Source organism: Cyclopterus lumpus, chromosome 18, assembly GCF_009769545.1.
Source record: "Cyclopterus lumpus isolate fCycLum1 chromosome 18, fCycLum1.pri, whole genome shotgun sequence".
NCBI lineage: Eukaryota > Metazoa > Chordata > Actinopteri > Perciformes > Cyclopteridae > Cyclopterus > Cyclopterus lumpus.
The window spans coordinates 7,650,986-7,892,736 of record NC_046983.1 but is presented as its reverse complement, the minus strand read 5'-3'; the positions used below and the strand labels follow the sequence as shown (position 1 = coordinate 7,892,736).

The 241,751-nt window shown below is 45.3% G+C and overlaps 10 protein-coding genes across 11 annotated transcripts; 5 read left to right on the top strand and 5 right to left on the bottom strand.

Annotated features, from left to right (window-relative positions):
- The first annotated feature begins 59,001 nt into the window (after positions 1 to 59,001).
- Positions 59,002 to 159,442, top strand: nlgn2a (neuroligin 2a). The gene is given in 9 exon segments (XM_034557135.1): positions 59,002 to 59,533; positions 82,089 to 82,142; positions 102,344 to 102,493; positions 151,653 to 151,838; positions 155,660 to 155,872; positions 155,875 to 155,924; positions 156,952 to 157,105; positions 157,960 to 158,326; positions 158,623 to 159,442. Coding segments are annotated over 9 exon segments (2,502 nt in total). The 5' UTR covers positions 59,002 to 59,025.
- Positions 159,443 to 163,679: 4,237 nt separating this feature from the next.
- LOC117747988 (interferon-induced very large GTPase 1-like) lies at positions 163,680 to 167,663 on the bottom strand. Its single transcript, XM_034557548.1, has one exon. The coding sequence runs from the start codon at positions 165,926 to 165,928 to the stop codon at positions 164,996 to 164,998; it is 933 nt and encodes a 310-aa protein (XP_034413439.1). The 5' UTR covers positions 165,929 to 167,663; the 3' UTR covers positions 163,680 to 164,995.
- LOC117747987 (up-regulator of cell proliferation-like) lies at positions 167,082 to 172,701 on the bottom strand. Its single transcript, XM_034557546.1, is given in 12 exon segments — positions 167,082 to 167,149; positions 167,152 to 167,331; positions 167,334 to 167,408; positions 167,411 to 167,587; positions 167,590 to 167,625; positions 167,628 to 167,681; positions 167,684 to 169,660; positions 171,369 to 171,626; positions 171,892 to 171,957; positions 172,049 to 172,130; positions 172,262 to 172,339; positions 172,570 to 172,701. Coding segments are annotated over 11 exon segments (3,015 nt in total). The 5' UTR covers positions 172,304 to 172,339; positions 172,570 to 172,701.
- A 2,574-nt stretch (positions 172,702 to 175,275) lies between these two features.
- On the top strand, positions 175,276 to 177,626 carry pop7 (POP7 homolog, ribonuclease P/MRP subunit). Of its 2 annotated transcripts, none has more exons than XM_034557817.1 (2): positions 175,276 to 175,430; positions 176,445 to 177,626. In XM_034557817.1, the coding sequence occupies exon 2, from the start codon at positions 176,480 to 176,482 to the stop codon at positions 176,951 to 176,953; it is 474 nt and encodes a 157-aa protein (XP_034413708.1). In that variant the 5' UTR covers positions 175,276 to 175,430; positions 176,445 to 176,479; the 3' UTR covers positions 176,954 to 177,626. The 2 variants fall into 2 exon arrangements, with proteins under 2 accessions (XP_034413708.1, XP_034413709.1); XM_034557818.1 differs by lacking the exon at positions 175,276 to 175,430 and adding an exon at positions 175,440 to 175,679.
- A 636-nt stretch (positions 177,627 to 178,262) lies between these two features.
- Positions 178,263 to 184,144, bottom strand: epoa (erythropoietin a). Its single transcript, XM_034557816.1, has 5 exons — positions 184,123 to 184,144; positions 180,977 to 181,107; positions 180,745 to 180,831; positions 180,445 to 180,609; positions 178,263 to 179,169 (listed from the first exon to the last, which is right to left on the bottom strand). Exons 1-5 carry the CDS (start codon positions 184,142 to 184,144, stop codon positions 179,017 to 179,019), a joined length of 558 nt encoding a protein of 185 aa, XP_034413707.1. The 3' UTR covers positions 178,263 to 179,016.
- A 6,999-nt stretch (positions 184,145 to 191,143) lies between these two features.
- LOC117748158 (zona pellucida sperm-binding protein 3-like) lies at positions 191,144 to 193,891 on the bottom strand. The gene is made up of 8 exons (XM_034557792.1): positions 193,555 to 193,891; positions 193,313 to 193,443; positions 193,126 to 193,229; positions 192,829 to 193,006; positions 192,528 to 192,645; positions 192,210 to 192,301; positions 191,924 to 192,042; positions 191,144 to 191,833 (listed from the first exon to the last, which is right to left on the bottom strand). Exons 1-8 carry the CDS (start codon positions 193,876 to 193,878, stop codon positions 191,718 to 191,720), a joined length of 1,182 nt encoding a protein of 393 aa, XP_034413683.1. The 5' UTR covers positions 193,879 to 193,891; the 3' UTR covers positions 191,144 to 191,717.
- Positions 193,892 to 194,380: 489 nt separating this feature from the next.
- On the top strand, positions 194,381 to 195,816 carry ufsp1 (UFM1-specific peptidase 1 (non-functional)). Its single transcript, XM_034557793.1, has one exon. It carries the CDS (start codon positions 194,461 to 194,463, stop codon positions 195,241 to 195,243), a length of 783 nt encoding a protein of 260 aa, XP_034413684.1. The 5' UTR covers positions 194,381 to 194,460; the 3' UTR covers positions 195,244 to 195,816.
- A 195-nt stretch (positions 195,817 to 196,011) lies between these two features.
- Positions 196,012 to 196,524, bottom strand: si:dkey-85k7.10. Its single transcript, XM_034557772.1, has one exon. It carries the CDS (start codon positions 196,522 to 196,524, stop codon positions 196,012 to 196,014), a length of 513 nt encoding a protein of 170 aa, XP_034413663.1.
- A 3,206-nt stretch (positions 196,525 to 199,730) lies between these two features.
- On the top strand, positions 199,731 to 221,808 carry gigyf1a (GRB10 interacting GYF protein 1a). Its single transcript, XM_034556607.1, is given in 28 exon segments — positions 199,731 to 200,017; positions 203,128 to 203,764; positions 203,859 to 203,922; positions 205,615 to 205,744; positions 205,990 to 206,085; positions 206,296 to 206,413; positions 207,156 to 207,264; positions 207,875 to 208,028; positions 208,031 to 208,082; positions 209,089 to 209,324; positions 209,512 to 209,647; positions 209,914 to 210,105; positions 210,699 to 210,853; positions 211,051 to 211,216; positions 211,387 to 211,688; positions 212,004 to 212,104; positions 212,253 to 212,353; positions 212,438 to 212,511; positions 212,620 to 212,757; positions 213,001 to 213,213; positions 213,305 to 213,525; positions 213,691 to 213,848; positions 214,011 to 214,174; positions 214,518 to 214,562; positions 215,058 to 215,141; positions 215,144 to 215,201; positions 215,998 to 219,337; positions 219,446 to 221,808. Coding segments are annotated over 25 exon segments (3,306 nt in total). The 5' UTR covers positions 199,731 to 200,017; positions 203,128 to 203,764; positions 203,859 to 203,887; the 3' UTR covers positions 216,066 to 219,337; positions 219,446 to 221,808.
- Positions 221,809 to 221,926: 118 nt separating this feature from the next.
- On the top strand, positions 221,927 to 232,119 carry wrap53 (WD repeat containing, antisense to TP53). The gene is given in 13 exon segments (XM_034557450.1): positions 221,927 to 222,139; positions 222,591 to 223,045; positions 223,190 to 223,337; positions 223,761 to 223,780; positions 223,783 to 223,855; positions 224,562 to 224,670; positions 225,552 to 225,640; positions 227,359 to 227,582; positions 228,640 to 228,851; positions 229,131 to 229,234; positions 229,433 to 229,576; positions 230,552 to 230,621; positions 230,624 to 232,119. Coding segments are annotated over 12 exon segments (1,644 nt in total). The 5' UTR covers positions 221,927 to 222,139; positions 222,591 to 222,762; the 3' UTR covers positions 230,792 to 232,119.
- Positions 232,120 to 241,751: the final 9,632 nt, after the last annotated feature.

Below are 241,751 nucleotides of genomic sequence, written 5' to 3'. Positions count from 1 at the left end.
ACCTAATACTTAATGCTTGTGTGAGAGTCAGAGAGTAAGACACATGGAGTCAGCGGATTAGCCCGCAAGCATCTTAATCAAAGCTGTCACACAACATGTTTTCCAGTCACATCGGGGCTTCATCCGATGAGGCTGCAGCAGCTCAGGTCATCCATCTCATTCACCTTACCTTGCTTATTCCTCCCGTCTTCCAGCTCCAGTCTGTTTTAACACCTCTAATGAGTCCCCATCTGAATGCTTGCTTTTCGACAACAAAAACTGAATTTCGCACTGATGGACATGTAGGCGCCTGGAGCTAAATTCAAGGCTGGGAGGAGGCGGGGGAGGGATGGATGAGTGTGCATGTATGTTTAACATTATAAGGCTTCAACAGCGGAGTCACCAGGAAGACATGTTGGCACTGCATGTTTAATGCAAACCCCGGATATATAGTTTGAATGTCAAAGTTGTTGCTTTCAGCCAGACCAAGTGACGTGGTACACGAGTGACGTGGTACACCGAGTGACGTGGTACACAAGTGACGTGGTACACGAGTGACGTGGTACACCATGTGACGTGGTACACCGAGTGACGTGGTACACCAAGTGACGTGGTACACCATGTGACGTGGTACACCATGTGACGTGGTACACCGAGTGACGTGGTACACCGAGTGACGTGGTACACCATGTGACGTGGTACACCGAGTGACGTGGTACACCATGTGACGTGGTACACCGAGTGACGTGGTACACCGTGTGACGTGGTACACTGAGTGACGTGGTACACCATGTGACGTAGTACACCGAGTGACGTAGTACACCGAGTGACGTGGTACACCGAGTGACATGGTACACCGAGTGACGTGGTACACCGAGTGACAAGGCACACCGAGTGACGTGGTACACCATGTGACGTGGTACACCGAGTGACGTGGTATTTAAGTTATTATTTCCACATAAACTATGATCTTTTTTTCTAATGTGAAGAGATTGGAAGCAGGAAGTTGAACCAAAAATGATCTGTTTTTGTATCGATACTATCTCACAGGTAAGTATCGGGTGAACATTTTCACAATATCCACTGTGGCTCATTTAAACACGTGTTTCGTTCTTCACTTTCTAAATATTTTCCTTTTTTAAATGGAAGCATCCACTATCTGCCTTAACTATACAGTTAATCTGTATGCAGCGTTCACAGTTAGGGTATTTTTTATTATTGCTGTTATCTATAATTGCAAAGAAGACAAAATTACCTTTTGCCAAGTTTGGCAGGAGAGACAGACAAACACTTTGAAAGAGCAGCACTTATTATTGAGAACATAAAAGTGTTAGTCTGAAGAATATCTCATTAAAAGAGAACATTTTATTCTGTGTACCTGCGGAGGCAGGTTTCGACAATTTCAAGATACCATTGTTAAGCAATTAAACTAATTGTCAGATTTGTATCTATTAAAGAATGTTGCTATACATCTTATAAACATATGTTGTGTGTTTGTTTTTTTCTCCCAGTACATTTTTATTTCTCTGTGATTTATTTTTTTGTTGATATTTTGTATGCTTCCAGCTAATGGAAAAGCAAAAGTACATTTCATGGCTCCCCTTTTGCTCTTGTAAATCAATTAAAACAGACTTGTATTATTTTGATTATTAGCTGCAGTGGTATCTCTCCATGCAGATAGGTTTGGTTTAATTTGCCTCCACCTCAATGCAATGGAGGTGAATGGAATTCGTGATGCTCTCAGAATTGAAATATGGCATATGACCAAATGAGTTTCTCCCGCCGCATCTTGTTACTCTAGATAAAATCACGGCATATCAGATGCAAGGTTTGTGCTTGTTACTGTTCTGTATTACAAAAGTACTCTTACTAATAAGTAACGCTACCATGAAAACAAGTTTAAGTGTAGTCTTCCGTCACTACATTACTCTGATGCACATCCCCGTGAGGTGATAGGCGTTCATTTTCTTTCACATATTCATTTGAGCAAATTGCTATATAACAATATATTGATTTGAGCAGCTTTGAACAGTTGCCCGATACATGTTTCACTCCGGTCATGTGTGTGCCTCTCCTGCTATGCCTCTACTCTACCTTTTCCTTACATCTGCATCCTTTAAATAGCGACTGCTCCATCCCTCTACATCCGTTATGCTCTGTTGTACAAACTGCACGCGGTATTATCCGCAGTACTTTGCATTTGTTTGATTCTTATGTAGATCCTCGTCTCCTCTCCGCCGCTGCAACAAGCCAAGTTCCCCCACGAGGACTATTGAGGTTCCATCTAATCACCGAATCTAATAATGCTGAAAAGTTCGCTCACCGCGAGCAAATTGTGGCTTTAAGCCGAGCGCCATCCATCTGGAACAACGGCGTGGCTCGTGATGGAGTCGTTGAGATGTCTGTTATCTGGATACACTTCTCAGGGGAGCCACTTTCCTGCTTTCATTATGTTGATTTACCTCCGCGCCGCATTCCGATTCTCTCTCTCCGTTCTCCGAACGCTTTGCTCGCGAAGGCGGCGAGCTTCGACGGAAACAAAAGGAATTGTGAGCAGCGGGTGAATCAAATGTATCAAAAACAATTACAGTCAGCAAAAAGTGAGGCAGGGATTAGTCTGCCCAATGACCTGGAAAATGATGTCTCGTCCTGCGTATTATTCCTAGTGTGCACGTGCACAGAAACACACGTAGACTCTCAAGTGTGCCGGACAAATGAGCCGGCACACACTCGTGCTTGTACTGGTGCTCGTGAGCGCGTTACACAGTGACAGAGCGACGCCAAAGGGACAGCTTTTACGGACGATATGGCTTTATTGCAAGATAGGTTTTATTTATTGTTTTGGTTATCCTTCTTATTTTACGTCCTGGTTTAAATTTGATCGACTGTAAATGTAGTTTTTCTGTAGAGGATTACAACAAAAATCATACATCAAATGAAGTGGAAAAGATAAAGATTGAATGTGTTGTATCATATTCAGATCTCAAAATATTACTTTGGTGAGTACAATAGCATCATAACCAATACAAATTATAACAAAACAACTAAGACACAATAAGCAGAAATAAAGATGGCTTGGTGTCATCAAATATTTTTGCAATGCTCAAATGTCCTCATAAGGATAGAGGGAAATCGCTTAGTTAAAAGGCCTAAAGTGAGAACAATGTCAGATTACACCTATGGTCGGTGTGATGAGTCCAACTTTATCAAGAGCAAACGGAAAGAAAGACTTGAGAATGTGTGAGCGGGACATTTGCTGTTGGCCGTCACAAGGAGAGCAGGCCTCCTCCATCCTCCTTTCAAATAAGCACATTTTCCCTCCATGTGGGTTTCCTTTCTCCAGAACATGAATAACAGATCAGTCCTGAGCTCCTTCCTGCCCCGATTGTACACACACACACACACACACACACACACACACACACGCACACACGCACACACAGACACACACAGACACAGGCCCAAGTACAGACTGGGTTTATGAACCTACTACTGTTGATAATGACTACGTGTGCATATACGATCACAAGGCCATGAACCAAGACGTTTCTGGGGCAGAGGAAGTAATGAAAGATGCAAAGTCACACAGTGCTGGCGTCTTCCTTCTGTAGCTCACCGTAGCAGCCAGCATTAATGGGACATGTGGCTCGGCAGTCAGCACTGGGACCTCCGCTACATAAGCGCTCAGATGGGTGCAATTAAAAGCAGATGCCACTCCAGATAATGGGGCGCGAGTGTTTGTATGTGGTAGGGGGATGCTGAGTTATATAGACTGTAAGAGATGGGGGAGGTATTGTCTTACGGTGGGAACCAATGCAAGTTTAGCATTAATCTGACAGGCTCCCCGCTTGCTACAGATCAGAGGAGAAGGATACGATCCCCGACCCCAAGGGGGCCCGAGGCTTGCCGAGGAGCGGAGATATGAGAAAGCCGGGAGAATGGTAGCCGTGCAAGGTATGGAGGAGTTCCCGAGTGAGCATGGGAAATGGGAAGAGAGGATCGAGAGCATGGCAAGGAAAACTGGTTCACATGCAGGCTGGAGGTGGACGAACAGGATTAGCGTGAAATGGCATGTGGATGTGAAAATGGAGAAAGGCGAGAAGGTGGAGGAAAGGGGGGTGGAGTCCATCGGGATTACGCTGTGCGATACTGCTGAGAGAGGAGCTGGAGCCAGCCGGAGGCGGACGAGGAGAATGGTGTATTGTTTTTTTTACTGATGTTGTCCATCATTATAACAATTATGCTGAATTTTTGGCATCGCAATGTGATACATCTGCTTGATCCCCGGCGTTCCTGGCCAACATCACTGCTCTTAAGAGGCCGGAGCATGCAGCCCGGTTTTAAAGCCAGACTAGACAACCTCATATGTCTGTTTGTGCCAACCAACTCATGCTAGCACGCTAGCTTGCTAAATGACACTCCAAAGTTAGGCACAATTCTGGCCATGGATATAATATTAGTCCCATAACCTTTTACCTCAAGCTCTATGGGTATCTCCTTTGCTGACATTCCCACCACATGTGCTGATGATGTCTTTTTTTAATGCATTTTGTATGCATTAAAGTATACAAATTATACAAATTCAGCACCAAATGCTTTCACAAAATTGTATCAACCCAAGATTTGCTGCAAAGAATTTATGAGCCTACGTGAGCACGGGAATGGCCATCATGTCGGCTACTTCCATCATAACGTTCTGAGCCCAAAAAATTAACGGGGCGTCCAAACAAAGCACTATGTTTGTGACAGATTTATGATTAGAAAAACACAATATTTAGACAATGTATATATGTCGTATACTGTTGACCTGCCCCCCCTCCCCCCACACACACACACTAAAAAGACAAAAAAAGGTCGTCCAGTATGTTTTCCGGTAGAATGTATTGATGTTTTAGCAGCTGGGTTCATCGGAGCCCTGTCTCTCTCCACTTGATGGATGTCCAAATCACTTTCCTGCCCCGTTTTGGTTCATGCATTGCATGTCCCGCAGCGAGTATTAATAATGGCATTGATGAACCCTCGATGAAATCAGTCAATGTGCCGAATGTGCATCCGGGGACATCAGCAGCACTGTCAGACGGGGGAGGCCAAAGGCTTTCCCGCGCTGGGACCACGCCAGGTATGTGATCATCTGGAGAGCACTAATGTGTTATTCTGGTGTTTGGTAACACACCAGGATTTCATTATCTTATTACGGCAAGTGCCACACCTCAGACTGATAGCTGTGTTTACTGCTGAGGGCCCTTAACGCTCCATTGGATGACATAATGCTCCAGCTATCACGCGACCTCCGGCCAGACTCGTGCGCCGCGCCACGCTCTCAGCGGCTGCTTCTTCCCGCCGTGCGCAAAACAAAGTTCCAATACATCATTGACGTTGAAGAAACGCGAGGCTCACAGCGGCTGAGTGAGCGCGCGAGAAAAAGGACAGGATGCCGGGAGGTGGGGGGAGGGGAGCGACGTCGGAAGAGCCCCGGATACAGACCCCCGGTGGCAGGTGGCCTCGTGGTGGGCAGGAAGGTAGACGAGAGGGGAGCGGAGAATAAATGTGAAGCTACAGGGAAGTCAAGGGGGGGGGGGCAAGGGGGGACGAGACACGCAACAACGTGAGTGAAGTGCACATGGGAGTGTTGACGAAAAACCGCTTTAAATTTGTCACACGTGATCAATAAAGTGGTTTCTCTTCTCAATATTTCCGTTTTGATCTCGGCTCTGGTGGCCTGCGAGCTGCAGGGATTGGCTCAATAGGTCAGGTTGCATGGGAAAGTACATTAGGCGGAGAGGAAAATGGGCTTCCTGCACACTCCGGGTGCTTCGGACAGAAAGGTTAATGACTTTATAAGATTTCGATGACAAACACACCCGGAGCAAACAAATTATTTGATTGTATAGTATCGCGGGGATGCAGTGCTTGTGGGCGCCTCTTGTTAAATGGAATATTAAAGCCCACGTGGATGTGTGTGATAATGGCCTGCAGCTGCATGGACATGCGTATGTACGTATGCTGGTATATTGTTTGCAATAATGTGTTTGAAAAGCTTCGAGATAAGGAAACAAGAGGCTGAGCCTGCAGGGGCCCGGGGCCCTGAGGGGCCACATCAAAGGGCCTTTTGACTGGTCATTTATGTGTAGAGCTGCACCCAATCGAGATCCACTATAATGGGGTTCTAGAGGCGTACTGAACATACACACACTGCAGGGGAATTCTCCACAGCCCCCCCCCCATGGAGCTCTGCAGTGGCAAACTGACCTCTAACATAACACATACTGGGAGTGTGTGTGTTTCTTCTGTGTTGGGACTGCGTGCGTCATCCTACATGTGTTTCCTGCCGCGTATCATCATGGTCCAGCGGTGACAACTCACAAGGAGTTTTGTGTAACAGGCACTGAGGTGTGTGTGTGTATGTGTGTGTGTGTGTGTGTGCGTGTGTGTTCAGCTGTCAAGTCTCCCTGGTGGGCCATTACCTCTGATGCTTGGCAAGGGTCTATCAAGTGTAGGACATCAACATCACCCTCTTGAACATGCACATACACACACGCACACACACACACACGCGCCTCGCTCACCTTGGTCCTGATGATATCACAGGGGGAATGAACATCCGCCATACCGAAGACAATTTGTCTCGATAGCCGAGAAAGCAGCCCCAAAGCGATCTCCCCCCCCCCCAACCCCCCGACACCACACCCCCACCCCTTCTCCTTCTCCTTCTCCTCCTCCTTCTCCTCCCCCTCCTCCTCCTCGTCCATGTCCCCCCAGGTAGCTGGATGTGTCCGGAGGTAAAAAGGCACGACGGGCTGACATGATGTTTAGGCTGATTGACGACAGGCTGCCCCCCCACCACCACCTCCCCCTCCACCCCCATATGAGTGGAGTAGCAGCCTGTCTTCCCCCCCTGCCTGGGGTTACGAGGGAGCGAATGAACACTGGCACATGGATGTTGAGCAGTAAATCTTCTCTACAACGAGATCTGGATGCACGCCTGAGAAAACATGGGCACAGTTTTGATATGACTGTGGGGGGAGAGGAGAGGGGGCGTGGGGAGGGGGGGGGGGAGGGCGGGTGCACTCATTATACTTCTGCTTAAGTGACTGCAGATAGCAGGATGAAAACAGGCCAGGATGGAGCATGATTCAAATGTTCTTTTGGGGTGGAAGATGCTTTTATCCTTGTGAGCTTGGAGTGGCAGGCGGCATCCCACCAGCTATGGATACATGACTGTGCAGTGGGAGAGTGGCTGAGGCAGATGTTTGGCTGCGACCCTGGTAATAAGACAGCCATGTGGCTGTGCTGCCTCCAGAGGAGCAGGTGCTGCCACCACACAGCCGTTACCATCTGTATTCATGAGATCTGGGACGCAGCTATGCTGGATATTAGACGGTTATTATTCCAGAAAGTAAAACATAAAATAAATACATCTACAAGGCAGTGAAGTCAGCAACTCATCCCTCTCCAACAAATAAGTCAGTAATGATAGTAGTAGTCGTCGTATTCCAAAGGGGACCATGCAGTGCTGATTAGCGAGTGCATATAATGTTATTGTATCTTATATCAGTTTTTTAAAATCTCCGGTGGTATCACTATAAAGCTAATTTAATACCCCTTTTGGCCCTCTGAATATATACTGTGATATTTATCCGACATGTTTGGCCTCCTAGGGATTAGCCAGGCAGGAACAGAGAACCGCATGTTCTCCGTGTTGAAAGGGGTAAAACTGTGTCGGATGAGGAGACGGAGGTGTGGAGGTAAACGTGGGACGGAGGGATGCTTAAGGTGGTTGGGGTGAACGATGAAGGGATAGCGGTGAAGGAGGGATGCGGGATGGAGAGGCTGGATGAAAAAAAAAAGAAGAAAAAAGGGGGCCAGTATCCCTTTAACGTCTTCTGACGTCACACTGATGCAGATCTGCCCCGGCGAGCAGAGGAGAGAGGGAGGCCGAGATGAAACTCCTCCTCAGCACTAATTTTTCACATCTCTCTGCAGGAGAAGATGGAGAGCTGAGCTGCGACACCCCGAGGACCCGTCTCCACCGCCTCCGGGAACCTGAGCGCGCGCTGTCGTCGCGACAAAAGCGCAGGCAAACGCGGCACATGCCTATTTTAGCAGAAAAGCGACCATATTGAGGTCACGGGAAAGCGTTGCCAGGGCGACCAGCTTGCTAGGGAGGACACTGCGGCGCGCGTCACCCGCCGGGGACGAGCGCGCGAGTGCGCGCTACAGCTAACCGAGGCGGTCACGGGCATCCACACAGCAGCAGCAGCAGCAGCAGCGGCAGCGGCAGCGGCGGCGGCATCTTTTCACACGAGACTACCGGAAGACCGCGCGGGTCTATAAGTCCGCCGTGACAGAGACAAGTTGGAGCGAGCCTCGGCTTGCACCGCGACTTGAGCCGGTTGTCGGAGGTCTCGTTGAACGGGGATTTATTGAGGATTTATCGACGACGTCCCAGAAAAAAAAAGGTGACGCGTCCCGGCTGTCAAATCTGCCGAGACCCCGCGGACACAAGTTATCTGGGGCTTTTTTTAATAATTATTTTTCTTTGTCGTAAGGCCTCGACTAAAACAGACATTCTCCCTGAGGTGCAACATTATTATATTCCGTGCTGGAGAAGACGGGGACCGAGCCGAGCCTGCCCGCTCGGATGGGGGACCGTACCACACCGTTATCCGGCTGTGCGTGGCGTGTCACACGGGAGAAGCGCGTTGTTTTTGACATTCAGTCTCCGGTCATGAAGTCCCACCTGCTGGCCCGGTTGGATTGAACGAGATGGTGCTGTCGGGTGGGGGATTTTTAAAGGTGGTGTTTTATTTTAATTTTTTATTTTTGTAAAAAAAAAAGAAGAAATTGTTGTTGTTTTTACTGTTTTTCAAGGAACAAGTATTTTTTTTTCTTCTTCTTCTGCTCGCTCGACGTTCGCCGCCGCTGGAGGAAGGTTTAGCGAGGAGGACTCGTCAGTGGGAGTCTGGCAACCCACCAGGATCCCAAATTAACAGGTAGGCTGAGGTGCTGCTGGAAAAATCAGAGTTACACACTCAAAACACGCTGTTTGCGTTTCTCCTCGTGTGCATTATGTGAGTGTGTGTGTGTGTCTGTGTGTGTGTATGTGTGTGCACAGATGTTTCAGATTTTTCACATAATTCTTGAAATGGGAAAAAAATAAATGAGCAATTAGAAGAAGAAAAATTGGGCAAAAAGGAGTCTTTTTCTCAACACACATTTGTTTCCTTTATCTGTTGCATAGGCCTAGATAGAATAAAAACCAACAACAACATATTTTTGGGAAATGAATAGAGATGCATGTTGTCAACAGGCCACTGAAAAAGAAAAAGACGTTTTATATATGCATTTGGAATTGTCCAAAACATGTCAGAAGTGAATGACTCGATCTTGCAGCATTGGTTTGCGTGCTGTTGTGGTTGTGTGTCTGTTTGCTCGCCTGGTCGATGTCGAGAACCTGTTGTGGCGGAGAGTCGTGCTCCATGCAGACGAGCTGCTCCTTCATCACATCCCCCCCACTCTCTCTCTCTCTCTCTCCACCGTTACTGGGGGACCTGGACTCGGTGCTCCTCTGGTGGAATGGGGGGGGGCAGAGGCTGCCTTTCAGTCCGGCCTGAGCTCGTTTCTCGTGTCCTCGGAACACGCAGGATGTGGAAAGTGTAGGAACCCCAGCACTCGGCTGAGATTGCAACAATGCCGGATTCAGTCCAAGCACATGTGGTGGTCGCTGTGCACTTCTGTGCATTGTCTGGAATGGTTGGCAAGCCTGCGTTGCTGACCGATGATTGACATGATGCACACACGCTCACACAAAGGCCCCTCTTCAAAAGTGAAATCATCCCTCAACTTAATATGAGCATATATCTTCATGGGGTCTTTATACTCAGAAGAGCCAGGAAACTCCATGGCCATGAGAACATACTCCCCTAAATGCTCCCCTCCACACACACACACACACACACACACACACACACACACACACACACACACACACACACACACACACACACAACACACACACACACACACACACACAGAGCACGAAGAATGGGGCGCATTTATATGCTGTGGCGGGTGTTGTGGGGCATTGGGCCTGCGAGATGAGAGAATTCATCAGGGACAAGAAGACCTCTGTTCTTATCTGCGGCGGTGAGAAGGCTCAGCATGGCTCCCCTCCTTGGTTCTAGGCAGCCAGCCTGCCCTATATAGCAGATACGGACATCTCCTCTGCGGGGAGAAGGCATTTGAATGGAGGTGGAGGCATGGGGGGGGGGGGGGGGGGGGGGGGGGGGGGGGGGGGGGGGGGGGGGGGGGGGGGGGGGGCACTGTCCTTGTGCTAAATAGATGTTGTCACAGAGGAGTTGTTATTCATCTGGATGGCGGCTGGCTGGAAACTTTGAAGACCTGTGGTAGATATTTAAGGGGGATAAAGGTGACACGCTAATGTATTGTGGAGAGTGATTGCAGGCATTTGTGTGTGAGAGAGAAATATGAGCACACAAACTGGATGAAAGGGTGTGAGGGGCATCATCATAGGCCACTATGTGCAGCAGTGCAATATGGTGTGTTCTAATTCATCCTGGGTCCGTGGCTGATTTACAAATACGCTTACAGAAAGACGAGGTGGCCTTGTGCAGGAGGGCCTGCACACACTACTCAACGCGTGTGAGCTTCCTGCACTTGTGTCCCCCTCCCCCCCCCCCCCCCTTCCAGGAAAAACACTGCTCAATGCCGTCCATCGCAAGGTGGAGCAAAGCTGGAGGCAGATGGGGGCTGAAGCATTTAAGAGCGTGTTGTCGGGTAGATTGATGGCTCCGATGGTCGCGAAGCAGCCAACAGATGCAGGCCGGTGTGGAGGCCGGGTGGGTTGAAATAGCCGTCACAAACTCACTTTAAAAGCCCCTGTCTGTTTACTGCTAATTTCATCCCCCTTTTTATTATTATTATTATTATTATTATTATTATTATTTTAATTGTTTTTACTGCAGATAAATCAGTGAGGACAGCTTCCTCAGTGCGTGAGGATGTTTTCTGACTGTGGAGATGACAGTGGCTGCTAATGCTAGACGAGAGAAGTCATCTGCGTGAACATTTTTTTATAAAAAATAATAAAAAACTTCAGCCTTATATGGCAGCCGACATGTCGACTGGAGAGCCGGAGATTCATCGAATGAACGCCGGCGAAATGCAATGTTTGTTCAGCAAACGCGATAATGAATTAGTACGAAATCCCCCCCACCCCCAGTTCATATCTCGCTTCTGTTATGGGAAGAGGGATACTGTGTGTGTGTGTGTGTGTGTGTGTGTGCGTGTGTGTGTGCGTGTGTGTGTGTGTGTGTCCAGAGGGATGTGCTTTCAGGGATGCTTGATTTCCTCAACAGTCCGAATGTGTCTCATGGAATTTATGGAATACTTCATTATTGTGGGAACCTCGGCCCGTGAGTTCAAGATTATGGCAGATTCTGTGACATGCACTTGTTGCCGTGTCCACGTCTGTGTGACTAAATAAACTCCTCAGACGCGTAAACAATGCAGCTGATTAAATGAAATAGCTCTACAATGGATGCTCTTTTTCTTTTCTTTCTCTTTTTTTTCCTTCATAATAATTGACAACAAGCTGTTCACAATAGGAATCTGCCTCTCGTTCTCCCCTGAGCACCCGTCTCCCCATGTAATCACCCATGTGTTTGTTATCACGTGTAGGCTGCCGCTCTCTCCCCCCACCGAGTGAGTTCGACTTTCGGCCCACCTCCCTCCTCGGCCATGTATATATAATATATGTATATAATATGCATATATATACAGCATTCGCTCTACATGACTCCTCTATTGCCTTCGTTCCTCCTTCGTGTATTAATTTGTTTCTCTTCTCCATTTGTGGCTGACATATTCATTTGGTTCAAAGGAAGCCTGGCTGTTTTTATTTTTTCCTTTGTGTGTGTGTGTGTCGTTGCTATGGCAGCCTCTTTTTTGGAAGGATAAACCCTGCAAAGATTTTAAACCTGGCGCTTTTGTTTCACTCCCACTCGCTCGCGTGTGTGCGTTCCTGCGATTGTCAGTGTGTATTAAAAAGCTTTGTGTATTAAAAAGCTACAAAATTCATAAAAAAAAAAAAAAAAAAAAACCGGTGCCAACACATTGACTGCTGCAATGTCCAAATGGCTGAACGCTGCATTTCTCGCCAACCTATATGATAAAGCCCATGTGATCCTGACATGAAATCGTTACGACCAAAACATATTTGATTCCATTGAGAAATAAGCAAACCGAAGCAGACAGACAGGGATACCTTATCTTCTCTAATTTGTTTGCCGCTAGGGGAAAAAAAATAAATAAATAAAAGAATCAAAAGCTAACATTACGCCGTCCTTACATATATGTGGTATAGTGAATGCTGGCAATTAGTTATTGAAAGAGTAAAAGATGATATGATATTGTTGAAGGTGGCTCTCTGTGGAAAGGACCTCCATCTCTCCCCCCCCGCCTCAGCGGCCCATCTCTCGCCTTTGTCTGAGCCTGTTGAATGAGATCCTTGCTCTCTGGGGTGCAAGATGGAGACGAGGGCTTGAAGCCATTACTTGTCTCAGCACCAATCCTCCCTCGCTCCTTCTCCCTTATCTTCTTTCTTTTTTTTCTTCCACTTCGTCTTGCAGCATTGTTCTGCTATTTTCTCCATGCCCCCCCCCCCCCCCCACACCTTCTTATTATTTCCGGCTCTCAGGTCTTTCCCCTTCACACACTCTCTCCAAACACTCCTCCCTTCCGTCTCCTCCGTTTCTCCTCAAACCCACTTGTCGTCCGTCAACCCAAGGCGAACGGGCCTCCATTGTCCCCGGTGGGCTCATTAAGGTGAGATCAAGGTCGAACTCCTTCCTGATACATTTCTTATGAAAGAGAAAAATAATAAACCCTCTGGATGTTCTCTCCTCGAGTCTCCGGCCAACGGCAGCGGTAACCTTGAAATCGCCACTCCTCCCACGTCCCGCTGACCACCGGCCAAGATCAATGAACATTTACTCCTCTTTTCTTCAAAGAGATAAAAGCCGAAGGAAGGCAGTGAGAGAAAACAGCCAGCGGCCAGCTCCCCATTGCAGCCGCACAGCGCAGGGTGGTGGGATCCTGCTCCACATTCACTCACAATAGAAGGCAAATGCACACATTAAAAGCCACCGTTGGGTGATTCCTTGAACAAGTAATTCCCCTGCAATGGGATTTCATGCCCGCGCGTCGCAGGGTCGGGTCCTGAATAGAAAGTATGAGACAGATTTGATGGAATCACCGGCGCTGGATTAAATACATCGTGCAATCAGATCGACTGATGTCCAGAATCCGTGTTGCTCTGAGCAGTGCAGCTGACTATGGGAATTGCACCCGTGCGCTTTGTTTTTATCCTTAATACCCCTTTGCAATCCTTTTTATAGTCCGGGGATTTAATACACAAATCTTACTGAAAAATTTGGCGATTAGAGTTTATGAAATATCCCTTTTTTTGTCCCCCCCCTCCCTTGTGTTATTCAATACAGTCTTGTGCTGTCTCTCTCTCACACACACACACACACACACACACACCCACACCACCATCGGCGTCCATGGGGATGCGGGGACATTGAGCGAGTCGCGGTATTGACAGCATCTCAAGGTTGGGAGTAGCCACGTCCTCACGAGTGCTCCACAGCAGACCCCTCAGCATCGCGAAAACAAGCTGCATGGCTCAAGGGGTCTGAGAGACTGGAAGCCAGGCCGGCCGCTATATATGCCCGCCCTCTCAACCAGAGACACACACACATACAGAGGGAGGAAGGAGGAGAGAATGTGCCCTGGAAGTCAAGTGAGCGCGGCTGTCGCAAGCGGAGGTAGCAAGTGGAGGTAGCAACACCCCCCTAACCCACACACACACACACACACACACACACTGTAGTACATTTGTATGGGCTGACACTCCACCACACATATTAGTATGAGCTGTCAGCCGAAGAGCCCTAACAACTAGCTAGAGAAAGACCAGTTGAATGGTAATGCTGGAAAAAGCAAGCAAGCAGCGGCGTCAGTTGCGGCGGCCGTGTTGGCCAACATGCTGAAGTGTTATCGCCGCGGCTGTCCCGTATAATGATGAGGGTTGTTATATAAAACACACATGTTCCCCTCCAGTGTGTGTGTGTGTGTGTGTGTGTTGGCGCTCCAGTCAAACATAATGAACCTCCAGAGGAGGCGTAGTCGACGGCTGTCCCGGACTTCATCCGCTTGATGCCTGCCCGCCCACACTAGCGACGGTGGGTTTTGCGGTCGGCCGAGGGTCTGAGGCGCGAACGGAGCTGCCGGCTAATGGCGGACACTTGAGTACGTAGAGATATATATATATCGGTCGCCGCTGTTGTTCTGAGCGCCGGCACTGAGCCGTTTTTCCGGCAACACAGTCGCTTCTATGACATTCGTCGTGTTGGGGTGCAGCCGTACGCCTGCCTCTCTGACCTCACTAGCGAGAGCTGAGCCCCCGACCCCTTCACCTCCAAACAAGTGGAGCGTTTCAAGTACTTCTGTATGCCGTCGAGCTCCGGTTGATGCATTGTTAGGCTGCCGGGGCTAAGCTGTGGTGATGGCGGGCGCTAATGAAAGAAATAGGCCTATACGTAGTGAATTAGGATGTCTCTTCCCTGACAGCCTCTTCCTAGTTCCTGGTTGCGGTTGTGTGTGTGTGTGTAGGCACGCGCGTGTGTGTGTGTGTGTGTGTGTGTGTGTGTGTGTGTGTGTGTGTGTGTGTGTGTGTGTGTGTGTGTGTGTGTGTGTGTGTGTGTGTGTGTGTGTGTGTGTGTGTGTGTGTGTGTGTGTGTGTGTGTGCGCGCGCGTGTGGCGGTTCGGTACAAAAGCAGAGGCGCGACAGTGATGAATGAGCACCGGAATGGAAGCGTTACAATCGCGCGCTCGTTGATGCCAGGGAGGCAATGATCGTCGCTGTTATTGTCACGATCAGCAAAGAGAACACGAACCCTCGGGATGATCAGGGACTCGCACGCACGAACACGCGGCAGCGAGAGGTCGTGCCTTTGCACACACACACACACACACACACACACACACACACACACACACACACACACACACCGGAGAGCAAAACGTCTGAAAAACCCGTGGCGCACCTTTTTTCTCCTTTTGATTTCTTTTAACTAAAGGCCCTTTTCTTTTTTCTTTTTTTTCTCTCAATATTTAAGGATGCGGCATGTGTATCCTCCATCCTACATGAAAAAAACAAAGCGCGTCGGTGGAATCATTCATCTGTGGCTCTTCACACTGTCTCTCAAGGCTGAGGCAATTCTTCTGCTGACAAATGGGAGCAGGAAAGTGGGACTAAATTCCAATCTGTGTGGATCACTCCTGGGACAAACACCCTGTCTGAGCAGCTTTTTGTGGACTATACTTGCACAGGTAGCAGCTCACAGCACCGGGGACATAAATGTCAGTGGTCTGACTCGTACCAGGCTTTATTGAGTGCACTTATCTGCAACCCTCAGGCTACAGTATCTCGGTGAAAATGACTCATCTTCCCTGTGCAGTGCCCTTCATATGTCCCTTCTGTCTGGAATTTACCAAAGGTGTAAGAAAGAGGGGAAGGGATTTTGTGGTAGCACATTCAGGGTTTTGGGAGGCAATAGTATCATAGAAGATTAGTATAGGAAGCATGGACTATAAATGTAAAAGCGCCAGTAATGTATAGGTGGACTGTAAAGAGGGGAGCGACCTCCTAATTAGCCCGGATACGGGAGTGTAACCTTGATCGCGTGCTAGTGCTTCGCCGGGATGTACGTGAACATGCATCGCTTTTGGATGGCGGAATGTGGTTGGTGGGGGGGGGGTTCTGCAAAGACCTGGGAAGAAAAAACAACCAGAGCTCCCCTGGTGCCTACATGAAACAATCTCTTTCCATTTGGGTTCAAACTCCAAAGACTTGGAAATAAGAAGGGGAATAGGAGAAGAGGGCGGCGATTTAGAATGCTGCAAAGTCAGCAGGAATCCTTCACTGCTTCTCTCTCTGCTTTTGTGGGGAATAAACACATTTCAAAGGATGAGCTCTAGCCCTCCCACTGGAGAATGTGCTTTACATTCTGGAAGCCAGATTATTATTGTGTAAGTATACACACGCTTTACACACACACGCACACACACACATATATATATATATATATATATATATATATATATATATATATATATTCCTTTTGAGTTGTTTTTGACAAGTGAATATCTGAATTGATTTTCCAAAGGTCTCTGAAAGACGGAGTGCAGTCTTGACATCTTATTCTTATTCTCATCTTTGATCTGTTGAGGGGGAGTGCTATTAATTTGAGTCGAGCCGATAGCTCATGATCATCAGTAACTAGAAATCCCCAACAGTGTCCCGGTCAATTTAGTTAAGCACACAAGGGAATCGACCCCCACATCCTGCCAAAGTCTGTCTACCCCTCCCAACCTCTCGTCAGCCCTTCCATCCATCGCCCTCTTATTCTTTGCCACTGGCCACTCTGGCCAGGCCCTGCCCTCTCCATTTCCTCCACTCTCCACTTAATTAACCCATTGATCAGGATGCTCATGAATTAGTCCTCGAAAGACGTCCTCGCGGAGCACTCTCCCCCCTTCTCTCCCACGCCTCACCCAGGGCCACTCTGTCACTGGGCCATCCTAACCGGCCCCTGGGCCTCCCGAAGCCTCGACCGTGTCATCGTCTAGAGGCCAAATGGATTTTTTGGTACAATTTCAGTCGATTCAGCTGCTCACAGATCCACAACGGTTGGCGGCGAGAGCTGGAGAGCGTGGAAAGAGGAATTAAGGCAAGTAGGGAGCAGGGATTTGGAGGTCAACGCTGCTCCTGTACAACCCCTCAATTCATTAGGCCCACATAGCTCAACCTTTTCACGGCACCCCCCTTCCTTCCTTCCGTCTCTCTCTCTCTCCGGCTCTCGGTCTGACCTGAGATTTGCCCAATTAGGAGGATCTCAGAGATCATTGCGGAGGGGGGGCCATTATAACAACCCGCTCCTCATCTCTCCTGCCTTTCTACTCCTTTTCCTGGTTGTAACTCCTTCACAAGTTCCGCCCCAACCTTCATTCTTCACCACAACCTCCTCTGTTCTATTTAGCCCCCTACTTCCTCTTTTTATTACCATGCCAACCTTCTTCCATGTTTCTTTTTGAACCCCCTGACTGACATCCTTTCAACAGCCCGTGCTGCACTCGCTCAACTCTTAAATCACCCTTACGTCCGTTTACCCACCCTCCGTGGTGCACCGCACACACCCCGTGCAGCCCGTCCAGCCCGTCATCCTTGCCTAACGTAGTGTTACGGGCTACTAAATGGAACCGAGCCAGGAGCATGTGTAATCTACGGTCCGATTAAGGGTGGGTGGACGGTCTGATTTAAAGGCTTGCCTCGGTGATGCATGATTCATTCATATCTTCAGGTCTCCTGCTAGGGCCCCAGTCGGGGATGGGAACTTCGGCTGAGTCAGAAACGATGTGTGTGCTTGCGCCCTTAAAACGTAGACCGCTTTGGCAAACTGCAGACGGGGAGAACGCATAGAGAAGAGAAATATTTCCCGTTAAAGAGGGTAACGACGAGAGCTCTGTCACAATAAAGCTCGTAAGGCGCCAGCGCCTGTGTGGCACAGGGGAAATATACTCACCCACCGCCGCCGTAGTGAGCTGGGTTTGCTCCTCGGCTGCGGTGCTCCATCACCACCTTTTGGCAGGCACCGATTTGGAAGGGAGGCCAGTCAGGGAACTGTCTGCTGCCTTACGGTGGCGGCTCCACAAGGGCTAGTGCGGAGCGGGGTTGGGGACCCATTTTGGTACTGAACGAGCCACACCCGGGCTCCCACCTCGGGCCAACAGAGGGGGTCAGAATTGACAAGGCCCGTATCGGTGTGTTTCCGTGGCTCCGCCGTTTTTTTTTTCCCCGGCATGTTTGTAGCGTTTGATATTTCCCCCGTAACCTCTTACAAAAGTAATAGGAAAAAAAACACACACAGAGCCAGCGCCGTCCCTTCTGGCCTTCTGCAAGTAAGAAAGAGGCAAAGACAGTGAAGATTTAAAGGGACAGAATGCCTGCAGGGCTAAGAAGAGCTGAGCATGCCCAGGGGGGTGGTGAATGGATTCCTTTCTGCTCATGTGGTGGCCCACTGTTGCTGAGGCTGCAGGGAAAGGACTCTGCAGAAGAATGTTATTGCCATGTGTGACTCGAGAGATCCAACTCGCCGGGGTCCGCCGTAGGGTTACCCATCCATCTTCTTGTATGTGTAATGAGGAAACAGTTCTTTGAGGCCGTAGAAAAATGTCTGTTTGTGTGTGTGTGTGTGTGTGTTTTTTTGTGTGTGGAGAATATTATAAAAATGAGGCACAGCAGCGGCTTTTAACTTCTGCTGGTACTATTTTTGACATTTGACATTGGATTGAGAGCCTGCGGTTTAGCGGAGGAGAGTCCCGGTTGCCGTTTGACCGCATTGTGCCGGACCGCTGACTTCCTCGTGCCTAAGTGGCTCCTGTGGATTCGGACTGTTGCGCAACATGCAACGGCGCGGGCACACACGCATTCAGGTCGGCTCGCCTCGGGCCTGTTTCACTGGAGAGTTTTAGGGAATAATCTGATCTGCCATGTGCCCTCTCTCGCTCACAATACTCTTTTCTGTACAACGGTTATAAAGCTATTACATTTACTCCTGTCAAAGCCAGACTCCAAGGTCAGTCATGACCGACAGGGATTTGGAGTCAGAGCTGAGCGGAGAACAAGCTAAACTATGTGGTTTTTACGCATTAGAGTAAAATGATTCCCGAGGGTTCTACATGTCAAGGTCAGTGATAACGTTAGCGTGTGGGGCTATCAAACAGCACCCCAACTTCATCCTTGGTGTCTACAGAGATTACCTGTCTTCAGTCAGCATGTTGAAATGTATTATACTATATAAAGAAGCCTATTTGCAATAATTATTTGCTCGTGACGTTGCCACTAATCCTCATTGTCTTTACATCTAGCCGGAAATGACATCTAACGCAGTTAAATTACACTTCATGTTGGGATAGGCCCAATGTGAATAATAGTAGTAGTGGGATCCAGCCAGAAAGGAATTTGATATCACTGTGAGGAACAGAGACATAACAATAAATCCCATTTACTTCAACTTTTTCATTCAATTTCTTTTGCTATTTTGAGTATCAAGTTTCTCGCCCAAAAATATTACGAGATTACATTTGAAAACGTCACGTCACGATAAGACAATACAATTAATAACATTTATTTTTTAGTATTATGGTTTCAGAGCACCAAATAGATGAATTGTGAACCCTTTCCTCCAGAACACCATGCGTATTGAATCTTTGTCCTGTTCCACTGCCGGAAGATGCATAATACAGCGATTATCACAAATAGCACCTCATTTCGGATGTGAGCGGTGGAGTACCCTCGTGCGAAGATTTCCTGACACACGATTCCTTAAAAAAAACAAAAACAGCCCTCCCCTTCCACCTGCTGCGCCTTAATCCCCGCCATTATCCTCAACCTGGAAGCAGTGAAGTAGCGGTAAATTATGACTTGCAGTCAGTCATCATCATAAAGCTGAGTTCGGCTGACGCCAGCCTTGAAACCCCAGCTGTAAGTACCCAGACCATGGGGGAAGGGCTTTTTTCATTACAGTCTCATATCTCTGTAGTGCTCCGACATGTTTGAGAACATCCATCCTCAAAGCGCTGAAAACCACCGAGTCACATTAGTACCTTGGTTTGTGTGTGTGTGTGTGTATGTGTGTGTGTGTGTATTTGCTTTGAAAGAGTCAACTTTGCTGTGGTTCAGCCCAAACGGTAGTTTAGGAGTTTAGGTAGATTTACCTCCTCCTCCTCCCTGCTGCCCAGGGCTCCTTAAACCTTAAACAGTGACGCGCTAAATCGAAACCAACATCCAGTCTATCATGTTATCTAGAACTGATGCATGATGGGTGGGCGCAGGCCCTGGCACAAAGCGGGGAGCCATTATTCACTTCGCCATGTGTGATGGAGTGTCTGCCGCTCGGCTCTTTTGCGTCACAGCACGGACGACGAGCGAGGCGCCGTGCGCATATAAAACGGCTCCTTCACATGCGCAAGCATCCGAAAGGGCTCTGGGGAGAGACGATCGCAAGAGAACAAAACAAACTGTTTGTAATTTGGTTGGATTAGAATTAGCATTTCGTTATGTGTGAAACGAACACAATGTGCAAGACCACACGCGCGCCGCTTTGTGCACAAACGTCATGCTCAGCATTCCCGTAGGCTGCCTTACACAACACACGCACGCATGCACATACACACACACACACACAAGCACGCACACATGCACGCACACACATATATATTTGCATTGTGGTAAAAAGGAAATGTACGGTGAATGCATGCAGACACAACAAGCTCACGCACACACGCACGCACACACACACGCTCACACACACACACGCACGCACACGTTAAACTCCATCGTGCATGAACAGGGCTTTCCATAAGTGTCAAATTACCGCGTGTGCGTATACGCACGACAGCGCGATACGAGGGCCCGCTGTGGCACACGCCAGAGCACTGACACCTGCGCATCCACGGCCGTGCACACAGAGAGCACGCACACACACACACAACCTCTTCTCGGTGGTGTGTTGCGTCTGTTTAACGCGTCGTGGGACAAATGTCAGCGTCAGCGTCAGCGTCCCTTTTTTCGTCTGAGGAAGTCGCCCCCGAGTACCCTGCTCGGTCACAACACACGCGTCAGGCCTTCTACCTGATGTGAGGCGAAGTGTGACACCAGTTACTTCTGCTGGCCTGTGTGTGCATTCAGGTCGCTTCGTCTTCAATCTCATTTCCTCCCACCTTACGCGTTTGTTAATGTAGCATTTTTTTTTTTTAAACCTTCCCGCGATGGAAAACAGTTACCTATCATGCAGACATTGTATCGAGTATAAAGGAGCTTGTATCACTCAGTGATAGCAGTTGCTCTCTCAAACACATACAAAAAACACCCAAACGAGCCAGGGTTTCCTGGAAAGTGGCCTCATCTGGTCATGCCAATATTCATTGCTTCCCTCTGGAGCAAGAGGTAGGAGACCCGAAATACCTGTTTGGGACGAGGTCAGAATGGTACGGCTGTGCAGAGTGTCCGACTGGGGCGCTGGCGGTCGCTGTTCGGGTCCTGTGGCAGCAGTTGGTGTGGGTTTCCTTTGTCCACGGTCACGATCGCTACCTCAGCGCACGCCCAGGTAGTTCGTAAAGCCACGGCCGCGAATGGCTCAGGGAATGCATCGACTAATCAAAATGGTGCGACCTTATTTGGACTCAAATATCTATAAAAGGCTACATGGAGCCCTAGCTTCTCTTTTCATTCAGCTTGTGCACACACGCACAGGTACATCTACGCACACACACACACACACACACACACACACACACACACATACACACACTTCCCAGCTTCCTGATCCATACTCTTTCTTCCCCCCCACCCGTTTCTGTGTGGTCTCCACTTAACAGTTATCCAAGGCTCACAAGCAGGTGCTGCGGAGAGATTGTGTGTGGTTTTTTTTTCCCCCCAAGCTATTCCTGGGCGCAGGTGGACACGGAGAGTCAAAGCAACATATTCTCCCCCCCCCCCCCCCCCCCCCCCCCCCCCCCGACAATCCTGGCACTCAGGAGCCCAGATGTTTTAGCTCTGGCAGCATAGTCCTGTGTGTGGTGTGTGTGTGTGAGAGTGTGTCCACACATACTGGGTGTATTGGTGTTCCAAGCTCTTCACCTTGACATTGCAGGCAAGACAAAGAAAAAAAAACTTTAAGTGCAAGACAGCAAATATATAATATGATTGTATCTGCACACACAATGACGCAAACCCATTTCTCTTGCACTTAAAGACCCCGGTGACACCGGCTTAATAGCCCCGGGGTGCCTATCTTACATTTGGCTGCATCGTGCCACACAACATACGTGTGCTTCCCGACTGCCGGGCGGGTGCAGATAAACACGTTTATCTGTGGGACCGTTCTCCGTGATAGCGTCACTCGGCCTAAAAGGAATAAAATGGGATCTGCAGCGCGGCCTTGATGATGACACATCCCGTCCGTATTTATAGCGCACACACACACGTGTGTACATTCGCCGGGGAAAGGTGTGTGATTTAGAGATTGGAGGCCTGTTGTTTCCATGATAAGGTTGGCTTTTAGAGAGTGACATGTTCGCCTGACTAATGCTGCAGGTCTGATGTAAAGGATTATCCCATTACTGAGACCTGGGCATTAGCACTCAGTCACACACCTCAGGGAATGACAAGGAAGAAGGAAGAAATGGGAGAGAAAAGTTAAAGTGATGGAGAAGGGGATGAGAGGGACACGGGTGGGAGGGAGTATTAAGGGAAAGGGTTGAAAGAGCAGGGATGAAGTGAGAGACTGAGCTCTGCTGCATGGATAGAAATAGAAAGTGGCAGGAAGCAGCAGCAGCAGCAGCAAGAGAGGAACCAAGACAAGACAGTACAAGAGTGGGGAGAAAAGGGGGGGGGGGGGCCGGAACACCAGATAAAAGCGGATGATGAAGATTTGATAGTGTGGCTGTGAAAGAGATAGAGAGTGCATTAGGGAACAAAACCATGAATGATGCATCAAAGAAAGGACTGTTTGAGTTATCGTGGGCTGGGAGTGGGTGGGGGTGGGGGTGGGGGGAGGCTTCGCTTGAAAAAGAGAATTACATATAAAGAAAAAAGGGAAAAGAAAGGCCGATCGGCAACAAAAGAGAAATCTGTGCTGATGGAAGTGAGGCAAAGAAAAGATGGAACGGAGGGGAAATCTGTGAGATTAGAGTCAACAGAGAGGAGTTATTCCTGGACCGTTGTGAAGAGAGAGAGAGATAAAAGGGTGAATAAGGGAGGGATGAATAAAATAAAGTGAAGTGTGTGTTAGAAGAAGAGCTAGAGAGAAGGGGAGGAGGGGGGGCTGGTGAAAAGAGAGGACAGGTGATTATTCTGTCAGCCTCTTCCCCCTGTGCATTGATCGGGCTCGCCTCTGCGATCTCTCACACACACACACACACACACACACACACACACACACACACACACACACACACACACACACACACACACACACACTCACACACACTCACACACGTAGGGGGGCAATAGATGTTGAACCTGCATTGATTTGATTGGGGTCCTGTCTGGTCCCGTGTTGGCTTGTTGTTTACGAGTTCTGTGTACACACACACACACACACACACACACACGCACACACGCACACACACACAGACACACACACACGTACAGCAGCCTGACTCTCCTACTGCGTTGCCCTTGACTGAGTCCATATTGCCAACACAAGCTTCAGCCATACTATCTCAAGGTTCAGGGCTCTTATTTTGTAAAAACAGACAGATAGAAGAAACTATAAGGCCCCAGATGGGTTTTATGGGGGGTCCTCTTTCAGCAGCAGTGCCTGGCCTCACCCAAACATGAGGGGGAGCCAGGCCACTCGAGCAGTCGGAGAGAGAGAGAGAGAGAGAGAGAGAGAGAGAAAGCATAGAGACATTTCATGTCAGCCACTAAGTAGCAGTGAGGCGTTCATTACAATATATTTAAGGATGAGGCAATAAAGACCGTGCGAACCCGCCTTATGTCGGCACGTCAGTCTGAAAACAAGCAACGAGTTCCGCCGTCTCACTCGAGACATGCCATTGCTCGTTCTTCTCAACCTACCAAATCCTCCCCCCCCCCCAAACACACAACACACAACACCGCATTTTTAGGAGCTGAAAAACGGAAGAAATTGTGATATGAGGAAGTGAAATTGCTTTCGCAAATTGCTTCTTTTTTTTTTTTTTGTCTTCCTTTTATTCACACACAAAGTGCATCAACACGGTTAATGGAGAGACCGACATGCGGCGAGATTGCGTTTGCGTGTAGTGTGAGGTAGGTCACGTAAATATTATCACCCAAAAAAGAAAAAATTAATAGAAACATCAAGCGGAGTGCATGCGCAGAGTGTGCAAAGGCCACCGGTGAACGCATTAAGCAGGTGGAACACATTTCTGATAACAGAGACTTCTGCTGTTTATTAAACTGATGTTGGGAGGGGAGGGGGGGAGGGGGGGGGCTGCAGGGAAGAGCAGTTGGATGTCAGTGCAGTGAAACAGCACGTTGTTACATAAAGTCCTGTGGCCTGTAAGCACAGCACCGCTGTCACTTGAACAGTTTCTGAAGCAGCTCGGCATCAAAGGTTGATTGCAGAGCACCACGAGCCTCGAAATTAGACACTGCAGTCAGTGAGGGAATTAGCGTCCGTGCATCTGTTTGAATTTTTCTCATACCTCAAATAAAAATAGCTAGAACTGTCTTATGACTCTGCACACACACACAAGAAAGACAGAAATAGAAATATGTACATTATTATGTCTCATCAGGCTTCTTCATTATACTTTTATTATTTCTGGCTGATATTAATCGTCCCCGCTTCTTTACGAGTTGCGAGGCTCTGTGTGGCTCCGCTCTATCAAAGTAAATGGGCCGCAAGCTTCGTTTCCGAGTGTTGGTGACGAGCCGGCTCCGTCGGGTCCCGGGCGACCACGAGCCTCGGTCGCTCCAACAGCGACCACACAATCGATCACAGAGCTCTGAGGGGGGGGGGGTGGGGACGATGGACGAAGCCCAATATTTCTTCTTGGCTCTGTCTTGGAAGTGTCTGTGTGCATGTAGGTGCAGTTGACTTTTCTTTTTTTTTTAATTCTTGGATGCCTTTTCCAAAACGGGTACAAAAATTGCCTCCAAATTTGCGGCGCGGTGACTGGAGTGCTGCGGTGGGCCAAATGGCGCTTCATTAACTGAAGCTTCATTAACTCTCTCGGTGTTCTCGGCTCTGGCTTGCGAGATGTGCTGGGAGACCCTGTAGGACGCGTGAACACGCACGCACGCACGCACGCACGCACACACACACACACACACACACACACACACACACACACACACACACACACACACACACACACACACACACACACACACACACCTCAGACCTTCACTTGACGCCAAACCCGTCAGCCCACGAGTGGTTTACGGCAAGAGTTAGAGAGAGGCTCGGAGTCAAGTTGGCCCCGGTTTGATTAGGAAGTAGCACGCATTTACCTCCTCGTGTAAAGATGATAATGATAACTCGAGCGGCAGCAGGGCCGGCGTCGAGGACCTGTGAGGGGGAGCCCGAGTAGCTAGTGGGCAAAGGTTGGGCTCTTCAGGTTGAAGGGCGCTCAGTAATACCGGCGGTGGACTTATTGCTAAACAAGCTCCGCGTGGTCCGGGGCCGTCCTGGGAATTGTTGTAGGATGGAGAAGGAGAGGAGTCTGTCGGAAATGGGACGTCCATTGAAGAAATGTGCCAATTTAAGAGCTGCTATGTCTAGAGACGCTGCTATGTCTAGAGACGCTGCTATGTCTAGAGACTCTGCTATGTCTAGAGACGCTCCAAAAAGAAGTCCTTCTGAACGGAGCTCGAATGCATCAGGGATGTAACAGCTAACCTCAAGTAGCTCTCCGTCCATTCCAACTGGGATCAGTGGTTCACCATGTGGCACTGAAGAGAACGCCGTCTGCCGTGTTGTCTCGAACGGGGACTCGAGTCTCCCACTTACACTCAGAAACACATTGCTTTGTTTTACACATTGTTCCGTTAAGCCTCGTACTGGCTCAGAGCTCAGCACCCAAAGAAAACGCCACACCACTCCTTCTCGTCCCTCCTCTCTGGCGACATTATCCTACTCCTCCTCCTCCTCTCTGGATGTCTCTCCTATATTGCCTGCCCTCCTTCTCCCCAATGGCTTCCATTTCTTCTGGCTGTGCATCTCCTGGCCAGATATTACCAATAGTCTCCGTGTCAGAGCAGCGCGGTGAGGGAGTGAGATAAGGCGATATTAGCCGGCCTTGCCATCAGCTGAATGGACCTGTGGGGGTGGGGGTGGTCGGGGGGAGGGGAACCAAACAGGCCGGTGCAACGTTTGGCTCGGCATCAGTGGGCACTGGAGGGCAGACACTGGCGAGGACAGCAGAGACCTGCTTCAGCCAACTAAGGCTTAGCAGGAAATTGATGACATGTCATATGGGCTGTAATCTGATTTGAGAAAAGCAATATCTGTGATCCCACGTATGCAATAGTGATCAGACTGGAAAGAAGAATATTAGGTAAAAACAGGTGCATGCTTTGCTACGCGCAGCAGGTGTGGTTTTTGTCGCACCTGGGAGCCTCAGAAATAATTGATTTCCCATTAAACCGAACCCTGCCCTGTAATGCAGACCGGCTAATCTTAGCGGACAGCTGTGACCACCAGACCTCCCCTCCGTCCACTCTCCGGCAACCGTTTTAGATTTTCAGCGTGCAGTTTCGTTTAGTGTTTCTTTTTTTCTTCTTTTTTTGGCAATGAATATAACTGCCTGCTGTGGACCAAAACAGAAAAGAAAAGGTGTCTGGCAGGCTTGCTTTAATCTGGAAACCATGTTTATTTATGTGCATGGACTATTAGAGGACGGGCGTGGTTTTCTGCAGGTTCACTCAAAACAAGTACTTGGAGAAGAAAGAAATAGGGCCACAGTGTTGGCATGGAGCCACTCTGAGGGCCACAGTGTTGGCATGGAGCCGCTCTGAGGGCCACAGTGTTGGCATGGAGCCGCTCTGAGGGCCACAGTGTTAGCATTGAGCCACTCTGAGGGCCACAGTGTTGGCATGGAGCCACTCTGATAGCCACCGTGTTAGCATGGAGCCACTCTGAGGGCCACAGTGTTAGCATGGAGCCACTCTGAGGGCCACCGTGTTGGCATGGAGCCACTCTGAGGGCCACCGTGTTGGCATGGAGCCGCTCCGAGGGCCACAGTGTTAGCATGGAGCCACTCTGAGGGCCACCGTGTTGCGCTGCAGCTCCAGTGCTCCACCCCTGTCTGCCTGTCCTCACACACACGCACACGCACACACCTTTAATTTAAATCACCACTGCACCCGCGTACGTCCCAACACTCCACTTTTAATAGACCTCGGCCTCTTTATGGCTTTCCGCCTCCTAAACCCATCAATCCTCGCCTCCCCCGCTCTCTCCGTCCCTCTCCCCCCCCCCCCACCCCCCCCCCCCCCTCTCTCTGTCATATCTGATTGGAGCTGTGACGCAACCTGCCTGTCTTAGCCTGCTTTATCTTGCTCCTCTTTCTGACTGCAATCATTTTGTCTTTTTGTTTCACCCCGTTTAGTTTCCCCCCCTCCCCACTTGTTCATCCCCCTCTGCCCACCACTTGCTCTCCCAACGCCCCCCCCCTCCCTTTTTTCCCCCCTCTGCTCCTAAGAAGGCTGAAGCCAGTGCAGCAGTGTATGTGCGGAGGGATTAGATACAAAAAGAGAGAAGAGGAGAGCGAGACGAGTAGAAATGAGTCAGAGAAAGAGACTAAGGAAAGCAAACAGAAGGAGACGGATCGACTCAGAGGCTGCAAATGAGTGCTGGGGAGGGGGGGGCGGAGGGATTGATTGAACAAGGACGGATGCTGCACGACTCTTTGAACAACACAGCTATTTACTTGTATCAGATCTCAGCCGATCAAATAGATTCATCTGAGGTTTTTTTCTTTTTCTCTTCCTCTTTCCCTCTAATTCATCACTGAACCTTTGAACAAGCCCTTTAAAGAACAGCTATATACTGCAGTCTATACAACATCGGGGAGCAATGCCAAAGTATGTTCAGCTGAAGTCACAAGCATATTATTTAATAATAAGCAGGGCGTCTACCAACACTTGTTTTCCTTTAGATCTGATGCTACAGCCTCACTTGATCTGCTATGACAAGCGGCTGACGGTGGCTCACGTTAGTAGCGGGTACTTTTCATCCTTGTGGGGTCTGGTGTGAGGGAGCAGCAGGGCCCGACCAGCGCATCGGCCCCCCTGCCTCCCAGGCCCTGCCCCTCCAAATCTCGAACTGGTAATCACTCCTATCCATGGATCCATGCCATCAGGCACCTCTACGCCTCTCCTTCTCTTTCTCCCCCGCCCCCACACGCATTCTGTGCTGCAGCAGCACTCTGAAGACGAGAATGAAGTCTTTGCATTAACCCCTGTAAGTATTTAACTTGCCCATCTACAGAGCTTCTCGATTGGATTATCTAAAGTTTGCAAACAAATAAGATTCGTGAATATTTTACTCGAGTGATCCCTCCCCCCCCCCCCCCGTCCCCCGTCCCCATCACCAGTGATCTCATGCACTTATGTCCCCAGTGGGGCTGACTGAAGTTTAATTTGCGGGGCTGATTAAATCATTAATCGACAACGTGTGACACTTTTGATGTATGAGGCGAGGTTGAATGTGAGAGCGGATTTTTCATTATGCTGAATTAATCATGACTGCTGTCCTGCTCCGACCCCAGCACAGGCGGCAGCACTGTCCTGTTTATAGCCTATGTATATTGAGCTGGAAAAGAAAATGGCTCCCACAGGGTTCCTATTGAACCGTACAATTACAGCAATGTGTCAGGGTGCTCAGCACCGAGCATTAGGCTCGGTTCCCAGAAAGCCGAGCTTCGAGAGTGGACCGGGGTCACACACAATCAACCGACCGGCCTTTGGATGGATTGTCATTGCATCTCATTGTCCTCATCGGGTATTTTTTGGGTGAAATGACACTGATTGGATGGGTTGCCATGAGGTGTGTTACAGCTTCCAAGCCCTCACTGTGTTTACGAGAGCAGCTGTGAATACGCAGCTCGGGCAGGTTGGTGCGGGGGGAATGTGATTTGAAGCATATCTGTCAAGGTAAATCAATCCATCTCTCTGGCTCTTTTTCTTTCGACACACACACACACACACACACACACAAACACACACGCGCACATGCACACACAGGGGTGTTGAGGTGAACTGTAAGGCCTCAGTTGTACCTGTGTGCACAGGGGTGTGTGTCAGTGGTGAGGGGAGCCCTCCTCAGAATAATAAAAGGATGGACAGAGGTGAAGAGCAGAGGAAGAGGAGGGCAGGAGAGGAGGAGGGCGAGGTAGAAACTAAAAATAGCGCAGTCCTTCTCCAAACAGGCTTCTGCGAAGTCACATTTGCCCGAAGCAAAAGATTTGAAGTCTCCTGGAATAATAGATTCACCATGCGCTCTCCTCTTTCCTAATGTGGCTCTCTCGCCCACCACAAAGAGCCGCAGCAGAGGGACGGGAAGAAAACTGAATATTTTGTCCTTTTTTTTCCGACACAACTGTTTCTCCTCTGAGTATAATTGAAAACAGAGAACACGCTTTTTTTGTTGCTAATGAGCTCAGAAAGATTTTGGAGGTATCCGCTCCCCAGTTAATGTCGGCATGGTCCCAAAACCACAGACTGTTTCTAGACGACTGCTATCCTGCTCGTCACAGTTTTAAAATTGGACTTGGAAGAGACGAGCACAGTGCAGCTTGTACCACACGCCTGACTTTGCGTTGCTTTGCTTAATGGCAAACTGCATTACCCAACACAAGCTGAGGGATTGAAAGAGTTAAGTTGAGATGATAAAAACCCTTCCGGATGGCTTTAGGCAACATTAAAGGCTAAAGCGACTTTCAGATATGAGCACAGCCGTACCGAAAGTGAAATTCAGAAGCAGATATAATATATTCTTAAAGAATAACACATTCTTTATCGATCCCTGTAGGGAGATTGTCTCGCTGTCCCGCTCCGTCCACAGTGAGGACAGAGGTCAGCGAACGGGGGCCCCCGGAGCCAGCAGGGAAACAGTGTATCGCCTCAAGGGCAATCCGGCAGATGCTTGCTGATATGGTCTTGAAAGGTTAAGGAACATGGTGCTGGCTAAATAATTGAGAGCAGAAATTTAAAACGACGATTTCAAAGCAGAGGAGGTTATTTTAGTCCCCCGTCTGCAACGGCCACGTGCCGACTGTGGCGGAGACTCTGCATTTCGCTGAAAGGAAATACTCGGCAATGTTTGCCAAAATGGACAACTCGCTTTCCAGGCACACAATTACAACTCGGGGGGGTTATGGGTTAGGCATTGGCCCTAAGTCCTGGATGCACGCTTCTAACCAGATAGCCTTGCTAGCTACTCGTCTTGCTCTCATAATACATGTTAATACGGAACCATTAAAAATGTTAAATGACCTTGGCAACCAAGTCAAACACGTGTCCAACACTCTCATTGACGACCCAAATATCCGCACATATGTCGATGCTCCCATCATCCTCGGCTGCATTGTTTTTATTTCGGCCCTAATTAGCAAAGTTTAGCTCGCTAACGTGCTATTAGAGGCAGTCTGTGAGAGTCAACGTTGGACGGCACACATACTTCACGAATGGCAATCAAAAGATACACGTAGAGGGTTTCACAAGAACGCATCGACCCGTTTATGAGATGGAATGATGTAGTAGATATAGTTTTTACATTGCCAAGCTGCATAGTTTCCAAAAGAGCAATAATCTGATTGGGCGTGCTTGTCGGGAAGCAGGGAAGACCTTCAGAGGCTCAGCCACGGCACGAGGAGATAGACGCTGTGCCGGGGCCCAGAGGCCGCCACTGCTGATGATGCACTTTTGTTTTGCGTTAATAAGAAGAATAATAAACTATTGCTGGAACCGCAAGTTAACACTAATTATGAAACATAAATGGATAGACGGATGAAACACTCAACCAGGAGACTGACGTTTCGTGTAACGTGTGAAACCAATGTACTTCCTTTGAAGCCAAAACATGATCTTTTACTGAACCTGAACAACTAGTTATGTTGCCATAAACGTAACTGAGAATGCAGTTTTTAATCGGCACATTTAATTTTTGGATTCAGAAACGTCGGGATCCATCCCGTCCGTGCAACGGCAACGTTCTATTCTGGTGACTGGGTTGCACAAACCCCCAATACCAACATCTGCATAATTACCCACTTAACTCGTACCCAATAAACACACACACACACACTTTCTCGTGATTGGGTAACAAAAGCCAAATCAAAGTGCTGTGTGAAATATGGCTGGGATTCGTTATTAGGTGAAGGCTTTGTTTTTCTCTTGGCTCGCAGGCAGATTCTAAGCCTCTCTTTTGGAAAGCATACACATTAGCCTTTCGAGCCGGCCGACGTCGGGAGAGGAATGGATAAACGTTTTTCGACAGAGTGCTCCGCCGGCTCCTCGTGGTGCCGGACGAACGGTTGAGAAGAAGACAAAAAAACATGGGCGAAGTAGAGGGTTGGACAGCCATTTTCTCGCATGGCAGTCAAGAGAAATGGGGTCTTCTGGGGGAATACGCCGACACTCGCTTCCATTCGCTGTCACGTCTGCATTCCAAACGAGCATAACGGGAAAAATATAAAATTCCCCCCATTATTGTCGTTATCCTCTCTCGGTTCAGTGCACTTGATCGGTCAGCTGGAGATGAAAGGGGACGACTCATGCTTCCCGATGTGGACGGAAGACGCTTTTCCCCTCTATTTGTATACACTATTTATCCCCGTGAATGCGTGTGAGAGAGAAGAGGAACCCTATAGCTCCGGGGCATGCGGCCAGGGACATGGTCATGGTCGCAACACACACTTAGGACATGCTAAGTGCGAGCATGGACACACACGTGCGCACACACTGCATATATATATATATATATATATATGTGCACATGCACTCAGGGTTGCTTTTGTGGGAACAACGCAGCGCTGCAGTCATCTTTTATTCAAGGCAGCCATGTGTGTGTACGTGTGTGTTTGTGTGTGTGTCTGTGTTTTCAGCTCGCCGTCACCCAACGGGGGGTTGAGGAGAATGGGATCATTTAGGCGTTCTTTTTCATTTAAATGTCCCCCCTCCCTTCCAACAGCCCCCTTTTCTTTCTCGTAAACACACACACACCCATACTGTAAACACACGTACACACACACACACACACACACACACACACACACACACACACACACACACACACACTCTGTGTACATTACACATTATCGTAGCTGCTTTGCATATTCATAGAGGTGCTTTGTGCCAAAGCCGTGGCGGCATTCCACATCTTAACAGCGGGGTGACACATTCATGTAAACACTGCTCTCCCATACCGCTCCACACTCTGCTTTCTGCCGACATCAATTTACTATACACAGACGTGCAATCAACGTCGCTGAGAGGCAGGTGGCCGTAAAGGGGCGGAGAGGGGGGGGGGGGGGGGGGGGGGGGGGGGGGGGGGGGGGGGGGGGGGGGGGGGGGGGAGGGGGGGGGGGGGGGGGGGGGGGGGGGGGAGGGGGGATCGCGAGAGGTCTCCGGCAAAAAAAAGGCGCAAAGGTCGGAATGGGCTGAGGGAGGAGGCGCGGAAGGAGGTAAGGGGGAGCCACGGCCCCACCGTGGGGGCCTCGGTGACTCAGTGGCGGGAGCCTGAATAATCAGAGCCATGCGCTGGGGCCTCTGCCATCATTAGATGTGGTGCACACATAAAATATTCAATGAGACATTTTGGGCAGGCGGAAAGGGCAACTTCGCTGGAGTGTGTGCCATGTGGCGACAAAGATATCAAAGGTGGGCGGGGGGTCTTCAGACATGGAGCCCGTCTCGTTCTCGCTGTCATCCCCAGCCATATCTTTACAACCTGTGTGCTCATGATTAAATTGTTTTACTCGTGCACAATTTTTCAATTAAGTTGGCTCTTAAAGCGCACTACGTTGATACAAAATGTCTATGTGTTTTATCATATCGCTATGTGTATATTTAAAATCATTCATGAGCTTTAAAATCTACCAGTTTTCTTCCAATCCTGCTTTTTTAAAGGTTTAAGAGATACCCACAAAGGTCCAGGTCATTATGCAACTATATATTGAGTTTGGTTGCTCCAGTGCGATGTGAGAAGGTCCTGTTGTGTACTGTGCTCATCAAGGCCATCGTGTGTAGGTGTATCTGCGTGTGAGGGGGGGGGGGGGGGGGGGGGGACATTTGTTCTAGAATTAGCTCTTTTGGTGTACTATGCTGGAAAAATAACCACAGAACAAACACACACCTACACTCACACAGATGCCGGTACAGAGAGGACGGGAGGGACAGAAGGGGTTGCTCGGGCATTGGCCCAGTTGCCCTATTTAGAAGAAACTGCCCATTTGCCTTCATAACCGATCATTTGGCTGTGTTCCGAGGTCACGTCATGTTTTCTCGAAGCCAGAACAGATGTTGAACGGACCCAGGTCACTGGCGGGTACCGAGCCCGAAATATACAGAGGTGCAGATTTCCAGTGGGCCTGCAGATGAAGTGGACATGCCGCAGTAGGAGATGCAGATCTTACCTAACGCGTGAACACAGTCAATGTGCTTCAAGGAGAGGTGCCCGATTGGTTGACGTGAAAGCGAAATGAAAGCAAACGTCCACAGCGACGATGAACACCATGTCGCATTAATGCAATAAGACAGTCAGTTGATCAATATTAAATAAATTATTAAATTCAAAAAGAAATAACAACAAATAAATAACAACATATATATATAAAAAGAGAAAAAATAGGACAAATATATTTGTACGAAAATCCCAGACCTAGGTCAGGTCCTCCCCTTTCTATTTCTATTTAATCAAATGACGTTTTGTTGGCGCACCCTTTCTTGACGACTTGATTGGGTCCTATAGGTCTGCGTATATGCACAGCGGGTCTATTTGGAGAGCTCCATCCCTTCTGACTCAGACCCGTTGGCAACCCGCCGTGTAGAATAAGCATAGAGCCGTCAAGGGGAGAAACCGAATCCCTCACTAATTTCCCCATCAGGCCTCCGTGGAGCGGCGTGGCTGCTGCTTGTGGCTGATGTATGGCCGCTGCGCGTCGTGCAGCGGGGCTCCATTTGTCTCACTCTCCAGATTCTTCTATTGTCATTCCGGCTCAGTTACTTTTTGTGGACGTGACCGAGCGTAACAAATGAATGATAGACCGCATATTTATTACACAAATAAAATGTGAGATGGAGTTCGTGCCAAAAGTCTGTTTATTTTATCTAACAAATGGCCTTTTGGCTGCGTTTAAAGAGACCAATGGTGCATTTAGCTGAGGGATAATCACAAGCATCAATACTGGCATCCGGACTAATGGCCGGTGGACATCAACAAACAAATGTAGCGGTGCCCTAATTGTGCCGCTGCACCGTTGGAAACTGCCCGTTACTCAAGAGTGGACTATTTCCGTCTAACGTTAAGCTAAAGGAGATGTAGAACACAACACAGTACAGTTTAACAGATGTGCACCAAACGCCGGTAGTTCCTTAGTTCTTCCAGTAACAGTGGCACGGCGGTCCTGCGGCCCACCTGCAGAACCTACGACACCCCGAGGTCCTCATTTACTTCCCGCCCGCCCCGTTTCCACCGGCTCCCCTTCCCCAGCCGATAGTTCCCCCCCAAAACAGACTGACGGCTGTATGTTGCGAGCTTCTTTATGGCCCGAGGCGTTCGAGAGAGAACAGTACAAGATTACACGCTAGTGTTCCACTCCTGGGCCAGGCTCTGTCACAGCTCGCCTCAATCCAATAAACACACGTCTTTATTGATCTCGTCTGCACTCGTCCTTGTGTTTGTTATTTATTTATTTTTTTATTCGCACTTCGCGCTCCTCCCGTTGTCGCGAAAACGTATTTGATCTTAATGCTATGAAAAGAACATGTTTTCTGTTGTGTGTGATGTGAATGATTAAATATGCATTTGTGTATCATGGTGAGAGACAAAGATACAGACTCAAGTGGGATGGAGGTTTGGGGGTCAGATGGGGTCTTTGGAGGCCAGGGTCTTATACATACACAGCGCCATGATGGATAATTGCTTATTTACTATCATCAAAGCACTGATTTAAGGCTCAAGAGTTCCCCCCACTGTGTATTCATCAATATGCTTCTCATGGCTGCAACAGAACAAGACTGCCAATTTCGGAGAGTTGGGTGTGTGTGTGTATCCTCTGACACGCAAGTGTGTGTGTTTGTGTGTGTGTGTGTGTGTGTGTGTGTGTGTGTGTGTGCTGAACCACAGCGTAAAGGGGAAATAGAAGAGAAAGAAAGGGGTGGTCGGAGCCGGAGAAATTGGAAAGGTGGAGGTGGAAGCCATGGACTGTCGATGGAGGAGCAGAGGATGATAAAAAAAGCAGTCACGGGGAGATTGGAGGCCGCGATACCTTACAAGGTGGATCGCAACAAGGGGGGCAGTAGGACAGTAAGCAAGGAATTGGAGAGGTTGAGACACTGAGAGCGAGACAGATACAGTGAGAGCAACAAACAATTAATAATCTGAAAAAATGTGTTTTGAGAGATTTTCGTCCCCCCCCCCCCCTTTTTTTTCCTACTCATAATATGCAGCGCACTTCACACACAGAGAATCACGGAAACTGAAGCAATTCAATTTTTTGATTAACCCAAAATGTGGAAACGACAATTAAGATATGGGCACACACACAAACACACACACACACACACACAGTTGGTCTACAGTAAATACAGTCTAAATGACCCGGCGGTGACATTTCCTCCAAATTAGCCTCCCCCTATAATCCGGTTGTGTTCGATCAGCGCTAAGTGGTTGGAGATAAGAGAAATGGTGCTGTTGTGGCCAAAGACCGCGTCTCCCGCCGCGGATGAGCCGCACTCCCCCGAGCCGTGACCGCCGCAGCCATCTTTAACGGCCCCACGCAGCCGTTACACAGCTCGTTGGGTTAACAGTAAGCAGGGAGTCACGCAGCGGCCGCTGGGGTGATAACAGAGGGTCCCTGTGTGTGTGTGTGTGTGTGTGTGTGTGTGTGTGTGTGTGTGTGTGAGTGTGCGTGTCGCCCCATGCTTGTGACAAGCTGAGGTGCTTCAAAGTGTTTTATAGATACGCACAGTTAATCCATACGCAGTGTGTGTTGGCTCGTCGAGAACACGAAATTAAACTCACCGACTCCTGGAAGCTCTTTTAAAAAATGTTTTTTCCTTTAAAAGAGATGTATAAAATATAAAATTGATCTGTGGGTTTGAAATGTGGTGGATCGTTCAAAAGGTAGACGGCATTCTGTAGTGAGAAAGGGAGTGAGATGATTAAGGCTGCAACTGCCAATTATTTTTAATGACGGATTATTCTGGTGATAAAATCTTCAATGACCCGGCAGTCATTGAGTCTGTAAAATGTAAAAAAGAAAGTCACAATGTCACAGAACCAAACATAATGAACCCCAAAAAATATTTAAAATACCACTGTAAATCCAATGTACTGCTGTATTTCTGCTTATAAAATGACTGAAACGATGAATCTATTGTTAAAAATGGCCAGTTATTCATCTGTCGATCCACTATTGTATTGGTTATCGGCTAATTGCTTAAGCACTTGTGGACCATCTGAATATTGTAATAACCTCTCGCAGCATCGTCTTCAATGTGTAAACAATATTTAGTATCATCGCTGTCCAGGGAAAAAACACGTATCTCGTTCCTGGGGTTCAGGGGGAAGAGTTTAAGCCAAACCAACCATTTTAATAGCCTCTTGGATTATCAGGATACTGTTGAGTGACACATCTTCAAGGGGGCTTTTATCTTGTCCCTATTCCAAAATGGTCGAATTAGAAAAAAACATGTTTATGCATTATTATTAATAATTATTTTTAGATCTTTAAGTACACAACTCATCATCCATTAGATATGTCAGCGGAATATTATTATTAATTTTTTTATGAAGAGAGGAACAATACGTTCTCGGGTCCCGGTTATAGCAAACAAAAATATTCAAGACGAGAGTTATTGCATCAAAACCTTTGCCGTTTCACACTTTAACACATCTGCTTCCTGTCTCTCTCCTCCTGCTGCACACAGCTGGAAAGGCACAAATGCCACATGAATAATGAAGAGGACCATGTAATGGGTGTGTTGGTGCATGTGTGAGAGAGAGAGAGAGAGAGAGAGAGAGAGAGAGAGAGAGAGAGAGAGAGAGAGAGAGAGAGAGAGAGAGAGAGAGAGAGAGAGAGAGAGAGAGGGCCTTGCAGCATCAGAACAGGTAGCGTCCTCGTTGTGGACGCTGATGTGGTCTCAGCATGCGTTTTGACAAGGTTATATAACACATTCATCACGCTGCGTAGCCGGCAAGCGGTGTTGCTGCTATTTATAGAGATGCGCTTTGATGGGACACAGTCTTTGACACGTAGACACGCAAAAAAAACAAACATCAAAAAACGTCTACCTGGGTGCGCAGAACCCGTTTGTACGGCGAGCGAGGAGCACATTTGTCTCAATACCGCTTTCTTCCAGGCGCGAGAGTATCTAATGAAGGCGTGATTGCTCCATCAGAATGGGTTTAGGAGGCTGCAGCAAAGTAAACAGGCTCCCCCGTCGGTGTGCGGTCGCAGCTCTCTCTGCATAAAACAGCCGTATATATAATATAACCACAGATATCTGGAGCGACGTATATACGCTGTTTTTGTTGGGGGTACCGTGGTGTCTGTCCTCTGTGTAGAAAACAATCAAAGGCCCAATATATACATTTGATGGGGGCTTGAGTCTCGACGCGGTCGCCTCTCAAGCAGCTGGTCATGTTACGGGGGGCCGGGTGATGTCGTAGTTTGGGCGAAAAAATGAAATAAACTCCAAACACTTTTGCTCAGCCCTTTTATAGGAGGGGGGGAATTAATAACCAGATGCATCTGCAACTTCAGATGGTTCTGTGTCCACGCTGCCGATATCGCGGTGACACGTTTAAACCGCGTTGCGGAAAAAGCGGATTCGACAATCTGACTTGTGCCACCCTTGTTTTTGATGCGAAGGATTAAAAAAGGGCAAGGAGAGATCGAACGATAGAGAGAGAGAGAGAGAGAGGGGGAGGGTGGGGGGAAAGGAAGGCGGCCAAACCGAGCTGCCGTTCAAGGCATCGGAGCGACTGCAGCACCTCGGCAGCCAACCAGATAAGGGGGCCGAGATATCGAACAGCATCAGCAATAAGCAGCGGGTGCGGACAAACCCGCTGTACTGTGGTTGATGTGACGGTTGAGTAGGAAGCGCCGAGGCCGCGACGCTTCCACTTTAAAACGCACATCCTTTGCTACGTTTTAGAGCACCGCAAGGAGGAGGAGTCTCGGGGGGTTGGAAAAACTTGATCGGGTCGTCACGGCCCTATCACATGGCTCTCAGCAGCAGTTCGACATCGTCGTCGGTCCGAGCGAGGAAATCTCGCCATCGGCATTCTTGCTGCGCGGTATTTTCTTAAGAAAATCTACTTCCTGTTTGCACGCGCGTATACATGCACGGTCATGTGATATTTAATGCGTTTCTCAAAGGGTGCCGTTTGGACGCAGATCATTTAGAAAACGAGGATGGAGACGTGTTAGTGTGGAAGTATCACGTGACTCTCAGCAGCAGTTCGACCTCGTCGTCATGCATTTTAACTTAAAGAAATCACCTGGGTCTTATCTTTTCTTATTAAATGCCATCATGGTACCCGACGCACGTCTACTGCCACCACCTGCAGTTAATCCAACTAGATGGGTTGTAGTCTGGTAAATGTGGTTCCTCTGCTCCGGGATGGTTTCCATTGTGGGCCACATTCACAATACGGTGCGTTACCATTGATGTGAGACACTTCACATCTTGTTTTGGATGTTGGGAATACTCTTAGCCTTTTATATTGCGAGCCGGGGACAATACAGGGCCGACGGCAGTAGATTCATCATTCTCTTCATAATGCAGGGTATGAATCATGCTCTCCGTGCTGTTGTCACCCCCCTCCCCCTCCTGGCTGAAAGAATTAGTTAAGAGTTGTGAGGCTGTCCCATTCCTCCATCCATTGCCTCTGTCTCATTCATCTCTGTCCTCCTCAGGTTGTTGTTGTTTCTTTTCCTTTTTGTTTAACGCTCCGATTTATTGTCATCAGAGGGGCAATGCGTACCTTACTGTACAAACAAGACGGAGATTAAGAGACACCGAGAGAAGGCGCACACAGCTGAGCTCATTGTGAGAGGGAAAGGAGATAATCAGCAACAAAAACACAAAAAAACCCTCCATTCCAGAATGAGACATCTACGACCCGTTAGCGTTTTGGCTTCAAACAAGAACCTCGCCTTAAAGTCGGCCGCATGTCACCGCAGTGTGAGACATGTAGTTGTACCTGGAGGGACGGATTTATTTTCGGTTTTACTTCAGTTGAGATAATTGTTGCATGGCAACCGAAAAGCACGATGTGTCCGTAGTGTCTTCGTATCCGATGAAACCTCCGTTCCCAGCGCCACTCAAACCCTGTAGCGGACACTAGATATCCAGTACATGCATTACCTATTCTAACATAACGTATGGGCCATGGGGTCAGGGCGATGAGGGGACCTTTACATCCCGGCGAAAGTCGGCCAATCCTAACGAGAACGCCGCCAAGTCGGCCACGCTGACCAGCCCGTCCCTTCAGGCCTCCGGCCAAGAGCCCCTCCCCACCGGAACGATCACACCGCTGGTAGCCGCTGGTAGCCGCTCTGCAGCGGTCGAGGTACAAAAAAAAAGAATTATAGAAAGAAACGTCTCTTCAAAAGCTTTAAACATGGCTGCCCCAAAGGACATTTTGTTCTCATGAAAAATGTCTTGTCCCTCATTCTATGAGCTCCTCTCACGAAGTTGGTGGACAAACTCTCTTTAATAACTAAACAACGTGAGTTGATCTCCTCTCAATATTGTCTTCATCAGCTCCCTTTAATCCCTCAAAAACCTCTCGATTTGTTTCTTTTCCTTCTCCTGCATGGTCCACCGTTCGCCCCTGCCCTCCATCCCCCTTCTCTCCCTCCTTCAGCCCACCTCCTTGTTCCTCGCCTCCTTTCCCTTTCATCTCCGGCTCCTCCATCTTAGCTCGTCATTGCGGAAACAGCTTCTTTTTTCTTCTTTTGCCTGCCGGTGATGTCACAGGTATGTGTGTATGTGTGTGTGTCTCAGATATCGCCGTGAATGAGATGATGCCCCCCCCTCACACACACACACACACTCTGCCACACACTTCTACTAACATAAAGGAGTCAATTTGTCAGAGATGTCAAGGGTGATAACGAACAGCCAGCTTCTTGCCACATGCCTGTTTGTGTGTGTGTGTGTGTGTGTGAGCACGTCCGTACTGTTGCGGCAGCGTGGTGTGAATGAGTGTGTGCCAAGTGTACTAAGCAGACAAGTACACGTGTATATTTATCCGCCGTGTGGATAGCGATGGAGATCATTTCACAGGTGTGACACGACGGGCGTGTTTATGCTTTTCAGCATATAGAGGTGGCGAATGTGTTAATTAATACACAACACCTCCGCGTTCCCTACGCGCCTCGACCTGTCTGTCTGTGTATCTGTGCATATGTGTTTCTCTCTCATTGTGTAAGTGTGTGTCTGTGTGTGTGTGTGAGTGGGTTAGTGTGTGAGTGTGAGTGTGCGACGCTTCTCTTCATCCCGTGGTCGCCCGAGGAGCCTGACGACCAGTCCATTTGAAAGGCGTTCCAGTCACAGCGGTTACCCCGTCGCTACGGTGACTGGGTCATCGGAGTTAATTATCCCCAGCGCTGGCCCATCATCCTCCATGCGGCGGACACACACACAAGCAGGCACACGCACGCGCACACACACACACACACACACACACACACACACACACACACACACACACACACACACAAACTGTTTCCTTGTGGTGTCACAGCGAGACAACAGAAACAGTCCGTCCTCCCAGTGAAAGTTAAGCACGGTGGCTTTTAACTAAGGACTCCAAAAACCCACTTCCTGTGTCCTCAGCTCCACGTTGGACCGCGCAGGCCGCACACCAAGCGCATGGATTTCTACTGTTGAGCATGAATGACGGTGACTAATGTGAGGCCGTCTCCTTGCTAATTAAAGTCTAGTCGAACATTAATTACCGCGAGCCGCAGTATTTAAGGTCTTAATTGAGTGCGGGATGAGTTTCCTTTTCACCTTCGCCAAACCCGGGTTTACCTTTGGGGTTACTTTATCCCCGGCCATGAGTTGAGAGGAGTGAGACAATATGGACCCTTATTTTCATTTAGAATTGATAAACGAGCAGATGTACACGTGATAAAAAAGTAAATAAATACATAGTAGTACAACCGGGTTTTACTCGGGCCAATTGGTGCATCACAATTTTTTATAAGCAGTTGTAATATGAATAAACTCCCATCACCCCATTGGTATTGGGACCGGACAGGATATGCGAGGGGACCGGAGCGAACCTCCCTCTGGAATGACAGTGTAACACCACACGCATGTCTCCGAGTGTGTTTCTACTTTTGCTTTCCCCATGAGTGACTTAGTCCACCATTTATTTTTAGCGGAGCAGCGCTAAACGTCATGTTGTTTTTTCTCCCCTCTGGCTTTGTTTGTGTATTTATGTATTTGTGAATTAAAGTTGTGCTGTGCTGCCCTTCAAACACATTTCGAATGGAGCTACATTCTGTATGTTAACACCGAGGCGAGTCCTGGTTCAATCATTCGGAGCAGAAGGTAGCCATATGTGAGCGGGCGGGGTGATGGCAAAATGTTCATATAGATATACACACACACACACACACACACACACACACACACACACTGTTTGTTAAGGAGGACCTGCTGTTCAAGCACTATCTGAATTACATTATTGCGCAATAGTGTTCACAGAGCGAACCAAATGTCTCCGGGTCTGCCTCGCTCTCACTTGGTGCTTGGTGTACCACAGCAGGATCACAGCTGAAAGGCACGGGTGAGGGGGTGAGGGGGGTACCTCAGGTACAAACAGAAGCATACACACAAGCTCCTAATTTGGCAGAACAAATGAGTGGCCCTTTGCGACTGTAAACACATTCGGGTAGTGATATGCAAAGGAGTGCCCCGCGTGCCTTTGAGCAAGCTCGCCAGATGCTGGTGAGCCTGAGAGAGAGAGAGAGATGCAGGGGGGGGGGGGGTGGGGGGGGGAAGTATGATTACCGCTGAATATTTTGGCGATAAATTGGCTTTGGCACGAGTTGTGAAAGGTACATTAACGGGCGGGTGCATCACTTTGTGACTATTCCTAATCACACAGCGATGCTTTTTGGACCATGCGGATGTACGGTAAAGCGTTAGGTAAAGGGGTCCTTTAACGTGGAGAGGGGAGACCGGAGACCACCGACCAATCAGAATGGGCTTTCTTTTTTTCCTTTTTGGGAGGAGGGCTTAAAGAGGCGGGCGTATACAGACAGACACAGAATATACAGGTATATTCAGACAGCCTGTATGAGAGACGTCATTCTTGAACATCAAAGCGTGTCATCAAGTTCTAGTAGAGAGCCAAAATACGAGCGTGAGCCAGAAAATGACCACGAGACGTCTCCATCTTAATGCAAGACACACATTCCATGAGTGCCTTCAAGTAATGTAATGAAATGGGTATAAAGTAATGAAATGGGTATAAAGTAATGAAATGGGTATAATGTAATGAAATGGGTATAAAGTAATGAAATGGGTATAATAATAATATAATCTTATGGTGAAAAACGATATACGCTGTACTTACTGATGTGTGGCTACGAGTTCTTACGCTAATTACCTCATACTATACTAACACAGAGAAAGACATCTGTCTATTGAAATATTATATTCACTTCTTGAGTCTGGCGACTTGTCCTCTACCCCCCAATAATTGGTTGTATAATTGATGGATGGATGGACGGAGATTTACTTTTCCATGCAGCATTATTAATAGAATATCCGTAAAAAAACAAACAAACACTGTGCATTATTTTAATTAGTATTCTGATTGATGATTGCCAGGCTACAGTTTTAAAAAAAACACAAAAAAACACCAATTATAATCAGCCTCTGAAGAAAACGACTGACGACGAGCAGGCGTTCTGAAGTGAACGCTGGGATTTAAAAGAGTGCGTGAAAAAGCCACACAAAAACCACACCAAAATAAACACTGATTTATTTTGTCAATAAAGGAAAATGTGTTGATATTTTCTGCAGCCGTAGATATGCTGAATGTCCATGTTTTTGCATTCGGTCAGAGCAAGTGCTGAAATGCAACCAGTGATGCGCAGAGCAGGTGACATATTATATCGAGCAACCGTCAATCAAAGTCATGTGGTCGGATGAGTAACAAGTATGACAAGCGAGGGAGAGACCACTAAGGTCAGAAGGAGGTCAAATGAATGCAGGACTTTCACCCAGGAGACCACTGTTCATGTTGCATGTGAAACCAAAGGTAAACTTTGTCTGCTCAGGGCGTTTTTATATCTATTTACACTAGTTACATTGTTTCTCATTACACGTGTGTTATGCCCTGTTACATTACGCTGTCTTCATTGCGCTGTTACGTTGTTACGTTGTTGCGTTATTACGTTCATATTTGAAGTCAAAACATGATCTATTTTCTCACCTTAAACAAGTAGTTTTGTGCACAAACCTAACCAACACAGCAAACACGTGACGGAGCTCGCAGGTTACAAGCAAACGTGCCGGTGGGCAGTGGTACCTGTTCCCCTAATTAGCTGTGCAGGTGGAAAGACGAGAATACACGTGTGCAGATGTGCAAACTGCAGAGTAAGCTGACACCCCATCAGATATGCAGACAGGGGGTAACGCACACTGAAATAATACATATTATTCCAGCAGCTCCGCACTGATTGCCTCATGAACCAACAGAATACGTACAGTGGAGCTCGGTTTTGACACATTTCACTGCACCTCTTCACCACCACATCGCCCCACGCGTCCATTAGCAGCTTGAAATGCTCATTGTGCGCGCGCATCGAGATCGGAGAGCGCTATGGCCCTCGCGTGTGCACTGTTTGTTCTCTCACACACACACACACACACACACACACCTGTTCACACTCGCGAGGGAAGGGCCTGTTTCCTAGTCACAAAAGCGATCCAGCTCCAGTGAATTAACGCCGATGAATCACAGCTCCCGCAGTTTCGGGAAGCCCGCGAGGGGAGAGGCTGACGCCAGCGCATTGTTGTGAATCAACTCCGTGCCCCATCTTTCCTCCCTTTCCTAACAGCCCGTGTCACCCAGCTCACTTTCCAACACATACACACACACACACACACACACACACAGGTGCTGGCGTGGCGTGGCAGCGCCCCAGCGGCTCGGGGGCGTTAGACATTCTGTGCTCGCCGACTGCTCGTTGGCTGCCGGCCCGAATTTTTATTGGCCGCCGTAATTAATTACAGAGCCCCAGAACAGCCGGCAGACAGGACCCAGGACCCCCTGAGGTGGGGTCACCTTGGTGACCCTTAGACCGGCGGATCCGGGGTTAGATTAACACGCGACTATCCAGCTACTTAACGAAGCGACCAATTCAAACCACGCGATCCGACGTGGGAATCCGGCTGATTGTCGTGAGGTGGTGGCGCCTACTGTTGGCCCCAAAGGGCAAATGTTCTCGTCGGGAGCAATAAAGATTATGGGTTTATGAGCGGAGCATTCGTCCTCTCCTCGTGGTCAGAGGGCCGGGCCACACACTCAAAGGGGGGGGGGGTTAGGGCCGATGAGTATAGCGCGGTGAAAATTGTAAATTGAGGCATATGGCAAAATAAAAGGAAGTTGGCTGGAAATAAAGAAGTAAGGCATTTACAGGAAGAGGGAGACGGGGTCGGGGCTTGATGGATGCAGTTGCCGATTCTAGATTTTAGAAGTGGGCTCATGGTTGTGCTCATCTTAACCCCCCACGCCCCCACCACACCCAGCCCTTTCCACCCGCCCATCTCAAATTACAGCACGCACTGTGAGAGAGAGGATCAAACAAGCCGCACTGTCTTATTCATATTTCATGCTTCGGCGCCGAGGAAGCAAAGGAAAGAAGGAGTGAACGGATACAAAAAGTGAGAGGCTGCATGGGGGGGAGGAAAGTAGCCTACTTTTTGTTTTTGCACTACCTCTCTGGGTGCATATGTAGAAGCTTAACGAGTGGCACATACACGCACACGCACACAAACACAGACCCACACACACACACACAGACACACACACCTTTTCTTGTAATTGCTCCACTCGGTTCACAGGATCAGTGCATCATGGATCCCGTGAGGTGGGAGCAACACAAGGGGCTGAGAGACAACGGCAAAGAAACGGGGACATGCACACACACACACACCCACACACACCCCTGGCAGTCTGCTGCAACTTGCCACCAAGGATTGTACATGACCCCCCCCCCCTCTCTCCCTTAACACTAAGTGGAACAAGTCTCTCAGGCCTCCTCCTTGTTGCGCCTCACTCCTCAATCGGTCTTCAGCGGCGGGTCCGCCGGCGCTCTCCGCTTGCACCTCATTATTTTCGTCGGGAGACAGAAGAGCAGGAAAAAGACTGAAACTTTAGTGCAGGTGAACGTTTCCAGTAGCGGAAGAGGTGCGGGAGTCTGTCAGGCCTGTTTACTTCCATCACCGGTTGCACCGCACCAGCATGGCGGCCTCCTCGGTCTTTCAGCACCGTGACGCGTGCGGCCATCGAGTGCACGTTTAGCACGTTTAAGTCGGAGACTGCGCTCCACGCGCTTAATTAGCTCGCTAGCTACAGCTGATAGCATCCTGCAGGCGATGGCTGTCCTTCCACAGTAGAAATCAGGGACGCTTTGATGAAGGGACTCAATATCTTGTGTTGGAAATGAGGCGCCATTACTGTAGACTTGTTCTCTACCAGTGCACACGCATACTGTACTGTACACAAGGGGCCCACGTCGTCACGCTCAGCAAACCCCCGGCGTATCATGTACAGTATATTTATGAGCACGTCCTCCATCTCTCCCCCAGCTGTAAAACAAACACGGCCCGTGGAGATGAGCTCAGGTATAGATTAAAGCACCGGATGAATATTCACCGCTCACGTTAATAGCCAACGGAGGCGAGGAACGAGAGGAGGAAAAAAAAGATCTTGGGGAGTGAGGAAGGAGTGTTTAGCTGCGGCAACTTATTAATAATGCTGATTAGAAACTAGGGGGTGGGGGTTACCCCCCCCCCTCCAAGCCCTTTCCTTTGATATTCATCCCTCATCCTCAACCTTGGTTTTCAGAAGTTGAATTGATTGAAGACCAAAATAGACGAGGAGGAAGAAGAGGATGAGGAGGAGGAAGGAGGAGGAGGAGGAGGAGGAGGAGGAAGAAGAGGAGGAGGAGGACAACAGATAGAGGAGGAAGTGGCGGCTGTTGACGTGTCCTCATGTTTGGGAAGCAGACAATCATGCACACACATCAGCTGCTCTCGTGTGTCATTGCTGGCCATCTGTCAGGGACAACCGGATCAGGGTGGCAGCGCTCCAAACCCTCCCACTCCCTCTCTCCCTCTCTCCCTCTCCCCCCCTCTCTCTCTCTCTCTCCCTCTCTGTGAGCGTTCATCTTTATGTATATCACTCTCGCTCAAGGTTCATCGTCGGTCATCACCAGCCCAACGACACTGATTTCATCCCTCAGCGCCACGTCGTCGTCCGGCCCCGCTGCGCCGCTTTCACAACAGAACCGTATACTCGTCTCCACCATGTAGACGCTCCCGTCACCGTCCTTCACCTGACTCTCCACCGTGAACATCTATGAATACCTCGACCCTGGGTCTGCACTGCGATGCCACTCAGATGAAGTTCACCAAGGATGGGTCGTTAGAATCCTCCGACAGCATCAAATGGGTTCTCTATTCATTGAAGCGACGGCGTCGACGATGAATGAAATGGTAATAACCTGATACCTCCAGACTGTCGCGGTTGCACCACTTCATTCAAATGAAAACACTCTCCATATTCTCTGACTCCGCGTATTTCATGCATGTGGAAAATTTTTTTTAAATACAGTTGCTTCGGTCTGAATAGTGCTTGGGACTCGTTACGTGTTTGTGGGGTTTTACGTGTTGCTAGATGAATGGAAAATTCTTTATACTTACTGACACCAAAATTGCCTCTAATAAAGGACACCAGCGTCTGCTCTCCTTAGTCGTATTAATTAATTGACATTAACATTTTAATCTTTATTTTCTGTTTTTACATAGCAGGTATAGTTGTTTGTTGCTATATAAATGAATATATATGAATAAGTGAATATAACTTGAATCTCTCATTCACTTATAGAGCAGCAGAAACAACTTGTGGGGTGGTAGTTAGTACGACTGTCTACTCCCTATTTGCTGTATTGTGATCTACAAATTCAGATTAAACGCTCTATTTATCTGTCGATGTCTTAATATCTCTTTACTCTAGAGCCTTGATGGCATCTTGGTTTGGAAAATTAGAGATTTCTGTCACTTTGCACAACTTCTATTACACTCCTAATCCTCTAAGTCAATATTTTAATGGGAAGCTTTTATCTGTCCCAGGTCACAAATCCCCATCTAACTGTAAACAAAGTCCAAGTGCCTCTCTGCTTGGCAAGTGAGCAGCTGTAAGCTACAGCTGACATTCATCAGCTTTACTTCAGCCTGGCTTGGGGAACATGTTGTCCTCGTGTACCCTCCATTCTGCCACCGTGGCTCTCGATGCGTTTCCCTTCAGCAGCATTCATTTGCTCAATTACACCTATGCAGTGGAGCCATGTTTGTGGAACATGGCTCCACTGCATCCCCCTGCGCCGCCTCGGTCCAAAGCCTTCGTCATTGGTGCGTTGGCGCGTCCCACCCGGTTTTAAAAAAGTGACCCTCCTTTTACCCCCCTATTTAAGGTCTCGCATTCACATCCCACCGCATTCCTGGTAGTTAGCAGACACCCTCTCAGAATTAAAGTCACAGGGAAAAAAAGGACGTCAGAGCATCTTCAGCTTCTGGACTGTGGCACAACAGAATAGTCAATGTACAAAAAATTTAAATCAAATCCTTCACATTGGATTGGACCGCATTTCACTGGGCCTTTAAAAGCCCGGTCACGCCACAATGTGGCTCAGCGAAATACATTTTTGCTTCTGGAAGCTCGGGACTATGCTCTATGACCAACGAGCCTTGCAAGAGGATCTGCCGTCAGCAAAGCCGGATCGGGTATCCGTGACAATGGAACCAATTTATTCAATTCAGTTTTATGTTTGTATACTTGTATACTATTTTTTTGCTGGTGTACAAGTTATCCTTTTCATAGGTTACATACCAATTCAGCACACTTGATCTATGCATTCATGTGCTACATTATTTCCTATGACAAAGTTAAGAAAGCCTCCTCCACACAGTGAGGCACCCAGCTTATCAATCAAACACCGGTACTCGGTATTGGGCCGATACCCAAGACTCGGGTGTCGCTATTGGGACAGAGAATGTCAGATCAGTACATTCCTGTTTAAAATGTGAATGTCACAAGGCCTTTACTGACCCCAGAACTGCAAAAGATTGCCAATGAGGGTTAGAGAAGAGCCCTTGAATATATATTGCAGCAGCCATTGCAAAGCAACCACTTTAACGCTCCTGAAAGTTATTGGGCTTCTTTTTTTTTTTTTTATCGTCTAACAACTTAATCATTAATGTATTCATGAGAACCTGTTCAGTATTCATCAGACCTGTGATGGATGGCGTTCTGTAAAACCCAGCATTTGATGCTGGTTCACTTTAAAAGAAAGAAGAAGCCCTTTTCTCTGAAGCTGGTTTATGATCGCAAAGGCTAGAACTTTAAAGGAGATATCAACCCAATTTACCACTGCGAGGAAAGAAACTCCTAAAAGTTGTAAAAACTCTGCTTGTCTCGCCCCCGTAGGAACGGTATCACCTGCAGTACTCTGATCCAAAAACCACTTAGAAGACGTTAAGATGTTTATGACACATACAAAGTGTTTAATGACAACGTCCTCAGCCAACTACCCCCTCCACCTCCCTTTAGAGGATCTGGGTGTGAGTGGCTCAGGAGGGGTCTTTAGGCGAGGAGACGGGATTTAGAGCTCATGATTTATAGAGGGGACAGAGGAAGAGACAGGTAATCAGAGCATGGCGAGCTGGGCAGCCTGCGCGACTCTGTGTTTTAAGAAAAAGCAGCCGGATGAGAGAGAAGGAGGTACGCTCGTCCTAGCTGGATACACTCGCCCCCTTTGGGCGAGAGGGGAAGAAAAGGGTCCAGAGTGCTTTTGCCAGATGAAATGATGATTGGGAGGGAGAGGGGGGGGCTGCGCTGTCAGCCCGTGATTAATCTACCGCCGCCTGTCTAATTACCACCGGTGCCCCCTCCGTGTTCCTCAGCTCCGCCGTAGACGCGCTGACCCACACCGGAAGCTCGCTGCTCCCAATGCAAATTAAAGCCCTGTAAATATTTGCTTTTAACTCTTGCCGAGACATTGTTTCCAATTTTGCGCTCCAGTGGTCCGCAACCCCAACACCTCCCCTTACTCCGCACGCACACGCACACACACACACACACGCACACACTTCACGTTCATACTTGACACTGATGTTTGTGTGTGTGTGTGTGTACATCTCCTCGTTGTCAACACGTTTACTGACAGGTTCCTACACTCTCCTCCTCCTCCTCCTCCTCCTCCGTCTAGCCCTCCCTCTCTGCGTCCTACCATTGTGTCTGTGCTACAGCTGGCAGTCTATCAGCCCATCCTCGTTCACGGTGAGCCCCGTCTAGGCTCCGTAGTGCGTGAATAGAGGGAAAGGGAAGGAAAGCGGTGCACAAAGTGTATCAAAGGTAGACAGGCTGATCGGAAATGGCACACTTTCGATAGGACTCAATAAAGAAAAGTTGCACATACTGTATGTAGGCAGAAAAGGTGGGATGTTTACAGATGTGCTATAATCTGTTCTCCAAGGAATATGTCCCGTGTTGAAAATATAGTCATCAGCATAGATTTAAAACATTGGTTGCTTGTGGTTTAGGTGTCAAAAAACTGAACTTAAACCCAGTTAAATAATAAACTTTCAGCGTACAGCGGACAGCAGCATACATGGCACACCCGATTTCCGATCGAACCGTCACGGTCGAGATGCATTGTGGGTAATGTAAGTAACAAGTTTTGACAAGGAGTGAGAATGCACGGAAAAAGACAATATCTCGGGTTCTGCTGCTTCGATTTTCGTACTTAATAAAAAACCTAAACATTGCGAGCCTGACAGTCTTATGAGGAGTGGAGAACTCTTTTAATAGATGCTATCTTTTCACCTGAAAACCACCCACACTATTGCTGCTGCATCAGCTCCATCAACAATGAACTTCACTTAACTTTTGGATATAAATAATAATTTTACAACGTCTCTGCATTGTTACATTCCCTGGCTTCAAAGCAGAGAGAATTTCACTTCATTTAAAATGTACATGATTTAGAATTGAATTATTTATAAAATCCTTAACTCAAAGTAATGCCACTATAAGCTGAAGTTATTCCCCAGCAGCTGCACGCCCATCCTGTGAATGGCATTCACATACAGTTAGCCATACCTTTATGCCTTTATTGTCTGTCTGTGGACTGCAAAATTTAGAGAATATCTAATTTTCCTGACTCACAACGCCATTGAAATGGTGGTGTTGCAAGAGAGCGCGACACATTAATCGGCCCGCCAATTAGTCTGTTCGTGAAGATAAAAAATCCTGCTCGGAATTTGTAACTCACACTTGAATAATATGGCTTCTAATAATAGACCAGAGATGGTCGCACTGGACGCTTTGAAAATGCGTAAAATGCCGTACGAATGACCTATGTATGATAACACCGGGTTTGGAATAGATCATAACACGTCATACGACCGAAAATGTGCTGAATGTTAGTTGATTGGTCTGCTCTTTACATTTCTCCATCCTCTCAACATACAAACATACCCCCTCTCCAGCTACACGTGTTGAACTCTGGCCCCGCCTCTGAGTCCTAGGTTTCCCCACACCGAGATATGGAGGTGGAGGGATGAAAAAAACCTGACAGGGGCTTGAGTGGAGGACTGACCTGGCCACCGGCTCTTTTACTATTCGGAGCCCACACAGAGGCTGTCATGAGCAGGGTGGCAAACATACAGAAAGCGTGCACACTTGCGTCCCATTTTACTGACATTAATGTGGCATCTGCAGAGATGGAACGGCATCCGCTCCACTATGCCCCTTAAAATGACTCTGCGATAAACACATATAGCTCCTGTCACACAGATAAAAGCACACGCACACACACACACACACACACACACACACACACACACACACACACACACAGAGAAACTCCAGACAGCATCACAGTTTTGCTGAATGTGCATTAAGCAGACACATTTGTGAGTGTGGATGAATGTGCTCGCAGTCGCGGGGACACGTCGACGCTCGAAACGTCCAATGTCCACGCCTCAGTCTTGATGTGTTACTCAGCCATTGTGAAAACAAATGAGCTGCGCCCAATCAGACACTGTCAGACCGTGGACGCCTTGTGGTGATAATGAGCGACATGCATCCACGCTCGGCTGCACGCTGACACATCGGTAGACGCGCGGCTGCGTACGCTCGCCAGCGTGGATTCACGTGTGCCGCGGGGCGCTTGAGTCAAAGCCTTGCCTTGAGATCGTTTCAAGGCAAGACCTCTCCGACCTCATTCACCCAGCAAGCACCCTTTCACGCGCTGAATCCGAGCTACGGGCCCCTGCCCCACCGGCCTGGCGAAAACAGGTTATTATCTATCATTAAGTTGAACCCGCGCTGACAGACGGACTCGCAAGAGGGAGGAAGAGGTGGCAAGCAATTACAGGGGAGGTCTCAGCGGGTGGTTCGGCGGTTGTATCGGAGCGAAATTGGGTGGAATTGGTTTTGGTGGGATTTAGATTGTGCCCAGTAAGCTATGTGGCGGAATGGTGATGGATTCGATTCTGAGATAGTGATCTCCAGGCTGATTTGTCCACCGGAGGGAAGCTGAGGGGAACTTTTTTCCTCTAAAGAGCCCCGTTGAAATTGTGAAAACAAACAAGCAGCTTCGAGAAAAAAAAGAATAAAAACAGACAACGGAGAAGAGGACAGCGTGATGTGTCTTTACCACACCGGCCAAAATAGCATAAAGACTCAAGTATGTGAGAGTTGTTTAGTATAGGGCTTCATGGGTCCTGCTGGTACCCAATCTGTGAAAGTAGTGCAAGGACATGAGTCTCAGTGTTCAGGCCAACATTTATAATGCGAAATGTATAATACCGGAGGGGACTCAGATCAAATGGTGTGTCATAATAATTGCCAGAGAAAAATGTGTTGTGTGACAATTTCCCTCACCGTGGCTGCTCATTAAATGATGGAGAGTTCTTTTATAGGCTCTGTTTGGGTCAGCTGTATTTTGGGTCAGGTCAATTTTTCTTTGGATAAATGACTGGTTTGGATTTTTGCTTCCCCACTTTTGCTAGTTTTTTTCATGGGTCTGTTTTGGATCGGAATGGGTCCACCACATTTCGGATGGCGTGTGATTGTCCTCTGGGCATGCCGATTGGGTCCCTTAAGTCTACATCTTTTTTTTAGGCAATGCTCTTTTGTGGCTATAGGCGGCCCTTAACATTTGAGAAATTCTCTTGTCTTTTGATAAATGACAAGAAAGTTTTGTTTGTTTACCGGAGGTCATAAATCATGTCGCGCTTTGTTGTCAAGTCAAAGCAGACGAGCGAGAGACTAAGTGCCCGATTATAGTACAACGCAAAAAAACCATGTGCCACAACTTTTCCTTTTTGATCCACACGTGACTCAATTACACAACCCCATCTAATCCAAATCCACACCCAGGCTTTATAAAAACATAAAGGAACCAACCCTTATTTCCTCTCAAATTAGGTGCAATTTCAATCGCGCTCACTGATCACAGTGCAGTCACCGTGAGCCGAGACGTGACCTTCATATGGAAGATTAACGGCAGGTTAATTGCTTGGAAGCCGCCGTCACAGCACATAAAAGTGGCTCCTCACAGCAATTAAAGATAACAAAGTAGGCTTGCTGTTGAAAACACGGAATCATAAGCACTTCATGTAATTCTTCTCTTAATGTGCAGCAGTGAAAGCGGCTCTCCCCCTCATGGCAACGACATCAAAGTCTGGCGTCAGTTTTGAAGTACAGATCCGCGGCATAAAGGACAAGTAATAATTTGTGGAATCTGATCTCTGTCGAGGCCTGTTGTAATTAATGAGAGAATATTTTCTCACAAACACAGGAGAAAGGCACCTGCAACACGAAACGCAAGCTAATGATCTGTTGTCTAATTATGCAACAGTCTATTTATAATTACATCTTAAAAGTCCCAGTCTTGCGTTGGGTTTCATTACTTGAAAAATCAATTAAAGTGTCACGGACACATTCAAAACATGGCAGAGCTTCAGTGCTTCCTGATCAATGCTACTTCCTCTGTATTCAGATTTTACTTGTTACTCCGGCTGGTAGTTTCACTAAGAGGTGATATCCCTGTAATGGTTTGCTGACCTGTGTGTTGTGACACTAGCCCACAGTGGATTCACTTCTTCCGAACTGTGTCAAATACATATAACCCTGCATAATTACCTCACGGGGAAGAGTTCCTCTGTCCGAGGCAGAGTTAACTGAGTATCACGCCGAGCAGTATGCTTCATGTTTCTTCACTTCAAGAAATATGTTTGTGGAATGTGCTTATTCTTTTTTCATGTGGATGGGCAATCGGGCAACTGTTTGCTAACGTTGCCATATGATGATGTGTCGTATGATCACTACCCCAGTGACAAAACAATAAAATGTAATCAGCGATTGCAGGTTTTAATATGAAGCTACAACCAGGATACATTTAGCTTAGCTTAGCATAAACATTATCAATCTTCTCATCTTATCAGGGTCACGGCTCAGGACCTGTTCTTTTGTAATGTTTCAATTTGTAATATCGATGCACCGACAGCAGCATAACTGTTCCCGACCTCTCTTTGCCTGTACTCTTTGCATTAAACACAATGCATAAGGTTGGCTGTTTCATTACGTCTAAGCCACAGCAATTGGACAATCGGACGCTCTTTTGAAAAATACTTGCATATAGGCCTACTTTGGCCTTTTTGTACGTGGTAGGTTTACTAGGTTTCGTACCAGGGACAGGTGAGACAGGTGGTGCATCTCAGCTGATGATGTCAGGGTGAATAGAAAGTAAATAAGACATGCAAACTATCTGCTAGAAGGTTAATAAGACATGTTAACTCTCCGATAGAAGGTGAATAAGACATGCTAACTCTCCAGTAGAAAGTGAATAAGACATGCTAACTATCTGCTAGAAGGTTAATAAGACATGCTAACTCTCCGATAGAAGGTGAATAAGTAATGCTAACTCTCCAGTAGAAAGTGAATAAGACATGCTAACTCTCCGATAGAAGGTGAATAAGTAATGCTAACTCTCCAATAGAAAGTGAATAAGACATGCAAACTCTGCTAGAAGGTGAATAAGACATGCTAACTCTGCTAGAAGGTGAATAAGTAATGCTAACTCTCCGAAAGAAGGTGAATAAGTAATGCTAACTCTCCGGTAGAAGGTGAATAAGACATGCAAACTCTGCTAGAAGGTGAATAAGACATGCTGACTCTCCGGTAGAAGGTGAATAAGACATGCAAACTCTGCTAGAAGGTGAATAAGACATGTTGACTCTCCGGTAGAAGGTGAATAAGTAATGCTAACTCTCAGATAGAAGGTGAATAAGACATGCTAACTCTCTGCTAGAAGGTGAATAAGACATGCTAACTCTCAGATAGAAGGTGAATAAGACATGCAAACTCTGCTAGAAGGTGAATAAGACATGCTGACTCTCCGGTAGAAGGTGAATAAGACATGCAAACTCTGCTAGAAGGTGAATAAGACATACTAACTCTCTGCTAGAAGGTGAATAAGACATGCTAACTCTCCGGTATAAGGTGAATAAGACATGCTAACTCCGCTAGAAGGTGGATAAGTCATGTTAACACTCCAGTAGAAGGTGAATAAGACATGTTGACAATCTGCTAGAAGGTGAATAATACATGCTGACTATCTGCAAGAAGGTGATTCAATTATGCTAACTATCTGCTAGGAGGTGAATAAGACATGCTAACTCTGCAAGAATGTGAATAAGATATGCTAACTATATGCAAGGAAGTGAAAACTATATGCAAGGAAGTGAATAAGACATGCTAAGAGATTCCTCAAAATGTCAAATTATTCTACATCCAAAGCAATAGAAAAAAATCAAACACATGCCAGACATAAAGCTGCTTTATTTTACCTTTAAGTGTCGATGCTGGAAAAATGCTGTTTGATTTTGTACTCTTCAAAAGATTCCTGACAGATCAGTCCTTCTGCTTTCTTCTCCACCTCAGTGAGAAGTATTTAGCTGTCCAGTCTGTCTTATATGCTCACAATTCACTGTCGACAAATCTTTTTCACAGCATTCATTTTTTTGTTTTGCAGCAGAGGGGATGTCAACTTGACTGACATATAGTCAAATTTGTATAGTTCAGGTGTGGGCCTAATATGAAGAAAATGGCCGCACTGTCTAATTAAATTTGTTAAAAGGCAAGATACATTTCAGGTCCACAAATTAAACTGTATTACAGATGTTTGGGTCAGAATCAGGCTGGGTCTGGCCCAGACAACACAGCAGTCTATGAGAGCAGGAAGTTGCAGGTCTGAGTGCTGTGACTGTAAATAGTTTCCAAGTCCTGAAGAATGATGCTAAAACACGAAATGTCTCGGCTAAAGGCCCACTTTGTACTCAATTAGAATAATGTTTAGTTGTGGAAAACCCTTGTTTTGCATATTTCCTTCTTAATGATAGAGCACCTGTTGAAAAACATTATATAAGAAAATATAATGCGTCGTTGTCCAGAGGGTTTGTCTGTGGAACACATTTCATTTAGAAATTCGAAGTGAGCGAGGTGCAGTGAAAAATGGAGGTTTATACTGAAAGACCTGTGTGGTCCCCTCCTTCTCTCTTTCTCTCGGGGGTTGAGGATGAAACATCCTCCTGATGACATGAATCACGGGTGAATGTGTGCCAGTGTGTACCTTGTGGGATAGTGCTGCGCGAATGCGTCGAGATACAGCACGCTCGGGAGAACCTGTTCCTTTAAATCTGTGGCGGTATAGCGCGATAGCAGGCGCTACACCTGCATTCCAAATACTGGACGCGCTATCTCTTTACATGGCTCTGTGTCCATGCTCAGCTTTCCTCCCACCAGTCTCTCCCTCTCTGCTTCATCAATCACGTAAGCTCTCCCGCTGCTCACAGCAAAGCCGGACCAATTAGGCCTTCTAATTGAGCCAATTAGCAATTAAACACTAAGATGCACCCCGAAGTTCTGGAGGTCCCTCCAGGCACACGAAGGCCTGCCAGGACCTTGGAATCGAACCAAGTGTTCTGGCTTGTGTGGGCAAGAGGAGTCCTCCTTGGATGTGTGTCTTTTAAATGTCCACTTCTCCGAGAGACTCCGGGGTCAGTGAAGCAGCACCTCATGTGGCTTTTTACTCCGGCACTGTGAAGAGTCTCTACTGACCAGAGAGAGAGAGAGAGAGAGAGAGAGGCTTTTCATTAACACCAGGACCTGTTTCCTCTCCATCTACATTCTCACTTCTCATTACCGCTCCTTTCCAACTCGCATTCCCTTTCATGTGTCTTTTGGAGGATGAAAGTGAAATGGTAAATTGTGGGCGCGTGTGTATGTGTGTGTGTGTGTGTGTGTGTGTGGGTGGAAGGGTCGTCCCTGCGCGCAGTGCGTAGGCCTCTAGACTCTCTGTGGTTTAATTAGAGCTTGCATCGCGCTGCCCGCTTCTCGGTGAGAGAGTACACTCCCAGACACACACGCATGGGCGCATGGGCGCATGGGCGCATGGGTAGAACAGAAACAAGCCCACAATGAGAGGAACAAAGGCAGGCACCAGTATATTTAGGGGGAACACACTGTACCAAAAGAAGACAATGAACAATTACAGATGGCTACGGACTCGCTTGCAATTACACAAATGTGCCACTCCACCCCCAAAAGAGCTTGTTGTACATAAGAAACTTTATTATTACATGAAGGGGCCTCCTTATTTGTATGTCAGCGAGAGTGTCGCCTGCTCATCAGCCTATATACTCTCATTATCTGCCGTCTTGCCTCGGGACACTTAACTCCCATGCCTTCAAATTCAAATGGCTTTATTTGCAGTGGGAGAAGGGGCGGGCAGGCGGGGGAAGACAACAAAAACACAGAGGCGCTTCAGTGGGTGCGGGCCGATCCAATAATACGGTTAATGATGACTTGGTTAATGGGACAATTAAGGCATGGCGATAAAGCGGGAGATAAGCGTGAAAGAGAGCGGTAATGGTGAATTGTAAAAATCGGATAAGATGAAAATAGAGTATCCGTGCGATCACAAAAGAGATTTTTCCTGCACAGCCTTCATTACTGCTAAAGGTTGTTGGCCGCCCACCGTTACATAACGCCACCCAACAATGTGATGACGCCGTAATCTCCTCCATGCCTCGTGCATTTTACGACTGGGTCTGTTACATGAGGATTTGCACATTTCCGCAGTAGATTACATGGATGAGTGTACAGTGTGTGGGAACTTATTCATGTGTGGGTCAATTAAGGCTTACTGCGTGCATGCGTGTGTGCCTTTGTACTTTGCATGTAGCCCAAAAAATGCGCCGGGGCTGTTCTAAGCTGCTTACAGGCGCACATTGTTGACCCCTTGACCCAACTGGGCAGTGAAAGGCTCACCCTAATCCCGAGCCTCTACTCCTCGCCTACGCCGTCTACTGTACTCGGGCTGAAGCGATTCCTCGAGGAGCGGAAGTAGCTCTACTCCTGTAAAAAACATGGGCGCAAGAGAGCTGGTTGACATTAGCCGCTTCACTAAATAACTGAGCGAGTAGCAAATGGTGTGTTCAAGCTCTATTCAGTAAAAATGATTATTGGGAGAGGGCGAATTATATCTTTCATGATGTGTTCGAATGTGATCTTGTAAAATGTGGTTCTCTGTGAGATACTTGAATAAATACAGTTGTTTGAAGGAGATGTTTTCACAGCAATAACAACTATATTTCTTCTTTATTTCCCAAATAAATTGAATTGTGTTTACATGCAAATAACCGCTATAAATGACACTAACAAACTAAGAGGACAACATTTTTGAAATGTTGACAGGTTACACTGACTTCAGGACGGTTGAAATCATTTTCCAGAATGTATTACGTTTTGACAGATGTTTTTGTATGCAGTTTAAGAAAAATGATGATGTTTCTTAAAAGGGAACCAATTAGTTGTCTTATTTTCTCTTTTGTATATGAACTATTGTTCCATAATAAAGCAACATTGTATATCATCCAATTGATTAATAAATGGAATACTCAATTACTAAAATAATTGATAGCTGCAACCCAATTAGAGATGCATTATGATAAATGTTAACTGACCAGGACAGAGTGAAAGCGTCCAATCCAGGTCTTTATTTTTTCATGCCTAATAGATGAGCTCTCAACATGGAGTATCTATGAGAGTTAGATCACGTTGCCAGCTCACAACAGATCACAAGTATTACATGCCAGAGTGTTTGTAGTCATGTGAAGCGAAACACGTTGATCTCAACAATGCTGTCTGTCGTTTCATTGCTGCTTTCATTTCAGGTTATGTTTATTTCCCCTTGGCAACAGTTGAAGGGTGAATGTTGCACTGACAACGTTTAATGGAATATATTTCTGCTTAAGATAAACTATAATCTCTCTTATCTTTCTCTTCCCCCCCCCCCCCCCCCCCCCTCCCCCCACCTTCTCTGTCTTTTTGTTTTTCTCTCTGTGTATCACTGTCCTTTAAATCTCCCTCCTCCTCCCCTTCTCTGCCTCATTCTGCAGAATTCTGTGGCTGTTAAAAAAACGAAAAATGATCTGGATAATAGAGGACCAATAGGGATGGAACGCAACAGAACCATGACTGGGGAAGCGTTTCAGATCCTTGTTGCTCTGAATCAACACTGACCAGGCATCCACACCGAGGTCCGGCCTCCTTCTCCAGCATCCCAAGGACCCTTCTTTCCCCCCAGCGACTGCTTTGCCCTCCATCTCACCTTCACTCAGAGCTCCTGGTCACAAAAAAAGCTCATTTTATTCTTTCAGGGTCTGTCTGCTTTGGTTTTTAAATCCCCTCTTATGCTTTACCTTCCAGACTGTTGGTTATAATCCACCTTTTCTCATAGAAAGACTGAAGTACTCTAAAACAGACTAAAAGCTGGTGGCTGAACACCATGAATCCGGCCATGTACCCCCTTCCACTTGTTCTAAATAAACAAAGGGGGCAGGCTTTGTCGTCCAGAACACGGCCCCATAGTCTCATTACGGACTGGTGCCTAATGGGTTTGCTAGGCCTCATTGTGCTCTTCAGCCTGGCCTCGAGCCAGAAAATGGACCCTTCTAAAAACCCCTTAGTCACCACCAATTACGGTAAGATCAGAGGCATCAAGAAGGACTTGAACAATGAGATCTTGGGCCCCGTAGAGCAGTACCTGGGCGTCCCCTATGCCACGGCACCCATCGGCGACCGCCGCTTTCAGCCGCCCGAAGCCCCGGGATCCTGGCAGGAGATCCGCAACGCCACCCAGTTTGCCCCCGTGTGCCCTCAGAATGTCCACGGCGTGCTCCCGGAGATCATGCTGCCTGTGTGGTTCACTGACAATCTGGACGTGGCGGCGGGTTACATCCAGAACCAGAGCGAGGACTGCCTCTACCTCAATGTCTACGTACCCACTGAGGATGGTGAGTGGGCATTATTAAATGGAGGGTTGGGGGAGGCCGGGAGATGAGGGAGTCAGTGGGTAATAGTGGGTAGAATGAATTATATTGACTGTTCGCTAAGCCCCGTTCCTTTAGATCCTCTTGCTATGCCTGTCAAGCTTTCCATACTCGCCATAAATATGTAGTAGGGCTGGGTGTGGGTACACAATACTTTTAAGGTATCAACTGAAATAACCCAGTACCATGTAGCATCAAGATTCTCCAGTCAAACAATACTACATAATACTAATATTTGTCACGTTTTGCTCTCAACCAATCACAGCAAACATTCTTCCATGTGATGTGACGTTTGATTGGCCCACTACGACCCACACAGCCAGGGTTGTTTACCTGCGCACGCTATCCAGCAGCTAACAGTGCTAACAACGGCAACAGTGCTGAGAACGCTAACAATTGTATCCTGGGGAACCTTGATGGGTATTACGCGGCCCTGACGATACCCAGCCCCAATAACTATAGTTTACTATGATAATGGGGACAGATTTACCATTGCAAATGTTGTTTTCTTATTTTATTTTGTGTCTGTCAGATTATATTACCTTCATGAGATGATTGGAAACGACTTGTTAATTTTTTCAATTTATATCTAGTTGACTCATTTCAAACCGGAACCCTGTAAAAGGGTCTAAAATATTTACTTGATGGCTGCGCACATTATATCATGTGCAAAGATTCAGGCCCCAGGCACTCAGAAGCCGGGGATCCATGTAGAAACCACCACGCACGCTCAGCTCCCACTCCAACCCGATGCACACCGCTTCAACGTGCAGAGAAATCCAAAGCTTGACAGGCCAGCTGTTGCCATTTACGGTTGCTACGCTATGATTGGACAATCGCTGTTCAGTGGAGGGGTGTAGGGAACGGTCAATTTGTGGCACCCATAAGGGGGAGGAGCCTCGGGAAGTTCACTTCATGTGGGAAAAAAAACTAACTTGAAAACTGGAGTGTTTGAATTATTTTCCATGTTCATGCACAACCTTAAACACCATAAATATTGCATATGCATATGGTGTGTGTTTTCACAGCGGCTTATATATATATATGTATATGTATATATATATATATATATATATATATATATATATATATATATATATATATATATATATATATATATATATATATATATATATATGAAAAAAAGAAACTATATAAAATTATTCCATGAATCATTTTTCAATTACCCTACCCTGGCTTTACAGTCCTTCCCATTCAAGGTGTTATAAAGCAAGAGAACAAAGGTCAGGACTGAAGCAGTTTCCAGGTGCTTTATGAGATAAAAGATTAGGTGACATTTGACTTTTCTTACTTTTTTCTTTTTTTTATCGACAAGAAGCCTCTTCTCTCAACTCAGACGTTTTTTGTCTGCCCGGGCTCTCTCAGGTGTGCGAGCAATACAAAAGAGAGAGATTTCCCATTCCGTTGGCAGATGTGATATGAAGAGACTCCCATCATCTCTCTCTCTCTCTCTCTCTCTCAGGATATTCTAAAACGGGTGTCACGTTTGTGTCTTCATTTCTATATCTCTGTTCTGAGCTGCACAAAGCCAGCCCCTTTCACACAGAGAGGGGCTCTAAGAATCATGTTGCCGGGTTTCCCATCCAGAAACGGTCTCTTGGTTTGACCTCAAACAACTGGAGGTCTTCAAAAAAGAAACTTACTGTACTAACACAATGTGTTTTTTTTTGTGTGTGTTTTTTCTTCTTCTCGATAAGCACATACACACAAGTTCAGATATAAAAAATGAATTAGAAACAAATCACCAGCTTTGACGGTATCGATATCAGCGTGTGTATGTGTGTGTGTGTGTGTGTGTGTGTGTGTGCCTTGACGTTTGCATTAATCTATGTTTCTCTTGCTGTCTATATGTGCACATCGTTGTGTGCGTCATTGTCGTGATGAGGCAGTGATTTACACCCTGAAAATGTTCTTCACTCTGACACATGTCGGTCGCCCTGTCAGCATCATTCAACTGGACTTTTTTTTTTTTTAGCCCCTCACAGCTCAACACACTTCCTTCCGTCCTTCCTTCCTTCCTTCCTTCCGTCCTTCCTTCCTTCCGCCTCTCCGCTCCAACACTGCAGCCTCAGCCCTCGACACCCTGTCATTGCCACTTAGAGCTCCTGCGGCACATATAGAACACTATACATCAGGTCTTGAGTCATTTCACAGTGTCGCGCAGCTTTTTTCTTCTTCTTCTTCTTTCCCCTGTTTTGTGAGATGTACGACTTTGTGATGTAACACAGGCAGACGCACGCTCAAAAATACCAAAACACTTTTGGCCAGCAGATCCCCAAAAAGATCCGGTGCAACTCGCTGTCCACGGGCACGCACAAGGTTGAACATGCCCACGTGACGGCACTCTCCCGTCTCCCCTTGCTGTCGATTCCCCTCCTATTCCCCTCACTTTTTAATAATGAATGCTGCATCTCGGATTCTCCTGAGGCCTTTTTACGTGTATCCTTTTTTTATAGGGCACCACTAAGACAGAATCCCTCAAAACCTCTAACCTCTAATTTTAAGTGGATTAAGTCTGCAGAATTACTGCTTAATGCTGCCATCAGTGCAAATGGAGGAACGTGGGACGCTGACAAGAATGTGTGTGTTTGTTTATAGATAAACAAACACGCAAACATTTGGTGGTTACTCATGGCTCCTTAATTAATACTTCAGGACTCAATAAGTTTGCTAAGCTAGCCATGTGTTCTCATCTTTTCCCTAATTCCACGGCGCTCATGAAGAAATATGTTTCTGAATTTGTAATACTTTGAGAGAAAAAAACGAACGGGGACACAACTAATCATGTTACAGTAATGATGCAAAATTACACTTGTTATTATCTGATTTACAGAAACTTAATCTAATATGCAAATGAGGATTTTTTTGATTTTATTACATGCAGTACATGAATATTTTAGAGCCTGGACCCACATGTCTTTGTTCTTACTTCATCAATCTTAAGTTTTAATATTGTTCTCAACGCACCTAATGGATCATTATTCTTTAATAAAAGGACAGATTATGGAACCATATCCAAGCAAATACATAATATTCATATAAGAATACATCAGTGGTCATTGAAATCCCACTATAATGTAAAGCGTTGACTATAAACCCAGCTTGTAGGTCGCTCCCCCACTGAATGCTGGGAGTAAGGGGCTCCAACGGTTCCCCTGGAAATGACATCCCATAAATCATAGCGAGAGGTTTTCATCTGGCTCCTGCAGAGTCACGGTGGATCGATGGACAAGGGGGGGGGGGGAGAGATGGCTGCTGCTGCTGCTGCTGCTGCTCCTGATGCCTCGGGCTCAAAGACAAACCACATGCTTCTCTCAGCAGTCAGCAGCCATTAACACAGAGCAAGACTTCCTGGTAAATAAGTCAGAGGAGCTGGAACCAGCAGCCCTCAAATGGGATGAGATGTTCCATTTCTTAAAAGGAAAGCTGGCCTTTTGTTTTCACCCGTTCCCGTTTCCCTCAAACCACTTCCCACCGATTCGTTTGACCATTTCTGATTGGCTTAGGGCCAATATACAGTATCACCCTGCTGGTGGCTGGTGCAAACAACATTTTAAGATCAATAATTCCTAAATATCAGGATTTATTTCTGAACTATAACAGACAAGTATGGATCTGGAACAAAGGGAGACAGACTCTACCACCCTTGGAAGAACGTTATTGGTGGTCGGCTGAGGTTTAACCCTGATGAGCTGTTACAAAATACCTTCTAAGCTGCGAGTTCTTTTCAATTAGTCCTGTTGGAGGAGAATATACATCAGTTTGCCAGATAACCCTCTGGGATTTGAACCGCTAACCTCAGCGTTGTCAGCTCCGTGCTTCTTGGGCTGAGCTGCAGGGTGCAAGCCGAAGGCCTTATAAATTATTCCATCCGATACTTCATCTATCTCCATGCATCAAACTCAAACTCCCACATCTCCCCGTTCTGCAATATTTCAATTTTTTCCGAGGGGATTCATCACGAAGGGTTCGATACTAACACGATAACGGTGGTTGAGGGACATCGGCATCACCAAAGGGCCAGAGATGGATGAATAAATGAAGGAGGTAAAACAAACAAACAAATAAATAATAGAGAGAGATGCAGCAGTGGGGGAAAAAAATGAAATATATTGCTTCTGATGCCCGAAAGAAAAACCTTGATTATTCTGCTCCATCTCTTTCTATATATGTTGTCTCTCTCTCTCCTGCCAGGCCCAGATGATACCCTCTAAAGAACAAAAATGGAATAAAAAAAGGGGATGATGGGTATAAATAGATCACCATCTCTCCGCAGGCAGAATACACTTCCCTGAGAAGGAACAATTGCTGTTACATACTATATGGGCCTGTAGCTCCCAGGGGACAGGCACCCCCCTCACACACACACACACACACACACACACTGTATCACTAAACCAAAACCCTTAACAAATAGATGAAAAGGGACGGATTGCGAAGCAGAGAGTCAGATTTGAAGTCCGGCATCTCTAGGTGCTTGTCATTTTATAGAGGTCAGAGCAGAGGGGCTTCCTCTGGTCCGACCTTAACAAACCAAACCTGACAAAGTCCATTGTCTTTGCTGTGGTTTTTTTTTCTCATGTTCCCCCTCCCTCCTCTCCCCCTTCTCTGTCCCTCTCTGCACCATGCTGAGGCTCAGGGGAGCAGACAGCAACTGGCCTGCTCAGTCAAAGGCTTTGTCTTACTCAGCGTGGTGGTGGGCGTGAGGAGAGAATCAAATCAGCCAGGGGTCGGTCACTCGCTTTGAACTTTTCCATTCATCTAGGACAGCCCAATACATACCTGGGAAAAGGCGACCGGCAGCCACAGTATACCAGGTGTATATTGTTAAAAACTCCGACAAGGACTTATATTAAGAAAAGTTTTGTGCCTTGAAACGGTTAGTAAACTTGAACTGGACGCTGTGTTTTTTTGAATTTTTTGAATTCCTTCAGATTTAAATAAGTTCAAGGTGGGGTGGCGCTTTCTAGGTGGAGTTGTGAAATGGGGATATCAGTCTCCATTCACGAATAAAAAGAAGAAAAAAAAGACTTTTTTTTTTTACTTAAAGACGGAGAGCACTCAAAAATACCAAGACGGTTCCCCGGGGATGACAGACCTCTATCTCTGTTCACATGAGAGGAAACCGTAACAGCAGTGACCTACAATACCCGATGTGAAACATGAGCGGAGGAGGAGGATTTTTAAATTAATGCCTGCTAAGCTGGTTAAACCTGTGGCTTTGATGGACGCTTGAAATGGGTCCGTAACTACTGAGGGTGACGTGTTTTACAAGACAAAGGAGAAGAATTGAGGAGAACTTGGATGGAGTGTGGGAAAAGGGAGCGATTGTGTGTCTGTGGGTGTGAAAGAGGGAGAGAGAGCTCTTAATATTGTGTAGTGTGGGTCGGACTTATTTTCAAATCTTGCCGGGTGTGTTTGGATTTTCTTTGGAATTCCTTCTCGTGAGATGCAGTCACATTGTATACTTGTTTATGGTTTTTTTTAAAGTTTTGAAAGCTGAGTCTAACCGGACTTACATACTTTACATTAAAGTGCACCTCTTGCGTCACCTGAGGTGGTCAGCATAGATGCATAGATGAATCTGCAAGTGTACTTCATTAGGTGAAGTATAGAGCATCTGCACTACACTGCACTGAACCGTTTAACATTTTAATCAAACGCACCGCATTGTGATAATATAATAACAGGCGCAGCATACTGGCATAAAACGTGTCGCGTCCTTTTGACGCCACGGTCAACAAATATCAAACATTTTCAAAATAGATAAACACTTTCCCCATTGTGAAACCAGGTCAATATAGACTTAGTTTTCTAACATATCTTCTGAGCTTTATTAGCACCAGCTGTGTAACAAACATAGTTATTTTAACACAAAGCACAATCTTTTCCTAGTACTTTTGTTGCCTAAGCCTTACCATGTAAAACTAATTACAAAAATTATAGATAGAGTTTGAACATATTGAAGACCACAATATTGAACTATTTCATGAGTAAATCAGCAGCCAGAACCTTTTAAATTATCTGTCATTGAAAAACGTTCAAGAGAGGATGAAGCTCTTCATGTTAAACTTCGTCCCTTTTTGGCCAACCACCATTCAGCTTGTTCTAAGAATAGAATAAACAGACATTTGCTCTTCTGTTCTGTTCCTACTTACGGTTCCTTAACATTTGAATGCAGTGAACTGACCAATTATTGATGTTAAAACTCTCAATGAAAAACCCTGAATCGGTCCTGAACATTCCACGAAAAACTGCGGATATCGATAATGACTGTAATTGGAGAAACGATTTGCATAATTTACTCAGCATCTTTACTTATTGTGGTCGCAATCAAATGCGGCGGTTCCGTTATGCGATTACAAGACAGAGACGGAGAGCGCTGCCAGATTATGATATTGATCCCATTTTGAAGATTTCTGTTGAGGAGCAGCAGTAAAGTTAGTGGGAGACACTGAGAGGAAAAGAACCAGGGATGAATGGAGGTTGAAGGAGTGCAGAATTTAGATCGAGGACACGAGGAAAGGGGGAAGTGGGACGGGGGGGGGGGACGGGGGGGGTTGTGATGGCAACCATCCACCACTTCCTGTATCTTACTGCTCGGGCGCGCATCAAAAGCTGCGTGCATTTTGCCTTTCCACTAGACTCTGAATGAAGGAATTAGCAAGGGCTCAGTTCCAGCTATTTATAGCCTGTAAGCCTGAGAGATGGAAAGGGTGTGTGTGTGTGTGTGTGTGTGTGTGTGTCCACGCACATCACATGATCCTAATAATCTCGGCGGTGTGTTTGCACCCGTTTTGTCGCGTTCATGTGGGTCATCATTTTGATCGACTCCCCTGTCGTCCTCCTCCTCCTCCTCCTCCTCCCCCATCTTCATGTGACGTCTCTTTTCGAGCATTGCCTCCTCTCTCACCCAACCTCTCATCCCCCTTCATATTCCATTCCATTTTACTTATTTCCTCCCTTCCTTTTTCGCTTAAGCGTCCCCCCCCCCCGCCCAAAAGTCTCCCAGCTCCCCGGTCGTCGTCACCATATGCTTTGGATGAGCAATGAAGGCAGAAATAGGATTTAGCTGTAGACGGTCCATTCAAATGATGGTTTTAGCCTCAGCAGAGTGAATTGACTTCACAACAGTGCTTAAATAATAAGCTCTCAGGCTTTGACTATCCATGTTCTTTTGGCTTCGCTTCTGTAGCAGTTTACAGCACAATCTGGGATATCATCTGGTTTAACTCGGGGATTGATCAAGAACATCTAATGGGATTTGATGCAGTCTGATCCGCCCTCTCCTATCAGATTGGCAATCTAACCATAAATAGGCTCAGGTGGAGCAGCGGCTTCAGAGTCACGCTAAGGAACACGGAAGCCTTCTGGCCGGGGTTTCTGACTCGAGCTCTCTTTTCTAGTCTCTCGTTAAATGCCTCAGGAGGCTCTGTTCCGACCTCTTAAACTAAACAGGGACGTGTCATGAAAAGCTCACTGCGGTGTTTTTGCACAGCAACCCACACACTGTGAAATAGGAAAACTCAGTCAGTCAGAAATCATGTGATTCAAGAAATTCCCCCTCTTATGTCACATGCAGGCTCATTAGCATTGTATTCCACCCACCGCTGTAGAACTACCTTTCCAAAAGTGTCCCATAATCTTCCTGACATTTTAGCATGTGAAGCATGGAAACATGTTCTAGTGGACTGGATGAGAACATTAGCAGGACGTGTCCCGTCTAACTTAAACGTTTAAAGCTGCTCCAATCAATTCCACACAGAAGGGCCGCCCGGGGGATAGAACCCTCTTAACTGTGCTAGACAATACACCGCCGTGCAGCCAGCTCAAATCAATATTTTCTTAATATTTCATATAATGAATAATGCCTTTTCGCTTCATATTACAATAACAATAGGTACGTGTGACACTAGCGGAATCCTCTGTTATCGGTGCTTTAGTTTGAACATGAGGAAGTAGACTTCAGCCTCATAACGCATCTCCTTTCACTGCATTCTCCTGTTCGACAGCTGGATATTCATTTGTAATATATATATATATATATATATATATATATATATATATATATATATATACATACAGTATATATATATATATATATATATATATATATATATATATATATATATATATATATATATATATATATATATATATACATAGCTATATTTTTGTGTATTAGTGTAGTGCTTTAGAAATGCTTTTTCAGCACAACGCTCACTTTCACTCTGCATTTCAACAATCAGGATAAACAGAATTCAGCTTTGTCATACCAAGTATGGCGGGGAAATGGACAGTCATAAATTGCCCTCAGCTCTCAGCGTGTTTGCCTTTTCTTTTAATAATTAATCCTCCAGTTTATTGAGTCCACATGCTGGACTGCTGAGTCGGCCTTTTCGGGCCAGCGTGGTCAGCTATCCCGGTACCATGTTCTTGATGAGACCAACAGCATTCGAAAATCACTGAGCAACGCGGCGCAATGGAGATAAGCTCCGAGTAGAAACAGGGGAGTGCAGTGTTGCAAGATTTTATTGAATTATGTTATTGAACTGAGTGGAATTGATTTAAATAGGAACCTTTTTTTAGAAGAACCACTTGGAGAAAGAAGAAAATCTAATAATGCTGCTCGTTTATGAGGGATTGCACCTTTAACAGGACAGAATACCTCTGTTGCCTGCGTCCAGGGAAATTGGAAACAAATCGGGTTCTCAGACAGGAAGTGTTTTTAAAGTAGAGGATATAGGAAGATGAAAGAGCCCGGCAACCTATGGAGCGCAATGCAAGAGGCAGAATTCAGCTGTCTGGGGATTACTAAGGGCTCCAGATCGCCCCGAGGCTAAGTTACTGAAGATGTACGCAAACACACACACGGCCAAACTCTCGTTGAGTCACACACGAAAACAAGACTCACACTTGTTGGCGCAGGGACACATGCACATCCACACGGATTGCTTATTCGGCATTACGAGTTGTATTGCCTTTTCACGCTCTCCCATCCGCCTCGCACACACACACACACACACACACACACACACACACACACACACACACACACACACACACACACACACACACACACACACACTCACACTCACACACACACTCCATCTCTTTCAATACAGCTCAAAGGGCCATCTCTTCAGGGCTTCTGAAGCTGGGGTGGCCAGTGGCGGTGAATGCAAATTACCTCTCCTGCACACACACACACACATACACACACACACACACACACACACACACACACACACACACACACACACACACACACACAGCTCCCTCTACCAGGCCCCGCTGCCTCCCACAGCACTGAATGGTGAGGGCCGGCAGAACGAAAGAGAGAAAGGAAGAGATTAAAAGAAAGGGGGATGAATAGACAGAGAGAGCAGGAGGTTATCCAGAGGTAAGGCTTCCTCCTCTCGTGGAACAAGTCTGCCGATATGTTCACGGAGGAGAAAAGTCGATGCGTCGCTGCCACTGCAATTCATCACTAGTTAGCAAAGTAGCTGTCGGGTTTGAGCTGACGGCGAGTATTAATGACCGTGCGAGTTGTGATGTCATCATCTGTGCAGCTCCAACATGAGATAGTAAGTAATGATCTTGTATTGAGCTATTACATCATTTTAACACTTTCTGGATGCCGTTACTGAAATGCATCCGTCTTTCTGTGACACATAGCTCTGTATAATCATAGTTATACCCGCTCTTGCGTTTTCATAATGCTTTGTTACAATAATAATAACACATATTAAAGCATTTTATAATAGCATAAGGTCAGGTATTATAATTCTTTGTGATTGGCATTCACTGACATTTAGTATTAGAATTCCCATTGTGGTTTTACTTTATAATCTTTGTTATAATCCATTATAATCGCTGTTATGATACATTATAATCAATGTGATGATAAGTTCAAAAATGACACTAAATGTAAAATAATGTTTTACTTCACTTAAAAAATAGCATGACCACGTATAATGTGTTTTGATTGCAGTTATAAACCATTATGAATATGTATGAGTGTGTATAACTATAACAATGCAGTGCTATAAGCAGATTACAATGCACTATAAGTATGTTTAATAGACTCGGGTGTCACATGTAACTCCTCTGTTTTGTTTGCTTTTCCCCCTTTCCTCGTGTCCTCGATCGAATTTGTCCTCAAATTGTTCTGCAGCGCCATGTCAGACGTAGTGTACGGTCAGCGGTCACTAACCAAGAACTTACTAGCATCAAATAATGTGCAGTCAGTCGGGAGTTCATCTGGCACGTGCTTGTGCTTTCATGTGAGGCAGAAAAGGCACAAAAACAACAGCTAAAAGAACCGCAGCGTGACCTCCACACTGATGTCAGCTCACGTTTCAGCACCATGGACAGCGTCTGAAGAACCGGCCCTGACACATGTGCACACAACCAAATCAAATCCACAGCAGGAGTGTGTGTTGCTCCCACTCATGACTGTGTCTGTTCCTGTCATGCACTACTCACTACTCACTGTTTAGGAAACCCTGTGAGAAAGTAAACCATTTGGGAAACTACGTATTTTGCAGTGGCTTAAATTCACCTTGCATCACTTGTACAGTACGCGAGACGATTAACTGCGTTTCTCATACTTCCCTTTTATGTTTTGGATTATTTTTTTATTGTGAATTACTGGAGGATATTACCTCTGCTGGATTCAATTACACTAGACATTCAGACAACTTTACGAAATAGGCGCACAAATAGATGAAAACTGGATCAAAGGTTTGTTCATGCAATCTAGAGTAAATTCATCTGGTGATTATCAGTCAAACAATGTCCACTCCAGTTACACAAGTACAACAGTGTGAAACGCTTTAGCTGGAGAGGCTCCGTACAATTAGATAGTAAACATAAAAAGACAAATAAAATAAAATATAATAACGCCATCAAAATATCCTTTTGAGAAAAAACAACCAGGCCAACAAATTAGGTCCGATTTAGTGTGTTATCTTAAAGCTAAAGTAATTGTCCGTTCAGCTTAACAGCTTTAAAAGGTGTAAGGGCTTAAGAAATTCAAAGAACTCCCTAGCCAGCCGTAGCCCAACAGACGGGAGGAAAAAATTAGCCATATTTTCAGAGCACCACAACAGTTAGTCATGGGATTCTACAGGGATAAGAGCAATTTGTTTTCTCCATAAGGCATTAGATCTATTAAAATGTTGTATTGAAATATCCAATCAGCGGTACACCGAGCTGGCCTCCCACTTGATTTACAGTAAATGCAAAAGCTCCAGGTTTGGTCTCTCGCGGTGACACAACCGATTACACTGTTGCTGTTTCAGTACGATGTCGTTGGGGGAGGGGGGTGATAGGGCGGCTTCAAAGAGAGACGGCGATTGAACTGTCCAGACGCATTAAAATAACATGTTTTCCGTTATATCTTTGTTGTCGGCTCTGCCTTATTTCCCGGGAGCCTCCTTTATTTTGGCGTTCAAGTTGAACAGGATTTCCATCCCATTTGAGGAGACCTTAGTGGGACAAATTGGAGTAAATGTGAAATCTCCGTGATTGCAGGCATAATTCAGTGAGGACCTTTTTTCCCCCTCTAATAGAATCTGCACAGCTGGCACACACGAGGGAAACAGGGACAGTTGCAGAGCCACGAGAAGACACAAAGAAAGTGAAAATGGGCATGTGTCTGCATCTCGGTGTCGCTCCCGGGCCTTTGACCTAAATTAGTCCCCGTGCTCCGCCTTGGCACTCCCTCAGTGTTCCACTCTGTCAGCATTAGGAGCGCTGCCTCATCCACTCCCTGGTTAGTAATGTCCCAGTGCTCGGGCCCCTGCTCTTGCAAGGCCGGCCTGAGAGGAGGAGATGGATTTAGATGGAGGCGGGGAGGGAAGATGGCAAAGGGTCAGCCCCCAAAACAAGCTCTGTGCCTCAGCTCTTTGCGTCCATGCTCAAAACACATGCAGCTCTTGCATGCTGGTGTACAGCTGTTTCCACAGCTGACACATGTGCAACAATAGCACTTTACAGGCACAGTGGGTCGGAGTTGGTGGCATCTAACGGTTTGGTTGCAGATTGCGGCCAGCTGAATACCCCTCCACTCACTCACTCCCTATCCAAGATGGCGGCATGGCGCCGTTCGTCTCGCTCACGGGCCAACGAAGGCCAGGCGGCGGTACCACGGCAGACTCTGTGAAGCTCCTTTGTAGATATGACGTGCTCAATGACTCATTACACACGAAAGAGAAACACACGACAATAGATCCCTCTAAATGCTGCACACAGGGCCGTGGACGGAGAAAAGACGAGGAGAGGGGGGGGGGGGGGAGAGATAAAAGGGCCGAGTAGAGAAGACCTCTGTGTTACATGTAATGGAAACTGCTTTGGTGTTGAAGCGGGCATGAGGAGTTCAAAGCCCACACGGACAGACAAACAGGGACGTGATCTTGGATCACACTGGAAGGGTATCGCACAGATCACCAACAGGCCTTTGTTTAGAGCAGAAATAGCCCAGAGGGTTGAATGACTCTTCAAACACACACACACACACACGCAGATTGGCTCCTGCGTGCTTTGTGATTACCTCACAGATGAAATACTACACGAAATGGCAACAGAGCAGCTGAGCATGTCGGCATTTTGATAGCATAACCTCCCATCGCCATATTTTTCCCTGTTTCCCTTTACCTTCGCCTCCTTCCCCATATGTCAAGACAACATAAAAACTCTTCGCTCCTCAAAGGTTAGCCCAATAAAGAGCTCTGCTGACAAAACTGCAAATGTCAAAATGGTTAAAGGGAAGGCTTTCCCTGCACACACCAGTTATCTTTTACACGAGCAGACAAACAACGGCCGCTGTTCTGACAGAGCCAGGGTATGGTGGTCGATGGAGTGAGAGTCTCCAGTAATCTATCACCTCCGGAGCAGAGGGAACCACACGATTGAGATGTGGATTGGACTGCTCCTTTTCACACACACGCACACACACACACTCACACACACACTCACACACACACACACACACACACACACACACACACACTTTGACGGAAAATAGAAAATGTATCAAGTGTAGCTGTGATTGTTTTTGGTCTAAGAAACCATTTTAGTTGTTTTTATTATTCTAAATGTACAGAATCAGATCAAATACTACAGTTGCTTCTAGGTCTCCATATAATATTTGTTTTGCTTCTATTGAGGAAATCGACATATTTTATGACCTCATCCCTCCAAGAAAGTGTTTGTTTATGTAGTATAAATCAAATTCGTGGTAGGCTGTTAGATTTCTCCGAGGTTGCCCCGTTAATTGAGGGGCATGCATATTGTTTGGATGACTAGAAACAAATATGCACGTTTTAAATAATAATAATATAATAGCCATAAGACCCGATCACACATGCCGGAAACAATCCCCTCCAAAAATACGCAGCCACCATTGGAATCCAATCCTCCGAATTGTGTCGTCTATAAACAGAACGAACGGACGCACACACAACGCAAAATTCTGCATTCAAATGTTGATTTAGCATTTGAATGTCTACATTATGAAAGAAGCTTCGGGGCTTTCAACTATTCAGTCCAGCCCTTAGTTGCCTGTTGTTGGACAAACCAGTCAGTTAGAAAGAAAAGAAATCCGCTATCATAATGTCCAGTGGAAGATATGTAAGACGTGCATTTACCTGACATCTCCAAAGGTTACCGCCCTGAGAGACCCGTCACACACGTGCACATCACTGCTCACGCGTAGACCTCTACCAGACCAAGTGTATGAATCGATGTGCTGAAAAGGCTGTTTTTCATTAAAAGATGTGCAGCGGTAACACTGGGGACTCAACATGACATATGCAGTAGTGTAACTATTGGATTTGTCTTTTTTCTTTATTTGGCCACCTTGTGAAAAGTTAATGGAGCTCATCATCTCCAGTGGTCCAGTATTCATGATCGAAAAGAGGATGGAGGTCTGAGAGGCGGTTGGTAATCCTGTTTTTAAAAACGACCACATTGTCTTGCAGTAATTCTGTGGGAAGGGCAGAGCAATCTAAACTCTAAAGCACACATTTGTAGACAGAGAGCATGCATGAACGCATGAGCAGATAAGCCTACGTGTGTGTCACAGTGTGTGTGTATTTGTGTGTGTGTGTGTGTGTGTGTGTGTGTGTGTGGCTACATGGGGAGCAAATGGCTTTAACCTTCATGCCTACTCGATCACCACTGCTCCGTAAATGTCACTCCGTCTGCCTCCCCGCCGCTGTCTACATCGATGTTTACCTCTTTATCTCTTTTTAAGCTGTCATCTCTTTAGGTCCTTTATGCCTTTAAACCTCTCTTTATTTTCGCTCTGCAATGCAACACCTTTCACCTTTTATTTCCCATCTCCTCCTTCGCTTCCTAACCTTCTCCTCCATCCTCCAGTGGTGTTGTCCTCTCTTAAATCAGAATAACCTTTTATTTATTTTTAATTGTCATTAAATCTTGACAGTAGAACATGGGACCGACCTCTTGTCTTCTCTTCTCTTCCACCGAAAGAAAAACAACAACAACAACCAATCAGATCAGAGTCCTGAACGCAGCTGCTGCCTGTGAAGTCCGATTTTCTGTGTTGCCAATTTTCGCGCCTCAAACGTTTTTTTCTTTAGAAACACAGCTTACGTGTGCCGTTAGGCTGTAAAATGAGAATGTTTTGTGACCCCGGAAGTGAAGTTTGTTGAAAAGAGGAGAGCACCCGAAAAACTAAACACCCAAGCGCCGCCCCGCCGGCTGGAGCAGCGACAGGGCTCTTGATTCAAAATGATCCGCACTCCCTACGTTCGACAGTGTGAGTGGAGTTCAGCTGCATCAGAGGCTCGTCGGGGTCTGATTGGGTGTTTCTTTCTCACGCCGGGTGGAACCTTGTAAATGCCATGAGGAACGCTAAAAGGAGGCCGAGGAACCTGATTGAGGAACATGGCGACAGTTTGACAGAAAGACCAACTGTAGCTCTTTCTGCCGCCTTGTTTTTCCTTCCTATTCCTCTGCCATTAGAAATACATACTTTTCTTCTCTCTCCTCTTTTTTCAAAACATCCTCCTCCTCCTCCTCCTCCCAAACATTCACTTTTTTCCCCTCATTTTTCTCCTTCCCCCCTAACCTTGATACCTGTACAAATGACAGATTCCTTTCTAGAGCACACACAGCTTTTCTCTCTCGGTCTCGTCCAATCACATTACTTTAAAAAAAAAAAAGGGTACGTCAACGTAACCTACGTGTCCTTGTCCCCTCCATCCTTCTCCTTTTTCCATTTCTTCCTGGGTGATTCTCGCCCATCCGCCAGGTTTGAATGATACTTCTCAGTCTGAGGGAATGAGGGCACCGGGAGAATGAAAATTGAGAGAGAGAGAGAGAGTGGGAAAAATGGCACACAAAAAAGGGAGTGAATGGGTGGGGGTGACAGGAGTAGGAAAAGGGAGACGGGAGAATGAGAAGTAAAAAAGATAAATAGTCCGACAGAAAGACCGGGAGGGAGAGAGGTCGACAGAGTCCCGGCTGAATCCTCGTGGCAGGAACACGTGTACCGAGCGATGTGATTTAGTCCGACACACTCAGGCTGTGAGGATCTGAATGAGTCTCGCAGCAGCCGGTTCAATGAAAAACACGCTTTATAGTGCGACGCCGTGGCGGTCAGAGCGAGCCGGCTGTCAAACTCTGTATGTTGCGTCTCGAAAAAAAGGTCCGCGCACTCAGTATGTACATCAACTATAAGCTGCACAGTCGGCTGTTATTACTAAAGAGTCCTTCTGAGGCAACGAAGAAAAGACAAGTCAAATAGAACACGACTGTATGGGTGGTATGATACTGGATCTTATGACTTACCGAGGGCTCAACGTGTTTCTTCGATTTCCAGGATTCACACATCGTAGTGAGACCCAGTGTAGCTTTACAGGGAAACTCTAAAACCTTTAATGAAATATATATGTACGTGTACGTGAAGTATTTGACTTTTTAAGTATATCCACGCGCGTCCCATTCTCGTGAGCATGATGTTTCAGGAATGCTTTAAAGGAATTTTATATTCCTCTTTGGTCAGTTATCAATAAATAAATGCTTTTTAATGCTCAAATTAGCCACAGAATCTACAGAAATGTTCCCTTTTCTGTTTCAGTCTTGCCTCTCCAGAAACACTCTTGCAGCACGGCGACGGCCTGTAGCTGTTATTTAATCCCATATAGTTTACGCCTCAAAAGGAACTCTTGTGGTATATTAACACAGCCAAAACATTTGCAGTACCTTCCACGCATATTAAATGTCTCCGTATTAAAGTGCGCACTCTCAAGAGAAGAATGTGGAATGAGATTAAAGCGCCAAAGCCCGCGACACATCTCGTTCTCGTAGCCCCAAAAACAAGGAAGGAAACAATGTTTTAAATTAGTGCAACATCATAAAGTTGGTGTGGAAAATATAAATGGGACCAAATTTCTTTTTTTTTCTCCCTTTTTTTAAACCTACAAAAATGTCAAAACGAGAGCCCAAACGGCGGTCCGGCCACGCGGGGCAAGACGGGACATCTAAAGGTGTGAGTCCATCAGCTGCTTGTGCCCCCCGCCATGCCCTCGTTACCCTCTTGGAGAGCCGGGACGCCGTCACCACTGTATGATTTGTCTTTTGTCCCGTGACCTTGAAGCCCCCTCAAAGGCCTATTATTCACCTAATGCTGCCACGGGGCGAGCTTACTGTGTATTGATTGAGATGGACACGCGGGAGGAAGTCCTCGTACGAAGTCGCGTGACTCTGAGGACGGAGGGCGACGCACCGCATTCACCGGCTAATCGCTAGCTTCAAAGTGATGCTTCTTACAGCTCCATATTTCTTTTAGTGCCTCGTGGTCGCAAAGGTTTTTCCACACTTTATTTTCTCTAACGCCGGCAAATCGCGTGATTTAATTGAGGGAACTGAATTGAGAGTTAATGATACAAGAGCAGATTGTGACAGGGGGGGGACAGACAGAATAATGACGACTGTATCAATCCAATGTAGAGTGGTTTCTGAAGGGTGAGTGCGGCACGTCACCCCAACGGGACAGAAGCAACCTTGTATCAGCACGCCATTCGCACACACACACACACACACACACACACACACACACACACACACACACACACACACACACACTCGTGCAGGAAATGGTATTGAGTTATTCGCTGCGTTTCGGCTGCCATATTTTCGCTGTAGGACAATGTCCCCATCTCGTCTCTCTCTCTCTCTCTCGCTCACTCACTCACACACACTCACAGTCCCGTACACAAGCGTCCATCACTCATGGCCGACGCTCACTCACAAGCTGTCAGACTCGGTTCCATTTCCTCGTACATCATGTCGGACTGGCACACATTGCCTAAATGAGCTACTCAACACCTACTTACTCTTGTGCCGGCACACACAAACACACACTCGCTCATATCCATAGACAAAGTGATGAGCCTCTTTCTTTGAGCGGGCTACTGTCTGCCTCAATTCTCACAATGGTCCCAAATGAAAGATATTGAAACGCTGGTGTAGACGTAAAATAGAAATATATATATATATTTATATATATATATATATATATATATATATATATATATATATATATACTGTATATATATCTACGATATATGCGGAATAGGGCTGGATGATAAAGTTTCAGATCAATCAAAATTTTATTAAAGATGTTCAATTTGAAATTCAGTTGCAGCATAATAACCACGCGCACACACACACACACACACACACACACATATATTTATATATATATATATATATATATATATATATATATATATATATATATATATATACTGCTGTTTGGCAATTTAAATAGTTTTTGGCCCAAAATATGAATAATTAAAAGTTTAGTTGATGCCCCCACAGTGTTACATGAGAGGGTGTAATACTGTTTGAACCATTTTCTTCCCACCAAATACTAAGATTTTGAATTTGAGTGTTTTTTATGTGACTCATGACTATTTTGTAAACCCATCACAAAACATCTATTTGTGAAGAGCATTTTCTGCAACCTGAATGCGTGAAAGATGATTCAAACATTTAAGAATAGTTCTTTATATCGTATATCCACCCGCATCCCACCACCAGACTCTCTCATCCCTCATGCAAATTATGGTAAATGGGTTTTTCCAGTTGTAACCGAACATGCCAGTGGATAAAGCAAGTGGCTACATATCATCATATAAAAATGTCAATGTCTCCGAAAAGAAAAATGGAAAGCATTTTTTTTTCCAATTCAAGGACATTATGTAAAAAAAAAAATAAGGCCGATACACAACAAAAACATGTCTAGAAAAAATATTGTTTTACTTCTTAGTATAAGTGAAACAATCTTTTTGAAAGCAGGCCAATTTTGCCTAAAAAATAAGAAAAAATCACAGCACATAATAATCAGATTCTGCTTTTATTATCCCGCTGAGGGAAATTAAAACCCCCGTATGAAGGCGCATCATATTGCATTTACTTCATATTGCATTTACTTCATATTGTCATCCATAAGAGACACTGAATGAGCAACGGTAGTTGTTGTGATTGAGCGTTCAATCGACGCATTCACGCGATGAGCATCGATTCTCCTCAATGTCTCTGTCGTCCGTCCGTCCCCCCCCCCCTAAACACACACACACACACACACACACACACACACACACACACATCTCTTGCATTCCGGGCCCCGTGCCGTATATCTGTTTTGCATGTGCACGGTAGAATGGACGCGTGAGGGTGTGACGATGCGCGTGGGGCCTCCGGGAGAAGTGGAACCAAAGTGAAGCCTTACGTAACCGGCTTAAAAGTGAGCCGCAAGTCGGCCGGCAACACACAGGCAGCAGGGAGAGAGAGAAAGAGAGAGAGAGAGAGAGAGAGAGAGAGAGAGAGAGGAGGAGGAGGAGGAGGAGGAAGAGGAAGGCCGTTCTCCAGAGAGGAGAATAAACACACTTTTAGGTGCAAAATACTCTCGCTTCTCTTGTGCATGTACTACTACTACTACTACTACTACTACTGATACTACTGTCTATTCAGGGTCACTATTATTGTATTTGCTGTTATGTTTTTGTCATCTAAAGACATGTGTGTGTGTGTGTGTGTGTGTGTGTGTGTGTGTGTGTGTGTGTGCTTCCTCAGCACTTTTTGATTGAGAAATGTCCAGAAAAAGCTATTTCTTCTTTTTTTCTCTCTCCCTGATTGATTCACACTGCTCGGCTCATTGCGAATGGACGTCAATCAACCTCAGTCTTTATTCTCTTCCTCAGCGTGTTGCCAGGTCCTAATGGTTGCTTGATTTTTCTGCTCTCCCCAATTGTGTCATATTCCCCACCCCCCTAAAAAAAGTGTTTGTGATGTCTCGTTTTTTTTTGGATGGGTCGACTGTTGACGTTGTCTCGCGAGTGTTGCATAAATCTTATGTAATAATCAATTGGCTGCAGATGAGTTTAGGCTAAAAACAGTTTTTCTGCATTATCTTAAAAAAGGAAAAGACAGTATTAGTCCCTATTTCTATTCATCTGCTCGCTCGGGTCTTCGTCGCTGAGGGAAAGCGTTCCAGGAAGAGCCGGTACGAGGACCCTCAGAAAACAGCTGTTTCCAAGGACAAGAAAATGCCACTGGAAAACACCGTAAACCTCGAGCTCGAGCCACAACCATTATTAACGTCTGCTTTCAGGTTTTTGAATATCAGAAAATGTTGTCGACTTCAGTTTACAGGTTGACAAGAAATATATTGTAAACACTATCTTTAATGTCATAAATATATATTCGATTATATATATATATAAGTCATGTGTGATGCAGAGCTTTTTTGAGGGGATCTACGGATGGCGTCCAGACTGAAACGTCTCAATAACCTCTGGCCGGATTGCCACGATATTTTGAACTGGCATTCACGGGTCTCCAGAGGATGAGGCCTGATGGCGTATGATGATGCCCTGACTTTTCCCAGCAGGTCAAATGCATCACTTCCTGCGGTGCAACGTCCAGCCGATCATTCACGCTTCCCAGACGATGCGTCCATGTGGTGATGGCCCCCGGCTTTTCCTGAAGGGGACCAACGACGTTCCCATGAGCCTCCATCAACAATGATGGAGAAGATAGGTCCACATGTTAGCCCGACCACACCTGGGATGGCGAACCCCCAGCCTCTGACAGTGTTATCTTCCGTACTCCAGACCAAGAATATAACACATCGTGGATTGGAAAACTTTGCCGGTGTAAATAAACATAATCATTTAAATTTCTCCTCGACACATTTGGAATAACCGTCTTGCGGTTCAAACATTGGAGGGGACAGTTGCCCAAATCCCAAAGGACCACACACCTCCCAACGCCAATGGAAGAAGAGGCCACTCTTTATGATTCCTACTGGAAAACACCTCAACTCAAGGTCTGCCTTCTAGATGTGTCCAGAGCTTTAAACCTGGGTGAAGGCCACAATCCTCTATCTCGATATAATGTGTTTTTTGTTGTGGTAATTCCATAGATGAAGAGTCTATATAAAATGAGCACATGTGTTTCGATACTCTTGTGTGAATGAAATACCTGACAAATGACAGGGCTGTTGGTTCGAGTCCGTTTGTGCTTGTTGTCAATTCAGACGACGTCAATTGTGTATCCTGATGTCTCGATATATGATTTCATCTCACCGAGAGTCCATCGAACGACGATTAATGATCCTATTGAATCATAATACCTGGGTTGGGTTCTTCATGCTTTTAAATGACATCCCGGTTGGATTTTGTGTATTTTTGGGATTGTATGTAACAGTTTGCCGTGTGCACTTTTTATTTGTTTCATTCTACAGAGGACTGACACATATTCAGTCTTGTCTTCTTGTGCCTTTAACCATTTTTTTCCTCAACACCCTGATGAGGAGCAGACTCTTCCAAGCAAGTCACTTTAGTGTGATAGGAGTTACTTTTACTTTATTTTGACAGATTCAGCTGAATAAAATCCAGTTTTCTTGACAAAACGCAAAGCCCGAGCGATGAAGGGTGAAAAGTACTTTCTGAAAGCTGAGGTGAAGACTTTTTTCTTCCAACATTCATCATGTGAGGTGAACGGTGTACAGACGTGGTCTTTGCTTGTCTCTCTTCGGGGACTTCCGCACACGAATGAAGCGAAACTGTACGGAGAAAAAAAAACAATGACAGCCGCGCCGGGGATGATGAAACAAGACCGAGATCAAAGACGATTTTGTATTTCTTTCCCCCTAAACACCTCACTTCCTCCTAATGGCTGTATGAGAAGGAGCAGTCGGAGGGTTGATGACACAGAAACAACTTCGTCACAGTCGGGTTCCCTGAATGTGACACGAGCGGTTCAGCAACAAATAAATAAATAAAAAAAGAGACGTGATGATGGAAGGAAGATAGGAGGAGGTTATTTTTCCTCTTTGATTCCCCCCTCTCTCCTGCTCTCTGTCTGTCTGTTGTCTCTTCTTTCTCTTTTAATTTACAAAAACCAGCCAGTGGGCATATGGGGATCACCTTTTACCTGCACTCCTCTGCGCAATTAGCGTCACGCTAACTTGTCATTTCAAATTGACACGCCGCTGCTGTTGTGCTACGTAATTATTTACCCGCCTCGGGGAAAAACTCTCTGCCATAAGCACTAAATAATGCCAAACACACACACACAAACACACACACACACACACACACACACACACACACACTCCGAAACACATGATCAGCTGTTTAATCTGCAAAATGTTTAACATGCCGCTTGCCGTTACAGGGTCAATGTGTGTGTGTGTGTGTGTGTGTGTGTGTGTGTGGGGTTTTGTGTGTGTGTGTGTGTGTTGGTCGACTCAAAAGGTGTCTCTGTGTTCACTGTCAATCTAAACAGGTCTAACTGCCCGTTGCATTTTCTCTGTGTGTGTGCTTTTACGTGCCCGAAAGGTCGCCGTTTTGGGGTTTGAACCCTGCTGTTCTTCCTATAGGTGCCCCTCTTCTTTGCCTGTGCTTTTTTTTTTTTTTTTTTTCTTTAAAAAAAGAATGAAATCTGTCGTTTTTCTGGTCCTATGGTGGGAGGGAAGGGCGGGGTCCTGTTCTTCGAACCACAGAGGCCTTATTACTCCACATTACCTTTACCACCCCCACCCCCTTTTTCACCAACTCCCCCCACCCGCCACCCACCCTGCTCCCGAGACAACGTTAGGCTCAGGGAACAGACAAGGTTTAAAGGGGAGAGAGAAAGATGAACGATGGCAGCCGTTTTTCTTTTGCAGGGGGGAGAGAAGAAAATCCAAAAAGCAGTTTTCTTTGATCTTGTGTCTTTTCTTGTGATAAATCTGTGTCTGTGATGCCTTTTGTTTTGGCTTTTGTACTCTTTTTAAAGAGAGAGAAAAGAAAAAAAACACAAAACAATAAGCAACCATGAACTCTTGCTGATTTGTCCTTTTTGCTCTTTCTTCTTTTCTTTTTTTGATATTCTTTTTTTTTCCGTTTTTTGCCAGTAATCTTTTTTGAATTTTCTCTTTTCTCTTTTTCCCCCCTTTTTTTCTTAACCCTAGGTCCGCTCACAAAAAAACACGATGAATCTTCAATGAACAAGCCTCGAGACGAAGGTATTTTTGTTGCATGTTTTTCCTTTTTTCTTGTTTTGAAGTCTTTTTGGGGGCTGTGTACACATAGAGTGGAAAGCACACACACAAGTCAAACATCTCATGGGTGGGACTTTGGATATGAGATGCATACCGATGTGTTGGTGTAAGTGTATGTGCTGACCGTTGCTGACCTTTTCCTATGCAAATCCTCGCCTGATAATAATAATAATATTAACAGCTCTATATAAGGCCCGGCTAATGCAACCCAGAAACCATTAATTATACAATCATCTGCAGGCAGCGGCTTGTGTTTTCCAGAGGTTGTCATCCGGCTCTCAGACAAAAGAGAGCCTCGAACATCATCATCTTCACCGTGCCCTTGAAAATGCATTGGCCACCTAACAGCATTGTCCCAGCGCAACAAAGCACCTATTGAGACGAGCTTACACAATGAGATGCATTATTATTGCGCATCCAAAGCCCCAGCTCAAGGATGAAATTGCTATTGAGTAAGGACCTACACAAATATTAAGATAGCCTCATTCCAAGTCAATGATTATAACATCAAATCAAGCAAAAAAAAAAAAAAAATCGGGGACATGCAAGGACACTTGTGTCCTACTTTGGAAGATTACACCGTGGAGGTGATTTTATCTGCGCACTATCACCCTCCTCACCCCCCCCCATCCAAGCCCCTCCCCACCCGCCTTCCTTCTTTTGGACTTGTTTCTTGGAGAAAAAGATGACTGATGATATTTTGATACACATTTCTCTTCATGCTATTTCGAGGGGGTTGTGCGGTTGAGTCTCTCTCTTTTTTTCTTCTTCTTGCTTCATGATGCTCTTTGATTTGGGGTCTTTTTTGAAGTTGGGAGTCGGAGGAAGTTTGACACAAGAGGATTTTCTTGGTGATCAAACGCACCGGCACAGACGCAACTTTTTTTTCCAGCTGCCGCAGTCAAGAGGCTTTCCACCTTCCTCTAAACAGTTATTAACAGCATTTAATCGGGAAGCAAAATGAGTCATTCACAGATACATAATAATATATGCCTTGCAATACACAAACTCCAATATAAACACCTGCTTTGTCAATAAAAAGGTAGATAATCTCCTTTGCATAAGACTACAGATAGATTTGAAGAATACAGGTTACCCTCTCCCACTGGACAGGTACTGGAAATTACTAATATGGTCCCAGTAGTTACAATTAATGTTAGGATTATAACGTTTTCTTCAATCATACAACAACGTAATGTAAAGTGCTCCCCACAATGGTAGCACTTTACATTATATCTGGGTACTAAATGGTTACTATAATTAATTAAGTACATCTTACATGAAGAATTATACGAGATAGCAACGAGTCAAAACAACAATCTGGGAACCTGCAACCACAGAAATGGTTATATCTGTGCAATATTTGGTAATACAAAAAATGAATGGTAATATGGTGGTATTAATGGGATAATAACCTGGTAATAAAAAAGTAATGGAGGTTGATGTTTTTATCAACCTAATCATTTCAAAATTGTTAATGTCCATGTTGTAATGCTAAAGTTCATCCTACCTTATGTTCCAAACGTCCCCCTTTGTTTCAAGGTAATATTGTCCAAATCACAGGTTTATTGCTGTAACTTATTTACCTGGAAGTACTTGCGGTAGTCTTCTGCGTATTAACCATTAATTAGGGCTGCAAATTGCTAAACTACCTGTTTCAATATGTATTGCAACTTCACACGTTATGGTCTTAAAACCTTCCCCACACACCCAGGATAGAATTCCGTGGATGAATAATCAATCCCTCCATTGTCATTCAACTATATTTCTGCCTAAAAAGAGTCAAATGTAAAGTTCCCCTGCACTCAAAAAATATGCTTTGTTTATATTATTCACTTGGCTGTTAATGATTAATGTGAAGAGACACGAGAAGGCTGTTTTCACATCCGTCTGCTGCTGCGGGCGAGCGTTAACACGCGGACACACGAGCAGGATCCTGTGACATCACAACAGTCCAGAAGCCAATCGCGATCAACTCACTTACGAGACACCAGAGTGAGTTGAGGCCCCCAGCGTGCGTCCGCACACACACACACACACACACACACACACACACACACACACACACACACACACACACACACACACACTTGTCAGGGAAGTCGGAGACATCTTAGTGTCCAGCAGTGAAACTTTGAAAATAAATTATATTAGCATATTTATAGATTCTGGGTTTTTTCAGCGGGGGAGAATAACTAGATTTGTTTTTCACAAGGAAGTCAAACTTGTTTATGGAAAACCTATATCGGACACAAATTATTCTTCATACATATTCATAATTACATTATTCATATGAGTACTTTTATGTGTCTCAAAATGTCTGGAGGGGATCTTTAAATACATTTAGTCAAATAAATAAATATTAGAATAAGCCTCGTGTAGCTGCAGTATGAAATGAAACTGCTCCTCAGTTTGCTCAACAACAAAAAAAACTAAATCAAGAAATGTCCATAAACTATAAACAGAGGACATGAACTGGCCTCATGGAGAGCTTCGGCCCTGCTGGTAATCGCTGTACAAAGTCTGTTGCGCTCAACGCAGGTTGCCAGTACAATTCCAGCGTTAACCTTAAGCGCCACGACTTTTGACTCGCATCCTCAAATGGATGAAGAGCGGATGTTTACTACGAAACAATTTGGATTCAGAAGACGGTGCTCGAAACAGAGCTGAAGGGCACAATGTCCTGCATTGTGTCAAAACGCACAGTGGAACGGCACAACGGGCAGTTGTTTTGCAGTGTGACCTTGTTGGCGACTTCCTGCCTGCTCGAGGCAGTGACACATGAGTCCACGCCGCTCATGCGCCGCCTGACCCGTTGACTGTCAAACGCCTGCGCCGGTTTGAGTTGTTACGCAAATTAAATTCCGGTGTGAGAAACCGCCTTGAGAGTGCAGAAACGGTTAGACTCCGACATAAACGAGGCTGAATTCGGCTCATTTTTCCCGACCGACAAATAACATCTGTACCTCGCCGGAAAAAAATGTGCAATGAATGAACCCTTAAACATACGTAAGCCAGCTCTTATCTGTCAATGGCGGCGATATCAGCTCGTCCATTTGATCCTCGTTCTTCCATCTGTGTACATCAACAGCCTTTTCCTTTTTTTTTAATTCTTTTTTTTTACAAATGTGGCATCTTTTTCAAGCGTGGAGCTATTTTATTGAAATCAAAATCAAATGAAAAGTATATGCTCTAAACTCGAGAGCAGCCGTGAGGACTTAAGGCCCCGGAGAGAGATGACTTCATTCAGCTCGCTCTCCGCTCGGCGTCAGATGTGAGAGAGCAAAGGCTATTGGGCCGCGGTGCTGCTCGATGTTGATGTTCAAAAAAGATTGATAGGGCTTCCAGCACAGCTGTGTGTGTAGGTGTGTGTGTGTGTGTGTGTGTGTGTGTGTGTGTGTGTCTGGAGGAGAGGAGAGGATTACAAACCGGAGCGAGATTGAGTTAAATCAAGAAAGAGACAGAGAGTGTGTTACCGTGCCATCCTGAGTGTCAGCTCTGATCAGAGCCACCTGAGCCGCAAACCTGGAACATATTCCTGCCAGGAACAATGTCACCCCTCTGTGACTCGCTCACGCACACACACACACACACACACACACACACACACACACACACAGAGAGACACAATAATGTAAACAGGGCCTCACAAAATACAACATGCCCATAAAAGGAAATGTTCCATCAAAAGCTGACAATACGGTTTCCATTGTCAGTGCCCCTAATATTTAGAGTGATTAAGATGCTCTGTTTTATGTCATCTTAATGAATAGAAATGTAACATAAAAGCATCATATTCTTTGAATTGGTTGCCAAATTCTCAAAAAGGTTGGCAACTCTTACGGTTAAGCCGCGTAGTGCAGGGATAAAGTACAGTAGCAACACTTCTATTGTTTAGAGTGACATACATAATTAAGGGTTTATTTTAAAATAACAATATTAATAATAATAATAAGAAAACTATGCAATGTCTGTCTGGAAACAGTCAAATATCATCAACTGTTCTTCCATGTCTTCAACGCTCTACTGCTTCATTATTATTACTCCAGAAAGAGGACGCATGGAGATTGAAGAGAGCTATGGGAAGTTATGACATTTGAGAGCAGGCATAATGCAGTAATAATAATTACATTCTGGTGATCTGCAATCTGCAGGTGGTTAAAATGCTAAAAAAAGAAGAAAATAGCCCGTTGAGATTAAAGTAAAACATCTCGGTCCTGTACGCTGATGATTGTTGATATTATATGATGGATTGAAGGAGGATAATGCAGTCAATATTCTTAATGACTAGTGATGATACGAATATGAACCATGCACCATGGCATTTAATTACAGCACAATATTGGGTATCATTATTCAAACAAAGCAGTGAAAGGTTTCCATTTACCTTCAACAAATCTCTTTGCCAATGTTATGTCTGATGATAAAGTCGACTGCAGATTTTCTACTTTTCTACTGAATTAGTCGGCGACACTTTTATTGAACAAATGGAGCTTCCTTTTGTTTCGAGACGTAAAATACAAATAGAGGAAAATAGAAGGCTACAAGATAATGGCTTTTTGTATGTGGGCCGGCTGTATTATTTCACGCATTTCCTCACACTTCCTTTAGACAGAACAATTATTATCTGTAATGGATTTCAAGGTAATTTCCTTGATTTATGTGGATTTCTTGGAGGATGCACTCAGGTAAAAGATTCTCTTCTTTTTTTTTTATCAGGACACCGCTAGACCCAAATGGCTGCGGTGAACTCAGTAAGTTTGATATAAATGTATATTTCACAAAACAGATCATCAGCGTCAGGTCACTATTGTTGAAAAGCATCCAATCTTTTAGCCTCAATCGAAACGTAAGGAAAAGTGTCACCCTACGCCGATGCATTTTGGCCACTAGGGGGCAGCATAAAAAGAAGAGTTACTGCGGGCGACACCTTTCACGTTACACATGATCATGTGATCCAGTATTTATATAAAAAATATTGATTGGTGCGGCTTTAAAAGTTATTTTTAATATCACACCAGGCCTATACTTTCAATTATTATCAGTGCGAAAGCAAACAAAATCAAAACGTTTCATTCTTTATAAGATTCTTTAATCGTTAAAATAAAAAAAGAGATAAAACAATTTCATTAGTCCAAATTACAGCTGCACATATTCCGTCATTGTGCATTAAACTTGACTGCCGCAGATAAAGATTGCTCACTGAAAAGCAAGGACTTGGTTGCACATTTTATATTGTATCGCTAAGTGGTCGTTAATTTTGATCTTCACACAGCACAATATACAGAAGCATCGTTGGAAACGCGGCGCTTCAGGTCAAACTAGTTCCATGCGGCACAATGCAGTCTAGTCCAAAGAGAGAATGAGCGCATCAGAGAGCCAGAGAGACATTGAAATGATTATTTCTTAACACTCAGATATGATATGATACATGATTAACTCATAAAAACAGACTTATCTAAACAGTAACACATTTCCTGGATACACGCTGGTATCGTGCTCTTCCAGTAAATATCACTGTATATGCAAACAGTGTTGACTTAAATTATTAAAGATTTAAAAAAAAGGATGTAATGTTTACAGCCGAGTGGAGCAATGTCAGCTTTCGTACGATAAAATGATTTATCTCAGCCAGGATTTTTTATAAAAGTTTTTTATTTTTTAAATAAATAGTGACCGAGCACCGGAGCCTTGTTGAAGCTTTATCTCTAAAGGTTATTGTCCCCGCTGACCACTGTATGCTCAAAGCAAAAACAATGGCTCTGTATCAAACAGGCAGTTGATTAGGCACCTGTATCACGGGCTCTGCAGAAAGTGTGTTTTTTTCCGCCGGCTGGATGAGCGAGCACGGTTTACTGAATCAGCTTTTGTCTTTTAATTGAATATGTTGAAAGTGGCCCGGATCTTCTCCGAGAAGAGAAAAGGAATAGATGCATTCGTGGCCGCTGAGATTGTTTATGAAGCGGTCGACAAACGTGGACAAAAAGAGACGCGAAGGGTGCATCGTTTTTTTTTCGAGAGCGGCGGAGGAAAGTTGGGTCTCGATGCCCTTTTTTTTTTTGTGTCGATTGGCGAGCGAGACGAAAGACGAGACACACGATGCTCCCTCCCGGATGGCGCGGCGGTAGATGGTACGGAGAAATAATAAAGAAATCGTCTGTAGCGAGACGGATACTACAGCGAATTTCTCTCCATTTCCTTCCCGTTTTTGCCTGTATCTCCCCCCCCTCCTCGGCCTCCTCCCCCTCTTCGGCCTCCTCCCCTCTCTGTCTCTCTGTATTATGTGGTGCATCCACTGTGGTTATAACTCTGTTAACAGACGCCGGGCTGTGGGCAATGCAGCATCCCTCCGTATCGGCCTCTCTGTTCATGCCCTCAAACAGACGCGTTTGCTCTCGAACACTCCCCCCCCCCCCCCCCTCCCCACCACCACCACCACCACCACCACCACAGTGCTCGCTCGCGGCCCCTCGTTTCGGAGGACAGCGCCATGCCAGGACGGAGAACTTGGGCGGGTTTCATCTTTTTCACATAATTAGGAGCATCCAGGGAGACGCTCTCCTGCTAAATCTCTGTTTCCTGCAGGCTTCTTTTTTTTCTCTCTTTCTTTTTCTTTTTACCTCGCACATACTACACTGTACAATACGCATTTCGAACGTCGCGAAATACAAAAAGACAAGGAGGCCGTGAGCAATCAGCCGCGGAGAAATGTGGAGGCCGGCGTCCATTCTATTATTCATTTCTCCTTTTTTTTTTTCTTTTTTTTTACATCCTCATGTGCCGAGCACAAATTACTTTTTAAGAGGATTTTGAGCGGAATGAGGTGGCACCGGGACAAGATTGGGCGGCAAATAGAGAAATGATGAAGGGGAGAATGGAGAGGAAAAAAAGGGGAGGGGGGGGAGGAGGAGCGGGGAAAGAGGAAAATGTAAAAATACAACAAGAAAAACAGGACAGTGGAAAACCACACACGCTAGCGTGACGGAGAATAGCGCGGTTTGAAAAGAAAAACTGAACAGAAATGAATCTTCTGCAGTAAAAGGATCAACAGCACTGTCAAACCAACTTTATTTGAACATTACCACGGAGACGCAGCCTCTTGTCTTCTCCTATCGCTCCGTCTCTCGGCGGGCCTGTCGGTTATTTGCTGCCGGAGCTCCCGGCGCTCTCCCATTCCATCAATGCCCGGCCCACGTCGTGTCAAGGTTGTGTCAATATCGTGTCGAATACACCTACTCCATGACGGATAGTGTTTTATTGAGCTTGAAACCCTTTGACAAGACAAAGGAAGCGAGGAAGTGGAGGGAAGAGGGAAAGGAGAAAAAGGAGGGAGATGAAAAGGATCGCAAGGAATCGGGAGACGGAGCGAAGGAGATGGAGAGACGGGGGGGGGGGGGGAGAGAGAGATAGGTGGTGCCGCGGCGCCTGTCAGCTAGCTTAGCGTTTGGGGGGGGAAAGCTCAACACTTGTGTTCATCACCGTGTGAAAAGGCCTCTCACCGCTCCAGTGAATGACCCCCCCCCCCCCCCCCCCCCCCGATGCTGGCTTTGACCTAGCCAAGAGCTATTATGGCTCTATTTAATCCAAATCAATGAACTTTAAAGCGTTTACTGAAACAAACACACACACACACACACACACACACACACACATTAAGGTGTTTATTTTACTACTGCTTGGTCCTAAATTCACACAAAGTTACTATTATATAACGACAAAGGAAATGGTCCTAATAAAGGCAGTGGAGTTCATTATTACCCTTTACCCGTAGTGTTATGCAACATGTAAATACTTGTATAACACATCTCTAAAAGTTGTTTTCTATAAATTAGTTTTTTCTCAGACTCGGAGCTAGAAAGCTCCACTTCATTGGCACTTACATCCACCAAACTCTCAGTTTAATTCCTATCTATATTCTAAAGGTTTTCACAGAGGGGTTTGTTCATATATCATTCATGGCCTGATTTTTATTTCTGTTGAAAATGGATTATTTCTATGGCTGTTCAGAGTCTTCTTTTAAAGGAGATATCTAAAATCCCGTGCGTGAAAACACTTGACTCTAATATGTCAACGAAACAGGAACGTTGAACCTGTCTTTATCCAGTGATCTGATTTCTGTTCTGGAAATGTATGCACATCAGCACAATGTTTAATGCATACTTTAACATAAAACCTCAGGACACAATATCAAAAATGATTGCCTTGTTGTCACTCCTCAACTGGGAGTGATATCTGTTGGTTATGTTTGAGCACTCACAGCATTTAAGGTTCGGGAAAGATTGTGGTCTTGCTTTGACGTGGACCTCCTACGACGTCTGTGTGGCACAATAAAGTATCGTGAACATAATCCACGCAGCAATTGACTTCAATGTAATTGAATTTAAAAACGTATTCATGTTGATATTTGATAATAATAATAATAATAATCCATTTAATTTATATAGTGCTTTTCTAGATACTCAAAGACACTTTACATTATACACCGTAGACACAGCTACGGGGAGCAATGCAGGGTTAAGTGTCTTGCTCAAGGACACATCGACTAGGGCGGGGATTGAACTGCCAACCTCTTGATTAAAAGACGGGCATGCTAACCACTGACCCATAGTCGCCCCACATATGATGTCTGAATTCCTGGATCGTGCCAATTCCCTCGTCTTTGCCGATGAATCAAACTCCCCCATTCTCTGGTGGTTGATATCATTAAAGTAAACAATGCAAAAACAGTCTGCCGTGTCAGCACAATTAAAGCAAACCCACTCATATGCTGGACCTACAACAACAGTAGCGGTGTCAAAAAGGATGTTTCTTCACAAAATAAACAATGCCGAACTCAACCAAACATGTAGGCATGTGTATTTGTGATGAATATAAATAGTTGAGTCGGTAGAAATGTTGTTGGCAGGTACATTTATGGATTAGTTTGTGGAAGAGGGAGCCAACACAGCTGGTTTTGGACTCTGGGTCATCACAGAGGGGAAGATGTGATCAAGTCATTGAAAGCCATTTGAAAAACGCCCAGATTGCCGCTGTTTGCCAGCGGCCATTTTGGTTTGGTTGCACAGGCACGGGGGGCGAGCGTGGTGAACGTGAGGCGCAATCAGAGCTGGAGTTCTGACAGCTCTGTCGCCGCTCCACCATCAGATGTCGGGACAGACGAGACGAGATAAGTGGCTGCTGATAATCCACCGCCCACCCCCCGAGGGGGGGGGGAGGGGGGCCGTGGAGCACAAACAGGACAATCTCAATGCATGTGAAAATGTTTGATTACAGATTAACGACTGCACACACACACACACACACACACACACACACCGTGGTGAAAGGAAGCCAGGCTCCTAGGCAACGCGGCTGCATAGCCAGAGATCCCATCTCACACTGCAAGCCTGCTGAGCGTACTAAGAAACAATCACTTGTCAAGCAAAGTTGCTCCGTTGAGTTGCAAAAGTGGCCGACGGGGCCACTGCTTTATTTTTCCAAGGTGCGTTGTCTCTTTTTTTCTTCTTCTCCATTTACCGTGTTTTCGCCTTAATTGTATTGTAGCTGTCAGAGAGGCGTTCCAATTAGGGAGCTTTTGTTATGTATGAGAGGGAGAGCGGTGGGTTGTTGGCCGAGCTGACAGCGTTACCTAATGGGAACACTGGTGTCTGAGTGGATACGACAGAGGAGTTCTCGACACACATGTATCGGTGCATAGTTGAATGCAACTGTGCAGAGCACAGGTTGTATTTATCTGTTCACGAGTAAAATGCATTGTTTGAGATACCCATCAAGCAGTCAGAGTCACCACATTATGTATCTAAAAAGCTACTTGAGGGCGTAGCAGACAGAAGTGTCTCCACAATGCGTCTGAAGGATATGTCAGCAGTGAAAACCAGTGCAAAAGATTTGTTTTAACATAGAATGGAAAATGTGGTGGAAAAAAATAATGATATCTCTTTCCAATGTTCAACTGTGACAAGCTCAAAGTTCCAAAAACCAGCTTGAAAATTAAGAAAATCTGAAAGGATGACAAAAGCCATGAAAATAAATGTTGAAAGTGTACCGGACCAAAAGTCACAGAATAGCAGTGGAGCTAAACTGGAAAACCAACATAGAAACTACACTTTTCAAAAGGAAAAAGAAAACAAAGAAAACACAGTTTCAATATAGACCAACAACAATACATCTTGTTGAAAGGGGACAAGCGAGTGTGTGTGTGTGTGTGTGTGTGTGTGTGTGTGTGTGTGTGTGTGCGTGTGTGTGTCAAGACTCACTCAGAGTAAATCTCTAAAGGAGGGATGGACAAGCCAGCCCCTGGATCTCAGCCTGTGTCAATGAGCCCTCACAACACACACACACACACACACACACACACACTCATTCAGTCCCAATTAGTCCTCGGACACCCTGTGAAACCAGGGCTGGAACGGCAGCCTCCGTAATGGCCAGATCGTTATAGTGTAGGAGGGAGGGGAGTAGCCAGGGCAGAGAGGGGGGAGGAGGGAGGTGGATTGGGGATAATGAGAGGTTACGCGAGGACGGACGAGGAGGGAGATGAGTACGAGCGCTGGACCGGGGCTTGATTATGCTATAGACATGCACAAATGTGTAGATGCAAAGGAAAGAAATGCACGGACATTTCTATACGGACCACAAATGATTGCTTGAGTGCCTTTCATTGACATTCATTCCTCGCACTTCCTTAGAGTAATATCATGCAGCATATGCAGCGTGTACAAATGACTCTATTGGTGATACAAATAATTCAGCACTAAAGTGGTAAAAAACAATTCATGATTGTTTCCACCTATTGCACCGAAGATATATAAAATGACACATACACACAAACATGTTATTTCTCCAAGCCCTCACAGCCCACGTCTAGTAAAATGGCAACGTTGCCATTTTCCAATGCTATACCACCAGATGCCCTCGGACTTCCCTTCCTTCCCCCTTCACCTAAGTGCCCCACCCATCCGCACACCTGGTCCCACTTCCCTCGCGTGCTCTGCAGTTGCCTCCACCTGCTCTCCTGGAACTCATTCCCTCATCAGCCTCTCAGTGCACCAGGCGGCACAGTTCCATTCATTGCCTGCCAGGCCGACACCGTGTTTCACAGTTTTTCTTGACGTGTGTGTTTTGTTGTTGTTGTTGCTTTGGAGCTTCTGTTACCCCTTTACCTGTCTGTCTGCCAGCCTGTCTGTCTGCTTTCCTGAACCAGCTGGCCTATCTGTGTGTGCCAGTAGGCCTATAGTATTTCAATAAATAAAAGGAGTAATAATAAGGAGTTATGTTAGACTCAATAATAAGGAGTTATGTTAGACTATAAGCAATAAGGAGTTAGGATAGTATTTTAGCATCAAGGAGTTTGGATATTCTTTAACCAATAATACATTATTAAGAAAGAAGAAAATACATGTACACTTTTATTCATCCCTGTGGGGAAATTATTATTATTACAAAAGTATTTAAGGAATAAGGAGTTAGGATCATAATTGAGGATTAAAGAGTTAAGATGGTCTTAAGGCAGTAAGGAGTTGGAAGGACTTTCAGGAATAAGGAGTTAGGATGGACTGTAAGGAGTAAGGAGTTAGGATCGTCTTTGACCAATGAGGAGTTAGGATAGTCTTGATAAAAAATGGACTTATCCTTAAATGGATATATTCTGGCAAAACAAAATGTTTTTTATGTGTGACAGAACAGATACAAAATGGCACCAAATGCAGCAGTTGTATACATTTTAAAAACATGGTGTTAGGTGGACCATGGTGTCACTACCGGCAGTGATTTATGAATCACCATCACTATTGTGATACTATTATATGTCTTACTCATATTCTCATGAGCTACTGTGTGTTTTTGTGTTCTCCGTATCACTTCAAACAAGGCAGCAAGTGTTAAAGACTCACACACACTGACAATCACACACAAACCAGGGTCTTTTTGTTAACAGTCCGACATAAAGAACGCGCAGATAAGTACATGCAAAACAGAATCGGAAGGGAGGAAGGGAGGGAGGGAAGGAGGAAGGAAGGAAGGAAGAGGAGGCGGTTCAACGGAAGTCCGCAAGGCTTAAGGCTCAAAGAAAGGGATGTGGAGAATGGAAGAGAAGAAGACCGGGTACGAGGGAGAAGAGAGGCAGCAAGGACAATGCCTGTGATTGTATCGTCTTTGTCACTGTGACATTTTGGAGGACAGCAGGGCTGTGTGTGTGCGTGTGTGTGTGTGTGTGTGTGTGTGTGTGTGTGTGTGTGTGTGCGTTCGCGTCCCTATCCACTCAATTTGTGGAATTGATCCGGTCCCTAATAGTGAGCAAAACAAAAAGTCAGCCTAATCCAACCTCTATTTATATCACAGATGGGAGCGAGGAGGGGGCGAGAGATAAAACTCAACAGTGGGAGTGCTACAAAACCCCGCGACAGAGAGATGAGAAAAAGATAGAGGAATACAAATGGAGAGAGAGAGAGAGAGGGGAACAGACAAGGAAGAAAAGCAAGACCACTCAGTGCCACTGAAAGGAGGTATGAGAGAGGCTACAGACTCACAACAGGATGCGAGCCAGTGATGGACTGAGACCGAGGGGAAGAGAGAGAATACAAGAAAAGAAAAGAAAGAGGTTATGGCAGGGAAAATGGAGATACAAACTAACAAGTGGTGTGGAGGAGAGAGGCCCGTCTGGTGGCCCGCCGGAGGAGGAGAGCGGAGAGAGCATATGAGAGCGAGAGGCAGCGAGCGAGGGCACTCGTGAGAGGGCGTGGGGAGCGAAAGGAGCGACGGACAGACAGAAGGAGAAATTAGAGAGGAGCACTTGTGGTTTTGGAGATGTTATCGAGTCGAAACGAGAGCGTGCTGTTTGTAAGAGGGTCAGGGCGGCGATTCTTATTCCCAGTGGTTCAACTGGTCTTTTTTTCTTTTCTTATTTTACCTCAGCCACACTTAATCTGAAAGAATAGAAGCAGCATTGCCGTCTAATTTGAGGGAAAGGAAAAGTCACTTAGCTCGAAAATACAAAGGAGTGCAGGGCTTTTTTTTTTTTTTTTTCCTGAAGTGTCATTAAACCATGAATAATTATGTCCATAACAGCGGTGGTCATTTTTTTGCAGCTGCTTATTTTGCAGCCGGAAAAAAAAGGGGGGGGGGGGGGGGGGGGTTGCTGGTCTGATCTTCTGGAAGCATATTGAGCTGTCAGGTGGGTGGTGCAGGCAGTGAAGTTGGCGTAGAGAGAGAACAAACAGCAGCAGCGAGGATCATCCGAACTGCATGCTGGTCCCCACAGCCCCATCGTTCTGCTGCTCAGGCAGACAGCGAGAACAGAGGCAGCGGGAGCAGCACTTGGCATGCCGACTGTGTGTGTGTGTGTGTGTGTGTGTGTGTTTCCACAGTCTGTGCACCAAACCAGTGGGGGAAGTGCAGAAGCTTTTTTAAGACGCTCTATGATTGTTATTCATTTAATTTATGGACCTGGATCACGAAGTTAGACTTGGAATCGTTTCTTTAAGTGTGACTTTTTGCAGAAACATTTCCTCTCACGAGTATTCAGGCTTTTTAAAGCGGCCTCCGACAACTTTTTTTTGACTCATCGCTCTGAAGCAAAACGTTGACTGCACAATGTTACGGTTATAGAATAACGTCGCCTTTTCCGCATTTAGATTGGATTATGTTTGGGGGGGGGGGGGGGTTTTGGACAGTAGCCAGGCTGCCGGTGGTAGCATGTTGCTAATGCTAGCAGCAGGAAAATGAACCGGGAGCTACAAGAAAGCCATGCACGGCCGTAAAATATAAACAAAGATGACGTTTTCTTAAAGTGAGCAGGGGTGAAACTTAATTCATTCCCAAATCGTATATTTGATGTAAAACCTTTCAAAAACAATCGAGAAATCTGCTGGTAAATCTACCACGATCCAATTAACTGCACACTCGCACCCACACACGGGGATATCCACAGCTTTTCTGTCAGTGTATCTATTCCACCTAATATGATTATCCCATAAACCCTCGACGGGCAAGCGAGCACCATATGTTCATGCACAAAAAAGGGAAAGCGGTGGACACATGCGGCCAGTGGTTCGTCCAGCTCCAACAGTGTCACAAAATGCTTCACAAAACAGGTATTTAGTGGGCTTTTGATAGTGTTACAATAGACCTGTTTGATGCAGAGAAGCTTTGAAATGTGACGAAACTACAAGGCCATATAATTGTTAATCATCTTCATATAATTATGCACACTTTCATCAGCGCGTGAAGAGGCTCTCAGCACACTGGCGCACGAGAGACGCAATAGAGAGCAAGAAAGAGGTTCTCGTTCGCTTTTTTCTTCTTCTGTGTACGTTGGATTGCTCGGCTATGTATACACTCATCAGCCTGTGTGGTAATTAAGAGAGAAATGCTAGAATATAGATATTTTGATAAGGAACCCGCCCCACCTCCAAAAAAAAAAAGTGGTGAAATGTATTTTCTTCTTTCTTTCTTTACTTTCCTTGAAAAAGCTCATTCCTCGTATCCAGAAAAACCCAGCTGATTCTCAAAAGCATTATATTACCAGTGCAAGGACACACACAGACACACACACACACTCACATATATCCCAGATGCAATCAGTGTGGCCTTTGCCTTGATCCATTGTGCTCTAACGATTAAGCCTGAGCCCTGCTCGGTGGCCCATAGGCCAGCTCTGCTGCTGTGCATCTCATCACATCCCATTCATCACCCTGTGTCTGTCTCCACCTCCAGTCCTCTATCACATCGGCCTGCCACTGACCTGCTATTGACCCACTTACACTTACACACACACACAGACACACACACATTTGAGACACAGCCGTACAGTCAGTTGGTATTTGAGCTTCTCCTGAATGCAGTCCTGTTCCTGTTTTCTTACTCGAGGTTTGTGCAAAGCCCTCCTGTGTGCAATATGAGATCTTTGGCAACTGCTGGATTACATTCAGCCATTCTTACGGAGGCATCAGTAATATTTGACAGATGGATCTAATTGTCGCACACTTTCATCAGAACCAGATCTGCAGGTCTCGGCGCGTCGCAGATGTTTAAAAAGCGTATTTTCTCTGTCCAGATGAAATCCCTTTTGAGACTTCTCTCCTGAATATGCAACAGATACGATTTACACGGACGCTTTTGGTCTCAAGCAAGAGAATATTGCATCAGCTATTCCAATTCATGTTTTAATGAGAAGGATGCGTTGGCATATTTGGAGCAAAGCCTCATTCCAGAGCACATTTCACCTCATAAATCGGGGATGTAGAGCTACGCATTTCTTAAACTGCTCATAGAGGTTTCATAATCATGCCAATCCGTCATAATTAAAATTACAGGTTTCAGAAACACGAAAATACACAGAAATGTATTCCTTCCATTACACTGTTATTATATTTTCACCGCTCTATAACCTTTCTGTTAATTGGACCACTAGTACAAAGAGCTTCGGTGTATTTGCACACAGATGACAGTTCATCATTTGCTGCGAGCAATTTCCCTATTATTACAGCTTGGAACCTCGGCGTAAAAGGTCAATATTTACCCCCGCCCCCACACGTGCTTGTGCACACACACACACTCCCTGGCCTATCCCTGCTAATGAAAATAGAAATGGTAGAAAGGTACACTAAGTCGAGCCTATATGGGAGAAATGAAAATGCTAATTTGGGGAAGGTTTGAAATTGTGGGTGCTGCGTTCTTCCATCCTTGAGTTGTCGTTTCACCCCGACGTGATTCAATATCATTTTTCTATTTTTCTATTTTTTATTACGGCTGGGAGGGGCCCCGCCGCCTCCATCTCTCCAGGCTCAGTTCATCATATGGAAAGATGATGTCTCCGCAAGTCTCCGTTAGGAAGTAATATATGCTTTTTATATATTACACGAGCCGCCTCTCTGACGGGGTTGAGGTCAGTTCGGGGGGTTTATATTCGGCAGTCGAAGATCAACGAGAAGGAAAATGAACACGGGCCTAATAATCAGAGGCTTCTTTTTTTTATATATCTGTGATCCCTTCCTGCTACACCCTGAAGTTCAGCCGTGCCACTTAAGTGCGCCAATCTTTCCGCCGCCTCTCTGCCTGCTCTGTCGGTGTTTACTGACAGCACACATCCTTTCCCATAAAATCAACAGCGGGCGGTGACGCACGGCGCGTGGCCATCCCCCTTCCCGTGATCGGTCCGGTTGATAACGCAGTGGAGGCGAAGGCCCCTCCCCCGCGTCTCATCGGGAGACCAGAGGGGGGGTGGCGTCTCCGAGGGTGGCGGCGGTGGGCGGCGTGCGGAGCTGGAACGCTCGACACAAGTTCAGGGCCTAATCGTCTCATTGTCTCCGTTCTGCTTGAGAGGATCAGCGGCCGCGCTAAGCCCCTCAGGCCCTCAGCTGCTCTCCGCCATCTTGCTTTGTCGTCATTGTTGTTGTTGTTGTTGTTTGTGAGGAGAGCCAATTAATTTCAGCGAGCATTGTTTTTTTAAATGTATTATTTTTCCCACCTTTCTATTTGGTTTGGTGTTTCTTCTCCGTCTTTGGTGTTTTCTGTTCTCGAGGTGCCGTTATGAGAAATGAGCACACAGCCTTGGACCAGCCTGTCTGTATTTCCTGGGTTGGGGTTTTTTTTCTCCTATTTTTTTTTTCTGCAGAGTTTAAGTAAACATAAAGCCGCAATGGAAAAATACTCTGTCAGGCATTGATAGGCTTGCAATGTGAAGCAACAGCAGCGGTGGCGAGCGGCAGTAACTCAGAGAGCACGTAGCATGCTCATTGTCGGGTTAATGCTTCTGTTGTTTACATGCTTTCATGTTCAAAACAACACATATATCTGTATTCATGTAGCACCTGTCTCTTTAAGCCTTTGCAGAGGTAGTTCTTAAGCCGTGGGCGGTATATTCTAACACACCTGCATGTGACATAAGAAGGGGGTCGGGGGGTGGGGAATATGAATGTCTCGTTGAATCACGTCTGATCTGATCTATAGGCAGCCCACAGAACATCTGACTGGGTTGTCTGGGCACTACGGATACCCACGTGCATGCGCAGAAAGTACACTTTAAAAAATGTACTCATTGAAGTCAATGTAGTTACTCTCCAACACTGATTAGAAAAACAAACGTGGGAATTCCTCTCCGTCTCGCCTTTTGGTGACACTGACCTGTTGCCGTCCTCCTGCTGTTCCTTTTAGTTAGACAAACAGTAGGCCGACACAAATCAGTGCCGGCCCTGCCATGCCACGATGAGTAAGCCTCTGCCTTTGCAGCGTCGGCCGGCGTGGAAGCATTTGCCATCTGTCTATAATCTCGCATATAGGATGTGAAGGATTTGCTGAGGCTTGTGCTTGTTTATTCTGGACACAGAACAATACATGGAAGACAAGGCACCGTGTTGTCATGTCTCGTTCTGTTTGTCTGTGGAAATAGTCTACATTATACCACGTGTTCTCCCAGTAGAGTTGATGATGTTACTAGTTGTTTTTTTGTTGTTTTTCTCTTTTTCTTGCTGCATAACATCTGCATATTTGAAAGAGATACACGTTGGAGGTGTGGTAACTGTTTTTGTGTCAGCTTTAAAAAGCAGTTCATCCCACATGGGGATCACATGCGGGTCCTGAGGCTGGGAACCGAACCACCCGCCCATCTGTGGGCATCGCGTGCTAAACTTCTGTTGTGGTAGAAACAGGACAGAGCCAGAGGCAGAGAGAGAGAGACGGAGACAGGAAGAGAGAGAGAGAGAGAGAGAGAGAGAGAAGGCTTGTCGCCCCCGAGGGCCTCAGTCCTATCTGTCACTGTGCCAGAACGATTCGCCCTGTAAGTGATCCATGGACACGGGGTCCACAGGTCAACTGTGACAGCCTGCCCGGTGCGCGCCTTTGTGTCTTATGTAGGTGCGGGTGGGTACATCGGTGCATCTGCAGTCTGTCTCCCATGATGCCAGTGGCTGTCAGTCTTCATTTCCTGAATGCAGAGCTGCATGTGTTCATGTGTGTGTGTGTGTGTGTGTGTGTGTCTGTATGTATGTGTGTGTGTGTGTGTGTGTGTGTGTGTGTGTGTGTGTGTGTGTAAGTGCGCGTGCGTGCGTACGTGTGTATGCTACTATAATGAAATGAGATTCAGGTAGAGATGTGGCGAAGGGCATCACAGGGTTAGAGACGCACATGAGCAATATGTTGCCACGGCAACAGTCAATGAGACTTTGTCCACGTGAGAGTGGCTCATGGAGGGGGAGAGGAGAGGCGAGGAGAGGAGAGGAGAGGAGAGGAGAGGAGAGGAGAGGAGAGGAGAGGAGAGGAGAGGAGAGGAGAGGAGAGGAGAGGAGGAAACAAGTTGAAGGGAAGCAGTTGCCATAGCGACTCACCATTGCAGCTGCCTGTAAATTTCTCTGTCCCCCCCTCAGTGTGACTGTGTCTGCCTGACTTTAGCTTCGCCTATGTATTAAGTATGACTGTACCCTCGCGTATCACTGGTATTTTAGGATGCATATTCTTTGCTGAAACATTTGATGCATATTTCAGCAGGTATTTCACATATATTTTCTCTGTGCGTGTGTTTGTATACAAATACAAAAGCAGGTTTCAAAGGAAGCCGACACCCTCCATCTCCATTCTAACAGATGCTGTCGTAGTTATTTATGTGGTTGTTCTGCACTACTACTCTTTCATATCCCCAGGCCTACACACACACAGACACACACACACACACACACACACAGAGAAGCCAACAGGGACTGTCACTGTGCCACAGTGCTAAGTATTGTGCGCCATATGGTAGCATAGGCTCCTGGTAGGAGCAGGAGTGTCGTTGCTCTCAGTCACGCTATGGGAGACTGGTTCAAAGGCCAACGAGGCCCCACCGGGGACCATGCTGCATGTGCACAGCACTGTGTGTGGCAGGCATATGTTGAAGCATCTGACATGAAATGTTCTGCATACATTTTGTAAAGAAGGATGCAAGAGTGTATCAACATCGTTTTAATGAACGCCAATTTTTTAAATCCGATTAAAAAATAATGCTTAACTCTTAATGTGTCTGGAAAGCAGAATGACTCCATTATACTTGTTCATGTTTGAAGTGTGTTTCACAAGAACCAATCTCAAACCTTGTGTCGTGTATCCCGGTGATATAAATGACATTTTCACGTGGAACTTTTCAGTCATCTTCCCATTTTTTGACCTCAAGGCAGCATCCAGCTCACAATTTGTACAAAAATGAAAACGATGGCATCAAAGAGAGCGGTGTTTTCTAAAGATTCCCCACGGGGTAATCGACCCAGAAATAGGTTGATATAGCTGTCCCTGCAGCTCAGGGCCAGTTGTGATTTGCATTTATGGGAGTTCCAAGTTCCAATGTGCAAAGTAAAATGAGGAAATTATGGAAATGCGCTGCAGACATGATATATTAAGAGCCAGTGGCCATTTGTTATCTGTTGGTTGCACACATGATGTTCCTTAGACACCAGCTATTCTCTTTGCAGACTTGGCTTTAACGTAAAGTAAGTCCTCGTGTCCCATTATTATAATGTTTTAACCAGGAAATTGCCCTTGTGCTGCCCAGTTGCCTTCAGTTTATGTGTCGTCCCAGAGCGCCTTCCTTCCCACGCTGCGTGACAACATCTCTTCCTCGCAGCAGAGAGCTCTTAGGGGTCGACTTTCTTTGAGCTCTCGCAGCGAAAGAAATGTTTGTGTTTTGTCCAAACATTTGCAAATTCCCGTTTCTTTTTTTTTTACCTAACTACCTGTTCTGTCAACCGCCTGCACTCGACCCCTTTGTGCGCTGTGATCTGAATTGCATCAGCACCGGTCAATCTGGGCCTCAGCGTGAAATGCGGACTCGTCCGAGGCCGGCTGACTCTAATATGCCACACTACCCGGTGATCGTCTTCAGTTCAACCGCGTTGCTTCACTCCCCAGGAAGCGTTTTGATGAGGCTCGTGTCACGGCGCCTCCTGCTGTTCGCCTGTTATCTGCCTGAGTCCTCACCCGAAATCTTAAATGACCCCCAGCTCCCGTTTTCAGAGCAGACATCCAGCTGCAGGGAACAGAGGCGTTCTTAAAGCGCTGATACAAAAGTGTGTTCTCATGCAGGCGAACAATTTGTTCAGTATATTATAGTCCAACACAATATGTGATCAAAGGGAATATGAGAGGTGTAAATACCGTTATTTACTTGTTTCTCCTCTTTGTGTGTGTGTGTGTGTGTACAGATATCCGGGACCGCAGGAAGAAGCCGGTGATGCTGTTCATTCATGGAGGCTCCTACATGGAGGGCACCGGAAACATGTTTGACGCCAGCGTCCTGGCCGCCTACGGCAACGTGATTGTGGTGACCATGAACTACCGTCTTGGTGTGCTCGGTAAGTGCCTCTCCCACGCACACACGCACACACACACACACACACGCATAGACAACCCCTGTTGCTTTGAAGGCAACAGGCGAATAAAATTTCTCCCGGCGGTGATGGATGCCTTCCATACGAGTCATCAATATAATGACAACGAGTGCAGGCGTTGATCATGAGCTCTCACTTTCATATGGATATCACTCAGCAGATTATTCCAGTCTGAACACTGATTACGTGTTTACACTTTGAACGCAAAGGGTTTTAATGAAAGGCCCCGCAAACAATTTCACCCCCCCCACCACCACTAATGCGTAACTAATATGTTCACTCAAACCCAACAGTAAATCTTGAAATCGGCTCAAAGGGAGCATTTTGGTTTGCACGATGAGTGCCGTCACAGCGGGTTTTTTTCCCGAAGATTCGATCAGATTTCTGTGCTAAACTCCTCATCATCTGTTTCGTCATTGTTGTAATAAGCAAGGTGAGAAATATCACCATCTTCTTATGGCGAGCAGCGAGAGTTCTGCATTTCGTTCCGTTTTAGCCCGTTTGAGCTCAACAGGCAAACGTTCACAACCTTACGCTTAAAATAGATTCATGGACTTGCACTGCCTATGGCCTTCTCGCCACGTGACCCCCCCCCCGCTCACCCCGTTATTTATTTGTTTGTCTCAAGTTAGTAACTCTCTCGGAAAAAAGGCCTTTTTTTTACGAGGACGCGGAGACGGGCGCAAGCATGCAAATCAGATACAGATCTGGCATTTTTACAGGCACAGAAATATGCACCTCACAATTCTTCATCTTTACGGCGCGCCCTCGGCCCCCGGCGCCTGCAACCTCTAGACGGCTGTTTCTCGGCCGTATCACTCATTCTGCCAAGAGGGAGGATTGGAAAAATTAAAGAGGAGAATCCTTCCTTCGCGGTGTGTTTTGGACGGCGGAGGCGCGGTTATAATGCACTTCTCACCAGGCGCTTTACAGTCCGAGTGCAGGAGGTGTATTGTGACCCGTCTCGGGTCACGTGAGGTACCGCCACAGTGAATATGAATAGATAGTTAGTGAATAGAAAGAAGGTATCGCCGTGTCGCCTCGGCTCTCCGGCACGAGCTCGTCATCCTTTTCCTGAAAATACACTTGACTTCTCCTCCTTTGTTACTCACCGCACTCTGTCTCGCTCTATTGAGACCAAGTCATTTAGCTTGGAGAGGAGGAACATGCCTCTAAGGAGGCAAGCGCTAACTAAAGGAAACTAAGTGCATTAGATATTTCATTAGCCGAAGAGAGAGTGGGCTGCTGGAAGCTGTTTGGAATCGTTTGTTTTGTTTCTATTTTTTTAGAGGACGTTTCTGTGTTGTTCTTCCCGAGACCCGCGCGCCATTTACAAAGATGACAGACTTCTTTTTTCTTTCATTTGTCTGCAATTACCTAAAGTGTTTCAATTCTGAAAGTCTACCTTTTAAATGTGACCATTTTTCAAAGATCGTTGAAGGAAACCAGTGTGTGAACGGAGCGCGTTCCTTTGCTTTTATTTTCTAGCGCTGTGCCCGGCGTTTTCTTTCTTTTCTTTGGGCTGATCATTCCAGTCTGTAAAGATACACATTGTTCCCATCGTGTTAACTGCTAAGATCAGGGCACACGGCAGCATTTCTCAAAAGAAGGCCTTGCACCCTTTGCTCTTCACTGGAGTCTTCCTGCTCGTGTGACAGCTGTGAGGACTAACAATAGACATGTTCTTTGTATTGCTTCTTATTGATCATCTTGGGGGAGTGGCGTTAGAGGGAGCCTGAAGGGAATCGAGTCAGTGTTGCATACTCGCTTTAATGACTTTCAGAGCCTGTGCTGCTAGTTATTTTGTATTGGCTACACTTGGCCGGGTCTTTTAGTTGCTGGTTTCTCCAAAACCTGCCCAAGCTTTAAACGATGTCGCGGGTTAGCCAGTTTAATTTGGAATAGAAAACACACACACACACACACACACCAGGGAACCAGGGCCCCCTTCCCCTGAGTGGTTTCAATATTCCTTCTACCCTGTTCACCACCTGATGTCAGATGACCTGTGTTTCCTGGGGGAGTTATGTAGACACGGAATTCCCATGTGTAGGAATTGCTTTGATGATCGCAGCGTTATCGTGACAGAAATAAGAGCCAAGTTGCATCTGGAAGTTCCCTTTGGATGCAGTCAAGCCGACTCTGTTTTGTTTTTGTGAACATGTTTAGTTTATTATCAGACCGGTTCATGAGCTGATCCGTTTGGCGGTTCCTGATTGACAGAAAATGAGCTTCATTATAAGTTATTGGTGGCCAAAGATAATTCTGGATCGGAAGGAATTCAAGTGAGTTGATTAATAGCAGCAAGTTTAGTTTTTTGAAGGATATATCAGCAGCTATACTCCCAAGGTGTTAACTGAATTAGATTAAACTTACGATAACGGTGAAGTATCTCCGATTATTACTATGTGGCTGGATGTGCATGATGTAGGACTGGATCTCATTCATCTCCTCTCCCAGTCTCTTTCCACGTCTCTCTCTCTCTCTCTCTTCGCTAGTCTGGTGGCATCTCCTGCATCAAGGAGAAAGCAAATTAAGAGGGAGACTTTGGTCATTTGTATGCAAAGAGAACACCGCAGCTCCATCCCAAATATGAGAGCCATCCAGTGCAATTTGGCCACGATTAGGAGACATGTGAGTAATCTTTCGCATCATGCATCCTGCGTGATGGACGGCGCTTCACTTTGACAGAGAAAGAGAGACAGAGATGCCAGTTTGGTGGGCGGGAGGGCTTAGGTGGTGTGCGTCAAGCACGTGTAGCTGCGCGCATTCATGCATATCAATGTCTGCTCTGTGGACACACTGCGAGGGTTCCCACTGTGTTTGTGTTCTTGCTTCAGCAATCGGACACGCTGATTTGGAAGGGCAACGGTAGGATTTATTGACACAGGAGCTGGATGTGTTCATGTGAATTGCAAACCCAGTGCTGCGTGCCTGCCAGACAGAAACGGTTATCTTCAATCTCTCCGGCAGCATATCGGGTGTTATAGATGTTTGGTAAGTTGGTTGTTGTGGTCGTTTTTTTTCAGTCAGCGGTCCAAAGGTTTACGAAGCGTACCACGAGCTACTGTGAAGGTTGCAAATGGTTTCAATGTAGTGAGGTAGTTAATAATCCTGATGATTACAGCTGGAGGTCATTTGAATGCACGGCTGCTTATTAAAACGTAAAGCTGGTATTTTAAAACAGTTTCTCTGTCACTGGACTTGAAATCTGGTTGTCAAAAGCTTTTTCTAGAATTGTAATCCCGTACTCTCCACGCGAGTGAGGCTGTATGTACGTAAATACTAGCTAACCTAGAGAGGAAGACAGTGGTGTATTCATGAAGGGCAGGTCTGGGTATCATATAAAGAAATCTAAATCAAAAGCTTGCTGTGATTGGCCGTACTAAACCGTACATAGCCTTATTATTGTCTAGATCTGGGTACAAAAAGGATTTAATGCAGTTTCGAGACTACATGGAAGTGGGTTATGTTGGTTGACACCTAAAGAGGTATTGAGTAGTAAAGCACTTTCATGAAGCATGTTGGGGTTTGAACACCAGACCTTTTAAATTAAGGAAACTCTGTCACACCAGCGAACCACGGGGAAATTGCTTTGCACAGAAGGGGTTAAGACCCCAGTTAAAAAAAAGAAGATTCCAGTTGTAGCACCTTCTCACTTTGTTAAATGAGGTGGCAAAAGGAAATGAACGTGATGAAACATGAAAGTAACAGCGGAGTAACTTTTTATCCTTTGGTACAAATACCTCCAAGAATCCTGTCTCTGCTTGGCTTTTTTTTTTCTTGCCATAATTAATTGTAAACACTGTATTTAGGAGATTTTGTGGTGTATTCAGTCGCTGTGGATACAGCACATTAGTAGACCGTATGTATGCATCCATGAATTGTCCTTATATGAGAGCATTTAAGATAGAAATCAAGCACAGAAAGACGGGAATTGGAGGAACAGGGGTCAGGGACGAGAAATCAACCTTTTCAGTTTTTCTTTCCTTCCGGCTGATTGAGAGACGTGATCTTTTCGCTCTCTGTCGCCAACTGACACCCTTATTAAACAGCCGCCTCTCCGGCGCCTGCCAGCGCTACTCAAATGCTAACCACCGTGGCGTCATCCACACAGCGCGACGCGCCCCGGCTCTATATCCATATGCTAATAATGGGAAATGTACCTGTCTGCACCCGGACCCCCCCCCGGCCCAGGGAGGAAACGGCAGGCGGTCTCCGGCGAGGTCTCTGCATGGAATCTTCTGCCGAGTTAAATGTGTAATGAAAAGCTTCACCGGGCCGCTGAGCCCTTGACCTTGGCCTTGGCTGCCATCATTGCGACAGACATGCTTACAGTACATACGTCACCACCACCCCAATGAGCTCATTTATATCCTCCCATCACAATGCGAGAGTCTGGGTGGGTGAACAAGAGCAGGAGGGAGAGATGAAAGGGAGACTATGCATTCATTCAGACATTAACGATGATGATGAGAGCAGAGAGCTGGAACAGAGAACAGAGTACAGAGCTTAGAGCGTTGTTTTTTTTGGAGCCGCAACACTTATGTCGACGTAGCATGAGCTGTGTGTGTGTGTGTGTATCTTGGCCAGCGCATACACACACACACTTACACATACACAGTTGTGTGAGAGATTTTGAGAGATGAGAGACGTGGCAGTGGGAGAGATAAGAGAGAGGGGGAAAGGAGAGGAGAGAAAGAGGGGGAGAGAGATAGAGGAGGGACTGCATTTGCCTGTGATGCTAAAAATAAAACCTGCAGAGCCACTTTTGAGTGTGCACTAGAGCAGACGGATTCATCTAGAGCACAATTATATATATGTATATATATATATATATATATATGTATATGTGTGTGTGTGTATATATATATATATATGTGTGTGTGTGTATGCACGGACCGAACACACACGCGGGATTGAATGTGTTGTGCTCCTCCTTAAAACGGTTCTGCCTCACACCTGTAAAACTTTGGGATTCAAGGAGTGTGGAGGGAAAAATGTCCGCTCAACCCTTTGCCAGTGTGTGTGTCTGTGTGTGTGTGTGTGTGTGTGTGTGTGTGTGTGTGTGTGTGTGTGTGTGTGTGTGTGCGTGATCCCACGACCAGACAGCGATTTGAAACGTGACCTGACAGGACCAGAGAAGATATTAAGACACACACCTCTCCCAAATGCTTGCGTACACACACACACACACCCACCCACACACACACACACTGTTCTCAGTCTCCATAGCAACCTCCGGCGGAATTGATGAGCAAATTCCTCTTGACTCTATGTGAGGGGAGAAAAAAAAGGGGGACTGTGGTGTCTTAAGTGTTTGTGTTTGTGTGCGTGTGTGTGTGTGTGTGTGCGTGTGCGTGTGCGTGCGTGCGTGTGTGTGTGTGTGTGTGTGTGGGCGTGCTGGATTGTATAGCATGTGTGACTTTGAAAAAGAGGACAGGCGTGTCCACTATCTGAGAGGTGGCCAATATCACACACACACACACACAATACCAGACTGACAGCGCTCCCCGGAGCAGACGTCATTTCTCCTCTGTCTGTCTGTGGCCTTCACACTCTCTCACCTGAGATGCCTATACTTCCTTGCCTTCCTTCTTTTATCTAGCCCCCCCCCACACCTCTCCTCCCACCTCCTGTAGATGCACACCTTCCGGAACATGCGGAGCACAGCTACGTATTGTGCAACACTGCATCAGTATTGGCCTCATTCTTACAAGCAGAGTATTACCAGCACGGGTGAATATAATCATGTATTATACTGTGTTAGATCACACAATCCAAGTAAAAAAAAAAACATGTGGTCTCTTTTAAAACAGTCTGTCAGTCCAACAATGTAATAAATCCTCTCAACCTTTATCTGCAGGGTCTATACATCAAGTATTTAACACATTGATTGCGTCAGTTAATTTTTCCAGCCCAGCTGCAGTGGAAGTGAACTGCCTCTGCAACGTCAGAGTAAAGTCCATGGACCTGGCTCTCTGTCGTACGGGTCTGGGGAAACGGGAACAAGTGTATCGGGGCATCCGAAGGCTTTTCAAAGCGACTTGCAGCGTGACGTGAATCGTTCCAATTGCTTTAGGGTCTGAAGGATTATCTATTCTAGCTCACTGCATAATAGAGATCTACTTAAGGACAACCAAACAATACGGAAAGCTTTCGGAGGCGAGCGCCACAGCATTTGCCTCAATATACTTGAGTTACCTTAATCGTGTTCCACAAAGCAAGTGCTTCATGGAGCCGAAGTCGTACAAGCCTCCAGTGTCTTGCTTCTTTAACATCATGCGTCTAGTTTGTAGATGAAGAGAAATCAACAGACACACACACGTACGTGATGTCCTGCGGGCACTCTTTAATAACTGAGTTATGGGGCGAATCATGCTGATGTATGTTTCACGTGTCAAACAATCAGCTTTGTAAGTGAGGAACCATGGGCTGGTAATAGCCAGGGATGGATCATCATTACGGGGTGGGGGGGTGGGGTGACAGCCGTTTGAATCATCACGCGGCGCTACGGGGCTAAGTGGGAGACTGTTGTTCGAGGAGAGCCACAACAGCGTCCCACACACCTTTTACATTCCGATTGACACTCACGGAGACAGGTTGTTAGTGAGTGTGCACACAAAAGAAAAGCAGTCACCACTTGTGATGGGACGCTTGTGTAAGTGCCGACTTACTTTCTATTTGCATGCAGCCAACACACGTGCATTATGTCATCTCATCGGGACGCAACATCGCTCATCAATTAATAACACTCTCTGATATAGAGATGAGTCATTTCGAGTTCAATTGTGTCCGTACCCACTTTGCCTCTGTGGTTTTTCTTTAACATCAGCTTTCTTGGGTGATTTACTACGTGTCCCCAAGCGATCCCGTAATATTCAATGCTGTCAAAGGGAGCGACCGGCAAGCTGTTTGCCAGTTGAGTAAATTAGGAGCTTTTCCATGTCCCTCCCTTGGAAATCTCCCCTCATTGTGTGGCTTTATTACTTCCTAGTCTGCCGAGGCTGCAGTGGATGTCTACCTGTGAATTTCTATCCGTTGAATGCCACTGCCATCCTAGTGTAGGAAATACAAAAGTAGGGAAACAATGTTCATACATATTGATGATTGACAGTGATGCCATTTTCTCCTGTCGATTAAATGAAAAGCTGCCAACCAATTATGTCAGCCCCAAAGGTAGCTCCTATACAGTGAAGAACTGTTAAGAAGGCATCTTGGCCAGTATGTTGATATGTACTTATTTATTTATTTAGTTCAGGTGAATACAAAAGCAAAAGACTTAACAACATTGGCAGATAAGCAATAACTGAACCTGCCACAGACAAAAGTATTGAAGCAAATAACTAAATAATGGCGCGTACCAATTCCCTTTCTACCATTCTATTTAGAAAAACAGAAAATATGATGTTGTGTATGGTTATGTTAAAGGTGTGTTTCATGTGTCGTTGTGATGTGCGTATGTTTGTTTCTTTATTATTATCACTACTATGACGGCATCTATACGACAAGATGGCACAACATGTGTCATATTGCGCCTGCAGCATTTGAGTCCAAGACAAATGTTCCTTTGGGGATAATTAGGTCTATTGTATTGTTTATGTAGTACACTGTATGCCAACCATATCAAGATGTCCTAATGCATCCGGTCGCCAGTGTGCTGTTCTTGTATCCGACTCCAAATCCTCTGTGCAGTGGACGCCTCGTCACGCAGACTGAGCCCCGCAGAGGTCAGACCGTTGACAGCCTGATGGCTGCCTTATTTACAGAAGGAATTGAATAATCATAGAAATAACCGTTCATAACTGTCGTGAATATAATACAGCGCATCAGTGTATGCAGCTTCAGCTTAAAAATTAAAGCTATTAGCAAAGTAACGACAGCAGAGAACGTGCTTACTTTGTAAGGGCAGCTGCAGTAATACTTACTTTACTAATCATAAAAATAAAATGTACGCGATTAAAGCGCATCCTCTTAATGAGGCATAACAACCTTTAGGATTCAGACAAGTATTTGGTACTTAGCTTGGTAGTTATGGGGAACATTTCAGTGGGATTGCTGCCCACCGGTGCAAACGTCAGGGAAGGCCTAGATTCAGCACCCTGGACAGCGGCCGTGATATTATTCGTCTCATTCAATGGATCTCCGGCGATCGCCGCACAATACACGCCGGTTAGATTTGTGTCCGACTCTGACGTCATGCACATGCAGTGTTTGGAGCCTCTCTACCGACTGCTTGGCCCAATGCATGATGGGAAACGCCTGGCTGTCGCCAGATCAAAGCGCTGATTGGCTCTAAAACATTTAATCTAAAGCATATCTTGTTTGGTCGATAATAATAAAGCTTATTTACACAACACATTTTAAAACGAGTAGCAAAGTGTTTCATAAAAAGAAGTAAAAGATAGCATACAATGCAGATTCACGCACATTTCCACATATATATTCACGGATCTAACAGGATGTCACTGTTTCTGTGACTTCCTGTTAATTTCTTTAAAGGCGGCTAAAAAACTGTCTGACTTGACAGCAGTTTACTCTCGGCGCCCAATGCTGCTACTTCCTGCTCTCAACCACCAGGCGAGGCGCAGCTCATCTCCAACAAGCCTATTCATCATTTAATGGCTGGAAGCCACAATGTAAAAAAAAAAATCTAAAATTGAATCAAGCCTCTGCCTCTTCATGCCAGTTGTCACATCCTTATGGTTCCAGTAACACCGGATCATCTTGGAGCTCCAGCAGCTGGATCCTTGGTCCTTCTCCCTTGGAGGAGGCTCTGTGCTGGGGGAACAGCGGGCAGCGTGACCCATCTCCCCCACGGAGCTCCACTATCTCCACCACTGCATTAACCCATCAAGTATGGCTAACACAGCACCTGGGGCCAGGAGTGTGTGTGTGTGTGTGTGTGTGTCATTACACATGTCAGATGTTTAACACACGCAGAACAACACACACACAGGCAATATGAATGATAATATTAGTCATTTGCATTTTAGGGAGGGTGAGGTCAAGGACGGGACTGCCTGGTGTCGACCTGCATGGTCGGCCAGGGCACCTGTGATTGACAGGTGGGAAAGCACGGTAATGTCAGAGGCGATAGGACATCTGACACAAGCACACACACACACATACACACACACACTGTTGCATGTGCACACGCATAATAAAATGAGACAGGGCCGAGGGAGAGGGAGTCGGAAAAGCGAGGAGAGTAGTGAGCGAAATAGAGTTCACTCATCCGAGCAGTTCACTCTCCACACACACACACACACACGCGTGTGCGTGCACACACATGCACAAACACACAAATGCCAAACACACGCTGGCCGTAGTAACTCACTGGCCCAGTAACAGATGCTGCGAGCAGTGTGAGAGCCAGGCTACACCTGCTCTCCTCTGCTGCTCCACCTCTCGGCCTGGCCACTTTCCGAGCCATGTCCCATTCCACCTCTTCTCCTCCACCTGTTTTCCTCCGGGCTAAGAGAAAGCTACACTGTCATTAAGCCACACACCGACACACAGGGAAAGACTGTCCATCGGCGTTCATATAGGGAAACAGTCTCTATGTATTTCTCTCTTCACACATTTATGCATGAGCTCCTGTTAATTTACATCAGGACAAGCTGTGAATCCTAATTTTTGCTACACTACACGCACTTTTATTTTCTACCTGTTACAACACTTGGCCTGTCAATTGAAAACCTTGAACATGGTTCTCTAAGGTTGCTAATGTGTGTGAAAGTGCATATTCCTCAACTCAGCATATTCAATATTTTATGCAGATGTCTTGGTTTAAGGAGATGGTGATGATATGTACAAGGTGGGGGCAGTGTGTGTGTGTGTGTGTGTGTGTATGTGTGTGTGTGTGTGTGCGTGTGTGTGTTATCCACCTGTGCTGCTGCAGCTCTCCTCTTCTGATTACGGACGGAGCAGCGTAGGCATCTCTTTAGGAAGCTGCTGCAGCTAATTATCCAATTAACCAGCCCACGCCGGCCGGGGAACCAACCCCTTTGCCAATCAGCGGGGTCTGAACGCGCCGAGTTGCTCTAACCTGTGTGTAGTTCATGTTTCATTCGGAAAAGCGCTGCAATCCGTTGAGCTTTGAATGAGGCAGATGGTACCTCTAAAGTGGTGCCACGAGAACCTTGAGCTCCTGTGTCAGAAAAAACCCACACCTTTTTCATTTATTTTTTCCTGTGTGAGGCGGTTTCCTGAAATAGTTGAACAACGATCGTCACGACCGTGATCTGTTGAACATCAATGACGGTTCAAAGTTATTACCAGCTTTCATTTGTAGTTAGATGGATGTTTTATGCTTGAACGTGACCCACGAACATGCCCACACAAAGTCTGAGGGAGACGGGAGTGAACGGGTGTGATTGTGATTGTGATCCGTGTCTTGTGCTGCATTGCTAGCCTTTTGTCAACGTGTGTACGTACAACAGGCAGCCCATAAGAGTTGAGTGTTGAATTAGTAATGAACATAGTTATAAAGCCACTTTGTCCTTGGTGTGTGTTTTTGCTTCTGTGTTTGTTTATGCACAAATTGTTCGAAAAGCTGCAGACGAAACCCTGCAACAACAAACTGACCGCTCCCTAAACCCCACATCCCGATCGGTGATTGTCTAATCATAGCGTAGAAGGCGTAACTAGACACGGCAGGTTCGTTAAACTAAAAGCCGTGTGCACAGTGCTCCAACAACAACATTACTCTTCTGTCTCCGGAACCAAAAAATACCAGTCGAAAAGTGCAAGGGAACTGTTTTCATCGTAACATAACGTTCTTATTTCATCAGCACTATCATACCGGAGTGAGTAGCCTCCCCATGAACTTCAAAAACAACGGCAAAGGAGTGTTGACCTTTTGCGGGAGACATGCAGTTCTGGTCTCCGTCTTGATGTTCCTGGAATCATGTATGGTAGCCTCCGAGTGCATATTTAAAGGTCGACTCCATCTTGGTTCTTTTCCCGGGTTTAAAGTGCTGTTGCATGTACAGCCCCTGTGTTCTGCCAGGGACATTTTCATTTTGTCAAAAGGGTCTGGTAGCTGTGAAGAGAGCGACACGAGCATCTGTGAGCAGGAGCAGCAGAAAAGGAAAGAGAAAATCGTGTCACTTTAAGTGTGTGCGTTATTTAGAATATGTTCACGTGGGGACATTTTTTAATAGGGCGAGGGAAAATAGCATTTTGACTGGATTTTATAAGGAATACAACTGGAGAGCTACAGAATGATAGAAAATAAATAATGATAATTAGGGACCCATGAATAAGGGAAGCAGTTTTCAGGCTGAGTTACAGCGCCAGTATTACTTAGCAATATTATACCTGACAGAAACTCTGGCTCTCTGGGCCAATAACTGATTATTAAACTTGACAAATGTTTGGCTTTGAAAGTTGTGAATTTGCCGTGTGTCTTAAATAATTCATATTTGAGTGAATATATATATATATATATATATATATTTATACATCCCTGCTTGCTTCGAGATTCACAGCCGTCCACCGGGACACAGCGGAGCGTTGACTGTAATGTATTCTACCCTGCAGCTATGTGACCATTCATATACAATGCTGTCTGAAGCATTAGTACTCCGGCACCCTGGGGTCTCACCCACAAGAAGACCGTGTGCTGTGTGAGCCAGTAACTCCCACGCCATGCGGCAAAGACACGGCACCAGCGGTTCCTCTCTGTCGGAGCGTCCCCGATTAAAAGTTTGTCACATAGGGGGCAGCACCCAAAAAGTGAGGAGAAATTAATTTGCCTCTTTATAATGTCACGCGTGTTTTTGAACATGAGTGTGATACTGGTGAGTGTTTTGCGACGTGTTTCTCAACCATGTCCAGTCTGTGATCTTTTGCCACACTTTAGCGCTCTCGTGCCTCTTTTCTCCGACGACAATGCAGGAGAGTTGCTATCCTCTTTGTGGTTTGGGCTGAGAGTATAATTATGTTTGCAGCTTACATATTGGGCCCCCAAAATCTCTTAATCGTTGCTGCTCACAGCCCGCTTCACTCCGCCTGACCTCCCTCGTCCCCTCGCACGCTTCCCTGCTTGCTTGTACCCTTTTTTAAAAATTAGAAATAAATAAATGTGCTCAATTCCCAACTAAAACTTTAAAGAAAACAGGAAGGAGATAAACATGTATTTAAAAACAAAACAATCAGTTCTACTTTGCCCACAGATGCAAAAGGGGAGATCCCGGTATATGAACAAAGTGTTGAGACGTTGTATGTTTTTTTTAGGATCAAACGGCGGATGTTGCCTTACACGTGTAAACAGGAGATGTCTGGGTGACTTTGCGGGAATTAGCTGGCTCCAAGTGTGCTTTGAGCAGATGTGAGTGGTGGAAAAAGCAAATTGGAATTGGCCCTTGATCTGACAACTTGGCAGTGTTGTTACCTCCCGTCCTCAATGTGCATGTGCTAAATTGGGTGCAACCGAATATGGGAATAAAATGGGGCTCGCTTGCAGGGTTGTAGATGTCAGCAGATCCTCAAAATACTGCTATACCTTTGGAGTTGAAGACGTTTTCTTTTGGCAACTTATAGGAGACGAGGCATTTTACCGCCGGCCTTTATTTCAAAAGGAGCTTCGACTGCGAGTCCGTTCACACAGAAGGCTGCACCAGGAACCGAACGCACGGCACATTAAAAACTGACATGACATAAACCATTTATGTGACACGTGGGGGCGCATTCTGCTTCCTTACACTTGCCGCTTACTACACACTTCAATAATGCATTTGATATACCATCGATAATGTATGACTTGAATGCGGCTGATGTGAAATACTCTTACACCTCCAACATTATTCACTTACTGTGTGTGTGTGTGTGTGTGTGTGTGTGTGTGTGTGTGTGTGTGTGTATGTGTGTGTGTGTGTGTGTGTGTGTGTGTGGGTGTGTGCGCGCGTTCATATTCATGCTCTAAGAACATCTTGCCTCCCAAACTGATTTCCTAGCAGGGGAGTGGAGCGTCCCCCTCAGCTCTTTGCTCCACATCCCCGGTGAAGATGGACAGGGGTGTGGGGGTGGGGGGTGTGTGTGTGTGGAGGGAGGCGGGGGGGTTGGCTAAGAGTAAGATTATGTACCGCTCTCTTTTTACACAACAATCACACAGTATTGCCTTGTGACGGATTTCATGGCAGAATTGCTATTCATGAGGAAGAATAGAGAGGGAGAAGGCTCTGTCTTCCTACCTCTGCTGTGAGGAGAGGTGCCGAGACCTCCACCAGGAATTCCTTCTCTTCCAAGCTTCAGTCAGCCCAACCCCACCTTTTATTCCAGCAGCCAGCCTCCCGAACTCGATCCTCTACTCCCCCCCCCCCCACCCCTCCTGTTTTTCTCTTTTATTCCTCAGTGTGACTTCACACCTTTCCCTCTTACACCAGCTCTTCCGCTTCCATCCTTGCTATGTCTCTTCTTCTACATCAGCCCATATTTCCCCCGTCATCTTTCTCTTCTCTCGAATAAATACAACACATTTTACAGATAAGTGGTTTGTCTGTGAAAAGAGAAAATTAAATTACCACTTGAGTCATTAGTTATAATTTAGAAAAGAAAACAAGTTGTTACTGCTGATATCTCCCATGAATACCAGATTTGAAGTTATATTATAGTTATATTATAAGAATATTCAACAAGCGTTACCCGCAATTGTTATCTGATTTCCTTTTCCTTCTAATGATGAGTCCTCGTGTTCTCAGTCATGAAGCACTCAGCTGTTAGAAAGGTTAACTTACTTGTTGACTTTTGGTTACTAAATAGTTTAGGGTGATGAGTTTCTGTACAGCGTTCTGTAGTGCGTTCTGTAGTGCATTCTGTAGTGCGTTCTGTAGAGCGTTCTGTAGAGCGTTCTGTAGTGCGTTCTGTAGTGCGTTCTGTAGTGCATTCTGTAGTGCGTTTTGTAGGGCGTTCTGTAGTGCGTTCTGTAGGGCCTTCTTTAGTGCATTCTGTAGTGCGTTCTGTAGTGCGTTCTGTAGTGCTTTCTGTAGGGCGTTCTTTAGTGCATTCTGTAGTGCGTTCTGTAGGGCGTTCTGTAGTGCGTTCTGTAGAGCGTTCTGTAGTGCGTTCTGTAGTGCGTTTTGTAGGGCGTTCTGTAGTGCATTCTGTAGTGCGTTCTGTAGGGCGTTCTGTAGTGCGTTCTGTAGGGCGTTCTGTAGTGCATTCTGTAGGGCCTTCTTTAGTGCATTCTGTAGTGCGTTCTGTAGTGCGTTCTGTAGTGCGTTCTTTAGTGCTTTCTGTAGGGCGTTCTTTAGTGCGTTCTGTAGGGCGTTCTGTAGTGCGTTCTGTAGGGCCTTCTTTAGTGCGTTCTGTAGGGCGTTCTGTAGTGCGTTCTGTAGAGCGTTCTGTAGTGCGTTCTGTAGGGCGTTCTGTAGGGCGTTCTGTAGGGCGTTCTGTAGGGCGTTCTGTAGTGCGTTCTGTAGGGCCTTCTTTAGTGCATTCTGTAGTGCATTCTGTAGTGCGTTCTGTAGTGCGTTCTGTAGTGCGTTCTTTAGTGCTTTCTGTAGGGCGTTCTTTAGTGCATTCTTTAGTGCATTCTGTAGTGCGTTCTGTAGTGCGTTCTGTAGTGCTTTCTGTAGGGCGTTCTTTAGTGCATTCTGTAGTGCGTTTTGTAGGGCGTTCTGTAGTGCGTTCTGTAGGGCCTTCTTTAGTGCATTCTGTAGTGCGTTCTGTAGTGCGTTCTGTAGTGCTTTCTGTAGGGCGTTCTTTAGTGCATTCTGTAGTGCGTTCTGTAGGGCGTTCTGTAGTGCGTTCTGTAGAGCGTTTTGTAGGGCGTTCTTTAGTGCATTCTGTAGTGCGTTCTGTAGGGCGTTCTGTAGTGCGTTCTGTAGGGCGTTCTGTAGTGCGTTCTGTAGGGCCTTCTTTAGTGCATTCTGTAGTGCGTTCTGTAGGACGTTCTGTAGGGCTTTCTGTAGGGCTTTTTGTAGTGCGTTCTGTAGTGCTTTCTGTAGAGCGTTCTGTAGTGCGTTCTGTAGTGCTTTCTGTAGGGCGTTCTTTAGTGCATTCTGTAGTGCGTTCTGTAGGGCGTTCTGTAGTGCGTTCTGTAGGGCCTTCTTTAGTGCATTCTGTAGTGCGTTCTGTAGTGCGTTCTGTAGTGCGTTCTGTAGTGCGTTCTTTAGTGCTTTCTGTAGGGCGTTCTTTAGTGCATTCTTTAGTGCATTCTGTAGTGCGTTCTGTAGGGCGTTCTGTAGTGCGTTCTGTAGGGCCTTCTTTAGTGCATTCTGTAGTGCGTTCTGTAGTGCGTTCTGTAGTGCGTTCTGTAGTGCTTTCTGTAGAGCGTTCTGTAGTGCGTTCTGTAGTGCGTTTTGTAGGGCGTTCTTTAATGCATTCTGTAGTGCGTTCTGTAGGGCGTTCTGTAGTGCGTTCTGTAGGGCCTTCTTTAGTGCATTCTGTAGTGCGTTCTGTAGGACGTTCTGTAGGGCTTTCTGTAGAGCAATCTGTAGGGCGTTCTTTAGTGCGTTCTGTAGTGCGTTCTGTAGTGCGTTCTGTAGTGCGTTCTGTAGTGCGTTCTGTAGTGCGTTCTGTAGAGCGTTCTTTAGAGCGTTCTGTAGAGCGTTCTGTAGAGCGTTCTATAGAGCGTTCTGTAGTGCGTTCTGTAGGGCGTTCTGTAGGGCGTTCTGTAGGGCGTTCTGTAGGGCGTTCTGTAGTGCGTTCTGTAGAGCGTTCTGTAGAGCGTTCTGTAGAGCGTTCTGTAGAGCGTTCCGTAGAGCGTTCTGTAGTGCGTTCTGTAGTGCGTTCTGTAGTGCGTTCTGTAGTGCGTTCTGTAGAGCGTTCTGTAGAGCGTTCTGTAGTGCGTTCTGTAGTGCGTTCTGTAGAGCGTTCTGTAGTGCGTTCTGTAGTGCGTTCTGTAGAGCGTTCTGTAGTGCGTTCTGTAGTGCGTTCTGTAGGGCGTTCTTTAGTGCATTCTGTAGTGCGTTCTGTAGGGCGTTCTGTAGTGCGTTCTGTAGGGCCTTCTTTAGTGTATTCTGTAGTGCGTTCTGTAGGACGTTCTGTAGGGCTTTCTGTAGAGCAATCTGTAGGGCGTTCTTTAGTCCGTTCTTTAGTGCGTTCTTTAGTGCGTTCTTTAGTGCGTTCTTTAGTGCGTTCTTTAGTGCGTTCTGTAGTGCGTTCTGTAAAGCGTTCTGTAGGGCGTTCTGTAGTGCGTTCTGTAGGGCGTTCTGTAGTGCGTTCTGTAGTGCGTTCTGTAGTGCGTTCTGTAGAGCGTTCTGTAGTGCGTTCTGTAGAGCGTTCTGTAGTGCGTTCTGTAGTGTGTTCTGTAGTGTGTTCTGTAGTGTGTTCTGTAAAGCGTTCTGTAGTGTGTTCTGTTCTGTAGTGCATTCTGTAGAACGTTCTGTAGTGCGTTCTGTCGGACGTTCTGTAGAGCGTTCTGTAGTGCGTTCTGTAGAGCGTTCTGTAGTGTGTTCTGTAGAACGTTCTGTAGTGTGTTCTGTAGAGCGTTCTGTAGTGCGTTCTGTAGAACGTTCTGTAGTGTGTTCTGTACAGCGTTCTGTAGAGCGTTCTGTAGTGCGTTCTGTAGTGCGTTCTGTAGTGCGTTCTGTAGTGCTTTCTGTAGAGCGTTCTGTAGTGCGTTCTGTAGTGCTTTCTGTAGAGCGTTCTGTAGTGCGTTCTGTAGTGCGTTCTGTAGTGCGTTCTGTAGAGCGTTCTGTAGTGCGTTCTGTAGAGCGTTCTGTAGTGCGTTCTGTAGTGTGTTCTGTAGTGTGTTCTGTAGTGTGTTCTGTAAAGCGTTCTGTAGGGCATTCTGTAGTGCGTTCTGTAGTGCGTTCTGTAGAGCGTTCTGAAGTGCGTTCTGTAGAACGTTCTGTAGTGTGTTCTGTAGTGTGTTCTGTAGTGCGTTCTGTAGAGCGTTCTGTAGTGTGTTCTGTTCTGTAGTGCATTCTGTAGAACGTTCTGTAGTGCGTTCTGTCGGACGTTCTGTAGAGCGTTCTGTAGTGCGTTCTGTAGAGCGTTCTGTAGTGCGTTCTGTTCTGTAAGGCGTTCTGTAGGATGTTCTGTTCTGTAGTGCATTCTGTAGGACGTTCCACATGTGCAGCCAAAACTACGTCAAAGAATTTATACTTTAATAGCAATTTTTGTTTTTGTTTAACGGAACAATTTATGACCAAAGTTGCTCAAATTAGCAATTTGTTCTCACAGACACTTTTTACTTTCTGTAATACTTTTTTGGAGGATCAATTCCAATATTGATTCACTCCATTTCCTACATGCGACAGCAGCGAGTTATTTCTTTATGTTACAATCGATGGAACTTTCTCGAAAGTGCGACTCTGGCGACAGTCGGGCCGGACCAGCCGCCAACCCCTCCCTCCAACCCCTCCCTCCAACGTCCCTCCAACCACTCCCTCCAACGTCCCTCTAACCCCTCCCTCCAACCCCTCCCTCCAACATCCCTCCAACCCCTCCCTCCAACGTCCCTCCAACCACTCCCTCCAACATCCCTCTAACCCCTCCCTCCAACCCCTCCCTCCAACGTCCCTCCAACCCCTCCCTCCAACATCCCTCTAACCCCTCCCTCCAACCCCTCCCTCCAACGTCCCTCCAACCACTCCCTCCAACGTCCCTCTAACCCCTCCCTCCAACCCCTCCCTCCAACATCCCTCCAACCCCTCCCTCCAACGTCCCTCCAACCACTCCCTCCAACATCCCTCTAACCCCTCCCTCCAACCCCTCCCTCCAACATCCCTCCAACCCCTCCCTCCAACGTCCCTCCAACCACTCCCTCCAACATCCCTCCAACCCCTCCCTCCAACCCCTCCCTCCAACGTCCCTCCAACCCCTCCCTCCAACATCCCTCTAACCCCTGCCTCCAACCCCTCCCTCCAACGTCCCTCCAACTACTCCCTCCAACGTCCCTCCAACCCCTCCCTCCAACATCCCTCCAACCCCTCCCTCCAACATCCCTCCTACCCCTCCCTCCAACATCCCTCTAACCCCTCCCTCCAACCCCTCCCTCCAACGTCCCTCTAACCCCTCCCTCCAACGTCCCTCTAACCCCTCCCTCCAACCACTCCCTCCAACGTCCCTCTAACCCCTCCCTCCAACCCCTCCCTCCAACGTCCCTCTAACCCCTCCCTCCAACCCCTCCCTCCAACGTCCCTCTAACCCCTCCCTCCAACATCCCTCTAACCCCTCCCTCCAACATCCCTCTAACCCCTCCCTCCAACCCCTCCCTCCAACGTCCCTCTAACCCCTCCCTCCAACCCCTCCCTCCAACATCCCTCTAACCCCTCCCTCCAACCCCTCCCTCCAACGTCCCTCCAACCCCTCCCTCCAACGTCCCTCTAACCCCTCCCTCCAACATCCCTCCAACCCCTCCCTCCAACGTCCCTCTAACCCCTCCCTCCAACCCCTCCCTCCAACGTCCCTCTAACCCCTCTCTCCAACCCCTCCCTCCAACATCCCTCTAACCCCTCCCTCCAACATCCCTCCAACCCCTCCCTCCAACATCCCTCTAACCCCTCCCTCCAACATCCCTCCAACCCCTCCCTCCAACATCCCTCTAACCCCTCCCTCCAACATCCCTCTAACCCCTCCCTCCAACATCCCTCCAACCCCTCCCTCCAACATCCCTCCAACCCCTCCCTCCAACATCCCTCCAACCCCTCCTTTTCTTCCTTGCCTTGCATCTCTACGTCTCCCTCCCTGCCACAACGTAAGTGGATCAGTTAAGCCCCGCCTACTTCTTCCTCCGTCCTCCCTTCTGTACGTCTCACTATCTCTGTGGTATGCAAAGCCAGAGGCAGGTCAGAGGAGCTCAAAGTGAAGCCTCCTACTTTCACCCACAGTTTGCCATCCCTCCTCCATCCCCACCTTTCCTTCTCCCCCGTCCTCATCTCCTCTTCCATCGCTCCATGCCCTCTTCTCTGTCTACCCCTCCACCCCCCTGTGCGCGTCCTCAGCCATGTGGGTCAAGTCAGTTCAGAGCGTCAGGATGAGCAGTCAGCTCCCGTTATGACAGCCTGTCCAAGCGAATACACCTTCCTCCCCTCTCCCGCTCCTCCTTCTCCTCTCAGCTCCCCTCAACTCTCTGCCCTTCCTGATCGGCCCTCACTCTCCTCGCTGTGATCTCGCCCTCCTGCCCTCTTTGGCATCCTCTTCCTCTCTTATCTGGTGCTCCCATCCAGCCGTTGTCATCTTTTCTTCGTCCCCTGTAACCCCGCGTCGGCCCTCCCATCCATCACCGGCTCTCCCTGTCCTCTCTCGTTGCCGTGCATATGTCTCAAACCCTAATGGCTGTCCTTCTGTCTCTGTCTCTATCAGTTCATCTGTCTCCTCCTCTCTCCTCTTGCGCCCTACCACACACACACACACACACACACACACCAACGCCATCACCCATACTCTGTACCTCATTCGTCAATCTCTTCGTCTTTTTCTTCTTTTTTCTTCTCCATTTCTTTTCTGTTTTTGTACTTTTTCCTAATGAAAAGATCCGTTGGTTCTGAACCTGGGGGTCGTTCATCTTCATTTGCTCGCGTTACAAGCGGTCCGTCTGTTCATTAATCTTTAGCACTCCCCCTGTCTTCCTCCCTCTAATCTATCATCTATCTGCCTCTAGGTAGCTCCTCCAAACTTCAAACCACTCTTTCTCGGATGAAACTCGTTCCCATCCGAAATGCATTGCTAATCCTGTACATGTTTATTTGCAGGTCCACAGCACTAAGACTTCAGCAGTTAATGATGAGAAAGGATAAACCCTAAAAAGGAAGCAGCTTCAGTCTGCTACATTATATTCAATAAAGATAATGCTTCTACGGAATCATTTTTTAACTTAATTCAATACACTTTACAATATAACCTTGCAACATATTCCCAATGGAGATGTTGAGTTGAGCTCTCACTGAGCTTTTAATGCTGCCATAAGGAGGGAACATACTGTAATAACTATATTTCTTAATATTAACTACCTTAACAATGACAATAGAATTGTGGTGGCGGAAGCCACTGGTTATGTTTTCCTCAGTTGGAACTCACATTTGTATTTCTCCTTTTGATGATGTAATGATATCACTCACTCCTTGGAAATGAAACAGTACTATAGATGTATGTTAAGACCTTTACGCTTATTCGCTTTCTTAGAATGAAAGTGTAACGTCTTCCGCAGGTCTGAGCCTAACTTCCCCCACTGAATTGTTTAAAAATGCTTATAAAGAGGGCAACGGGCTGAGGATGGATGTGTAAGGCAGGAATTGCTCAGTGGGCGTTACAATTCTATTCTTAGATAGATTTAGTGACATAGATCAGTCCCAACCAGGCGACTCCATGTCAGCAGTGGCCTCCAAGGCTCAAGTCTGATTTTAATCAGTAGATGCTGCGTTTTCAACCCATGTAATACAGATTGTTATACACTTTGGAAGAAATGTCAATATGAACACCAGCATTTCATCAAAATACAGTCATATCATTTAGTTTATAGCTAAAAAATACACGTGTAAAGTGCAGTGCCTCTTTAGATATTAAGCTTTAGTCAAGAGACGGTTAGCTTAGCATCAAGTTGCAGTTCACACATTTGTTTTTTCTATGGATTAAAGGAATGAAAAATAATGTGTTAATTAGTGCCGTGGTCCTCAAACCTTTTACAATAACTGACATATTTTTTTACTCAAAACTTCACGGAGAAACGTAACAGAACGTCATTGCGTTTGTTGTGTTTGTTGCCAACTTATGGCAATTAAAGATTGAATTCTAAATCAAAATATTGATTCTATAACTTACATTTATAATTATTTTCATTATTTGAGGTATTATGCATGACTAATATTTTTTATATTAACGTTTATAAAAAATCTGACGTACCCCTTGAAGTATTTCAAAGTATTTCCATTTGAGAAACACTGAAAGAGAAATGTGGGGGTGCATGTAGGAAGCTAAGTTAACTGGCTCCTGGCTCCAGTTTCGTATTTATTGAAGCGATTGGAGAGGGCTATTAATCTTCTCTTCCAACTCTTGTCAAGAAAATGAATAACCATATTTCCCAAAATTACAAACCATTGATTTAATTTCTTCAACTTTACCTGAGAGTAGATAAGAAGCCACTTATTGAGAACAATCTGAGCAAAATCAAAATGCCTCATCTTTGCAAATGAAAACACAGAATTCATCAGAACTGACCCAACATTTTTCAGGTAGTTTTTTTCAGGGTTAATATATTGTGCTTACTGTTGGGTGTGCACACAGCAGCATTTTAGACTCTGTGATTGGGTGTTTTGCACCAAAATGCACCTTGGAAGTTGTAGTAAAGATGTCTTCTTTAGTTTTTATCTTTTATCAAAAGAACAGATCTTTCATGTTCATTCTGTCTTTGAAAGTGCTTCAGCTCTCACCTATCGTCGTCTAATTCAAATCATTTAAAAGGACTGGAACCCTGCACGTCCAAATAAACACACCTCATTACTGCCACGCACCAAGTCCAACCTGCCCTTTTCCTTTTAATGTTATAAAAATGCAGAGCTGGCACTGTAACCTGACTCTGACTTCTGACCTCTTGTTGGACAGGGCAAGAATAAAGAGAGTTTCTCAAGATAAATCAATAATGCATCACATTGTGATTGTAATCATGCTAATTGGTGTCATCTGCAGCCATTATCGAGGCCAGTACTGCCGTTATCTTTCCAGTTGCATTAGTTTGCACACCAGCTTTAGCAAATGTCACATTTCCCCTCGTTTAAATTAATGGTGAACATAAGTGCTGACAGTGTTAATTTTTCTATCATGTCTCAGCATTAGCAGAGTTTTCCCCCTTCATTACTTTGAATTAGCAGTTAGCATCAGTCTGGACTGTGCTAGATTTGCCCTCTTCATTGGTTTGCACTAGCGGTTAGCAAGGACAGGGCTAAGGTTTCCCTAGTCATCTCCCATTAGCAGCTGTTTAGCCCCGGTTTTCCCTTCCCATTACTGTGACTGACAGTGCAGCCGGGTGGAGGAGAACCAAGCAATCAGAGGACGACACACCACTGCACATTTCACTCTGCCTATGCATCCAACACACACACACACACACACGCACACACACACACACACGCACACAAACACCAAGCTGATGATTCACACATACTCAGGCGAAAATATCTGTCTAATGACATATAGAGTACACACTGAATCAGCTTGACAGTAAATTTCATGCAGTTCTTCATGGTGACTACAAACAGGTAGAAGCATGCATGCGCACACAATGACGCACAGGATCAATGCCAATCAATGGAGATGGGGTGTGATCCCACATGAGACAGGAGAATATGTCTTACCCTGTATTTCTAGGTCATGGTGCTGGTCTCCATATCCTGATCTAGTGGCTGCCAGATTGAGTGCCTGTATGGCTTCAATCATTGCTATCTTGTTCAGGATTTCAGGTTTTTGGTCTTCTGTTTTACTGCAACTAAATTGAAATTCACACCTGACATGCTCGATACAATACCTTATAACCATTACCCTACAAACTCGTGATCAATGTGTTTAAGATGTTCTGAGAAAGCAAATCCAATACTGTATTGATTTTACTAGACCACATCTTGTTGGGATTGTTTTGTTGTCTTCTTGAGTATGTTTCAACTACGACAGGACGTAACATCCTCGATGCTCAATAGATAATTAATAGCATATTCTAATATCAAACAGTTACACTTAACCAAGACCAATACAAAATCTGGTTTCTTATTCCAGATTGGTCCAAAACTGTCAATGGTGGAACTTTTAGATGAGGACACAAGTGTGGTGTGTGCCTATGACTCTGAACTCTTCAAATATAACGTTGTGTTTTAAATGCTTGTAAGTAACCATTGCAAGTCACAATTTCTTGAATTTTACAAATTACCTGCAGTTAAGCTGTGGTACGGACCCTCGCCCACAGATTAATTACACAGTTTAACGTGACCTACTGGAGTGTGAAATAAAGTTTTACTGCCGATCGTTATCCACCAATACTCAGTCAAATATGCAATCGGGACATCGGCATTCATGCTTTTCAAATTGCCGATCTCTGATAAAGTTACATTGTAAACAACCAATCCGTGTTTAAATCGACAGGACTAGAACAAAGGTTCTGGAGAGTTACAGTATGATGCATTCAGGCTCTGTTCAGCAAAAATGAGTATTGGGCGAAAGTAAATTATAGTCCCATAAAATTGTAAAATGTGTTCCGTTGCACCACTGGTGGAAACCAACTTATTTAGACTTATTTGCCTTTCTGTTAGTCGTACTTCAGATTTACTTATTTTAGATACAAGGAGACACAATAGTGTTCCTTTCTTCACCCCAAACTGTTATCCCAGTAATTCGTAAGTTGTCTGAAGTCTGTCTCACATCATATCCCAAATAGTCATACACCTTGCCAAAAATGAATGTTTCTCCTGGCGAAATCTAGCTGTATTAAGAAAGTGTCTTGTAGCACCAGCAACTATAAATGCATTGATTGAGGATGTGGGTGAACAGCAGCACTTCTAAGAAGCATGGGTCAATGTTGCTCAATGGTCCTTGAGCGTTGCAAGACGTGAGAGACCACGCTGTGAAGGGATGAAGAAATCTCAGGTGTAGAGAAAGACGGAGAGAGAGAAGAGGGCATCGCAGTGAGTTAGCAGTGAGAGAGTTTGGGAAAGAGGAAAGAGGGCTGATGAGGGACGGCAATGAGAGGAGGAGAGTTGGAGAGCAAGAGAGTATATGCGAGGTATCAGAGTTGACGAGAAAGGATAGGACGGATCAGGCAAGCGAAAGGGACGCCAATCAACACCTCCTGATTGCCTCGGGTGACCCAGGGGAAGGATCGATCCGTGGGGAAGAGGGGTAGGAGGATAGAAAGATAACCACTCCAGACACTCGTCAAAGAATACAAAGGTGTATCATATCTTCAACCGGCCACTCAGGGGAATGAGCCGAGAAGGCGCGGGGGGCTTGATGTTCAGCCTGGTTCAATTGCTGTTGACTTGACAGTGTGAAAGCTTTCCCACACTCCTTTCCCAAATGCATGTCCTAGCCCATCTGTCCACCCATCAATCACTCAACTTTTGTGTATGTAACTCATTACCTAAACCAAACACAATTAGAAGCAGCGAAGTGGAAGGACGGGGGAATGATTGCATATTTGCCAGCAAAGACAGAGCTTTTCCTCATGGGAATCGAGAGTGTGTAGCTTTTCTCTCTGAGGACAACAGAAATGGCCTATTCCCAATAAGTCCCCAAAATAAAACTACAAGATCCTTGTACGTTGTTAGTTTTCTAATTCGACACCCCCCCACACACACACACCGGCAGGGTAACATCATTTGTCTCTACCTTGACAACATATCACTACTTTAACCTAGCATCGCCCCCTTTTTTTTTATTATCTATTCGGGCTACTGCCTATTTATTTGACATAGTTTGGAGGAGCACCAACCGCAGGATGTTTGCCCTCGTACTCTGTATGGATGAGCTGTCGCCGCTCAATCTGACAGCCGTAACGTTAGAGCAAGGAGGCCGATCCGTGGGGGGCAACGCATGCTGCAATAAAAGCTCAGCACTCTCTAGCAACATTCAGTGTCCTCCCGGACTATCTTTTCCCACATATGTGCTTTTTGGTCTTTGTTATGATAAGGTCTGTCGGGCATATAAAGCTCAGAACAGACCGGCCTACGGCCAAAACAAGCTTCTCCTCATTGCTCTACAGTGACATCGCCAGCTCTTTTCTGAAAAGAAACTGTAAGGGCTCGCATGCAGCGGCTGCAAAGAAAATGACACTTTTGTGCAGTGCTTTCTTTCCACATGCCATACTCTCTCCTCAATGGGAAATATTGTAAAAAGACACTCAGAAAGAAACGCTGTATGGACACATGACCTAACTGCTAAGGTTTTGTAGTATATAGTCAAAAGAAGACTTTGTAAGGATGATAGAACAATCACACTTTTCTTGGTCCCACTATCGCTGCCTCTGTGAATGCTTACGAGTTGAGTCTGGTAATGCCGAGCTCCAGAACGGCCACTTGGTGGACCTTGTGGTTAGATTGTTTTTTTAACTGCCCTTTCCGAGGTCGAGCAACTGTTATGGAAACGCTGTTTATAAGTTAGTAGATTCCTGCCTTGATCAACCACAAATGTTCACCAGCGTCATAGAGTTGTCGGTGGCATCAAAACTATCCACATCGACAGCGGTGTGATTTTCTGACAGTTTTCCAATAACGGGGTTGAATAGAGCATTCAATTGTTGTATTATAGGTTATGGAATCTATTTCATTGAGTTTCCGTTTAGCGAAATGCTCTGAGGGAATTTGCCTCAGGAACGTATACAGGAAGTCTTTTACCGTTGAAGGTAAGAACAAAACGATTGAGTCCGTTATGAGTTGGCTTTGTGAGGTTTGAAAAGAGTAATAGAGTTTGCTGTCTTGCTTTTTGACACTGGAGCCTCCTTGTTGTTGGGGATGCTGAACACCAGTGTAGGTTTTGAATATGAATCTGATTAGTTGATGATTTTTGTTCAATGTGCGAAAGCTCAGAGAAATAAACCGTGTTATACTTTTTCTTTTATGCGGTTCTGTGTGAAAGCACTAACAATAGTTTGAAAATATATTGTGCAAATTAATCGCACAAAGAAAATCCACAAAATCTTGTTGTGGAATGTAAAGAAGGATCTAACAGCTCAGAGTTTGACTGAGTTTTTATTCAAAGGACAGAGACAAGTGTTTCTCAATCAAAGTTCAGTCATCCATACTATGAGTGGGTGCAATAAAGAGGAAAGATTGGCCCATTTATGTGCACCTGCTTATTACCTTGTCATGGAATCACAGAGAGCCACTCAATCTGCTCTCAGACCAGATCTCCCGCACACATCCTGTCTCCATCCCTAGCTCTGGCTCATTGGTCCGCCAGTGACTTCTAATGACAAAGACGAGGCTGTGATGTGGACTAAACCATCCACGTCCACGTCCACGGCCACGGCCACGTTCAGCTGACCCTAACATGGTGGAAATCAATGTCTGCACTCCCCCGCCCTCACGCTGACTTTCTTTCTCAAATCCACCCATCACCTCTATCTCCCCTTCCCAATGTTGCAAATGAATTATGAATCACTCTAATTTGTATCCTCGGCAAAGGCCGGCGCCTCTCCAGCTTCAATAGCTCACTGAACTCTCGCCTCGCCTCCATTGAGAGCGAAGGCGTCGAAGTCAGGGAAATCGAAGGTTACTTTATTGTTTTGTTTTCTCCTTGCTGGCATTTGGTAAATACAGATGCAGGTGATGGAGTAAGTCATCGAGAAATCTGAATGGAGCGTGTTGTCCTTGAAAAGGAGGCTGGTTGTGGTTGAAGAGATGTGTTTTCAGCAAAAAGACTCAGGGTTCCAGAATGCAGGTTCTCACATTTAATAGCGTTATTAATTCTAATTAAACAGGACGTTCATATCTTCGCAACACCGTTCTAGCATGTTTTCGCTGTGTTTGCGATCATGGTGTTTGTGTCGGGGGTTTTTTATGCATTGTTGCCGGTGGCAGCCGTGACCGATGGTCCGTCCCTTCCTCCCGTTCTCATGAACACGATATCTCGAGAACGCCTAGAGATATGTCTCAAAAATATGGACTCTAGGACAAACTGATTAGATTTTGGTGGTTAAAGGTCAATGTGATCGGCCATAACTTAAGAATTCATAGTATGCTAATTTTGACAATTTCACACAAATGTCTGATAGGGTAAAATGATGAAGGGATGACATTTTGGACAGACTCAGGGTCAAACTGCAACTTGACTGGTTGTTGGAGGCAGACAACTCTGAGGCGGTAATTCCAGTTAGTATTTGCATTTATATTTCATCAGTCACCCAGCACCTTTAATAACATGTATCATTTCCCTCTCTAACCTTTAAGAATAAAGATGTAAGCGACTTAGAGGGAGAAATCCAGCTTTCGACCATCTGAGAAACACTTTGTGATCATGGGTGACGTGTGGCACCTTTGATTTGTAACTGCACATCCGAGCTGCAGCAGATACCATGTAGGCACTTCGAGTAACAAAGCAATGCAATCTAAAGTCTTAAGGTACTTAAACGTAACCTGAAGTTGGGGACAAACGAGATCATTGGATTGGGACTCGTTATCGACGAAAGGTGTCAAAATCCTGATCCCCCAATTTAACACAGCTGGCAACAAGTGAGAATGCAGCAAGTTAAATATAGCTAAATAATATAATGTTGGGGTTATTGATCCTTATAACAACCAAATAATAGACATTTGATGTGCTTTTCTGCCTGTGGACAGGAAGGAAGAATAGCTGTTACCACAGTAACAACTAATGGATCATAATAAACTTAAGAAAGCCTTTCAGTCTGCAGACTGACCGCTGTTGTCATAGGTTGATTCATGCAGTTTAGTCATTTACATGACAGCCTGTAGATTCCCATTCAACATCATTAGGAAAATGTATATAATGATATCATAAACGAAGATCATTTATGAGACACATCCTGAAAACATAAATAAAAAGGAATATAAACCTTTCGTACCCAGTACGGCGAAGTGATTTTCTGTTTCACTTCAGTCTGAGAACAAAGTTGAATCTTTGTGCTTGGTGGCTGACCTCTTCACACACTGCACAAGAGACCTTCAAACAGAGGAGCAGAGGACAGGGATTTCATTAGCCATTTGGTGAGCGGTGTGTGTGTGTGTGTGTGTGTGTGTGTGTGTGTGTGTGTGTGTGTGTGTGTGTGTGTGTGTGTGTGTGTGCGTGTGTGTGTGCGCGTGTAAATGTTAATGATATAAGAAATGGAAGGGGTGGCTAAATGAAAGCTGTGTGAAATGTCAACTGTGCACATGTATGTGTGTGCGTGCGTCTGTGTGTTTTTTTTTTTAAATTTTCATTATTGCACCCATTTCTCTATTTCTCTCTCTCTCTCTCTCTCTCTCTCTCCCTCTCCCTCTAGCTGTCGGCCTCGCTCGCTCACTGTCTTTCTCCGATGCTCTCGCTTTGCAATTGTAACCTCCATTAATCATGAATCGGGCCCCGGATGAACGGGGCGAAGCCTCTGCAACTGTCGTTCCAGCCAGGCGGCCGAGAGACCTGGCAAACTCCTGAGCTGTTGACGTTTCTTACGGTAGCGCTGCCTTTTTTTAATTTCCCATTTATTAATTCAGGTCGCTACTGGTAGCAGCGAGGAGGCGGAGGGAGAATAGGAAGGGGATGGAGGGATGTGCTGGAGGGATGGAGAAGGGGTAGGCCGAGGCATATAGCTATAATTATCCCACATTATTAGTAATGATAATAATAATGCTGAGCGAGTGGAATTTGTTTGCCCCTCAGCCTTGCCTACTGCTTCATTTCGGATTGGGAGTGATGAATTAATATAAAACGTTCCACTGCGCGCTGGCTGAGTGGCATTTGCCATTCGCTCACTACTTTCTCTACATATTTCACCAGGTGGCTGGCTCGCTCCTTCTCTGGCAAAGTAGCATCACCCACTTTCAGGGGAGGGAAAATAGGAAAAGAGGTGTAATCAACTAAATTGAGGCAAAGCGCTGTACTTTGTCACTTCAATTCACAAATGACGAGCAGTGTGCATCCTGACATGTTGCCTGTGTGTGTGTGTGAGTGTGAGTGTGTGTGTGTTCCCCGACAAGGTGCATCATAATCAGGGAGTGGAGACAGGTCGCGTTGCAAAAAGGCCCCGCACTATCTGTCAGAATTACATCACCATACGGCGACACTAGATCACCACACCCTGAGCAGATACAGAGAGAGAGAGAGTCTTTCAGAGCTGTTTATCACCGGGACGTTAATCATGTCCGTCACGCAAAGCGCCGCCCCAGTCTCCAAAAGTCGCTCGCATTCAAGTCCGAGATGGCGGTCATTTTGGAGTGCCGAAAAGAGAAGACGTTCCGGGAAAAACAAACGGCGACAACTTAGGCGTTAATGTTTTCCCGAGTTGGCGAACGAAAGAGCTTTTTCAGGTCAGAATGTTTCCCTAATGAAGTCCTAGTCCGTAGAACATCCTGTTCGACTCACAAAGGGAGATGTTTTCCCCTCTCTGATGTACCGCGACCAAACGTTCTCATCCCGAGTGAGGTGCGGAGGTGCCGGGCCCGTCTCGTTCCGTTTGTTGTGAACCCGATGAAGCGTCCCTTAATGAGGCACCGCTGTGTTTATGCCTCTTACTGGCAGCACCCCCCCACCCCCCGCCCCCCAGTCATGGCAGGTCCTCTCATTAACCGCCATGCTCTCTTTATTCCACTTTACTTGCTTCTCCTTTCTGTCTCGCCCCCACTCTTGAGGCCAACCATGTTGTTACATGTTGTTGTTGTTGTTAACGAAAACGAAACGCCTAAGAATACTTTGGAACGCCTGCTGGCCTTCGCTGACCGATTGGATGTTGGGAATGAGCAGACAAGTGGAGTCGACGAGATCAATCAGCACATTGAGGGGCTCATGTCCCTTTTATCTAGTTAGAGATCCATCTGCCAGCGTTTGTCTTTCAGGGAGTGTGTTTGCACTCATGTTTGAGTTTGTCTGCTCGAAAGGCTAATGAGTTTTCTTAATTTCTTAATATGCCCATCGCTGAATTTCACTGCAGTGATGGGAAGAAGTACTCTGATCCTTAACTTACGTAAATAATTCATAGTCCAATTCCTGAATCAAAATACTACATGAAAGGGCAGGTCCATCTGCGTTCTTTGCCGGATCTTTCAAAAGGCAACAGGAGCGACTGTGGTTGTTAAGGTGGTTATTAAAGTAAGCTAATCACCAAAGTTCGGAAAAGGGTTAGCGTTAGCGCTAGCTGGGTCAATGTTTGGAGGCAGTTCTGTAGTTTAGCCTCGCGGTTCCTGAGAGAGAGCCGGTGGGGGTCACAAGATAAATCTGAAGGGTCATGAGAGGATTAATGGGGTAGAAAGAAGACAAAGCTCAGTTCTGTTACAGCAAGTAGTTTTCTTTTTTCTCTCGTAATTGGCTCACAATATTGGATAATTTGATCTCTTTGAGCCTGGAACAGTTATTTAAATGGTGCCGCGCGAGAGGTGTAAAGGGGAATCGTCTCTTTGGTGGAGCTTTTAACGACTCATAGACATCTTAAACGTGACAAGAACCCCCAACTAGTCGCAAGCCATAAAAGGTTGTGAATCGCTGGTTGAATGTTCATTTTTCAAAGCTTTGAGGATCATGTTTGAATGTGGCTTTTTATGTCACTGATGAACAGAAAAGCTACCCTTCTAATTTCCCTGTTAATCTTAATTAATTACACGTTTAAAAAATACAGATTTGCTTTAACACGACACGTGTAGATCTTCACTGGGGCAGCCCGATGGTTTTCGAAGTCACATGATCGGTTAGATGAAGATCACCTGTGTGGAGTCGGTGGCTGTCGATTGTAGTATCAATACACCTGGAAGACCAAGGCACACTCTGTGAAGAGGAGACTTGGAGGGTGTTAATATTTAATACAAACTAGTTTCTCGTGTTTGTTCTTAATTCATTTAGATCACTTTGTAGATATTTATTTTCACTTAGTCACTTGGTTCTTTTTTTTGTCGTTGCTGTTGTTTATCAGTGCCATTAAATAAGTGCTGTATTTTTCACCACAGATGTTTCTTCCATCGAGCTTGACACACAGCCACCGCTCGCACACAAATAGACACGTTCACATTGTTCAAAGTGTGATCTTCTCTGCCGCTCCGCTGTGCTATAACTCAAGCCCGGACACAATAACAATTAGCAAGTCTAATGGCGCATCGACTGCCTCTGCCTCCTTTCCTTTGCTCGGCGCCCTCCCTCCCCACTTTTTGGCTCGCTCTGATCAACATCACAATAAACCCTGTTGAAAAACAATCCATACAAGTGAGGTCATCATCGCTCTCGCCGCAGTGTCAGGCAGCACACGGGGGGAAGTGTTTTCATCCTGACTTGTTGGTGGATTAGACACGCTCGCTTAACGGATGTTGTCACCGGGCATGGGCCATCGTTAGCATCGTTAGCATCTTTATCATCGCGGCCATCTGCGACGGATAGCCGGATCAACTGAATAGCCGCCTGATCTTTTCACCAACAGGGTCACGCAGAGCATAACTCTTCCAAACACCGGAAATCATTTTGTAGGCAGGAAATTAAAAGCATATATCATCTGTGTCCTGCATGTGGCATCACTTTGGCATGTTTTTGGGGGGGAGGGGGGGGGGGTTCTCGCAACTGTCTATAGCCCTGCTGCATGTGTGTTTAGAACAAAACTGCACACTCCGTAATGCAGAGGTTATCTAAATAAGGTTGATGCTGGCACACAGTGTAATCCTATGAAACATGCCAGTCGAAGTCATCTTATCAGTGCTGACATACCATCCACCCGGCACCTAATCCTGCGTATGCGCTAATGGAAATGTGGATGTTCGCTGTATCGGTACAAACTCCACAAATAAAACAACAGTATTAGGATGGCTTAATGCTCTCATCTCTCTCTGCCAACCACACACACGCAGACACACACGTATACCACCTCCCGTTCTGGTTGGAAAGGGATATTATTTCATGGAATCATGCTTTTTCTGCTCTTATCGGCCTTTCCACAGACACCCTATTTGCCCTGTTAGGAAAAACAATGAGAGGACAAAGCCTTTTGTTAGGACGCGTATCCAGTATTTCCACCTCCGCCGCCCACCCGACCCCCAAATATCTTTTTAAAATAAAACCCACGCTGCATTCACACCTCCCCAATGTTATCTCGGTGTTGTTGCACTTCAATTCCACACACCCTCTCCGTCGCTCGCCTGCCCAAACTGCTTTTGGCAGCACGTCCTTCTAGTGTGTGTGTTTTTTTTTCAACACGGTCAAGATGTGCTCAAGATTTTGCTTATCGTAAGATGAGGATGCTGGGGGGGCAGAGGCCTTGAGTAAAGGAGGTACGTAGCGGATGAGTATGGGGAGGGCTGCGCAATCTGCTCTACGTTATCATCTGCTGTTAACATGGTGACTTCAGCAGGATGGCGAGAGGGAGATGGATATGCTGATTATATGTATTGTCGCCACTGCGTGAGCTGACGTGCACATAGCATAATAATCACAACATACAAATATGTAATGTAATGTGTATCTCCCAGACGCACAAACACCCATGCACACAGTCAGCCTATTTTCTCATTACCAGTCCCATCGCCACCAGCGCCCATCTGCGCCTTCCCCAGCGTGGACACTGTCACTAAAACACCATTAACTCCCCTTCGAGCGGCTATTACAAATCGTAATCTTCCACCATTGTGGAGACACGCCATGCTAATGTCCAGCCTCGCCCACATGGGCACACGTCTACACCACGAGTTATAGAATTCAGAGATAGCAATCTCTCATTACTCTATATGGGAAACCTATACCTTCAGGGAGAAAGGTGTTTGTGTGTGTGCGTGTGTGTGTGTGCGTGTGTGTGTGTGTGTGTGTGCGTGTGTGTGTGCGTGTGTGTGTGTGTGTGTGTCAGACCATCAGATAAATGCAGGTTGTGTGTATTCGTACATCTAGCCCCCCCTCATGAATATGGTAAATGTGTGTAAGCCCAGCCAATGGCCAGGATAAAGGGCCGTGTGTGAATAAACTTTCCATAATTACAAGTGATTAGATCACCACAACCACCACAACCAATCAGCTGCCATTCAGTCCCACGGCTTGAACACCTTCTCCTACTGTATACAGGTCTCTGTATTGTCTCTAGGTTTAACACGTCTTCCATGGGCATGTTCTCAGTAGGAATAATGATGGGGTTTTTTTTGGGATGTGGCTCGGTTATTTCCTCTTCTTCTGTTCTTTCGCCTCATACTTTGGCCAGTCTAGCTTCTTTTTCTGCATCCCCAGCCTCATCTTTATCTTCCTTTTTCTCCTTCCATCTCAAATGTTCTGTCCCAGCCTCTGTTTCCACCCCCCCCACTTGTCCCGCTCTCTACTCGCCTCCCGGTCTCGTTGCCGACCAATCAATCCCATATTCTATCTTTAATGCGCTCTATCATCATTTTCTCATTATAATCAGAGAGCGATTGGATTCTGGGGGTAAATGAGGGATTCTGAGAGGTAATTAGCAGACTAATAACTCTGAGTTCTGACATGCTGAAATAAGAGACGGATGGTGGGACTTTGGATCTCTCGTCTGCGTGGATGAGAGGAAGAGGGAGGAGGAGGAGGGGGAGGAGGGAAATCAGCCTCTTCTGAAAGCTCTTAGAGCAGATACATCAGCAGCAAGCCCAATATTATCTTGTGGTAGTGGGAGGAAGGAACGGGTGTATATATGAGTCGATACATTTGTAGAACAGCAACACGTTTGGCGAATGTTTGCATCAATTCTCCTTCCTGTGAAGTTTCTGCAAATAAAGCCGGGAGCAGACATTATGTTGACAACTAATTTATGTATGTTTTTGCAGGAAAACGCAAAGCAGCATGGATTATGTTAACCAGGGTTGTTTTTTTCTCCAGTTGTTTGTGCTACATTATTGTACAACACGCAAAACACAGGGGCTCCAACTCCTGTGTCCTGCATGTGGTTATCTTTCGGCAACCATAGGGCCCTATAGGCTGCATCCATAACAGAATGATGCACAGCTTTCCTCAGGGTTGTACAGCGCCTGTTGCAGTTGCACGTGTCCATTGGCCTCAGGTGAGCGTGTCCTGGCCAGCGGAGCGCGTGATTAGCCAGCACTGTCCACCATCCATCTTAAGTGTTGGAGAGAATGAGAGGGGATAGGTTGACAACAGACCGGGCTGGCCTGGCCCCGGGATACAGCGATGTCTCCATCCACCTACCGAGCCCAGCACACACACACACACACACACACACACACACACACACACACACACACACAGCAGCAGCAGCACCAAATCTGCAGGTTAATGGCTTTGACTCCTGTCCACTCCATCTCTCTCTGTCTCCTGCTCTCTCTCTCCCTGTCATTTCTTTGTCCTAATCACATGTTTGCGCTCTCCGTCTTAATCTCTCCCGTCTTCTTCACCTCCCTTTATCCTCCTCCCCTTTTGTGCCATTCCCTTTTCCCTTACTCCATTTGTTTTCTTCCATTACCTTTCCATCTCCTCATTACCTCACTTCAGTCATCTTTCTCTCCCCCATTTTCTCTCTCTCTCTTTTTCTCTCTCTCTCTCTCTATCCAGCTATCTATCTATGTATCTCTCTCTCTCTCACCTGGGGAGTGCGTTGCATATGTATGAGGGACATGACAAAGTGCTGCCCTCAGCACAAAGGCAGGAGGCTTCCAGAGAGTCAAGTCGGTATGAGGAGAGGAGAGAGGGGTGAGGAAGGAAGCAAGGAAACAGTAAAGGATTTATTTAAGACAGTTGAATGTGATGTTACTTTACACTTTGCGCAGAGTTTTCATGTGTTTGCTAGTTTGAATGAATGCAATGGTTTGAACAAAACAAACCTTTTTGTTTTTTTATTTTGTATTTTAAATTAAGAAACATATTACAAAAAAAATAGAATTCTTCCTTCACGGAGCAAACTGATTTAAGTAATGCTCATTTTATTACATTTTACCTTGTATATTTTTGTGCTACATTATCTCCATTACAAACATTAAAAACAGTATATATGTGCTCTTTGCTGTATGCTTTATTCACAGACAGCAACATTATTTAGTCCAGAGTGTGTAGTGAAATACTCAAGTATGATTACCTGCACATCTTGCATCATTACTTATTCATCTTCCGATCATCTGACCAACAGGCATTTTTAAATAGAGGCTGAAAAGCATTGCAGCTTCATATTTTTCCAAATATGTATCACTCTTTAATATTAAAATCTTAAAGGGTCCTCACTCTAAATGCAAACCCAGCTTCAGTCCAAACAGCAGACCTGTGGAGAGAGAGGGGGGGAAGGGAAACAGAGCGTGAAACAGGTGTTTGTGTTCGAAAGGGGGAGAAAGAAAACACCAATGACTAAAAGGCGGTGTGAGTAGGCATAATAAGAGGAAACAAATATAAGAGAGGCATGTCCAATAATCTGGATCATTCATATGTTTTAGTTTTTTCCTGGTTATATGAAATGTTTTAAATTCTCCATTCAGTTTCTAAAGTCTAACATGTTGCTTCCTTTGGCAGAGTTTACTGGTGAGAGTGAGTGACAGGCCTACATTTCTTGTTTTAACTGGTGTACAAAAGGTCTAAAAAGATAGTGAATATACGAACACTTGTTTCGGATGTCACCAGCTCGTTGGGCGTCATTAGCGGTTATCACTCCCATTGCAATGCTTCAGATGGGCCGAACCGCTCGTGCCACGTTGTGAAAGTGAAACTTAGCGCTCTGAAATTGGTTAAAGTTACAAAGAGCATTGGACCACACTCGGGAAGTGCTTGAAAACCTCAGGTTGTGGAGGAAATTCAGATAGGAAGGATAGAAGGACAGCAGCGAATGTGAGGAGAAAGAGAAGACAGACGGACAGGACGTCATCCCTCTCCTCAGCTCCAGCTATGTGCTCCTTTCAGGCCAGTTGCCAGGCAACTGTGGGCTCAGGACAGCCGAGGATGAGATATATCGCTCTCTGGTCATAGCGAGGAATCGGGGGTTGCCAATGTCAAACAGCCTCACCCACCTTCCCCCCAACACACACACACACACACACACAAGGTCAAGACAAGGGCACTCATCTTTTACCGATGGCAGAACAGAGCATTGCATAGTCTTTTGGTGTGTGTGTGTGTGTGTGTGTGTGTGTGTGTGTGTGTGTGTTAAAGTAGTAATGTTATGTATAGAGCACCATTCAGATTCCAGGCAATACAAAGGCTTTGAAGGGGCATAGAAATGACGTTAAGAAAACATTCAAATTGCATTCGAAATACAATAAAAGGGAAAGGCGAGAACAAGCAAATAAATTAGGACGAAATTGCATTTTAAAAAGCAATAAAAAAACGAAGAGCAAAAGCAAGCGAATAAGTAGTTAGTGTTTGAGTTTATTGGAAAGCCGCAGTGAACAATAATGTTTCCTGCCTGATTTTGAATGAGCTGATCTCAGCTGTTCAGTAAACGTGTCGCCTGAGGGGTCTGGATGCTTTATAACATGACGGGTACACCAGAGTTTTATTTAAGTCCGAGACCATTCAGCGCTTCACAGACGGTTGTTATAATATTTTTAATCTACTCTCTGACACACAGGAAGTTGTACAAGAGCCAGTGAGATGTCTTGGTGTTTGTCAGGACTCCGGATATTTAAAGAGACCTGTGGAGGCACCATTGCAATAGTCTCACCTGCTAAAAGATAAACGCACATACAGGTCTTTCCGTATCTTGTCTAGACAGAAACACGCTAACCGCTAACCGTGTTTTTAAAGTGGGTCGTCGTTGGATTTTGCGATTGCCTTTTATGCAGCTGTTAAAGTTTAGGTCCAAGCCAATGACTACACTCCAATTTCTGACTTGACTTGAAGATGTTAGTGTTGTGGATGCGAGGCGCGCACAGGTGTGTGTGTGTGTGTGTGTGTGTGTGTGTGTGTGTGTGTGTGTGTGTGTGTGTGTGTGTGTGTCTGTGCATCCCACCTGCCCACGCTTTGCTCCCTCCCACTCCCCGAGCACATTGATAGATACCCACTACTGTTCACACCTGCAGCTCATGGTAATGCTACCACTTTATACACACACACACACACACACACACACTGAACAGCCACAGTGGGAGTGGAGAAGAAAGACCTCCAGTTGCTGCAAGATGAGGGTTAGAGTGTGAGGAAACCTTAGAGGGCATCTGACGGTCCTTCATAAGTGCAGAGATATTTTAATTAATTTAATGTCACAGTGCAAGTTCATTTTCCATTGAAAATGTCTGCATATTAACTGACTTGGTGGTTGTGTGGGGCCACTCTCATTAGTGCATCAAATGTGTATTACTCCACAGCTGAAAATAGTCCCCAACAAAGGCACAGTTTGATCCTATTTCAGTCATGTTTGTGAACTGCAATGCCAGCTGTTTTGGAAAAATGTTTACCCTTTAAAATAGAGTGTGACAGAAAGAATCAAGATAATATCACATTATTAGACTTTTTTGCATTGTGCCCGCCTTATTTAACATTTACATTTTATATCTAGAAATAGACATGTCATCTGTGGTTTACAGAAGTTTCCATTACTCCATCTTTGACACACAGAAGTGTGTAACACATCTGTGCTCATAAGCACAGATGTGTTACACCAAGGTTTAAGGTGACAGAGACACGTTTCTCCTTCAGCAGCTTCTTGGTTTCAAACTCTGCTCATACCTCATTCTGCAGAGTGAGGGTCAAACTGACACGTCTATATTTCTTTCTTGTTTATAACAAGAACTGTGAAAATAGCATGCATGAAAACCCAAAAGGAAAATGCACAGGGCAACAAGGTGGTGAAAAAGAAGGCTCTGCCTCTCTGCAGTCATCTACAAATGTGTGTTTTTTCTATTTTTTGAGTTTCCATAGAAGGGGGACAAAAACGAGCGCCAACTGAACCAGACTAGATGTTTGCAGCTGCTTGATTTCACTTGCGTGGATCCTGTTGTCGCGTCGCACATTACACCCCATGTACCTGCCCACCGCAATATTGCTTGCGGTTCCGCGTGTGTGCAGAAAAACAAGTGTGTGTGTGTGTGTGTGTGTGTGTGTGTGTGTGTGTGTGTGTGTGTGTGTGTGTGTCTGAGAGCGAGATGGAACGAGTATCAATGTATAGGTAAACGCGCATCTTGTGTGCTTCTGTGAAGCGCCCAGGCAGGCCAGTCTGTTAGCGTAGCCGCTCTGCACTACTTATTAATCAACCTGGCAGACAGACAGTGGTGGCGCTGCCCCTCTGCCTGCCAAATAGGGAGCTGGCCTCACTCTGATAACGTTCAACACTCTACACCGACTGCTGCGAGGCTGCCAATTTAGGAGCAACGCCGGCTAAGATAAGTCTAATAGTCCTATTCTGTGGGAGGGTGATAGACTGGCGTTGGTTGGAGCTGCGGGGGTGGGGGTTACGAAGAAGAAAGCGAAAGGTTGTGAGGAAGCGAGTAGAAGGAAGCCGAAGAGCTGCGATCTTCTTTCTCCAGTTCCCCCCGGTGAGACTTGCACACGTGTCGCGTTTCTTGGCCCCGACCGCGGTCCAGGAAGTATCCGCGCGCTAATAGCGGGTTGGCTGAAAGTCAATGCGCATTCAAAGTGGGGCAGTTTCTCTGCCAGCAGAAGTTATGATGCCTATTTACAATCTTCATCCATGTGGTCGTCCAGCAGACGCAATGTCACTGCCAATCTTTTGCTGGCAAAACTTCCACCGGGCACAAAAAAAAGCAAAATGATCGGCCAAAACTGTGACTTTGGATGGGTCAGAAGATTTAATCCCTCTGCTCTGTGCTCAAGTGTAAATAATTATCAAAAACCTTGAGTGCGGCCGAGCGGAATCCGTAAGTGCATTATTTTCTTTTTCTGAGGGTTCTTTTATGGTCTGCTAAACTTAAAGACTTCAGAGCTTGGTTTTTGATGGTGACTTAAAAATCATCTGAATAATGGCCATTTCTGCTGTACTGAACCATCAAATGTTTAATAAAGAAAATGTGACACACTAAAGGGTTTCCAAGTTGCCTTGGATCTATTTATTTTCGTTGTATGAATTATTCATCAAGGCTTTGGACTTCTTTCATATCGGCCTTTCTGTAGATTCAAGGTACACACGCGTACATATTGACTTTGGCAGGCGATCGAGAAGAACACGAGGGAGGCATCTCAGAGTTTACAGAGATATAATCAAACCCTGATCGCTGTGATTCTGGCGGCGTAACTGAAGGTTATGCTCTAGTCAAGGACTTTCACACAGTGAAACGGACTTACTTGTTGCCTGTTGCTTTCTACACACTAAAAGTAAGGACACTTTAACAGCAGGCTCCGGTGCTGAAAAGTGAAGCCAATCTCGCATTATTTCTGATGGCCAACAGGGGGCGCGCCTCTGGTTGCAAGAACAAGTCTGATTTTATACAAGTGTATGAGCCTTCTTATCACTCAGTAAACATTTTAGAAATTACTTTAGGGTCTTAATCAATAGTTTCACGTCTTCAGTAGAACAGGATGTGACATTTAGATTAAAATAGACAATAAAGCAGGGTATGCTAATTTAGCGCATGGCTAAAATGTGATTGACAGCTGGCTACCACTGCATTGTCCAGTCTGGGAGTTGTCTGTGTTTTGGTCCTCGAACTTTAACCCTTTCACATTTTAGCTGCCTTAAAATGTATTAGTCAGTATTCGGTTGTACTTAGCTCCCCCTCTCGGTTGCAAAAGAAAAAACAAGATGGCGATGAACAAAATGGCCAAACTTGAGGCTTCATAGTCAGTCAATGTTTTTGAATAGCGGATGGTTTAATGAACTAAATTGTATTTGAAGTGTTGCTTTTTTCATCTGAGAAAAAAGTATTGATAGCTTGAAATCTGATGTCATTCGCATTTATTTCTTGCTAAAAATAAAAGTGTATGTGCGCCGCCTTTGTGCCTCTTGTCAGGTATCTGGCTCAAATACATTAATAACTTTGGTCAGGACAATACCTGGATGGCACACCAGTAAATAATACCAATAATACCAACTGGCAAAAACAATGAGGAAAAAGGAAAACTACTATTATATGAAATGTAACAAAAAAATAACTTTTCTGGGTAATGGGTCTGTTAGCAGCTTTAAAGCAAATCTATAGATCGCCACCTTGGAACACAACATCCAAGTTCTCTTCATACATCCACACTGCAAGTATGAGTGGAACACAATGTCAAAGCATCCCAGATCTGTCACCAATTAGAGCAACCTGGTTTGTTTTGTCCTGCTGTATTTCAAGCCCTTCAAGTATTTCAGACGTCCTTTCTACAAAAGCGTCTGAGCTTTTAGTGAAAGCGTTCCTTCTGCGTCACACATTGCGTTGACACTGAACACATGCACATAATTTATAGAGCGAGTACTTGTGTTGCAGCTCGTGTTTAGGCCACCTTTACAGTCCAGTCTGCCTCGGAGATCAGGAGAAAGGTGGGGGCGGGGGGAGCGACAGACGATGGAGGGCGAGATATTATTATTATTTTTTTGAAAGAAGAGGGGACGAAATGTGTTGTACGCTCTTGCTGTGATGTCGGCAGCTCAGGGACAGTCTCTGATACACACACACACACTAAGCTCCATTAATGCATGGGCTTGTCCGGGCACAGCTGGCTGAATGGGAGAGAAGAAAGGCGGCGAGGAACAGATACACTAGATAACAGTTGGTGGGAAATTGCAGGAAGACATGCGCACTGCCAATCAAGGTACCCTGCGTACTGCTACCTGACGGGTGCTTTCTCTTTGTGCGTGTTCTTCCTGCTGATTGTTCGTTCTTTCCATTGTTGTCTGACGCCATTGAGGACCACGAAGACGCTTTTATTAGGGTTTTTTTTCCCTCGGATTTTCTGCTGATGAGTTTCGTTTCCGTCGGTCCCGGGCCATTGCTGCCTCCATCAACTACCCAGTGTTTGACATAACTGGGATGCAGTTGTACAGCGTCGCACGTATGGCTTTCTCATAGGTATATTCAGGCCCTGGGGATGTGATTTATTGACGTACTGCGTGAAGGGCAATGTTCAGTTTCTGATCATTTCAAAGCTACGTTGAGGATCCATCAGACTGTTGTTTTTCCTTTATTTGTATTCCTTACTTATATCTTTTGTAGCATTTTGGCCAGTTGGTTTAACTGGATGTGTTGAAATTCATGAAATGTTTTTTAACCATGATTGACAGTTTTAAGTCAAGGTTGCAAGTCACCAGTTGAATCATGTAAATGGTATTGACATCATATCATATTTTGAGGCTCTCCGCACATGGGAACAGAGTTCCCCCATTTGCATGTGATGGTGTGAATAGGGAAAATATCTCTGAAAAAAAAATATTAAATATACTTTTGTCTTTTATTTCATGCTGAAGCCTTTGGTTTGTGGGCACTCCTCCAGGTTATGTCACCAACCACGTGTCATCCTGCCAGTGTCATGAGGCCTTTCATATTCAAGAGTATGTTTTTAGTTTCGAGTGATGGGATGTAACTTAATACTTTACCTAACTCTACTGTTTTGAGCTATTTGCGCTTTCCTTGAAAATATCCATTTGATGTTTCTTCATACTTTCCATGCCACCACATTAATAATGATGCATTTTTTATTCAATTACATGCATTTGGCAGCTATAGTTACTCTAGACTTACTTTTCCATTTGTATTCATAAAGTACATATTATCAATATGTTTTAATATTAAGTATTAATATAGACTCAATATATATAAAGTAAAAAGAAAGTTCAATGACATTTGCTCCACCCCAACCAGATACAACATTGGAAATCAATAATAGCTATTCAATAAAACACGTTGCCTGGGTGTCGAAATTTGTAGTTGAACTGTAATGTTCATACATTTTAATTCATTAGAAATAATTAATATTTTGCTCTTATCATTTATTTATTCTAATTCTGAGTGGAAAAAAAAATGTCGTGACGAGTTTCTCTCAATGGAAGTCGAATGGTGGAAGTTTAAATATGAGAGTCGTTGCTGCCTTATGAAAAAGTATCGGTACGATGCATCTTAAAATAGGAGAAATATGTTTTTCTTTGTCGAGTGCTGTCGTACCATTGACCACAACAACACATACATGCAAGGGAAAGGCCGAGGTGTGTGTGTGTGTGTGTGTGTGTGTGTGTGTGTGTGTGTGTGTGTGTGTGTGTGTGTGTGTGTGTGTGTGTGTGTGTGTGCGTGCGTGCGTGCGTGCGTGCGTGCGTGCGTGCGTGCGTGCGTGCGTGCGTGCGTGCGTGCGTGCGTGTGTGTGTGTGTGAAGGATGAGTAATTGAGAGGGATTTGTTGTCGTCCACACACTTATGATGCAGCAGTCAGATTGGTTCCACACACACACACAGGCCCCTGTCAACACTCTCGATGCCTTATCTGGCAATTACCTTCCAATACTGAAGGCATTCGGCATAACTGACAACATCACCATCAGAGTGAAATGCATTTTATCACATCATTTGCATATTTTAATTACACTGCCACGGAAAAGGGGGGGAAACATGGGACATCTCCCTGAATGTCTGTTATGTTATGTTTCACTTTTGATGGACAGTATGATCGTGTACAAATGTGTGTGTGTGTTGTGTGTGAGGATGATGCGTACACTGAGGTGGTGAGTTAGCCGTGTCGAGGTTTGCATGTCAGTCATGCAGCAGGGCGAGGAAGCGCCGACGCTCCCCCCCAGCGCGGGGGTCGACCCTGCGAGTTGAGAAGGAGGTTATCCGCTGAATAATGAATCCAAACCCTTTTTCCAATTGGAGCCTCCGTCATTGAACATGCTTTGATGTGAAACATGTAATACGGGGGCTTTCTGTTTACTGCAGAACATAGAAAAAGTTAACTCGACGGGGAGTAGTGACTCACAATGGGAGCCATAGTAGAGGATGCTTCTTTATCGCAGGTTTTCAACATTGCAAACTCATCATTTTTGTAATAAGCGATGACAAAATGGTCAAATGAGTTGATTCCATAAAAAACCACGAGCGTTGCCAGCTGAACTCAACCCATGCTCAGCTAAACTGCACCACGCTGGCTTTATGCAGCGCCATGCAACCCGAGTGGCGCGCGAGGAGGCGTTACGGTATCTAGGCCATCCCAGCGTGAGCGCCGTTTGAAGTGTTGCTGCATTTTGCCAGCGCGTAGTGGAATAGCGGAGGTCTACTTTTAGCCCCAGTGATGCACAGACACAACAGCCATTCATTCCACTCACACGGCGTGTGGACGGCGAAAACACGAAGAGAAGGGGAATGGCACACACGAACACACACACACATTGGTGCACTCCTGCAGACACACAATGAGTGTTTATCCATTTATTTTTGCTGTTTGTTTGTTTTGCTGGGTAAATCCTAACCACCGCACAGCTGCTGCTGCTGGAGCAGACATGGACAGCAGTTTGGAGATTCATTAGCTCTTGTTTTCCTCCGCCCACAACAACAACAAAATATCCTCAAGGTATTGTTTAACACTCAAAAACGTTATCAGGACCGTGTGGGTGTAGTTTGATCTGATTTGACCGACAGTGCTGCAAACATTTCCACAACTGCCATCAAATTTAGCCGATTGGCGATTATTAAATGGTGGGACATGACACCTGAGCGTCCACAGCTCAGGCTAAACAAACGGATGCTGTCATTGAAATGACCAAACCTGTTGACAGAAAGCTTTGTGATCACGTACGACCTACATCGCTCATGTTAAGAACAGGACTTGAGAAAAACAGGTGCTCAGCGACTTTAAGAGTTGGCAAACGAAAATTCGGCACCTTTTATGTTGAACGTCAATCAGTGTAGATTGGAAAATGAGCCGATTGAAGCGATGAACCCCTCAGTGCCGTGTTGACCCAGAAAGGTCACAGCTGCAACATCTGCTGTTCTTAACAGTTACGCCGTTGGAGGCGAGCACAAACATGCTTTTATTATTTTGACTTCTGATATCTGGTGAGCTAGCGAGGTTCATGAATCATAATCATGTGAAATTTCACATGATTATGATTCATGAACCTCGCTAGCTCAAACAATTGCACTACAATCTTCAGAAAAATATATTTTTGCCATTTACATGCAGAAGCAAGATGTCAGAAACTGGCAGTAATGAACAACTCAGGCACCTGCAAAGCTCAGTACCACAGCTGACCTCTATTATCAAATCAAATTAATATATCGTTATATATTGTATTTATATTATATCATTTTAATATATTATATTTTAGACTAGTTTGTGGACTAAATGATGGTATTATGTAGGTCAACACCTCTCAAGTGACACCATGAGCCTCAGCGGTAAGACACAAAGCACACACACAATGAAAAATGTCTCTAAAAGCATCACAGTCTTTCAGCGGGTGTCCATCACAGCAATGACTAAAAAACAATTACCGTAGCTTTGTACAGATGCTGTCCAGGCGCCCACAATCATTATGCCATGCATTGTGTCCGATCTGGCCCGTGGCGCCCCCATTTCACCCGCCATTACCCTCTGACTGGATAGAAGCCCCTCCCCCCAGGGACAGCAACACCCAAGGGGGCCAAATGATGGATCAACAGGAGAGCGGGGACGAGGGAAGTAATACAGAAGAAATGAGACAGGGGACAGGAAGCCTTTGCGGTTCTGAACACGTATGCACACAGACACACACACACACACACATAGACAGACAGACACATGAGAAGGATCACGAAGGGAGTGTGTGATCAGGCAGGTGAGCTTTTGTTCCTCGGGGTTGTAAAACCTGATCGATAGACACACACCACCACTCTGTAAAGACTCTAGTCAAAGAAAGAGAGTGAAATAGATACCGGCCCTTCGTTTTGTCCCTGTGGACACATAACTACACACACACACACACAGACACACACAGACACACACACACCTAACAATGTATCATTTCACTTCCTCTGTGTATGAGTGTGTGTGTGCGTGTGTGTGTTCTTCTGCATCCCTCTGACACAGCGGCCCGTGACATAAAAAAACAACAATAGCCGTCTCACTCCTCAGTGCTAAACACACACTAATACATAAACATGCATGTGCAGATTGAGGCTCTGAGGAACATTTGTGGACACGCGGTCGTACTCTGCTGGGAGCTGGCCTGGTTTCTCTTTCACCAGCGTCCACACACACGTTGTCTCTCCCTTTCGCTGTTGCGCCATCTCTGTGTTGTTGTACCACACAAACACAGAGCAAACAGTATGACAACACACAGCTTGAGACAACATCAAAACACATTGAGGCAAACACACACACAAACACACTCGTGTGTCCACGGCTTTGTTAAAGCGGGAGCGAGAGAGTGACAAGGCTTGAAAGAAAGTCCAATGACACACACACACAAAGGACAGGACTTCAGAGGCGAGTCAGCCTGATCTCCAGACTAAACCCTTAGAGATGGAAGGACTGAGCCACAGGGGACTGGGGAGATCTAGCAAAGGAGCATTCAATGAAAACCAGTGAAAGAGAAAGGGAGGGAAAGAGTCCAAAAAACCTGATGAAAAGTTGACTTTAAGTTTGTATTGTTCAGGATTTCCTGTCTGTGTTGATTTGGCGACACCTGGTGGTAAAAGGAAGTGTGCGCTACTTTTAAAGCAAACACTAGTGGACATTTTGGGTTAGCATTAGCAGTAACTTAATATAGCTATACAGTAATAGAGTGAGGCTAATATCAATGTGTTGAAACTACAAACAGTAACGCTGGGTTACATACATACAATATTTCCTTTGTGCGCAGCGAAGCCATTCAATGTATTGCTTGAATGGCGGAGTCCACCACAGTGAAAACCTTTCAACTGGGAGGATGCGTCGCCACTTCACTGAAGGTGGGCCCACGTTGCAGTTGTTTCCTCTGCTACGTCCGAGGGGACTGTTGCAGAAAGAAAAATGGGTGCCATTTGAGGGAGGTGTGCAGACTGCTAGCGGCATCGAGCACCTCAAACGGCTGATTGTTCACATCTTGAAATGCTATTGTTTTTCTGCTCTGGAAAGGGTGTATAGCACATTAGTCATTAACACACACACACACAGACACACTTAGAAGGGTCCAGTGTGACGGCATAAAATCTTAATAATTTCGCAGATAATTTTGGTTGTCACAGCCAGGCCGAAGTTATAACAGAGAGAGAGAGGCACCATACGAAAGAGGGAAAAGAGCGCAGCGAATCACCCAAGGTCGACCGCTGTGTCTAGGCCAGATTGGAGTTTTTTGGACAACATTTCGCATGTTGTTTCCAAACCCTTCCCCTTTCCTTGCGTCATCCGTTTGCGAAATGGCGCGGCGGCAGGTCGATACACGCTCCTGTAATCGCAACAATGCACTCGGACGCATTTTGTGAACGGGCGGCCTCTTTAACAGGTCGGCGGCTTTCAAAAGACCTGGCACAATCTGAGGTGTGTGTGTTTGTGTGTCCTGTCCGACAATGTGTGCGTTCCTATCCATTATTCCAGAGGCTTCGAGCGGGCCCGCATCTGTTCGTTTCTCTGGAAGACACACACACTCCTCTGATAGACAATAATTGCTGTGCTGCCCAATAATACACCACATGCACACACACACAACAGATACTACGCTCACTACGGAGAGGCCCTGGCACCCGTGTCAACCCCAAACAATGAATTCACATGGGTTGTAGTGTGTAGGAGCACCGTTTGTCACTCAGCACCCACACCGCTCGCACACAAATCATATTCACATGTCTGGCTGCACCCAAAGTCACAGAAGCAGGCACCTTTGCCGCACACAAATCATTGTGACGGGTACGGCTGCATACCAACAAGAAACCTGTCCGAGATCGGTGCTACAAGCAAAATGCCTCTCTGGTGGAACATAAAAGACTCAGCGCTGCTTCATTGTGAATGGGATAGACGCTCTGGAGGGATGGGTCAAAAGGCGTGGAAAATGGGGTGATTATACACAGGCTCTGTATGTGTGTGGTGTGTGTGTGTGTGCGTGTGTGGAAGAGAGAGAGGGAGGTGGAGAGAAAAGTCTTCTCTGTCGTGTCAGCCTTTGATCAGAGTCCTGTGTATGTGTGTGTGTGTGTGTGTTGTGTGTGTGTGTGTGTGTGTGTGTGTGTGTGTGTGTGTGTGTGTGTTGAGAATGAGCCAACCCCTGGTGTCTTGGAGCAGATGAAACACTGTGCCTCTATCCGGCACGAACACCCACTATCCGTCTCTCTTTCTCCTTTACTTACTCTCTCTCTCTCACTCTCCCTCTCTCTCTCTAACCACCATTCCATACCACAGCCATTTTAAAGGCTATTCATGTAGAGCCGTGCTTTCATCTCGCATTGCGCCGTTTTAAACCAGCTCCTCTTGGTTTTTTTTCTTCTTTTTCTGTTGTTGTTGTTGTTGTTGTTGTCCCCCCTGCCTTTTATCAGATAATAGAGGAAGAGGAGGACGGCTGAAGTTGCCCGCTGGCTGTTGTACACTGACTCTCAGTCAGATGGACGCTGCAGTGAGGGCGCAGGCAAGACAGCATCTCTGGCTGTAACAAGACAACGTTATAGGATCTTTGCTGTCTGCCGGCTCAGAGCAGTCCGCTTCCTGTATTAGAGTTTCCCACAAGTGCAGGGGCCTCTTTTGTTGTTGTTGTTGTTGTTGTTGTTGTAGGAATTGGTAACCATCGAGCAAAACGTAGCAATACATGATCTTTTCTTCCCGCCCAATATCCCGTACTGTGCGCAAGAAAACTCCTCTGACATAGAAGTATTGCTTCCCATCGCGTTAATTAGCTTAATTGATGACCTCATGAGCACATTTGGTTATGTTTAATATATCATGGCGACTACAGCAGCGTCAGGCAGCTTATTTCGCCTCGTGTTTGTGCTCGGCCTAATTAATGCACTCAGACACGCAGCTTGTTTGTGTGCTCGTGTTTGTGGCGTTTAAAGAGCAGCACAAACGCCCATAAACGTGCGCCGCGCCTGCTGACATGATGCTACTCATCTGTCTGTGGATCATGGGTGATCCACGGACAGATGATGGGCATGCATCCGTGTTGCCGGGATGAAGAGAGAAATGAGTGCGTAATATTGTGAACTTCAGTGCAGCCTTTTTACAGGCAGTGGCAGTCATTCATGGTCAATTAAAAGTGTACATTCAGTATGAATATGGATGTGTAAAAGGGTAATAATCTGGCAATAATCTTGTATTAGAAGAAGAGACATTGTGTGTTTTATTTTTCTGCATCGTGCTTTCGCCACAAGGTGACACTGTGTTCACATCCATCAGAGGAGGTTGTGTCTTGTTACTTCTGTTTGGTGAGGTCACAACTTTCAAACTGGCTATAAACCTATTTTATAATGTATTTAGCAGAAAGGAATAGATGTATAGGGAAACACTAACTAGGCAGACAACAGACGGAAGGATCCAAGCATCTGGCTGTATACAAGTGTTTAACCTCTACTGTATGGGCTTAATGAGCGACCTTTCCAGCTCACCTGCCTTTAATAAAGCTCTAATTGGAGTCCCATTAGGATATGAGAAGCCGCCGGTTTATGGGCACTTAAATAGGAAAGATTTAGGTCTTTGGTGGAACAATCGAACGTACTCAGCAGCAATAATGAGAGGCAAATGTCAGCGAACAGAAGAGGTAAGCTGGTATTACAATGCTCGGAGGAATCAGCCAGAGTTTTAGAGAAACTTTGAAGGAACGTTATCATGGAGAGACTGACAAAACTACACTCAATGAGATCAAAGGATCGGACGAGGAGTGAACGTGTAAACCAGTGATCCAGATGTTCAGAGTAACATTAGTCCCAAGTCATCATTACATAAGCGAATTTAAGCATCCGCATAATACGGCTGTGGCCATTGTCAACAAATCCCCTGAAGGGACCAGAGCCAACAATGTGTTTATACATTTCTTGGTATGTTTTGATTTACCCGCCCGGTTTGTGGCTCTCAGCAAGTCTGTGTATGAAAATGTGAATCTTTTTTTTATTTTAAAAGCCTAAAAGATATATATATATATATATTTATTTTATTTATATGTATTATTATTTCATTTATTGTTTAAGTTTTTTTCTTTTCAAAGTAATTTATTTTTTACATTAGTTTCTATACAACAATGGTGGCACAGGGAGAAAAAAGTTATAAATAACCGCATAGAATGCCCTGACAGACATTGCACAATCCTAAATTCCAAGCACAATGTTTCATCGCTTGTAATCCAGTTACGGATGTGATTCAGATTGGGGTCACCTATATTTCTGGGAGTGCAGGCTGCTGTACTGCGAGTGGCTTTGTGTAAAAGTCCACGTTCAATGCCATTAGACAGAGTACACGCCATTAAGAGAGGAGCTGGAAATACAATTTTGTCTCACTTCCTTTGCTCTCTCTGTCTGTCACTCCTTGTTGATGAATGACGTGTTGCACACACACACACCCACACACACACACACACACACACACTCTCAAACATACTCGTTCTCAGTCAGAAGCTGATTTACAGGACAATGAAGGGAACATTTGCCAGACAGGTACTAAATACTAAATGTACTGATGCTAACGTCACCTTGTGTCTCTCTTCTCTCTCTCTTCTCTCTCTCCCTCTCTTCTCCTCCCATCCCTGCATCACTTTTTCTTCTATATCCCCCTTTTCTTTGTTCTCCTCCCACGTCCTCCCTCACCTTCTTCCTACACCCACCTTACGTATACCCCAGGCTTTCTCAGCACAGGTGATCAGTCCGCGAAGGGGAACTACGGCCTGCTGGACCAGATTCAGGCCCTGCGTTGGCTCAACGAGAACATCGGCCACTTCGGCGGGGACCCAGATAGAATCACCATCTTTGGCTCCGGAGCTGGGGCGTCCTGCGTCAACCTCCTCATCCTCTCGCACCACTCGGAGGGTAATTCAAGACCGTTGCGTTGTGTTCGTTTGTTTGTTTGTCTCGATACAGAATCCATTTTTGTCTTTCTTCGATACAGACAAAACTCCCAAAGGCAAAAAAATGTTCCCACGAGTCACGGGATTCCTTGAGTATCGTGATCTGTCGTGTTTTCTCGTGATTGCTAAAAGCCGGGGGGGCCCATCCCTGTGAATGACTCATTTACCACACGTTGACATTTGGGTTGCGGCTGCTTGCCAAACCTCCACCTGGCCCCGGTTAATGCTTCAGTCCTCGGCGTAGATCAGTCCTCGCTAATCCCTGAATAGCCACCGAGCCTATTTACAAAACCGCCTCTGTGTATTTGCTCGACATATTGCTGGAAACAAACGCCGATGCACACCTGCCTGTCCGAATCAACCTTTAAAACTCTCGACCAAAAAACAGAATGATGTTCCTGGAGTTGTTGCTGGAATTACTTGAGTTTTGCTATGTATATTATACTATATATTATTATTAATTATATATGACCCGTTTAAAAAGCACTCACAGCGCCAAGGTTCTTCATACCCTTGTGGTCAGATGGATACTCAGCGAGCGGCTGAAGTCCTGTGATGTTCGCTTGACACCTCTATCCTCAAAGGAAAATCTCTGCTTGTCCTCTGACCTGGAGAATTGAAGCAGCCATGTGGCTAATGAGCGAGTCCGGGTTTGATCCAGGCGACGTCGTTCCCGTCTGCGGACGATAAATAAGTCTGGAGCTCCAACGTCTCCCCACATTACCTGACTTGGCGAGCGCTCCTTGCTCTGTTAACGCTCCACCGCTCCGCAGCACAGAGGCCCTACCTCCATCGAAAACCTACATCCGCCCGACCTCACGCTCCCCATTACCGACGACACACACCCCGAGGGCTAAGTGTTAACACCGAACCACCGAGCGGCCCACGGACCAATCGACTTTGATCTGAATTGAGATCAGTGTGGCTGACGACCCGCAGCCAAATGGTCACGCACTCGCCGCCTTTGATCACGCCGTTCTTGAAGCTGTCCTCCTCCAATCGTAACTTCTCTGTTCTGTACGCCGCTCGAGGACTCTTCCTCAATACATCTTCCCTCTGTTCATTTTATGTCTCACTCACACACTCACACACTCACACACACACACACACACACACACACACAAACCGCACAGGACAGAAACAGGAAAGAAATGGTGTGTGAGGAGAAAGTTAGAGATTAGAGAGAGCGTGTTCACACAAGCACTCATCTGTTTCAATCACCACTCTGTGTCTGTGTGTGTGTGTGTGTGTGTGTGTGTCTGTGTGTGTGTCTAACAGGTCTCTGACTTTGACTCATTCTGTGAGAACAAATATGTGTATCATCGTCGAATGCGTGAACATCTGTGCACTGCTGCATGTCACTGTGTCCATTTAACACAACCTCTATAATTACCACTGATGTCTACCAACCCTTCACATAAACCCAGACACCCTCACCCTCACCCCCCCCCCCCCCCCCCTCTCTTGTTGGCAGGTAACCCACTTAGTCAAGTGATTAATACAATGCACGCTTCCCAATTTGAAAAGTGTTATTTTTCCTGTGTTGTGGATTGGAATTGCAACCCATTAAGCACTGTTGACTATGACATTATCAGCATATCTGGTATTATGAATGCCAAGTTGAAGCCATGTGTGGAGTAACCACTCAATATTGTGTATGGGGGACTGATACCACTCTCTTGTCTGTGCATTAATGATGCGAAATTTGGATAATGTATTTGCCTCCACATGGCTCTCATCATTTGAATAATTTGTATTGCCTCCACATGGCTCTCATAACCAGAGGGTGCAATGCTTCCACAACGAAGCGGGAAGTGGGTGTTAGCAACGGACGTATGAACGCAGTGTGAAGCGGCAGCACGTGAGCCAGTGGGACTCACAAACTGGGACTCGCATGCACTAACATGCACAAAGTCATTTAGCACACATAAACTCAGATTACAACACACTCCATTCTCTGCTTCCAGTAGAAACCACTCCACTATGTCTTTACACAGCCAAATAGCTGTTTGCTGCTACATCAATGCTCAGAACACAGCACCTTGGAGACAGAAGGAGGATGGGCAGCTTAACTTAACATGAAGGCAGCAAGCAGAGGGCAACAGCTAGCCTGGCTAAAATGTCAAAATAAAACGTTTGTAGCTGAGCTAATTACCTCTCCGCTCCAGGTCCGTGCTTAACGCTCAGACAGGAGGGTGGTGTGAATCGTCTCATCTGACTCGGTTAGAGTAAACAAAGGAGTGTATAATTGGAGACTTTCTGTACACAAGCTCTCTACGTTCAAAAGCCACCCGATGGCCTGTTTGTGTGTTTTTAGATAGCGACCAGAACTATTGATGGTCATTGTTAATTTTTCAGGGCAACCCCCACTTTAGCAGCAGAGGACCCTAACGGTTGGCGGAGCCTGTATTAACCCCTTGTCTCCTGTTGCTGACAACCAACCCTCTCACACCGCCGCCAGTCCAATTCTCATGCTTTGTCATCACCCCATCGTCCTCATCGTCATCGTCGTCCTCGTCTTCGTCAGCATCTAACATCAGCCCTAAAGATGATGCCCTGTCTGTCATGCTCACCCCCCCACCCCCCCCCACCCCACCCCACTGCCCCGCCAGGGATGCCAGGTAAGGAGTCTGTCATCCCCACCCTTAAGGGACACCAATCATGTCAACAACACGGCGTCACAAATCAAGCCCGACAACGGGATGGATAGCGTGATGGAAGTGGTAGACAGGATGGAGAGAGGGGGGGGGGTTGTTAGTGATATACTGATATGATGAAAGGAAGTGGGAATGCAGAGAGGACGGCAGCATCCGTGATCTCCTGTGTTGGAGGGAGCAGGAGGAGAGGTAATAACATTGTTGAGGGAGGAAATAAAGGAGCAGGAAGAGGACAGAAGAAACTCTGACATGACATATCAGAGAAAAGGAAGTAGCCCAATATAAGAAAGTGCAGAGCAGGGAAGGCAAGAGCCACTTAGGGACTGGCAAAGAAACGTATTTTGAAGACAAATGAAACAACAGCTACCTCCCACCCCTCTCTTCATCTGCCTCTTCCCCCCTTTTGACTTTCTCCGTGCAGATATGTAGGTATAGCTGTTACCAAGCTACTTGTTTACTATAATTGATTTCCCATGGAGAAGGAGGGGGAGAGGGGGGGGGCTGCGGCTCTGCTTAATAATTAACTGACGAATCTTCAGCCCGGGAGAGGAGAAAGGGAAAAAAAGCAGCCCGAGAGGAAACGAGTGAGGCAGGCGGCTTCTTAACGAGCCACTTGAGTGGTTGAAACAGCACAGGATGGGTGGAATAAGGAGGCAGAGAGAGAGACAAAGAGGAAGAGAGTGGAGGGAGGGGGGAGAGACATAGCCAGAGAGAGAGAGAGAGATAGAGAGTCTGACAGAAAAAACAGCCAGCACAAAAAAGAGGAAAATGGCTCTCTTGACGTCTCAGATGAGCCTATTCCCAGTCGTGCTTCTTCTTCTTCTTTTTCTTCTTCTTCTCCTTCTTCTTCTTCTTATTCTTCTTCTTCTTTCGTTTGAGCATAGCATGCTCTAACTCTAAAAGTGGAAAAGGAGAAAGTGAATTCAGCATCATGTAGTCTCTCTGAATCGTTCTCTATCTAAAACAAACTGAAATTAAGTCAGACAACTTCACAGAGCTCTATCTTGTCTGCAGAAATTGGGGAAATGTCGACACGAGAGAGATGACCCGACATTTTTTCATTGCTGTTTGCTCATATTTACCTCTGCATGCACTAATGCCACGTCTTTTCCATCTGTCCTCTCAGGTCTGTTCCACAGGGCCATAGCCCAGAGTGGAACCGCCATCTCCAGCTGGTCCGTCAACTACCAGCCCCTCAAGTACACCAAGATCCTGGCCCGGAAGGTGGGCTGCACCTACACAGAGACGGCCGACCTGGTGGACTGCCTCAGGCGCAAGAACTTCAGGGAACTGGTGGACCAGGACATCCAGCCAGCCCGTTACCACATCGCCTTTGGCCCGTGGTGGACGGAGACGTGGTGCCTGACGATCCGGAGATCCTCATGCAGCAGGTGAGGGTCGGCTACCAGGATCAAAAGCTGGCACTGCAGATGTGGGCCTGGACTGTTTTTCTTATTTTGCCAGTAGTAGTGAGCTGAGCTGTGATGTCACACCAGACAGTGAGAACATGAAGAACCTGTTGAAGTAGGTGTGAGTGTGACCTTTCCACGACGGGGGGGGGGGGGGTCTGGCGTTGACATTTAAAAGCTGGTGTGAACTCGCATCCTAAAACGCTGTCACACATTCCCTTGGTGGTACATTCTGGACCGATGGCTCACAACCTTTTTGGGGCTTGTGATCGCATCCATGCAAACTCTGCGACACAGTGTGCACGTCTGGGTTGTGAGCAGTTCCTTATTAGAGCAAAGAAAAGATGATAAATAGACCAAAGAATAAACATAATTATGTGTATTTATATATATTTAGCATTTTGTCTTAGTTCCTATTTTTTCTTTCTCCCTATGCACAACACAGTGCAGCCACAATGTCACATGTTAAATGCACATGACTATCTCTGACCTAATATTGCTTTCACTATCAGTCACCTATCTGTAAGCATGTTTAAATGCCTCATATAGCAGGAAGAAAATAACTGAGGTTAAGTGGGTAAAAAAAGCTATCTGTTACATACACAAAACAATTTATAATCTGTAAGAAATGATGGGAGGATCAAAATGTTCAAAAGATGAGGGAAAGTAGCCACATCCCAAAGCCTTTAATGTGTAATAAACTGGCTGTGGAGACTTAAACTCCACTAGATCCGTGCTTACAGGTTGCTCAGCACTGTTTTCATCGAGCTTATCGTACACCTTATGATGGATCACAGCTTATAGTATTTGATGATAACATATGGCAGTATGAAAGTAGAAAACTAGATTTCTTGTCTCTGTCTCTGGCTGAGCTTGTACTGGTGGTCCCACAACACAAGCTATACATCAGCACGAAGATGCAGATTTACAACAATGGCATAAATGCCACACACAAAATACAAATGAAGCTGATTTGACTCAACATGTTCTTCCCCTATTGCGCCACCAGGGGGAGTTCCTCAACTATGACATCCTTATAGGAGTGAACCAGGGAGAGGGGCTCAAATTTGTGGATGACAGCGAGGACAACGATGGCATCTCTGCGGCAGCTTTCGACTACACCATCTCCAACTTTGTTGACAACCTCTATGGCTACCCCGAGGGTGAGGATTACCAACGTTATACTCCTTTTAGGCTTCAATGTCCTTCCTATTATGTAATCTGCCCCCTCTCAGATGACAGAGCTTTGCAGTGTCATCATTTTCCTACGCTTATTAGAAGTCCCAGTGGAGGAAATCCTCCTGGGGGTGACACACATTAAAGTGAAATGAAAGGACACATGGGCAAAATGAAAAAGAAAATGGCATGAATCATTATCCAAATGCGAGAACGACCTAAACGTATGACATAAGATAAATATGTTAGTTAGATTTGCACATTACAGACATTATCATGTTTTCTGTACAATAAAATACACAAACAGCAACTTGTCAAATAGCTCCCAGTGTAAATGCAAGTCTTAGCAACAATATGTGGGCAGAGGATGAGAAAAGAACTAATACGTGAGCCCAGCCCAAGTGAATCAACCAAGACAGGCATACTAAAGAGATTTCCTATCATCGAGATCATCTTTCTCCACGGTGGGTCTGTGCTTTGGCCTTTTTGAGGCTCCCGTGGGCACTAATGCTGTCTCTCAATCAACCCCCAGGCAGCCGGCTCCCAATCACAGCGCTGTTGTTTCCCGAACAGATCCGCCCGCGAAGCCCTCGCAGCGGGCCACAGTCAAAACACAGACACATTTGGATAATGCAGTCACGCTTCCTCTCGAGTGCCTGTCGCTCCTTCTTCACACTGATGGGGCATATTTATCTTTCGCCCTTTGTGTCGCTCGTTCTGTCCTTTTTCATTTTCTCGCTCAGCTATATCGGTTGATCGCTCACACGTGCATCACAAACTCTTCCACCACCCCCTGTTTCACATCTCTTGACCATCTCTTTTTTTCCCCCTCATCCTCCAGGCAAAGACATCCTGAGGGAAACCATTAAATTCATGTACACGGACTGGGCGGACAGGGACAATGGCGACATGCGGAGGAAGACGCTCCTAGCTCTGTTTACAGACCACCAGTGGGTGGCGCCGGCAGTGGCCACCGCTAAACTCCACGCAGAGTTCCAGTCGCCGGTTTACTTTTACACGTTCTACCACCACTGCCAGACGGAGACGCGTCCCGAGTGGGCCGACGCCGCCCACGGAGATGAGATACCGTACGTGTTTGGCGTTCCCATGATCGGTGCTACAGATCTGTTCCCGTGCAACTTCTCCAAGAATGATGTGATGTTGAGCGCTGTGGTCATGACCTACTGGACCAACTTCGCCAAGACCGGGTAAGCCTTTCTGAGGATGTAATAAGGTAAACTAGCTGGTGTAATGCTTCCCCAGTAGAAGAGTTGAAGGGTCTTCTTCTTTGGTGAAGGGCTGATCTCACTCAGATCAGCCCTTCAGATTTGTTAAACATCTTTAACAAATTTCCCCTTGGGGATTAATAAAATATCTATCTATCTACCTATCTATCACTAACCGGATGACTGTAGCATTGTTAAAAGTTTAGTGTCCTGTCTTTGAAATCTTTGAGCCAGACGATTAAAACCTTGACTGAGATGTCCCCTCTGTCCTCCATTAGGGACCCCAACCTGCCAGTCCCTCAGGACACCAAGTTCATTCACACCAAACCCAATCGCTTTGAAGAGGTCATCTGGACCAAGTTCAACTCGAAGGACAAGCAGTACCTCCACATTGGATTAAAACCTCGTGTTAGAGACAACTACAGGGCCAACAAGGTGGCCTTCTGGTTGGAATTAGTCCCCCACCTGCATAGTCTACATGAGGAGCTCTTCCCTACCACGACTCGCTCGCCGGCAGGCCCTGGCCAAGGCACCCACAGACCGGGCCCTCGGCCAACCCGTCACCCTTACCCTACCTTTGCCTCTGACCCGGACCTCGAGGGTTCGGAGCGTCCGCGCCAGGAGCTCTTCCCTGGAGACCCCCGGGACTACTCCACCGAGCTGAGTGTAACAGTTGCCGTTGGGGCGTCGCTCCTCTTCCTCAACATCCTGGCATTTGCCGCCCTTTACTACAAGCGCGACAAGCGGCACGAGATGCGACGCCACCGGCTGTCTCCTCAACGCGGCGGTCCTGCCAACGACCTGGCTCACAGCCAAGAGGAGGAGATCATGTCCCTGCAGATGAAGCACTCGGAGCACGACCCTCACCACGACATGGAGCCACTGCGGCCCCACGACATCCTGCGGCCCGCCTGCCCACCCGACTACACGTTGGCGCTGCGCCGCGCCCCCGACGACGTACCGCTGATGACGCCAAACACCATCACCATGATCCCCAGTACCATCACCAGCATGCAGCCTCTTCATGCCTTCAACACTTTCCCCTCCACCGGCCACAACAACACCCTGCCCCACCCCCACTCCACCACCAGGGTATAGTAGGGACTGGCCCGACGCAGCGCCACCGAAGGACCAGGAAGACCGGCTCTGGCACTGATCTAGAACGGAGACCTCTGGATGCGGGCCTCTGTTTCTGTTCTCCCATTCTCTTTCTCCACAAACAACTCCACCTCCTCCATCGTGTGCTGTCAAACTCAGCAGCTCCACTGGTGGCGTGTGGAGAAGCAACTGAACTGCACGGCAGCAGATGATCAGTTTGGGGGTGATTTAGATCGTTCACAGATACTGTTTTCAAAGGTATGCTGTTTCCAGACTAAAGCCCCCGGACACGAGTCAAAAGGACAAGTGCTTTTTCGGCCCTTGCAGTTTTCATCCTCTTCTTCCTTTCTCTCCCTGGCGTGTTACGTGCATTTCTCATTCTCTTTTCTACATCCTGTGTCCTTGTTCCTCTCATTCATGTGCTTCTCTCCCTCTCCCCCAGCGCTCCTTTGCTCCAGGGACTCACAAACTGAGCTGTAGGAGGGGGCCCAGAGTACTCTCGGTATTCGTATAGCTAGGAAAACATTGTTATCTGATACTTTCATTCTACCAGCATTCTTGGTGCCAAGTATATACTACGTTTGGTTTCTCATCGAGGGAGAAAAAAAACTGAAGATAATTCTAGAGTATTCCTATTTGTCAATTAACAGATGCTGTGTGTTCGTTCTCATGACAAAGTGCCAAACTGGCCCTCGATTGTGTTTTTTTTCCCTCTTTATTTCTTTCTTTCATCCTCTGTTTCTTCTCTTTTTTTTTCGTTGTTGTTTTTTGTGGAAAGAACTTTTGCTGAAAATATAGATATAGAGAAATGATATTATATATAGTTATATATAAATGTGTACAAAAGGAGAAAGTATATAAAGGGGTTTTCTCAGTGGGGATCTATGCATGAATTATTTTTCGAGATGATGACGGGGGGAAAGGACACTGTATCTGTCAATGCACGTTTCCCAAATCTAATCAAATCATATCGGCTCTGGATATTTTGTTTTTGTTATAGCTCACAGAACAGGAACATAAAAAAACCCTCTTCACCTCCCAACACCCATTTATAAAAAAAGAAAAGTTGATCAACTGTGAATATGCTCTTCCATTCATTCTCTCCTAAGTGGTGTTAATTAGACGAGTTTTCTCCAACCAGGTGATGCATCACGCCGACCGCAAGCCCAGCATCCCTCAGTAGCTACTTTTCCTTCAAGACTGTTTGGAGACAATTTCTTTTTAGGGTACGTGATGTACCAAATATGTTTTTGTAGCTTGCCTCTACAGAATTATTTTTGTATTTCAGCAAAGGTGAGAAGCAAAGCAGAGACAGGCAGCCTTTGCTCTTTTACGTACACCTTCCCCCCTGTCTGCACCCCTATTTCCAGCACATGCATATTCTGTTTGATGTGTGTGTGTGTGTGTGCGTGTGTGTGTGTGTGTGTGTGTGTGTGTGTGTGTGTGTGTGTGTGCGTGCGTGCGTGCGTGTGTGTGTGTGTGTGCGTGTGTGTGTGTGTGTGTGCATGATGTCTGAAGTACTTCACATGGGCATAGGTGGGCCCTAATTAGACTGCAGAGATAGAGAGGCAGACAGGCAGGATCACCCCCATGGTAAAAACTTAAAACTCCCCCCAACCCGCATCAACCTCACTCTACTCCCTCCCGTCACTGCACGAGCTTTGTATTCGAGGCCGATGACCACAAAACACCTGACTTCACTGTGTCAGCTGCGTTCCACAACAATTTCTGACCTCAGTTCAGCTCCGCTATTCTCCTCACATTCAACCAAGCGAGGGACATTTTTTGTGAGCTCATCAGTTGTAAATTAAACTCTAAGCACACCGAGGGGTAACCCGGGGGCCTTCGCGGCCCGCGGCGCACTGCTGTCAGTTGAAAAGAGGGCTCAGATCTCCCAAACAGGGTAAAAGCCACAACAGTTGACGACTGCTTTTTCCCATTCTGTATTTTTTCTTTCGGGGGAGGGTGTGCAGGCCTTCAGCTCGGCGATGCCCCCACTCCCCCTCACTGCGATTCTCTGCTACGTATTTTCAACATGGATCATGGGTAATGCTGTTGTTTGAGCCCACAGGAACACATGGTAGCCTACGTCCAGTATGGGTTAGTCACCGGTGCTGTCTTTGCTTGTGCTCTAGCTATAGCCTGTTTGTTTTCTATTTTATTACTGCCTCACAGGGGTGGCAGGGGGTGGGGGGACAGAAGGGAGAGAAATATACACGGCCGCTCCTGTCAGAGATTTTGTAAGCCCTCTGAAAGGGAAATGTGCACAATGTAAAACACAAAACGACTGATTTGGGCATTCTGCAGGTGGATGAATGCAGTGGGACCGATGACGGACAGTAGGGCGAGGAAAGGTGCACGCTGCGGAAAAAGAGACTTTGGGGAGCAGATTGGAAAAAAGACTTGCAGCCTTAAATGTAGAAATCAGATTAAAAGAGAGGACGAACTTGTCACTAGCAAATGCGGACATTCAAAGGCATGGCCATCTTCTACCCACAGTGTTTGCCAGGAGGAAACCTTGCGTATCTGTCCTACGGAGGATCAAACGTGTCCGATCAGACACATATGAACCCTTTTGTACTCACTCCTGTGGATAAGGAGGCAGTGAGGGGTCGTGAGGTAAACCTCAACACAACACAGCAACAATTAAACGCCACAGGTGAAAACAGAAACAGGTATTTAGTTTGGTCTGTTCTTTTTCCCTGTCTATTTTATAAGCTAACACTGGAGGGGCGCCATTGTGGCTGCAGTCTGCCCGCTCTGAGGAAACTGGATGTGTGAGGAGGAATACCAAACTGGGTGGCAGGACAGAGAGAGACCCAACATCTGGAAGAGGATCAAAACTGTACATTTTTAAGTGTAAGAATCAAACAGACAAAAATATTTGTAAATATTAAGTTCTTGTTAGTTTTCTTTTCTTTCTTTTTTGGTGAGTGGAATGAATGAATGCCGATTTTGTGAAAAAGACAACAGGTGCAGTTTGCAAAAGAAATTATAAAAAATGGCCGCTAGCTTGAGGATTCAATTTTATCGGTGAGACACAAAAATACCTGCCACTGATCATTTTTCATGCCGTTACAAAATGACTTTATTTACTTTGTCTCACATTGCTCCTAATCATGTGGGCATCCTGTAGCATCATGATTCCTCACCAGGAAAGTCCTGTAGCAGAAATACATCTTCACTGCAGAACCCACACAACCTAAAAGGGCCTAAAATGCTGTTGATAGTTTCCAATGAAAGATTATAATTTGATCGCTCTTTGTTTTGGGGTTCTAGTCAACTTCTCTTGTTTTTTTAAATTTTATTTTGAAAATATCTTGTACTCCAAGTATCCTGCTGATGAGAGGCTAAGAGCCCTGGCAAAAGTCATCTTAGACCGGCGTAGTGATGTCATGGTGTAGGGGCGTGGCCTGTGATTCATGGTTCAGGACTTCTAAACTGAGACACTAAACACAAAGTGCAGCCAACGAAATGCTCACTTCACATGTAGCGGTGTTTACACGTAGCTACTGAATCACAGACATGAGGGCTTTGATACCACACGATGCCTCATGGAGAAAAGAGATCACACAGGTGGTCTCTCTTTTCTTCCACACACTGTGTTGCATTGTGGGTACGGAGGTTATGTTGACCTTAGAGTGATGCGATGTAGCAGTGGAGAGCTTCATGCTCTAAACAGTTGAGGGATGGATGAAATGTGGAGGTATGGGGACGCACACTGAGCCTCGTCTGTGGGATGAAGTGACACAGACTCGCTGCAGCCCGGTGGTTCACACTGCCGGGGCCTCGGATTTCGTTTTATTCTTATTTCAACGTGCCCAGAAAACTGCAGTCAGCCAAGCAAACGGAAAACGGCTTCAAAGCGCAGAGATATTTAGAGATCTCGCGTCAGGTCAGTGGTGCACGGGGTTAACGCCACACAACGGCGAGGTCAGTGACACGCTCGCACCTACACAAATCTCCAGCTTGGTCTCGATTGCATCAAGTTGCACCTGTTGTCTTGTTTTTACGTTCTTTGTTGAATTCAGAAACCCAAGACTTGAGACAAAGAAAAATGTTAAATAATGGAATTTAAAAAAAAAGACGATTATATAAAAAAAAAATAAAGTATAGTAAAACTATATAAATAAATGCGGTGATGATATTTCTGTTTACTTTAGAAGTTATTATACACTGTATGCTGTGATTCTGATCTGGGAAACATTAAAGACATTCATAGCCAGTCTGACGATGTTGTCTCTTTATTGATAGTGAACAGAGGTAAGTATACATGTTAACAATAAGGAAATCATTATATTTTGAATTTGTTTATGTCAATGTGTGGAATCAGATATTTTAAAGGAAAAAGAATCACATATTTACTGCATTTGATTCAAACTCACTTGTTCATGTATGAATGTAAACAACACTGCATCATTTTTGTAAACTTAAAAATGTAAATATATACCATCAAATACTAATTAAAATAAAAAACAAAAGCATTTAGAGTTAAGAAGATGACAATATACTCAACTATTAAAAAAAGGTGTTTAAAAGAACGATATAAAGATAATGTTTTGCATAGATACTTTACGAAGATATTCTAGATTTAGAGTAAAAATAATGACAGATCACACACAAGTTAATTAAAACAATGTGAACAATACCACATATAGACTGAATGATTCAAAATTCTAAATCTGGAATTTGATACTTTGCAGAAACAAAAAACACATATTTGGAGTAGAAGAGACAACATGAACCTAAATAGGTAGATATTGAAATAAAAACGACGATTAAAAAAGTTGACTAATAAACACAACATATTATACTCAATTAGATAAGATCACAACTTGCACGTTGACGTTCAGTACAAATGATAGTTTCAAAGATTGGCATTGTAAATGTTTTTGCATCTTTTACTTCACAGAAACAATTGTAAGATTCAAAGACTCTGACTACAGTTGTACATCATAACTGAATTCCTTTTAAAAATAAAATGTAAAAAAGAATCTGAACATTTGAGATTGGAAACGTCACAGAAAAAAAAAACCTTAATGAAAGATATGACATTCAATTCACAGTGTACATTTTTCAATAACAATATAATGAAAATCATCTTCCACAAAAACATGTGCCCGTAACATGTACATTGAAAACAATATTATATATGGAGGGTGGAGGATGAGTTCAGGAGTCTCACAGCCAGAGGAAAGAAGCTGTTCTGAAGTCTGGTGGCTCTGCAGCTGATTCTTCTGCATCTCTTTCCAGAAGGAAGCAGGAAAGACAGGCTGGGGAGGGTTTTGTCTTTTAATATCTCTTTAGCTCTGCCAGGCTCCTCCTCTCACCAATATCACTGATGCTCAGTAGATGTGCCAATGATGTTCTGGGTATTTAATCACCTGCTGTAGAGCATATCACTAGATATGTACATATCATTAAATATGATATGCTATGTAGCTCCGGTCCTGTACCGTGCACATCCAAGGCCAGTTTGTAATGTTTGCAGTCAGGAGGCTTTCTATTGCTCCTCTGTGAAAGCACCTCTGTAACCACAAAGCATGGAGTCTCTCACTTGATGGCGAAAGACTCTTTGAGGCTTTCCTCTGCTTGCTGAGGTGTAATCATGTTCCACATTAAAGGAATATCAGCACGCTTTGCTTTGAATGCTTTGGCAAACTTCTTGTTGAATTTGACCAGTACATATTTCCAGTAGTCTGATGCCTGAAGGCTTCCATCTGGTGGGATTTTCCAGTCAGGGAAAATTTCTTTGTAATGCTTGTAGTGGTGACTTTCCCAGTTTGTAGCATCACATCGAAAAGTTCTGTCTGGTGTGATCACAAGAGAGGAGCATATTTCAGTGACAAGTTTTTGTGAGAGAGAACATCTGTATCTACCCAGAGCCTGGGGCCGATGTACTGAAGCAAAGTGCTCGCTATGTGCTTTTCCTCCTGCCTCACAAGGCGTTGCGCAGAATGGACACTGTTTACCACATCCGATCAGTTTGTTGAAAAGCGCGTTCTGAGGATGGACATTTAGTTTTATTAGTTTCATTTGGATGTTTGTTTCTTTAAACTTCTTTTGAAGGACTTGTGCCATGTCCTTCACACACTCAGTCAGCCAGTGAGCAAACTGTTCCTGGTCGGCATTGTTCAGGATCATGAAAGCCCCAAGAGCATCCTGGGAAATGACCAGTTTATCACCAAGTTCCTGACAGACATTTTTAATGAATGACTTCAAGTTGCCACTCTTTTCTGTTTTAGCTTTGTTGACCGCATCATTGATGCTCCTGATACTTGACTGAACATGTCGATCCTCAAACTCAAACGTCAAAGACCCTTTTGAGAAGCGTTCCACTATTTGGTTGAGTATCCAGTCCTTTACATACTCTTCATAGGTGCATATGTAGCTCTGATAGTGTTCAAAGTCATCCTTTCTAAGCAAATCCAGTAAAACTGAATACTGGAAGAACATTCGTGTGCTGAACTGCTCACTTGTCAGCATTTCACCAATGATATCAGGACCCAAGGAACGGTTGACAAAGTCTTCGACTGCGGCTTCAAGCAACGATCCGTGAATTCTTCTGCCTTCTTTTGGCACTGGTCTCGGTCATTGAAGACATCTTTAAAGTCAGTACGAAACTTTTCCTTGTTTTGGATTCAGACATCTGGAGGGATCATTGGCATGTATGAATCCTCATGCATTTTCTGAAACTGTCTGGCTGCAATGCCACAGATGTGCTGTTTCAGAGAAACTTCAAACTCAGTGTCTATCTTAACATCCTGATTTGCAACCTGGCGTCGATAATGTGTAGGAGCTCTTGGATGTAAGTGTCATGGTAATTGTTTTCATTTCCATTCTTTCAGTCACCAACTGTGTGCAATTTGCAATGATACAGTCAGCTAGGTTTTGTAAAACCATTATGTGATCTTCAATGTTGAAGAACTGCGGAATGTGTGTTTAACTGTTTGTAAAACCGTCCACTGTATATTTGAATGGCACCAGTCCACCACTCTTTCAGCCTTTTTTTATGTAATAATTCCCATGCATGACCCCCCTTGCGTAATAGATTTTCTCTCAGGCAGTGGGACACAAAAGTGATGACATTTGTGGTCCTTTGTTTTGAAAAGGAGAGTTCATCTGCTGTTTTTTTTCCACATCTTATCAAATTCTATGTCAAGCTCTTTGTCTGCCATCTTTACCTTTTGTTCCCGACATTTGTCTATCAATGCACACACTCTCCCCTCCAAATCTTTGTGTGGTTCTCCTTAATTCTATCAAGTTCTGTCATCCCCATGTCTGATGTCAGCTGCTGCTGTGAGCTGATTAAACACGGAGCTCTCCATTTCTCGTCGAAGACTCTTTGCACTGCTTGCAAAGTCCTCTTTGTATCCTTCAACAAGAGAGACATGACCCTCTATTTGCTTGAAGTACTGTGCCACATTTCCAAGAAGCTTCATCTCCCATTCAGACAGCACTGTGCAAGCTTCACTTTTTCAACCGAGGGAACACATTCTGACATGTCAGATATCTCAGATTTACCAGCAACTGTACCAAAGTTGTAAATCCTTGTTTCTGCATTTGTAACCCACATGTACATGAATTGTCTGAATTCCCATTCCCATTTGTTGAATTCGTGCACAGCTTCATGTATGCATCAGCCACCAGGCTGTTTTCTGAAGCTGAAGATGAAGTTTTCATGCTTAACTGCATTAAAGACTTTTCCATCCACTCTGTAAACTCCAAGATATCATTAGCAGATGATTCACAGCTTCCCAAAATATGGATTATGTTCTTCTTCAGCTCATACACAGCTTCGCTGTACCCTGCATTGACCGGTTGCCATTGGTGGTTTCCATTCCAGAGTCCAGGAATGTAGCAGTTCCCGGTGTCTGGACTGTACTCCTCACATCAGTGAAGCTCTTGTTCTCTCTTTCCTTTCCATTTTGGCTGCTGCCCTGGGTCATCTCGTTTAACTGTTGCTATGAGCAGTTTTCCTGTCTCGTAAGTTCTTCTCATGGGCGGAGAACATCGGACACATTCTGGTGACGAACTGACATTTGGGCTTTTTGCCCACCTCTTTCATCATGAGGAAAGCATGCACGACTATTTGTAGGATGTCTTTCATTTCGGTTGAATTCTCCATTGCAACATTGATGATGGGACATCACTCAGCCCCACAACAAGTGTTGCAAGCTCTTGTCGTGCTCGTGGCTATTGTCCAGTTGTGAAAGCTCTGGTGACTTCAAGCCCTCGTGTCAATGATCACCATGAAGTCACAGTTGAGTTCTTTTTTGACATCTTCATTGATTCTGATGAGCAGCATAAAGGCCCCTCGAGTGCATCGACCACTGCTGACTGCAAACTGCACTCCAAACATAGTGTTGAGGAGAGTGGACTTCCCTGTGCTCTGAACTCCAAGAACTGTGACGACCAGTATCTTGTTCTTAGGAGACATCAAGTCACTGAGCTGAGAAAGAACGTCACTGACCCATCTGAGAGGTATGTTGGATGCTTCTCCATCTACAAGCTCAAGGGGAAAGCCATCAAGTAACAATTGTGCACATAGTTTGGGCAGATGCTGTAATTGTTCACGTGATGGGTCTCTTTCTGGAAGGGAAAGTGAAGCTTCGTAGATCTGACCCATTTCACGGAAGAAGTGTTCAATCCCCAATGAGCTGTTGGTAAGTTGTCTGTCAATGTCTTTGATTTCTTCTTTGTTTTCAGGATCTTTGCATTTTTCTTTGTACTGCTCCCTGAGATCAGACAATTTCTCTCGAGACACGTTATCGAGGTTCATTCGCATCCATTTCAGGAAATAGCATCTCTCTATCTCTGGGCTTGATATTGCATTGATGAAACATGTCATTGCATTTGAAATGTCATGAGAGTTTTGTTCTTTCCGAAGTTGTGTTTTCTGTATCTGAAGATCACTTTTGTAGTCTTCTATATTCTTAGATCCGACATTTCGAAGCCGAAATTCTTCCTTCTCTAAGCGAGTCAGTTCCTTCCATATTTGGCCTTGCAAGGGCAGCTGAGCTTCTTTGTATTGAAGGATATCTTGAATATCAGCCGTGATGGCATTTGCATTTTTCTTGGCAGTCTGGCACTCTGAAGACTCTTCATCAACCCAGATTCCCAGTTCGTGGGCAATGTCAGCCATCTGCTCAATTCTCATCTTCATTTTTGAGTTCTCAACTACCTTGCTGACTGTTTTCCGCAATGTTTTAACAAAGTCTGCATCATTCATTTGTTTAGTCTTCAAAAGGATGTTGCTGTTAGTCAAACTCAACTTAGTTGCTACCTTTTGTAGAGCATCTATACCAAAGTGATTGCTTTGAAGGTTCCCAACCAAAAAGATCTGTGCCTTGTGGTGTTTGTTGGTGAGCAGGTCGCACTCAGAGTCCAAAGTGTCAAAGAACACAAAAACTGCTGCAGATGTCTGACACAAAAAGGAAAATTGTGTTTCAAATGAAGCAATGTCCCCACGAAGGTTAGCTACAGCTACTGGCTCACTGAAGACATCCATGTTTTTGTTGCCACAAGGAAGGTACCAAGAGATTTCAACGAGTCCATTGGATATTCTCCTTGGACTGTCACCACACTCCATATCATGATGAACAAAGGTATCGTGATACTGCTGAGAATTGCTCAGAAGCTTATTGAGGATCTCTGACTTGGACAAGGAGCACTCACCCAGTCTCACAAAAGATATCATTGGAAGTTCAGAGAGAACGATTCTGTCTTCAATAAAGCCCTTGGATTCGGTAAGGGACTGAGGTCTGTACTTTTTTACAATGTCTCTCATGGCCCAAAGCATGAGTGTGCACTGCTTTGTGTCACAGTTAGGAAGCAACAGAGGAACTGAAAACTGACACATAGACATCTTGAGTGACAGTTCCTGCCGTACAAAACCATCCGAGCACAGAAAGAGGGCAGTGATTATGTCAAGGGGGTTTAGCCTGTCACCTGAATTTGTACCTTTAACTAGATTATCAAGATTTAACAGCGGATCATTACAGCTTGACTCACATGCAGATGTACATTTCACATTCCTAGCTGTCACATTAACCATCATCAGTTTCTGTAGGAAGTACCATGGAAGATCTGAGTTACACTTGGCAAGTTCATCATTGATGGTCTTCTTGTCAATCTGAAGTATTGTGCTGAGGGATAGCTTCTTTTTGAGGCGGTGCTCCAACCCCAGATCCTCCAATAAGCTCTCTAGATGTGTCTCTGAAGAAATGAAATCAATGAATAGTAAACCCATTATTGGTTAGTTCAACATTCTTAAGCATGGCTCAAAGTTGTAACATTTAAATTTATTTTAATGTAACACAGTTTTAAAAAGGTACACCTACTTAAAATTAGAGCCTATTTTGTTTTTGGGCAGGCAGTGAGTAATCTGTCTGTCCAATTATTGGGTCTCAATCAAGAATACTTCCGCAGCACTAGAAAGTGAAACCTCATGTTTTAGCAACATTCTGACATTTTGTCCAGTTGTGCTATGAGCCTAAAATTTCGATTTTTTTAACAAGAGATAGCAAAATCTAATGGGCAGCCTGCCATGGATTTGTTAGCTAAATAACTTGAAAGAGATGTATTAAAGACATTCTGTTTTTCAATTTCATTTCATTTTAATCAATTCATAAATCAAAGGGGGAAATATTGATCAAATGTTCTTATCTATTTGTGTACCAGAACTGGTATTGACAAAAACTGAAATAATTAATCTTTTGAACCCAATCTTTTGCAAGTTTGATTCGTACTGCATTTACATTGGTATGTGTTGCCTCCAGGTTTTTCAAATGTCGGGCAAGGGAGGGGAGGTTGCTGTTTTTCTAAAATGCACTCTCATTTAACAAAGCAACAGCTGAGAAGACCCAGCCCAATGAGGAGGAGCAGACACTCTTCCTCCAGCACCACCAGGTGAGGTCTGCTCTGAAGAGGATCGACATCACCAAGGCAGCAGGACCAGACACAGTGTTGGGCCGCACACTGAAGACCTATGCCGACCAGCTGGCAGGGGTGTTCACTAACATCTTCAACCTCTCCCTGCAACAAGCTGCAGTCCCCACCTGCCTTAAAGCCACCACCATTGTCCCTGTCCCAAAAAAGACTGCAGTCACCTGCTTCAACGACTACCGCCCAGTCGCCCTGACCCCAGCATTGGCTGAGTGGTGTTCGGACAACAATCTGGTCCTGAACACCACCAAGACCAAGGGTGGACAGCATCGAATTCCAGGGACTCCACATTACTAAAGACCTCACTTGGTCCCTGAACACATCACACCTGGTGAAGAAAGCCCAGCAGCATCTTTGTGTCTGATCATAAAACGGTTTCATTCCCTTCAGCTGTCCGCCGTCGGGTTTTTAACTTTTTACCACTGCTGCTAACTGCCTTTAATCCTCATTTTAATTTAGTGGAGTTGGTCTCCCTTTTTAATCCCACCTGTCAGACTTCCCTGGACTCTGTTGCCCCCCTGAAGACAAAAAGGTCAAATAGAACACCCTAGCCGTGGCTAAAAAAGGCCATCCAAGATTTAAAGAGAGACTGTAGGATAAAGAAATTAAAATGGAAAAAAATCAAGTGTACATGTATTTTATGAGATTTGGAAAGATGCAATGAGGACTTCTTTCTTCTCAAAATTAATTATAGCAAACCACTCTAATCCCAGAATTGTATTTAAGATAATTGACTCGGTGGTGTCAAAAGACAGGGTTTCCATGAGGGCTGTCACAACACCATATTCTCACTACGCTATTATCATGAATCTGATTCTCTATAAATAGTTATGAGATAGAGATGCTGGTATCTTATTCATTCCTTTTTTTCTTTTCTTTTGGAAACCTCTACAGAGTTCTGGTAAAAATGTGTATATTGCCCCTAAGTCTGCGACATTATTTTGAAAATTCAATGCAATAATGATTTTATTTGACTTACTTGTTTGGGCAGATGTCACAGCCGGCTTGCTTATTCTTCCATTCCTAAGTTGTGTAGACACCAGAAGAGAGTAGCACACCCCGGGCTTCAGGTTGCTGAGAGTCAGCTTGTTTGTGTCTGTTGACTCTTGCACAATGTCTCCTTCATGGCAACAAGTGACAATGTAACTCTCCACTTCACCAGCAGGGGTGTCCCAACACAGGGACAGTGACTCACTACTGACCTGAGAGACCACAATCTGCACAGGAGGGTTGGGCTCTGTGGGAACAATGCAATGGTTTCACTTATAGCTGGAAATGCAAGCTCTCATTGTTTGTCTATAATTTAAAGTTCTGTTTGACTGCCAAACACAAGATGTGTTGGTAAAAAACAGACCCATATATCATCATGCCACTTCATTTGTCTGAAATGTATCTTTACAACATATATTGAGAGCAAGCCCAAAAACCATGCAGACAATACTTTACTACATGTTCTTTTTTAATTATCATAATTGTTTTATTTACATATTTTTCAGATTTACCTGTGACAGATTGCGAAGCTTTGCTTTTAGCTTTGAGAACTGCTACTTCTCCTGGAGGAGGAACATCTGTCATAAGAGAAGAGCAGCATATCTCAGCTTATCCACAATGCATGTATTTAGTCATAAAATTGGATCAGTTATTGACGGTCACACTTACAGTCAGACTGTGATGCTGGTGGAGTTTTCTCTCCTTCCTCACGGTATAGCTCAAGGTAGGAATCCGGCAGATCATAGAACTCCTTGGTAAGAAATGTGTAGTTTAAAGTGTAATGAATAAATGCATAATTCCATTCACACTAGCTTGAAGGATAACACATATTTGGATGGTAATTGTTATTTTAATTAAGAGTTGTGCAAACCAGCTGTTTACCTCCTCATCCGAGTTATCCATATTGGGAACACTCTCCGCCATCCCACACTTGGTCCAGATTATTCAAACAGCTTCTCACTGAAAGTAATAGAAGACAAGTCTGTAACTCTGTCACTGACAATAACTAAATATATTACAACTAAATCACAGCTAAGTATAATCTGCAACCTGATAAACTCGAATATAGACTAAAAACCTAAACAAAAATACTGTAATCAATTCACACTATGAGACATGCTGAATCATGTTTGCGCTATTTCTGGTTTTAAGAGGGGAAAATAATCGCTTGCAGATAAATTATTGCCTACCTTTGAAGATTATCCATGGTAAAAAGTGTGTCCGTTCTATAATCGAGGATTTTTTTCTACTCTAGCCGATATGCAATATAAATTAAGTATTAGTCCAGAGGATAACACTCTGCAATGCAATAACCTGTTGTAGGCATCTCCTTTTATTCTGCCTTGTGAAGTCACTGTTTCGTTTAGCAGAAAGTGATTATCTGGTTTCCAGGAAAGTGAAACCTGTTGTCTTGTCTCCTCCCTCTGCTAAAGTGAGAGCTGCATCAGGTAGTACTGGCAACAGCCCTCAGAGAGGCAGAGTTATAGATAAACATCAAAGAAAAAGTTTGGAAATTTGTGTTTGATTATGTCTCTGTTGTAACAATGCTTCTTGGCAATACATTGCAAACCTTTGGAAAGCCTTTTAAATGGTGCCCCATTTGTAAGTAACATGTGGGTTGCGCCCATGAAAGATTTGCCAAATCTTCTCTGCCAATGCCAAACAGCTTATTCTGCTATTGCCTCTTGTTTGGATGATTGAAGTATATCAGTAACAAGGAAGAAACAAGATATATTGACAATGTATTTGTAACAGGTTCGAGTCTCGGGCAGGCACCAAAGAGGCAACACACACACACACAATTGTGAGGGTAGTAACCGTTTTTATTGATTTGTCACGCTTCTAGTAGCGACCGATCCGGGCCTCCGCTACTCGCTCTCTCCTCTCCAGCTACTCCTGTTCTTATATGGAACACAGAATATAATTGATCCCAGGTGAGGCTCATTTACACATCATGACACTGTTCCCTGAACCACACCCCCGCTCCACCCACTCTGCAGCTGAGCCTAGCCACACCCCGCTGCCACAGTATTCATTTAACAAAGTGTCAGAAAACCTGTAGGCCATACGGAAACAGAGCAGTGGGCTGCCTCAAATTTGAAGAAGATAGGACAACGTATGACTATTCTACAGTGTTTCTTTCATGGAAAGATCCAGCTCCAAAAAGGACATTTGAAGCACCTTATAGTCCACTTATAGTCAACGTTATATTTTGTATTGTTATTACACACTTGTGCAAATTGGTATATGTTTGTGGTAATAAAATCAATTGGAACAGTAAATGTGTGGTATCTGTAAGTAGCAGACTGGCTGTGCGAATAAAAAATGTGACCAATGGTTACTTAGTAAAATTATGGCAACAAAGGCTCCTTTAATATGATTAATAAAAAGTATTGAATATAGATTAATACAATCTAAGATGACCTTTTTTGTTTATCTTTACAATTCAGTAATTCAAGAGGCACATAGAGGATTACATTTTGCTGAATGAAAGAATACCACATAAAGGTTATCATTGAAATAACACTGTAATAATGAAATTAAAGAATGAGAAATAACACCATGTGAGATTCAAAATTAATCGTAGCTCAATAAAATGGAAATATAGCAATAGTAACTCAACAAGTAATTAAGTTAAATTAATTGAGTCTTTTCAATTTGATGTATAAATGCATTAATAATCTCTTCAAGGAGTTGATTAGAGAGACAGGTTTGGGTGAGCTGTATCTCTGAGTTTATGGTTTAACGATACCTTATGTTTTTGTTAGGAATTCGTTTAGTGTGCTGTCACTTGTTGCTTCTTGTAGGACATGATTTTCCATCGGATTACACTTACTTAGTTATAGAGAGTTGTTTCATGTCCATAAAGAATAGCCACTTTCTCCTTAAAATATGTCAACTCTTGGTCTTTGAGCAATTAAATATTTAAGCGCCATCTTGAGGCTTGTTTATGGAATTGCTTACTGGAGATGTAAGGAGATGGTAGCATCACTTATTACAACTGAGAGAATTGAAGAATCTGTAATGCATTTGTATGATTGATTTACCAGTGAGAAAGATTTATCTAACTGCACTGCAACTTTTATTCTATGTCTTGCTTTTTAATTGCTTTTAATGTTGTTTTTAAATATTGTTTTCCTTTGCATTATGTTTTGATGCTTTTAATGGTTTTATGTGAAGCACTTTGAATTGCCCTGTTGTTGAAATATGCTATACAAATAAACTTGCCTTGCTGTTAAATATTTAGTATTTAGAACTGTTTTCACTCCATATAATGTCTTTTGATTGATGGATTACCATTTCCTGCTTCCTGTTCCTCACCAGTATATTGCTGGGTTGAGAACTTTGTCGAAATAACTCCCAATGATAATAATCTGTGACATTATCTAAGGATGTGAAGATATGCTATGGCCAGATTAATATTGTTAATTGATGTATACAAAGGATCGGCTGTCTATGTTAGCAATGGAGATATCAGTTTATCTGATTTTCTTGTGAATCAAACACCTCTCTTTATTGAATAATACCCAGAGAACAGAAAATTATTAAATATTGTACTCCTTTTAGATATATGTTATTGCCCATTTTATTATTGTTGTTGTCTATTTTTGTTTCAAATATATGATATGTGTTTATGGGTTATATTTTATATGCGCATGTAGCAACGGGCTACGGTTGCATTGCAGTGTGTGAAAGTGTACCGATGATGGAAGTGGGAATAAAACCCCAGGTGTGTGAAAGACTCCGTGCCTCACTCTTTCCCTTGATAAGGCGTGTTTTTGAGCTACGTCAACTCTATTGCTACAAATCCCTCTTTAAGAGATGACAGAAAGTTTTAATGGGATTATTATTTTTTTAATTATTATTCTGAAAACCCCGTCTGATTTTGGACGAGAGGCAGTGTACTTCCGGTGCACGCAGAAAACAAAACGTCCAGCACGAGTTGCCAAAAAAGCGAATGCTGCGGTTTCGGAAATGCGCGTGACGCAAGCGACGGGACTGTAGCGATGCTGTAAAGCGACCCTTCCTCACTCGAGACCGTCTTCTGAAGGTGCGTGTGCTCGACTGTCGTAAAGCGAGCTAGCTTAGCTTGTTAGCTAGCTTGTAACATGCCCCAAAGTCACGGAGCGTCATTTACATTTGTTTTTTACTGCGGGCAAATGTTTTACCACGAAGGGAACACGAGATATCTGTGAGACCAACCGATATACACGTTTAACAAAAACACCGTTTTAATGTCTTCTCTTTAGGTTTTGCGTGGGGAACGCTCCGTGACCGGATGTTTAAAAACTGGGCTCATGTGGGTGATTGATAAGTGTCCTTTCTGTTTCTAAGGCGATAGTAATGATCTCCTTCTCGTATTAAGATGCCACTTGCTGCTAATGTTCTCCACATTACCATTCATTAATTCCATAAGCAGTGTATTGGTCTAGTAGTACGGTATTTATATAGTACCATTGTTATTTATACTAGTATTCTTTTTTAGTAGTCCTATATGGATGTAAATTACTATAATCAATGAATTGGCTTATTTTCTCGATTTAATCCTTTGGTCTTAACATTTTTCTAAATGTATAAAACAAAACGACAAATTAAATCCCCATTTCCTAAAGCCCAGGGTGAAGCCACCAAACAAACGTGTTGTGTTGTCCAACCACCAGCGCAAACCCCAAAGATGAACCAGTTGTCGTCTAAGAAGTCGGAATTAGGGAACGTTTGGCATTTTTATTGAGCCACATTTGTGTGAATCTATTAATTGAACTTCTGTTGCATTTTTTTATAGTAATATCAGTAGAATTACTGCAGGATTTAGAGCTGCAAACTATTACATGATTTAGAGCTCAGTTTTAAGGTGTGTTTGGGATTTGGACTGGTTGCAGAAACACATTTTCAACCGCGTTTGGAAATCGTGATGGGAATGAGTTCATATTTACTTATTTACTATTGCCCCTATTCAGCAGATGAAGAGATAATGTGGCTACCCAAAATCCGATACCTGTTTGTTCGCTGGAAGGTATCATGATCCCATTTCATTAACTGCTGCCTAATGGCTTTATTTTCTCAGCTTGCTCGTTTGGCCCCAGCTGCTACCTAAAGCACATGCTTACACTGAAAAACATGACGGAGCCACGCAGCCCAGGAATGTCCTCCATGCCTCAGACAGCACCAGTGCACACAGAGTCCACCTCTCCGGCTGTAGAGATGGACCCAGTGGAGTACACCCTGAGGAAGCGCCTCCCCCGGAAACTCCCGAAGAGACGGAACGACGTCTACGTCAACATGAAGACAGATTTCCGCGCTCAGCTAGCACGCTGTCAGAAGCTGCTGGAAGGTGGGGGTCACAGGGAGATCTGTGTCCACGGCCTGGGCCTGGCCATCAACAGGGCTATCAACATTGCCCTTCAACTGCAGGCCAGCAGCCAGGGGGCGCTGCAGCTGGCAGCCAACACCTCCACCGTGGAGCTCGTGGACGACCTGGAGCCTGAAGATCCGGATGAGGCCGGGGAGCCAATGACGCGCACGCGCAACAACTCGGCCATTCACATCAAGGTTTTCTACCCCGACCCTCAGTGAGCTGAATAGAGGCGTGTCAGGCAGAGGCTCTCCGGGAGTCTTCAAGTCCTATTAATTCCCTTGTGAACACAACATTGTTGCGTGCATGCGTGTGTGTTCAGACCAATGAAGACAGCAGCAGAGGACTGCAGAATGGACAATGTGTTGGCTGAACGTTATTCATTAAACTGTGTTGGAATACTCCAATTGGGACAACCTCAGTTGACCAAATATATTGAGCTTGTTTGTCTTGGGTTGTGTCACTTGCAAATGGTTCCTGTTGTACCTTTTTCTTTTTTACATTGCATGTCTCGAAGCAGCAGAGGCGTTTGCCAGGTGAAACCTCAGTATAGTTTAAATACTTGTAGACATGGCTGTGCCAGATGTGAACGTACAAGTGTCTTTCATTTTGAGGCCCGACTCAAAAGTGTTCAAGTGTTTACAGTTTCATATCTGTATGTTTTCAAATATACAAACAATTAGAATAACTGAAGAATACTAAAGTTTATTTATAAGTGTTGTAGTAGTAAATGTCCACTAGATGTCAGCACGCTAAATCTATTACAGTTTGGTTTCAGAACGTTGGAACTGCTGGTGGTGGTCATGTTCAAAATTAATATGTAATGGACCTGTTTTTAGGAAGACAGCGTATTTGATTTCTTTACGAAAGAATAAATTGTATAAATATATAAAATGTGCTGGAATGTATCCTCGACTCTCACATCTTCAACTCCACTGACCGGAGCAAGAGAGATAATGAATGAAGTGGACAGACTTCCCGTTGTCGTGTTTCCATCCATCCTTTATCCAAGAATAATATTTTGTATTTAAATATCAAATAACACAGTGACAACACAACAAATAACAGGAAGGACAACATGTACAAACATCCTTAAAAACATCTTGTACTCGCACAACAAGATTAAAAAAATACGGGAAAAAACAAGGAAGAACACTTAACCGGAGTTGCGCATCAGTTGTATAGAAAGCCTTCGAGTTCCCATGACTAACTAATTGCCTGCCTGCTCTTTAAGGAACAAGTAAAAGGAGGCAAGAAGCCGTTTTAACGTCAGAAAATGGAAAACAATTTGCAATTACAGCCTCGCAGGATGTTAATTGTAAAAGGCAAGCAACCTTTTTCCGGGCAGTCTGGCTATCAGTGTGTGGAGACTGGCTGAGTGACGGCAACAACCAAAACACAGATAATGAAGTCTCATGCGACTCTCCTCCACCTCTGTTTCACTGTGAACTGACTTTTTAGTCCTTTATTCTGATCGTTGTAAGGAAAATTCTATGTGAAACCAACAACTGGTGGGATACATAGTACATACAGCAGAAGGCAAATGATGCCAACGAACAACTTTTGTAAATGTTCAGTGTTACACAGGAGAACATGGCAACGAGAGCTTGACTGAAATCTTAAAGATCAGACACTAAAAAACACTAAGACTGGAGCTTAAAAGTAGAAAACCTGTATAAATAGTAATCGCGCAACTTGTACAAATATATAAAAATATTCAAGAGAAGATAGTTGAAAAGGCTTGTGGGATGAGGCCTCATTCGTTCTTTGCCTGTTGGCAGTGGTCGTGGAAATGGGCGCCCTGTCGCAACCTCACAGTACTCTAATTTCCAGGTGCAATCAATATTTTCTGGGTGTTTCGCTCCACGATTCACTCCAAAGAGGTGAGTGTAGGGGTCAAACTCCCTGGAAATGTGCACACACACGCACTGCGTACATATTTAAACTTGCAGCATTAACTCACACACACACATAGAAGAACATCCACACACAAAGTGCAAGAGAGTGCCAGTAGACCAGCGATTGGAGCGGTGCTTCTCACAGGCCTCATTTTGGTCCTCATTTCACCGTGTCCATGTTTCACATCTACGTTCCAAGGTGCAATCATCTCCCGTCCATCCAAACGCCCAGCTGGGACTGTCCTCTCCTTTCTGGGTCCTCCCCTCTCTTTCTGCATGCCGCTTCCAGCAGCCAGCGTGCAGGTCAAACAGTGTCAAGTCCCTCCTCTTGCCTTTCGGAAACACAAATGAGCTCCACCTGGAGTTGGGGAGGGAGATCAGCCCGATCAGCTGACGTCCTGCTGGCAAGCCTGTGCGTCCAGCAGGAGGAGGCGCACTTTGCCTCGCAGGAAGTTGACGTGGACTTGAAGCAAATCAGTTGCAGAGGACGCCCTCCATGTTCCCTCAAGCCCCGCTGCACTCGTTGGTGGGGTGTATTCCTAAAAGACAACACAAATCAACCTGTCTTCATTTGTGTGTGTGTGTGTGTGTGTGTGTGTGTGTGTGTGTGTGTGTGTGTGTGTGTGTGTGTGTGTGTGTGTGTGTGTGTGTGTGTGTGTGTGTGTGAGGGGGGGTTCTGTGCTACAACATGCCACATTTCCCCCTGAAGGAGAAAGCACAAAATAAATGCATCTGATTGACTGAGTTTATGGCATTTCTTTTGGCTTGTATTACAATCTCTCCAGGCTTAGTACACTTTGTTTGTTTTTATGATGAAACTCTTATTTTCGGTTACCCCTGGCCGAGGCTGTTCGTTCAGCCCTCTGAGGCAGATTTGTAATTTGTGATTTTGGGCGATACAAAATAAACAGAATTGATTTGATTTACAGAAGCTTCAGCATTCACAGTCTTACTACGAAAGGCTGAGGCCAACATTTCTAGGGAATCGTCCCATGACATCCCTCAGTTTCTCTATTAACAGATAAATCACCATTTCATTTAAAAGAAGCTACAGACCTTATCAAATCAATCCTGCTGCACTTCTTGGACAGAAATCAAACTACAAGCCTAAAGGCCTCCCCCCCCCACACACACCCACACACACAAACTCCATGAATGACCTCCGCCTGGAAAACGAGCTGAACGAGTTTTACTGTTGCTTTGAACGTCAATGAGGCGGTCCTGACCCCATCCCCCATGACCCCGTCCACCAGCTCCCCCTCCCCCAGCTCAGCATTGTGCTGACCAGCTGTCTCTGGTGTTCACAGACATCTTCAACACCTCCCTGGAGACATGTCACGTACCAGCCTGCTTCAAGGCCTCCACCATCATTCATGTCCCCCAAACAAGGATCATAAGACTTAATGACTACAGGCCCGTCGTCCTGACCTCTGTGGTCATGAGGTCTCTGGAGCGCATTATCCTGTCACACCTCAAAACCCTCACTGACCCACTCCTGGACCCCCTACAGTTCACCTACAGAGCCAACAAGGTCTGTGTAGAACAGACGATGGCGCCCTCCACTTCCTCCTCCAGCATCTGGACTCCCCAGTAAACCACTTTTTATTTTATTATATATACTTGTTTTATAGTACTGTTATCTGTTTGTTGTTTAACATATTTATCTTTAAATTATGTCTTGATTATTGTTTTATTCTATGTATTTTGTTATGCACCTTTCACCTGGTCAAATTCCTTGTATGTGCTACGTAGTATAAATAAACAAATCTGATTCTGATTCAGTCGATGTGACCTCTGAACCTGCCGTCACTCACCTGGATGTTGAGGCTACGCAGCACGGCGTTGATGCTGAGCAGGTTTCTGATGGAGTTATCTATGTGGCTGTGCAGTGCCGTGTTGGTGACGGAGGTCCGTAGCAAGCTGAGGGCCTGTTGCAGGAGCCACAGGCCCGACTGCACCTCCTGGGCTTGCTCTAATCCCTTGCCAAAAAAAAAGAGACCGAAGACAAGAGTTTAAGAGCAGCCCAAAAGGCAGCAAATGTTGATGGACTTCACAGCGGATTTAAACCTGTTGTCGGCTGCTATAACGTACAGATTTGTCCTGTAGCTACTTACATTTGTTTTCTCCCAGACATCAAAGTCGACACTGGTTTGGGGAACAGTGACAGACTCTGACAGGCTACATCCTTCTCGACATGACTTCTAAGAAAACAAGAAAGGCATGATGTTAGTGTTTAGGCTACGTTCACCCAGGGGTGCGTAGACGTTCGCTACGCCTGATATCCTGGACCACGCTAGCTCCGAGGAACTAGGCCCTGAGATCAGAGTGCATACATGTTCCTCTCACCATAGCGACTTCTGCGTCTTGTGCTTCTTTAATGAAATGGTTTAGGACTCTGAGGTCACAGATGGGCCTCAGCGGGGTCGCTAGGCCTGGCTGGGTCCACTCCAACACCATCAACAGCAAGGCAAGCAGTCCTGCCAAAAACAGGTACGACAGATACAGTCACACAAATGCCGCTGAATGTCAACATGGAGCCAAAACACATGGAATATGTGCGACGGGTCCCTAAAATGCTAAATGCCATCTCGGTCGTTGCTACTGAGGGGAAATAAAACCCTGTGACAGGTGACAGTCATGATTCAAGGACATATTCCTGCAGGGATGAGTCTGGCCATGACACCATTGTCATTCGAAGACATGTAATTCTTAATTCCACCAATTTGTAAATTTCCCGGATTAGTACAGTGTTGAAGAAAAGAGAGAGTAACCAATCAACCACTCCTTTGCATGAACATCACAAGACTTTAGGAACAACTGTGTCTTTTGTAACGTCTCCGCTCTGCCCACCGCCCTCGTCTGGTGACGTCCATCATCCTTTTTTTCATGCATCTCAGTGAAAGGGCCGGCCTTCAGGGGGAATGATGTAAGATTTCAATCTTTGAATCTTTTGTCTACAAATACTTCATTCCCACCGTTAACATCCTATGACCTACTCAGATACAGGGCTTTTCAGATAAGTAGGTACGCGAACAAATATTCACCATTGTTGATCTTCTTAACAAAATCCCAAATGTCTGTTTGCTGTGAGGTCAAAGGTCAATTACTAAACAATACCTTTCGAGTTACTAGGGATACTGTTGTCACAGATGACAGATCACAGACTATTTAAGCTGTATCCTGCAATCAGCAGGACTGAGAAGTGACTCATTCATTTTGTTACACACTTGCGTATCACGCCTAGGAAACCATGTGACATCCTGGATTCTGAACCGAAACCTGCCGATATCATGACAGTGCAGAAATGACTGCATCCTTGTTTTACACTAATTTAGAACAGAGTGGTTCTATAATTGGGCCGCTTGTCAGTCTTATTCAGAAATGTAGACCACGTTTCTTGATAATATCAAGCATACTGAGCTCAATGCACTTGGCAATGAGAGTGTCCCTGCTGTTGTGGGTCATGTGGGTCCGGCCTCAGTCCTCTGTGCCACATGCTGAATACGCTCTTTCACAGAAGCCTGGTTGTGGGACGCAGAGAGGATGATAGGAAATACAGAAGATCTTCCCAGGCAGACAGGTCAAACACAGGCTAGATTAAGTCCACAGGCTCCCAGATAACGAGAACAAATTAATCTTAACGGCAGAAGAAGAAAAAAGGTTAAGCTAATACTGCAGGTTTGCTACCACTGAGGTCAGTCGTGTAATCATCTTAACCTCCATGCCCCCTTTACTCTAACGTCATGGAGCAGACTGTCAATGACACATAGGACCAAATTTTACCAACCCTATGTTTCACATAAATATATATATATATATATATATATATATATATATATATATATATATATATATATATATATATATATGCATGCAAACTTTCGATCAACAATCTGGTCCCAGGATTTAAATAATCTTTAACATATAACAATTAATATTGCAGTTTCAGTGGCAAATAATGTCACATGGCCTCCTCTCCATACACTCGGACGTTTGTCATAAAAATAAAATAAAGAACATGGCTACTATAAATAACTTTATAGAAGTGTGAGGATTATCGCTGACCTTTTTACCTTGGCCATTGCCTACGTGAGAATGCATCAATCTAAACTGTGTTATCTCTCTCTCTCTCTCTCTCTCTCCATTGGTGGAATTCAAACTAAAGGTTAACACCTTAATCTGCCAACATCAGCTGCCACAACCATGTTAGCTATTTTAAATTGGAAGTCACAGTCCCCAAGTGGCAGTGCTTTGTCACTCCAGGTATGAAACATGATGCTTTTGGAAAGATGACCGGATGCTCACGTGAGCTGATGCCTTTGACATGTGTCATTAATAGCTAAGTTGTGTCAAACAGGTGCACAGAGGGAGCTCAGCAATGTGGCCCAGTGACACTAAAGATTAAATGTCACAGAGGGCTGCTGGAGGATGCTATTAAAAGTGCATCTGAGCTTCGGAATAGTTGCTTTTAGATGCTTTGCGACCTCCTTTCTATTTTGAATAGGTATTCCCCATCACAAAGTGGAGAGTTGTAAATAAGTAGCTATCAGATGACACAGGTTTGATATAATTTCCTGTCCGACTTCTCTGGAATCCCTGATAGCCTTTGAAAACCCTTTTCTCTTTTTCTGCTGACATAAGTATGTGACGAAACTGCAGATTCAGCTTTCGCATTCAATGCCCTCAACTTCCCATTCTGCTGTGTCATGCTACAGAGTAATGACAGAAGATGTATTTTCCCCAGTGGACAAGACAGAAGGCACAGCGCTCAGCAACCCCTCATGAAACCATTGCATCTGCAGTGGCTTACAGGAAAAGGAAATAAACAATACATGTTTGTTTGGAAATCAAACACCGCAACTAACTGATTTAGTGCCTTGCTCAACTTGGTACGGTCCAAGACCAACATGATGCTTTTTATCAGCTTGGCAGCTTTAAAAAGGCTCTCTATCTGTGACTACATTGTTGATTTTGATTATTGATTTTGTTCCATGTCCATCACCTTTAATTTGGCTAAATTATGTTTAGAGGATTGTAGTTTACAGCAGCTTTCTAAGTTGCATTAAACAATCTATTCCCATGAACTTCATATGCAGGAAAAGAGGACACCTTTTTTAAATGTAAAAGACCTCCAAAGAGGCTTTAAACCATCTCAAGATTAATTTTCACCCATACACATTATTAAATACTATGCTTATTTCCCGTAAAGCTGTGTTCTGATTTGTGCCCAACTCTTTTTCCTGCATGCTTCGTGGTGATATTCATTGACCGCAGTTCGTGGGACTAAATTGTCTAACGCCACATGCGAAAATGCTGCACGCCTACGTCCACACACACACACACACACACACACACACACACACATCCCATATCATTAACGTGATAAACGTGTTTTAAAAAAAAAGACTGCGCAAATACGGACGGATGCGGCGCACAAAGGCGTTTCGCACAAAGTCACGCACGAGACCATATCATGTTTCAGGCGCACTTACCTCGATTGGTTTTCTGCAACATTCGGGTGCCACATATTTAAGAAACATTGTGTGTTAAAATATATGCACGACCTGTACGGCTTCAGCTATAAAAGGCACTAAATCCAATAAGTCCAGCATACAACCAAGTGCGCCGGTCCCCCAGCGCTGGTCCCACCGGCGTGTTGGTCCGTGTCAAAAAACCATGTGGGGCTGCTGGGGAGCGCAGTCACCTACCAGACTTTGCATCACTGCTGTGTTTGGCAAAAGCTTGTATTTACCCCCCCTAAGGATATAGCGATAACGTGTAGTACGAGGACGCGCCTTTTTACGCATCACGGTGAGCGATAAAACATCAACCCGTGCATGCGGGAAAGCGTGAAAATAGATTAAAGCCGGTGTACAGAGGATTACAAAAAAAATCATGTCCATAACTCACTGGGAAACTCCATCGCGGTGTCCACATAACCCCTCACAGGGTCCTCGCGGTTTGGCCCATAGGTCCGTCTATTGCCGCTTAATTGGAAACGAAGCTCTTTTTGTGGATCTCCAGCACTTATCCGGTAGGTGTTTCTAAAAACTGATCCTGTTTGATTTTTTTTATTGATGACTTTGAAAATAAGGTTGCATTGTTTCAATAACAATCTAAACTACCTCCTCCCTTATTAAGGCACAGCTGTTTTCTTTCATTGTCATCCAAATAATAGGCTATCCCTGTTTATAAAACGTGTGGTCCTAATAAGTAAAGAATGTCTCGAAAAAACGGAGACTTCCCATCCATTGTTCGGCTGTTTTTTAGAAACCTCCATTTCAGTAGAGTGTCTTTTTCAAAAACACTGATTGTGTAAATATTGAAATTTGTCCTGATTGCCAAAAGCATCCCGTTTGTATTAAATAACTATGGCCGGTGTCACATGCCAAGACACAGTGGTGGTCTAATGATGCCACGCAGAAATCCAGGTTTAATCGAACTTCTGAAATTTGACTTTTGACAAATGTATACTGGTGGCAGCAGGCCAGTAAGCATACAGTATATATGTTAGTTGCACTTTGCACATTACTCCCCCCCCTTCTCACGGTGACACACGTCCTTCCAAAACGTCCTCCTTGTGCTCTTTACCCATGCGTTTCAAGGTTGTTCCCCCCCCCCCCCCCCCCCCCCTCCATGGCAAGACAGCAGGCACTATTATAATATATTATATAATGTTTTAATGAATGAAAAAGCATGTTAAACTACACACTGCTGCTGCTATTAGACCTATATGTACCTTGATTATGTTATTAATTGTTAAAAGTCCAAATGAATGAATGCACGATATATAGTTTCAGTCGGCATCAATGAGTAGTTGTCTTCGGCAGATTTAGTATGACAAAAAGTATAGTGAATCCCACTCGTATACTTCAGGCGCCATCTTGTGATATGATTTGTTAACGGCTTTGAAATGTCATTGAAGAGGACGAGATAGGATGTGAAAATGCTCCGTGGTGCCATTAGGCCTGGACAATAAATGGATATGATCCTGATCATTTTTACATTATCGACTTTCCGCACATTGTCATGACCTCCATAATGTGTATGTTATCGACTTATCGTACGTTGTATGATCATGCCATCGCTAATTTTTGCAGACCTCGAGTTTTCCTTGTTGTGTCTGTTGTTGATGTAAACAATTGATGCCAGAAACAACACCACCATTATAAGACTTGGGCATTGTGGCGACACAGCAATTTTCTGATTTAGTTTAAATCTATCAGAAAATTATGACAATGTGTAGACTTCCCTCCCATGGTCTCCTTTGGGGCGTCCCAGACATTATTAATCAAGCATGATATACAGTATATTGGCAGATAAGTTGAATTGTTTTCTCTGGCCAATGTTGGAAGGACAATTTATAGTGAATGCCTGTAATGAAGACGAGGAGAAAATACAAGATAGGATCTCAATATATACATTTTTTTCAACTGATGACAGTCCTTGTCTTTACCATTACTGTTACCATTAATGCACAGAAATATGTCACAGAACTGCAGTCTTGCCTGTAATTCTAAGATCACAAATGTTATCCAAGACATATTTCAAAAACCCTTTCAACTGGAGAAAGACCCATTGCAAGAATACAATGCAATTTACAAATAATTACAATTAGTTGAAATACTCCCAACCCCCTCTTGTGGGTGGGGAGTAAATTCATTTCAATTAACTGTATATGACAAAATGACACTGACCCTGACCCAGGTACAAGGAGTAGCAAAGACCTTTCTGTGCCATCATCAAAACAAATCATATGCTTTAGGAATGTGCACGCTATTTCAAGGAATCAGTCCATATGGCTGTATGCATACAGTGATGGCATACAGCCATTCTCGTCTCTGCACTTCAAGAAGGCCTGTTCATGTCCCATGTCACCCACCTGACCCTTGAGTAAAGGAAACGTATAGACATTTCCTGTAACACTCATCTGTGTGTCATAGAGGAGGGGACCCACGGGCTTTTGCCCCACACAGGAAGTACAAAATATGTTTGCATATGCATTATCTGGAGCAGACATGCAATGTCAAGTGACCCACACTTGGAAACACACGTTTGCACACTTACTATTTTTCATAAGCTCATAAGTCAGGTGCTTGTGTAACATTATATTGTATCTAATATATAAATAATGAAATCTCAAACAATATTTCTGGACTTTTTCCATTCTCAAACATTAAAATGCCCAAATACAAAAAATGCGACGGCTTAAGTTTAGGACTAATATGCATCTGTATTAAAATATGTCTTGAATATTAATCTCATCTTATATATTTATATTGTACTCCTTCTGATATGAGTGACCCTTTAATACTTCATGATCATCGCTGTCCTGGGGAGAAGGCAGTGTTGACAAAAAAATGGTTGCACTATTTGCTCAAAGGGCTGTTTGCTTATGTCTGAGCCAACATGAGGGGGAAAGAGTAGAGACAAGGTACGTGCTGTGGGCCATGATCCGTGATCAGGACATGAGGATTGGGGTGGGAGGCGAGTGACGTGTGAGGAGTACTGGGGCCAGCGAGTCCAGTCACAATGACTCCATGGTTGGAATGGGACACAGTTATTGGATGTCGGGTGATGCAAAGTTCGCCATGAATCCAAACAATCTCTACCTGACGGGCAGGAGTGATGCAAATAACATAAGGCGGAGAGGCTTTATCATACTATATAGAAGGCAGTGAAAGTGCCCAGATGTTATATTGGTGTGTGTGTGTGTGTGTTTTTTTTTTTTTTTTCGCTTTCTCATCCAAGTTTTGGGCTCGGAGCCAGCTAGGTCTACTCCTCTGGCGCGACACAAGACAGGAAGCTGATATAAAAGAATGGGGGGGGGAGTTGTTTGTGAGGGACACAGGAGCCAAGGCAGCAGTCAAGACAGTAGCCACTGACAAGGTCGGACGTTATTGTTTCAGCTTGCAGGCATCCACAGTGACATGAATCATATCCCTCTATTGGACATAATGGGATTCCATGGTGATAGCCACAAGTGTGGAGAAACATTCCCGGAGTGTGTATAACTGTATAGACCACCTGCCTCAATGCATGCTTGCCGTCTTGTGCACTGCAGTGAGCGTTCATGTGCCGTCAAGTCGTAGTAAAAGTGTGTCAGATCAAGACTAAAGGCCTTTACACACCTGTGTCATTTTCTCACCAAACTTTCCGTACGAAGTTGATTTTTACTACTTTCACACTGCAAATAAAAGGCATCAACAAATCACGTTGGGCGGGATTAGGTTGAGTTGCAGCAATTATGAAACAACAGCACGAAGGCTGCGTAGCCGACAAACCGCATTGCTCTTTTTTAACCTCGACAAAGGGAGCACAGATTTGTTTGGGGTGAGTATTTAGCTTTTTTTGTGTGTTGTCTATTTGTCAAAGGCTGTACTTTGACCCAGCTTTTCTTTGAGCCGCATGCTAGCGCCAGAATGCTAACATGCTAGTGTTTAGCAGGTATATTGGCTCCAGCGTGTTAACATGCTAAGATGCTGTATATCGTATAAATACGACTTACTGATAAAAGCCTGATGAACAATAGGAGAATTGTCTGGCACTAAAAGGTAATGTGATTACTCCAGTATATGTGTGCTTTCAAAATGTACAGCCAACACTAGAGCATTATTCTAGGCTCAGCATCTCCCTTATGTCTTGCTCTTGTTTACCTTTCTTTGTTTGCGCCTAAATAAAACAATAAATGCGCTATATTTCAATGCAACCATGTCTTGTTTTGCATCCGACTAAAATGCCGTCCATCCAACACACCTTATTCTTTTTCTCTTCATGTATCGGTTCCACGCCTAGCTGCAGTGTGAAGGAACATACTTCCCATTAGGCATGTTATCTCTCACCGTACTAATCTCTGAGTATGCTCTGCATTCAGGCATTATTGATTGTAATATAACTGACGGACCTGGTTTTATTCTGTGGTCATGAAAGTTTGCAAAGCAATATGTGGGGGTCAGGTGCATTTAGCTTACGCAGGTGGTTTACTACAGTTATTGGAAAGTGTTTGGAAAAGGGAGGGCACTTTCGAAACATCCTAATATAATAATATTTGGCAGGTGGTTGGACGAACCATGTGTCAATCACACTCTTGCCAAAGTTAGGAGAAGAGCAAATAAATATTTTGTTCAATGGAGAAAAGCCTTCGGTGTCGTTCTTTGCCCTCTCTTTCAATGAAGCAATACTCTCCCGTTCTAATAGAACTCATGTCATTGCAGCATCTATCGTCTTTAGGAGCCGCAGAAAGAGTTGCCTCTCCGTGACACACTCCTAAAACACGACCCCCATAGATGCCACTAAATCCTCACAGGACACTGATTGGTCCAAATCACGTGGCTTGAACGCAACATCTCGGCGAGGAAACTCAAGATACGAGACCGGAGTTGGAGTTGAGAGACAACAGGATTGCTTCACAAGTAGCCAATTTAAAAGCTAATTTCAAACCAACAAAATACTAAATCATCGCCAAAAGGTTGGCTGATGGATTGCATTTCGGGCCAGTGCGTTCCGCCTCGATTGCTCCGTTTACCTGCATTCAACCGAAGCCTGCTGAAACGTGATTGGTCAGTACTACTCAGACTGCAAATGGAAACCAGAGCGCTTCCGATGCCAACATCGTGTCCAGTTGCCCACAGCTTCTGCATGCCAACGCAGTAATCTGTTTATTACTTGAAGCCTGACAGGATGGATTATCGTGAGATCCCGCGATTCTCGTGAGATCTTGTGATATATGAGAATACAGCTGCCGTGCAAGGTAACATTTCCCTGACTGCCATGTGAGACGTGTACGTCATGTCAATGATTGTGTCATGGGAGAGAGGAAAGGCACCCTTCCTCCATCGTTGTCATCTAGAAATAATAACTAAAACACTTTATAGCACCGGAGGCAGGGGTTCACCTCCTTCATGACTGGCGGCATATTTGTTCACGTAATATATATTTATAGGGGAGGAAAAGGGCTCTTTACAAAAAAATACCTGTGTAAGTGTGGACTAGGACTTGGGCCACAAAAGCACTTTGGTCAAGGTTAAGGAAATATCCTGTTTATTTTCTAAAGTTATTGGAATAAACACATGTCTTGTGGTTCGAATGACCCCGTCTCTCACTCCATCGATCCACTAGATGCCCTCAGACTTTCTTTCCCTTCATAATCAACTGACTTCCCCACCCTTCTACACGCCTCCACCCCCATCAGCCTCTCCCTCTCTCTCTCGATATTTTTCCCCAAAACCTTTATTTAAGTCAGCTCCTCAGAGTTAATAATGTCAATCATGCTCTGTTGCAACTTACGGATACTGTGTTACAAGGCCGGATATTGTGGTGACAACGACTGGAATGTTTTGCCGGTGCGTTCAGAAAAAACATTTGCTGTTGAAAATTAGTATTGAAATATAATTTCAAAGGGACAGGGAAGCCTTTTTCTGAAGCTGTCTGAAGGTGGTCAAAATGGCTACGAACATCCACCTCAAACTGCAAGTTTATTCTGGAGCACTGCACTAGATATTCCAAACGTTCTGTCGTATAATAAAGTGGGCCTCAATAGGCTAGGAAAAACATAATGTTCCCGTCGGGAATGAGAGACATCAAACATTATCTGATGAGTCATGCCAAGACCAATACTTGCGTCACACACTCTAGTGTAACATGAGTCACTATATTTGATAAAGCACAGGAGAGCACAACCCACATCACTGGTACGAGGGGCGAGAAGGTAAACATGCCCTGTGCCTTAAATATCATAGGGGAAATTATTCATTCATTTTCATTTCACTTACCCTCTGTGCATGTAAAAGCTTCTTGTCAGTCCTTACAAGTCATTTACAATATAAACATAATGTATATCAAATGTATATTATATAAAAACAATGGTGTTGAACAAAAACCTAATGGCACGATATTTTACCATGAAATCAACCCATCTTAGTGTCCCCTTTGACCTGTATATTGTATTTCCATCTATGCATGCATATCTCTGTGAAACATCGTGCTGGCTCAAATATTTCTGTTAACCATGATACTATATCAAAAGAGAACCAATGCATCCTAAAGTCTTTAATACAGTGGCTTATTTTCAGGGACGCAGATCCAGAAGTGTCGCGGAAGGAGACACTGCCAAGTGAAAACTAGCAGGTTTCCCCATTTGGTCCGTCACAAGTGCTTCTGCTGCAGACAGTGGATGTATAGCGCATACAGTGCATGGCTGCAAAACGGTCCCATTCTTACTCAATTGTCTGTTTATTCTAGTGCGCTTGTTGCCGAGATATTTTAGGTTCCATTGCAGTTCTTCAGCCTCTTTGTGGAAATTCCTCATGGGTTTGTCTCGGATGAGACGCGCATTTAGAAATGGGACGTTTAAAAGTATTAAAGAAAAATAGATTTACAACCTCCCGTACATGTATGGTAGTAACTTCAACACATCATTCACAAATTCATGTTTATTGTATAATGCACAAACATTAAGCCATCAGGGTCTGTGCTGTTGCGTTTGGTTCTCCTGGTTAGCTACAACTTCCTCGACGTCTGCTCCACTGAGCTTTGGTTTAGGAGCGTCCTCAGTCAAAACAGGAACAGCACTGTGCCGGCATGCAGCATGGAAGTGTTGTACTACATGCTCACACAGAGTTCAGTCCATCTGCGGCTTGATGTTGCAGTTGGAATTACCGAAGTTTGCAAAAACCCAAATTAGGAAGCTTCCTTTATTATTCATCCGTCAGAGATAATGAACATATTTGTGCCACAGAGAACAGAAGGAAAAAAAAACTCCTCCCTACATAAATGTATTCAAGTCTATTACTCAGTTTACATTATGGCAGATTCATCTCTTCTGTCAATGTTTTATGTTTGTAACCAGCAGTGGTGTGTGTGGGGGGAGGAGGAGCTTTAGTGATGGCCATAGTACAATACTCCTGCAGCGGGCCTCCATGGCTTCAAACGTTATGAAAAATAGCTTGTAGGACCTCAACATGTTTTTTTTGGGTACCTCCAAGTATTAATCAGTAAAAATTCAAAATCTTAACATTCATGATGAGATGGATTCTTTATTGTCCCCTCACATAACTCCCCTAGCGTTGGTCTCAACAGTCATACCCACCTAATTGTAGAGTTGAAAAAAGGCTCCATAGTGACTGACTGACAGACGACCTGTCCAATGGGAGCGTGGCAGAGTGTGAAGTGGCCCAACTGTTGAGTCCGCCTCATGCTTCTTTTCTGTCGGAAACACAACTGTCTAAATGATCGTGTAATTGTTTTATTCAAACTATATTTATATTAAATAAATAATAAAAAGGGTTGAGCAACCTGTATCTCGTCGAGTTGCGTTTCCAGGGTGGCCACTGTTCTCCTCTCCGGTCTTTCCAAAGCAGTCATCAGAGTCGCAGCATCCACACAGAGCATTGTCTCCCTCTGTGGCTCTCCAGCTGAATGACAGAGAAACATGCAGATAAAACACCTCAACATTCACTGACCTGTCATCAGTGGACATTATGAGTGGATACTGAAAGAAAGAAAAAAAAAAAATCACATGAGAGAACGAATCACGGGGAACTGATTTAACTACAGGGCACCAGCAGCCTGGCAGCCTTACCTGAATGTGGGTCTGTGGAAGGAGCAGGCTTTATTAAGCTGACTGGGAGAGTTTGGTTTCAGAGTGGCCCTGATGTGGCAGCTGATGAACATCTAGCAGAGAGACAAATAAATAAAGTGCATTTGATCACGCTGGATTATTTTCAACAAAAGAAACAATTATCTTTTGGCCCAAGATTCATTCAAAATGTGAAATGCTTTACAAACATGGATGAGGAATAGTGATACAACTTTATGCTGAAATAAAAACTCTGATTATAAGTTTCAGAAATTCAGACAGTAATGAACCGACGGCTCCTGTCCAACGAGGGGTTGTTACCTGCTCCAAAGACTCAGAGTTGAAGTGGAAGGCTTGGACGCTGAAGCACAGTCGGTTCTCCTGCTTCCTTGGGAAGAATTTAGATGAAGACCCCGGCAATACACTGTCCATCAGACATCTGCATTGGAGGAGCAACACATGCTGAAAAGACTCCATGAATGGCATCAAATGTAGACATGGTGTATCCAACCTAGCCAGATACATGCTGATGGAAGACCGAGCTAGGCTTGTGCTGAACTACCCACAAATGAGAATTGTTTTTACGAGTACATTGTTTATCCTATCAGAAGGAAAAATTGACCCGTGGTTGCTGATAAACTTGTAGCTTGGCAGGGAGAGAGGGTCCGGCTTCAGCGTGGCGACACAGTGGTCGACAAACAGAGCAAGAGGCGGGTGCAGCGGGGCCTCCACGCTGGCCTCCAAAAACACTGCTTCCCCCTGCTGATACACAGAGGAACTACGTAGAGCGGTGCAGTCACCTGCATGAGAAACAGACAGACAGTTATTTTCAGTCCCAATTTGAGAAACAATATGGCCACACGTTGAGAGAAACCTTCTACCGAGACAGACTCGGGACGCAGCAAGACGGTGATTTCACCTGCCACGGTGCGAAGGGAGAAGTGCAGGAGGCCAAAGGCGCTGACAGTGGAGGTCATGGGCAGCCAGGTTGGGGTCAGCGGTTCCCCATTCACCGTCTGCTTCCTGCGCTCACACAAAGATCATAAGGCACGATGACAAAAGCGTTGATGACAGTGAGCTGCCGTCCAACATGAGGCCTAAGTTACCTCTTGTAATGGCACTCAACAGGTATGACGACAGTGGTCGCCCCTCTAACTATCACACCGCCTGTAGAGGTGGGAACCACAGCACGAAGCAGTACCAGCTGGTTGGAATACACAAGCCACTCACCGCGAACCTGGATGATGGTATTTATGAAGAAATGCATCAAACCATGAATTAAAAATGATATATATTATTAATAAAAAAAAATTTTTAAACGTATATGCTTCCGATCAATAAGTCTTACGCTGGACTCGGTCCCACATTCCCGTAGCCCCGCAGAGAGGACCATGTGGGAGTCCGACACCGGGCCCTTTGCTTCGCAGGACCTCTGCTGCATGGAGTTCGCTCCTAGTCGAAGATTCTCAGGTTTGAACGGAACACGTTTCTCCTCAAAAAACTGTCGCTTTACGGTTATTGTCACTTCCACTTCTCCGCATTGTACCTCAGGTCCGACGCTTTCCCCAGTTCCCAGTTCCACATCGCTATTTTCTGCAAAGGAAACGCCGAACACGGACAGCAGAAGCACGAATAAGTGGACTAACCGTGTGTATTTTACCCGGGTTGCCATTTATCTAATTATGTTTTTGATTTATTTTATTTTAAGAAGGAAAAAAATCTACTGATTATCAAAAAAAGTATTATCAAAAATTCACTGATTATCATCAAATGAATTGCAGCCAGGTGTGTTGAGATGTGTTGTGCTCGCGTGCACTGGATAGCGCTTATGCTCTCTTCAAAGACGGCTAAAAACGTTGTAAGTCTCAAACAGCCGGAATATGCTAAACCACGACTTGAAGCGACGAGATATTTACTTGGAATGATTTAATACAAAATATGATGTAGACTGTACTAGTTATTTGTAATGAACAGTTGTTAAAATAGATTGTTTTTCTTCGTGGGAAATGTAGAGTAAGTATTGAATTGATGTTCCACTTTAAAAAAAACAATTTTTAACCTAGAAGGTTTGCTTCTATCCGCAAGAATGAAACGGCGCTGACGAAAAGCTCCTGAAGGCACCGTCGTCAGTGGGAACAATTCTTAGACGGAACCATTGTTCTCCCAAGTGCAGCGGTGGGACAGATGTCGCAGTTACACCAGAATACTTCCGGGAGAATAGTTCCTGTTTACAAATTAAAATGCAGTGCGTTAAATGAGAAGTCTGTGCCCTCGTCACAGACAATTGGGTACAATGGATAACAATGTTGTGGTGGCGGAAGCTGAGGAGATCAACTGGGGAGAAAGTAGAGCTGAAGACGGGAAGATTATGAACAAGACCGAAACCTTATCAAGTAATGTCCACGTCGGTCTCCCCGACCCACTCACAGATGCTGTAAAATGTTCTCTCATAAAAGGAGACTATCTCTACTTCCATTACGGCTGTGATGGACAAGACGACAGGGGCTGGGGATGTGGCTACCGCACCGTTCAGACAATGGCTTCCTGGCTTTGCCGTAACTGCCTCCCGTTGAAGGACAAACGCGAAGCTCCGCCGAGCCTGCCGGAAATCCAGCACGCCTTGGTCACCGTGGGGGACAAGCCGGGCTCGTTCTCGCGCTCCAGGGAGTGGATAGGAACATTTGAAGCCTCCCTGATCCTTGACCTTTACTATGACGTCCCCTGTAAACTGGTGCACGTGAGAGGCGGCGGGGCAGAGCTGGAGCGCGTCGCAGTGGAAGAGCTCCATCGGCACTTTGAGGAGCACGGCTCTCCAGTCATGATGGGAGGGGACAGGGACAACTCCTCCAAGGGGATATTGGGGGTGTGCACTGGGGACACTGGTAGCCACTTGCTCGTCGTGGACCCGCACTACTATGGAGGTCCGCTGGAGAAGACCGAGCTGCAGGAGCGCGGGTGGGTGGCGTGGAAAAGGGTGTCGTCTCTAGATCAGTCTTCATTCTACAATCTGTGTCTGCCTCAGAGCGCCAACAAATGAACATAAACTAAGCGACAGACGTGTTCCTGTAACTTACAATGTCCTGACTGTGAAGCTCTAAGGTGTCCTGTGAGGGCAGACCCTGTAATTGACTGCAACGCCATCCTGTGGATGAAATCAGCAACTACAGCGTATTTGAAGAACAGGGTGATTTAGAAAAAGGAAAAAAACTTGATGAGCAATTTCTTCATTATTGCTATTCCTTACTAAAATTCAGCTGAATCTTTAAGTATTTCCCTCGATGGTGCTTTAGTTTGTATTCATTTTAAAAATCTCTCCATGTGTGAATCAATAGTGTTACTACCATTCGTACCAACAATTAATTCACCGTAGACATTGCAGATGTTTGGATTTTATTGGACTTTTGACCATCAATTAATCAAGTAATTTTTCAACCAAATATACTTTGATTCTATTCTTCTCAATTGTCCACCGTTGGTTTGAATAAAAAAGCAATGTGTAGATTTTGGTTCCCTAGAGATGTGATGGACATGTTTCCTTTTTAAAATATTATTTTTCCACACGTAGACTTAACGATTAGTCGAGAATAATAAAGTGGAATCTAAATGAAAATGATCTGTATTTGGAATTAATGAAACAGACTCTAATCAATTACACATTTTATTGTTCACAATATTTAGATTTGACAACACCTCTTACATCCATGTATACTTTCAGTATGAGAACCCTGTACCGCTCCACAGTGCTACATTAATGTCTAACTCACTTCAAACTTGAACTGCAACAAAGGTCACAGCGACTTTTATCTCAGTTTTCTGGCACACAATCACTGTAGAAGATCTGGAAGTTCTTATCCACATCCATCCTCCCCTTGAGAAATTTCTCCAGGTTCTTGAGAGGAACCTCCACCATGTAGTTGTTGACGCGGTCGTTCAACCCGTACGCTGCAAACACGGGGAACTTGTAGCGCACAATGCACGGTGCGTTCTGGTCAAACTCGACGCAGCAGTAGGCCGACCACATGTACTCCGACACGGCCACCCTGTCCAGGTTGTTGCGGCGGATCGTGTGCCTGGAGGTGGTGACCCTGGTGACCACGAAGACTTTGTTGAGGCGCTTGCGGACGAGGTCCTGGTGCTCCGCCCAGGGTCCCAAGTTGAACTCCCTGCTCTGGGGCACCACGTTCGTCAAGCTGTAGGTGGAGGCTTTGTCCAGAGGGTCCGCCTGATGCTCGTCAGGATTCAGCTGGCCCTGCTCGTACTGAACCACATCGGCATAGTCCTCCAGGACCGCCTGGGTGTCCTCAAAGTTCATGTGCATGCTTGAAGATTGGGGGAAAGTAGATGTAGGTGGAGGCCTCGTCATCAGGGTCGTCCTGATGCTCGGCCGGGTTCAGGGTGCCGTGCTCGTAAAGGACGGCGTTTGTATAGTCCGTCCAGAACCGCTTGGGCGTCTTAAAAATTCATGTGCATGTAACCACGCGGGAAGGGCTGCGTCTGTGTCAGAGGACATGGAGAGCTGTGTGAGACAGACGGACAGAGCAAGTAGAATGTGGTTACACAACATCTGCTCATGGTAAAAACCTTCCTTACCTGCACTGCAACTAATAAAGACATCTGGAGAAATTAATTAGTGTAACATTATGTTACATAATACTTGTGAAAAAAAGGGTGATTTCACAGCAAAATAGTGGATGAGTGACATTAAATGTATTGGGAAACACTAGATATCCATAGGCAGTGCACTCTGAACCACATTTTTCATTTCATTTTATTCATGTTTTTTACAGAGAGTACATTGTCAGTCATCAATATATACAACTGAAGCAAAAAAAACCATATCCTGAGTAAAAGTTCTACATTGAATTCAAGTTTTAAATTGAATTAATGAATAATCCACTCAAACTCTTGCCTGTATGATTTTGTCAGTTGCAGCACCCTTTCCCACACACACTACAACTCACTTGTGTTAAAGATAGTAAATACTTCTCATAGACAGTATTTTCTTATTATTAATTTCATTTGTTCAGCGCCATATCTACAGTAAAGGCAATTAACCTAGAATAAGGCCTAATCTGATTAAGACAACATGTGGTGGAGTTTCTCCTCCTTTGAAATACTCATGAATTACAGTTGCATGATGGGAAATGCAGGATGTAGAGTTCTTGAGGATTGGTTGATATTTTACAGGGTGGATGCTACACTTCCATGACCCACAGCGTTATCAGCGGAAAGTCAACGTCTTCATCCAACACACAAGGAGGAAGAGCGACTTCATTCTCCGCTAAGGGCGACTTCACTCCACTATCTCTTTTCATGGCCAACAGTTTATTGCTTTTAGTAATGTTGTGGTTTTCAAATTCAGCACCTTTAACACTGCCTTTATTATAGTTTATTGGACGTAGTCATGTTTGTACAGTAGGTCGGCTTTGTCCTTGACTGTGCGTGTCATCATAGTGAACCACTGGTCAGGTCTCTCTTCTTCCTGAAGGTGGTTTCTGACACACAGCCCTTGTAGAAAATAGTCAGGTCACTGTCTGCATCTGTCTGGGTCTTCAGGAAGCTCACCAGAGTCTTCAGAGGGACTTCCACCAAACTGTGGTCAGTCTGCTCATTCAGGGCATAGCCCCCATAACCAGGGAATATGAATCTCACCTCGTAAGGAGAGTTATGGTCAAACCGCGGGCAGCAGTAAGCCAACCACAAGTGTTTGGGATTGCAAGGCGGTCCCTGCTATCTCGTTGGAGGGTCCCCACAGAAACGGTCCACCCCTGCCACCATGAAAGATTTGCCGTGGCAGCAGTTGTTGAGGCGGCAGCGGATCATGTCCAAGTACGGGTTCCAGGAAGTGTCCAGGAAGCGTGTGATTAACGGGACCACGTTGGTCAGAGTGTACATGGAGGATTTGTCCTCTGACTGGTGCAGGTCAGGATTCAGCGGGCCACGTTTATATTCGACAGCATCTGTGTAGTCCTCCAACACGGCCTGGCTATCCTCAATCAGAGGGGGGGTGTCCTCAGTAAGGGGAAGAGCTCTCATGTTGCCACCCTCATCGTCTGAAACCAACTGTAGGGAAAAGGAAATGAACATGGCGTTTTCATCATTTAAGACATTTAAGCCAATGCCCAAAATCCTTAAAATGCAGAACCAATCTAATCTGACTGAAATACCATTCAACTCAAAGGGTTTCAACTTCTTCCACACATCTAATGTGAATAATGATTGGTTAGTTTTACTAACTGCTGAGACGGTAATTTCTCCAATTGGTATTTATATAAAAAAAGAGTATTTTTTTTAGGGAAAAAAAACATTTCTCTATAAACTTTCTTTAAAACATGTATCCTTTAAATAGAAGTGTGTATTGGGTGATTGACAGGTGCCAATTGCTCCTTGTTTGTCCGGCATTAACTCCATGCAGGCATTGTCTTCTTTACCAAATTCTGCCACCAGTAACCGGCCAAAATGACAGCAAGCAGCAAAGTCTCAAACTCAACATTTAAAAGGTCCCTTTTGTAGACCCATCTTCCTAAAGATGTAAGCTGAGTAGAGGGGGAGGCGGCGACTGCCGTCATACAGTTTGTCCGAGTACCTCTGGCAGACCCTCCTCAGGTCGGCTCCCTCCATCCCCGCAGGTGGTGTCTGCATGTAGAAGAAATGGCTGCAGCCTTTGAAGCTGCTCGACACACTGGCACTCACCAGGGGGCTCGCCGTCAGCAGGGAGGAGACAGGACGCGGGTGCAAAACGGACTCATGGTACTCAATTAACTTCACGTAAAGGTGCAGGTGGTACCACGTGTCAATTTGATAGATTTATAGTGGGGGTGCTGTACAAATACAGTGCAAGAAATAGAGACATTACATTTACAATGGAATAAGGACAAATATAAAATAAAGTGCAAAGACAAACAGATAACAGTACTTTAAACACGGGTAATGTGAAAGTGACAAGTGTATTTAAGTATGAAAGGATGTGCAGGGGAGTGACCGGTAGGAAATTGTCCTGGGGATGAGTCAGTCAGTCAGTGGGGGACCCGGGCTCTGTTAATGATATATATATAAATATAAACTGCCAGTTATTCAACAGCGCCCTCTGCTGACTGAACCCGACACTGTCGTCCACAAAGAATCGCACATGCTCAGTTCGACATTGCTACTCAACATGCTCTGCTCGTCATTCAGTTCCCTTTCAAGGGTATTGATGGCTAACAACTAAAAATACCTCATTATGCATTTTAAGCATGATGCTACTGACTGTAAAGTTAGCGAAACAACTTTGTCAGAAGTTAATGTCTGTATTTTCTGACTACACGTTCCTGCTTCGCGAATGTGTATTGCACTGGCTGTTTTCGGTCTGCGCCTAAAACACAATATTGTGCTAAAGTGGGCCTCGCTGCTCTTTTTACCGGCTAATTAAACGCTAATTAGACGCTCCGCGTTTGAAAACGCCGTTGCAAAGTGCACTCGCGACGGCGTCCAGGCTCTTAAATAGGGGTGTGTTTGCCCTGCTACAACATTGGTTAGCCGCTTGTCAATGTCCAGTCACGTGGTATCACACGGACGGCCATGTTTCCGAAACACAAACAACAAGAAGAGCAGCGACTAGGAGCCAGCAGACACATACTGATACGCAGCAGCGACCGTTGGAGGAGAGGGGAAAAAATAATAAATAAAATACAGAGCACGACTTCTGAAAGTACGATTCTGTCGAATGAAAGACGTTTACCGTGTTTAAAGAGACCAATGCATACGATATATTGGCTGTAGACGCGCCGTGCAGACACCCAGTCTGGTAACGTTAGCTATAAACAGTGAAGGTAAGCCATGGTTCCTCTTTGCAGCTTGTCTTGTAGCTAGCTGGCTAACGGGAGCTAACAAGCTAACCTCGGCTCCAGCAGCGGCGGTTTGGATTAATCTGTCGTATTAAAAAAAAAATTGAGAAAAAAAGCGTTTTCACCAAGTTATTTTAAGGTTAAAACGTTGTTGTGTCTGCCATTGTGTTTTGTTTACGTCGCATAAGCCCGAGCTTAACACCGACAACGGAGCGGAGGTGGTCGTCCCGCACATTGGCGGAGAAGGCCGGGGAGTCTGATCCCAGCACTCCGCCCCCTCCGCATCATATCTGGTGTCATTTGAACCGAGAAGCCAAGGCCTTCACGAGCAACGTATACCTTTTTGTGCTAGCTTAGGTGGCGAGCTGGCCAACCTATCTCTTGTTATGCAACGGAAATATATCATGGGTCGCCGTGTCCCGTTGAGACGATTGATTTGGCCTCTTTTGCCCACGAGTAGATGTGCAGTAAGTGGCTTGAAAGGCGAACAATGTAACGATGTGCGCTAATGTAGCTCGCAACCACTGGCGGTGGCTAATGTCAACTCGGGCAATTTCTGTCAATACGTTAGCCATCTGTACGACGAAACAAGTGGCCGTTGTTGAGTTGGTTGAAGTGTATCATTGCTCTACATTGACTGTCTGCTTGAGCGTAGCTATTCCGTCGGCATTCCCGCAACTTAAACTCCTTGTCCCGCCACATTTTGTAGTGCACAACAGTCGCTAATGTCCAAATGCAAAAGACATGTCAATGTTCTGAAGGCAACGGTATCGCTGCGTGACCTTGCTTTGAGTTTCCTCGGTGCAAAGTTTGAACTGGACACTGAAGATGCCCGCTATTGTTTGCCTGTTGTGGCCCGAAGATCGGACAGAGTAAAGTTATTAAAAACTTTGAAGCCCGTACTTAACCGCATGTGGTTTGCAGATGTTGAGGGCCAAGTTTAAATGTCCCTAATTGCTGCGGTTCTCTGTCGATTTAATTGTGATTATTTCAAATCACCCTTACAGTAATCATATGTTTTCTTGTTCTGCTGCCATTTTTAAATATGACAATTAATTGCAATATGTAGATGTCACAATGCTCACTCAATTACTAAACATTCCCTCTTAAGTATTATTACCCGTATCAAATATTTTCCAGATAATTAAAATCTTAAATAAGTTTATCAAACATGCAACCAGAGTGCTGATGGAAATAGTATGATCCCATTTGGTGCTTTTGTCTATCTATATCTCTATGACAATTATATCTTTTAAAGTTTTAATAGTAGTTGACATATCTTCAGTTCACACACATCGGTCCAACGTCATCTCCAGCTGATTAATTCAAAATGAAATTTAACCATTTATACCCACACTGCTGTCGGGTGTAAGTTGAACCTGTCGGCATCCACTTTTCCAACTGTCTGTTGTTGTATATTTGTGTATATATATTCTTTAGTTATGGTAGTGGATATTGGTTAAGCTAAGTAGAAGGTAGACTGTCGAAGTACTCTACTGCAATCATGTTTTTCTGTCATTACATAGTGTTAACTGATTTGCAGTGTGGCATAATAATTTGCAGAAGTGCAACGTTAACAGTGAACAGCACAAAAGACTGCCAACTTTGTCCACAATAACTTTCATAAATCAAATAACGTTGATTTATATTTGATTTTAAAATGACTTGATGTAAATAGTGCACCTACACGAGGACGAGCAACACACTTGTGTCAAAAGCTTGTCTCGACATATGAGAGGACTTGCAACAAAAAAAGCAATATTACAAGTACAAGGTCCAAAAAACCTGTTGATAGCCAAGTCTTTCATAATGTTTAAAAGTAAGTGTGTTTTTACTTCCAACCAGAAATAGGGGCTTTTCTTTTGGGCATGCATCTCTGCACACTGTTGGTAGTTGGTTTGTGTACAACTCTGTACAATGCTCAGAGCTGACCACAAACAGGCAAGAGGCCCGGGTGTCACCGACTGCGGTTAAAAAAAGAACATTGACACGCATATTCCGAATGCGCTGTATATATGTCCGAAGAATGGTCCTAAAACCTGAATATTTTGGGAATATCCCACATGTCCTAATCAGAAAATGCTCCATTTAGAATAAGATTCAAATTTGAAATATATCAAACAGAATATGTAGTTTATATGACCCATATCAAACTTGGAATAACCGTTGATTATTCCCCAATATCGATCTAAAGGGCAAAGACATTTATGTGAACGTGTGCCTTGACCTGGAGCACCTTGCTCTGAACAACAACATAAGCCAATGCTTGACGGTGGAAACATAATCTCTGTGTCATTGCATAGGATGGCACATCTTGAATTCGTCTTGTTGAGATTGGGCTGGTCTGCTCGCGCGTCAGAGAGCAGGCTCCGTGCACATGGAATGTAATGACTAACATGAATGTTGTGCTGTTGAAGAAATATCTAGGTTTAAAATGACACATCTGCCATCGTAAACATTGGTATAAGTTGTCAGTAATGGCAACAGACAGACCGGCAATTTGACATCTGCCAGCCCCAGTTGTACGCACTATTAACATTCCTTAAAGTGACATGGCTTAGTCGCATAAATACAACAGCAAAGAAGATGTAAATGTTTAAATAAGAGGATCCTAGGTATACGTGTGTCATATGGACTTGCTAACCGTATATGAGCATTGGCGGTTAAAATTTAGTTGCCTGGATATTTGTGTAGTTGCCGTGGCATTTTCAGGAACTGTCTCCAAAACAGCTGCCTGGTTTACACCATCGCTGAAATATTCTCCCGTGAGCAGCAGAAAACACGGGGCCACAATTGAGTGCCGCACTAGAAATAGTGAGCTGGTTTCATTTATTCCGTGTCGGCATACCACAGTGTTTTTTCTCCCAGCGCCGTGTGCCATACGTAATGGGTTGATCAATCGGATTGTGCTGGTACCTCCAGGGAGTCCAAGGCCCAATGATCAAATCAAATGACACTTGTTTTCCTATCACAAGCTGTGAAAATGAATCTTGCCAACAGCTAATTTATTAAGTGTACAGTTGTGACTCTTTCTATTTGTCTTGTAATGATTTGATTTCTCTGATCTCCTCTCTCCAACTCTGCTTCATTTCCAGTGGTGCAAAGGGAGGAGGACAGGAAATAAAGGAGTTACCTGGAGGGTCTCCGTCAATCCACATTTCAGTTGGAGCGAGAGAAAAGGGGACAGAGGGAGAGAGGGAGAAAAGAAAAGAGGAGTGCGAGTCGCCCACTGCTCTTGGCAGCTGTTCCAGCAGCCTGTTTCAGTGTTTTGGCTGTTTTGTTCCTGCGTTACTTTTTTGATGAATCACTTAATATTTTTAACTTTAATGTGAGATATAACTGCTGTAAAAAAGAAAAAAGAAGAAAAAAAAGAAAGAAAACATTATTACTAGCCAGAGAGTTTTATTTTGTTCCATTGTTAATTTCCACAGTTGTTTTTTTTTTTTTTTTTTTTTTTTTTATGTTCATCAACCCTTTTCGGCTGTGAGTAGCAGGAGCTTCCATTCTCCAAACTATAGTCGAACCCCCTTCCTTATCTAGTTAGGACCTGACAACCTGGTATTCCTCAAGCACCTGAAACTGGCAGCTATTCTCTTTGTGTCTGTGTGTTTGGGGAGCTCAGTGACCACAGCTTAAGCACCACTCAGCCTTCTAGTCACCTAAGCCTAACTAAAGCCAGCCAGCCCTAGTCTGGTCCAGCCCAGTCCAGCCTGCTCGGATCATCTGGACAGGGTAAGGCAAATGGGGGCACGGGCACATTTCCTCCCAAGTTGCATTTCTTTCATTTTTTTTCAGAAATGAAAACTTGAATTTGCTTTTCTCTCAGATACTCAGTTCTGTGTGGACGTGAGGAATATGACTGCTGAGACTCTTAACTTCGGCCCAGAATGGTAACTGATCCGATTTCTCTTCATTATTTCTGCAACATTGTTTTAAGTCACACTGAATATACAGAGAAGTATCTCCTGATGAAAATCTTCATCATCGTTTCTCCTCATGAATAGATGGGTTTTTGGGCTGCAAATCAAGTTTAATGTGTGTGTTATTGCTCACTCGACTTAATATCTACTTAACGTGCTTGTTGTGGAGCTTTTGGACCTTATCGCCTTCATCAGCAGATATTTTTACAAGTCATAGAACTGAATGTGTTCAAATTGACACCATTGTCATCATTTTTCTGCTTTGAGCTTGAAAGGAATCTTGACACATTCTGTTAAAATGTGCAGATAGTAAACAAAAAAGCCTTCTTGAATGTGTCCATTACATTTAATGGCATTTTTTTGTGTTTACAAAATCCTTTTGGCACTTTGTAAACACAATCATTAACCAAGAAAATAATGGGCAGAAGAATTGATGATGATAAATAATCATTTTACCAACATCGCTGTCCTAAGGGCTAAGTAATGTTTGTTTGTACCAGGGGATGGATACACATCTATCTATCCAGCACTCATAGCCACACTCCTTGTCTAAAGTTGTTGTTTTCAGTGGTAGCTTTTAAAGATGTTTTTCTCTCCTTATCACTGATTGTGGGAAGGCGATGTTCGCCTGAGGTCAAAATGGAGGTATTGCTCAGCGGTCTCCTTTCCATCGCTGTCTATCCCTCTAATGTTTCTCCTCCGCCTCTTCAAATGAATGCTTGTGTTGTGATTATTGGATGGGAGGGGGCGTAGTCTTCAGTTTGGTAGCGCTCAATCTCTTAACAGCCTGCGACTGCTGTGTACATTCTTGGTGCAGTGCCAGCTTTGCACAATATTTCTCCCTTTACACATCTGCAGCTGCTTTGCTCTCGGTGGCCCTTCCTTGCCCACTTGTATCCAGTGGCCAGTTCAAGTGCTCACCACATCCAGCTGTCTGGCCAGCATGTTTACAAGTTGTTTACAAGTTGTTTAATGCCTGTTGGCGTTGCAAAATGATGTCGACCATTTGAGGGTTTTGTTGGCAGTAGAGTCGGCGAGGATGCTGGTCCTTGTGGTAGAATTCAAAGTGAAGGCATTCCGCCTCGCGTTTGGATTCATGCAACCCATCGCCCAACCTTTTGCTCTAGAAGAGCACAAAGGATTATGAATGTATAGATTTAAGTATGGAAGAGCCTGTTAGGTTTCATATTTCGTCCTGTTTGAGAGGAAGCAAAAAAGGTTAGAGGTGAAAAGAAGAGGTGAATGCAAACACATTTCTTAGTATCTCAACCACTGGCTTATTCATAGTAGTTGCGCCACTTATTTTTTTACCCTCTTTGATATGCCACCAACTGGTCTTTTATGATGCCTTCCTTTACCTCTTACACCCCCACCCCCACCCCCTCCATACCTCTTGAGAGTTCCATGTGGTTTTGATGTGGGGCTGCGAGTCAATGACCTGTTTTGTTGAGGCACCTCAATGGAGCCATTGTTAAACAGCAGGCCTTGGAATCTGGGCTGCTCGTAATCGCATAAAAAAAAATGAAAACTTGAGATTGAAAGCTAATATATCATCTGTGTTGAGCCAAGTGTATTCAGGGGACCTGCATAGTAGACCGGTTACAGGAATTTACACCACGTTATTTATAAGAGATTTTCCTTCATTTTTCTTCCCTCTCGCAGGCTCCGTGCACTGTCCAGTGGGGGGAGTGTGACTTCCCCCCCTCCTTCCCCCGCCATGCCAAAGTACAAGCTGGCCGAGTACCGCTACGGCCGAGAGGAGATGTTAGCACTTTATATCAAAGACAACAAGGTTGGTGGCCAAGTTTCTCTGTCGGGGCTGTACAAATCACAGAATACTAAGAACCGTCTTTAATGTTTAGCAATGTTGAGGAAGTGATCATGCACGTTCTCAACACAAGCGTGTTTATTGCTTTTGAACCGCCGCGGACTTCCCCATCCGCAAAAATGAAGACCCGCCAGTTGCTGTTAGAAGTCATGAAAAGAAATGCTATTAAGATATTTTTTTCATCGTAGTGCCCATTGTTGTTGTTTTAGGTCCCAGAGGACATGCAGGATAAGGAGTTTGCTGCTATTCTGCAAGACGAGCCCATGCAGCCACTGGCACTGGTGGCACTCACTGAGGAGGAGCAGGTCTGTCACAAACACGTGTCCACTAATACACCGATACCTGTCGTGTGATATCACATAAGCAATACAGCCTTCGTTTGAATGCAGTTCTGTTGGTTGACAAATATGGCTGTGAGCTCACATTGCTCACATTCTTCCATTTTGCTCATTCCATTATTTCCCCCTCTCTCTCTCTCTCTCTCTCTCTCTCTCTCTCTCTCTCTCTCTCTGCAGAGGAACTTCTCCATGTCTGTGAACAGTGTCGCTGTGCTGAGGCTCATGGGAAAAGGGGTGGGCGGGGCCGCCCCAGCTGGAGTGGTCCGAGGACGAGGGGTTGCACGAGGTGGTCGAGGTAAACACCAAAGGAAAAAAACAACAACAACAACTTCCAGACACCCATTAGAAGAGAAACGGCAACGCCTATGGAACAGCATTGATTCGGCCTAAATCCACTCATGATAAATCCACAATCACTTATGCTCAAACTAACAGTCCAACAGCAACAGAAACCAAAACCCTTGGCTGGAACTACAATGGCTGTTATCAAGGAAAAGTAACAGTTTATTCAAGCCGACCACTGAAGTGTTTATTTCCCCCTTTTCTTCCACCATCTTGATGCAGCACACTTCCTCTTGGCTTGGCTGTATAGTCCTGCTTTTGTCCAGCCACACCTGTCTAAAACGGACGGGCTTGTGAACTCACCTTGTGACTCACGTAGCACTCCGCCCACATGAACGGCCAACGTAAACACCGGCCTTCCGGTTCAGGAAAGCCACGGAAACAGCTTGGAAGAGCCGTGCCGGGTGGTTTTCATGAATTTGTGTGCACGTGCTGGTGTTTTTTTCCATCTGCAGCTCAAAGCTTTTTATCGTTAGAAGACATTTTTGTTGATTTCGTAAAGTGTTTGTTGAATTATCTGAAAATATATATATAAAATGTTGGGCCGATGGTGAAAAGAAACGAGAGAGAGCACATTTGAATGCAGGGAGCGAGTGAAACAATCCCGACTGCCTGATCACAAGTTCTCTCATTCAGATGATGATGATGATGACTTTATTGAATAAACACCTTCTTCTTCCTGTGTAAATAACCAGGACGAGGTCGTGGTGAAGGTGGATTCTACCAAAGAAGTATTGAGGAACCGGAGGTGGGTTTCGGACGCAGCGTCCGAGAGATACACCGCAGCCAGAGCTGGGATGACCGGTAAGAAAGAACCAGCTACCTCAAGGTCAAATACTTCACAGCTTTAAGTTCTCCATGGCATAGCAGACACATATATCCTAACTGCTGACAGAATATGTCATCCAGTGTCATATGCGCAATAATCCTCTTTGGTACTCTACACCTTCTGTCGCAAACTAAAAACACATCTTTTTCGACTATACCTTGAATAGGGAAGGTAGCGCCGTGGTAGCACTTTAGTAGCACTTAAATGTCCCTTACTGATAGCACTTTGTAGTTTAACTTTATTGAAGACATTGTACTTTCTGGATTCTTGTTGTTCTGAGTTTGGACTCATGGTTTAATGCACTTATTGTAAGTCGCTTTGGATAAAAGCGTCAGCTAAATGACATGTAATGTATTTTTGCTTTTGCTGGATGATTTCTCACCCTCGCAGATATCTTCTTGTATCAGCCGAGGCTGAACTAAAGTATCTGTATCTCGTATAGCTTCACCAGTTTTCAGTGGTGATGAGATGAAAGTTTAGGCTGGCCATATTTCTCTGAGATAAAAATGACTTCATGTTTTGGGCTTGTTTTCCCTCTCTCTTTATCACTTAGCTGATTCCGCTCGATTTTCCCTCCTTTCCTTAGGGTGAGCGCCGATTTGAGAAGCCGCTGCGGCGGGAGGTGGGGCGTCCCGGCTTTGAAGAGGCCGTAGGTCCCGTGGTTCCGGGGAGGAAGGAGTACACAAGGGCCGACAGCGATAATTGGCGCATTCTCCGGGAGGAGCAGCAGCAGGAGGAGGAGGGGGGGTGGAGCCGGCCCCAAACTGGAGACTGACTGGAATCCGCAGGGATGGTATGAGAAATCCAAACATTTGTTTATTTATATTAGTGCAATGTCAAACTGCCTGGTTAGTGAATCACTGTTTGGCTTACTGCAATTCTCAACCACAGAAGGCAAAGTATGTGTCAAAATGGCATTTTTCATTAAATACTGTTATGCTGCCGAGATATCCTGGCGTACACATCATATTCTACAAACTACAGAAAAAAGACAGGTGTGACTTGTGGTGCAAAGGATCATAAAACTCCGGATCGGATCAGCACAAATACAAAAAGGGAGCAAATACAACTTTTAGAGATCCCTGATCGAAATATTTTATTGCGATACTAATTGCTGATCACTGATGATCCATATTGGCAGATACAGATCCCTTTGTTTGATTAAAGTAACTGGTCTACGAGCTCCATTCGTCCCAAAATTATTTCAACTAAATGTTATCCTTTAACTTTGTTATAGTCGTCCTATAGTGCTTTTTTCTTCATAAAGACACCCACTTCTAATGATAAGTAAATAAGATTGGGGTTTTATTGCTTTTATTGGTCCGTGACACCACTCGGCGTGAGTATTTAAATCAGTGTAATAATGATTTTATATATATCGATGTCCTGGGTAGAAGAAAATTATTTATGTTGCTCCTCACTGCCATCAAAGCTAAGTTGTAACAATGTGTGCAGCATATTTAACCTAAAAAATAGATATAGTGACACCTAGTGGCAGTAAAGTAAATCCTAAATGACTGTCAGGTTTTAGCTGAAACTGAACTGAACTTTAAACTCCACAGTTTCTCAGGACAGTCAGGTTAAAAGACCACATGACCTGTGTCAGACTCTAAACAGGAAGTGAGATGTAACAGATCCCAAGACATAACCACATGATTGTCCTAGCAACTGCTGTAACTTGGCAATGTGTTTCTCCTGAAACTTTGATCCTGTAACCTTTAACTTTTTTTACTACTTTATATTTGTCACTCCAGTCCAGTTTGACACTGATGGCAGCCCATTTCTTTTGGGATTGTCAGATGGTGGTCCTCGCTCAGCAGGCTGGCGGGAGCATACAGGTCCAGGAGAGAGTCGTCGTCGGAAGTTCGATTTCGATTTCCGGGACGCTGAGGGTGGTCATGGTGGTGGGGGCCGCCGGCGAGCAGGCAGTGAGGGATTAGAGGATGACCGGTCCGGCCTGCCCGAGTGGTGCACAGACGATGAGGACGGAGAGATGGGCACGTTTGACTCCTCTGGAGCTTTCATGACTATGAAGGTGGGGTCTTTATTTATTTTCCAGCCCCTAGTATTATAAACATATTCACAATAGTTAATTTCTTTACAAAAACAGTGTTGGAACAACAGGGACATCTTCTTGTATTTCAGACAGCATATTTCACATAAGACTCGCCCCTCATGACTATTTGTTACGCTCTTTAATTTCAACTTTTTCTTTTGGTCAGACGGGTGGGAAGGATACAATCCTGGAGGAGGAGTTCGAGTTTAAGGGTATAGAGGAGGAGGAGGAAGAGGAGGAGGAGGAGGACGACCGCTTCGCTGACATCGAGAGGAACGGTGCTGAAGGAGACAAAGAGAAGGGTGAGGAAAGACTTCTCTTTATTTGATGATTTGTAAATGCGATTGGCGTATGCAGGCTTTTCTATGCCAGCCTGTTGTTTCTGTGACCAAAGTGAGTTAAAAGCTAAATGTAACAACTGTGAATTAGCTTTCTGCATCCTAAATGGGCAAAACACTAAATGATTGGCTCCTTCTCCATACTGTTGTTCCCAGTTGATCACAAGCCCAGGGGGAATTAATTATTCATGATTGTGGCATCTCACTCCTTTCCTCCGCTCTCACCTCAGAGAGTAAAGAAGCAGGCTCTGCTGTAGGGGATGGCGAGACGAAGCGTGTATCTCCCTCCTCCTCTCCTCCCGCTCTCCGACACTGCTCCCCTCCATGCCTGGAGCCTCGGCTCAGCAACGCTGGCCCAGTGGTGGACAACCTTCAGCTGAACAACAGCCACCCCGTCATGGCCAGCAGCACGCCCAGCGAAGGTACGCCTTACTGCGACAACTTAAAGATATATTTAGTTAGCAGCTATATATATATATATATATATATATATATATATATATATATATATAGCAGGTTTACACATTTTCTTCACTCTGTCAGTGGAACAGTTTGAGAAATTGAAAGGTAGCGAATGCCATCAAAACATGGGCTGGGTCTCGTTCTTACAGGAATCTCACCAATGAACTCAAGTTGGAAATGTTTTTTTAACCCCTGAATCTTTTTGGAAGCCCCCGGAGCAACAGATACGATTTCAGAGTGGATTTACAGATAAAAATATATCACTCTCCAAAACATTTAGCTACTCACGCGTACAGATTTGAAGGGTTGAGAGTCCTGGCTCTGTAACTTTAGACCTTTTGGATTCTTGCATTGTGCCACGCTCTTCAAGTCTCGGTATCCATTGAGTGTGTGGGAGGTAATTCAGCCATGTTGATATTTTGGTTTGATACACAATATGTTTAGCCCCAGTAACTTAATATCTTGTTTACTGAACCCGCTGTTCTTGCTGTATCAGATACAGAGCCAGTAAGACCCCCCCACATCCTAAATCTTCTTTTTGTTTTTGTGTCAGACATGGTTACGGTAGGGGGCTTCAAGGTCCAGCTGAGCTCCGGTCCCCCCACCTCCTCCAGTCTGCTTCCCCCACCCCCTTGCTCTGCAGCTCCTTTTCTCCCTCCACCTGGAGGAGACGCAGAGGACGATGAGGGCATGAAGCACCTGCAGCAGGTAGGAACAACAGCAGGCCCATTTCAAGATGCCGTCAGAATGGGAAGCATAGTCAACGCTAATCAACTAGGGATTAGATAAGAGTCGTTTTGTTGAATAAGCAATCTATGAAATTAATCTCCATATTCATTCTATTCAAAACCGGCAAGGTACATTTATGTGGTGGTGTAATGACATGCCTATGTGTGCACACATAGGAGGCAGAAAAGATGGTGGCATCACTGCAGGACACTTCTTTGGAGGAGGAGTGCTTCACCCAGGCTCTGCAGCAGCAGGAGAGCAGGAACACGGCAGCCGCTCTGCCGCTGTCACACGAGGCCGCCATGAAGTGGTTCTACAAGGACCCACAGGGAGAGATCCAGGGTACACTCACACACCGTGGCATTTATAGATGCGTGTCCACTCATACAGCCAAACATAGCACATATATTCATCAATATTGATATTGTCTGGACTACTTCAAAGGAGGGTACCCAAGGTCAGTTACATGGCGACAGGGTTTGCTTTGTAAACTCATCTCTTCCTCTCTCCAGGTCCGTTCACCACCGTGGAGATGTGCGAGTGGTTCCAGGCGGGCTACTTCACCATGACCCTGCTCGTGAAGCGGGGCTGCGACGAGGGCTTCCAGCCCCTGGGCGACGTCATTAAGATGTGGGGCCGCGTGCCCTTCGCCCCAGGACCTTCCCCGCCGCCCCTGCTTGTGAGACAGCCACCACCAACGCAGCGCACGCAGTCCACACGGGGCTCTGCCGGGACTGGGAGTCAGAGCTCCGCCAACGTAGAGGATGGGGAGGGGAGGATGCAGAGGAGAGGGAAGATTGATAGACAGGTTACGGTAAAACAATGATTCATTTTACATTTCATTTTATTGGACGTGGCACAGTTTATCAGATGTTTGTTTGTGCATCTTTGACAGCATGTTACTTTTTACACCATATTTAGGATATGCACTATTCCTGTTTGGTCCATTTGTAACACATCTGTATCCTGAACACACCCAGACTAGTTTGCAGAGCACAGTCTGCGGTTGTAACTAATGGACAAATTCCCCACAAGCAATATTCTCTCTGAGCCATATCCCACTCTATATGGATGTCTGTGTTTTGGTATCATGAGTTTGAGTAATGACTGGTAGTTGTCATTTCTTCAGGGAAATCTGGACCAGGACCGCCTGAAAAAGCAGCAGGAGCTTGCAGCAGCAGCTCTTTATCAGCAGCTCTCACAGCAGCAGCTATTCCAGCTCATTAACAGGTAGAAATATAGGGCAGGGGGGGAGTACGTGTCTGGCCTAGTGTACATTCAGTTCTCATTGCTCCTAGTTTCTGTAATTTTACAGAGGCATTTGTTTTTTATTTGGCCTTTTTACTTTCAGTGTTTGACTTTGCTTTGTTGGTTCCAGGTGCAGTGAGCAGGGTATAATGCCTTCGATGAACAGGTCGATGTCCGTGCCAGATACAGGGTCCATGTGGGACATGCATACCTCAGCTTCACAGCCGTCAGGTACGCTCCAGACTGCGACCTGGTTGTGAGCCACAACACATGTACCTGATTGTGCCAAATTAATCCAATTTTGTTTCCATGTAGGCGGTGAAGCCAGTCTTTGGGACATAACAATGAATCCCTCTACTCAGGGTCCAACTCTCGAACAGCTTCAAAAGGTGGGTTCAGCTGTGAGGCGTGTCGGATGCAAAACCAGATTGCAGCTTTTGTGGCGTATTTTAATCTGTGCCTTTTACCCGTTTTGACTCCTGATGTTTTCCCTTCAGCTCCAGCAGGAGAGGCGAGACGCTGAACTCAGGGCAAAGCGTGAAGAGGAGGAGCAGCGTAAGAGGAGGGAGGAGAAGAGGAGGCAACAGGAGGAGCAGAAGAGGAGGGAGGAGGAGGAGCTCTTCAGACGCAAGCAGGTGAGTTGGAGGAGTGATGCATTTGCATTAGCACTGTCTTGCCTTGGACTACAAATATTTAGTTTCTTTCCTTCATATTTCATACAATCAAAATTGAAATGTCTTTTCAAGAAAAGTTTAACCTTTTTATATTACATGAAGATGAAATGCAATAAGAATGGCTGTTAATAGGCTTTATGTGTTTTTCATGGAGTTCTAAATTACTTCTTTTAAAGTGTTTTCCTCTGTCCTTTTTTCCTGTAGTGTCGTCAGCAGCAGGAACTGATCATGAAGTTGCTCCAGCAAACCCCCCAGCAGCAGGGTCCTGGGGCCAGCAGCTCAGGCTGGAGCGGGTCTCCCTCCTCTGGGCTATCCAAGTCCGGGAAGCCCCCGGCTCTGGCTCTGCTGGAAATGCAGCAGGAGGCGGAGAGGCTCCTGAAGCAGCAGCAGCAGCAGAGAGCGCAGCAGAGGGAGCGCGTGAGTCAATGAACCGTTTCTAAAGCTTCAAACAAAAAGCCCGTTGTCGGGAACGCAAATAGAAAACGACCATTTCTCTATCTCTTTGCAGCACTCCGGTCTGTCGATGGGGAGCTCTTCCATGGGAGGGCAGTGGGCGGATGGAGTTAGCATGTGGGGCGGGTCTGGGAGTATGGAGGGCAAGGGTGGCAGTGTGAGCTCTTCGGGCAGCATGGGCATGTGGGACGAGGCTGTGAAGAACCAGTCCGGCCTCCGCGGCAACAGCAACAACAACATGGGCTTGAAGAACAGCCGCAGCAGCCCCTCTCTCAGGTACATGGACCAGATTGGATGAACTCAAATGAATATTTATGCACACCAAAGCAATCTTTGACGTCCTGCTATAAATACTGCGTGCCTTTTCAACACCTACCGCGGCAGATATTGTTTTTCATGAAGAACATAGTTAAGATGCACTGAACCCCATTTTTTCTGCAGTGAGCAGTACATGATGCGTCGCAAGCGGACGGAGGAGGAGGAGAAGCTGCTGAAGCTGCTGCAGGGCATGAAGCCTCAGGATGGCTTCACAACCTGGTGTGAACAGATGCTGCATGCTCTCAACACCTCTGCCAACAACTCTTCCTCCTCTCTGGATGGTAGGCTTTTTCACCCCAAACTTAGATTAGGTGTTAGGTGTGTTCTTAGGTGTTGTAATGCAACTCATTTTCGTGTTTATGTACTTCTAAGTAATCACATTTCAGAACATTTGCCCACATTTTTAGCATCGCTAATCATTTCAACCGCATGTCTTTATTTAGTTGCCACAATTGTTGCATACCTGAAGGAGGTGGAGTCTCCCTATGCAGTACTGGACTTCATCCGGTCCTACCTAGGGGACACAGTGGAAGCCAAAGAGTTCGCCAAACAGTTTCTGGAGCGACGTGCCAAACAGAAAGCCAACCAACAGAGACAGCAGCAGCAGGTAGGCTTGAGCTCGAAATGTCTTTTTTTTTTAAACATTTTTACGAGAACCACATGTGTCAAAAACATAACATACAGAATACATCGATACAAAATATGTAGTACCATGGCGAGGGTGTGCTGAATAACCAGGTACATTTTGAGTGATACATTTGGGAAATGGTTCCTGTTAAGCTGACTATTGAGAAGAGGGAAGAAAAGAGCATATGCATAATTGTGAATGTTTTAATATGATCAGGTTTAAAACTACAAATAACAGGCTACGGGAAATAAAATGGAGGAGTCTTTTGAAGTGTGCTATTTAAATTGATAAATCCCTCCTTTCCCCTCTTTATGTATCCCAGTTATCAAAGGAAGTGGCTGGATTGAACATGAACTTCCCTCTGCAGGTAAATGCAGATGTGCTTTTGTCCTGTACATGCAGACACTGATGTAGCTGAGTTGTTGTGATTGTGTCTTTTTATGTCTCCCGCTGCTATTTGTACAATTGTGGACTGGTTGCTGAATATCACACCTGGGCCGGCAACTTAAAATGTCTAAACACAAGTCCACATGTTGGACATCATTCATGGGGAAACATGGTCCCTCAAAGGAAACTGGGAGAACTCCTTTTATGCACACATGCCAACAAGACAACATCACTGTCTAAGTGCAAGACTGAAATTTAAGTCAGCAGTCTTTTGTGAAAACATAAAAGCATTAGCAGTTACTGAAGGCTACGACAATACAAGGTCATTAATTTCTTCACGAAGGGATGGATTTGTGGATTGAAAATATGGTACAAATTAATTCTGTGTGGTGTGGCCATTGAGAATGGCTTGACTAGCCATTGCTAGACATACGATTGCCTTTATTTTAATTGTATTTTTACTTTTGCTTTTTAGGACTCAATGCGTGGTATGAACCCAAGCACCCTGCAGTCCATGTTTCAAGCCAACCACATGGGCAAGTCTGGTCTCTATGACAACCAGGGGGAAAGATGAAGAAGAAACAGCCCATGATGTTGCACTCTGACCCCAGCATCTTAGGTACGTGACCCCCCCCCCCCCCCGGCATTTAATATTCCTTCCTTTTGACTATTTCCTCCACAACACAACCTGTCCACAACACAGCAGCAACACACGTGTACATCAAAGTTAGAGTTGACGCACAAAACAGCCAAAGTTGGAAAAACAAGTATCCTTCATCTGAAAGCAATGGAGTCTTAACAAAAAGCCACTAAGGAAGATGCAGCTTTCTGGAGCACCAACCGGAGAGTATTGCATCTTCCTGACGGCTTGTTTGCACTCACTCCAGGTGGTGAGTAGGACGTGCTCGTAGGTCAGGCTTATGTCTGAGGTTTATTTATGTCCCCACGAGCTGTTGGCAGCGTAGACCTCGGGGTGGGGTATTGCTCGCTGTAAGTAGATGCAAACAGGTGGCCGAACAAATGTGATACCGCCTATTTAAAAAAAGGTGATGTAATCCGTATTGTTTCAACCTTCTTATTCTGTAGAGATTTTTAAAACATTTAAATCATTTTGACCTGTGCATGTGACCTCGTTGGCTCGGATGTGACCCCTATCTCCGTTTGATTATTAATCAACAGTACGTGAATGTAATTTGAATGGTTTGTAATTAGTTATTTGTTTCTGACATTTACAATTAGGGTTTAACCTTTTCCAGAACAGAGGGCTCCTCATCAAATTGTTTCTGGCTTGCGTCTTCTTTATCCCCTGCCAGCCCTTCTAACTCCCCCATGTCTGACGATCCTCTTCTGATGTTACTCTGCTCTCACTGTCTCTCCCCCCCCCCCCCCCCCCTCCCCCACCACCATCCCTGCAGGGTACTCATTCCACAACGCGGGCGAGTGTCTGAGCCTGAATGAGATGGAGATGGTGGAGGATTACTGATGTGACGCAGCGCAGCAGCAATAGCTACCTGAGGCCTTCTGTCTTTTAATCAGACAAACCTGATGACGAATGTGCACTGCTGGGGGAACTGGGGGTGGGGGGGGGCGGGTTGTTGGGATAGGAAGGGAGCCAGCGTGAGGGGAGGTGCAGGGGGGAGGCGCCTGGATCTGCGCCTCCCACTTTTTCCTTCTCTCTGGCAAGAGAAATAAAAGGGCTCCCTGCTGCACCAGTTGATCACTTGAGCAGGGGAGAGGGTGGGGGGGGGGAGGGTGATGTTAAAAAGGAAGATGGGTATCCTCTGGCACTCAAAAGATTAAGCACCTTATATTGAACTAATGCACTTTATTGAGATGGGATTTGAATATTTTTTTGTTTTGTTCATGTGTGTGAATGCGAGCGTGTTGGGACTCAGTGCGCATAAACAGTACGTGTACATACACACGATCTGCGTGCGTTAGAACTGGAAGGGGCGGTGAAGCAGTCGGTGGGGTGAATGGTCAGGCTGTGGGGTTTTCAAAGTCAGGGGGACCTTTAGTTGAAACCTTATCAGAGAGCAAATCCTTTCTCGAAAGACAAACACTGTTGATATTTCTCTTGTTTAGCATTTTTTTACATTTATATAAAAAGTAAAGCTATTGAAAAATGGATTATAAAAAAACTTGAAGATTTGCACTTGCCTAAAAAAAGAATAACAAAAACAACAAAAAAATCAAACGAATGGGGTTAGTTCTAGAAGTGAATATTTTTGTGAATGTGTATGTATGGCTGTGAGAATGACTGGATGGTGTGATGGTTGGTTTGTGTCAGTAATATACCAGTCTGCACAAGTATTTTGTTTTCATTCTTTTGTTGCTTACCGAGATGTATGAAACATAAGAGGCCATTTTTGTCTTTTTTTTGTTCAGATGGTAATTTTGTATTCTCGTGTGTGTGTGTGTGTGTGTGTCCCTTCTCCAAACAGGGACTTGATCTGTATGTCTTGAGTGACGAAAGATGTTTTCAATGAATGAACGAATGAATGAATGAGACAGAAACCGAGAGAGAGAGAGAGAGAGAGGGGGCAATTGCACAACACATCCTTTCTCTCACCAGCTCTTCATCCCCAGATAGACGAAATAGAAATGCATACATTTGTAAATGTTAGCTTTGCGCTCATCACATGATGTCCACCACTAGTTTATTCCCCTTAGCCTCTCCCCATGGGGAGCTGTCTCTAGACCTGTGAGGACTAGCAGGCAGGGGGAATCATGAGGGACATTACTGTGTGTGCATCAGAATGATCAGAATTTGTGTGTGAGTGTGTGAGTGTGTGAATGTGTGCGCGCATGTTCATTTTTCTGTTCATGGAAATGAGTTTAAGACTACAGGTACTCATTTTTTGAATACATGTGCTGTTTTTGTATGCGTATGAATGCACATTTGTGCCTAAGAACTTGGATAGGGTGCGTGGCCATTGAGACATTAACTCTTTTTTCGAGAGCGAGTGTGACGTGCGTCAGTGCTCAGCACAGTGTATGTAAAGTATGGGTTTATATATCGTAAATATTTCTAGTTCAGTCTAGGGGTGATCCATCGGAAGGTTAGTCCAGTCTGTTGTCCTGGGGTGTGATCACGTTGCCTTTTGTCAGCTCTCGAACTTGTGAATGAAAGGTGTCGAGTTGCTGACTGAAAAAAAAATACAAAACAGCATCTTAATGTGCAAGAGCACAGAGCGGTGCATGAAATGTTAGCATATTGTGTTACTTATTCGTTGTTGCAATTTGATAATGACGAGTTTTCTTTTTTTAATGAAAAATATATATGAATATATACATTATATACAAAGTTTAAAAAGTATTTGGACTAAGATAATGAGCACTTGGGGCTGCTATTTTTTGTTGTGTGTTTAATTTTTTTCCTTAATTTTTTTTTTTTTTAATTTTTGTTTCATTATCGCCATGTGAAGTGTGTGTATTACTTCTTAAGAAAATATTGAATGTATTCCAAAAAAATGACAAGAAACCCGTGCTGATTGATACCAGATTTTTTTTTCTCAGAAGATTAAAAAAAAATGGAAAAATACAAAAAGCTTCAAAGAATTTAGCGAGAACTTTAAAAAAAATAAAAATGACAGAGGAAGAAGAAGAAGAAAAAACTCTGGATGGATACAGTTGAACACACTGCCTCTACAATCCTGGTCGTACAAATGGTGACTACGAATTCAAAGAAAGGACTCTTTCTATTCCATACTGGAGCTTTGGTTGTTTACAAACCACATGGATATCTGTGGGTGCAGTTTTTATTTTCATTTTCTTTCCCACATGAGACGGGTGGGGTTTGCAAGTGCGCTTCTGCCATATGGACATTGAGTGGTGTTTTTTTTGTTTTTTTTTTTGAGGAAGAGTGGCAGGTGTCACAAGACCATGGACAAGAGCCTCTAACTGGACCGTTCGTGTGTGGTTGTGGATCCTGAGACTTGATGATCAACCATGGAGCGGAGCCGGGAAAATCGAGGACGGGCTCTGTTTTTCTTTCCGTGGAGAACGGAGTGCAGGGCTGCATTAACCCTAGAGGGAACTGAGAGGGTGATACGAGTTCACCTGGTTAGTGAGCTCGTCTCCGCCTCGACCCTCATGAGCGCTCACACCCTGCCAACTCACCAACTCACCTATGCACTTTTGTTCATTCAAGCTGTGAGGTACCATTTTGGGGATGGGAGCACAAATTACAATGGGAGGATCGCTACGACTTTGACAAAGTCACCGATAACGATATTCACAAACTGAAATAAGAGACCCGGGGGAGCGCGTCTCCTCCCACCTCCTGTCTGTATATAACCATATTTTTGTATTATCTTTCAGAGCAGAAAGAAAATGTGCAAATGGATGAAGGAAAAATTCGAGACGTTGATTATATGGCGCGAATGTTCTTCAAGAAAACCAATCTTTTTGAATATAGTTTGAGATAGACTCGCTGTGAGTTTCCCTTAGTTTGCCAGTAACCCTGAAATAATCAGGGACGGAAGGGAGATTTAAAAAAAAAAAAAAAAAAAGAAGAAAAAAAAATAGAGGACTGAGGCGTTGGGCATGCTACAGTGGCTCCAAGACTGACTGATAGTTAATTATCAAAATGGATGCTGCGGTTGCGACAAAGAGCCCCGCCAAGAGTGTTTTGATCAAGATGCACAGTGAGGAGGCAGGCATGGGTTCGAAGAGCTTTTGGCAAGGAAGCTTCCACTCTCCCAACCTGATGACTGCCTTGAGTGACTGCAGGAGGAAAAAGCTTCGGCAATGGTAAGCTGTTATTCTTTGGTTTTTGATCTGGTTGATCTGTGTAGCGCTCTGTTCCCAAAGGCGCGTGTTCGGACGGTGTAGTGAGTCTTTCTTTCTGTCTTCCCACAGGAGTCTGGCTGTGTTTTATTTGCTGCCCTCCGCGAGGAGGATCTAATCTACAGCCAACTCATGAACCAGTTGACCCGTAACCTATCATTTGAACTTAAACCTTACGAAACTTTTCTGTCTTGACCTCGGACTGAGCAGGCCATCGGCATTATCAGTTGGATAGTTACCAGATGACGTTAACAGGTTTACCAACCATGGATCCGGTCTGTGTTGGGTTTGGGATTTCATCGGCGAGTAGGAGGATAAAGAGAATCATCCAACCCCCCATCACCACCTTGGCCTGTGAAACTCTCCAGGTGGCTGTGTGGATGACTTCTGACAGGACAGAAGACCCCCAGACGTCCGAGACTTGAGAGCGGGGGGCGGAGGGAGTTGGGTTTTGGTGGACGTGGCTGGATTACATCGAAGTCACCAGAAACCTCCGGCGGCTGTGGGACCGGAGGAACTGATAGAATTGTACAAACAAACTTTGAAACGTGACAAAACACAAACGCGTAGAGACATGCCACATAGATTCCAGAGTTCAAAAGGAGTTGCAGACACACTACATGCGAATACACACACACACACACACACACACACACACACAGCAAAAGCAACGTACATTCAGTTACAGTGGCTCTCCTCTGGAACCACGTCTGCATACATAACAGGGCTACACCAATATCAAATCATACACACGCATCATCGCTCGTCAATATAAATGCTGAGCTTTGTAAATAATGTAAATGTTGGTGTTTTGATTTCTCCTCTCATAGTGGTTTTGCTTTATTTCTCTGTTAAACATGCCTTAAATTGTATAGTTCAGTCCTGAACGGCGGCGAACTGAAAGTGTCCTCCAAACGAGGAATTTAAGTTGGAAACCACCTCCTTAACTGTCTAGTGAAAGAAAGATGGGAGCTTTCTACAAGTCTGTTTACTGCTGGCAAACAGCACCGGCGTGCTCCGTGTTCGTTTTGCTACGTGTAACACCCGCTCGCCACGCAACTTACTATTTAGGTGGGATGGAGCAGCAAGCGGTCTTTGCTTGATCTGATTTTGCCAGTAAGCTTTTGTTGCCCTTTTGGTTTCTTTAAAAAAAAAAATTGAGTGGTTGTGTTCAGATTTCCTGTTTAGATTGTTGCTGAAGGTGCAGGCTTAATAAAGGGCTGGAGACTGCGCTGTCCGGAGCTGAGCTGACAGGGCGGGGACGCACGGATGTACCGCTCTAGGTGAAACTAAACCAGAGCGACACGATACACAAATTGGGGATTTTTGGTTGTCTTGGGTTTTTTACACTCGGGGGGGACTTTAATGTCTTGGAAGCAACTAGGTACTTCTTTTTTTACAGTTTTGAGATGTCCGATCAGGCTTGTAGGAAGCATGATTTGTAGTATTTGTGGTTTTTTGACACTAAACCTTGAGGTGGGGTCAAGATTGCTGCAGCCTTGCTGGTGTGCCGGGTAGTGATGCAGCCTGCTGACCGTTTGTGGTAGCGCTGAATAGATGAGTTGACCAGCCAGTCGGGTTTCATCTTAAAGGAAAGTCTACGTCCTGAACATTTTGGAAAGTTGTCTTGTTCCACATTTGTAATTGGATTTGAGAGATGAATGCTTTTAGTCGACCAGTTTATTTTTGTATCGTCGAAAATCTGAACAATATGCAGTTTTTAATCCAAATGACAGCTGATATTCAATGAATATCTTCAGCTTAGACGTGTAGTACACTTGTACATTTGTTTGGCTGGGGCTTTGGTGGACCGGTACCGGCCACAGCAGACTATGTAAACTGAAGTAGCAACAATAGGCCCCAGTATGTCTTAACTGTCGACTTGTACTACGTTTAATGTTGTGATCAGTTGCCAAAACCATGAATATACTATCAATTCTCTTATTAGTGAATATCTTTAAAGAATACCTATGTTTGACATTTTTAATAAGCTGATGTTCCGTGTGTTTGTTGTGGTTGGTCGGTCAGTCAGTCTTAGAAGTAAAACAAGGTTGTTTGCAGTTAATTTAACTGCACTACACATATTTTTATCATAAGATAAACAGCAATATTGTGTTGTCCAAAAAGCCCTGGATGTTTGGTTGCAGTCTTAGAAAAGATCCTGTCCCCTCAACGGCACAAGGCCGTCTGGTTTATTTTAGCTCTGGTAAATGTGGTTCCAACAATATTGCCCGAAATGACATCATGTAATTTGTATCCCTGTCAGCTCAGCTCCTTTGGCTAATAAGTCTTTGAATGTTGTTTAAATAACCGCATTCTTGTAACTGTTTAGGAAAAGAACAACTGAAAGATGTGTAAATAGTTTGGCTTTTTTGTTTGTTTTGTTTTGTTTGAAGAACAAAATAAATACTAAATAAATAGCATTTAGCAGTGACTGACTTTGTGTTTCTCCGAGTTTTACATAGTAGACATATAAAACAAGTGTGCTTATGTGCACTGTGTGAAACAAACGAGCGCGGGAGCGTCATTGGCGCAACTCTCGCGATACTATGAAACGCATGGCCGCTCGCAGTGTTCCCAACTTCTCGCAATGAACTGATGACTAAAAAACAGTCCCGAAGAAGAAGACGGACGAATATTTCTGCGAACCATTCGTGGCCTCCGGCTCACGGTGAAACCGTTTCACGCCGCCGAGGAGAAGAAGAGTGTGTGTGTGTGTGTGTGTGTGTGCGTGCATAGCCACATTGCGAGCAGGCCACCACACAGGTACGGTAGGTTCACACTGCTAGCTTAGGCTAATGCTACCGCGAGCTAATGTTTCTGTTGTGGACCGACTGTCCACACCGTCTTGGCTTATTTTCGAACTTCATTCAAGTTATCTGACGGGAAGCATAGCGGGTTTTGTAGTCAATTCCTCGCGGCCGTGAATTTAGCAAATTACGATCCTAAATGCACGTCACGACTCGCCACAGGTGTCAGTGGATTGTTTCCACGAGCAGTTTTTTAGTCCATTAGTTATTCCTCAGGAAACGTCACGTCCACTTATCCTAATCGACGGATGTTCGGACTTTTGCAAACGCTCTCGTGAGTTCGCAATGTTTTGATATGCGCCTTCCATCTCTTTGGTTGTTGTCTCACCTGCCCACCTCCCCCCCCCCCCACCCCCCCACCCCCCCCCCCCCCCCCCCCCCCCCCCCCCCCATATCCTCCTGGCCAGCCGGTGCTGTGATGTCCTCGACCCCCAGCAGACTCAAACACCCACACTGCAGGAAGAAGCACTATCCCATCAGCACCTACCTCACCCACGTCTGATAGCCGGACTCGAGGCCTTTTTTTTTGAGACGCCAGGTAGAGGACTTGACGGGAGAGATTGAGGAAACCCGAGAAAGATGTCCGACTCGGCTGGAAGTGGTGAAGGCGGTGGTGTGGCGGGCACAGGGCCGGACGCAGAAGCGGACAGTGAGCCCCCTCATCAGGCACCGGCTCCCTCCGAAGGTGACCGCTTGGAGGTGGAGGTGACCTCTGATGACGGGGTGCCTTTGTCTGCCAAGCGGCCCAAGATGAGCGAGGAGGAACAGGGACTGGAGCAGGTTGCAGAGCCCGTCACTATGTATGGAGAAACACTGGCGGAGACGGGATCGCTGCAGGCCGATCCAGCCCCGCCAGAACAAAGTAAAGTATACGCAGTTGCACGTATCAGATGAAATGCAAGAAACGGGATACAAATGCATTCATTCAAGTCTGTCAGAGGTTATGATTCAGGATTATCTGGGAGATTATTGAGTTAACCATCACAAATGTACTCGCTGTTGCTAGGGACAGGGGAAGCACCACAGTGTGAGGACGCGGGGGAAGAGGGGCCAGTAAGTGGAGGGCTCGATATCCAATTAGAAGGAGGAGAGACAACGCCAGAGGAGGAGGACAACGGTAACGGATCTGCAGAAAGCCCCAGCGAAGGACAGCGGTAAGTGGGGGAAGGAGTCTGGTTTATTTTTAACCTCTTTCCACATAACTACGGGTAAAGATACAGCAACAAGTGAGCTATTTAAAGGAGGTATTTGTTGGTGGAGGGGGGGTTAGATGTGTAATGTATTAATTAACAACATAATCAACTGTGTGGTGACACTGTCTGCTTGATTTGCGTTGTGCAACTCAACGATTTTATATACAGCAACAGTTTGGTCCCGGGCTAGGAAGTTTAACAGAACTAAAACAATTCTTGGCAGAACTACGCGTCAAGGCTGTGTTGCATTTATTCTGGTAACTCGATGCCCTTGGCATTCGGGAGATGGAAAATGTCATCTTTCAGTTTGTTGTGTGATATTCTAATTCCCGTCTGTCAAACTCATTAACTGAAGACTTGCCCTTCTCTCGGTCTTGCGTCCAGCCTCGGCCTAGATTTTACCCAGGACCCCAGATGCTGACTGGTGCCTGGACGGAGTACTCCAACGTCCCAGAGAATTACCTCAAAGGCTGCAAATGGTAATGTCTTCTAGAATTAACATGACGCCTCCCATGTGGACTGGGTTTTAAAGGTGCTAAGTATAAAACGTGTACGTCATCATTATGGAATTATTTGTATGGTTATTGTTAGAAAATAAATATAAATATATGATTTACATTGGTACATTTTGTTAAGAGATGAACTGATCGATGAGTAGCCGATCGGATTTCTTTTTGCCAAATTTACACACGTGCCATTATTTTACACAATTGTTTTCCATTGGCACACAGCAGCACAGACGGTTAAGTCACAGACAGACAGATGGATGTCGCACATATTTAAATGAAAATACAAACATCTATTTATGTGTTGTGTGTTTTCTATGCAAATAACCACTGTAGATGCCAAGATCAAAGTAAAACATTTAAAATTCTTTAAGGTGTACACTGACTTCAGAAATGTTCAAATTATATATTGTTGGGACAGTGGTGAAAAGTTATAGTTCTTAGAAAGAAAATCAGAATCCGCAGGTCAGACTTTTAATATTACGGAAATCAGAATCTGCCAAGAAAACAACATATGGTGCATCTCTGTGCCCCGGAGCCGATATTGGTCCTGGATGACTTTGCCCCTGCTTAAAAATACAATAATAAGCCCCTCCAAAGATGCACACAGTAACACAAAACAAACTGTACACGTTGTTATGAGTTCACCGCTGTTGACGCACCATCTTTTCTAAACTAGGGCTCCTGATGGTTCCTGTATCCTGACCAACAGTGCAGACAATGTGCTCCGTGTGTACAACCTCCCTCCAGAGATTTACAGCTACAACTGGGACTCGCTCCCTGAGATGGTGAGCACACGGAGGGCTTACCGTCGGTTTGTATTGAAGCAATGAAACCTTAAAGGAAAGAACACACAAATACTTCTTTTAGTTTTACTGACCACAGTACATCATTGACAATTCACTTATCGTTTGTGGGACTGAAATTTAGTTAATGGCAATATGAAATGGATATGAGAGAAGAAACAGACATATTTAACATTTAAAAACACTTGCATATCAATACACATTTTAATCCACATTTAAATAAATGTACCGTGATATCAAATTGGGTATCGAGAATCTAGGAATTTCACTGGTTTTGGTTTTGACTAATGTCTGTTATCGTGACATCCCATTTCTGCAAATGCTTTTTAAAAATGTTTTAATCACGTTTAGGAGATATTTCACATTTCTTTTAAAGTCTATATTTTGAGACATTTCCAGTCAAGGAGAGGTCATCAACCTGCCGCGTGTTGTACAAAGACTGTCCGTTTGTTGTTGTTTCTTCATGTATGTTGTGTTCCAAGAAAAACAATACAATAGGAAAGACCTTTTAGGTTTTGGGAAATATGAAATGGCGAGCCAGTCTCTTAATTGTATTACAGGCTAGTAGATTGGGATCACTGAACAAAAATAATTGAAACATAATCCATTTTCCCCCCCCCCATTTTTTTTTACAGAGATCTTTCACCGCTTGTTAAGAGAAAACCTGAACTTTTATTGCTTCATTTGTCACACGCGGCCACTGGCTTTTAAATGTTGTGACAAGGAAAAGCCGGTGTGGCCACCTGTTCAGTCCCAGCATTGCAACTGTTAGATCCCAGCGGCCATTACTATTCATTGACACTGTATCTTTCAGTCTTTACATCCCTGATGGGTTTTCTTTCCTTTCTTTCATCCTGTGGCAGAGTCCGGTGCTGAGGATGGCGGAGGGGGACACCATCTACGACTACTGCTGGTACCCCAAGATGAACTCTCTGGATGCGGACACGTGCTTGTGAGTTCAACTAGAGCTCACCCAGAGCATCCCCTGACGCGCAGCTCTTAACAGCTGGATAGATGAGACATTTAAAGTTCACTTTGAAGGTCGGCCTGTCAGACAATGAAGAATGGACACACGGAAAAAGACACCATGTTGTGTATCGAGGCTGGTGTCAGTCATTGATTGGTGTTTTTAAAATCTCAATTCTCTTGCTATATTTTTTTTTTTTTCTTCGGTTTGCACGAGCTAGTCTAATAGACTATCTGAAAATACGTGACATTGCTGTATGCCAGTGACTCATCCCTTTCATCGCCGTGGTATTTACACTCGTGGGAGCCAGCTGCCAGCGTGGAGAAAAAAAAAGCTTTCTGATGTCTCTCATTATGAGTGAAGTTGGCCTTCCTCTGCCGCAATGCGCTCGGCTGTTTGAGGCCCGCGGTGCTTTTCAGCGTGACTCAGCCCACTAACGGCTCTCCCGGGTCCAGACAACACCTAAAATGCCTCATGATTCTATGACTTGGGGCTCTTTTCATCTCAAGTCTCTTTTTTTTTTCTTTTTTCTACCGTGTGTGTGCAGGCGTGCGCGCTCTAGCAGGCTTTTGAAAAGCGGTAATTGTGACATCGCGGTGTGTCTGTGCGTGCGCTGTTAAACAAAGCAAACATCAGTAACACCCTGCCGTCGCCGTGGAGATTGAGTGTCGTCCATGGCGAACGAGGTGGGGCAATGCTGACAAGCTGAGGTCAAGTTTCTAATGTTTTTTTACTGCGTATACCCCTCCTCTCCCAGCTCCATCCTCCTCCAGTTACTGCCTTCACCCTCCGAAAGAGCCCCCTGACCCAGCACCAGACAGCCTTCAGGTCAGGGGCTGGTCCTGGGTCAGGGGCTGTGCCTGAAGATGAGAGTTGTGTAAACGGCAAAATCATCCACAAACAACTCAAGTGGTCAATGAACCGCTTGAGAGGCCCGTGTGTGTCTGCCGAAGCCTGTCTGTCATGAGGATGCCAGCTGGAGCTGACGGACGATATTCTCCATCTTCTTTAGATCACTGACACATATCACTGGGGAGCTCCTTGAGGGCACCGCAAGGTGGTCGGGCAAGCTCCGAGTCGATTGTTAAGGGCCGAAGAAAGCCAATCAAAGGTTTATGGTTGTTATGCAGCTAACCTGTTTTTCGAGGGCCCTTTCTGTCTCTCCCCACCCACCCCCCTTTCTCATCTCCCATCTCCCATTTTGTTTCTCCCCCTGCGCTCTTGAACTTCTGTCTGCTAAAAGCCGTGTGTTGTTGATGCACCTCCTGTAGAGAGGGAATAAGGGGCCCCTGTTATGGTTCGGTTAGGTTGCACTGAGTTCTAGGCATTGCTCCAAGCTAGCAGCAGTCTAGCATTATAATTGGGCATTTCCCTGCTCTGGAATAAAGCTGCGGCGCTGAGGGCCATAGCGGTGCACGGCAGCAGCGGTAGGGGCTAATTTCCTTTTGTCTAATTGAGCCGCTGCGATGTCTCGGCATTTGTTCAGCGCCCAGTAATTAGAGTTAAAAAGGCATGGCTCAAGTCTTTGGCCCCGATTTGAATCAATAAGAATGGTCTGTGGTCTTGTCACCATAATGAGGCCTAGCACAATGCTGTGTATCTGTTTTGATGTATTGATACATTCATGTGGAGGCAGTAGAGGTTAGAAAAACAAACGGGACGTTTTGTGGCCATAAATAATGTATATTTCCCTTTTTCCGCAGTCTAGCCAGCAGTAGCCGGGACAACCCAGTCCACGTGTGGGATGCGTTTTACGGGGAGGTGCGAGCCAGTTTCCGACCCTACAATCACCTGGATGAGCTGACGGCAGCCCACTCCCTCTGCTTCTCGCCCGACGGGACGCAGCTCTACTGCGGCTTCGACAAAACGGTCCGGATCTTCTACACCGATCGTCCGGGAAGGGACTGTGAGGAGCGGCCCACCGTGGGTCAGTCATCAGCCGCTCAAAGCATCACACGTTGGGTTTTGCACGATTTAGCCATTGACTACAAATCATGTACACTTGGCGGTAAAGGGTTTAATCTTCCATATATGTTCATTGCAGTAGCTTTACATCAGAAGTGAAGAGCTATTTAAACCAATTTGATGTGTTCCCGGCTCTCGCATTATGTATTAATTTATAGTCAGGGGGCTGTTATGAAAACTCTTTGTGTTGTTCAAGGGCGCTTCCTTTGAGAGTGAAGACTAAATCAAATCAAAAGATTTGCGTTCGCAAGCTAAGATCTCAGAAAATCAAACCCACAAGACAAACAATGAGAGGAAGCGGGGACGAAGATGATGTTGACGTCAGTAGTTTTCTCGTATTCAAAAGTTCCAGTTTGACAGCTTGCTGTCACATCTAACAGGCTAGAGTCTCCTTGAACAAATCAACAAGGACAGCTCTGACTAAAGAAATAACTAAATGTTTACTGTGAGGACTTCTTAATCTCTATCGCACACTTCAAGTAGGTTTCAGAGCGCTGGCAGTCTTTTGTATTGTCTGAGGTATTTTAAACCACCGAAATGATCCTTCGAAAATGGCGACAAATAGGTTTGGTTTTCAACTCAAAAGTTTGAGACTTCATGTCCTTCACGGTTCCTTTTTGTTAATTGCATAAAGTGGCAAGATATGCAGGATGAGCTGTGACTTTTCAGATGACAACAAACAAACCTGATAACAAATGCAAAAAGCTATTTTATTTATGTCATGAGCTCAACCCTAAACTTTGCTGCCCATTCACCATCTTGCTCCGATAGGTTATTGCTGTCTATAGTGTCTTTTCTCGCCTGATGATGAATAACTGCAGAAATGTATGTTTAATCTCAAGAAGTTATGTAACCAGCGAGGGCTGGGCCAAACCCTCGTCTCTGCTGCTTTGTTTAGAAACAAACATACTAAAATACATTTTGAAGGAGTTGACTTGAGTCAAAGTGATTGGGAGCTGTGACTTCTCGTGAGCCTTTTTAAAACCCTGCCAAATGTCCCTCTGTCGCCCTCGCTGCAGTGAAGAAGCAGGGCCAAGGTGGCATCATCTCCTGCTTTGGCTTCAGCCCCTGCCAGACTGTTTACGCCTGTGGCTCTTACTCCCGCTGCGCTGGCCTCTACTCCTGCCAAGACGGCACCCTGCTGGCTCTGCTGCCGACCCGCCACCACGGAGGCCTCACCCATCTGCTCTTCTCCCCCGACGGCAACTACCTGTACACTGGCGGGCGCAAGGTGAACACAAGCGCGCACACACACTTGCATACAGACGAGAGACATGGGGGGGAATAGTGCCCGACGCTGCTCCGTGGCTCTGTTTTTATTTTCCTTCCGCACACCGACGGGAGGCTTCTCTCGATTTGACATCGCACAAATTGCCCTGAATGTTCTATTGGCAACGTGCAATGTAGAGGCTCCATAGCTATCAACCTCTGTGGAAATCAGTGCCTTCCATTCACTCCTCTTACTGAATGTAACCCTGTTCAGATTTAGATTGTGTGTTTGTGTGTGTAGGATCCAGAGATCCTGTGCTGGGACATACGGGAGCTGAGCAAGGTTGTGTTTTCACTCAAGAGAAACGTGGCCACTAACCAACGCATCTACTTCGATCTGGACCAGAGTTTTACGTGACTCACTAGAACGCTTAGTCGGCGACACTGCCTCAAAACCACACACCGTATTAATATGAGCAATCTATCGTTGATCTAGTTTTCCTGCACATGGTTTCACGTGGCTGATAAATCACCTGTCACCTAGTACTTGCATTGTGTTGATTGTGTTGTTGTGGTTGTTGTTGTTGTTGTTGTTGTGTAAAGGTCGGGCAGGTACCTGATAAGTGGCGACACAGAGAGAGTGGTGTCGGTGTGGGACACCCAGACAGCTCCTCCTGATGGTAACGAGGCGCTACTGCAGCCTGAGCTCAGGTTCCAGGCCCATTGGGACTGCACCAACGGCGTCAGGTATGATTACTAAAACCCCAAAAATCTAACCTATTCCATTGGCCGATGAAGTATAAGGCCACGTTTTATTAGATGGAAGTTGACTGTACTTGCCATGGAATAAAAGGATAAATGAGCTCATTTATCACCGGATATCAAAACAGCGACACAGGAACTAACTTATTAAAAAGAATCGTGTAGGGTTGTGCTGATCGATGACCATCTCGGGGTTCGACGATGCTCAGAGTTATTGCCAACAGCCGATGCCTTTGCCAATGTCAAGAGGATATTTGGCTTGTTTTCCCCTTATTACTAGAAGTAGCAGTGTAGTATTAAATCAACGTCCGGACACAACGCTGGCACAAACACACACACACACTCACTCTCACGCTTGCATGTTCTAAACATGGAGGAGGCGAGACAGAACACATCTCTTCGCTTCAGCTTTACTTTCTTTCGTGGTCGTTAATATCATGTTCGAATCCGGGTTGGACCCTAACCCAAAAACCTAATTGGACAATACAAACGGACAACTGTGAATAAGAAAGTAAGCAATCATGTTCAGTGACCGTGTTGCTGTTATCGTTTCCATCCCCCAATTATCATTCGCACAAAAGCAGAGGAAATGCACAAAAATCGTCCGAAATATTTCCGATAAGAGGAGAAGGGCGTCCAATTTTTTAGTGCTAATATTGCCGACAGTATTGCTGCTTTGTGAGAACGGGGAGCAATAACCACCGCTTCTCTGTGCGTTCATAAAACATCCACTGGTCAATTAGAAATTATGTATCTGAATGTTCCATTATTATGTATGAAATGTGGACATCAATAATTCAGTTGTTTTAGGACTAGGAATGCATCCCTTAGTTCTTGTGCTTTAAATTTAAGTGCGGCACAAATACCCGAAATATCGCTTTTCTTGAACCCTACAAAAACACCTACATTTGAATTTGCGCGTCGTCTTTTTAATTTGCCTCCCATCTTCCTCCTCCGCAGTATTCATCCCTTCATGCCGCTGTTGGCTACATCCAGCGGGCAGCGGCAGTTCCCGTCTCCCGGTGAGAGCGGGGGGACTCGGCCTCTGAGGGCGAGGGAGGGGACGCCCGGGTGTCGCCTCAGGAGACCCGACAGGACAACGCCCTGACTCTGTGGTGGGCCGGGCCGCTCGCCCCCGCCGCCGAGGGGAGCCCGGAGCAGCCTGAAGCTCTGCCGGCCCAGACGGCTGACACAAAGTGACACCTGCCATGTGATATTTATTTTAGGAACGCTTTCTACGGATAAAGCTATTTTTTTTTTTTTTTTTTTTTTTGTCTTTTTGGTCATCAGCAACATGAATTCCTGGGGTGTGAACGCCTCTCTGGGTCATTTTTAAATATCTGGTTACCGTAAACATTTACAGTCCACGTAACTTAAGTCTTAACATATCATCTTCCAGTTTACAACATTTACTGACACACTAGCAGAGATCAAATTCAAAGGTCCGGGTTAGTGCAGATCTGATTTCAGGGTTCTGTGTGCATGTTGTAAAGCCAGTTGGGTGAATAAGAATTGGAGCTGTATGCCAAGACTGGTCCATGCTAAACGCAGGGAGGTTGAGACCAGTGTAAACAAATTGGATTGGGACCTGATATCTCTCAATTTAGTTATTTAATTAGCGGAAGAACATTTGTTTGAATACGATGAATCTTTAATCAAAAAATGTTGTTCGCACTGATGTTCTTCCTGAACTGGTAGAATGTGCAGGGCCTTGACTTGTGTGTGTCTGTAATGCTGCCCTGGAGATCCATAACTGCTATAGTTACAGAAGTGCCCTTTGTTCTTGACTTTTTGCTTTTTGTAAACGGAGGGGATCTTTCGTTTTTACCCTTTTCTTTCTTTAACTGTTGGACGCCCAAGTGTCCTGTCGCATGCCCACAAATGTATATTTTATAAAGCTGTGATCATTAAAAAATGTTGTGTAAACTCTGTAAGCAGCTAGCTTGATTACCGTAAACTCATAACAATCTGTGAAAGTCTGTAAGTAGTAAAAAAAAACGAGGGATGTCTATTCTATTGTTTTCTGGTTGTTTTTTTTTCTACAAATTGGGCTAGATTTGTGAGTGATGCAGCAGCACATTGTGTTTGTATAATTGCATTAATACTGTACTGCAGTGCTCTTGCCATACGTGGGGTGTGCTTTACTTTAGGGTTGTGTAATGTTCCAGGTAGATGAGAGGAAGTACAGCATGATCCAACTAAAACCTCACATCGTTGACACCGAGGAGTCGATCCACTCTGAAGCCTCTGCTGATCCAGGTTTCCAAGCGTTAGTGCAGCCGCCATCGAACAATACTACACTGGTTTGCACTACCAGGAAGCATTCGGAACCATGTAGGCCTCGATCATGTGACCTGCGTCTGCTACAGGTGGCTTTTTGGTGTGTTTTTCTTTTATTCAAGCTGCAGTGAATTCAAAGCGTATCTCTTTACACTCTTCTGGTGTTTGTGCTTTCTGGTTTAAAGCAGTTCAGAGTTGGATGCCCTGTAATACAAACCTCAATAAATGCACCATGATGCTCTACTTGAGTCAAGAGGCAGCTCTTAAAAGCTGAACGGACTATTTGTCTCTTTTGCTTATGAGATGGAAACTATTCATAGCTTTCACCTTTCTCACACATTTCCGTTTGAATGCGAGCACACTCGTGTATTTGATTGTCTGAAACCACAGGGGCAGAGAGCCAAGTTGGAGAGCTGCACTGCTCTGTTGTGCAGGTTGCTTAGCGACCCTCTCCGCCTTGGGAGGGGAAAGTAGAAAGACGACGAGAATGAATATTGGGGCCAGAGAGAAGATAAAAGCCAAGTCTGTGTAATAAATAATCCAGTGGTTAAGTTATTGCGTCTGGTTCGGTCCGACCTCGGCTTAGTCTCAACCTGACCAGAGAGTGAAGTGTGTTGCCATTGAGTAGAAACAGGAAGTGATTGATTGAAGTCGCTCCATGGTCACTTCCTTTGGGCTTGATGTTCACTTTGTCATGTAATGACAGCTGCACTGTATCCTGTCCAGTGAACAGAACCTCCTAGTGATCGATTACAGGTTTACCACCGCTGTCCTTCCCCAGCACCAAACCACAAATGGCATTAGCTGTAACAGCTGTTAACATCGTGGAGCATTTAGCAGCTAAAAAGACCTTCTATCTCCACTGAAGATTTTTTTTGAAAAGCAAAACAAAGAGAAGAATACTGTGTTGGACAAAAATGTTCCTCTTGTCAAAGTTTACAGCTTGCTGTTGCCAAAACCTATTTAGCAATGCACCAAAACTCTTGAGCCTTTCAAATCTACAAATGGAGTGGGTCCTCTTCACGGAGTCCGCCATGTTTCCATTGTAGCCCAGAAAGGACCAAGACAAGAGGGGGTCTTCTGCATTCGTACACGACCTGAAGGTCATCCCATTAAACTATAGCCTTGGAAAGGGGAGGGGTGAGCGGAGGGGTGTTCGCTTGGTTGCAATCTGCAACCAAGTGATGCAGTAGCTAGATGCGAAAACAACGTATGGGGTGTTATTGTCCTGATTCAAAACATCTGGGCATTCTTCGTGTCGGGGCTACCAGTCTCAAAGCTGGCATTTTATTGTTGCCATAATCATTAAATCCACTATTCTAGATCCTAATGATGGATCAAGCTTGTTAAAACATCCCGGCTAAAACCGCAAGGATTGCATTGCACATGCGTTTTATTTATTTTGTAATCATCCGTCCACACTTTGCACAGTTAGCTGCATATGTGGCGCCATCGGGAATCCGTGTGGGCCAAGCCTGTCGGGGCTGTCGCACAGATGACGGCGAAGCCATTATCTCATCCCAAGGTGGCCGCAGTGTCGTCTTTCCACTTGTGCAGTTAATGAGCCAATCCACATCAAGTGTTCTGTGTTGCCTGTGTTCTCTGCCTCCATTTGCGCCGCATCCTGAGTGAGTCTCCATGGCCCTCGCATAAGTGGCCGCCATTAGACGGGCGGTGCGCACACACACCAACTTAACAGTCCAGCGCTCTCATCGCCGGAGGAGCGTGCGGAATAGTAAGTAATGGGATCTCGATATTAAGAAAGACATTTGAAAACAATTATTCAAATAGGCTGTCTGCCTGTGAATCTCCTAATCCCGCGGCGAAGCACTCAAGCAAACACTCAGCGGCGTGACCCCGGCTGAATTAGCATGGGGTGTGTGTGTGTGTGTGGGGAAAGCAACACTGCTCCGAAGCCGGAGATGCTCAAATGTCTAGACGCCTCTCTGGTTCGTCACTCTCTTTTTGAAAAGGAAGAGGCTTTTTAGAATAAGAAGCGAGCGCGAACGGATTTGCTGCAGCTTTCAGAGGTTGTCATACGTGGCATTTCTCGAAATGTCAAAGGGACGGCTCCTTTATCTCCGCGAGACTCTTGAGTGTGTTTGGCAGGCGCTTAGCACTCTGACCCGGCTCTGACACGCCGGCGGAGCGGAGGCGTTGCATCCACTCCTTTTCTCTGCCGATGTATCAGGCTGCCTGCTTGCACGTACGCAGCTGCCGCTCGGCCCGATTGACCGAGGGCTAATCGGGCCGATCTCAACCCGATCACACTCTGTCTGGCTCTCTGTGGGACAAGATGTGCCATCATCAACAAACAAAACAAAACAAATGTGTAAATCCGGACACTCCAGGAGAGAAATATGTTCAGTGCCTTGTTGAATCCATGCATCCAGCGGCTACAAGTAATGAAGTGGCCCCTGGCTGTTTGTATTTAGCTATCACTTAATCATTCATATCAAGCAACTGTATGTCAAAGTCCAACAATAGCTGCATTTGACACTTGTACCCAGAGAAGGAAACACAGATAATTTGCGTGCTTTTGTTTAGCCAATCAGCGCAAAGCGATCTTTGATTCAATGCGGCGTGCGATTGGCCCGCTCCCCCGGCAGCTACAACACACTCACTGGTTTGGTGAAGTCGATCGTGTCGAGTTGGCACTTCAGATCGCCGGTATAGCTCCAAATTGTTGGAAAGTATAGCTGCACCACTTACCTGGCGTATAGTGGTTGTGGTGGCATAGTGTGCCTATGGGCACACTATGCCACCACTAGGCCCATAGATTTGACATACAAAAAGCATGGAATTACCTTCAAAAGTATGATGCACAAATCAAACTCCCCAACAGTAATTCAAATTAGCTGCAAAATGAATATGTTCATTTATCGAGTGATGCATCCGTAATGTTATTCCTGAAATACACATGGCGCTCTGACTGAGACCCTGTGGTCATACTGTGAGTCCACTTTGCTGATATCTCAAATTACAAATGTAACACTGTCGCCATGCAAGCATGACATTGTGTAGGCCTACAGTGTTCATGGATCAAACGCCACCACCAGGTCCATATTTGTGGTTTTGAGTGAAATGTCCAAAAAAATCTCTCAGTATGACGTTAGCATGACGTTAGCATTCATCTCGAAGCACCACTGTGCGGCCCTCACAGAGGTGCTAGCACGTTCTTGTGTTAGCGTTGTCTTCTTGACCTTTTTATGTGTATCTCGCATTCCTGCCTACAGGTGATCAATACCTCCTCCTGTTAACACCAGTTAGGATAGAAGCTGAAACCCAAAGTAGTGAACGTCTTCATGAGCACGTATAAAAAAAATGGAAGCCCCCGATTGTTCTCAGCCAGTCGTCGAATATCATTTTCACACAGCCACACTCTCTGCTCATTATAGTCGGACCAGTCTGAAGTTCCCGATGACTTGAGGTTTTCTTCCCCTTCCAAAGCCTGATTCTGCAGGGATATTTTTATAAGTCCCCACCGACCCATTTCATCAGTCGCCAAAGTAGCCGCATTCCTATGAATACATCCCAACTCCATTCCGAGAGGCGACGGCGGTGATTGACGCGTCCTTGTTCTCTGGTTTACATTAGATGTGAAAATAATTGGCACCTGTATTCTTGCACATGCTCTGAAGCCATGGAGGGAAAAAGTGCAACACCGCAAGGTTTCATTTCACTCTGGAGCCTGATCCCCCTCCTCATTCACTCCAGATGTGGAGCCACGCACACGGATATCTATCTGGAGTGGCTGGGAAGATTAATACAGAGTAAAGATGTGTCGTATCATTATATTCCACTGTTGCTAACAGGTAGAAACGAATAGTTCTGCATTAATATTTCCCTCACGGGTATGTAAGCCCGGAATATGAACTTTAAGATATGTACTCGCATGTGTCTATCCTTCATCCTCATCCCCGTCTCATCAACTCCTCCTCTCCCAATCTCCTCTTCCTGCTCTCCAAACATTCCCTCTGGCGATTCCTGCAGCGAGTTATCATGAGGGTGATCCTTTTGAAGTACATTAAGCATCCAGTATCCCGGCCGGCCCTGGCAGATTGGATGTGATCTTGGCGGTTTAGTGGGGTGTGTGATGGCCAGGGGGAGTAATTGCGTGCGTAATTACACTCTGGGGGAAAGGTAGAGTGGGAAGGCCTAAATTCATCCTCCCACCATGCCCTTAGGCTGCATGGTAACTCTTGTCCCAGTGCCTCGCCCTTCTTCACACCTTTCCACAAACCACCCTCCCCTCCCCTCCCTCCCTCTCTTCCTCCGCCCGCTCCCCACAGTGGCTAGAGGGGGAGTTCTATGGAGGAGTCAGCGGGTAGAGAAGGTTGGAAGGCGGAGCTGTGTCAGGGGGAGCAGGTGGAGCGGTGGGCCGGGTCAGAGGAGCTCTGCTCGGGGCTGAGGAGACAGATGGAGGAGGAGATTAGGAGGAGCCCTGTTGATAACCTGAAGGAGGAGGAGGACGACGACGAAGAAGAAGACCCCAGGAGGCCAGGAAAGCCAAAGTCCCAAGTGTGGAAAGATGTGTGTGTGTGTGTGTGTTCTTGCATTAAAAAGCCTCATGAAGACTGGAAGGTGAGGAAAAACTCTCCTCCCAGGTAGCCGCATTGTGGGCGGCCTGCACTTCATGAGGGGGATGCTTCTGTGTTAAGATTTAGAGGTTAAAGGTCAAGTGTGTAGGATTTAGTGGCATCAGGTGGCATCATCTGAACAAACCCCCCTTTCCAAGTGTGTTGGACAACTACGGTGACCTTGGTTAACACAAACATGCAAAAGGTTCCTCATGGAGACAGTGTTTGGTTTGTCCATCCTGGGCTACTGTAGAAACATGGCGGACTCCGAGAAAAAGACCCGCTTCCTGCCATGAAAGGCTCATTCTAATGATTCTGAAGTTTAATGAAAATATAATCGGGAAAATAATATTCCATTTCTGCTCATAGATTCCCATAAATCCTCATCCGAGTTTCCTCCCGTTGGTTTTTGACGTATCACAAATACATTTGGCCGTGAGACGTAACTGAGAAGGCAGTTCTGTGAGAGACGCGGTGGAACCGGAACTCTAAGGCGAGCCTGTGAGTCCAGTTCAGGTCTTTTAGTACCCGGCTTCACTCCCGAAGCCCGAGGTGAATACAGCTGACTGTCATCACTCTTCATGTGTGGCGGGACAGGAAGGCCATGCTGTGACCCAGTTCCATAACACTTATCATGTGCAGCAAGATCACAGCATGAATCGGAGGGATTGCGAGATTAACAATTGAACAGGATGGGAGGGAAATTATGCTAATTCAATTTAGATTAATTTTCTGACTTTAATGACTAATCTTTGCTCTCTTGTAAAATATTGGATATATATACAGTATATATGTATTTTCTAATCTCTATAGGCATCTAGGAATTATTCACATGACCCAAACGCACTGTTATGGGCAGACATGTCTCTTTTTAAGAGGATTGCCAGCCAAAAGGTTGGTGTATAGAATGTACTTTAAATGACCTTCTATGAGTCACGATGCCACCAAACTTTACTTTTCTCAGTATAGCTGAAGGAAGGGTTTAAGATAAAGAGATCGATCACTGCCTGTACGGAGGATTTCTGGCCTTTGACCATGGAAACGCATTCAATTGCACCTGAATAACGCCGGCGTAATCCTGCAATGTGCAGCTGCAAGGTTACGGTGATTATTGTCAGGTGGAGATCTGAGGTTGAGGGCAGAATTAGAACGAGGGTTCTGTAAATTAGGAGACGGGCTGTGGGAGAAGTCCTCACAAGTGTGGCTAAAGAATCACAAGCGCACACACACACGCACACTCACACACACACGCACTGCTTGAGTTTGCAGCTGGAGGTGGGTGTGTGGGCGAGATCAACCGGTAGGTACAAATTGTTTACTGGTGCAGAATCAGCGAGTCACTCCGTATGTGTGATCTGCACATCACATGTTGCTCAACCCCTCACCTCCCCCTTATTTAATCCCCCCCACCACATGTCTCTGTAACAGGATGATACGACGAGGAGGTGTGTGTGCTGGCAACGGATGAGTGTGTTCTGCAGCTGTGTGTGTGGGTGTGTGTGAGGAGGAGGAGGAGGAGGAGGAGGAAGCTCACAGGGACAGACAGATGCTGAAGGATAAAGCCATGCAGCTGAGATCTATCAATTGCAAGGGTGCTCCGACACACACACACACACACACGCACACACACGCGCACACACAGTTCTGTACCACCCTGGGTGTGAATTTCACTCCCACCAGGGTGCATGTTTCCCCCGTCTCAGGTCTGTGAATGTGCCCGCCCTTCACCTTAACCCTTAACATGCACACAGTTCATCATGCACTCACTGCGATTGCCTCTATGTTTGCAGCTATACATGCTGTGTGTGTGTGTGTGTGTGTGTGTATTTATAGTCCGTAATGTGTGTGGCGAGGTCTGGCAGCTGGAGCAGACTGTAGCCAGAGTCACCAGGGAGAGGATGCGGTTGTGAGGACGAGTTGAAGGTCGGTGCAGCAAATGAGGTCAGCGTGAGTAAATAAGCCCTAATACACACTGACAGACCGACCACGGGTGTATATGAAGCATACAAAAGCATCGTCCCAAGGCTTTCCTTCCATTCCGTATCGCCATACAGCACAGAAAGTACATTCAGCAGTACGGCAGATTGGCTGTAGGCGGTATGGCTCCGCAGTTTTTAATAAAACTGAGTCACTTGTTCCCGACACAGATAGATTCCCCAGACCGAGCAGAAGGTTTGTTTTTCACGCCAGCGCCACCTCTGAACTTCTGTTGTCTCTAAACCGGCCTGTTTTTCTCCGCTACGTTTAGCTCCGTCATCGGCCAAGGTCACGAGAGGTCAGCGCAAGGGAGACGCCTCCGTCTCTGCTTTACTTTTTAACTTTTTCTTTTATTTCTCGTTCCTTCCCTTCCGACCATCTCCACACAGCCCTGCCCGCTGGCATTTGTTTCTTGTTTGGATCTCCAAACCTGCAATTACATTTTTTTTTTTTTTCTTCGTTGAAAGCATGCTGCAATTTTGCAGCACAGAGGAAATGGCCGCACTTTAGTGTTTACTTGCAGATTGCCGTTCCCGCCCCGCTTTGAGCCCCACGTGGGATCACTCGTCTCTGCTGAGGGTGCCCCTTGAGCAAGACACTAACGCCTTGCACAGCTTCACGGTCTGCCGCTCACGACAGATCTGACTTTTTATAGCGTTTTTTTTTTTTTTTTACCCCCTCCCCCCCTCCATATGCTCTTCTCTATCGCTCTCTCTCACTTTCTTTTTTCTTTCTCTCCCTGGCTGTGCCGGAACAGCGGGAGGTGTTGATTGTGCCTTGAGGTTTTCCTTCCCCTACCTCTCTTGTTTCTAAGTGAAATATTTTCATTGAAAGGTAATAAAGGTATCTTCCCCTATGTGTGTGTGTGTGAGTGTCAGCTACAGTTTGAGGAACTGGTGGATTTCTCCAATGATGCATTGTGGGCAGGTCGTTTTACCTTAACATGACAGAAATAATTTATCGTGACGGTTTCAAACTCACTGTATAAAATAATACAGCTCCAATTTTATTAGAATTTGGAGGGGGGATAAAAAAAGGGAGCCTTATGCACCTTATAATTCTTAAAGGGGGTGCTCCAGCGATTTAGCACTGCACTTCCATATATTTTGAGGACTTTCAAGTGCAGATTAAAAATAAAAAAAGACTTGGTCAAAATCCAAAAAGGAGAGGTCAAGCTCTCCTGGTAAAAAAAGAAGAAGCAATGGTCAAATTGATCAACAACCTCCTAAATGCCCACTTCTCTCAAACCCCAGTCCTCTAAATTACTAAAGCAAGCTCGCTGTTTTCAAAAAGTTTTAAAGAGGACATATGAAGAAACCCATCTGAGCATCTCAACCCACAGCCCAAGAACTACCACCATATTTGCGTGCGGGAGGGGCTCAAAGAGAAGGGCGCTAAAACGGAGCGTTTCAGACAAAGGGAATATAGGTAAATTCAGACAGACTGTATTAGAAAAATAACTTTTTTTTAAACTTTTTTTAAAGCATCTAAACATCTTCTAATAGAAACCCCAAATACAAGCATGGACCTGAAAATAAGCATGTGTCCCCTTTAAGTCTCAAAGCCAAGATAGCCCTGTTGTAATCACTATGATGTCATCTTTTCTTCAAATTAGGAAAGTTTCCATTAGACCTTGAAAAGACATCACTGTTTGTACAGGCTGATCAGTACTTAACGATTACGCTGAACAGTACGTGTGTAAAGCAGGTGCAGTGCTCCTTTAAGACATTGAGGTTTATGTCTCAAGTCCTGTGGGTTTCATTCTCAGGTGCAGCTGTGGAAAGCGATGACATCATGAAGTGTGGGATTGATGGAGTCGCCTGAACTGTAACACTGATGTGATTCTTTGGTTTCATAGTCGTGGCCTGGCAGAGACTTCCAGCGCGGTGGTGTCCATGTCTACCGCATGGGGGCAGTACAGTCTCAGTTTTGACAGTCCTCCGCTCACCGTCATGTACATGTTACCGTGCGCGCGTAACAGTGTGAAAGTGAACCGGTGTCGGTGTGTGTGTGTGTGTGTGTGTGTGTGTGTGTGTGTGTGTGTGTGTGTGTGTGCGTGTGTGTGTGTGTGGCCTGTTACTCGGCTCGTCCTGGACCGCATCGAGTACTTAGAACCGTCGCTGCTGGATGCTGGGACTCTTCCCCTGCTGTCAACGGGAGGAGGGAGGAAGAGGATGAGGAGGGAGGAGGAGGAGGAGGAGGAGGAGGAGGAGGAGGAGGAGGAGAGGGAGAGGGGGGGGGGGGGGGGGGTCGGTCTTACCCTCCCACACAGAGAGAGGGTGTTCTTTTTGTTTAGACTGGGCTGCAGATTTATGAGCTGAGTCCAGTCCAGTGATCGTGCTTGACATCACCCCTGTCAAGACAACTATTCATTTTGTAACCACCTCGTCGTGTAAATCTCACTTTATTTAATTGTTTTAAACGTTGTCATAATATCATGTCTCATGAGCTCATGCTGCACCTTGAGCTATGATCTCTATCTCTTGTACAGTTTAAATACTCCCATAGGGACTTCCATGTAATATGATGTAGTGTAATATCCTCCTCACAAGTCCAGGTGGATCTTTTCAATGCGATCCTCGTGCGGAGCCGCGTGCGATGCCCCCAGAATGCGATGAGGGCGCTCGTGCTCTTCCATCATGGCGTTGAGCACAGAGGGGGGGGGGCACTTTTAGTGAGCGTCTACAGAGGTGTGTGTGTGTGTGTGGGGGGGGGGGGGGGGGGGGGGGGGGGTAATAGAGCAGAATAGAGCGCCAGGGAGTCCAGAGGTCCGAGTCGGGGGGCCCCTGAAACTCAGAGAGGAGGAGCAGAGAGGAGGCGCTGAGAGGGACTCGATACCGCCCCCCTCCTCCCTCCGTCAGTGCGCCCTGCCTGCCAGTCGGAGGATGGGGATTTTTTTTCGCCCCCACCACTCATCTACGTCCCCTTCTTCTCTCCTCCTCCTCCTCCTCCTCCTCCTCCTCCCTCCTCCTCCCCCCCTCCTCCCCCTCCTCCTCTCAAACAAGCCAGTCGGTCTGTCAATGTGCTGCGAGCTTTCGAGCCAGTCAAACCAGTGGGATTGTGGAGCAGAGAGACGGATGAGATAACGAATGAAGCGCTTTCCTCCGGGCCGAGAAGCGAATCCAAACGATGCGCCGCACCAGATAGGTGTCAATTTACCCCCAAAACCGGGGACCGGCGATCACTTCTCTCATCTTTATTTTATTTATTTTATTTTATTTTTCTAAATAAAAATCTCTTCACAAGTTTCCCGTTGGCCTCTCGTGACACCATGAGAGCGGTGGTGCTTTTCTAGCTCTCCGGGTTGTTCCTTCTCAGTTGGC

What these genes read in the sequence shown, in the direction of transcription:
- LOC117747988 (XM_034557548.1), bottom strand. Translation starts at nt 165,928, where the DNA reads ATGCTGACAAGTGAGCAGTTCAGCACACGAATGTTCTTCCAGTATTCA.
- pop7 (XM_034557817.1), top strand. Translation starts at nt 176,480, where the DNA reads ATGCTTACACTGAAAAACATGACGGAGCCACGCAGCCCAGGAATGTCC.
- epoa (XM_034557816.1), bottom strand. Translation starts at nt 184,144, where the DNA reads ATGTTGCAGAAAACCAATCGAG. An exon ending in AAGACGCAGAAGTCGCTATG is followed by an intron (nt 180,832 to 180,976) that starts GTGAGAGGAACA and finishes TTGTTTTCTTAG; the next exon opens with AAGTCATGTCGAGAAGGATG. An exon ending in TGCGTAGCCTCAACATCCAG is followed by an intron (nt 179,170 to 180,444) that starts GTGAGTGACGGC and finishes GTTGTCTTTTAG; the next exon opens with GAATACACCCCACCAACGAG.
- LOC117748158 (XM_034557792.1), bottom strand. Translation starts at nt 193,878, where the DNA reads ATGGCAACCCGGGTAAAATACACACGGTTAGTCCACTTATTCGTGCTT. An exon ending in TTCCACAGACCCACATTCAG is followed by an intron (nt 192,043 to 192,209) that starts GTAAGGCTGCCA and finishes TCTGTCATTCAG; the next exon opens with CTGGAGAGCCACAGAGGGAG. An exon ending in CGCAACTCGACGAGATACAG is followed by an intron (nt 191,834 to 191,923) that starts GTTGCTCAACCC and finishes TGTTTCCGACAG; the next exon opens with AAAAGAAGCATGAGGCGGAC.
- ufsp1 (XM_034557793.1), top strand. Translation starts at nt 194,461, where the DNA reads ATGAGAAGTCTGTGCCCTCGTCACAGACAATTGGGTACAATGGATAAC.
- si:dkey-85k7.10 (XM_034557772.1), bottom strand. Translation starts at nt 196,524, where the DNA reads ATGCACATGAACTTTGAGGACACCCAGGCGGTCCTGGAGGACTATGCC.